A 288,358-nucleotide genomic window follows, 5' to 3' on the forward strand; every position below is an offset into this window, starting at 1 on the left:
TCCTGTTGAATATATAGAACAACCCTAGCCTTAAATTCCACCTAGGCATGACTTGAGACACTTAATTTGAGGCTTTATTCAGGCTGTTCATGTGACCTCAAAAGTTAAGTGAACCTTAAAATCAATTGACGGTTGAAAATAGAGACATTAAGCTGCCTGGGAGCCCAGGCCAGTGCTCCCATTCATTCCCAAAGGTATTGATAGGAAATCAAATACACTTAAATCTATGTCTAATGAACCTGGGCAGCAGTGTGGTTTAGGGGAGAGGAGGAAGATTCTCCCTTTTAGCCTAATGGTAACCTGAGAGGGTACAAGCCCAGAGCTCCCACTTTCTTGACGAGTGTCCTAACTGGCTCCATGTATACCGAGAGAATGCCATTTTTCAGGTGTTTGCTTTGGCAGGATGCTGGCTTGTGATTTTGTAATACTCTGCAATATATGCAGAAAAGTTTCTGTGGATGTTCCTGACAAACAAATCCATGTGCGAGAATATCCTTAGCAAGTGAAAACATCTTCTGGTGAGGAGACTAGGTGTTAAAAATGTGGTCAGAAATGCCAGCATTTATGCTGAGACAGTTTCAAATAAACTCATATATGGTCTATACATAGGTCAAGCAATGAGCTTCAAAGTGTTATAATAAACTGTTGGACCAGTTTGTAGTTGAAGACCAACTGCTGAATTTACTTGGGAAAACAGAGCCCTTTCTCATGCGTTTTTAATAGTTGTCTATTATCTATGCAGGCATTCCTTCAGAGTATTTTGTTCATAATTTAAGATTATGTTTGTAACCAGGAATTAGCATGAACGCTCTAATAGGTCACAGATTTAAAGACCGAGGAGGATACCTGATTTGCATGCATGGTAGGTGCTTACACTGGCTTATGGAAATGTGCTTACCTTGGAAAAGCTCTCTTTAGAGAAGGACAGTTACCACTGGGTAGTCAGTATTGTGGAGAGCGGATGTGGAGCAGGTCTCACAACTGCTTTTTTTCTTCCTCCCAGGACTGGAAAGAGATCACTGTCTACCTGACTGCAAAGCGATTGTAAAAGCACTATGTGCTCAGTTTCCCTCCCTGCTCTTGCAAGGGTCCTTCCTGGTTGCTCTCCAGTTCTTTCTACTCTTTGTGCAGCTCCTGGCATAATGGGGTGTGGGTCTGTACTCAATACTCCAGGTCAATACGACATTATGTTTGTACCAAAGATGTATCTTATCATCCTGCAGCAGGAATAGCCTGTTACTGCACTGACACACTGCATGTGTGTTGCAGAAATAGAGAGCTGGGTCTGGGAAATAATTCTGTTGGGTGTTAGATGAAACTGTACAAGAGTTTTATAGCAAAGTGTATAAAGTATAGCAAAAAAAAATGCTAGTTGCCTGAACTGACTGCTATATTCTCAGTATTTTTATGCTTTATATAGAATTCTGCATGGTAGGTTCAAAGTGTAATTCTTTTTGCTTCAGTTTCTTAAGCTTCATTTCTTCCTGTACTTTCTCAGCAAAGTAATTGCCTCAACCCTCTTCCCACCCACACAGAAAACGTGGTTTTATAGGCACTGTCCATTGCTAGCTAAAAAACAGGGTATGAAGGAGTGGTGCTCAGTGGGGTTTTTGAAAGGTGACTAACACCTAATTACCATGGAAATCGATGGGAGTTAAACACCATTGAAAAATCTCTCCCAAAGATCTATCTACCTCTGCAGTTCATTGTTTCTTAAAACCTGGCCCGTCACCTCTGCACAGAGCCATCATATCCTTCCATAAGGGTATTGCCATTTGTGGGTCATCATAGGAGCGCTGCGGTAAGAGGGAGACTTTTTCAGTTGCTGCACTGTAACATCTGCACTGCACTTATTTCCAAGCTCCCCCGTTCGGAGACAGCGGCAGGATGAAAGGCATTGAAACCTTTCCCTGGCACTTACTCCTTGATTGTAATGATAAGGTTTCAGGTGGCGAGGGAAGCAGGATGGTTTCTCGGGTGGGGGGGGATGGAAATTGCAGGGTTTAAGATGCCTCTCACCCCTCTGCTCTCTGCAAGATTGGGACCTCTACAGTCGAAGAGGATGACCACATTGCCTCCAAGATAAGCCATCATGGTGGGCAGCATGTAGGAGCTGGAGGTGCAGGTGGAGGTGCAGGGTTGGCTGGTGTCCTTTAGCAAGCCCATCTAGGAGACATCCCACTGCAGCAGGCAAAGGCTGGAAACAACCCATTAGCCCCTTGCTTGTGTTTCCACTCCTGCTGGAGTGCAAATTCCTTTTGCCCTGACCCAGGATAAACACACCTGCATTCTCTTCTTGCCTTAGCATTTTATTTTGCCCCAGTGAATAACAGCAAAACAGAAGAGAGAGCTTTGTGGTTCAGGAAGCTGACAGTTATTAAAAGTAAATTTTACAAGAAGGCAAGATGGAAGAAGGGGAATTCTGATGAATCCCTGATATGTATGGAATGTTTTTTTATATGGGAATAAAGCAGAGTTCAGAGTTTCTTCAATTACATTTTAGGAGTTTTGTTATTTGAAAATAATTGTTTGTAGTTGCTTTATTTTTCCTGAGCCAGGGCAATTTTGATTGATGTAACTGGAACAAACAAGATTGCATAAGTCTGCAGAGGTTTCCTGGTACACTGGCCAGCTACAGGCTTTGTACTGATTTTTATTGTAACTGTGAAATTCTCACCTGACATCTGTACTAGCACATCATGTAGTTTGTAGTAATGCTAACATAAGGCATTCCCGCAGAATGATCTCTGGCACGTCACTGTGAAAGAATGGCATGCAGCCGCCCTGTGCTCCTGCTGGCTCACGGACACAGCAACAAGAAAAATAACACCTCTGATTTAGCAAGAAAATCCACAAATGCAGGATTGGCTTCAGGTCTACTGAAATGGTTCAACGTAGATGAAATTTCTTTTATATCACTTCTGAATTTAATTCTACCATCTTGTCATTTTCATGACAGGTGGATGCGACTGAATGAAAATACCAGCTCAGTGGGGTTTTTTCTAATTTTTTTTTAATATTGCCTGTTGCTAGTATTTATCACAAAGTAAAAAAATTCTGTTCTTCTATTCACTGCTTTTGGATTACTGTAGAGTTTCGTATCAGAAGAACTCTTTGGAGGACAAAATGCAATATTCTACCGGAGGCAAGTTTAATACTTGAAATGCTTCTTTGTGCCTGAGAGAAAACCTTTGCTCCCAGGTTTAGAGAAACACATGATAAACTGACATCCTGAATGTTGGCAGTAAGAATAGAAAGGATATCTGTGCTTAAGATGTCCTGTGACCATGGCAGCAGTAATTCATTACAAATGATTGAGAGCTGCAGAAGATATTCTAAGGAGGACTGTTTGTGGTGACAGAAATCTCCTGACATTGACCCTGAAGTGGTCCCCTTGCAGGTAATATAAAATCCCTTTGGGACACCAACTTGCATTTACAGGACAGATTTACAAGAGTGTAGAAGGCTGTTTTTCAGCCTTGATCTGACACTCTCTTATTTCTGCCTGGAATGATATTTAATGCTGGTGGCATAGTAATGGAGGGGGGAGAGACCGCACGGTTATGCAGGACTGCCCCCGTGCAACATTACTTCATACAAATTCCTAGCAAAGTACCGTTCTGGCCTGATGGAGGCATCTAACCGCCATGTATGTTGGTATCAAGATGATTTGCAGGGTGCAACTGACAGCAGATCCTTCTCAAGAATGGTTGGGCTTTTGGACAGGCAGACGAGTAGCTATAGATTTGGCGTGAACTTTTCAAAACCAGCAAAGACCAGACACAAAATAAAGTTCTTAGCTGTATAATTACAAGGGGTGCTTTGGTCCTACTGATGTGTTTCACAGTGTCATATTAGGACAGCTAAGTACTCTAAAAAAATAGCACTTTCGAGTCCTTGTTCCATTTCTTATTGGTGACATTCAAGCTCTTGGCCCAGATTCTCAAAAATATTTGGGCATGTTGGATCCTACGGATCCCTGTGATCAGGTAACTCAGCTGCAGCTGCGTTGGAGACTTGAGCTCAAGGGCTTCCTGTCATTTTTGAGAAAGAAGATTTGCACTTTTAAGAATTTATGGAAACAAAGAACCCTTTCAAAAGAGACGCTTGTAATTCCTTAGCGCCGGGCCACCTGTGCCATCATTCCCCGGGGTGAGGGCTGTTCTCACTGCACTGGGAGCAGCACCGAGCTCTGCTCAGGAGGACACTGGTGCTGAGGGCTTCTTCCACGTTCGACCTGCAACAACCCCAAATCAAGGTTGGACTTTGGCACTAGAATAGCCCTGTTGAAGGAGATGTCTGCCTGAGGTAACAACTGATGTTTGTGTTCCTCATTCCTGCTTATTTAGAAAGCAGGCAAATAGTGATAAGCTTTAAAACAATTCCAAGACGTTCATATTTGCAAACAAGCTGTGGGAACTCTGATTTAAATCCAATTTTTTTTTCTTACAGAACATATGGCTGTTTACACCAGGAAACTAATAAACATATTGTCAACAACAGCCATCAGAATAATTCTTCAGGGTTTGAAAGGCAGTTTGTAACTTCACCAACTGACTGGATTCATTCCCTCTCCCTCCTGTGTAAATTTGAGAGACGAGGGGCTCTGAAACAGCAAGTGGGAGCTCTATCTTGTATCTGGAGTCTTAGGGCTTTTTATTTCATTCTTCTCTATAAGCTTGGTATAAGCGTGTCACTGGCCTTCAGTAAAGAACAAATAAGCTGGAATAGCTTGTGTGGTGCCAAAACTATAAAAATGACTGACATTAGTGGGAGCTTCCAGTGCTCATGAGATACTTAGAAATAGGAGCCCCAATGTGTATGACCCAATGAATGATATTTCATATTTCTCTGACAGTACAAAATTCTTAAGTCCATACATTGTTTTTAAGCTCAGTTAAAATTCTTGTGGAAAGTACAGGCAGTAATAGGACTGGATAATGACTTCGTGATCTGGACTCCTGCTGTGTAAGGATCATCTCAATTTTTTTCTTCAATTCTCTTGGGATGTCCTGTGATGTAGCTGTTCCTTTCTTCTGAGAATAATATTCAGATTTTTTCTGTTTTAGAAGGCCCAAAGGCTCACAATGTTTCTATAAAAACTACAGAACTGCTTTGTACACAGTAGAAATAATGTTGTCTGGTTTTCCCCTTTATTTGGGTCCTCATTTATGTGGGTTCTATAGCTGGATTTCCAGTTACTAAGAAAGATTGAGTAGCTCCTGCATCCCACTGTCCTGTCGTACACCATTGAGGTACCCCGGGGGATTGATACTGGGGCCAGTACTGTTTAATCTCTTCATTAGTGACCTCAATAATGGGGCCAAATGCACCCTCAGCATGTTCACAGATGATAAACAACTCGGAGGAGTGACACATGAGCCAGCAACGTGCCCTTGTGGGAAAGGTGGCCAACAGCCTCCTGGGCTGCATTAGGGAGGGCATTGCCAACAGGCCAAGGAAGGTGATCCTTCCCCTCTGCTCAGCCCTGCTGAGACAGATCTGGAGTGCTGTGTCCAGTCCTGGGCTCCCCAGTACAAGAGAGACATGGACGTACTGGAATGAGTCCAGCAAAGGGCCACAAAGATGATTATTAAGGGACTGGATCATCTGTCATACAAGCAGAGGCTGAGAGAGCTGGGATTATTCAGCCTGGGGAAGAGAAGGCTACAGGGGGCCTTATCAATGTGTATAAATGCCTGACCGGAGGGGAGGGGAGTGTAAGGAAGATGGGCCAGACACTTCCCAGTGATGGTGCCCAGTGATACCACCAGAGAGACAATGAGCATAAATAGAAATACAGGAAATTCTGTGTGAACGTAAGAAATAACTTTTTTACTGTTCAGTGGTCAAACACTGGAGCAGGTTGCCCAGAGAGGTTGTGGAGTCTCCATCCTTGGAGATTTTCAAAACCCGACTGGACGCAGCCCTGAGCAAGCTGTTCTAATTGCCCCTCCTTTGACCAGGGCTTGGGCCAAATGGTCCCCAGAGGTGCCTTCCAGGCTCAATCATTCTGTGATTCTGCAGGGTGGGCACATCTGTACATACACGTGTGAACACACAGATAGTTTGACTGCATAAACTCTTCAGAAAATCAGGCTTACAGAGATAACAGAAATTCTGTGATGCTTGTTTCAGGGGGAGTTATAAAGTTGGGCGCTCATGTGCAGAGCAATTTTTTAATCAGTCTATGTTAAGGTTTGGGTCTTCTGTGCAATACAGGCCACAGACCTTTTAGCATACAATATTCAATGTATTCAATGTATTTTGGTGCAAAATCTTCAAAACCAGTAGGAAATGCATGTTAAATGCAACACCTTGTATGTCAGATAAGCAAGTCAGACCAGGTTTTGGTTGCCTTACAGTGTGCCTCACCATGTTGTGCTGTTCTAGCCTTGTGTGATCTTGGGCCACCCATTCTGCCTACCCATGTTTATTCAGTACAGGGAACCGTACTTCCCTTTGGGACCACTCAGAACAGGCAGAGAAATATTGGGAAGAACTTCCCTGCTATATATTCCAGTGCTATAATTTAAAAGGACCCAACTTCTGCTTTTTGTTCCTTCCTCTGTTGACTAGGCACCAGCATCTTGCTTCCATTGCTGCTTCTCTCCTTTGACAGTGTTTAAGCCCTTTTGAACAGCAGCCCATAGAAGGGGATGGGTGGACAGATTGTCTACTAAAACAGATAAGTCATTTATTGTGCAATAAATAATTCAGCACAAATCATAAAGTCTAGCTAGTCTGTTACTTTGTCTTTAAATCTACACATCCTATATTTTATTTTTCAATCAGCTGCAAAGATGATGCAGCACACAAGCAGAACAAGATCAAAGGCTGCATATTATTTCACTGTGTAAGTCTATAATGGAGACACAAAGGAAAACAATTTCTCCTCCTCAGACTATCATGTCATTTTATGTTAAGGATAGTAAGTGAAGGCTCCTCCTTGTTGCTGACTAAAAGATTCAACAGGAAACCCTTGAGCTGAGGACAAGGCAGAACTGGCACTGGGATTGCCCATTCTGGGGAAGTGCTCTTGCTCTCCATCACCTTCCAGGGTCTGCTGTCAATCACCAGGAGGAGCTTGGATCTTGAATCCAGTCTTGTTTTGAGCCAGATAATGCAGCTGAGTCAGATAAGCTTGGACAGTCAGGGGAAACAAGAAATTGGTTTCTTGAGGAGTTCCAAGACTCACTCACTCAGTTTTTATTATCTGTATTGTGCTGGTTAGGGTCTGAGTCAAGGAAACATTTGACCCTGAGCTTTGTTCACTCCTGTTCAGAATGGCATTTTAGAGCTTTGTGCACTTAAGCATTTTCCTGGAGCATGGTGGTTTTCTGAGGTAATGTCTGTAGCCATCCCACTGGAGTTAAAGGAGAAAGATCTTGTTGACTCTTGGGGCTTGGATTCAGGTTTCTCTTTAGTAATGTTGACAATGCTGAAAAAAAATCAGGGATCCTTTAACAGGCATCACCCATAGGACGTAGCCCTGGAAGGGGACAGGGTGAGTTAAGCCACTTCTGTTATTCTTGCTTGGACTGTCCTGGAGCTGCAGAGATTGAGACCATTTGAATGTTTTGGAGACCAATACCAAAGAATCAATGACAGTTCAGACAGTTGTGGGGGAGGTAAAATTTTCTTTCCCTCTGCTCTCTAGCTGAGAGCAAACTAACGGTACAGCAGGCAGGGCGACTTTATGCCATGATGGAGACTCAAAAGATAAGACTGGAAGAGATGAGATCCCCAGCGCTGCAAGTAATTCTTGACCACTTCTGTTTCCCTCTACCTCGTACCTGCCAGAGCATAACAGAGCAAGCACTTTGCTGGGGAAAGGGAAGACACCCTGGGCTGGAGGAAGAGGACTGCCGCCGTGGTAGGGAGCCCGCACACGTAGCGTTGCCCCAGCTCTGGACAGGAGCACAGTGGGGAGAGAGAGGCTCAGCAAGGGCAGGCAATGCAGACCTGCAGGGCTGTTGCTGCATCTAGAGCTGTAGTATTACCAGTAGAGCTTCCCACCAGCTCCCGGTGTCACTTCTGCAGTCCTAGGACCTACTTAAGGGGTGGCAGTGCCAGGCACCAGGCTCTTTGCAGAAACACCGTCCTGCCACCAGGATGCCCCATTTCTCAGAAAGCGACTTTACAGATGGTCCACAGCAGTCCTACCCTACCTAGGAACAAGGCTTTTAAACACCCCCAACACCACTCTGGCCTTTCTACGCCATATGAAGTTGTGTAGTGAGTTTACCATCTCGCCTGCGTGCATATGGCTGCTTAAACCAAGAAACCCAGTTAGTAGCATGCAGCCAGGACCAGCCGTGGTAACAGTGGATGTACAGTGACCTACTTTTAACACAGCTTATGTAGTCTTTCTTGCTGCTTTATGCTTGAATGGCAGAATTTGCAACAAAAGGACAATTTATGGCAGCCTTTTATTGCAAGGTTCTTTTGCTATAGTCCAAAGTTATAATGACAAAATGCTCCACTGAGTACAATAAGGACTGCAAAAGTCAGCCCCACTTTTTATGTAAGGCTTTAAACTTTATCTGTTTTAAACAGCTTCTGGTACTAAGCTCATTTTTTTTTGTTTGCTTGCTTATGAAGACAGCTTTATTATTTGCGTGGAGAGTAATAGAGGAACATGTCTGAATATGAATAGAAAGGCTCTGCAATGGGGGGTTTAAGTAAAACCATTAAAAAAACTTCTGAAGCTCAGCAAACCAACCCCCTGTATGGATGGGGAAGAGTCTAAACCACAGCAGTGCAGAAAAGTGAAAACTGCCAAGCAAAAATGAAACGGGAACCTGGTCCCTGCTAAGGGAAGGCACAAAGTAAATCTGATGTGACCTGACCACACAGGGTCATAAACAAGCCGAGACAAATGCAGGAGGAAGGACACTGTGACAATAGTTAGCCCAGAGGGCTGAGACACATGGCTGAGTTCTTACATGTCAGCTGTGCTGCAATAGCTGACTGATTCATACACTTCGCCTACGGCAGCCAGGAGGTAAAACACATTATGTTAAGCCTCAGTGGAAGAGGGTTAGATGAACGTGCTTTCCTTGCTACTTGCAAAGGGGTGAGAGCGCGTACGTGAACAGTTGCCACAGCTCAGCTGACGTGTGGGCATCCACCACCGCTCTGAGCATCCACTGAGCTCCCATTCTGAAATGACCCCAACCCCTTTCTAATGAGGGTTAGCCTGTTGCAAATAGGAGCTGTGGTGTGTGTTAGCATAAACCTTATTTGCCACCACCTCAGGGTAAGCATATGATAAAGCAGAGGGTCCCTGATGCCATGTGGTGCCTCGTTAGGCTTTAGTAACTCCTTTGCATGTCTGAAACTTCAGCAGGGCCATGCCATTGGCAACCGTTGCACATGGGGAGATGCCCTTGGCCCATACAGAGCCCTGTTGAACTGAAAGGGTGGCTTGTCATAAATCCTGGGTGATGGCAGCCTGTGTCAAGCTCTCCTAGTGGGATGCCAAGGACCATGCCCCCAGTACTGGCAGAGCCTTGTTTTCCTCTCTGCTCAGCTTTCTGCCAGATAGCAAAAGCAGCCTTGCCAAGGTTGCTCTACAGCTTCTACTGCTGCCAGTAATCTGGGTAATCTCTTATCTCGCCTTATTTCACTGTTTATAGCCATGACAGCCGAACCCTAGACAATGTGTAATGGGTGAGTTATGTTAGACATCGTCGAGCCAAAAATGATTCTGGAGCAAGGGCATTGCTAGCTGCATACTAGAACTAAAAGCACCAGGGGTGGAAATCAGCAATGGCAAGTGATTTGAGAAATCACTGTGTCCCAGCTTCAGTTTACTCATTCATTGCACTGTCTGTTCTTTGGGACTGATGGATAGTTTTGCCTAGAGGCAGTTGAGTGTTACTGGTTATGAGACACTCAGCCACAATTTCAAGTGAAAGGCTTGTTAGTCATCTTTCCTTCTATCTCACGTATCATCATGGCTAATAAACATCTCGCAGCTGTCTTCCAGGATGCTGGAAAGTTAAGACTCTCTTCAGTTTGAGCCTTCTCTATCTCTGTATGTTCCCAGTGCTTTGTCTGGGTTTGCGCTGGTTAGGACTCTGGCTGAAGTGAATCTCCAACAGCAGTTGGAAAAGATACAAAGAAGTCATATCTTTCTTAGCTGGATTGACTCCTGAGTTTTGGCAGAACTAAGGAACTCTTCAGCCAGAATTGAAGCTGCTAATATAATCAGTTACTCCACGCAGAGCATCATCTTTTGCATGCAAACATATTTGTACAGTCCCTTTCTGAGTCTTAATTACTGAGTGGGTCTAAAGACCTAAATGATTCTATGATTCTATGATTCTATAAAGGCGATTAAAAAAACTCATCAGTCATGAACTGACATTGTTTGCATCAAGGAAGTAGGTTCACAATTCTGTAACATCATGAAATCTTAACACAAGCCATCACTGTAGAACTGGCAATGCTGATGGTCTTTTTTATAATAAATAGGGGGACAAAGTTTCTTTTAAAGACTTGTTCTTAAGTCTCACAAGTCCTTTCCTGGAAAGTGCTCAGTACATTTCTGAATCAGTCTGGTTGAAAGAATGATGAAGTATGAAGATAAGTGCCCAGATGTATGAGTTTCCTCAGATATAGTCATATCCACATCCTGAGTTAGGGTGCCATGTTTGCAGTCATCTTATCAAACAGCACTTGCTGTTACCAGCCTATCAATGACAACAAGGCATGAGCATTGAAGCAGAGAGAGAGATAAGGGAAAGGGAAAATTCTCTGAGAATTCTCTGATGGGGCCCTCCACTTGGGTGTCCTCTCCAGTGTAGCAGGGTCCCCCATTATAACATTCCATAATTACAGTTTTCATCAGGAACTGTTCAAATTCCCTATAAGGGGAATTTTTGCTTTATTCCTGCTTGCAGTGCTGTTGGGAGCACACTTTTATCAGGGTGGGTGTGCATGCCAGCTGGTTGTTAATCTTTGTTGGGTCCCTCATTGAAAGCTACCAAGGGGGAGGGAAGGGGGAGGTATGAGTCTCACCCTGGTGGAAATTACTCCCCTTGAGAACCCACTGTAACAGCAGTATCAGGGTTTGCAGGTTCAAGGCCATGAGAATAACAGCATGAGAACAACAGTGTGAGAACAACAGAGGAAAACCACTGTCCCAGAAGCTCTGGAAACACTCCTGCAGCAGCCTGGGAGAAAGGGTACAAAGCTGCAAGTGAAAGGCAGGCGACAGAACTGCAGCTAGAAGGCCCTTAACGTTACATGGGCTAAGGCACCTATGGCACTGTGCCACAATGAGGAGAGCTGGCATCCCAGAATGGGGCCCACAGCATTGAGGTTGCTGAGCAGGACATTGCTAAGACAGTCTGAAATGTGAAGAAGTCAGTCTTGAAACTGTCACCTTTCTCTTGGATGTAGGTATTTACCTGAAAGCCCAAATTAGGTGTGAGCTTGTACCTCAGGACACCCAGCTGTCTGGCTGCAGAATACTGATGATCCACAATTCACCTTATAGTCCTCCATAGGGCCAAACCAGGACCTGGCTGGGATGGGTCATGACTTCTGTACACCCATGTCTCCCCATGGAAGCCAGAGAGTGGAAGAGAATAGAAGGTTACTGCACACCTTGGTGTCCCTTGGGCACACAGTCAGGAAGTGGCGAGGGCAGTCATCTGGACTGGGGATTTGCAGAGCACTCCACAGAATCACAGAATCACAGAATCAGTACGGTTGGAAAAGACCTGTAAGATCATCGAGTCCAACCTGAAAAAAAAAACAAAAAAAAAAAACAAACAAAAAAAACCCAACAAAACAAACCAAAAAAAAACACAAAAAAAAAAAAAAACCCACAAAACCCACGCCACACAACAACAACAACAAGCCACAACCCACCCAACACCACACAGCACCATGCCCATCAAGCTACATCCCACAATGCCACATCCACACGCTCATTGAATACCTCCAGGGAGGGTGACTCTACCACCTCCCTGGGCAGCCTATTCCAATGTTTCACTACTCTCTCAGTAAAGAACTTTTTCCTAATATCCAGCCTGAACCTCCCCTGGTGCAACTTGAGGCCATTTCCTCTAGTCCTGTCACTAGTCACTTGGGAGAAGAGACCAGCACCCACCTCTCTGCAACCCCCTTTCAGGTAGTTGTAGAGAGCGATAAGGTCTCCCCTCAGCCTCCTCTTCTCCAGGCTAAACAACCCCAGCTCCCTCAGCCGCTCCTCATAAGACTTGTGCTCCAGACCCCTCACCAGCTTCGTCGCCCTTCTCTGGACACGCTCCAGCACCTCTATGTCCTTCTTGTAGTGAGGGGCCCAAAACTGAACACAGTATTCGAGGTGCGGCCTCACCAGAGCCGAGTACAGAGGCATCCCATACATAACCGTAATCCTTCCCTTGGGTAGAGATTACCAGCTAGCTTTTTTTTCTTCCTGAACATAACTGGAACAAATAATTCCTTCTTTTTGTATAAAAGCCTGGGCAAGTGCTTGCCCAGAAACGGTGAGACCTGGGTTTCACACCCTCAGCCTGAGCAATTTCCAAGCCCCTGCTTCCCTTTCCACATGAGCATGTTCACAGGTTTGCTGGAGGTCAGTGAGAGAAGGAAATGTTCCCCACACTCCACATCCCTCATTGTAGCTGGGCTATTGTGCAAAAAGGAGTGGAGGCTTTGCCTCTGCAAGAGGAAGCAGGCAAAAGAGATCCTGCCTCTGTGACATATTGTTTGGGCTCTTCTGGGGTGGGGAATGAGGAGTGATAGTTGCTCCTTGCACCAGGGACTTCTCTGGTCCTGCTTCATGGTATGAAATATATAAATAGCAATAGGAGTGAGGAAGTGTAGGGAAGAGTCCACCTTGTCATCAGCCTGTAGTTAGGGTGCTCCTGAGGTTGGCAGCTGTGGCGTTTCTGTTCTAGTCTTCTCTCTTGAGTTGTAAACTTTTCTAGACAAAGCCCAGATTTTTGTGATGTGTCTATACATCAGCTAAAATAACACTGCCAAACACCTTACTATTATCTTGCTACTGTCATTAATTACTCAATTAAAGCTGGTCATGATATGTTAATGATAAACCTTAGCCTGATTTCTGAGGAGAACAGAAAATTGGGTTAGTTTCCCTAGCTCTGGTCTTGTTAAAGCATCATGTCATTCTCATTATAATGTGATTTTCATGACTTAATCCATTATTTACTGCAGGGGAAATCTGACATGTACAGAATATATTTACAATGTGAAAAGACTACTTGGATACCAGTCTTTGAAGCAATGTTTTTTTTACAAGGAATTGCTTTACAGTCTGTCTCGTGGCTACTTTTAAAAATAATACTATTTAAAATAGACGTTTAAGGGATGAGTAACAAGTCTTGGCTTTGCAAATGCAGACATTAGATCACAGTGACCCTCTGCCTCCTGGGGACGACAACATGCCTCTCACTTCCACACCATCAGATAATGTGTGCTGAGTAAAGCGAGCTTAGGTCAGAGAGCTGTTCACATACGCTGCTAATTGGTGAACTCCTCGCTTAGTGTTCTAAGGGACCTGACACCAGTTAATGTTTCAGTCTTACTCCCCACAGGACTTCTTGATCCAGCAGAGCTCTTTCTTTTACTATTTTTTATTTTAAATAGCAATGTTTTCTCCCTAAAAGCTTTAATATCTGCTAATCCAAGGTGTGTTTTTGTTTTGTTCAGAACATGGTACCTTGACAAGGACTGTGTTTCCCCATGTCCATCGATGGGTTCAGCGGTGACTCAAAGTGAGACATGCTGAACAGTCAGTGCCGCTCCCTGCAGTGTCTGGCCATTCACAGAACTCCCTCACCACCCATACGTCTTTGTGGTTTGAGAGGTCTGACAAAATTGCCATCAAAAGTGGAAAATTCGGGAAAGCCCAAGTCTATTTCGACATCAGCTGCTGGTTTAAAAGGCCAAAGCACAGAGAAAGCAAAACCACAAAGATACGGGAACTGCAATGCAACTGTTGTCAAGGTAAATGTAAATAACATAAAGCTGTGAAATGTGCTTTTTGTAAGCTGAGGCTACAGTTAGAAATATCTCCGTTTTTCCTTCCAGTCTATCAGGACCTATATTAATGAAGATGCTGGAGGGGAAATGGCACAAGAGTTCCCTTCCTTGTGTGTACTTAGTGGATGGTCCACGAAGAGCTACCTCACTTGCACTCAGGAGAAGGTAAGTCTATCATGACCAAGAGAGATGGAAGATACAGGAAGAACATCCTCAGGGGACAGATAAGCAGGCTCGAACGCTTTCAACAGTGTTAATGAACATGCCTCTTCACAGCCAGTATACTCTCCTGCTACTTGGCATCTATGGTTAAATCCATGGATGCCTGACCTTCTCAGCACTGAACAGGAAGAGTTGAACAGTCTCATTTCTCCAAAGAAAAAAAAAAAAGGTCTCTTGTCTTCAATGTGTCACATATTTTCAAGTGTCTCCACACTTGAATGTACACCTGGAAGCCTTTTGGGTCTGGTACTTAGTGCCCCTGAAATTCACAGCTCTAAACGGTGTTATGAAGCACTGTGGCTATTCAGTGTTTTGGAAGAAGCAGATGCCTGGAGTTGAAATGTGCTGTTTGAAGCAGCCCTTTGAAATACAGTGGCAATGCAGTCAGCTGTTGTCCTTAAATAAAGGGAATAGGAGAGAGCAGACTAAATTATATCTGGTCTTTGCCTTCAAATCCAGCCACTCATGATGCCTTCCTTTTACTCAAAACCCAGCATGCCTTGAGATTTTGCCATCTGCTGTCTTTCCTCTGAGGAAAAGTCTGCTTCATTTTACCTCCTTTGCAAAAATTAACATTATAACAAGGAAAGAACTTTGCTGTACTGGTTTGCAGTATGCTATGAGGCAAAATGACCCATAAGTCCATGGCCTTGACCAAATTTGCCAGGGTCTTGGCATCTATGTATTTGTAACCAGTAGAAGGTATCCACACCAAGAGATGTGTGAGCTGGAACAGCAGTGCTGGAAAGCCACCTCTCTGTGCTGAAGGCTCATCTTTCCAGAGGGAGTTGGTACCATAGGCTTTTTAGTATGGGAACATTAGTAACGGCACGTTGTTAAATCTCGAGTCATTGCCTGTTCACCAGGTTCATGTTGTTTCAGTTTTCTGGAGGAGATGACTGTTGTAAGCCTCTGTAGCCCAGCCAGCTCCAGCACGGGCATTGCTACTCCACCCACCGAGCCCTCTCTGCCATTGCAGCAGAAGATGCTCTTCATGAGATCTGTTAACCTGTTCTCCTGCTGAAGAAAAGCCTCCATGATTGCAGGCCCACATGTCTTACTAATCCACAGCACTCGCTATCCGCAGAGGCTGTTACTCCAGAGAAAAATTCCTCTTTCCTCCGAGCAGCCATGGGACAATGGTACTTGTATTTGGTATCCTAAAGCTGCTGCCTCTCTGGAGGAAGAGGGGATGACTTCTCTCCATCCATAGAAATCCCACACATGGAATAACACTAGGAGCAGTCCTGGATTACATGCTGAATGCCTGGATATCTCACCTGGCCCACAGGTCTGCCTAAGGGAAGTTTTAAAGATGCTGTAGCCTAGCAGTATTTGAGACGGGATCCACAGCATGGTGTAGACTGGCAAGGTTATAATTGCACCCATGTGGCTGAGGATGCCATGAAATGAAGCATGACAGCTAAGAGAAAGAGGAGGGCAAATGCTGATGCAGACACAACCCTTCACCACCTCCTTCCTCACCCAAAATAAAACAGCAAGGTGGTTTCTGGTAGTACTCATACGATAGGAGTACTCACAGCTAGGAGTCCTCCAACAGCAGAAAACAAACCACCTGCACTGCAGTGGCTAAAAATATAAGCTGAAGCAGGAGTAGATGAGGAAAAACAGGATGGCACAGTCATGATCAGACATAGCCCAGAACACAGAGGTGGTTCTCAAGCTGCCCCCCAGGCAGGACACCGTGGTCAGTGAATTTCTCAGAAACACCAGGACGGGGCTGGGTTTTCAGGAAGGATTTTAATTTCAGCCGAGCTGTTGACGTAGAGATCATGGAGACATCACTTCATGCTTCAAGTGAACTAGAGAGATATTTGTATAGGATCATGCCAAATGTCCTGTACAGGACAAGATTAACCCCACTGCCAGCAGGATGAGGAAATCTAGCAGTAAAAAGGTGTTAAAATTCTCCACACCAGCCTTTGTGAAAGTGAACTAGTATCAGGTGCAGCAAAAGGCAATCAAATGTTACTTGGGTATCAATCAAATGGAACTTGGGGTTGTTTGGGTTTTTTTTGTAGGGCCCAATCTGATACTGCCTTGATATTAAAAAGAAAAAAAAAGAAGAAAAAGAAATAGTGTTTGATTTCCCAATTAAAACTGGGGTCCTTTTGTTGTAGATGAAAAACTTTTCTGTATAACGATGACTCACAATCTGCAAGTCAAAGAAAAAAAGAAGAAATAATCACCAGGGAAGGGAAACACACAAAAAAAACCCCAGAAGTGCTGCATCTCTATGGGGCTGAGAGAATGCGTGTGTATCCTGTGATGCGTTTGGCTGCATGACAGTGGTTTTCCTCCTGCGTTTCCGTTTCAGTAAAATTAGAGGTTGGAGCTTGGGGGATGCAAGTTCGGCTTCTGATTCTGCAAAGCTTCCTGTGAAGCATGGGACAAATTCTCAAATCTCTCTGGGACTCACCTGTAAAACAAAGAGTAATAACAGTCTCTGTCTATTTAAATTACTGCTCCTTCCTATGAGTTTCTACCAGGCCTAGAGTAACAGGGCCCTAATGTATCATTAGACTCTCTAGCTGCCACTGTGCTATGAATAATAATGTTTATTAATCATAATAAACACATCAGCGCTGTCAGGGAGTGTGCATGGAGCAAGTAGAGCAGTGTCTGACAATCACATCTTGCCATGTAAAGCTTGAGGTGGAAAATGCGACTCATGCTGCAGATAATATAAAACCCAGGAATGGCCAAACTCTTCCTGTAGGCAATATTGGAGCAAAAGGGAAAAGGTCAGTTTTGTTCTAAAAAATAATACAGTAATATCCCATGTGGTGTGTCCCTCTCTAATGTGCCAAGACAGCTCCTGACACTTACAGACTGCAGTAGTGGGGGGTGTCTGAGTAGTGTGTGTCCAGTCCAAAATATATGTAATAACAGTAGTAAACCCTAACTTTAATTTATATACTGACACTAGCTAAATTTACTCATTAAGTCTTCCCCCAGTTGCTCTCTTCTTCTTACTTCATCCAAGTCACCATTTTGGTTAAGAGGTGATGAAAGGCAGAATTTAGGTCATTCAATGTGATGATCTCAGTTACTTGTCCCTCCACCTGTGTGCCAGCGAGGGATGGACCAGGTCCTATTTATGAATCACTGTGCTGAGAGAAAGGTGGGATGGCAGCCCACATAGGGGAACCTCATACTTTGAATGCTCAAGAAGCTGATCTTACGGTAAGGCACAACTCAAAGTGGGTCAGGTCACCCCAGACTGGACCTCATTTGCCAGTGTGGTGTATGAAATGGAGATCATTCCAAAACCAGCCATGGTAGATCCACGCTTGCCCATATAACATAATTGCTGCCACATGGAGCAAGGAGGTCAGTTCAGATTTTGGACTATTTATACTTATACAAGACAGATAAATCCTTTGAAGCTACTGGAGTGACTTGAGACTTCAGCTGGTGTAAAGGCAGTCAGAACCTTCTTCTGAGTCCTTTGGTTGAATCTTATTGCTTGATCTATGCTGGAGATACTTGTCGCAGAGTTAGTCATTTTTGTGTCCTGAAGAGACCTCACAGCCACTTTCTATTAATCAGAATTACCTGCTGGGAGGAGTGGTCTGGGGAACTACAGGGCTGGATTTGGGAACAAATAAGAGGGAAATTCTGTATATTGAGAAGAGCTAATCAAACCAAAATCTTTAAAAAATAAATGGTTTGCTGTGGAATCAGGAAACAGTTCCCTCCTTGCCTGATTGCCTATGGGTAATTACAGGTGGCTGATTTATTCTCCTCTGGAGCGTGCCTGATCCCTTGCTCTGGTATAATCCATTCTTGGCCACTCCTGCCAGCCCCACTGGCGTGGGAGCCAGACTGGAGCAGGGCCTTTGGCCACTGCCACACTGCAACTACTGACACCAACCTCTGACTTCTTGTGACAACATCTCTTCAACTCTGCAGCCCAAGCCAGGAATCATTGACCTGAACAGAGGAAAGTCCATTAATGCCCATTTTTTTATTCATATCAAGTTTTTGTTGTTTTAAATGCTGAAAGGAGTCAGGCACTCAAAACCCACTGAATATCTGTGGGATCTGAAGTCCCAGTTCTCTTCTGTTCTTTCGCAGACCCAAGCTTCAGAGATGTCCCTGTATGTGAAGTCAGTCAACATGTCACGTGTGAGTGCGTTTATAACCTTCCCATTGTGGCACTGCCAATACCTTTGTGCATTTCAATCACTCCCTGTTTGTTTCGAAACAAAACAAACATTATTTGCAAAGCGCGTCTGCTCAAAGCAATTCTCCAAACTGTTCACATTGCATGCATCACCTGTGCCAGGAAAATGTGTATATCGCCATGTAAAAACCATTTGTGCACCCTACCTTACTCATACCATACTCAGCCCATAGCCCAACTCCTCCATTATGTCAGAGGACAGTGATGATGCATTCACTGCCGGGTTCCCATTGCTGCTGACAGACAGTAACAGCCACAATGGAAAAATAAAGCACAATTATTTAACACATGCCCTTGCAGCAAACAGCCCCTGGAATTTCCAGCTGCAGCCGTGCCATGCCAGGCTCTTGGTACACCTTGCTGATCTCCCAGCACAAGCATTTCTGCAAGGGGAGGAAATACTGTTTAGTTCAGGCAGGAGAACAGCGAGGCGGAAAAACAAAGCGTTGCCCTAAGCCACCATTTCAAATCTGCGGTGGAGACTGTAACAAATGCCAGGAGATTCCCACTCCCTTATTTCAGCCATGAGGCAAATCCTATTTTTGCAGCAACTTCAGTATCTCACTAAGACCAATTGACTGTAGCATCCAATTCATCTTTACAAGCTTTGTGGCACTATGGTTTGCCAGGGATCCCAGAGTGCGAAATAATTTTCGTTTTAACCATTTTTTAACCGTGGATATTAAAGACACAGGTGGATTGAAATAACCCCACAGGGTGCATCTGACGTTTTTCCACCTTTTTCATTGTCTTTGATGTGGGAGCTGGACCACTGTGTCCTCCATATCAGTACATCATCTAATATGTTGTTTAAAGAGCTACTGTAATGTCAATACTAAAGGGTAAAAACATGTCAGCTTATGTTTTATCTAGACGGAGAGCACAAATGCTTACGCTGCACTGCCTTCAGGAGAAGCAGCCGTGCCCAGGAACAAAGCCATGGTGCCAGCCAAACCACGTCTGATCCTGAGATGTCATCCTTGACATACAGGTTCGGAGATGCTATCTCCCAAACACAAATGTCAAAATGGTGGCACTTGTTCAAAAATCAGCCCTTGCTTTTGCTAAACACATGAAATACCTGTGAATGTGTTGAGAAGCAGGCCAGGTCCTTTACAGTGGGCTTTAAAACAGAAAATCTGAGGTAGGGAGGAAAGAATTTAGAAGGAGATGAAGAGGACTGAGAGGGGAAGAAACTGCCCCGATGGCTGTGCCAGCGGTTTTGTGTTAATATGGTATCACCACGAGACAAGCTTTCTTCCTAAAACAGCCTTATTTGGGGATTAGCATTGAAACAATGTCATCTGCTCTTGATCCTTTCCAACCTCGCTTAGCTGCCATTTGGCTCCCGCTCCCTACACGATAAGGGCCTCCGAGAGCCACGCAGACGGAGTGGGAGCATTAACACTGGCGCCGCATTACAGACCACGTTACCAGGCACAATTAATGCCCAACAGCACGTAAAACCGTCCTTTCAGCAACATGGGCTCTCTTCCTTTCAGTTCTTCACCACAGCATGTAACAAGAAAACACTGGACATCCCTGACATCCTTCTAAATACTGCAGAGGGAGGGTCTGTTCCTAAAGCCCTTCCAGATCCCAGCTTCCCATCCAAATGAATAACGAGCATGAAGCACTGGGTTAGCTCCCCTCCTCTTGGAAGCATCACCCCACTTGGCCAGCAGAATGGAAGGACCTAATAAGATCTATTTTGGATAATCAGTATGACAGCATGGAGCATTTCCTTTTTTTTTTTTTTTTTTATTTGCTGCTGGATAAGATTGCTTCTGGGATGCTTCTGTAGCTTTTGGCTCTGGCTAAATAGCGGGAGAACTCCCAACAGCAGGAGTCAAAGGGTCTTCCGTATGACCATGCTCCTGTGCACTTGTGAATGGAAAATTATGTGTCTTCATAAATCTCAGGAATATAAAGACCATATGTGGTGTGCAGAGCCCCCACATATCCACATGAGAGTGGGTCAATGCTAGCCAAGAAATCTGAAAGCAGAATTATCTGTATTATGTGTTTTACTTTGCTCTAATAGTGAACAGAAGTGGAGAGAGGAAGAGAAAAGACACAAATAAAAAAGAATGTCAAGAATAATGAAAAAAATGCATGTTCCTGGCTCCGAGAAATTATTTTGACACCAGCTTTCACATTTTTTTATTGTCACCCCTTTGGGCAAAGTCATTCAAAAGGACAAACAGAAAATCATACCACAGACTAAGATACAGAACCTGCCTCTCTTAGCAGACTGGATGTGACAGATAAAATAAGACCCCAGCCATGGTAGAAAATAAAAAGGTTGTTTTAAATTATTGCTGGTTTAGTAAGTGGGGAGATTGGTGAACCCTGTCTTATTAAGATGGCGATTGCCTTACCCTAATTTTTCCATAGTGTTAATGCAGGCAGATTGAACAATCACATCCTGAATGTGATAAGCACCTGCGAGGGTCTGCTCCAGGACCCACCAGAGCTGTCCCTAATGAGACCTGCTTTGCCCTTGAGTGTGTCTGTCCCTGCAGATGCTGGAGAGACGCCCACAGTCTGTGCAGAGGCGGCTCTTGTGTTTGGAGCTACATGTGCTACTTCTGATCTTCGCTGGAGTACCTACCAAGCCAGAGTTAGCAAAGATTGGGTGGACTTCCCTTTGCAGCAGCTCTCCACAGACAATGTGGTGCATATCTGGCCTTCCTCGCTCTTTTCCATTGTTCTTCCCATACTGCCGGTGCGCTGTCCTCCCAGCCCTCTTGTGAGCAGGAAACCTCTGCAAGCCCTCCTGCCCTCTGCCTGGTGCCAGGGGCCTCATCTTCCCTCTCAGCCCCTCTTTAACAAGGTCCTACTTCGAGCTTGCCATGGATGGCAGACAAATCCCCATTTTCTTTCACTCCTCTGTGTTTTATTCACCCTTTCTGTTTTCCAGGATTCATTTTTTTCAGCCTTCTCAGGTATATCACTGTCATGGAAGGTGTTTTACTCACCTTTGAGTTGTAATATTTGAACACACATACAATTAAAGCCTTTGGACTATTGAATTAGCATTCCTCTGCCCTACGGGGCTCCTTCTTTTCCACTGAGACTTTCTTTCTGACTACTTTTGGAGCTATGACCCTGGCCTATATGAACTAAGGTTGGTCCTGTGTGTTATTACAGAGGGAATAAAATTTAAAGGACATAAAGGCCCCATCACCTATCACCTATTAAATTTGAGAAAAGTGTGCTCCAGGGCTGCTGTGCTAGCTTGTGACTTGGAAAAGCTGTTTCCACATCCTGTTCAGACTTCCCTCATGAACTTTAGTGAGCCATTTAGGACCTGATCCTCCACACTCTTCAAACTTTGGAAGGCCTGGGGCATAGGATGTGTCTACCTTGCAGAAATAACAGCTGGATGTGCGGCCTGGGGTTCAGCAGGGGTTGGTTTACCTTGCTGCAAATAAGTAAGGTAAGTGCTGAGTATTTATGATTACTTTAAACCAGAGATTTGTGTTATAGCTCTACAAGACTGCTGCAACTCTTTAACTGTAGTGAAGACAGGCACATAGTGTCTCTACAGATCTGCCAAGGGGACACATACACTGAAAACTGGGAGATAATGAGGGGATTTGCAGAAATTAGCACCAACTGAGCAGGAAAAAAAATCCTTGGTGTTTGGAAAGAAGATATTGCCAAACCACAAAGCAAGTTGGCATTCATTTGGCATGAACAACATCAGAGACCAGGTTCAGACACTGGAACATCAACAGTGTGAAGCTGTTGGAGTGGTCTCGGGCACGATTATGGCCCAGGGTAAGCAGCACTCTCCTAAACGAACGTTCAGGAGTTAGCCTGGACCAGGAAATACTAATAGTAGGAAGTCTGCAAACTTGTTTTGGAAGCTAAGAGAAGCTAAAAGTAGAGACATGGCCAGACTATGCCAGCTGGCCTCAGGACCGAAGGACGGGCACTGGCACTGGTTCACCAGTACAGGTGTAGCCAGAGGAGTCGCCAACAGGCCGGAGAGTCATCAGTGACTTGGCACCCGCAACTGCTATTCATCAGCAACTTGGCCATAGTTTTTCTATGCCCTAAAGAGCAGCTGGCACCTCCACAGAGCTGACAGGTCTCTGCTCCAAAGAGTGTCTGTTCAGGTGTAGCTGCGCCAAAGACGGAGGATGAGAGACAGGAGGATATCATGAACCTCTGAATACTCAGTCTAAGTGTAGGCATATTTCAGGTGAAGAAAAAGTGGTGATGCACATGCTGTGGACAAAGACGTGTAAACACAGCCCAGTGAACACAAAGAGGAATAATCTATTATTTTAAAGAATCTCAGTGAGTCTTTCTGCCAAGTCCATCATGGTTTCAAAGCGACTGTACCGTGCACAGATAGACTGAAGGAGCAGAAGGATAAGAAGTTTTTAATACAGCTCATTACATGAGCTGTGAGAAGACCAACCAGGTCAAGCTCTGCACATGAGTAGAAGAAAACCTTTGTGGAATCTGGCAAGGTTTAGACAAGCACTTGATGTCTACAGAGACATTTCTGGTCTCCCTCCCAAGTCATACCTCATGGTGCCCTAAAGAACTGTGATTTTAGCTCCTCATCCCCCCCCTTTACCCCACTTACTATCTAAAATCCCTGTGTCCCCATTTTATCACTATGTTATACTCCCTGACCCAGAAGATACCTAAGACAATGAGATGCACTTGAATTCACAGAGCCGAGGCCTAATATTTTGACTTGGATTAAAACATGGCTTCATAAATAAAGTTAATTTTTGCCTTATTTTCTAGGGGAAATCTCACTGAGGTGTGTCTTTTAGGCTTTATCCAGGTCCAAGGGGAGCACATCTATGTCATATAGAGGTCCTGAACTCACAGTGCTGCCCAAGCATGGCCAGCACTCTTCAGAATGAGGCCTCTGATCTGCAGGTCGATGATTGCTCAGGGAAAACAAAATGGACTTTGAGACTTGTGAAGGCCCACAGTAAAGATTCAATGAAAAGGATGATTCACGGCAAGAAGAAACTTTTCAGAGTAAATCAAGCCTTCCACCAAAAGACACTTTTTGGAAGAACGTGGGCTTGAAGTTTAAAGAAAATATCTTGTGAAAAATGGTTACAAAAGGACATATCTAGTGTTTGAAATATCTGGCCTGGCTGTGCTTTCACCAACTGTCGGCTGTATCAGGTGCAGGTGGATGGCTTTGCTTCGTTAAGTCAACGTGATCGTCCTTGTAACACTGGCCTGACTCCATGGAAGAAAACTGCAAACTGGCGCTCATCACAGCCGAGCTTTCGTGACCAGCAGCAAAGTGGCACTCAAAGCTGAAGTGTGACAGGGAAATGGAAAAAATCTGAATTAGAGGATTAAAAAGTCATTATAAGCTCACATGGCTGCATTCTCAGCTTGAGTCCTGTTTGGGGATTGTCATTTTCAACTGAGTCCTGACTTCTCTGGGTGGAGACATGATCCAGAAGAGAAATTCTGGTTTTGAAGTGCATTTCCATGAGTAATGCATGAACTTCCCAACTTAGCACTGTTCTTCAAACACTAACGACAAGTTTGCAGCTTTTCAACAGAACCAAAGATAACAAAAAAATTTTCACAAAAAATGTATTTAGGTTGTCACTGTAGAGCAGGGCTAGGATGGAGCTCCTGAGTCCTGCACTCTGATGCTCACGTTACATCAACAGTGAAGGGAAATGAAGAAACAGGGAAAAAATAATCTCTCTGCATCAGTGTGTAACTGTGCTACATTTTATAGATGAATGATAATGCTTAATGGCTTCAGACTAAAGAGAGGAGCTTGGGGTCTCCCTTGAATGTCACCTTTGAGCACTGTAGTGCTATATTTTTGATATAATTTGAATCTGTGAAGGTCTAATTCACTCATGCTTCAGCCTCTGAAGTGAGGAGGTGCGTGAGTGGGGTCACAGACAGAGTAAGAGCAAGTCAGTGAATTTAAAAGAAAAATAACATTAGTAGATCTGAACATGGTGTCAGTCTAAGACCCTCAAGGACGGCTCCTCTCTCTGCTGCACTCTGGCTGAGAGTGGCTTAGTGAATTCAGAGCTGTAAACTGCTTTGAGATTTCTATGGGAGAGGAAAGCAGGTGTCAAACATTATTATTTACACTAAGTAATTACGTAAAGAAAATCCCAGAATCAGATCTTTGTTCTACATTCGCAAATGTATTCCCTTAATGATCTCTTTTCAAGCCTTTCGAGCTATAAATAGGTTTGTAAGTTTAAGAGCTGGAAATAAGCCACCAGCACTCTGACTGACTATTGTGAGAAGGTTTTATTAATTTTGGGTTGGGGGAAGGGACTAGGTTAAATCAGAGTGGGGCAGGCAGGGCTGAAACCAGCCTGTGCCTGTTTGGGAGGAGACCATGGACTGGGATCCACCGAGGAGAGGAGGCGAGGAATGAAGGGAAAAGGAAAGAAAAGCAACACAAAATCAGTGGGACCAATACCATACGTGCCAAATGTTAAGGTTTTTGAAAATAAGCAGAGATAACTATAAAAGGTCTGTGCCTAAATAGATAAAAATAGTTATAGGTTATGTACACAGAGGAAAAGCACAAGCAAATAGACTTATGCTGCAGGAATTTATTTATGCAAGTGGCAAGGGCCTGTGTTTCTTAAAGCAGAAAATGTTACACCACCAGTCGCCGTCTTTGCAATCAAGGGCCAGCGTGGCCAAGCAGCAGCGGCATGTGAGAAGTGAGTAGCTGTGATGGAAATCAGCAAGTCCATAGTAAAACCCATGACACCAGCTGGAAATGAGGCAGGACACAGTTCTGGTTGCGGGAATGCCGAATTAGGATCTCTTCCCTTCCCAGCAATCTGGAAATGCTCTGCTTACCTTGTCAACTATACAGACTCCAGGTACTGAACTGGGGACATTATCTGCTTGGAGCAAGACAGCATCTGGAATGAACATGGCAAAGTGCTAAAGCATACAGCATCCTACCAGTGCTTCTTCCAGGAGCGGAGGCCAGTCTTTAGGCTTTAGAACCTTTTAGCCCTATTTGACAAAACCTTTGTAGCTTCTTGAGGCCACAGCTTTGGCGCTACCCATGGGGAATTCAGTACAGACAAACCAGCCTTTCTCTTTTTACAGATAAATGGTTATTTTCACATTACAACTCGCAGAACAAAGAACTGAGCAACTGTATCACTAAGGACATTTCTTACAAAACTGTGCTAGCAAAAATAACTCTAAACATCTGTAGTATCTCGGACAAGCACATTTCTCTGGCCAAAAATTGTTCCAAAGGGACTTTAAAGCCATCCTCCTCCAGGACTGCTCACAAGAGTAGAAGATTGAGGTCTACAAAATGGCCCAGACTCTGCGTCCAGTCTGACTCCTGCTGAAGACACCAAAGTAGCTCTAGTGACTCCTGCAGGACATGCTCTGTGCTAGCCTTTGGTTTATCATCCACCTCCTCCGTCTTTCACCAGTATTTCTAATGAAATTTGCTCTTAACTACAGCCACCCGATTGAGTTCCCTGTGCAATACACCAGGATTCTGTCTCTTGGTGGGATGTTGCTTGTGCTAAGTGAGATGCAAGGGCCCAGAGAGGCAGGTAGAGGTTGTGAGTATTAGATGGCAGTGGAGCCACTGACTTCTACATGCTCAAGTGACATTTTTATCAAATGTCATTTTTACAAACAGAACAAGGCAAGTGAAAGAGGTTGTTTCCAGACTACTTTTTCTCTTCCTTTTCTGGCAATGATCAGTTAATAAGACACTGCCCAGGCTCTTAAGTTATTTTAATCTCAGTAGGTCAGAGTCGCTTTTTTAGTCTTTAGATACAGAGAACAGAGAAGTTATTTGCCCTTACAGCCTCACGCAGTGAGTCCACAATGGAAACAGGAAGGTCTCTGAGCATCCCGCTCCTGCGCAGCCAGTCCGTTCCCAGTCCTACAGCCATCTTGTCCCAAAGGACACAGCCAAACCAGCCCAAGGCAGGGTTTGGGGGTGACAAAGCAGTGCAGAGGGAAACCTCACATCATCACATCATCTTAGTGTATAAAAGTATACGATGTATAGAAGACTACAGTCCCATCTTCTGCCAGGGGCTTCCCAAAGCGCTGATCCCTGCTACTAGTAGCAGAGGTCTTCAGGGAGACATAGACCGGAGCCAGGCAAGCAGTGAGATGGGGAAGAGGTGGGGAGGGATCCTTTGCTGCCGGCTGAGAAAGGATCGCAAGGGGAGATCCACTCCTGGTGCCTGGCTGCTGAGAGGATGGTGCTACGTGGGCATATGTGAGAGACTGACAGCAGAGGCAGATGTTGCACGAGGACTGGCTGCCATTTCATCATGCCCAGCCAACGTGGTTGCACATATACGCTGATTACTACTCCCTTCTCAGAGTCGCTGTGGGAGGCAGGTTTGTAACTGAAAACCACTCCTCACTGCTGAGTCACCCCTCGCTGCTGATGCACTCCCCGATCCCAGGACCCTTCGAGGGGGGTGAAATAATGGCTCCAGAAATGCTTTTGAAAGGTAGAGCGCAAGTGCAGAAATCAGGCTGACTTCTTCTAGGAATGGGAAAGGGAAGTGGGGATAAGGAAAACAGTAAAGTCATTGGACTTCACAAATTTGGGTGGTTCATTCTTTGGATCTAACTTTTGAATCTCTGGTGTCTGGTCTCATTTGCTGAGAAGTTAAAGACCATCAGCCTGGGATCCTCAGATGTACCTTGGAAAATCAGGCCGATCATGTCAAAATCACTGAAAAAGTGGACTCTGCACATTACATTAGAAGCCTGTTGTCAATAGCCCCAAAGTTACACTTACCAAACAGAAAATGCTTGTGCTTTTTCAATCATCAGAATGATATCATAGATTCAGTGTTCCACTGCTGTTGGAAAGAGCATAGAGAGTGAAATGTGGTGTAGATCCTACTGGGTAACACATTCCTTAATGGCATTTTTAAAGCATTCCACATTGGCAATAAAATATAGAAAGAGGGAGAACAGAGCACAGCCTTCACTGAAAATGGAAGAGGAAAAAAAAATAATCACAAGAGCTTTTCACTGATGTGGGCTGTGGCATCACTCTATCTGCTGCTCAGAGCAAACATTGTTTCCAAAATACACACAGCACAAATCCAGCAGAGCAAAACTTGAATAGCTAGTCATGGTCCCCTGGATTTAAATAGGTTGCCAACTCCCTATGGAAAGGGACACCAAAAATAACTAAATCTGGATCACGGGAATATTCCAGTTGTCCCTCAAATAAACAACCTCTGCAGAAACATTCGATTTCCAGCAGTTTCCCTCTGAAACTACAAAGGTCTGGTCATGGTGCCCAGTGATACATTAAACTGTTGATCCCATTCTCAGGATGATTAAAGGGTATTTATTTGTCATTACCCCTTGAGAGAAGGATGTGATTTATCACAAAAGAATGGTGAATTTCACAAGATAGTATCAGGCTCCATACGGTTGTGATGGAAAGGTCAGCATCAAGCAGGCAATGTTTTGTAAGGTCCTGGAAATGTTTTAGGATGGTATTACAGCAAGGTGAAATTCAGGCTCCATTAAAATTGATTCCAAAGCTCCTGTTGAGTTCACTGGAGCCAAATGATTTTCCTCCAGAGAATCCCTACATATATTTTAGCTCCCTGGAGCTTTGCTTTAATAGCAATGTTTTCCCCACGGGACTAGAACTAGAGAGGAAAAGAAAGGGAAGTGAAGGTGCATGGAAGAGAGAGGAATCAAAGCCTCCCTCCTCCATCCCTTTCATGGGAATAAGCTCCTGATTAATACCCTCAGGCATCCACATCTGCCTGTTCTTCTCTTCCTTTCGCTCTTACAGGTCTCGTCCCCTCAGAGCAAAGGAGCCTGCAGGCAGCCCACTGCCTCAGCCTGGTAATGCTCCACCGCTGGCACGTCTGCCTCAGCGGGATCAGCCAAGTGCCTTAACAGCATCCTGCTTTCTTATTCACATTTACACTTAGTCTTAAAATGTCGACAAGACTGACATGTGCCTGCTTCACTGCTTTGCGCCCACAAGTGAAGCAAAGATGATGGCTTATGCTTCCAAGTGTGTCCTGCTGAAGGTCCAGCTTACAAATGGGCTTCAGTGGGACTTTAGCTGAGGCATCCTACTCAGATCTGTCACCAAGTCCTTCAGCATGTCGTAGGCAGTCAGTCCTGAAGAGGGAGAGGGAAGAAATGAAACAGGTAAGTGTATCTATGACAATCTGTTTCTCATCACAAACAATCAGAGCCTGACTTAGTCCCCAAATGGGAGACTTCTTTCTCTTTTCCAAAATGTTTTTAATTACAAACTATCATTAGATAGTCTTGCTACTTATAGACTTGGCCAGGTCTCTTTGATTTGACTTCAATTTGACAGCCAAACTGTATGTGAAATAAAAGTAATTGTCTTATTTTGGTGAAAGATATTTGCTATTTCAGTTACATGTGAGTGACAGCATTTTGGGACAATGTGGTGCCTGGAGTTTCAGAAGATGTTTTGCCAAGAAATCAATGCTTGGAGAAAAGCTGCTTGCAGCAGCGCACCTTTCAGTCCTCTCCTCCTCATTATTTTTTTTTTTTTTTTTCCCCAGGAAATCATCATTCCCACAGCTTGGGGAAGGAGGGAGGGCTGCGTTCGTAAGACCTGCAAGGAGAGCCCCTGCTCCCAGCGAGCTACTGCAAATACATTGCAGCAGGTGAGGCAGCACTGTCTGACACTGAGACCAGGTCCCACCAGCCAGCTGATGGTAGTTTCTTGCTTCTGGGACAGGCTGGAGCAATTGGTTTGTAATCCAATTGAATTTTGGCCTGAACACAGCCCGGGAGGCTCACTGCTGAACCATTTCACTTTGACAGCTGGCAGCAATTTACGGACTGCAGGAACGCCTGCTGAGCTTTCTGCGCAGAGGTGGATACAGGCTTTCACAGAGCTTACTGATGTGAAAGACACCTGCTCCTGCTTCCCAGCTCCCACCTGGAAATAAAAGCCTCAGTGTCTCTTAAGACAGAAATTTTCCTATCACTTGTGAAATGCAGGAGCCCCCAGCATATAAACTATTCCTCTTTCTTCTTTCCTTCTCTACTTCGACCATTGTAAAAAAACAATTTGATGAAAGTCTGCTTCAGTTTCAAGGACTAAGTTTAGCTCAGAGGGTCTTGCTCCAGATCAAGGCATGGAAAAGACGTTAAATCAATTAGATCAATGCAGTGCCATATCTACAAAATTCTCATTATCAGATTTCACATAAAATATGCTGTTATCACAATAGACAATTCCTCCTCCCAGCATTGTAAGTGGGAGACTTGCCCCTAGCATCAATAGATAGTGCACTGAATCCTGAAGAAATAAAATAGCAACCTGGCAGAACAAGGTTCAGCCATTACAGAGACTACAATGGTATAAATAACCACCCACATCTTGAAAAATTAATGCTCCAAAAGCTCTGTTTTACTGGGGTATCAGAGAGACAAGCTGACACAGTGTTTCAAAGAGCTTATGCTGCAGCAGCCATGCATGTTATGTGCCCTCTGTGTATGGTCCATGTGGGAGCAGGAGGACCAGCTTTCATACAACAGCATGGCACAGATGCATTGCAAACCACTGTTCCTCCTTGGCACACTCAGCTTCTTGCCTGCGATGGAGGGATGGGATGGAGCAGGAAAGCAAGCCCAACGAGTGACCACAGTGGGAGAGAAATAACAAAATCTGGACGCATATTTCCTATTTGTTCTTTGGTACCACTATCTCAGATTGCATTGGCAATCAATGCATGATTAATGCAAGGGAATAATATTATGCTCCTTGTAAAATTACTTCATCTAGCTGCATTTAAGTAAATTCATAAATAGAAATGGGGGAATGGAATATATTTATCACACTAGCCCTGATAAATATTTTAAATGCACTGCTTGCCATCTTTGCATTTACTTTATTACTTGGAAAGCTCAGTACCTTTAAGAGCAAAGTTGCTGAATTCAACTGAAAGTTCAACTCTTGGCAGGTGACAGACAAACCAGCTCACTGGCTTCTCATATTACCTCGTTTTTAATCCACTGGTGCCACTGCAGTGGTCTGCAGTGTATTTTGTATTTTTTATACAAAATAAAACATGGACATTTTTCAGTGAGGTGCTCTAATTCAACAATTTGAATACAAAAGCTTCTAATAACAGGCTCTCCCTCAAAAAAAAAAAAAAAAATCCCAAATATAGTCTGTACTGTCAAATCATACGTGCTTGCTTAAAACATCCCACAGCCTCCAGACCTGTATATCCGACGAGATCATGCTGTCCGCCTTTGCATCCTGGGGAAGATGGGCTTTGCAATGTGCACTGAGAGGTGGGGAAAGCAAGTCAGTTCTCCACTGCAGGAGCCCTTTGTGGGAAAGACAGAAACAAAAGATCCAACCGGTTTGTCCTCAGGCAAGTTCCAGCTCAGTTTGGTTCTGTTCAGCTGAAATGCAGCCGTGCGGCACAGGGAGGGGTGCAGCCTTCCCCCAGAGTAGTGGGGCACCGAACTTCTAGGGCATTGTGTCCTCTGTCACCTGACAATCTTAGCAAAAGTCAGCCAGGTACTGGCTTTCAAGGCTGCCGGTCGTCTTCTGGTGAAGTCCAGCCCCTGTCCCTAACCACAGAAATGCTCTGAAGTCTTCAGGGAGTTGGAAACCATCTTGTACACACTGGTACCTTGGGGAGCTTTTCTCAAAACCCAGTCCTGCTGCCACCCAGCTTCCCCATCGCTCCCTGTTCCCACCCAGCTTCGTCACTCAGACTTCACTGTGGGGTTGAGAATTTGGCCCTGGCAAGACTGTGGATGTAAAAGAAAGATCCTTTTAATCAGAGGTTAGTGAGGGAGGAAAAAAAGAAGTGGCATGACGTGAAAATGGAGCTGACATCTCCCCAGACCAGCACTTGTCACAGTCACTCTGTCAGCAAGAGCACTTCTGAAAACACTGTTATTTTTATTACCTCAGGAAGAAAAGCATCCGCCAAAGAGCACAGGGTAGGGCTGTCAGACCTCACCTCCTTTTTGCTTCCCCCTTCTTTAGGAAAAGATGCCTCCTGAATTCAAGGAATCACTCGCTTCTCTCAAGATGCTGGCCTTTACAGGATTTTTTTTTTTTTAATTCTAAGAAATTATCAGGCTCCAATGTTGTATTTTTATATATCTTGGAATAAAGCTGCATTGTTTCCCCTTGCTTCTGCGTTATTTACCTTGCTTTGCAAATCCCACTGAGTGAATTACGATGTTTATTGCTCTGCCTTGAAGTATTTTCTTCCCACTTATCTGAAAAATCTGCAAAAAAACCTGTTGGTAATGGCCTCTCCTCCTGTCACACATGGCTGAATGACTGATGGGACTGCTTGCTCAGTCCCACCAAATGCCAAGCCAAAACCACCTCCTCCATCCCACCGGACAGATGCCACCATAGCTCTAGTGCAGTGCACGGGGATGGCCAGTCCCTCTGAGGTTGCAGTAGCCTTGTAATGAAGATAGGAAGCCAAAGGATGGAGTTCGAGCATTTTAATCTGAATGATTCACTTCAGGCCGCATGAAAGCAGCGTGCAGGAGCAGAGAACCAAGCCTGTGGCTCCACGTGGTTCAGAGCAGAAAGGAGGGCAGGGATTTTATTCAGAGCTGTCTGTAGTGCACCAGGTTCAACCAAGGGGTCTCCAGGTCCAGGCAGCTTTTCTCCTTGAACTACCGAGGAAGGCAAGGCAGCGCAGTACCGTGCTTCATCATGCTGCAGGGTGTTGTGTCTTCTCAAGGCCTAATGCTGTCACATGAAGCAAAAAAGTAGGAGGAAGTTTGCCTTCTGGGATTCTCTGCTGGTGTTGCCCCTGTAGCCCTCTACACCAAGACTGCAAAAACGAACATTCCCCTTCATGGGTAATCCCAGATGTACCTTTACAGTTGTTAATTTTTTTAGAGGAAAAATTAGATTTGCCAATCTAATTTGATTCTAGTGACATTTTAGAGGCAATTAAGGGTTTGGTTTTCGGCTTTTTTTCGTTTCCTATCTAGTACAGATCAGCAGCTACAGACACTTTCACATTATCAGCTGTACTTCTCAAGCTGGACCAAGTGCCCTGTTAATAATACACCACCAGAGTGCAATGCGGACATCTCAGATGGCTGCTGTCAGAGGTCCAGGCTTACCCTCGCTCTGCGACCCCCTTTTAATCTAATAAATTGCCCTGCCCACTCTCTGTTGACGTACTATGGAGAACATGGTGGAGATGCAAGGAAAGGAGGGAATGGAGGTGGCACATTTCTCTGCTCTTGAGGACAGCGTATGTTTGAAAAGTGGCAGGATTTCTGAGATAAAGCAATGTAATGAGAGAGCAGGGAACCGGAGCAGTAGAGGAAGATTAAGGCAACAGAATTCTCTGGGATACTCTGTTTTCCAGAAAAATCATTGGAGGAAAATGCTATTCTGATTAACATTGATTTGCCCCTCTTTTTTTTTTTTATCTCCAAGGCAGGATATAGGGCAGAACAGAGACCAGGGAAATGGCAGCCTCGTCACCAAGCCAGTGCTTCAGCAGAGCTGACGGAGTATCTAGGTCAGCATGCAGCAATTCTTTGCAGATGACTGAGATCTACAGAGCCGAAGGCCAGCCTTGACGGTGGAGCCAAGTGCTCCTTTTGCAACTGAAGGGCGTAAAATCTGCTCCCCCTTTCAAGCGGCATTGTGGGAGGGGACCCCGCACCACAGCCTCCGTCGGCTGGAACTAACGCCCGTCAGTCCTGCTCACCCATCCCTGCTCCGTGGAGCACAGGCTGGGAAATTAGCGTTGCCATGGGATTCAGATACAAAAGGCCAAAAGACATGGATGTCAACCAAGTACCCAGATGTCCAGGGAGGATATTTTCAGCCCTAAAATCAAAACTGATGTGGAAGCTGTCCTCTAAAAAACGACGCTTTGCTTTCTCACATGAGAGCAACGTCAAATGTTACCCAGAAATCATTTTCTTATTTTAAATGTCTTCACTTATCTTTGAATTTTGTTGCATTTTACACAGGTTTTAGGAAAAGCTCGTGCACTCAAACACTTGTCTACTTTTTCCAAATATCCTAGTTGGTCTAATGAAAGATATTACCTCTGCCAACAGCCTTAGTGTCCTCTGAAGAGATACAGCTTTGGAGACCAGCACACTGCCCACTGGGCATGTACAGATCATATATCATGGGATCTTTCTCCCTCCTGCTGCTATGCCTCAACCCACTGGGACAAAGGCATGAAAGAATCAGTGCTTTCCCTGTATATCATCCCTGAGCATCAATAAGACTGGCAGCTGTCTCTCAAGATTTGTGCTAAACCCGGCATCTTCTTTCGAGGTTGATTCACACAGCCATAGCCTTCAAAGTCAAAAGACACCATTAGATCATCCTGTCAGGTAGCACAGGCCATCAGGATTTGTGCTAATTTGTGTTTTGTTAAAACATGTCCTTCAAAAAAAAGACAGTCCACTCTTGATTTGACAGCCACAGAACAGAGAATATCTGTTATTTCTCTATACTGAAAGAAGTTTAGAAAGTCACTCATGAGTTTATTCTCAGTTTTTGAAAGCACCAGGTGAATTTTCCTGATGATCTTGATTCCTGGCAGAAGAATACATCGAATTTTGTGCTCGGGATCTAAACTGGTAAACTGCAATGCCAACCAGCTAACTAACCTGCCTTGCCACTGAAGATTTAAAGACATTCTAAGGATGAAATGCCCTGTAATTCAGGATTTTGAGTAGGAATATTGAGAAAAGGACAGTGCCAGAAGAAATTTTCATGTTTCTAGAACAAAGGCATCTGCTTCTGCATATGCTGAGAAAGGAGGGCGGTTCTTAACACAAGGATTTTGGGGCAGAAACTATCTGTTATTTGTATTTTGGATGATAACTACCACATTATAGGTGTTAATCCAATAATATTCACCCTGTCTGATACCGCTATGCTTTGTCTGAACTAATCAGCCTAACGCAGATCACTCTTTTGTTTCTGCCGTAGCAGAACTTGCTAGAACAGCATTTTTTATTATGAACATTTCTGCTTAAATCCTCCGTGTTCTGATGCTGGATAACTTCCTGTTCAAACTGGCATTATAGGGCAAAGAACAAAAAGATCCGGAGTAGAAAACACTTCATTTAGCAAGTGCACAGTATTGTACCCTTTTTATGTGGGCACATATAGAGATACAGCATTTGATAAGACATAAGGAGTTCACACCAATCTCAGATCTGTCCACGCATCTTTCCCTTAGCCCATAGAAATGACCCCGTAAGTTAAGTGCGGGGATGGTTGTGCATAGTCCAAGGGATGCAAACAGAGGCATGTTTTGAACAGCATATAATGCACATTTAATTGTATTTATTTAGTGGCCATGGTTAGAAACAGATGCGGCCTTTGCACTTTTTCTGCTTGTAGATATGTTATGTTGAAAAAGTGTCTTTCCATCACTAGCTCCTGTATAGGAATATACTTACTCAGGGCCAGCAGAAAGTAAGAAGGCAGGAGGGACCACCTGTCATCTCTGTATGTTTTGCATCCTGCTAAAGTTGCACACATCTGTGTACTGAGGAGATGAAAAAAAAAAGCTTATTATGTGGCCCAGACAGGTTTACTCAGAGTCTGGTGGAGTCGGGAGTATTGCAATCCACGTGATAAAACTGGTACAAAATGTTACTAATCAAAGACTTGGAAAGAAGATGAAGGGGAGAGAAAACGAAGCTGTCATTACCCACTATTTTGACTGTTGAATCTTGGCTATTCATAGTAACACACCAAGTGTATCTATCCAATTGCAATAACGAGTGACAGCTGACTACTTAGCAATTAGGTTTTCCTTCCCCACCTCTAAAATTAAGGTCATAACCTTTTCTATTTACTTTTGGGATGTGGTAAATTAGAGCTTTGGCTTCATTACAAAAATTAATTAAAATAGTCACACAATGGCACCATTCATCACTCTGCTTGTCCCTCCCTGCAGTATGTCCTCATGTCAGCTCTCTTTGGTTTTAGTCCCGAATTCCAGTACGTGCTAGTCTGCCTGTATTATTTGGATCAGTAGACTAGATTTTCCTTTTTGTCCATCTTCTTTGCTTCATTGGAAGGGCTCCTCTTGTTTCTAATTCTTCTGTTTCTTTTTTTGAAGAAACGGTACACTAGCAGGCTCTCAGCATGATCTGATCTCCCCAAAATGCTTTCTGGCCACGGAGCTTGCAGCAGAATTTTAACTTGGACTTATAGCAGAAACCTCTACCTAACAATTTCTCCTTACTGACGTCCCAGGTGTCTAGGTCTGGAAAATAGGATTTGTGTTCAAGTTGTCTTCATCTGAATGTCAAAAGCTAAATATAACTAAAGAGATAGATAGGAAAAAAAAAAGCCTGACTATTCCACGCTTACACAGAATTGGAAGTCTGCCTGTTGAAATAAGTTTTATTTTTTTTTCTAAACCATTTCTTTGTGAATGTAATGTTTGTTTTAAAAGCTGGATTTATGGAATGGCAAAAAATAATGTTTTCTTTTATAGGAGAAAGTGTTGCATTATGTTTCACATGACCGTGTCCTGAGGTGGTTCAACACACTGAGTTCTGTGCATACCAATAAATATGGATCTCAGAGGTTTCAGGGATAGTGGCCTACTAAAAATTGTTGCTTGATGGGAAGTACAGAAGAACTCAAATTAATTTGATATCACACCTAAAGGGACAAATGGCCAACAAAGGCTTCGACTAATGTACGTGCTGGAGATAGAGCCCAACAGGCAACTTTTACATATATGTGTAATTATACTGAAGTCAAAGTTGATGTTGCTTTAAAGAAAAGAACATGAACTATTTGCAAAACTGACACCTATTATAGGCTTTACTTCTTCAGAGCGTTTAAGCATGTATGTAACTGCAAGTATAACCTGATTTTTTTTTTTCACTTACTGCTTGTCTACACAGGTGCAGTCAGGAAATTTTATCCAAATTAATTTAGGGCGTGACTTTAAGATGCATGAGCTAAACAGCTTTAAAATGTGAAAGTGAGGCCAGTTTTTTTGGAGTGAATGTGTCCACGCCAGAACCTGATATAAGGTAATGAAACCAGTTTGAAAAGAGGGTTCAGATCAGCAGTTCTGGATATTTAAACCTGTGTTGGCTGTAGATGAGAAACAAGAAGGTATCTACTGGGAAATGAGCATGGGAATGGTTATACAGGCTGCCCCTTCTTTTTGAAACACAAAAAGGCAGGGTCCTCTTTTGGGTTAAAATAATCTTTCTTCTTTGTAGGCTTAGTTTTCAGCCAAATCGGGTCCCTGCGCAGCAGCCTAAGCTCTGGTGCCGGTGACACGGGACAGCATAGGAAAGAGGCTATGGCTGAGCGGCGAGCATGGGAACACGCTGTCAGTGCTTCTGTGGACTTGCACGGGATGCAAGTGCCCACGTAACCTCAGCCACGGGAACCCCACTGGCCATTTACTGAGGTTCATCATGCAAGAGTTCCAAGAGTGATGACAGGAGCGTTGCTTGGAAGGAGATGATAGACCTGAGCGCCTTTTCTGAATCTACCAGCCTGAGATGGCAAACGCGAGCAACAACATTTCACATTCCCAATACTGAAAACAGTGGCCTATCTGTAAAGCCCTTGGTAACATGCAAGCCCTGATTCTCAGCTTTTGTGCCTTGTGCACAGAGATAGTTGTGGGAAGGACTTTTTTCCCTACTTGTTGGCGGGGGGGGGGGAATGGAAGACTAATTTAGTCCCTTAAAAATAAGCATCTCGTCCTCTATGTGCTCTGAATGAATGACATCCCGTGTTGGACTTTGCTGAAAATGTATTTTTTTTTCTTCCGAGAAAAGCTTACAGCCGAAAATGAGACCGCATTGATATTTTGCTGCAGAGTTGTTGCCTGTAGGTAGGCTTTAGATGGAGCTGTTCTATGGAAATCAATCCTGGTAAAGCAATAGCAGCTGTTATTTTGCCAGCAAGCAGCAAGCAGAAATGATTGCAGAGGTACCCCCACTACAGCAATGGTACTTGGTAATTTAAAAACAATTTGGGACATAAAAATAACCTGAATAAAGCTGGAGAACCCCAACATTGTTATTTCTTATGTTCTGAAACCAGAGACTGTAAACACCTGCTCCTGAAAAAAAGTGAATTCTCCCTCACCAGGTCTCCACCTCTGTGTACGACCAGTGAATAATTAAGCCTTTTTAGATATAATGCAGATTTTTCAATAGTGATAAGGAGGGGTCACTATTTAATATTTGTAATGCTGTTGGGACAGCTGGCTCACATGGATTCTGTTGGGTTTACTTCATTTTTCATCAATTCCTTTTGTCATCTTTCTGGCTGTATTGCTTGCTGTCTTACCTCTCCATCCAATCAGGCATTGTAAAGTGAGCTCATCTGCTTTTATGGACAGAGCAGGATTGTACCTGGTGAGCATGCCGAGGACTGAAGGAAATCATGTCAGGGACTCCGTCTCTTGGAAGCTCTTGGGCTCTTTTTCCTCGGTCTACAAAGAGGAAAACACCATCATCCTTCAAGATATAAATCATTATTAGAAAGCCTCAAACAGCAGCAGAATGCTGGTTCCATAAAAAAAAAAAATCAAACATTTGTTTTTTAAGTTTATTAATATATTTTACGAAGGCTTGAGGATGAAAGATTCTGTAGCAATATAATGGAGTATTATAATACTAATTTGCATCAATTTCTTAAAGAGATAATTCAATTAAATAATTCAGCCTTTAGCAACCTATTTTTTTAAAATCATATCTCTTTTTGAACTGTCAACCACTTGAAGGAACAGCCCTTGATTCTTTCTTGATTGTATGCTAGATGAGGCAATTTTTCCTTGGGGAATAACATTAGCTAAATTAGGAACACTGTAATTTAAAGGTGATTAAGTACCTTTTGTGATTGTTGTTCTATGACTTCAATCTGATAACACTTAAGTGCATATGTAATCTAGTCTTCCACGGGGCTACTCACATTCATAAGCGGGCTTAAATCTTTGCAGGATCAGAACCTAAATAAGCACCACAGTTAAATGGTTTACAGCACATTGACAAAGTATATATTTGTTCTGATTGCAATGACATTTCACACTCATGCTTGGTGCAAAACCACTCAAAATGCTTTTAAAAATTGGGATTTCCATTTTACAGGAGAAAGCAAGGCACAGGAGTGTGAATGGATACGTTCTGGTCATAAGGCAAGTCCACTGGCAGACCAAGGAGCAGGCTGCGGACTCCTGACCCTCACAGATTTGTACCCCAGTTAGCTCCGGCTGTACTTTGTGCCTCGGTGCTCAGCACAGGAGGAACAGCAGGAACAATCCAGGCCAGGCAAAGTGACCAAGTCATTGCTCAACTTGCCCACTTATCTCTGGAGAAATTCTTTCTTAACCATCAGCCTTCTTGCAGTTTCAGTGGAATAGGCTTCTTGTCAGCAGAGCACCCAACGTGTTGAAGGATGTCAGAACACGGGCTACTATTGCGCCGTTGACAAATTTTAAGGTTGACATCTGTTGGGGGTTGCCGAGTAAGACGCGCTCAGGCAATCCACTGTCAAGAAGTGGTGCTGGCATTTGCCCATGCACCAGGATATTTTACAGAATGTCATCACTTGGTAATGAAATGTTCCCTGGTAACGATAGCTCACGAACACAGAAATAGCCTTTGCCCATAATAAAGTTTTGCAAATAATGCTTGCAGGAAGTGATTTGCTAGGAATCAATCAAGCAGATCCCAGAAATAATGTGACAGATGGTAACCCGATGTTACCGCAACATCACCAAACTACTTTTCACTCGCACTTTAAACAACTATTTGGACTCGGGTCTTTAAAGAAAAATGTTAACTCTCACTCTACAGCTGGTTGAAGCTGAATTGTCATCCTGCAGAAAATTCTATCATTAAAAGTCACTAAAAGGCTGAATAAAATTAAAAGTCTGAAATTTCCTTCTGTGTAAAAGAAAATAAAAAAATATTTCAGTTATCAAGACTCTATTTTGATGCTTTCAGGTTATATGCCCTTGCTTTATTTTTAACTGTGTTATGCTATGAACAAACAAAAATCTTAAAATATAAAATTAGCACAATCATTATTCTAAGCGATATATACAATGAAAATGTAACAAAATGGATTTTTAAATAAAAAATACTGAAAGGAACAAATACTTTTCTGTTTGCATTTTGATTTTTTTGTGCTATGAAGTTTGTTGAAATCATCATGTCTCCATTTTTCATGACCTAGCACCTTCTGACACAAAAATATTCCACCGGAACAGTTCTGATAAGGTCTCTCTAGGTTGTGACCGGGTACACTCAAGTTACGATGGTTTAGCAAGTTACTCATCATAACTGGTGATGTGCATGGTTTCTACTTTTAAATTTGCAAGGTAAAAAACCATTCTCTTACATTGTATGCCTAATTGACTTGTTATAATTTATCAAGGTTTGAAACGCTTACTTCATTTTTCTATTGTATACCTGCATGCTGTTTCATCACTCTATGAAGACTTGTTGCTTAGTACAGAGGAGACAGCCCTGATTTATTAACTAAAGCATTAATGCTGTCCTTAAACGACAGCCTTTGTGTTATAAAAGGAGATTTTCCTCCCTTCTGTCCCACGTGCACCGTGCACTCTGCTACTTTTACTCCTGTAAAGACTTTCACATTGGAAATTCTCAATCCCAGAAAGGAGGTTAGCCAAAACACTACTTGTGCTAAATCAAGGATCATCCCAGAAACGGAACGGCTGAAGAAAGCAAAGTAGGCCACCAACTTTCCCTGCCGAATTTCTGGATGTGACTCTGTCCCAGGGGACCGCTGTCACGCTGGTGATGTGACGGCACCCGAAGCTCTGCAGGTGACTAGCGGGTGTCGTTATCACAAGCCACCGGGGACGTTTGTTGGGCTCATCTTTGGGAGAAAGGGTCATATAGAGCCGCAAAATGAATCGCTCGGTCAGACCTGGGTGGGCGTTTCCCCCCTGCCGTGAAGTGGGGAAAAGCGGAGGGGGAATTGCCGGGGCAGCCTGTGCTGCCACGGCCCCGCTGGAGGCAGGGCACCTGTCCAGCCTTTTCCTTCAGCGCTAAATTAACACGGAGAACGTAATCCGTCACGTGCATGTACCTAGATACTGGTGGAAGTGAAACAAAATATGACGGTGCCCACGCTGGCTCTTCTCAGAGGCAGAGTTTGTAGGATAAATTTTAATTTTAATCGCTCAAATATCTGAAGTTCCCTCTCAGTCAGGGTTGTGTGTGTATGTGAATATGAAGACAGGCCCCCGCCACACACACACTTCAAGGTCTAAGGCTTATTCTGCCGTGCTTACATTTTCCTGGTTCTACATCTGGTTCTTACTACATCGTGCAGCTTCCCCAGGAGCGTGGTTCCCCTGGGGTTAGCAGCAACAGGATCTTTAGACCTCAGCTCCCCAAAACGGATGAGCACGTGCTTAATTTCAGCGCAACGGCGAGTCTCAGGGGCGCTCAGAACATTTAGCGTGCGCTGCTGCTCTCCCTACGGTAAGCACACACACCAGTGCAGGACGTGAGCCAGGGCTGTGTGCACGTATAAACGCGTCATTTTGACCGCGAAGTTTTGCAAAATTTGGCACAGTGAGCGTAACAACCGAATTACTTTAAAAACCCCCATGTTTTAGCTAAGTTGCTCTACCACCCTTAAATATGGTCTTGCATTAGTGGGACAGGCCGAATAACCTGCGATTACAGCTGCCGCCGGCTGCACCGCGCCAGGGCTGTCTCCTTCCTCGCTCGTGACCCCGCCGTGCCCTCAGCTCAGTGTTCTCAATCGGCTGAGGCAGATGTTCTTCACCAGAAACAGACGAGTTCGGGCTATTTCGGTGAACGCCACCAGAAGAGTAGTTTACTGGCCGAGTGCTAAAGACGGGGGGCGGCGCCCGCCCTGAGGGCCGGGACCCGGCTCCCCCCGGCCGCACGTCCTCGCCGCCTGCGCCCCCCGGGCGGCTCCGCGCGCGCCCCGGCAGCGCGAACGCCCCGCCGCCGTGCCCATCGGCCGCGCGGGGCCAATCAGCGACCGCGCTGGTGACGCGGCGGGGCGGGGCGTTGCGCGCGGGCGGGCGCAGCGCGGGGCCGGGCGGGGCCGGGCCGGGCCGGGCCGGGCGGGGCGGGCAGGGGGCGGGGGCGGGCGCCGCCGGGGGAGCGGCAGGCGGGCGGGTGGGTCGGGTTTTTCCTGGAGCGGGTAGGCAGCGGGTCGGGTGCATCAGCTGCCGCCTGGTCCGTTGGGGCTGGCAGAGACACCCCCCCCCAGGCTGCGCCCCGAGGAGCGGCTTAACGCGCAGTCTCACCCCTTTTTATAGCGCTTTTTTCCCGTGTTTTTTTCGCGTGCGCGCGCGTCTGCCCCGCGCCGCGGAGCTGGCGGGCTGCGGGCTGCCGCTGCCCTGAGCGCGCCGCCGTGCTGGGAGGCGCGGGGGGCCGGGGCGGCCGGTCGGGGCCGCCGCCAGCGCCGGGGCTCGGGCCGTTGTGCGCAGAGATGGATTTCGTGGCTGCCCGCGCGTGGGAGGGCAGTGCCCGCTCGGCTCTGAACCCCCGGGTGCTCCTCAGCGGGGCGGGGAGCTGCGTGTAGGAGAGCGGCGCCGGAGTTCGTTTTTTTCCCCCCGTTTTTAGATTTTTAGAGGTGTAGGCAGATAGGGGTTCAGGTGTGTTGGGTTTTTTTTCCCCCCTTGCTGCCTACATCGGCTTTTTTGCCCCTCCCCCCGTTGTATTTTTATTTTTTTTTTTTGCATGAGGTGGGAGTCCGGGGTGTCTAATTTTTCTTTAGCTTAGTAGTGAAATTGCAGCAGTTTCTGCCTCCTCCAGTCTGCTCGAGCGGGGAAAATGGAGGCTGTGATAGAGAAGGAGTGTAGTGCGCTCGGAGGGCTCTTCCAGACCATCATAAGCGACATGAAGGTAAGAGACTGGAGGGTTTGGAGAGGGACCCAGGTGAGAGGACGCCTCTCCCCACCTGGGCCGGCGACGCTTCGCACCATGAGCTGCAGCTGCCCCCCGGGGCGCGGTGGTGGCGGCGTGACCTCCCACCCCACCCCGGCCCTGGGCTGCTGCTGCGGGGGCCCCTGCCCCGGCTGCCGGGTGCGTGTCCCCCGCCTGTGGAAGCAGCCTGGCAGGGGGCTCCTGCCAAATGCCTCACCCCCACGCTGTGGGGCTTGCGAGTTGCTTGCAGGACACCACCTCTCCCTCCCTCCTCCCCTCTTTTCTCTGCCTCTCCTGCTCAAACGTGCAACCTAGGGTCGGCGTTTTCCAAACCTCTCTTTTTTATTTATTTATTTATTTCCCCCCCACTCACAGAATCGCTAAGGTTGGAAAAGACCTGTTAAGATCATCAAGTCCAACCATTACACTCCTCCACCTTCTTTTTTTCCCTTGTTTTGGGCTGTCACATCACTAGCAGAATAAATGCAGCGGGGCGGGAGCGTCGAGTGGAGGAGATGAGCACGGTGCATGTCAGCCGTGGGGTGGGGCTGGAAAGGGCAAGGTAGGGATTTCTTTGCCATGCTGATGGGCATGGTGGAAAAAAAATCTCAGCCTGGAGATGCTCGGAAGTTGATGCGTGCCTGGATTAAAAGCGCTGATCAGTCGGCTGTGTGGTACTATTTTCATGCTGTTTATGCTCATGGAGGTGGTATCGGTGTCTTTCTGTGGATGAATGCAAGGGTCTCGGGTGGCTGGGTCTCTCCTCTCTACAAACCACCAGAAATCTCAGGCTGTGCTGACCCCTTCTGCCAAAGGGTTCCTTTGGGAGAGGCGCTCCCAGTCTATCCTTGGCAGCCAAGGGCATTTCTGCAGGGTTTTCTCTGGACAAGCAGATGCCTCCCACCCTTTGCTCGTGGAAATAAATAGCGTAAAAGCGTAGCTGTGTTCTGCCAGTCATGCCTTCCCCAAACCCCAGGGCTCGAGGCGCCCTGCCTCCGGCGTGCAGCCGTACTGCAGAATACTGCAGTGTTCCCCTGGACAAGGGCAGCTTGTCTTCCTCCCAGGGCCGGCTGGGAAGGATGCAGTTGTTGGGAGATGTTGAGGGACGCACCAGATAATGGAGGGACCGCCATAATTTAAAGGCAGTGAGCAGCAACCGGGCATGCTGCACTTCTCCCAGCCGGGGCAGGGAATTTCTTTGGGTGTTTTATTCGGTGCAGGGCTGATGAGCAGGGAGGGCTGCGGGAGAAAGAGCCGCCAAGTAGTGGTGGAGGAGGACGGGGTCTGCTCTAGGAGGGAGCCTGGCAGAGGTGAATGGCTTCTAGTGTATTGGGGGGGGGGCAGAGAAGCTGTTTGTACTAGAAGTTATTTTTTGGCAAGGGTTCATATGCACTTTCCTCTCAAGAGATCTTAGGAGACATTTAATTAAAAGCATGGCTTGTCAAGAGCAGGCAGACTGCGTAGAGGAGGGGGAGTGTGTATGTGTGTGTATCTGTCAAGACAATGCTGCAGTCCTGGCAGTGGTGTTCCTTGGGCTCTCAGCCCCCTTGTATTTTTAATAATGACTGCACTTTAAAGTAAAACAACAACCCCCCCAAAAGCAGGAAACGTTCACAAATCCTGGAATCATTTTAGTGGGCTGTGTGGGGAACATGCAGGAGATGTTCTGTTCCAGATGAAGTGTGGTTTTGGGTTTCAGCACAGAGGGACACCGAGTATGTTTATTCTCTGCTTCTTTCCCGAAGTGATGCATTTGATTATTTTTTTTTTCTTGCTCTTAAGCAAATGGGCCTGTGCTGTGTGTGCTGTGTGGATTTTTTTTTCTTACACATTATTACTTGCATGGGAATGCTGCTCATCAGAAACATGTTGACATGAGCTTATGGAGATGGGCACAGGTGTGAATATTTTTTTCTTAATCCACCATAGTAGTGGAACCTGTTTTGTGAACTGGCAATTATGGGGGGGGAGGTTTGGAAGGAATCACAGCAGATCTTTAGCAGCGTGGTGGTTGTTATGGTTAAAAAAAATCTACTCATTTATTTAGTATGAGTAGAACAAATAATTTTTACCTGTAGTTCAGTTTGATGCAGCTTAATGCCGTATGGCTGATGAGATGCACTAGGATTCCTTGTGAATTGTGCACAAAGGCTTGTGACAATTTCTAAGAAAAAGTAGCTATTTTTTGACACCTAACCAGAACCTTTCAACTAATCATACCTTTAGTAGTAAAGTGAAAATTAGCATTTTAAGTGCTGTTTCAGGTCTGTGTGGGCAGGCTTCTGGCAGAATCTTGGAGATGTTGCGTAGGGGTCTGCCCACACATACCCAAGTGCACTATCTGTGCCTATTTCTCATCGCAGGCTGTGATCAAGGCCCCACATGCCCTGCAGTGCTGAGGGATTTGCTGCAGCATCTGCCTTTTTTTTTTTTTTAAAGTAAGTAATTTGCAGGTTCTTTTTATCGTATGTATTGCTCTGCCTTAAACTTAGTTGTAAAGATGGTAGGGTTAATCAACAGCATATTAAAATCACTCTGAAGTCTTGCCAGTAGATGCCGATGGGTGCTGCAGCCGAGGTGATGAAGATACAGTACGCGTGGACTGATTTTTCTCTTTGTTCACACTAACACAGAACTAGATCAGGTGTACCTGTTGTTAATTTTGAGCTCTCCTTGATCTTGACAAGGTTATAGAAACTGGAATTATAATCCTGAGTAATATGACTGTTTCCATTTGTCTCTGTACTGTGTTAACTTTGAAACTTAATGAGGGCAATATAAGCCGGTGTGACTAACACATTGCATTTTTTGATCACAAGATTATCTCTTGCTGGCTGAGTTTTCTTGACTGCCTTTAATATTTTCTTCAGAAACCCCAAGTTTCTCTCCATCCTCTACCAAAAATAGTTTTGTGGTTAATACGCAACAAAACAAGCTCCAGAATAATTCAGCATAAAGCTAAGTGATTTAGAGAAACTATGTTATTGAGTTAAATATAAGAATGGATAATAAATATCCCATTTATAAAGCACTTTAATGTACATCTGGAACTCCAGTCTTCTGACAAGGGAAGTCCATGTCTTCCATGCAAAACAAGGGTCACATTTGTTGAGTAGGACGTGGTGTACATGGTGACAGGGTTGTTTGTGGTAAGTCCACAATGGGAATTGTACTTGGCCATTGCGCTCTAGAATTGGGCTTCGATGCTTTGAGATTTCAAGATCAGATTAAAGAGTCCTAAAGGTGGGAAAAAGTCTGCCCATCCATCCTTAAGTTCTGGTCTGTTGTCACAGGCCTGGTGTTTCCTATGATACATCACTGAGTACAAGGCGCTTCATAATTTGTTATACTCTTATGCAAGATCTTTTTCAAAGCAAACAAAGTTTATAAAAGAAAATATAAAACATGTATGTCCCCTCGCAGGAGTAGTTTTGTGTGCTGCAGTTGAATGCTGTGCGGTTTCTCTTTGAACATGGCATACTTTCTGTAGCTCCCTGTGGGAAGGGAGTATTTGATCTGAGTGGTTTGTAACTCATTTCTAGCAATAGAGAAATGAGATGCTGTAATGTGCTGTTAATTTCAGTATTTCTTGTAGTGCAAAGCAAATCACTGCAGATAATTTTGGGGAGGGCCTGTTGCAGATGGGTTTCAAAAGATCTTGTCTTCTCATGCAGAGCAGATTCTCTCTAATGCTGCTTTTCCTTCTGAGTCTTGATTTTACATTTCTTTTAGTTGCATTGTTCTCTGCTGTCTTGAAAGGAGAGAGGAAAACAAGAAAACACCTCTGAAAACGTTGAAATTGGCAGTGTTAGTAGCTCATCACTTGCTTGATGCCAATTCTTATCCTTTTTGCATGTTCTTTATTTGTCTTGCCTCTTCTGCCAGCATGAGTTTTGGCAGGGCAGGGGCTTGCTGTATGTGTACAGCACCTGACATCCTTGAGGTGGGCATGGAGGCAAGATGAGTAAAGAGCAGTTGAACCAAGACGAGTTGTCTGTGACTTTGTTTATACCAAGTGGGAGGATTTACTAAATTTGTATGGGTCTGGTGTGGATTACCAATTGGTATCTCTCATCTCCCCTCATGTGAGGGATGTGCAGGTATGAGGGGGACTGCAAATATTGCCCTGTTGGTGAACGAAACCAAGGTTCCCAAAGGAGGAGTGAAATTTTAGAAATTATTTTAAGTGTACGTGCTTTATTTATAGTTGTTTAGCTGAAAACTCAATAAAATCAAGCTTTTGCTTTTGGCAGTAACCTCTACTTTAATACTATAAAGGAGGTGAACCTTTCCCTTTGCTCCATTGCTGCTGCTGGGACTCTTGGATGAGAGGGTGGTGCACCTTTGCCTTCAGCCATGCAAAGCTCTTGATCAAAGCAGAAGAGAAAGACATGAACATATGGGCATGAGAAACATTTATGTTTTTGCAGCCTCTTATCTCCTGTTAGGAAGTGGCTGGTGAGAAGCAGCATTTTAACCTTGCTTTTTGTGGAAGACGGAGCCCGGGGGTGGTCACATCAAGGATTAAGAGCCATTTGTTAGGTAGGCCTGATTTGCTTGTGAGGGATGGCCTTGTGCGATTCACACAAATAATATAAACTGAGTGGAAAAAAATATTTGTTGGAACAAATAGAAATGCTGAGACAGTTACTACGGCAAGTACAGCTGCAGGTCCTCTGCATTCATGTTAATCCATGGGACACATGTATCAGAGAATCTGGGCAAATTTGTTTTACCCTGACATGTCGTAATAGCACAGCTGCAGAAGAGCTGTCATTTATTTGAAGCTTGGGATCTCTGTGGAGATCAGGAATGTTCGGTTCAATGATTTTTAAGGTCTAGTTTCAATCCAGCTGTTAAGGATGATAACTATTGTGAGGAAAAACAAATGTTTCATGTGCAACAGACAGGTACAGGCTTGGAGAGGAAAGGGCATCTTTGTCCTCCCTTTCCCACACGTGCTATGTTGCACTGGCATGTCCCTTGCACAGCAGTCTTTAGGGGCAACTGATCCGTTCCAAACCTAGCAAATCGATGTTTCTTCCCCTTCCCCAAAAAGCGTGAAATGAGTTCATTTCCACTCTATGCAGCTTTTCTTCCCAATTTTTTTTTTTGTCTTAAAGGTTTTGCCACCAAGGCATTTCGTGCTTAGCTGTCTGCACTGATTTCTTACCCCTGCTGCCTCCCAAAACCTGCTTGCCCAAATGGTTGGTTTGTGTACACTGAAATTCCTTGCCTTTTCTACGCAGCTGCAGTATCTTTCTGTAAACATCTTGGAGGGGGAGGATTGACGTGCAGCGAAGGCTGAATGATGGTACAGGAAGAAAGCTGCTACATGCCTGCTTAAATACTGGGGTTCATGCAACAGGGCATAGCTGGGAACGTACTTATTTGCAAATCGTTTAATTTTTCGGGATGCATTCTTTCTTGATCCAAATGCTCTTGTGTGAGTGTTAATGATTCCTACGACTGCCGAGCATTCACTACGTAAGTGTATATGAGGCTGGCCTATTCTGTGGCATACCCAGGGCAAGGGTTTTTAATGTCTTGTAAGAGTACTCCTTTTGGATCTGGCAGGACGCCAAAAGCGGCATAATAGGGTTTGCAAGGTTGTAAGTGTGGAAGGAGTTGTGCAGCGCTGCATGAAACACAATTGACTGAACAAATGTTGGAGGACAAGAAGTCTGTGTAATTATAGGCTTAGTGCTGGTTAATACCTAACAGAGGGTGTTATTTGGGAGAGTTTGCTGCTTCCTTCCTCAGTTTTGAGTGTGCACGAGCTGTACCAAAATCTTTGGTATAAAATACCAAATAAAATACCAGATTTCTTTGCTATGTTTTTTTTCAAAGTACAGAAGTTGCTATTTACAGATTCACAGGAATACTCCAACTGTAGCATCTTCTGCTTAACAGCCTGTGTGTTTTCAGCTTCTGGAAAACATCTTTAAGGTTCATGGTCTACCCAGGCACAGTGTGGTCTTGAAGATGAGCGGAAAGCATTACATGGCAGAGAGCAGAACAGGAACTGTATCCAAAAAGGTTTTTTGGTCTACTTCAGAGCATGCAAAGATGGGTACAGAGGGATTTGAGTTAGGACCACAAAGAGGCTACTATAGAAATGCATTGCCCTCTTCAAGTGTATGCTTTCCAATTCAAAATTATGTCTGCCTTGATGCTGTAAGGTGCCGAGCACTGACCTGTTCACTGGCACCTGTGCTGACCTTTAAGGACGTTGATTGACTCCTTCCTGCTGGGCTGTGACATAGCTTGAATGCTGAGATGTTTCGAAGGATGGGAGACAAAATGTCTGGTAGCTTTGTGGTTAAGACCATAGCAGCTTTCATCTTCAAAGTGCTCTGTGTGTGACTTAGCTCTGAAGAATGGCTCCCATTTTACAGAAAGGCAAGCTATGGCTGCAGGTTCAGTGACTTACACTCAATTCCTTCTTGTCCTAGGGGAAAGGAGTATATCTAGAGCACGGAGTTAATGAGGGGGTGGTTTTTAAGCTCCCAGTGTAATACATGTTTCTGTCCACACATACACACCGTTCTGTTACTGCTTAAGAAGTATTGTTCCCCTCCCTGTGATAACCCAGTGTTTGCAGGCACTGATCTACAAATAACTGATCAACTCTTAACACAAATGTCTTGAACTCTTCTTCTATAACTGAAATTACAGGATATCTCAGTTTCTTAGTGGAGAAGTCTGACTGGAGCATCTTAACCACAGGCTGGTAGACCATGAAGAATTTGGCCATCTGTCTTGTGAGGCTGTGTGAGATCTGTATTTTCACTCTTCTGGTCAACAACCATAAGTGTTGTGTAGTTCATTTTAATTCTAGGATGCTAGCTGGTGTACAAACACCATTTAACAAATCACCTTGGATATTTTTAAAAAGAACACTTGCAGGAATTAACTTGTGTTGGTGTTCACAATGCTAGCAATGAGTGTGTAACTAGAGACATTTGGTTCATGGTACAGAAAGGTTCAGACTATTCCCATTTTTGTCTTCCACATAAACTGCCACCATGCTTCCCACCCAAGCATAAGATTTTTTTTTTTGCCACATAAGTCACGTGCGCTTTGTAATGTCTCTGAAGTGTTTTGTGTAGTGGCTTAATTGGGGATTTTTTTTTGTTAATAAAGCTTTATTTGTGAAGAGATGCCCCCTAACAAAATCATCCATGAACAAACCTCACGGTTGTTCATTGTCCATGAGCAAAGTCAGTGTCTAACTTGGAGCTTGAAAGGGATTGTTTCTCTTCTCATGAGCGAAATGGAGAGAAAATAGCCTGTGACAAGTGTAGTTGCACTTCACTGTCTGGCAAGAGCCAAAGTTCATAAAGCAGTAAAAACTTTGCTACCTGGCTGTTGCCTTTTCCCCAATGAGGTATTTCTGTGGTCAACTCAGACGCTTGTCAGTACTTTGGCAATAGATACTGCCACTTTTCGGGTCCTGGAGATTGTTTTGACTGCTTGTGTGATGGAGATTGTGTTGAGATCAAGAAATGGATGCTCAGAAATGAAGGTTTCTCCTTGCTTGGGAAGAAGTGATGAGACCCCAGTGGCGTTGGTGGCGTTACCAGCACAGGGCTGTTGGCTTGAGGCTGTCCTGTATAGACATTAGCTTGAATGACTGCCTCCTGATATTTTAATTATCTTTGTTTTGATCCATCTGAAATATTGTGGGTTGAGAAAATAGCTGCCGAGTATGCAGAGTGACCACTTAATGATTAAGTGGATGAAAGGCGGTATTGATGAGTCTCTGAGGAGAAATCTGCTATTCAGGCTTGCAAACTTGTTTAGACCTGCAGGGAAGAATGTGGAACTAAATGCTTCCTTTGGAAGACTACTTAATGTCCAGCTTTTTTAATGTAGCAGGGGATAAAAGGTCTCCAGAAGCTGTGGCTAGTTGTCCCCCCCTCCCTGTTGTGAGTAACTTCCTGTGTTTAGAGAGGGAGAGAGTATATGTTTATGCATGATGTATTTTCTCACAGTATAACTTTTATTTGCTAATTACCCAATCTTGGATTTAAACCACAAAGTGGCTGCTTTGGAGTTGAGTTTCTTCATCTTGCAAACTACGAAACTCGGCTGTGGACAGTACAGATTTGACGTGGTCTCTATTGATGTAGCAAGGAGGCCCACGAGTTGATTTGTAAGCCAGGTTGCCGTGCAGCAACCAAGGAGGATGAGTTTCACAGGTCCTTGCTGTACTACAGACTGAAGTCACAACCATGGGGCAACTGGTATCCCCCACTGGGGATGTTCAAATATGGGCTAGCGTGGTGCAGGCTTTATTATAATACAAATAAGAGTCTAGAGCTCTAACAACAGAATGGTACCAGACTTAGGTTCCCTCTCCCTTTAAATGGTTAGAGAGGTCTAATAAATACCTGTGTTCTTGCTAAGAAGTGCTGCATTTCAGTGCTCAGGGAACTGGACATTAGAGTTCTTCATGTGGTTTTGGGAATGTGGAAATAATTGATATCTATGTGTTTTTTTTCCCTAGTGGGGTGATTACCCTTTTCTGGACTTTCCTGATTGGATTTTAGTCTTGACTTTCTCAAGATACCATACCGTTATCTGTTTTTTCTCAATGTCCTAATGCTCTGTTTAGGCTGAGAACCAAATAGTTTTGAACATACTAAATGAGTGGATCTGCGATGCATAGAAGAAATATCTAGTTGACAGGTTTTTTTAATAGTGTATGAGATGTCTTCAGTAGTGTTCTGTTGCATAATTTGCAATGTTGTGATAATGTATCACCTTGTGAAAGCAAAGCTTGGCATGCCTATTTATACTGTGCATGCTGAGGGAAACTTGTTTCTAACCCTGCCATTCCCTAAACAAGTGGCAGAAATAATGGAAGTAGATGTATGGATACAAGACTTTGATTTTAATTACCCCTGCTTTCTTTCCTGAAGGGTAGTTACAGGTTAAATGACATCTTAATCTGATCTTTGACATGTTTTTACTTTCACTTGCATGCACTATCTCTCAAACCCTGAGTTTGTACCTGTCTCCTTCTCCATTCAGTAATGTGTGCGTTCAGCCCTTGCTGTGACATCCTGTGAAGTTCATGTCCTGTGTCTTGCTGTTGATCACTTTTCTTTCCTGGCTCAGCAAGCGTTCTGCACGAGTTGAGAGTCCCTTTTGCTGCTGGAGCTAAGTTCGAACTTCCCCTGTGCATGGCAATAACTTTAGCTTAGAAAGACAGAAGGGACTTAGCAGTCAGGTAGTCCCTTTCCTTGCCTTGTGGGAGTATTATGCTTTGCTGGAAGATCCCTATATAAATGCGTTACTCTTTCTTAAAGGGTTCCAGTGAAAGGAAGCTCCCTGACCTTTCAGAGTTGCCTGTGAACTGGTCTTATAATTGGATGGATTGTTCAACCTGAAACTTCTCTGCTGCAAGTAGAACTGATTGTTTCTTGTCCTGCACCACTGGAAAACAGCTGATGGACAACATCAGTCTATGGGATGCTCTTGAAATCAGTATTGGGACTTTGTTGATTCAGTTCTGGTTCTGAATTTAAGAAATAGGGGGTAGATATAGACAGTAGATTTAGACTGGACATAAGGAAGAAATTTTTTTTTTACAATGAGGGTGCTGAGGCAGTGAAACAGGTTGCCCAGACAAGTTGTGAACACTCCATCATTGGAAGTGTTCATGTTCAGTTTGGATGGGGCTTAGAGCAACCTGATCTAGTGAAAGATTTCCCTGCCCATGGCAGTGGAGTTGGACTAGATGATCTTTAAAGGTCCCTTCCAACCCAAACCATTCTGTGACTCTGTATATTTGAAATGAGGTAAATGAAACCAAAGAAGTCATGGAATAGGTGTTGTGTACACCTCTGCGTCTTCATAAAAAGTGAAGTCTCTCTCACCAGCAAAATTTATGTTTCAGTCTGTTGAAAGACTGAGACTATTCTGGTGAGTGATTGGGAAATAGATGCAGCTTAGAAACCTTCTTGAGACAGGCTCTTGAATTTGTTTGTTTTTTTTTTTAACCTAGAAAGAGGCAAAGCCAACAAGCAGAATTTTTTGGATGGGAAGAGCAATTATGAACTTTGTGTAAAATGATGTTCATTCTCTGCTCACCTGTGTGTTGCAGGAGCTTTTATGGCTTATTAAAGGACTAGGCAATCCTATTCATGAGTCACGGACTTGGCTAAATCTGTGGATTGCATAGAGAAACGTATTAGCATTTGGTAGCGCTTTGTAACTCTTGCAGTTGTGGCTGGCTGAGTGCCCTTTTCCCCGGTTGACTACTGATTCTTTTAGAAAAGAGGAAAAACTTCCAGTGCCAGATGTTAGCTGAGAAGGGAAACTCATTGTCAACCCTTGCATCTTCCCATGTGTTGAGACATCTGTGGCCGGAACCCTTTTTTTTTCAGGCTGCCATTGTTTTCCTGTTCCCTTCCCCTCTACTTTTTCCTGGTTTTGCCTGTTGAAAGCCCCTTGGAAAAGGGATAATCTCTATGTGCAAACTATACTTGCTTATGCAGGCCATTCTTTGTGTGTAGCATCTGTGACACTGTGTTGTGTCTAGCACAATTAAAGCCTCTTTGCTACTTAGAGGTAGTGTAGTGAATGCCACCGAAATGAGACATTCGTAAGAATCCTTGTGATTCTGATATCTGATAAAACTACATATAAAGATCTTTTGTTTTCAGAATAACTTACTTTGGAGGACACATGCAGGAGCAAAGTTACAATATTTGTTCCAAAGATAGATGTATGGCATTTGCATGTGTTACTAGGGCGTGAAGCTCAGTAACAGTGATGTGTGTTTGGGACTCAGCTTTTTAGCTGGTCATAGATGAACAACTACACTGAAGTGGAGAAGTCTGAAGTCCTGTAGCCTGTGTAGTGTTTTTTTCTGTTTTATTGTAGTCTGCAGATAGTCATTGTTCAGTACTCTTCTTGAAGGCACAGCTCTTGCTTTGATAATTGGTGAGATAAAACCAAGGCACTGCCCACCTGGTCCCTTTCTCTCCTACCTCTTTAGCTGGAACAGCCAAAATTAGATTCTGAATTTGCTTTACTGTAGAGCAGCTCTCTGTCTCTTCCCCCTGCCCCAAAAGTTTAGATGGGTTGTTGCTGTGAACAAGATACCAAACTGTTTCTGCTGCCTTTGTACTCGGTGTCCCAGCAAGAGCTGATAATAGGGCTGAAAAGCCTTTCTGATAAATGAAAGCACTTAAAAGAACGCTGTCAAGGGTTTTTAGAAGATGTGATGCGTCTCATCTGTGGGAGTTGGGGTGCATAGAAATAAATTATTAAAGGAAGCAAGTGTCTTTTCTCTTAATAGAAAAAGAAGAACCGTAACTTCTTAGCGGAAGGTGTGACAACAGTTTTAAACTGTCAAGACTGCTGATGCTCAATTGTAATCTTAAATACAACAATCTGGGTTCCTATTCTTACCATTAGATGTAATCAATAACAATTTCAGTAAATACGATCCTTTGCTTCAAGTCTGCCCTTCCTTTATTGAGAAATCGTTGCGTTTCTCATCTGGGTCTCTTCTCACTCCTGCTGCAGCATTGCTGACCTGAAAGGAAGGGAGAAACAAACTTCAATAAATCTCTTGTAGAGTTGTGTTTGTGTAGGGTGGCTGTGCTGGCTCACAATAAAAAAAGGGTTCTTCATCCATCCAGCGTTTAAATGCTCCTTCTAAAGCTGCCTGTTTGAGCACTGCCTGCTCTTCCCTGGTGTGGTGGGCTGACCTTGGCCAGCTACCAGACACCCACCCAGCCGCTCTCTCACTCCTTCCCCTCCACAGGAGGGGTGAGAAAATAAGACAAAAAAGCTCAGGGGTGGAGACAAAGACAAGGAAATCACTTCGCAGTTACTGTCATGAGCAAACCAGACTCGACTGGGGAAGATGAAATTTATTGCCAACTAAAATAGATTTGAATATGAGGAAGACAGACAAAAATTAAAACACATGTCCACGGGTCTGGATGTCCCATGGGGTTTCACTGACTGAAGACGGTGTTCCCTCTCCTTCCCGCCCCAGCGGCAGGCGGGGAGGGCCCGTCCCCAGGAGCTGCCGCTATGGAGGACACCATCTGGCTGGACGCTGACGGGTCTGGGTGTTGGTGTCTGGCAGTTGCAGGTGCTTTGCCAGCTCAGCCTGGTGCCTTTCAAACACTCGTTGTGGTGCCTGTCCCTGAGGGAAAGTTGTTTCATGTCCCTAATTGTGGACTGGCTACAGTGGTGACAGGCACGAGGCACCATTTTGTTTTTCAGCCCTGAGGCAGAAAGGCAGTTCCCTGCCTGCGTTCAGCATAGATTAGCTGGAGCTGGGCCCTGGGATCAGGTGACTAATCACCTATAAACCAAGTAATTAAGCAGTGGGGTAGGATAATGGCATGTTACGGCTTACGGGTGACATGCCTCGATGGGTGGGCAGGCAAGCAGGCAGCCGAGGGCTGGGCCCTGCTGAGCAGCTTGAGGGGACTTGGCTCCGTGGAGTGCCATATGGTAATGGTGAAACACCCATTTCACAGGAGAGACATCAAATTTCGTCATCCGGTGATGAAGAAATAATGGGGCACAAAGTTATATAGTCCCCGGATTAAACCATTAGTGATTTTCAAGAAAACAACTTAAACAAACCTGCACCGTAGCTGATTTCTATTTTAGCCCGTGGGGACCTAAAAAGAGGATTTGTGACCCAGATTCCTGTAGTGGCCCTTCTCCGAGCGGGGCTGGAGGTGGAGGAGGCCTGCTGCTTTCACAGATAACGCCAGGGCCTGAGTGACCCTGACATTTAAAGGGGGGAAAATTGATTTCCTTTATCAGCCAGTTGAAATTGGAAGTTGCAGAAGGCGCAGAGGAAGCTCTGGGAGAGACAGCATTTAAAAATACTGGGTTATTACTCTTCAAAAGTGGCTTTACGTCGCAAAAGCACTTCTTGACAAAGACATTGAATTCTACCTGCTGTTTCTTTGTGTTTACATTGAGAAAGTAATACATGCTGAATCAAGGATGAAGTTTTATCGCTCTCTTAGTGTGTGGTCTCCACCACCGTTAATGTTTCTCTTGACGGCCGCTTTGACAAAAGCAAGAGCTATTATTGCAAGCGTGGAGGTGAGACACGGAGTGACAGCGGGGCTGCCGTGCTCAAGGTGGCACGGGAAGAGGTCTTGGGGAAGGAGCTGCTCCCCGGGGTACTGGAGTCTTGCAGTATTTACAGCACTGGTTTGATTCCTGTGTCATCTCCCTGGTTTGTCCCCACAAGCATCACTAAATGGCTTCCTTGCTTCCTAGGTGCTGGAGATGGGATAAACCCCCAGTTATTAGGTCCTGGGAAGTGGTAGGCGTTGTGTGCTTCTGCTGTAGGTAGGAATCAAGAGGGTTTTGGTATCAGGAGGGATGTGGTGGTGGAGGTGTTTTTTGGAAAAACTCAAAGGGATGACAATTTATGTGCAAGATGTGAATTGTGTATTACCAAGAGAGAGATAAGCTTGCGGACGTGGCTTCAGCAGGGAAGAGTGAAAGCAAATTCTACTGGAACACAGATAAAATAAACTCCTCTTTTCAGCTCAGTTTATTAGAATTCAGAGTTGTAGAAAACAGATCAAGATACCGCAAGCTGAGCAGATAATGCAGGAATTCATGTCACTGGTGCAAAACTGCTGAGAGGTTTTCTTTACCAATTGAAAAAACAAACCAACAAAACCCACCACCCAGGTTATTAATTCAGTGACTTTTATTAAAAAAAATGCTGCTTTTTCTACTGTTCAAAATGAGATCAGGTGCTCTTGGCCAGCGTAGGAGTGCCCGGGTAAAGAGATTGCATTGATTTCAACCAAACAAATATAGCAAACCATTTAAGTGAGCTGTTACAGCTTATTTAAGTAGGCTTGGCTTCAAGAGAACAACATTTTTTAAGACAAAGAATAAATAGTTGTGGAAATCTTGGTGACTATACCAATTTTGCTTGCTTTGTGACCAGGCTGGCCACAAAAAAAGAAAGGTGTTTTCTTCCTGAGATGTGTTTTCATAGGGGTGTCTTAAGCTTCCCTGTGAAGCAGCTAAACGCAAGGCTGGTGTCAATCTCCTGCATGCCATCAGGCGCGTTTAGCTGGATAATACACCACCGAGATGGAAACATAATCAGGCTGCTTCGGTATCCTCCGCTTGCCGGCTTGCGTTTTACTCAAGAATTCAGTAAAGCCTTAGGCCCTGCTGTTAATTGTCAAGGATTTCAGGGCTCCTGGCATACACATGCATAATGCATATATGGCATGCAGGCAAACATTGAGAGGCAGGGTTCAGAGTAGGGGATTTCAGTAAGACTAATAGGTTTAAGGAAATGGCATTTTTTCTCTTTCAAATAATTGGTGGGTTTCTTTCATTTTTTAAATGTCTGACAGTTTTTGCTTAGCACAAAGCACTTTATATTCTAGGTCTCGCCACCCAGATAACTGCTATTTTTTCTTTCCCCTTCTGCATTTCCCACTGGCTCCCTCGTGTGTAGGTATAATGAGGTTTTATGAACACCTGTTTTACATTGGGGCTTTTTTGGTTTTTTCTTTTTTTTCTTTTAGCAAAGAAATTTTTCAGCCTTGCTGAAAAATATGCAGAGTACCAGTTAGTACCCTTGACAGTGGCCTTGTGGGAGCAGTTTCTGCATCTGTGTGTATCATGGCACTGCCCAAGCCCCACTGTGCAGTGATAGTGTGGGAGATGCACACATGACATCTTTGCAAAAACATTGTATTTTTCAAAATATGATAAGTAGAGAACATAAAATTGTGACCAAGGCCAGAGCCGAAAGGGAGGCTTGGGATTTGCCTTTGGTTTTAACTCTAGGTCTAATTCCAGTGGATCCCCGCCATGGTGCATGAATGTCTGGGAGCTGCCTTACCGGGGTGTACTGAGGAGCTGGAATTTGGCTGTCAGCTTTTGGGGAAGGGGCTGTCTTTGCCCTAAACAGGACACTGCCTCTTGTGGCAGCGTGAGCAATGGATTTTGTTTTGCTTACAAAAAGCAGACCAGTTTATCGGGGTGGATCGGGTTTGCTACAAGCAGCTGCACTTGCTTGCAACCCCTTCCAGTCAGAGCTGGAGTAATGTAAGGATCTGCCTTATCTGGGTTTTATTGTGTCGTTGCTCTGGTAACAGCAAGTCTTATACCTTTATTAAAGGAAGCAGGGATATTTTATTTTGCTCTCTAGACTCCAATCAAAGGGAGATTTGAGGTTTCTCTCTACCACAGTTTTTGCTGTTAACAGAAAAATTGCACTTGTTCTGCAGAGAGCAAGTCAACCTTTTTTTGGTCTAAAAAGGATGACTTTTTTTACCATAAAAATCACCACCTTTTATTTTAACTTTGGAAAATAAAGATCAGAACTTGCAAGAACACTTGGTGTCCGTATTCTGAATGGAAACCTGTGCTTTGAAAATGGGGAAAAAGTTTACAGGAAACTTGAAGTCAAGAAGAATTAAACCTTCTTAAAAACTTTGCATGCACTCAATGCCATGCTGCTTTATCAGCTTCAATTCAGAAACTGGCTCCAAGGTCATTTGGGACTGTTTTGGAAGCAGGTCTTGCAGTTATAGGGCAGCTGTTGGGGAAGTTTGTCTTATGGCCACTGTGCCTTTTCTGTGCCCGATTGCTGAGTTACCTTGAGACAGTGAGGTGGTCTCTTGGTCAATTCCAACATTTATTGTAAAGGCTTTTATTTTTTTTTTTAAGATGATTGGAACCTGGTAAGGACAGAGAATCCATTTGTAGAGAAGAAAAACTGGGATCCTGTCTTTGGTTTTGGGAGCTTCACTATACAAGTTGTTGCAATATCCTAGCACCCCACTTCTAATAGGTTTGGTTTTGCTGTATCCATCTAAAGTAAGGTTTTTCTTTTCTGTGCTTCAGTTGAAATCCCTTTTCTCCCCCAGTGTTTCTGTTTGGAAAATCTGTAAAGCCTCCTCAGAGGACCTACTGTTTTGTCTGAATTCAGAAGCAGTTGATGTCCCATCTCCTTGGGACTGGTGTCTTAAGGATGTGCAAGAGAGCTTAGTGGGAAAATATATTTTGGTATTGATGGGTTAGGATTTGGTAAAGTCTTAGTTGTTGCTTTACTTCTAGTTTCATTTCATCTGGAGTACCAAAACCAGAATGCTCAAATTCATTATTGTGTCTTGTTTTTCTTGCAGGGAAGTTACCCAGTGTGGGAAGATTTTATAAATAAAGCTGGGAAACTGCAGTCTCAGCTTCGGTAAGTTTTGTGTTACACAGTCAAGATCCCCTATGGTTCCTTGTATGTGCAAACATTAAGATTAAATGCAGCTTCTGCCAGGATAATTTGCTAAGCATGTCCTAGTAAAATTGTGCATATTTCATAGTGAACACCCATTTATGTAATTTTTCACATACTACTACTGCTGGTTTAATGTATATAGGCAAATACATAATCTACCACCAGCTGTACATAATAAACATAAAATGAGGTAAATTTCATGGCTTCTGATGGAAAATTGGAAAGATAGTTTATTGTTGTTTAGTGAACGCACTTTTGGAGTTAGCCCTATGTTGTCCTTTCTATTAGTGTAGAATACAGCAGGTTTATATTAGAAGAGGGCTCAAAATATTAAAGAGTAGCCTTAACAGTACTTTCTTCTGCCTTAAAAATGAAGGGAATTCCTGTGCTGGATCATTTATCGGTGATAATTAAAACTTCCTTTCCTTTTCCTTTCCATACTGTGCAAATGGCATTCTGGATTACTTAATAAGTGCCATATGTGTCCCACCCAGACCAATTCTCCTATATCTAGAATTCATTCACTTCTAAAATCTGTTTCTGCTAATATGAATCCAAGCTCCACTTCTTCACAACTCTCCCCAAACCACAATCTCTGCTGTGCTTTCCAGAGCATCGGTGGTTTTTTCACAGCAGCAGTGGTAACAGGTATGGTTATTGGCAGTCTATTTTGCAGTTCTGCATTATGTTGCGAACTGTTCCTGAAGAAGCTAGGTTTTAGGCTTGTTTGCCCTAAACAACTGGAATGTGCTGCTCTGCCACGCTGTGCCTAAAATATCACATTTGCATGTGGTTTTCCCTTTTCCAGCAATCATGTCGCGTTGAGTGAGTGTGGAAGAAGCAGAGGAAGTAGTGAAAGAAAAGAAATTGAGAACTTCCCTAACCTTTTACACTCTTTATACACTGGCCTTCTGGGAAGGCATGAGGGATAGTTTTGTTTGTTTCCCAGTCCTGTGGTGTTGCATTCAATCAGTGTAGTGCTTTTCTAGCTGCAGGAACATGCAAGCAGGCAGCTTGAAAGCCTGTGTTCAAGGATTTGCTGTCCATTTCTAGCAAATGTGAGCCATTTGCCCCTGGTTCATTTCTGTGTGCTCTGATAAAGGAAAGCAGATGTCATCTGAGCTGGAGCCAGGTCTTCCTGGATCTTGTTACTGGAGAAATGAAACTTTGTTATTAGCAATATAATTAATAATTAACAACACTGTACACAAATAACAGCATGACCCACAAGTTTGGAAGATGAAGAACACAAACACTGTTAGAAAAATCCCAGAAAAGGTTATCTAGTTCCAGGTCTCGATATTACTAGCTAGCTGTCAGGTGTGTGGGGGGTTTGCCTTCCCTTTAGTCTCCTGGGCATGTGGAGAGTCCTTACGCATTTGGTTGGTCCTCTCAAGCCTTTTTTGTGTTCAAATCTTTTGTGCTGTCAGTAGGCCATCTATTACGCTGCCAGTTATGTCCCCTGTATCTTGAGCGTATTTGGAGTGAGACTTGCATAAAATCTGCCTTAATTAAGCAGTCCTGTGGTCATTTTGGCTGAGGATCAGCTTTCCTGCAGGTCTCCTGGGTTTTTGGAGGGTAGCAAGGAGCTCTTGAAACAAAGTGAAGTTGATGTCCTCCTTCAGGATTTTGCTTGGAGAGGCTGACTGTTACTGTCAGGAGAAGAAATTAGAGTTATTGAAAGAAAAGATGTGCAGAAACAGAACTACGAGGTAACTGTGGACAGGGCACAGTTGCACTCTACCTGTAGAGCCCTGGCCTACTTTCACATAAATTGGGTCAACCAGACTATAAACCTATCAGAAATCTGGTACCGACCTGAGGTGTTCAGGGCTCTAGGGCCTGCTTATGTAGAACAAACGTGTTTGGAAAATTGTAACTCACGTTTGCCATCTACTTGAAGAGATGTGTGGTCTGTATGTGCTTTCCAGATCTGGAGGGAGATGGGGCTAGTGGGGTTGACGCTTTGGATTGTGGAGTCTGAGATTGCTGGTGTACCTCTCAGAAAGGGACCTGCTGGGAGGAGCACTGGGTCAGAAAAGGTTTTCATTTGTTTTGTTTATTTTGGGGTTTTTTTGGAGATTTTTTCTTCTTCTTCCTCTTTCCCATTTGCCCAAGAACTCCAGACCAGTCTGATTTCCAAGAAGCTGCTATTTTCTGTTTCAACGGATGCTTGTGCTCCTCAGATGAGAAATTCAGGAAGGTGTTTGGCCAGGATCCTAGATAAAAGGAAGGTCCTGCATGCTTATTCTTAAAATACACATGTTCCCTGAAAATAGCAGTGGCTGTAATTTGTATACTAATGGGTGCAGTATAATGTGCGTTAGATTTGTTTTTCATGTTTGACTGCTTAATATTAGTTCATCAGAGGAAATCAGCTAGAAGGGGACGGCTGTGCTCTTTTGAAATAGCACCTGTCCTGTGCAATTCACAGCATGGAATTAGCATGGCTGCCTCCAAGTCCATAGTGCTAACACAAAGCAAGGAAGGGATTAAGAAATGAAGGAGGGAAAAGGCTAAATTCAGATATAAAAGAGGATTTTTTGTGGCCTCTGCAAGTTCACAGTGGTATTCTTTATAAGCCTAAATGTTTTTGGCAATAATTAAATAGGCAGCAATGAGACACTGCTAATGTTTTGTTATCTGTATGCATTTCAGGACTACAGTAGTAGCAGCTGCTGCCTTTTTGGATGCCTTTCAGAAAGTGGCTGACATGGCTACTAATACACGTGGTAAGCAGATGTGTCAATATTGAGTTTAACAGAATGCTGTGTGGTTTATACCATTTGTCGTCATAAAAAAAAGTCTAACTTGTTACATTGACAAGCAGATCTGTGAGACATCTGTTAGATGGACTTGCACTTTGAAAAAGCAGCACGTGAAAAAGGAAGTAGTCTTTACTGAAAAAAAAAATGCTGGAAACCTGTAATTTAAATGTGTCATCCATCATGTGAACACTTCTTAATTACCATTTGAATTATATGTTGATGAATAATATTTTAGAAAGCAAGATTTATTGAAATCTGTATTCACTGATGCTTCTGTACCTTAAGTAAATGTAAAAGGCTTGATATTCAGCTGGTATAAATAAGCGTGGGATTGCTGAAGATAGAGCTGATGCCAACTGATGCTATGGCCTTTGGGGTCTGCAGATAATGATGATAGTAGCCTGTACTTGTATCTTTGAGGAAGGTCTTACTTGTCCTTCTTCTTCAAGTCTGACATTACTGGTCAAAATTCATTTTCCTGGGCTGTGGGCTTCTCTGGGTAACAATCTAAGCATGCTGGTGAGTACAGAGGCCAAAATAGTGCAGCTGGCAATCTTTGAGGCTGCTGAGTTGGAAGGAAACAAAAGGCTGCTTCTCTCTGATGTTGGATGCCCAGCGACCAAGGCATCACGTGCAGATATCCCTGCAGCGGTAGGGCATTCCCCATGGTCACTGTGTCCCTGGGTTCTGTTGCTGAAGAGCAAATCCAAAGTGCGCGTATCACTGCTGAATGAGTAGCTTTTGGTCACCTCTAACCTTAGAGGTTTTTGTAACATTTTAAAGTCCTAATACGTCCTTGGCGTTTGACTTGAAGAGTAAGAAAGTAATATTGCTAACATGAAGAGTGTGCGTTTCCATTAGCAGTGTGCAAGCTCAGCCAGACTTCCATTTGCCTCCATTTCTGGCTAACAGGAGTAGTAGCAGCTGCTGGAGCAAGTATCAAACCATAGAATGACAAGAGGGAACAATATTTTTTCCTTTTTAAAGCTAATATTTACATTCTGATAAGAAGTTCCTCATTACATGCATACCTTCTGTAAATTATGGGTAATCTACTCATGTAAAATAATAAACACTCCAGAAAGTGGAATAAACTAAGGATGAGACCCAAGGCAGAACTTAACTTGGATTTCTAACATGTCTTTCCTTCGAGCATGCTCTCTTCTATTTCTTGTCCCTCCTCCAAAGGGAAAATGAAGTAAACCCTACCAAAATCCTTGAGACTTGTCTTCTGGCTGTGCCCGCAGGCTTATAGAACCTGCAGTCAGATACCAGAATGGCTGAAACTTTCCTACTCTCTGACAAAAATGGCTTGTGCAGGTTTTTGAAGGGTATTTTGCACTTTCTGCTGTGTTATTTGGACCATGTCCAACAAGCGTCGTGTCTTGTCTCTTATCTCTTCGAACACATCCTTTACAAAAGAAGCTCTGTAAATCCAGGCCTGCCAAATTTGTATAGCTCCTCTGTTCTGTCTTTCTGCCTTCCATGACTGAAAGGATAGAAGGGAATTTTGTTTTTATTTTTAGAAAGTGATGTTCTGGGCAAAGAATCAAAATTCCAAGCTAGCTGGTGGTTCTGATCTGCCTCACACCCCAACTTCCACTCATGTCCATTCGATTATTTATGTATAAGTAGTCTATTGCCTTGGAGCATCTCTGAGATTGCGCATTGGTCCTTTAACAAATACAGATCCTTCTAGCTTGCTGTGGACAGGAATAAAAACCTGGCCCCATTAAAGATGATGGCAAACCTTCCTATGACTTACTAGGGCACAATTTCATAAAAATGTATTTTTGCTGTTATTATAAACAACCATATTCAGAAAACAAAACCAAACAAACTTAGTGTTTTTCTTCTCTAACGTGGGGATTTTAATGGGGTCGTACTTTTCCCTTTGAGGAGTTATCTAACTTGGAAAAATTCTTCGTTGAATTTTGCCTGTTACTTATCCAGTTCATAAAATCATATATTTGTCTAATCAAACATCTGGCTATGCTTCACACTGTTTAGAGGGTTCTCAGTAACAGGTTAACCAAAGTCAGCAAAATTCATATTCGACTTCTGGGGATATACAAGACTTGTGTAGCATTTTACATGAAAAAAACAGGGAGGGTTGGTGTATTTTTAAATCAAAAGGCTGGTTTATCATTGTATGAGCCAAATGCTTCTTCTGGGAACTGTGTATGAAAATAGTGAAGCAGGTGCTTGTTTTGGAAGGACAGTGTTAGTGCCCTGTAGGATGACTGAAGCTGGGTGCTGCATTTGATTTGTAATTGCTTATAGTTTTACAGAAAGTGGCCTGTTATTTTTACGACCCATTGATGTAGCTGATGAAGGTGTTTTATCAGTCAGTGGAAGCACTCTCTGGCTACTTTTTTAATCCGTTTGCATCAGCATTAGCTTTGAAAGAAGAAGTGTTTACACGGATGTACATGTCCACAGACACGCAAGAGGAGATGATTACCTTTGCAGACATCAAGTGTTCAAGTATGAGAGCTTATTTCCATCAACTCAGCCCTTGTTCCAGATGATATCTTTCTCTACCTCGTGTGCCGTTACCACTGTTCCTAAACATTGACTTTTCCCTTTTGGTGCGTCTTTCTATGTCGTTTGCTTCCTTCTAATTCTGCAACGGTAACGATGTTTATCTTCGCATTCCCATTTGGAGTTCAAATACAGGGCATAACTGGAGCTCTGCCTATAGTAAAACCTATGGTTGGATGAGTCAGGTAATCTATACTTTGCTGTATTTTCCTCACGTTGTAGCTTTTGAGGTAGGAAAAGCCCTGAATGTGAAGTACCCAGTGTTTTGTGGTGACTCATACACAGATGAATTTCCCGACTAGCTCGTTTCAGCTTTTGCTTCCTTCTTTGCTGTCTCTCTGTTTAGATGCGTATCAAAGCTTAGTCTCTCATTTTCCCTGAGTTCAGTTCAGTTCCCTTAGTTCAATGCTTTTTGCTTTCAGCCTGACAAGGAAAAACACAGGGAAAGTAGTTCTGATGCATCTATCGCCAAAAGGTTTTATTTGCGTGGGTCTGATCATCTGAAAAACGTCATAACGTCAAGTTATGTTGTTAATTTTCTAATAATGCTAGCTATATAGCAGCATGTGCTGTTTTTTTTGCTGGTACCAGAAATTTTAAAAAAAAAAAATCGTTCAAATGTTTTGACTTTTAAGCTCTGACAAGATATATGCATTTATTTAGCTGTTTGTATTATTCAGGCTACATCTGTTTGGCATACAGCCTGGCAGAACTTGATAGTCTGCAGTGGAATCTGGTATTATTTCTCACTGTGATTATTAAAGAGAATACTCACAAAATACTCACAAAATCTTAAATTAAATAGATACTTCAGGATACCTTTAAACCTCAATGAAGTTTCCTTTTGGGGAGGTGTGTGCTTGTGAGTTTTGGGTTTTTCTCATATGGCTTAAGTTTTTCAATCTGAAACTTTGAATGTTTTTATCTGCATCAATTCTAACAGAAGCATGAAAGAGATTTAGCTCTGACTTTGTTTAATAGCTGTTTACCTGATATTTTGTGTATTAAAAATTTATTCTCTTATGAAAGCAAGAACTGTGCATCCCAAATATAAATGTATATCACATAAACATATCGTAAGTTGGGTTTGAACAGTATGTAAAAGGATGTGTGTAAACTGCTTTGCTTTTTGTATGCTAGTATTCTTCTGCCTCTGCTGCATTTGAATGTCCTTTGTAGATAAGTGCTAGAATTCAAGAACTGGAAAAAGTAGGTGAGAAGAGTAACTCCTCCTTGTGTTATGAGGGAGATTAATGTGAAGACATGCACACTTCTTCTATATCTACTTAATACACTGTCAGCGGCTTCCGTGGAAAAAACCTGCCCCAGTCTTGCCTACCTGCATCTTCACAGGTGTAAATTAAAATTTATGGAAAGATGATCTAAAAGCTTTGATTTACCCTGAGGCTTAAAATTGATCTTCAAAGTGAGATTGTTAATGAGGCAGCTGATATCCGCTCTTGCGGGTTTCTTGTTTTTCATTCTTATTGAAGGGTTTTATATATACATAGGTGTGTTTGATATTAGCGGATTAGTTAAAGCACTTCAAGATATGTTTCAGCGTGCTGCATGGTTTTCTCTGGCCAGTTGGATTCCATGGATTGGATTGTAATGCTGTTTGAAGTTGCCTTGTTTCAACTTGGCAAGTGCTACTAAAGGTATGTTTTCCCTGCCTTTAGTAATTTTGACATCTGTCATGCTGGTTGGTGCTATTTACATTTTCCATCTCTTTCATTTTACAGATGTCTGAGAGGACATTAAGGCAATGCAGAGCTACTGACAAGAGTTGCAGGAAATTCCATTTGAGGGTGCCTGGTGGGCAGAGAGGGTCCGTGGTGGGGAGGGATGAGCTGTGGATGGTCAACCAGCTACAAAGGGACACTGAGCAGACCTGGAAGCAAAACTCAGCATGAGCTGCATGGCACGCAGCAGTGACAGGGTACTAAAAACAGCGTAGCTGTTTTAACGTTACCCTTTTGAGGAGCAGGATGTATCGCCTGGAAGAAGTGGTGCCTTAAAGTGTCTGTACTTTTTTAGGCCCCATTAAACTTTATCAGCACGCTGAAATGTAAATATGGTTTAACGCTTTTACTTACAAAATTAAATCTGATTAATATCTGTGAGTGTCTGCCTCGGGTAGCTCCTGTACTGCAGTATGCAGTGACTGCTCTTCATGTTTAATAAAGCTGCTTAAAATAGTACCTTTGCTGCAGATCTGGGTTCCTGGGCAGACTCTGCATCTGTATTGTGTGAGTACACCTTCGGGTAGTCCTTACTCTGGGTGTTTCGTTGTCATTTTAGCCAGGATATAAATGGTATGTATTGAAGTGGTTTTCCAAGGTGACAAGCTGCATGAAGTGTTGCAGTGCTGGAATTAGCATCTGTTATCTCCCAAGTAAGTGTGCTTAGGCCTTCTGAACCAGTATCTCGCTTACTGCAAATAAGGCACAGTGTGACCCCAGGGATAAACCCTTGGTGCACAGCAAAATGTTATGGACAGTACTGAAAAGTGCCTTTTTATTTTTTTATTTTCATGAAAAGAAAAAAAGAAAAAGGGAGCCTGGGGTGGGGAAAGATACCACAATCTATAGGAGTGGACCTAAAATCTGTATAACACTTTGCAAATAAATTCCTGTGCTCCTGGCTGTGGACGGGGGAGCTGTGATGATGACCTGTGTGTAATTCCAGAGTGAAAACAAAGCTGGGCACAAGAGGAAAGGGGTTCTCATTGTCCAATTCTTTTGTCTTTCTGACTCCTCTTTAACTTCAGATGCTTGTACTCAAATAACAAAACCTTTGTTTGAGCTTCCTGTCAGTTAAGACAAGACTTTGTAATAAGCACTTATTCCTCCCATGGAGTCTTTGAAGTAAAATAATACAGTCCAGGCTTTTTCTTTGTGGATTTTCAAATAAAAAATAATCAGGAAGAAAATTATTTAAATGAGCCATTCAGTCTTCCATTATACTTTCATGAAGATGATGCAAAACACAGGACCAATTCAAAATCGTTGGCAGATAATTTTGAAGCTGGATGCATATTACACATCTGTTGCATTTTGAGAAGTGGGACTTGGAAATGCTGCTTACAAGTGCTAAAACTACCAAACACACATATAACAGGCAGCACTATGTTATTATCTTTTTCCATATTCCCATCTTTCTCTAGACAAGTAGCAAATGTCGGTCTATGTCTTTCAACATGTGTGGTAGCCTGAGAACTCTGCTGCTGATTTGAGCCCGTTTGGCTGAAGCAGTCAATATGGGATGAACGTCTTATATGCCCAAATACAAGAAAAGTGGTTTGGTTATTAATGACTAGATTTTCTATTTAGGGGATTAAAAGGGCTGCTCTGCAGGTAAAAAAGTTACCATTGCCTTTTCTTTGGGTGAGTGCATGCATTGCAGCATAAAGAAATTTTATTTATTTTGGCTTTTTTTTTTTCTTGAGGTAAAGACAAAATCTAGCTCAGGGTCGTTGGCAACATTTGTGCTGCTTTGATGCTCCTATCTAAGGAGAGGTTTCCAGGGCAATAGATAAAAATAATTGCTGTAGTAACTTACTTAGTCAGTTACCCCTTTGTACAATGCACAGTGTGGTGTGTAAGTAGAGTCTGTATTTGCCCTACAACCCAGTATTTTTTTGAGCTTAAGGTGCTTTGCTAAGAGACTGAAGTGTTGTTAGGAAAGGGGTAAAGCTGCAAGATGATTGTGTATGCTAACAGAAACAGAAAATTTGAATGCAAGACTAACTTCTGTGAAGGAGAAAAATAAAAGGATGAGGGGGGAAGAAGCAAATAAGCCTCTTTAATGCTTCATCCAAGGAGTGGGCAGGTGTGTCAAGATAGGAGTGGCTGGCCTTTTATTACATGACTGAATGTAGATCTATTCACTATCATCTGAATCAAATTTTTGGGAGTGTGGGGAGGGGGAACAGCAGAGAGTTAAGTTTTCATATATTCAATCTTCATTGTAGTTTTTCCTCCCCTCTTCCTTATGCAGCTGTGTCACTTTTAATAGGATATCAAGTCCTGTTTTTCTGCAGGCGTGGGATGGATGGATTGATTGTTGTTCCCAACTATGTGATGACTTTGTGGGTATCTTCACATGGAGCACCTACACTTCAGTAACTAAATACTGATTTTTGTAGCTCCAAAGAGTTTTCTCAGTCTTAGCAATAGAATCAAACTTTCAGTGTCTTAGAATCATAGAATCGTCTAGGTTGGAAAAGACCTTTAAGATCATCGAGTCCAACCATTAACCTAGCACTGCCAAGTCCACCACTAAACCATCTCCCTTAAACATCCAGTTTGGGAAATAATGAGGATAAATCCTAAATGGCTCTGCGAATTTCCTTTGGATAATTTATTAGGTTAGAAGCAAAGATGCAAAGGCATCCTTTTGATAATGGGATGTGGTTTTGAAAACAGAGGCTGAGGTTTTGGTTGGTGGTTGGTTTTCCTAGTGTAGCACATGTTCCTGTGGTGGGAGATCCCCTTTCAGGCTAATTCAGTCAGCCTTTTGATGTGATAAATTGGTAGTTGGCACATAACAACAATTCTATAGTAACCACAACATCAGAGTTGTTGCATTTTTTATTTTTTTATATCCAGTTGGATAGCAAAGGTAGCCCAAGATCCATTTCCATTGCATTTTATTTAGTATCTTTCTTACTTGCCATAAGACAGAAAGGGAGGTGGTGTGTGGCATGGAAGAATTAAAAAATCAGTTCAGACTAAGCTAGGTTTCTGTAAAGCAGGGTAGTGCTTCTTGCCTTGTGGGCCTTGCCCATAACATACTGTGGAGGCAGCAGAGCAGTTGCTGTGCTTCTGCTGCCTCACCCCTGGTGCCTTACAGCTGTCTTGAAACGCAGGTTCAGCAGTTGTCGTCTTGTTGGTCACCTCAGAGGCGGCTTCCAAGAAGAGATCATGTGTTGGTGACGGATCAGGTTGGCGTAGTCAACTGGCCTCATGCAAACTCACCAGACCTCTAGGGAGGCAAGCGTGGACCTGACTGACCAGGGTCCAGGCAGTTACCTCAACCTCATTGCACCCCAGTCCATAGGTCCCTTGAACCACTTGCGGCATTTCTTTATATCAGCAAGGCAATTCCTGTGAAGGCTGTGGCATAAAAATGCGTGCTTTGACTTGGGATGTCTTCTCCAACTCTCTAAGTCTGTTGCTGCCCTGGCTGGACAGAAATGGTGTTTGTATCTAATGATGTAAGAGGCATACAAAAAGTGAAATTAAAAGCTCCAGCAGACTAATGTTGAATGGAGTGTCCAGAACAATGGAGCTCTGTCTAATCATTAACAAAAGCATGAACAAAAGTCATTAACAGAATCAACAGTGACATTTGCATTGTCTAACAGTTTTTTTTGCTCTCCATAATGCAGTCTGCCTCCCAGAAAGATGCTCCTCCACATGCTTTTGGAAGTGTCAGGATGGTAGATTGTGTGTGTTCACTCTGCTTGTGTCCATTCAAACTAGCATTCCTACTGCCAGGTGATTTACTTGGTGATATGATTCATCTCATGTTTGCATACCTGCTGCTTCCAGGGAAGCAGTGCATGCTCATGGTAATAATGAGGTCTTGCTTAAAAATAGACCAGTTTCCTTCATTTTCTCATCCTGTTTGTTCGATGATTTGTCGGGTGTTGCCAGCACAAATGTTTGTTCCTGTTGCTGTGCAAGCTGTTCACCCCTTCCCTCCTCCCCTACATGTTAATTTTCTTCAGTGAAGTGGTTCCCTGCTCTTTTCTTCCCTGGTTGAGGTAGCAAAACTCGCACTGTTCAGGCTCACGGGCTCATTTAGAGAGGTGGGGAAGAATCCGCTCTGGTTATTGAATTTCACTAGAAAATTAGCATCTGCCTAGGACAAGAAGTGCATTGTGCTGTGTGTCTTCCTCTTCCACTCCCACACCTGATGAAGTCCAACCTGTAGAACTACTTCTGAAAAGTTAAAATAATATAATTACCTTGCTGTTTCATTTCAGGGCTCAGAGCCCTCCTCTTGTCTGTGCTTTCTACAGTGGTTTTCCTTACAAATTAATCTGTGACCTGCCCTCCATTCAGGTTCCTTTTTTGGACAGGGTGGAGAAGGAAAGGAAGATGGGCTGTTTCCAAAGGAGCCCTGGGTTGTGACCTGACAGTATTTCCTGTGAAATGTTTGGACTTTGTGTACTTACGTTTATATATGCTTAAATTGTTCTACTGCTTTGCAGTCTTTGCTTGTATTGTTGTTTTCACCTGGGCTTCTTGCATGTAAAAATGAGTATGTTTTCTAATCTAATGAAGCCATTGAAAAATGCTGCAACCTTTGCAGCAACACAGGTTTTGTGGAAACCACTTCAAAACTAATAGTAGTGGCAATTGTGTGCGTGGGAGGGCAGGAGAGAATGTTCATCTGCAGCGTGATGGTGTCACGGGGTAGAAGAGGTTTGTACAATCAACCCCTGCAATTGTTGTGAAATTCTCCTCTCCTGCAGCACTTATTACTATGTAAAATTGAAATCTGCATGATTTCCTGCTGTGAGTGCCTGTGCTGAGGGACTGGTTTCTATAGTAACTAATATCAAGGAGCTGGCTGGGACTTTGCTTTGGAGCTGTATTTGAGCGTATTTTGCAGTTTGATGCAATTCTGTATAAGTATTTGATGACAAACAAGAAATTGGAGGTTGTGGCTGCCATTGCTACAGTAGTAGTTCTGTGTACCTCAGCATGTACGTTGAGGTCTAAAAATAGGCATTTTGCAAAAGGGAGCTGGAGGTGGGGGGGGTGGTGTCTTTTTTTTTTTTTCCCCCCTGAGGGAGAGCTGCTGAATGGAAACACTGAAGAATACACCACTGAGTGTTTGTTCTGGAGTCACTTCAGCCCACCCCAGAGTGAAACGTAAGCCTAGGAACTGGGTACATTTTCTCTCAGGAGTAACAGCCATTGCTGTTGCCACTATTCTCTTTTGAAGCAGGGCTGGTGTTTGTTCTGCTGAGCTTGATAAATAGCACTGTTAATGTGCTTTCATCTGCGAGACCAGCTTCTGCCCTCACTTAGGCCCAGACACACCTACTGAATGTATTTGTTTTGCAGGGTTAAGCAGGGAAAGGGGATGGAGAGGGTTGAAGCTTGGCTTGTAGATTGTAGGCTTTCAGGGCGCCAGGCAGTATGGAAGGCCTGGTTTGCACAGTTTGCAAGTAGTCCAGAAAGGCATCGTGGGGTCAGGTGCATGAAAATGAAACTTAATCTTCCATTTAGGGTAACTCTCAAAGTAAAACTTCCATTCCGTGATGGAGGTGGGAAAGGAGTGCAGAACACTGGTCTCTGTCCAGGTAAGTCCGCTAAGTACAGAAATTGGACCTAGGCAGGCAGCAATAGTTTTGGTCTCTTTTTGTGTTGAGGCCAAGCTTGAGTTTAAAGTATGGCATTGATGAAATAGTCTGAAGTGTGAAGATGTCCTTGTGTATGACTGAAGGTCAGCTTTCATGACTGTGCTGGAAAAGGAGGTGTGTATGAGCACGTGCTCCCCCCTGCTTCTCTCCTAAGCCCTCTCCCCCAAAAAGCAAAACACCTTTGAGGAGAGGGTGAGTTGTATGTCTTATGCACCTGTAGGCATGCACACACTGTGCACGCACACACATCTGGTTAGGTGAGGAGTGCCGTTTGCTCAGCCAGCTCAAGGGGAGCCTTGACTTGGCCACCGCCAAGTTTGTTTGGTATTTGGGGATGCTGGAGCAGGCTGAGGAAGGAGAGTGTAGAAAGGAAGAAATGGATGGAAGACAAGGAGGAGCTGCATGTGTTGTGCTGGGAATATTTAGGGGACATCAGGTACACACTCATGAAGAAATGAGGGTTTTTATTTAAAAAAACCTCAACAAACTGTTGAGACAGGTCATCTCTTGTATTTGCTGTTTACATATCCAAGTCCATAGTAAAAAGTATTACAGTGATTAAAAAAAAAAATTATTACTGGATTAAGCCAATTGCGTCAACAGGGTAATGATGCATTTGAATAATCTGAGATAATTTGACACTGAGATATGACCAGAGTAACAGTTTGAGAAGCAGGATTGGAAACTACTGTTCAAGAATATAACGACTGATGTTGCTGAGAAATCATCTTCATCTACATACTTATGTAGAAGTAAAAAAATTTCCCTTTCTTGCAAGCAGGTACTAAGCAAAGTGCTGAAATGAGGTCCTAGAATAAGGATTTATTATATTTAAACAGTATAGTGATGCAAATCTGGAACATTGAGTTCTTATAAATAAATTAAATCCAAAGTATGTTTAGTAAATACTTAAAGTGCATATTGTGATGGATTATCCCTGTTTTTAATGCTTGTTCATTTTCTGCTAGTCTGCAAAATCACTGGAGTCCAATAGGGCACATTTCTCTTTGATGCTGTTGTGAATGTGTATTCGTTTTAAATCTAGGTTATCTTGCATGGAGAATAGCGCTCAGTGTGAGCGTTAGTCACTCTGGTTCAAAGGTAAAGAGTTCATGCTAGCTCTTCTGTAGCTGCTGTAGAGGCAGGAGCCTTGGTTATGAATATAGTCAAGGGAATGTTTGAGCTGTTAAGCTGAAATTTAGCTTGCTGCTGGGGAGATGAGTGCTGTCACTGAGTATGTACTGTGATGCAAAGCCCTCTGCAGACTGTGCGGTTCAAATGCACCATGTGCATTCAGGATGGGTAATTGATTTAGACTAACAGATTTTAATCTTTCATCATAAGCTTGAGGCTGGCCTTAGTAGGAGTTACAAACTCCGTGTTTCTCAAGCTGCGTTTTAACAAGGGTTTTAGCTATTCTCTCTGAAGTGGCTGCCTATTTTCAGACACTCTTTGTTCTTCACAATGTATTTTCTTTGTTGGCAACCTCAGTAATTAAACATGGCTTCCAAAATTAGGATTGGGGGAAAAAGCTTGGTGTATGTTCCCTCCTAGGGCGGAAGTGCTGAAATCTTGGTGTGTGTCTATAGAGGTAGTGAAGAAGGTCATTCAGATGTTACTGTAGGGTGAATTTATGCACAGCGTAATTGAGCTTATAGTTCAGATGTGAGTATTTTAAAACAAATTTACTTGTTAAAATAAAGCTTTCTTGTTAAGGCTTTGTGTTAGAGTTAATGGGTTCTCTCACAGGAAAAAAGCTAATGCCTTCAAAAGTGCATACGACCACCCAGCCGCCCATCCCTGCCAAGGGATTTTTTTGAACCAGGGTGGCAAGAAGTCTGTTCTGTGCTCTGTGAAGAGGTTGGTTAATGAAGGCTAAAGTGTGGTCAGGTTAAAAAGTACAACTATTCAGTATCCTTTCCAAAGCTCCCTGTCTCTAACGTACGGTTTTGACTGTTGCCTAGTCTGTTGAAAACGGTCAGAATTTCAGCCTCTCTAGATGTCGGTTTTTGAGGTAATGATCATGATGGATAAAGCATTGTATGTTTTGTGTTAATGCTTAACTTCTGTTTATTTCAAGTTAGGCCCAGTCTGGTTCAGAGTTATTTTCATGTGTAATTTTTTTTTCTTTCAAAAAAAGGAAGCTGGACTCAAAATTTGTGCCTTTAGGTCTACCCAGAAGCTGAAGGATGTATGAATAGCTTTCTTCTCTCACTTTAAGAGAAAAGGTCTCTTAGATGAAACATGTTCAGCATGTAAAAAGCTTCTAGTGACCAATGGGAGTAAACATTAAACATTAATGATGCAGCTTTAAGTTGCATGGAAACAAACTGGGGCAAGTCAGTTCATTTTACCTTTGATTCACTGCTTCCAACAATTACAAAGAGAAAAGGTTGAAGGGACACAAGGCAAATACAAGTCTCTTCCTTTAGCTCTTTCTTGTAATGACTATTTTGCCCCAAACAATAGTTTCAGTACGTAGATGTACAGAATTTATAATTTCCAAGTATAACTTGTTTTTTTTTAAAGCAAGCAATGCGATAACAGCAATTTACATAATTGTGGTGATTTCTAGTTAAAGGGAGATTTAGTTCTAGTTAAAGGAAGAATAAAATAAAGACTTCCAAGAACAGTCCTGGATTGTAGAGGTTTGAACATCCCCTGGGATGGAGGTGTGAAGTGGTAGTTTGACCACAAGACTTGGATGTCAAACTGCCAGGCGCATCTGTTTTGTATGACCTATGTCTAGCAATGAGATTTTCTTCTGGTCTTAATATCTACGAAGTTTGTGCAAGTTACTTAATTACTCGTTGTTTTGGAGATCCAGTGTGAGATGTCACGTAACTCCTGCAAAGTGACTACATTAAAAATGTAGGGTCTGGAATACCTGCCACCTAATTTCTTCAGTAATGTTGTTTAGGATCCTAGACATGCCGCTTTGCATGCCCAGAACTACCCCAAAACGTTAGTGCAGCTGAACAGGTGGATACCTGTTCACAGGAGCTTGAGGGCAACTAGATTTTTTTACACCCCCCACCCCCTTTTTTTTTTGGTAAGAAGTCTGGAGTAACTGTTGTTTTCTGGTGTTTCATGGGTCTGTCTAGATTTCCCTGTCTTGTTCAGTTTTGCTTTGCAGAGGGCAGTGCTTGTGTTTATTGGAAAGAGGCTTACCTGTGGTTTTTGGTTTTTGTTTTCTGTGGGTTTCCATGCTGCTTCCTTTCTTTCTGTGGCACTACATGTTTCCTGCAGCATTTTCAGCATATTTGCATGAAGTTGGATGACTCAGAAATACGTAACTTGAAGAATAGCCTGGTTTTGCCAGAGGACCGGTAATAACATGAGCTGAACAAGATGCAGTATTCTTGATTGTTTGAATGGCGTTAGGCCTAGCTACAGTTTTGTTCTTCTTTCTTGATCCCTAAAAACCTCAGGTGCTCTTCTTGTAACACATACAGACCTTTCTCAGTGGTTGTATAGAAAGGATTAAGGCAGACAAACTCGTTTCTGCCAGGTAAAGGAGGTGTCAAACTAGACAATCCTGAAAACCTTGTTTTTAAAGCTCCACTTCCCTGGCCATATTAGTTCAGGTTTTAATTACACAATATTAAGATTTCTTAAATGCAGTATATTTGGACAAAGACCTTTCCATGCAGCGATGAACACTCTGCTTGTCATAATTTACCTCCTTTTTTGTTTTCTGTTAACTTGTTTTAGGTTTCAGTTCTGTAAGAAGAGCTGCAACTCTTTTTAGGATATTTAAAAAAGGTCTACAGGGAGTTTGCTTTGTGGGAAGAGTTGTCAAAGCCATCTCACTAGTTTAAGCTATGATGAAAACCATTTTAATATTTTTATAAGGCTATTTTTAGACTCAGTTATGCTGGAGGAAGAGTAGGAGTAGAGTTGATTTGGCAGGAACGTGAGGAATAGCATCTCTAGGTTGGATGGATACATTCTCAATATAACTTACCAGTTAATTAAATCTGGGAAGGTTTCTGTGGGAGTGCTAAACAGCGATGACCTCTTCTGATTTAAATATTGGTGAGCCACCTTAGTATGGACAACTGGACAGGTAGGTCTTGGAGAAAAAGTAGTTTCTAAGCTAAAAAAAAAAAGCCTCTTGGGTTATCCTTATTAATAGCCATCTAGTGCATAATTCAGATTTTTTTTTAAAGTATTAGGGTGAAACATGATTAGAGGATAAGTTATTCACTCCAATTACCTGCCCAAGAGGCAAAGATGTCAAGTTCTGCCCAGTTGATGAGAGAACTGTGCTTTGATAAGTAGAGGCGAGTGAGTGAATGGTGGTGGACCAGTGACTGCCATTTTAGGTTTTACATATGGAAAGCATTGTGCCAGGAAGCCACTCAGGCTCCTTGTCTCCCTACCTTTTGGTTTCTTAGCCAGCTGAATGCCTCTGTGTCCTACAGACAGGGAGCAGCCAGTTTGGCTTCACCCCTCTTCCCTGGTCATCTGCTTCACCTTGGTTTTGAAATATGTATGGCTGCAGCCATGTGCTGCTGACCACAAAAGTAAAACTTGGCTTTGATTTGAGTTTCATCTTGCGGTGGCTGGTCTCAGTCTGCTGGAGAATCTGTACCAGGGTTTCAAAGCATCAAAGTGATTCACAGCTAATTTTCTTTTTAAGGACCAGAAGGACCATTAGATGATCTAACCTGATTATCTCTGGAGGGCTGGTTAGGGCTTAGTCTACCGCAAGCCATGTGCTGGACGCAGCCATGGCTGCAGCCCTCCAGCAGAGAGAGGCGTGGGAATGGGCAGCGCCTGTGGAGTCGCAGATGTGCTGGAAAATGCTCTGGCTGCATCTTTTTTGTGTAAAAATACATGTAAAAATTTCTTAACCAAACTAGTACCCACAAGAAGTCTTGCTTGGATTGCCTTCCTTGACTTGAGTCCTGAAGAAAATGCAGACATTGGGTTTGGTGGTGTCTATCATCTGTGGATTTTGCATAAAATTTACAGATGGGAGGGATCGTACTGCTGCATCTCAGAGCAAGCAGGAATACGTACCACCTTGAATATATATATAATATAAATACATACCACCAGGAATACATACCACATGTGAATCTCATGGTGCTCGTGCAAATAGCTGTGCCAAGCAATGGCCTGGAATGAAATGTCATGGCCAGGAATAAGTAATACGTTGTGGAGAGAGCTGGTAACTCCCATTTTGCTGTGGTTAGCTGCAGGAGTCTAAAGAAGACTGCAGTGAAGAAGATCCCTTTTTGTCCTTGCAGGGCTCATGATGCACTGTTTAGCACAGAGCTCCTGCGGTTCATGTTGGTATTGGTGACTGTCAGGTTCTCTTCAGAATTGTCAATTTTTATGCTTTCTTTTTTTCCTCCTTCTGTTGGATTGAGACTTCAAAATAACCCACCCTTTCCCACCCCCACAGCAAATGATCTTGACCAAACTGCCTGACTATTACCTCTTCCTATGGTACAAGCAGAGCTGCATTGGTGGGAGTGGAGCCAAGAGTGCAGGCTTGCATCTTGATTTCCTAAGGACTTATTTCATTAATGAAATAGATGGTGGTAGTGGGTCACTTAACACTTGTGTACTTTGCAGCTTTTGTCTGTGCTGGGATGAGAGGAGACAAAAAGCACAGCTGCAGCAGGGGTCGTGGAAGTTGCAGGTGTGAGGTTGGCTGGAGGATGCCAAACAGCCATCTGTGTTGATGCTTTGTGGTATTTTTTTTTTGCAGTCCACTTGCCTAGAAATGAGAGCAAGAATATAAAATAACAGTGAACAACTGACGATAGCAGTTTCTGCTGCTTCACTGTTTAGCCAGAAGTCTGTTAAAGTGTCAGAGTTGAAATTGCATCAGGCTTAAGGGATGAAGGTAGGTGGTGTCCTGCCGGTGTGTTCTATCTTTCAGGTACTTTTTCCTGTGTTGCGTTAAGCATGTTCATCCTCTGCTGTTTAGAAGATGTGGAGAAACAGAAGAAAAATTGCAGGTGTTTATTTGCATAAAACTGTACAAAGAGAAGAAAAGCAGCATATTGCTTTTCTTATTTATGTGGTTAGTACCCATTTTTGTGCCTGCGTTCTGACATTTTAAAGCTAAATAAGTAGGGTAAGTAATCTTAAGCATTTAAAAAAAAAAGCGTGATTGCTGCCGTAATTAAGTCAGTGATGTCCTGTATGCATTTTAAATTCCTAGTTCTTGTATGCTGTTAAATTTTTCTGTCTGGTATGCAGCATATCCACTTATTTACAAAATGCCTTGGAGCTGCATGGATTCCCTTGTACTGTGTGCAGAGTGGTTTATAACACTGTTAGGCATGTGTTGTTCTGACTAGAGAGATGTACTTGGAGCCGTGCTTTGGACTGCACAAGTAATAGTTTCCAGGAATGGTCATGAGGATCAGCAGAAGGAGCTTTGAAGAGTGCGTGGATGCAGCACGATCTTTGGCTGAAGAGAAGCCCTTTGCTGGTGGCTGGGGTAATTCAGGCTGCTCTGATATGCAGAGCCTGAGCAGCTCTTTTCCCAAACAGCTTCCGGAAATAACAGAAGGGGGGAATCTGAGCTGTCTTTCCTCTCTTTCCCTCTTTATTTGCACTACAAGAAGGCACTAAGCACGGAGGGAACTAGTTTTCTTTTAAAGGTGGAGACATTTGCATAGGGCAAGTTATGTTCACTGCTGTCTACTTTAGAGATGCTTCCTTTTGGAAGTAGAGGGTTTAAGCAGCTGTAAGACCAGAAATACAGCACAATGCATTACTGGCTGTATTTGTCATTCTCATCTAGAGAGAAAATGTGCTGACTATATTCAGCAATTTCTTTTTTAATTGGAGAGAAGCAAGATGCTGGTCTCCTTCCCCCCCCCCCCCCCCGCCCCCCCCCGCAAGCTGAATAAAGAGAGAAAATAAATAGTACTTTGTGTGCAAATTGAAATTTCAACTATCTGGACAAAAGCGATGGGCATTTAACAATATAAACAAGTTAATATCTCAGTATCTGTTCATGGAGTTGATTGACTAGTCTTTTCATAAGTGTGAAATTTACATATTTATGGGGTAGTCTTACAGTTTGGGCAATTTTTTATTGAATTAAATGTAATTACATCAACTACTGCTAGATTATTTTTCTTTTTATGGAGGGTGAGAGATCTTCTGTTTAAGAAGACTCAGAAGAATTAACAGATCATTTGGCAACAGATGTCCAGCAGCTTGTAACATGCAATTTTGATTTGTGTTCCAGACCACTTCAATTGGATGTGTCCACTGTATCTGGAGAAAACAGCCTTAGACCTTGCAGATTTCCTAGTGCTTCTATGCAGCTGCCAGGGAATATTTTTATTACATGACACTTGAAATAATATCTTAAGGCTACTTTCTTGTGCTGGACATTTTAGTAGTCTCAGATAGTTACTCACTTTAGAGCCTGTCTTTCAGCAGTAAGCATTGCGTTTTTGGTGTTAAAGCAGTAACAACTTCAGCTGTTAGATCTCTGGTTTGTCTCCATTTCCTGTGACCTGGACAGTTAGTCTGTACAACAGGCTGTGACCTTCATGTGTCTCACATTGCACATTCGCAACAGGTCATAAAACTGCAGGTGGTATGACCTGTCATCACCTGCTGTAAAGGGACTGGAAATGAGCTGTCCTAAGGCTTTGTTGAAAGGATGCGTAGCTCCCACAAGTTAGCTGATGGAATTGTCTGGTTTGGTGCCTTAATAGATCTGTTGGATTAATTACTGTGACAGGCAGGAAAAAATTGTGGACCAAGACAGTATGTAAAACGTGGAGGATCCCAGCATACCTGTTACCCAGCTGGACTATTGTCTTTCTCCATGAGCAAGGTTTGCGGAGCCAAGTAGAAAGTATGGTTACCTTCAGAATATTCTTCTCCTGGAGAATTTGCTTCCTTAGGCACGCAGGACCTCTTCGGCAGTAAACAGTGGTCATTGTAGTGGTTAGAGGAGCTTTTCATACTTGCTGGTTGGTTGAAGATGGAATTGCATGGATCTACAGAGGTTTATGTCTCAGGACTGAGGTTCATTGCTTTGTTTTAAATGGTATGCACTACAGGAAGAGTTAGTGCTAGATCCCTGCATCTGCCATGCTTTGAGCTTTGTCAAGGCACTGATCTTGCCTGTTGCTAGATGTTCTGAAAACAAGATGAGGCTAAACTGTGTTTGGAGCTGGATGAGGACATGGAAGCTGAGTGATAATGCAATTGCAGGTCATTAAACTGGAGGTTAATAGTTAACAGTGTTTTTAATGAACTTTCTGATTACAAGAACTTTGAGACAGTGCCTGCGTGCTTGGCACTGTGTATGTGGCTGAGCTTGCTTTGGAACAAGAATATTGGCGGGAGAGATTTTGTTCATAGTACCATCAGAATAACAGCATGAGAACCCCTAGCTCTTCTAATTCCTGAGACATTTACACTACAGAAGTAACTAAAAATGTAGGGATTTAGTCCAGGTGCATGATTTCTTTTAATCTGTGAATCTTAATTTCTTTTTTAAAAGCAACAGTATTTTATTTTGGTTAAGGTAGTACAAACCCCAGGTCTTGCAGTATTCAAGTAGGTCTCACTGGTACGGGCATCTCTAATATCTCAGACGTGTTTCATTCAAATTAAAAACTACAGGGGCCTGTTTATAAACCTCCAGAGCAGGTTTATGGCACAGACACTGACTGAGGCTACTTGTTCATTGCAAGAGTAGATTGGATATTTAGCTTTTAATTCCTATGAATAGGGTTTTTCTTAGCTAACCTCATTTGAATGGAAGTGGGAGAGTGGGGGAGGAAAAAGAAATGGGAGTGTTCACATTTGTGGAGCCATTTTTTTTTAACAACTAAATGCTATGTGCTGTAAATCGTACACTGTAATACACACAGCATTAAAGGTGGATTTTTGTAACTGCTGGAATGAACATGGTTGTGACCCTTTGAGGTGAATAATGAGTTGCAGTCCTAAATTTAGCACTTTGTAATTAAGGAACCTCCCTTGCTAATTTGTACCACTGACTGGAATATGGGCACTGCGTTCAGCATGTATCCCTTAAATTTTGGCAATTCGGTTTGTGACTACATGATGCTGTGTGATATTCTACAGAAGACTCAGTGAATCGGGATGGCTTCTGGGGTAGCATCCTGGTGTTCAGGGACATCCCAATGCAAATTCTTGAATCCATTACACATTTTTATCTTTGTGCCTGCATTGTTTTATGTTTTCCAGTTGGTGGCAAATGTAACTTTCATGTGTGCAAGGGAGGTAGAGATGTGGTAGGTAAAGTAAAAATCATAGGAAGGGGAAATTTATTGGTTGCTATATAAAGTATTTTCCCCATAAGCATTACTGGCAGAAAGTATTGCAAACTTGCAGCAACATAAAAAGGAATTTTACTACACCCTTTTTGGCACATTTGGAAGTTGTGTTATGACACAGCAAGTCAGTTTTCTGGACCTACTAGTATCTTCCCTCGTATAGAGGTTGCTTGGGTTTTGTTTAAATTCTTATCTCTCTGACTTCTGAAGATAGGATGCATTGTTTAAAAGTGGCAGTACTTGATTTAAAAATAAAACCAAAAAACCCTTAACAAAATTAATATCTTGCACCTAGCATACACGTCTAAAAAAAGGCTTGCTGCTGATTCAGACTACATTTGTTCCTGCAGTTCAGACGAGCTGAGAACATGGACAAAATAACTTTTTCCAGCTATAGATTTGTTGTTGTTGGCTTCAGAATCTCTTCAGACATGATGGTCAGACAAAATGTAATGTAAGTATTTATGTAAAGAAATATTCTGCCCCAATGATAATGCAGCAAATCCTATCAGTTTCACATTTGTACTGCTGCAACTTTGGGTGCAAAAGTGATTTTTTTTTCTTAACTCTCATTCTACACATCATCTTTCAACTCTATGAATTGATAGAGCACATCTGTGCTACTTGAGAACAAACAAGTATGAAGTCATAGTCCCCTAAATAGCTTGTAAGATGGAAATGCTGAAGACAGCCTTCTTTTCATCTCCTGTGGATCCTCTTGTACGGGATTCTGGAATCTTGGCTTTGACTTTTCATGCAGAGTCTTCGCAATATCCACATCTGGGCTATGAATGTAGCTGAGAACAGATCTGCTTTAGATCTTCATGGCTAATAATAACTTTGAAAAACAAATGCTTCTAGCAGAAGAATGTTTGTGTGGTCTCTAACAGGGACTGAGTTAAGACAAAAAGGAGAATCCTGTAGTATCCAAAAAGCCTTGAACTGGTATCAGATGCCAGAGTTGTTCAAGCAATTTTCTCTCAATTGACAAAGAATTTATTTTTTAACTTCTTGCTAAGTCTTCTCTGTCACAGTTAAAACTCCTATCTCATCATTCTTTTGTGATATCTGCATATTCTCCCAGATAATCTGCATTATATTCAACACAGTCTCTATTTAAAAAAGAGTGTTTTGCAGAGCTTATTGTTTCCATTGTTTCCTTTTTGTAATAACATATAAGATCCTTTTCACTAGCATACATTTTTAATCATATTTTCTCTGTAGCAGGATGTTATCTATTTAAATAGTGCTGCTCAGTGTTTCTTAATAACTGGTAAAAGATGAATCTGTATTTAACTGCTAATTACTTTGAGTACACCTGCATCTTGTAAAAATACCAGTAATACCTCAAATATCACTACTTCAGGCACAGGAAAGCCTCATAATTTAAATATTTAAGTAAACATATCAAACACACAGCGGGTGGGAGGAAGAGAAAAATGATGGTTGGACATTTTTATTTTTAAATGTCATGAGGGTTGTGCTTAATTGTGAAATAGTGACTAAAAATGAGAGGAGGAAAAGAGATTAGCAATGTTTCCTCATTCTTCTAAGAGGAAGCAGCATCGCACAGCTGACCTGGGAAGATGTGCCAAGAGATGACATGAGCATCTCGGATTCAAGCGAATGTTGCTGTGGTCTTTACAATGTCTGAGAGGGTAGGATGAGGCAGGGAGAAGGACTTCAGGACTTTCGGTGTTTGAACAGAGTAGGAAACAAGGTTCAAATGAACCCCTGAAAGGTGGAAGAATTCAAGGTGGCAGCAAACGTATTGCGGGTGTCAACATTGACTTGCTTTGAGCATGAATTTGCTCCTGGGTGCCCAAAAGAAGGAAAAAATGCTAGTTGGGTTGGAATGTTTTACACTATTACTTTTTTTCCTAATTGGAAGAGAGGAGACATGGGAATAGGCAATGGCTTGAACTGTCTGGGGTGTTTTACATCATGCAGTCCAATCTGCACTGAAAACAGGCGAGTTCAACAGCAAATTCGTAACTTCAAATTCATTGACGTTCATGTGGCAAGCAAGTCTGGCTCAGTTGGTTCACATGTGTTTTTAAAAAAATTAGTAAGTAGGAATAAAGGTTTAAAATTCAAGAATAAACCTGTCTTTTCCTGGATTAAGCACCAACTGTTGCCAATGGATGTGGTGTGCCACACGTGAGATGTGGCCTTAATAAGTCAGCCTTTGAGAGCGTGCCTTGGTGCCGCACCCTTGTGTGCTGGTGCCATTTTTAGAGATAAATGACAGCCCATAAAGAAACATGGACGCTGAATCTGACATCCCGTATCTTTAGTCTTGGGGAAATGCTGTAATTTAGTCTTTGTGGAAGCAAAATGTAAATCTGTTACTGTATAATTAAGATTACACAAACTGTTTTGACTTCTCATTCCCTATGCCCACCCAACACTAAATGTTCAAAACTATCAACATCTTAGAGAGACAGAAAGGGAGATTGAGAAATTTCATATAACCTCATGTGGGGGTGGAAGAAGCAAGGGTTAAACAGATATGTGAATTTAGTGGTAACAGGATTCTTCTAAGAATTAAATGGTTTGTTTATTCTGCCTTACTCATTTAATTACAGTAGTGTATTAAACTTCATATTTGCAGTGAAGTAACGAGTAACAGACATGTTTAGGTTACATTTTTCCCAGAGACAAGTCTCTGCAAAAAAGTGTATTTGCTATATTTGCACACCCATGTAGGTATAATAGCTATTTGCTTTCAGCTTTGGATACTTGTTGAACAACCAAAAATGGGTTTCTGGAATCTCTGACACTTTTGAAAACCAGAGCTTGAATGGGAGGCCAAGGTTCACATTGGTCATGCAGGACAAAGTATATTTGTTATCAAATTGTATGACAAACAAAATTTGGGGGATTACTTTGGAGGCTTCCCAGGTGTGTAAAAGGAGTTTACATCAAACTAAAAGGGAATGTTCAACCAAGTTAATTTTCATGTTCATGTGGAACTTGGGCTCTTCCCCACCTCCCCCGCAATAGTCTGTTGGATCTGAAATCCTTAATAAAGGGAAACTTTGGATTTTCAGGTAGCTGATTTTCAGTTGCTGCTCTTTATATGCATTTTCTTGGAACTAAAATAATGCTGAAGTAGCACAGTGGCACTGTTAGTATTAAGCAGGAGGGGGAATTAGGGCATAGTTCAGCTTTTGCTATTATTACCCATTTTCACATGTTGCTAGCAGAAACATTTTGACTTCCTCTGCCAAGAAGCAGATTAGTTTATGTTGCTCCAATTGTGTGATTTAATTTTCCTTTTAAAACACTGCATCATAAAGTTCTGGTTCATGGTCAGGAGAACTTTCTTCCAAAGTCTTTTGAGTCTCTTTCCCACAGAAACAGAATGGGAATTGAGTAGATATTAAATCAAGCAGCATCTGAATACATAATTAGTCACCCAAGCCTCAAATAGAAAGCCACTTGGAAGCTTACATTTTCTCATTCAGTTCTCAAGCCAAACAAGTGTCTAGTAACAGCATTAATTCTGGAATTTGGAACTGGTTTTTCACTACCATAAAAAGGTACACTTGATAACCATTAATACAGTTTGTAACTATTCCAGTAGTAATTTACAAAACAAAAAAAGACATTTTTCTACTGCCCAGTTAGTTAATTTGTGAAAGGAAAAGAACTATTTTCAGAAACTGATGATTTGGAAAAGGGGGTTTCAAATAGGTCTGTTCTATGGATTGATTACTGAATATCCCTTTACTTCTGAAGGGGCATTTTATTTTCTTGTGACCATTTTCAAGAGGAAAATGAACTCCCAGGAAGGAAGCTATGGAGAAATAGTTTAACAATGAGACACACAAAATACGTTAATCTAAATGTAAGTGCTTTAATGGCATGAAACGTGTTCTGGAAGATATCCCTCGGATAGAGGTAACCTGCACTTGCTGGCAGAAAGCTGCATCCTGTTGATGTCGACCAACTGTAAGGAAATACTGCTGGCTTTTACTTAAAATAGCATTAAAATAGGCTGTATGGCTTCCATGAAAGCGTATCGGCCTTGACTTGCTGAGACTGATCACTTTATGAAGAGTCCTGAGAAAATTCTTGCCTACCTCCAAGAAGCTCAACTTTGGTTCCCTCGAAATGCATGTGTGTGCAGTTGCCAAATGGCTGATACTAGCTGTCTGCAGTCTGACTTGTAACCTCCTGGGAGGTTGTTAGCTGGTTAAATGGTTCCCAGTGCCTTTAAATATAGCAACACAATGAACACTGAAACTGTAAAGAGTATAAACTTATAATATTTTAGCAAGAGTAAAGCTTTGGTATCTAACCATCTTGTTTGCTTCCTACAGGCTAGCAGGACTTGATTTATATTTATAATTTTGGTTTATAATCTTATACATTTTGGGTTAATGTATCCCAGTGTTGCCTAACTTACATGCTGAAGATAGCTGTCCGCTCCATAAGGGGTGTTGAGCATGCCTGGTCCATGCACTTAGAGCAGTGAATTCCATTACCTTAATTAACTTTCAAAAAGATATTAAAAAGGAATTGCACTTGATTAAGGACATGCCTTTGAGAAAAACAAATACCTGTGGAGTGCCTGATTAGAGACAAACAGATTTGGTGCCATGGCTTTACTGAAAATCCAGTTTTGGCAAAATAATGTGCGCTAGGTACCTGTAACTTCAGTAGGACAGGGAAAAAGGTGTATAAAGCTGGATAGTTCTCGTGGGATCAGGTTCTTATGGGTGTGTTTACACCCAAAATAGAGAAAGCACCAGAATAAATAGCAGTGGTGTTTATTGCAGAACTGTGTGTTCTGTTTGGTGTGCTAACACAGCAAGTAGTGTGAAATACTAGTGACAGGGGAGTGAGTATTTGTGTAATTTCTACAATACTGTCTTTGTTCTTCTCCAGCTGCTGTGCTTGCTGCATGAGAACCCCACCTTATGCTATAGCATGTGATTTTATTTATTTATTGCATCTAGACATTAATTTGGGGACTGATAGTTCTGTGTAGCCACGCTTATGAATGATGTAGATTGTCTTGACCAGATTCAGCAAATGGAAATGTTTCTCTGCACCAATGACTTTAAAATCTCTCTTACAGTACCTGAAGAAGGTAAGCAAGCTCATGGTTTTTCCTGGGGAATCACCATTTTGGCTTCTGTGGTCTTCTACATTATGATTACGGCTTGTCATAAGATACGGTGTTCCAAATATAGCCCGATGAGATAAATGGGTTCTCTTCATGGAGGTGACATCATTGGAGTAAATGGAAAAATTGTAGCCAAATCCTATCCATTGCACTTGTCATTTTCTTGTGGCCTCTTTTGCACGAACATTGCAGTACTATTCACCCTCACTTTTTTTTTAACTGAAGCTTTGGCCCCTATGCCACAGTTCACCTTAAGGTGGGGTGTTATGGAGAAAACTGACTTTCCTCCTGGTAATTCAGGGTGGTTCCTTGCACAGTGTTTTGTCCTTAAGATTTTCACTGCAAGTGAACTTAGTATGTAAGAGAATGGCAGGATGGAGTTGCTTTACTTGGATGTAAACCTGTAGTGTGATGCCCATTTCCCCTGCAAGCCCTTAGCTCTGCTTCCCTGGTACCCTTCTGTGGTCTGTGTTTCTCAGTGGCGGTGGGCATGGTACTGGCTTGGTGAAATCAGTACCTGCAGAGGTTCCAAAATGTGCTGTAAATTCTCTGTATAAACATTTTGGTCTTGTTTTTGTTCTAGCCCTGATTCTGTTGCCAAATACTATTATCATCATTGGTCAGAGGAAACGAGGGGCCCAGGCTTCTACCAGAAATAGCATCTCTTGCTAATGTAAGGCAGTTTGTGTCAGTGCTTCTTGCTCCTCACCGCTCTGGGAGGCAGCTGGTTGTGTTGCTTGCTTTGAGATGGCTGGGAGGCTGCATTTTTTTTAATGTTTATATCGGATCTGGTTTTGGGAAAAGCAGAGTTCATTCCTGGTCTCTGCTCCAGGAGGCTGGTACTTGGTTATCTGATAAGGGTTTGTATCAGAGGAGGGCATTCATGTGATAGCTCTCGATGGGGAAGAGAGATACACTGGTAGTTTAAATAATTCATCCCTTTCTCTCAGTCACTTTTTTCAGGTGTGGCGTGTGTCTTCATTAAATCTTGCGTGACTGCCACACTGTGAGAGGAATGCTTTCCTGGCATTAAATGCAGAATGCAAACTATTCGGGAGGGTAAGTGACCACGGCTAGATGTGAGGTGCTGTGACAGCAGCTCTGTCTGCCGTGTCCCAGCCCCATGGGAAGGGCGAAGCTGGGGAAGGGCTGTGTCGGCTACTTCAACAATCAACAGCAAATAAGCTGTCCTTGCAACAGGGTCGGAAGGATTTGAGAAGGATTAAAGTTCACAATTTAAAACCACTTTAGGCTCCATTCTGCCCCTGTAACCCTCCATACACTGCTATATTTGTGTACCCAGCAGGTCAGTCTGTCTCACCCCAGTCTGAGAGGATTCCTCCAAAATGCGCCTTTTCTTGTGCTCATGGCTGACAGCAAGGCCAGGTTGAGGCTGTGTTTTGTATTTTGTTGTGAAGCTGCTGTTTGTGGTTGCTCTCGACTGCTCTTGAGGAATTGTTTCCAAACAGAGCTGCTGCCTTTGTGTGCCCCCTCAGGAGATTGCTTCCACAGAAACTGGAGTGTTGTGGAAGGTGGTGGCAGGCAGAGGAAGGCCACAACCAGCCCCCCGAAAAGAGCAGGGTGCCAAGCAAAACCCCAGACTTCAGCTTCAGTGGGGAACTGTCAGCTGTGCCCGCAAGGCTCGGTTGTACTCCATGAGCGTGTGCTGGAGCAGTGAGGTGCTCCAGGGTTTGCAGCTGCTTCCAGCTGTGCAGTTGTAGCAGGAGAAGGTGTCTCTTGTATTTAAAGATGACTGCTCCGTGCACCGAAACGTGCTTGAATTTGTTGGTCTGAAATAGTATTGACACACGCAGTGTTGCATTAGTACCTTCACATGACAAATGGGACGGAGCGATGCCTTTCAGCACACCCTGAGTACTTCGGTACACTTTCTAATGGGTTTTCGCTTCCCTCAGAGGTTTTCCTTGCCTTTGTCTTCAAAACAAGATCTTGAGAAATTTTTCTGATCCTTGAGAACAGCACAGCCTTTTTCCTTCTCACCTCCCTCCCCACACCCCAAAGGGTGGAGGCAGTGATGCTGCAGGCAGAGGCAAGGGTATTGCCTTGGGGCCAGGCAGCTCCATGTGCCGGAGTTTTGGGTGGTGACAGAGTTAACCCTTTGGAGCCCATCAAGCATATAGCCAAACAGCTGTTGCCTATTTATGTCATACAGCAGCTGCCCTCAGCCCTTGCAGCCACAGCCCTTCCACCAGCTGCTGGGGAAGCCGGGGGAAAAGGGGGTTTTCATCCTCTGTGCACACACATGCTCCTGTTCCCCTGAACCGCCTGCCTGTGGGTCACTGGCCAGCTGGGCGGCTTTGTTGCAGGTTATTAAAAGAGCACCGAAGTTCGGTGTGCTTGGGAAGTGCACAGGCATTTCTGTGAGTGGCTGCTTTAAAATTGAGGGGAAAATACAGATGCTTTTTCTATTCTAACCAGCTTTTCTGTGAGTGGTGAAAGGGTTTAATTTGCAGACAAGCATTCACATTAGTGGAAAAGTTGGTTTTCATGCTGTGTTTCATACCCATTTGTCAGCTTCTCCCTGTCTTAAGATGTTTTGCTTGCCCTTTAATCCCCAAAACTCTCTCTGACCTGGGAACTTGCAATTTATTTTCTTTTACTTCCCTTTAGCCCCCATCCGTCCTTAATGTTGTATTTTATTTTAACCAGATGGGAAATAAGTAGCTGAATCCGCTTGTGGACTGTTCCCACTAGCTCCTGATATTCCCTAGCTCAGTATCAAGATTGTTTGGCTTGCTTTCCCCGTTTGCGGGGAGTATCTTTCCAAGGTAAGGACTGAACAAGTACTTTCCTCAGCTGAGTCTTCTGACAAACTGGTGAGAGGAAGCCTGGTTTCAGTAAATCATGGGAGGATGACCCACCATGGCAGAGCTTTGATGTGGTGGTACACTGGCACAAGGAAGCTATTGAACGCTGAGTTATGCCGCTGCTGATTGGGATCAGTGAGCTGCCTCCTAATAGTCTGATTTGGTCATGGGACAAAACCCAGCAGTGGAGATCTGTATTTCTTCACTGCCATTTTAAAATAACCCAAATGAAAGAGTTTGAGCTTACTTGATGCGCAGATCCCTTTGAGGTGGAAGAGCAGGCCTGTGACTAATACAAGTTTGGGGTATTTTTAGTGTTGTTCTTTGAGTTGTTTGCCTGGTCCCCTCTGCACTTGGTTAGTGCTGTGAAGGTCACACAAAGATACTAGACAGTTGTAAAGAGTGCTGAGAGGGCCAGCTGGTCGGGATGGCACTCACCCAGCAACGCTCCTGCTTTTGAGATAGAGGGGTCGGGGAAGGGCTGAGAAGTACTGGCACGCTGCTTTCAAGACATCAAACCCAGCTTTCTTCACACCTCTAAGCTAGGGAATAGGTATGTGCCAGGAAACAAATCCAGGCATCAGAAAAGCAACAATGTGGTCAGTTTGTCTGAAAGGATTAGGAAATAACGTACAATCTGCAACCCAATAGTCAGGATCTCTTACCTCGCATACTTCCCATTCAGCAGGGAGTAGCAGTACCCTCTCTGTGGATGGGGAGAAGATATGCCATCACTGAATATATCAACAAAATGAAATGGCAGGAGGCTCCGCTTACTGCATTAGGAGCTGGACTCCTCTGTAATCAGGTTCCCCTGAGCATTTGTTTTTCTGCTTCTTAGCTTTCATCTTGCATTGTGGGTGTTGAAATTGCTGTTGGTGGAGGGTGAAATTAATCCATCCCAAGGACTGCTGCTGACCTTACTGCTACTGTTTAGGTGCCTCTGAGAACTAAATTGTGTAACAACATCTCATGAAAAGAGCCTAAAACTTACTGAGGGGACAAGGACTGAAGGGAAAGTATGCAGCTGAAGCCATCTAAGACTGAGTGTCTCTCAGGAAAAGCCTTTGGGAAAAGTGGGGAGAAAAGTTCGGAAAAAATGAATAAAATAAGTCAGCCAACATGGCATTTATTTTTTTTATTTTTCTGTAACTGGAAGGAAAGGATACTCTTGGGAGCAAACAAGAAGACAAATAATAAATTTCTTTTTCTCTGTGTATGTTAGATATTGAATGAAATATGCTGGACTACCTTCAAAGTACATATTTGCAAGAACCATGAGTGAATTGTCCTAATTTACCTTGCAAAGCAGAGTCAGTTTCCTCATGTCCTCCTGCCTTGCGTTGCTTCATGCAAGAGACGTTCAGCAGAAGCTGGTCTTGACTCCAGCTATTCCCTCTGCTTCCCCTCCTTGTTCATTCTTCTCTGTTTACCCACGTTCTCTTGAGGGATGAGAGATGCTTTTCATTTTTTGGAAACTTCTGGCCGTGCCGTTGAGTTTGTGGTTTCCTGAGGAATGGTTGCACAGGGTTTCTGAACAGCTGCTCAGGACAGACCCGAGCTGTCAGCACATGAGTCTTCAATCTCTTTCCATTACAGTAACGGCGTTTCCCCTGGAGGCAGGACAGCTATCTGTCTAATGGAATGACACATTTTTCAGCGCTGCCAGTCCTTAAATATCAAATAAGTAATAGAGAGCAGGTGAATGTTTCTTCAGAATAAAGTTTATTATCACGTAGCTGTTTGATGCATTGCCTCTGGCATAACTGCCTTGTCATAAAACCTGACATCATTTGTTCAGTTGTCTCTCATAATTAGAATTATTTACTGCTTTTCAGGTTTGTTAATTATAAGTGATGTTACGCGTAGTCTGATAGGAGCTAGAATTATGATGTTCAGATGGACTGCACGGAAACAAAGCACATTTCACTAGTAGGCGGTGCAGCCTTCGTCAGTGTACCCGTCTGTTGATTGACGAATAACTGAAGGAATGACTTATTAGGATTGCTCTAGCTCCAGCTTCCAGTACAAATAGGTCTTTTTGAGCAGCGTGGCACTGCCACAGGAGCCTTTCATCAAAAGACTTGAATGGGCTTTTTACTCTGTAGTCACTGCCTTAATCCAGTGATGCAGGTGTGAAACCACACTGCAGACTGAGAAGCTGTAGTGTTGGGTGGAGACTGATTTAGCTAAGCTGCAGTTGCTTGCCCTGTTGTGGAGTGTGAACCTGTAACCTTTGTTTGAAGCACCGTTTCTCCCAACGAAGCTTTTAATTCTAAAGCCAAAAAGGCAACAACGAAAGCCCCATGCCTTTCCCCTAATGTAACAAACAGTTTGGAGTAATAGTGTGAATCAGCTGTTAAGACAGTATGTCCCAAGAACGCTGTAAGTTAACTAGGAAAAAGTGGGTTAGAAAATCAGATGTCCAATAAATTGATCCCTAGACAGAAGTAGGGGCTCTTAGCAGTGTGTGCAACAAGATAACTGCTTACTGCAGTTGAGGGTGAATGCAGATAAACCTCTTCTGCCGCTAGCTACGTGGCATCTGCCGTAGATGGCTTATAAGGGCGTAGATGCAACAGTGTGAGATGCAGGTTCACAGGAGTTCACGTGATTGTCTTTCTGAGGGAGGTTTTTCAAAGCAAGCTTGGCTATGAAACTGGGAATTGTAGCGTTTGCTTCCTCTCCCTTCTACTTGTTAAACCACAAACTCTGAAGAGCTCTGAGAAAATCCAGAGGGGGAAATTCTGATCATTTGAGTTGCCCTTGTTGCGAAAAACTCGGTGTTTTGAGCTGATAGCTTTCCATGTTTCACAGAGAACCTTTGTCCCGCTGCTTTTTTCCCACAAGACCACAAACTTCATGTAAATGCACCTGTGTAAAAGGGAGTCCTTTGCATCCTGTTGAGCCGGGTGTTCTTCCACTACTGTGCATGCCCTTAGCCTTCGGCCTTCTTTGTCTGGACTGACTGACTGTTTATATGGTGATGCTGTATTGCATGTTATTTTTGAAAAAATAAGTATCAGATATTTTTCCCTATCTTTAAGTAGGTCAACCGTTACTCTAATTGATTAGCATTGTAGCTAGTCAATTAAATTGATTTACTCATATGAGGGGGACATATTTAGCCACTGTATTGGTGTAACTCTCTGTATAGTTTTATATGGAGGAATTGCAAAAAGCTTTGCTGAGCAGAACCTCAAGGGGAAAACCCAAAGTGGCAAAAACCTAAAATAGGGAAGGCATTGCAAAAAGCAGTTGAACACTGAGCTATTTTTTAAAAAGAAGTTTATAGACATTTTTTCCTGAAGTTTCAGGCTATTAGCTTCATTGGATGGCGATAATTCGAGGGTGTTACAAGGCAGTACTTTTCCAGAAACTAAACCATGAAATGCCCCTCCATTTTGACAAAGGAATCATTGCAAGATAATATTTGAGAGATTAGTTCCTTTGGGGAGTTAAGCAACCACTGCACTTTCATACTGGAGGCCTGAAGTAGCTGTAACAGCTTGTTCGTGTTGTTGAGGAATGCACAGTGTATTATGGACTATCATTCAAAAGCTGCCATGAATTATCCACGGAAAAGTGCCCTCAGATAGGAGCCCCTTGATGGTTGGTTAGTATAATTAATATAAACATCTCACTGCAGCTTTACATTTTGGTTTAGCAACTCCTCAATTTGAGAGGAGTCTTGGGACTGCCTGGATTTCAATTATCCTCCTTGATGCTGGAGGTAGGGTTTTAACTTGATGTTAATTACGTTCCTCAAGGGAAATCCAGACAGCAAGCAATAGTTAGGGTTGTGCAGACAGCATAGCTCACCCCAAAGTAAATCTACCTTTAAGGAGTTAAAAGTGCTATGCTACTGGGTTGCTGTTTTAGAGAAGACTTTTTTTAAGGCTCTCTTTGTGGGATGCTACAAATGCAGTGTTACTGGGCTTGTATTGAAATAATTTATTCCACATCTTGCATTTTTTTTGCAAATCTTATGAAATATTTGATTAAAAAGAATTCCAGCATTCTTCAGGAGAAAACCTGAAAATACAAACTGAATGTGCTGTAAATGCTAGGAAACTAGAAAACAGCTCAATTTCTTAAATTGCAGAACCTTTTTACCACTGATGCTGGCTGTGCTGCAGTCATGGTAGGTATATAAGTCTTTGCTGTAAAAATGATGGAATTAATCAAGGTTGAGCCTTCAGCTCAGTGCTCTCTCTTTGGGCCTGTTCAGATGCAGCGCTCCGGAGTTGCCATGTAATGAAGCCCTTGGGAAGCATCTTAGGCATTGCTGTCTGGAATAGTGTTGGCTTTGGAGAAAGACCAGGTAGAAGATGGAAGGGAATTTGAGGACAGAGCAGGCAGAGCCGTTTCATCTAATAAGCAGAGGCAGCAGCTTCAGCCAACCCGTGGTTGTAGATCATACTGTGGGGGTCATCTTGTACTCTGTAGCATTCCCGATCTAACAGTGCTCGTTTGTCCAACGTATCCCAGTATGCTATTTAGTGATGCTGTGAATTACTGCTATTTTCTTTTCATGGGAAAGAAGTGATGCTGGAGTGGCGACCTGGAGGTTACAAACACCTTTGGTACTGATGTGTGTGGAGGCACGGAGGAATGGCTGCACTGAAGCTGCTCTTTCATAGCAGGGAGCTTGTAAGGGTGGAAAAAGGGAGGCAAGCAATGCCTGGTAGTTCAGAGTTAGTTTGAAGTATGTGTGGGTTTCCTCTGTCAACACAGCCTCCTCCCAGTTTTCTTGCACAATTTCACAATTACAAATATTTCAGCTCTGGCTTCTACAACTACTTCTACAGTTTCTGCAGGCAGATGTGCTGAATTTTGTTGCTGTTTTTTGCTTTAGCAGGTAGCATGGCACATGGTCCTTCATGCTGAGGAGCTCCTCAGTATTCAAAACATGTGGAATATGGTAAGGCTCAGCTGTCAGCATACACCCTTCTGAGAAACATCCCTATGCTGTAAATGCCTTTGTTCCCACAACCTGCTGGAATATGCGTGGGTATTGATATCTTTTAATAGATGGAGTAAATCAGCTTAGTGCTGGTTTTATGGCCTTTTTTTAAGAGGAGAAATTGAGTTGGTGTTACCATGACCAGATTTTCTTGCAAAGCTCTTTCTCACTCTACTTTATCAGCTAGGGCCAGATCTTATTAAAACCCAAACAGTAGCCAGCTTGGACTATTAGCTTAATGATTTAATACCAGCGTCTCCATAAAGTAGAAGCAGCAGGTTATTTAAAACATGTAGGTCAGATTGGCCCAGTGTTTTCCAGTGAGATTATGTAAAGACATTATTATTAAAACTCTCGCATACAGTAGATATACCTGGTGCAGGACACTTTTTTTTTGTTCCCCTTTGCTTTCTGAGTTCCTATTGCAAAGTATACTCTAAACAGATTTTCAGTCTTTACTTCCAAATGTGATATTAACACCACAGTGTTTCTGCTGACTCTTTCGCAATGTTGTTATTAATGTAAATGTTCCACTACTGGTCATTTATCCTCAAGTTTAAAATGAAAATGTTTTCCTGTGAGAAAATCCCATACCCTTTCTTTTGCAAGAGGGCTGCAGTATAAAACAAGATGGAAAGTGAATGCTAAGTAGCCAGCCCATCCCCAGTTTTTGGTTATCAAAGTTAATAGCTGCAGAAAGTGAACTATTTAAATGACCTGCATTTTTAATTCACTGTTTCTTCAAGGGTATTACTCATAATTTAAGGTGCTGTGTTATTTTTTGTTGTTCTAAGGACAGTTTACTATGTAATATACTTCCTGTGTTATGGAAAAACTAGACTTTGTTATAGCTACAAGTAGTTGTTTATGTACACTTAGGGCTATTTGCTGTAAAACTCCAAAAGGATCCTTAAATATATACAGCAGCCTGTTTTCTGAGACCGTAAAATTCTTAGGTGCCTTCTATAGGAAGTAAGGAAAAGGGCGGTATTTACATACAGAGAGGAGACAGATGCTCATCTGCAGCAACCTCAGTGCTGTGGAAAAGGTACCATTAACAATCTGTTGTAAACTTTGGTGTTCAAAGGGCAACAATAAAAGTACTGCTCAGCACTGAAACTCAAGCAAGTCTTTCTACGAATCTATCTCCTTGCTTAGCTGCTGTTAATTGGTTTGGTAATTGGTGTGACAGCTTTTTGTGGGAGCAGCAAGCCACTGCATTCTGACAACAGCTTGGTATGTTCTTGCCATTTTAACTCGCTGGTTTTAATATTTCCAGTTCACAAAGCAAGGGTGGGGAAAATAGATTTTGGTGTGACTCAGGGAGGATGGAGACAGGTTACAGGGTGAATTTTATCAATCCAAACAAATGACAATTGTTACAATCTGCATAGGCAGGTTCAAAATACATAGCCCATTTAAAAAAATAATTCTTAAGATTCACAGAAATAAAGACTTTTTTTGTGAGAAAGCAGTGATGGAAAACTGCAGCACCCTTGGAGGAAGGAAACAGATGGCAGGAAGAGCTTCCAGATACTTGACAGGCTGCAACAGACTTAAATGCAGGCAGTGATAAATGGGCATGAGATTGGGTTTTGCTGTAGCTATTGTGGCTTAGCCTTGATAAAATGCCTGATGTGCTATATGTTAGCAGTACAGAAGTTTTATGTCCTCTCTGCTTTGGTGGTCTTTATGTAGCTGCTCTGGCCACTGGGGTGCTATGAATGGGAATGAAGATCCGGGCACTTATATGAAAAATTAAGTTTCTACATTTGACTAATAGCAGGACTTAATACTGAGTAACAGCAAGTGAGAAGTGAAACTGAATTTATTCCTGTGACTAGGTTATTCAAGGCTATGTGGCAAAAATGGCCATGTGAGGCTAATAATTAAAAAAAAAAGTAGTAAAATTTGCATGCATATGAATGAATCATCCCTCCACTTTCCTCAAGTGCAAAGGTATGGATGCTGGGATTTCCTGTCTTAAGAGTTTTATCAGGGACAGAAGTGGGTAGCAGTTGGTATTTTATACCTCACTCAGGCTGCTGGGAACACTACAGAACAGCCTGCTGTGCAGTCAGCACCCTTCCTGTAAACACAGTGCTGAATTTCACGTTATTGACTGTAAGAGGTAATAGATTAATGTATGCTGAGGAAATCCTATAGCTTCTGATAGGAGCTACCAAGCTAGACTTCTGTGAGGCTGTTTGAACCTGAGCAATTAAGCAAAGCACCTCCCTCTTCTAGATATGGGTAGAGCCAGCTAAATTTTTTTTCCCGGGATCAGCCTGCCATTGTGCAAGAAGACAGCTATGCTGCAATGTAAGGCTAAAACCTTCAAGCCTTGGCATGAGGGTACAACTCTACAGGGTTATTTAAGCACATGATTTCCCATTGCTTAAAGCCTCTAATACTTAACAAAGGTTTCCTCCTAGGAGTTTGCAAAGTATTTTTATAGGGCAGTTTAGCTTTTTTACCCTGGGTGCTGTTTTCCCCTCCACTAAAAGGTCTTGTCAGACCTTCTGTGTGAGTTTGCTTTCAACTGGGAGGTAGAGTGTAATGTTACTCAAAATTAGCTTTAGAAGGAGCTGCTTAATTTCCAGGAGAGGCGGAGCGTGGGCAGGGAGCTCTGCAAGCTGCCTACGTGACCAAGGACAGCTAAGTAAGCAGGTACTTACCATGAGCAAGCAGTTGAAGGAATGCAGACTGGGACAAAAGACTTTGGGGTAATCTGTAGAGCAGGAAAAGCAATTAAACTGAAAAGTATCTGCCTGGCTCAGGAGCCTGTGTGTTCTTACAGTCCTGTTTCTCGCTGCTATCTGGGTAGCTTCTGAATAATGGTGCAGTGCTACCTGAAGTGATTGGTTTCACATCCACTACTTAACTGTCTGCAACCAAAATTTCTCGGATTCTGGGGTTTGGGCTGAGGCAAAGCCAGGCTATGTATAGATGAGACTCTCTGTGTCAAGTTCTGGAAGTTAATTCTAGAAAATATGGCCAGAAGGGACTCCAAGAAGCCATAATCTGTTGCATACTGTTAAAAAGAAACCATCTGGATGAGATGCTGTTAGTCCCACGCAGAGTACCCAGACCCTACTCAGCACGAGCAACAGTGTAGAACAGCCCATAGGGAATGTCTTTGAGACAATGCAGTCCTGGACCGCTTAGGCCTGTAAGATAGTTAATGGTGAATATGATGGCCTCCTCTGAGCAGAGAAAAAAGTCCTAAGAAATGGCTCCTTTTGCAAAGTTTCAATTAAAGGAGAAAGTTAAATGGCTGTGTCCTCGCTTGACTTGCTGATGTAATATTAGACTGGACTGTAGGAAGAATCTGATGGAGCAACCTTGATGTTACCAATGATCTGCCACTGAGATAAGTTGCTATTTAGCATCTGATTGAAAAGGTCATGAGATAAGATTGGGTTCTTTGTAATCTGCTGTATTGCTTGCTGCTTCTCTTGCAGCGGCCAAATTTAATGTTAGTCAGTGATTGTGTCCCGTAGCAAAATAACTTCACAAAATTTTGTGCTATATTCAGCACACTCTTAAAGCAGTGTCTTCAGGTGATGGGTTACTTCAGACAGAGCTCAGTGTTCAAATGCATAGCTTTTGCATTTTGCTTAGAAATGTAATGACAGTGCTTCAAGACTGAGTTGTTTTCATTATGCATCTTTTAATTTGAATGGCTCATGTTAGGTAACTCAAAGGGCTCTGTGCAGAAGAGGGCTCCGTTCTGTCTGTGCAGTGCCTGCATACACAAATGGAGACACTTCTTAAGTGTGTGGCAACAGTTAGCATGGAGCTGAGGATGACAGAACGCATTTTGTTCAGAGGAAATACTAACAAGGATGCCTGGATTGCTCTTTTATTAATTTCTTGACAGTCAGATTGCTCTTTTATTAATGTCTTGATAGTTTAAATTTTGCTTCAGCATCCATCCGAACAAGGGGCAACAGTAACTAGCTAGAGTGAAATAGGGTCTAAATGTATTGCATATTATCACTTGCCCAGTCTTTTGCTAGCCTAGAAGAGCGAAAAGAAGTAGGGCTGTCATTAAATTTTCCTTCTTGGGCAATAAAGATCACAAATAACATATTTAGTCACACCAGGATTATGGTTAATACTATAGGTCACATCAAAGCAAGTCTCTATCATTGAAGTTGCACACCCTGGGTTTTGCCTCCAAGGCTTGTCCACTCATGGAGTCTGTAATCTGCTGGCATAGTATTTAATAGAAAGAGCTACCCCGGGGAACTGCCAGTCTGCCCTGTGTGAAACAATTAAAACACCACCAGAAAAGATCTGGCGAGTGTCTGCCTGGTGAGTCACTGGGCAGTGGGAACGTAGCGCCCTACATCATCCTCCCCAGTCTTGCCGGGTGCTTCACTACCTACCTGGGGGTACAGACACTTCATTTTTCAGAAGGGAAACCACTGCTTTGTGATCCAGACATAAAACTCTTGTCACTTATGCCAAAATGGAATTCCTGCCTGGTTTTGTTTTGTCTCCTTCAGTGTTTGTATTGGCTTGGCATTTTCATATTTTGTATCCAGTGTCAGTATTTGTTTCTGGGAAGAAAGTTTTGCTTAAACTTTAATTTCTGCAATTTGTTTGTTTAAACTTGTTGGCAACTTTAAAATACTGCAGTCTGCTCCATATGCTAGTATCAGTGCTGCTATTATTGTGACAGACTTCCAAAGTAAAAAGCAGCAATTGGGCAGGGAATGTTTTTTACGAAATAGTTGGAGTATTTTCAGTTATAATAATATTTGGGAATATTTTGAGCTATTTTGTGGCCAGAAATGTAGGGTTACTTTGGCTTGTATTGAGTCAAGATTTTAGAGTGCTGAACCCGGTGAAAGCTTTTTTCCACCATATACTTACGGTGTATAACCATGACAACAGTAGCAATATGATAGGCAAGAACCGAAAATTACTGATAGAGCACAGCAAAAGCTGCAAGGACAGACAGATCTGTGTTGTAGGTGACCAAATTAACAGTTAGCTTATTAGAGAAAAATCACGTTGGTGTATGTTGTGAATTTACCAGATGAGCAATGGCATCTAGACTGGTTGACCAACCTGAGACTGGAGCTGATGCTGCAATAGCATGATGTAGTACTTGAAGGTCAAAGTAGCACAAGCCTGATGGAGACACTGCAGAAGTGCAAAACCAGAAGGAAAGCAATGATTTCAAGTACATTGGTAAAGCTAGTCCGGGGGAAGGAAAGCTAAATCTGGGCAAAGCAGCGGTACATGTGTCAAAAAAGGCGATTATAACATTACCGAAACACAGACTTGGTTATGAGCTTTGATACTAGGGAAAAACACATCTTTGCTGCTCTTGCAGAAGGAATCCACAAGCACAGCCTGGACATAACTATCTGGAGAAGGGGTTAAGCAGAAAGCAGCCCCCCGTAACTGGGTCTGTCAGTTGGGTGGCCATGTCTCCAGCAATCAGGAAATGGGGCTAGAGTGTGCTTTGAGTCTGCCTTTTTTTGGCAGTTTTCCACTTAAAGTAATGCCTGAACATCATCAAAAAATGGAAGTGATCCAAGATGTTTTAGACTGAGAATAAGATTGAAAAGGAGAGCTAATCTGAGTCATCCATGTCAAGTTGTTTATGTTTGTTTGAGAATACTGAAAACACAGATTTATTTTTTCAAGGGTTGAGGATGCTGCACTCCTGCTCATCACAATAAAATTATTTCAGTGGGAGTTTGGTCCCCCAGGAGGAAGCTGAGCAGAGTGCAGAGAACAAAAAGAAAAAGCCTCGGGATGGAGTCGTATATTACCCCTGTAAAAAGCCAGAGCGGGAAAGGTGAGGAGAAAAATGGGAAAAGACTAAACCACAAGAAACAAAGGAGCAGACAATTAAAAGGAAGAACATGGCTGCTTGTGCTGAAGGCAGCTGGCAGGCTGGGGAAGAAGGGAATGGGTTGCTGAATGTTGTCCAGAGAAGGTAATTATTTCTGTCTTTGAGTTACGGCTCTGATTCATATAATATTTAAGGAATATATCTGTATTTTTCATGATGAGCAGCCTGAAAGCAAATGCTGGAAATCTGCCATCTGTGTAGAAACTTCTTTGCTGTAGATATATGCCATGTAAGTGAGTGGGACTGAAGCAAGGTCCATTAACAAATTCCTTTATTGATGGGAGTGAGAGGTGAATGCTCTGGACCAGATGAAATACCTAGTTAAAAAAAGTGCTTAACTGTTGAATTCCTTTTCAAAAATTTAATAAGTAGCATACACTGGTTTCTCAATACCAAAGTCAGCTTTCAAATTAAAAAAAGGTGTTGCAGGAAGGCAGTACAGGGTATGTTTCAAAAGTTAGGGTTAAGATGCAAGAAAAAGGTCATACTTCATGTTGGATTGGCCAACTATTATAATAAATTGGGATACTCTAGACAGTTGGCCTTGCTGTGGGTACTTCATTGTGCAGTTTCCCATTTATCTGGGCTTATTCCATGATCTCAGGATCAATCACTGGTGCAGCTGATGTATCCATCTGTAGTCCTAGGTAGATATATTAACTTCTGCATCTATTCAGAGAGCATGAGTATCTTGAAGAGGTTTTTGAAAATAGTCAGTGTCCTTGTTTTCTTATCTGATCTCTTAGTCAATTCAGACTGAGAATTTCACATAGGAATTCCTGTAATGAGAGCTCCCTGGTGTGAATGGAAAGCTTTTGTGCCCCAGACCTTTGGGTAGGCTGTTCAAATCTCTGTGGACTTGGAAGCCTGAGCGGTTATGAATTTATTGCTTCCCTTGGTACACTGCTCTTGTAAATCTAGCCCAGCTTGCTTCTGCAAAATAGAAGCAAGAAAGCAAGAATTTGTAAAACAAACTCAAATGTTCGCTTACGCTGTCGTTTGGGAAGAATACCTTTCTAACTAGCTATTTGAACAAATCCAGGTAAGAGAGGGGAGAGTTGGGGTGGTTGTATTCAGACTGCATTATACAGCAATGGAGATGCTTATAGTCACATACCATGGCATCTTCATTCAAGAGAACAGGGATCAAAATGGGCTTCCTGCTGAATGGGGCTGCTGGCTTCTTTTGCAGGCAGAGTCAGGCACAGCATCTTGAGTTACACCATTGTACCAGCGGGTCTAAAACCAGGCTCTGCTGTACAGGGAGCCAGGGTCTGCCGGCCTCGCAGTGCATGCAATCCGAAATACCAATCTGGAGGTCTGCGATGGGGTAGTCGCTGCTCTGATTGTGACCCTTAATGTCTAGAGATAATTTTGGCCCAGCTGTTGTTATAAATTAGGAACCACATGAGACTTTATTTCATCTGATGTGTAGGCAATGATTTAATTCTACTTTTCTGTATTAATAACTATATGCAGGAGGCAGTGTTTAGCCCTACTTCACTGCTTCAGAATAAAAACCTACGTGCTTTGAATTGCATGGTGTGTACAACCTGGGTAACAGGTTGAGGGATTGTGCTGCTTCCTACATGGTGACACTTACACATTCTTGAATATTACCATAGAAAATGGTCCCTGGGGACTATTCAGGATGGTTGACTATGCAGTAAATTTGCAGTTTGTTGAAAACGTCTGGCAGCAATGTCTCATATTTAAGTGTATATTTGTTTGTAGTGGGTTTTTATGGCTGGCTCTTCAGGATATGGTTTTCTTCTGCTAATCCGAAGTACAATCTCTGAAACATAAAAACCCCAAAACAAGAAGATTTATTTTCTATAGAGTATAATTGTTACTTCCTTGGTTTTTGTATATTAAACTGGTCTTGTTTCCATTTTTAAGTTTAAGGTTTGTGGAGATGTGTATCACCTTGTCTAGGGAAATGTCCATAGCTGTATGTATGTGTGCAGTTTCTTACAACAGCAGGGATAAAGCTGTGGTGGTAGTTGCAAGGCAGATTATGATTGTGCTGAAAGTCCCCCCCAAATCATTTATCTTTTGAAGATGCCATATATGAAATTTGAAGGTATTGCAAGCTACCCAGGAGAGCATAGCATAGAGGATATAAAGCCTTTCACTGGAGGCTGCTGGTTTTTAATCTCTTTGTGCATGGGAGATAACTCATTTGAAGACTCCACCCAAGGGGTGAGTGTCAACAGGAAGGGGGGCGGCATTCAGGGGCCCTCTGAAGATAAGCTGCCACCCCCCATCTGAGGTTACCCTTCCGGGTTATGATGGAAGAAACCTTGGTGGGAGAGCACTTAGCTGTTGCTGTGTGGCATCTGAAGAGAGGGCTTTCCTTTGCAAAGTTGCTTGTCTGGGTCCCATCTCATGTTTTTTAAATTCTGTATTTTAAAATCACTTGCATATGACGAAATCTCTCTTGTTGCTTAATAGCTTCAGGCTGGCTTTTGAATGTTGACTTTCCATTTACACACCTGATTTAAATGTGTTGCATCAGATTGAAGAAACAGTTAGCATGTTATTGGTGGGACAGCTTCTTTGCACATCAAATGGTTGTAGAGGGTGGCAGATACTATAGCTGGCAACTGTGTAGTAAGAATGAAGTCCTGCCACACTGGGGGAGCTCTCTGGCACCTGGGGAGGTCTGGATCCAAACTGTGTGGCTTGGATCTGTCTCCAGAAGGGAAGGTTAGCTTGCCCCTGGTCTTTGCTCTGGCTTCCAGTGCTACTGCAGCAAAGCTGGGGGTCCTGCGCAGAACTGGGGGTTGGTGTTTGTACATACTTGTTAACTTTGTTGCACAGCCAGATATCTGAAAGGAAGAGGTAATTAAAGAAAATAAAAAGGGTGGGTAGGGAGTGGGGGAAACCTTTGGTTTCTCTATGGCACTTAATGGCACTGACATTTTTCAGATTGTTTAGGCCTTGTCAGAAAATGTTTTGTTCAGCCTTTGTTTTCTGTTGAATCCCATGTGCTTGGTTAGCTTCTTTTCAAATTAAAAAAAAAACCTCCATACATGGTTTGAAAGCTTTATCTGTTTATCTCCTCATTAAAAAGACTGTCTATGAAATGTGCTGACAGGGCTTTTACTCTCTTGCTTTCTATTCTCATCACATTTTCCACTGAAAGCCTCCCCTCTGCTATTTCTGTTCCATAGTAAATGGGCTTTCTGGTGGCAGAGGGCTCTGGACGCTGTTATTGGCTTCTCACGGGCCGTGTCCGTCGCCTTGGGTGGGAAACCTCAAACGTGCAATTCGAACAGCAAAGAGGCCTTGAAAGGCAGTTTTCACAACTTGAAGGTTCCAGTATCAGACATGGTGGGAAGCACATGACAGGTCATTTTCCAGTTAAATATTTAAGCCACACTTTGAGAACTGCGTGAGGAGCACGCTGCCTGAGCTGGTGAGAGAGACCCTCAGTTTCCTGAGAAACTCAGTTTCCACTCGCTTTCAGGACTTCTGGAGCCACTTTAACCAATTGTTGGGCAATTTGCATGGAAGAAAAAGTAGGTATGTCAAGCATTATACAATCTGAACCACAACTGCTAGTAGCTGAGTCTCGTCACAGCCATATCATTGATATTGGTATTATAATGAAATGATGGAGAGTGAGTTTTGGTCACAGGAGAAATTATGAAGAGTAACTTTTTGGTATAAGCTGTGTTTTTACTAATATAACTGAAATTCTACCAATACAAGTAATAAAAATGGTGACTATTATCCAGGCAGTGATAACGTGAGGTCTGGACTTGAGACTCTGGACCAGTGGTCCCCAGGCTTTGCTGGTCTCCATCATCAACATGGATCATCCATCACTGTTTGCTCTACTTTAGCTTTAATTTCCATTGTACCTGAGCGGTTTGGGAGAGGCTGGTGGTTTGTGAACTGCCACACTACAACATTAAAAAAGATAGAAATTTTTATACATGTCTCTATAATCAAAGAATGAGTGTCTGTTTTTGTTTTCCTATGCAGATAAGGGAGTTACTAGATTAAACCAAATAAAATACTGTGTGTTTCACTTGCATGCAGTGGTGTGCCTCTTTCTCCACTGTGACAAGAAAATTTAAACAAAAAGGAAAAAAGGAAAAAACTTCTCACAGTAATAAACAGAAATGCAAAATCAGTGCAGGAGACGCATCAAAGTGCTCATGTGCCAAGTCCCACAAAAGACACAGTTGCCTGCGGGGTAAAAGCATGGTCACGGATGGGGAGAGTAAACACTTTGTTCTGGTTTTTACTCAGCTTTCGCCTGCTCATCTCTTATACAGAAAAAATCCCATGCAGCAACATGAACTTTGTGACGTTTGATATGTAGAGCAGACAGCTGCAGGCTCAATTCCCCCCTCCAATTTTTTTCATGGTATTCTTTTTTTCCGGAAGGCTGTAGTGACTTCCAGACCCTCACGGGTGAGTGGCATTTATGGCTTGTTGACTTTGATCGAAATGAAGCGCAGAGTCCTGTTCACAATCAGAGTGGGTTTGCGTGTGGAAGTCTTCACTGGATGTCTTTCGGGTGGGTTGACTGAGCTGTTGGGTACTTCCCTAGGGTGCTTCCCCATAGCTTTACTGGCGTTTGTCTTACCCAAAGCAAATGAAATTTTGGGTGCTGGGTGCAGGGGGCTGAGCCTGCCTGGAGTAAAAGTGAACCCTGGAAAGTGAGAGCAAGCAGCAGGCTATGGAAGCAGAGGGGAAAGTAAAGCATGGGAGCCTGATGTGTGGGTGCTCATGCATCCCCTTTGGAGCCTTGTGTACTGTAAACACACACAAGGAAAAGTTGTCCGACGCCTCTCTTCCCTTCCACCCAGCTGTGCAGTCTCCCTGTGCCTTCTCTCTGGCAAGCAGAAGGAGAAGCTCATTAGTGCTCTCTGCCAGTGCACACACCTGTAATTTAAACACATTCATCTAGGACAGCCCAATGTGTCTGAATGTGTCTGACATTTGGATGGCGATACCTATGTGTGGGAGGGAGGTGCGGATGAGTGGAGCCAAGTGCAGAGCTGGGGGGGGGGGGGGCTTGCTGCAGAGTCCTTACGGGGCTGCTAATAAGCGTGGTGGGGGCAAAGCGTGGGACTGTGCGGGCATCTCTGCTGGGAGAAAGAGTGGGAACCCACCAGTTTCTGTCCCCCTGTCTGCTTTAGAAACTGCTCTTCTTGAACATACTTCATCCACATCCACGCCTGTGGACCTGTGTATTGTTTTGTAGTCAAGAGGGTTGTGATGTTTTTTTATTTTATAATAAGTGACTAAAACCAGGTTGTGCTAGGCTGATTGACTAATCACTTCATTTTTTTTTTTAGCTAATAAATTAGATTTTGTCAAGAGCACTGTCTCCCCTTCCCCAGTAGTAAAGCAGCATGATGCTGGATACATGCCTGCTTTATGGTACCCTTCTTTTAAGCTTCTGGCATCTCACATAGGTGACTGTGAGATATTCTAATGAAGCTGGAGTTATTAAAAAAAAAAAATCTATTACATTTCAGGGATGTTTGGGCTTCATGCTTCAATAGCGCTAATTAGATATGTGACCCATTTTCATTCTGCTTTAGCTCCTGGGGATGGTGGAGCCTCATTATAAATACAAGGCTAGAGAATGCCCATGTTCCTTACTCTAAATAGCTTCTTCAAAACATGCCTAAAGGGCTTTAGGGTAGGGTTTTTTTCTGTGGACACTGATTATGTTTTCGTTTTCTTTTTCTTTAAGTGGGGAAGTGGGATGGGGGGAGATTTCTCTCCCCAGAAATAAATAATTGAACATTTTTTTCTTTAATTTAGAAAACCTAGTGGCAAATCATGGTCTTCTTGAATTTTAAGTTTGCCTTGTATTTATTGACAAGGGAATAAACTTGAATGCTTTTTAAGCATAAAAATGCTTTTAATATTACAGCAGCTTCCCATTAACTGATATTTTTAGCCAATAAAGTCTGTGCAGCACATCTCTTTATGAAATGTGCTGAGTGTCTGGCTGGATGCTGACAAAAGGTAGCAGCTGTGAGAGGTACTTGTTGAGAAACAGCATGCCAAAATGCATGTTGTGATGCAAAACTGAGGCTGGAAGGAGCAGACGGCCCATTCCAAAAACTGCTCTCAAAGCTCTCGAGTTTTCTGCTCTTTTCAGCAGAACTTAGTTGTTTCCAGAAGGCTTGTAGAAAGCAAGCAAACACACACCCCTCCAACAACAGAAAATGCCGAACTCGCTTTGGGGAGAACCCTGGGTGAGACTTGGGGATAAGTGTAAGTGTATTAAAAATAATGTAAATGAATATAAGATAACGGAGTGTTGCCAGGCAACTGTTAAAGGCGCTCTGGCTCCGGCATCTCTGGGCTTTGCTGAAATGACCTTTTACATTTTGAGCATCTTGCCTGCCCGTGTATGAAATGGTTGTTCTGAACTTTGCTGATACACCTGGTAGGCAGCAATTTAGCTTGTGAGTGCTGCTGTATTTTATGTTACAGTACTGGTGTCCCTCTGGGCATCCTGTGCTATCTTAAATTTAAAAAAAAAAATAAAAATCAAGGAATTAGGGTAAAGACTAACTGGAGTCAGCTTTCAGCAGTGCAGAGGTCACCTATGACTGAATAAATTTTTGTGATTTAGCTGTGTCGGTGGGGTTACTCTGAAAGCAGGCAGAGGGAGGAACTCTGCTGTCACTTTGCTTTTAATGACTACACTAAATGAAGAGGTAAGCTGGGTTTTACCTCTGAATTTACTGGTCTGAGGACTTCTTCATAAACCTATGCCTCAGAGGCTTGCTTTAAAATTAAGTCTACTAAACAAGCAGGCTGTGGCAGAGGAGATTGAGGCAGGTTAGTATAACTTTAGGACGGTTTTCTGGGCATTTTGCCGGGATGCTCTGACAGGTCCTTTGGTTCAGAGGAACGCAGGGCTGTGCTCTTTGTAGTTCCTTCCTTTGCATGAGAGTTTGACGTGTGCACAGCAGATGATGAAGTTAACCTTTTCTGTTTGCAGAGGGGGAGGGAAATAACCTTTTCAAAAGCTGTGTTTATCAGGATAAACATAACTTTTTACATTGTAAACGTGGGCAACTTGACTAGATTTTGGGTGGCTGCTTTATTGCTAGTATCACATTCCCATTCAGAGTATGTTGGGTACTGTTGTCCATTTCCCCCATGAGAAAGCTGCTGTCTAAAAATGCCCAGTGTACAACAGGATGAGAAGGACACCATGTAGGAGTGATTTAAGCTGGAATCCTACAGTTATTTAAGCCCGTGTTTAGCTAATTCACTGTAAATATGCAGGGCTACACAGCGAGTAAAGGTTAACGCATTTTTAAGCCTTTGAAGATCAGAAACAAACTTGATTTCATTTTGAAATTTGCGTTCAGTTGTGTGATGTCTCACTGCAGAGTATTCCTCAGAAGATGTTGGTGGCATGTCGCATGGCTGTTTGCTTTGGTCACGGGTTATTTTGCATTTTTTTATCAAATACGCATTTGCATGTTTTCCCTCATCTTCACTTATTTTTCTTAATCCCTCTATTTTCATTTTTTTCTTGTGCATATCTTATTCTCAGAAATTTGAGCTATTCTGGCTCACTGCAGAGTTTGAAAGAGAAAAAAAAAAGTTATTGAAAATAACTTTTGAAGATTCTCCTTTCATAGAAACATCAAATAGAAGTTAGCTACTGCTGGGGCAGAGTCTTCAGCCTCAGCTGATGGTGTCCTCAGAGTTAGTTATACATTGCACTGCACAAATGTACTGTGCTCTGCAGCTGTTGATAAACTGGCTTTTCCTTGCAAAAAAAACAGTGGGGAAAACTGCCTTTCAAGTGGTGATTTGGCTGAATTTTTTGAGCGTGTATACCTAAACGCAGCTTACTCCCAGGAAAGCATCTGAGTTAGTGGCGCTGTGGTGGAGGGCGTCTTGCCTGCGTGCTCGGAGAGGAATGCGGCTCTGTGTTGGGCCCTACATGCCGCGCTGCTTTTTTGCATTCCACCAGAGATAGTGCCTGGGACTTTCTCTTGAGAAGAAAACCAGAAAACACCTGTTACTGCCAGCAGCTGGTGCCTCAACAGCAAACGGACAGACGAACGGATGGACAAGGGCTCCTGCATTCCTGCCTACAGAACGCATAGGCTTGTAAAGTCCTGCTCGAGCCTAAATAAAGTTTGTCTTGAAGAAAAATGAGTGATGTTTTGTGGCGTGACTAAATGGATTAGACATGCCATGGATGTGTTATCTAGGAATTTTTAAGGAAGCTGATGGCCACATCCTGGAGGGTTTTTTCCCTTTAAATTAGCTCACCCACTAAATATGTTGAAATGATGCGTGTATAATTGACTGAAGCTTTCTTCTTTGGTGGGGCTGAAGTATAAGGGGATAAGGAGAGGGTTCTTAGGAAATTGTAGGTATGTGTGTGGGATTTTGCTCTAAGTAAGATCACAAAGTCCAGATATGTTCTCAGGCATACAGACGAGTACAAAAAAAGAGTTAATTTATATGTTTAGTCTTTCAAAGTAATATTTCAGGCTGGATGAAATAAACTGTTTTCAAATCTCCTGGACTAGACCAGACAGAGTAAACATCTCTAAATAGCACTGCATTCGGCAACCAGGCACGTAGGGAACGGGTGCAGACTTTAGAGGATCTTAACCAGATTTTGTTGTTCTACGGATTGAAAAAGAGCCATGTAAACACCTGAAAGAAGCTATTGGCATGTATTAACAAATGGTTGTTTTTGAAGACTTGGTGTTGTTACGGAAGAACTGTTTAAATATGTTGATGCATACAAGATGCTTTGTTTCACTAGCTGGCTGGATGTGTTCTCCAGCGTGGGGATCATGATGTGCCAGTAATTGCAGTTAAATGAACATGGCTGGCTCTCAGGCAAATGAAACCTAATTTGTCACAGCTGTCAGAATGATCATGTCATGTTTGTTGCCTTCAGGAGCAGTTTTAGGCTGCAAATCCTGTTAAGGTCCCAGCTTTTTCTTGTTAAATATTGCACAGCATGTTTGCTGACCCTAGTATTTAACTTGGTGGGTTTTTTTAAAGGCAAACACACCAATTCTGTCTCTTACATAAGCTGGGGTTGAACTTTGGTGAACCCTAGTCATGTGGGCTAGAGTTTGTTAATTTGGTGGACTTCAAGGACTTGAGCATAGCAGTAATTTGAGGGCTTGCATAGAACAGTAGAGAGATTTGCTCATGGATTCATATGGTCAGGATTTTGGAAATCTTGCTTCAAATTAGCTTTGAAGGAGCAGTCGTCCCAGGCTGGATTAAACGTGTAGTTATGCTTTACATGAGCAGCAACAGACAAAAGCAGTGCAGCAGCTTTGAATTTTGCATTTGTGCCAGCAGGAAATACAGTAGAATAAATGCAAGTTTCCATTTGTAATGCCTCAAAAAAAACACAGTAAGGTGTAGGCCTCTTGAAATCCCCCTTAGTCATAATTTCAGTATTTATTTGCTTTTGTTTGTTGATTAACAGATTGGGTCTAAATTGGATAGAGCAAGTCCTGTTCTGTAAAACAAACAAATGCTAATTTTTGGATGTCAAGCCTGAGGGAGCAGAGAGCTTTCCTGCTCTATTTTTCTTCTAAAAAAAGGAAACAAGGTTTAAAAAAATATTTGGATCCCTGAAATACCTGTAAGGCTGATTTCTTCTCCCTCTGTGCTGGTGGCTGCCGTAGAGCTGCAGAGAAGGAGGTGAAGGGTCTGTGTCCATAGTGTGTTACAGTGCAAGGCTGGAAAATGTCAGCAGTGTTTATGGAGCTACCTGGAGGGGGACGAGCTCTGAGCTTCCAACAAGAGAGGTCATGCAAGCACATTGCTCATGGTGCAACACGTGCACTGGCTGCTCCCTTTCTTGGTCACAGCTGAGCCTTGGGGAAATGGCAAGATGTCTCCTCGAGCTGCAGCTGCCCCTCTCTAGACCACCTGCCCCAGTCTCTTGGGGATGATGTCGGGCACACAGCTGTCTGCATCCACCATCAGCTTATCCCTACGGTGGCTGCCTCAGTGGGATGTCTCCAGGGCTGCCCCTTCCCTTCTCCACCCTTGCTCCTCTGGAACAGTGCCCCAGCCCTGGCGCTTCCCATCTCGTGTGGGACATGGTTTAGTGGGCATGGTGGTGTTGGGTTGATGGTTGGACTTGATGATCTTACAGGTCTTTTCCAACCTTAGTGATTCTGTGATCTCCCTGGTAATTCGGGGGCTTGGGAAGGAGAGCAGGGCTGGCTGTGGGAGGAGCAGTGCTGCTTGCAGGTGAGGGTGTAAGAAAGTGACTGCTGACCCTGAAACCTTCTTCTGCTCTTGAAATTGGTCTGTCTTCTTCTAGCCTGTCTGCTTGACCCCTGCTACCCCCTCCCCTATTGCCTTCCCCAGCCAGAAGTGCCATGGCCACATAGGACTTTGCCTTCATTGCTGGGGGGGTCTTGAACCAGCTCTGGTGCTGCCTGTGCCTCATTGTGTATGTAATACACTTGGAAATGCAGGGATGGAATGTACTGGAAAAAGAATAAATGAGGGGAGGTGGAGCAAAGCTGGTAAAATTGATCCCGCAGACCTGCCTTGTTAATGAAGTTTTGGGCACATCTAGCTGTCAGAACATTGGCAGAAGGTGAACAGCCTCTTCTTCCATATATTTTATCTCCAGTTCCTCTTGCACAATATGGATTGGCAGGCAAGTATCCCTTCCATGGAAAGAAACTGCAACCCACGATGTTCAGTGCTTTTAAAAAGAAGTTTCAATCTTCTGTAATAGCTACATGACATGTTAATAGTTGATAAAAACAAAAAGTTACACATCTGCTTTTGTAGATTGTGGGGACATGATGTTGCAGATAAACATTATGAGCTTTAGCTTAATGATTTATTGAAGCACATTTCTTCATTTTATTGTAGCTTTCGGTCTCTTACTAGGCAGCTGTCTGTTTTCCCTAGAGAACGGAAGACTAGCTCAGAGATATAAATCTCTGTTAATGATTTTAAATAGCTATCTATCTGTATATAATATAAAACTTTTTTTTTCCCCGCGGGCACTCAATCATGGGATTAGGAGAGGATCATCAATAATCCTGAATACACAGCAGGGCCGCTCTCAGTCATGAGCCCTGGTGCTCTCAGGCCATGCAGGGCTGTTGCGAAGCCTCCTTGCTGCTTTCCAGCCTCTCACTCTCAGACCTGTCTCCCTGTTCAGCATCTGGAGGTTTCCGGCTGAAATGGTCCCCCCAAGACCTGCAGCCTCCCCTGCATACCAGAGGAGATGACTATTTTCCCTGACCGCTCACATGGACTGGTCGCCTTATGCCTCTTCTACAACAAGAGAAATAAATGCAAAGCTGTGTTGTAGCTGGTTGGGAGCACTGTGGCGTTCTGTTCAGTTTTGATTGTCCTTAGCAAATGAAGGTTGAATGAGGCTTGTATGAATAGGAGAACCTGTTGTGAAATAAGCGATACTGTAGGCAAATGTAATAAGGAACATGCAGTGAATGTGAAGAGATCCCTGGGCATTAGCCAGGACGTTCCTCACCTCTCATAGTTCGTGTCTGAACCAGCCCTGGAGGGACCCTTTTCATCATGGAAAAAAACTGTAGACCTTCGTCTGTTTGTTTCTCCAGTGATCCCAGATGAGTTTCCACAATTGGGATGCAGGACCAGCAAATACAAGGTGTGTTTGGATGGGAAGGACAAATACAGCTTCACTATCTTTTGTTTTACACACATTAATAATTTATCAGGAAATTAGTGATTTAAGAGTTGAAGTGTGGCTGCAGGGTCCTTAGCTGTACTTCGTGGTTGAACTGGAAGCACACTGGTATTGTGCAAATAAATTTGGTTGCTAATCTTTTTGCACCGGAGACATGCTCCCAGCAGAGAAGCCAGCACCGAAGTTAGCATTAAATGGAAGTGTCTGCTTGTGAACTGAAGGTATGGATATCCCTTTAGATCAAATGATGTGGTGGTGTTGCTTCCAATAAGAGCAAGACAGAGGCTTGTGAAGCGCAGCAAACAAGCTTGTGTTACTGCCTGTATTTGAAAGCCAGTTTGTACAAAAGGGCGTGGGGCAGTGGTACGGGACTACTAGAACGTCACTGTTGGTAGGACTGAATATGCCTAGCACCAGAGGGCTTGTATGTGCCTAGTGGTGTAAGTTATGAAAATCTGTTGCTAAATGTTCTGTAGTCTCCAGAGCAGAGATGGCAAACCTGCCATGCAGAGGAGTCTGGTCGTGATGGCAGATGCGTAGTCATTTTGTGTGGAAAACAGGAGGAAAAAACAGACCTACCATCAGTGGCTTTGTGCTCTGAAGGTGCTCTTCCTTCCCCTCTCACTTCCTCCTGTTGCTCCTTTTAGTTTCCTTTGGCCATTTACCACTTGTAGTAACAGTCCTGCCCTTCATGGCATCATCTGTGTGGGGTCCTTTGCTGGTTCTTTCAAGTACACCTGCAAACAGGACTCACTGGAACAGCCCATCTTCCCCTCCAACACACCTGGTCCAGCAGTGTTTGCAGGCCGGCTCTAACAGCAACACCAGCATCAATTCCTGTAACGCTTGCCTTGATTTTTGAGGGTTCAGATCACAGGTTCCCAATAAAAAGGAGTTCTCGCAGGTAAGATTACCTGCTGTTAGGGTTCCTCTGATCACTGACTCACTCACATGTCTAATGTGTATCCTGAATTTACTGGACATAGTGAGGCAGTCCCAGCCTGGCAAATTGCTTGTCAACCCCATGTGCTCACCAACTTGGAGATAATGCAGGACTGCGCTGTCTTTCTCCACCAAAGTAGCCAATTTTTAGATTAACACAAGTGTTTGAGGAACGTGTGGACGAGGCATTGTGGGATATGGTTTAATGGGCATGGTGGTGTTGGTTGATGGTTGGAGTTGATGATCTTACAGGTCTTTTCCAACCTTTGTGATTCTGTGAATTGGGAAGGGCTAGAAGTAAAACACTGCAGGAGAAACCCTGCGTGGTGTGTTTCTGTGCCAAGTGAACTTTTATCGTTGACTTAAAGGTGCATGTGGATAGCAAATAGGGCATCGTTATGATTCACAGTGCTGTTACAGCGTGAGAGCTAATAAATCATCTTACGTGTGCCTTGTACTTCGTTCACGTTCTTATTCTGGCCACTGGGATTTATTCTTAGCCCTGCTTTTTTTCAGGAATTGCTGTGCCTCCGTTAAATGGGAACGGTAGGCAGACTGTCTTCTGGGTCAGATTTGCAGTAGCTTGTCTTGACCAAGTGCAGGTGGGGGTGGGAAATGCCCTGGAAAATGGGAGAGAGGGCAGGGGCAGGTTGGAAGTCAGAAGGGGCTGCATCTGCCCTCCTCCTTTTACTTGTGTTGTTATTTATCTTCTTGAACCGCTTTTTACTTCTGGAATTAATGCATATTTGCCATTTTCAGGAAGTCAATAAATACTCATGGCAAGAAGACCTATCCCCCTCTTAGTCGATCTGTCCGTGATTCTGTGTTTAGCTCTTCTGGGGATCTGTATGTGTTGTTCTACATAGTAGGGTCTAAGGAATATGAACTGTCTATTTACATAAGGTAAATGAATCTTTTTGCTAGTTTCTGTGCTCTTGAGTGTGCAATTATTGTGCGTACTCTGGGACTTGCATTCTCAAATTTAATTCCAGGAGTAGTAGTTTGAGGAGTATCTGTTGGTATTGACACTATTGGCACTGCTTTCTGTCTATAGCTGGAATGCCAATAATAGGTTCTTACTGACTTAAAACCAAGAAGATGCTTAGTTCCTAGGGTGGAGAGAAGCACAAATAAACTAGCCCTACAGACGCTGATTAGACAAATTCTCCAGTCTGTTTGCACATGAGAAGGAATGTATGAATTTTGGTGCCGTGGCTCTGTTTTGGGTTTGGAGAACCCAGAAGGCGCTGGGTTCCTCATGGTTCCTGGCCTTCCTTTGACCTGAGTTTTGTTTTTAAGCAAATCTGCCTATGTCTGTATCTCATATTTATATCTTTTTGTCTTTGTCTAACGAGTTCTCTGTTTTGTTTCAATGCTGACGCAGTCCGTCTGAGGTGGGAACAGTGATGCTGAGCTCTGCGTAAATGGTGGCTGGAGTTACCCACGTTGGCTTTTTCTGGAAGTGGCTTTAGAGGGTAGCAGGGTTGAATCCAGCTGGTACAACAGGAGCTCTCCTGTCTCCTCTGCTCAGGGGTGCAATTGCACAGTAAGAAGCCTTATCAAGCTGGTGGCGTGTTAAGTTAAGGCACTTGCTGACTTATTAGCAGAAAGTCAGTAGTGGGGAAATACTCTGCCTGCCAACAGACTGTGCACATTTAAGTCACTGTGGCAACACGGCAGTGCTGCCTGTCAGGGGTGCCCACTACCTGCCTTTTTTAACACAAAATTAAAAAAAGCCCTGAAATGGGAAGGAGGAGGAGTTGCAAAGCTGATTAAGGCTGCTCAAGCTGGTCTGTGGGGAGTAGTTGGGTTTTCAGAGTGCAGATCCCCTCGTTTCATCCTTCCCTGCCTTTTTCCCCATGAGCTGCCCAGAAGTTTGGACAAGCCCCCTGGACCTTGACCTTATGTTGACACAGACTAAATTATTCTTCTCCATTGCTTCTCTATCCTCTCCTGTGCTAATTACTGCTCTGCAAATCTATGCTCTGGTCTGATTTCTAAATTCATCCAGGAGGCTGAGCAGCTCTGAGGATCTGCTGTAAGCATGACTTATCCGGCAGGCAGTAAAGCTGCTCTCAAGCTCTCCAAGGAGAATTAAGCCTTCGTGAAAGAGACCGTCTGTTGGGCAGCTGGTTTTATCAGTCTGTGTTGCAGATTAAAACATGTTTTGATGTCTCTTCTATCAAATCAGGAAGAAAAAAAAAATTTGTTCTCTTTACTAGGTCCCTGGCCACATGTTAATAGAGAACTAATTGACCAAATGTCACTCACTGGAACTCCTTGAAGGAAAGGACCGTTTCCCATGTGCTGAGCATAGAAGACCACACCCTGTGTCTTTTCTCAGGCTGACAGTGTTTTTTATGTCTTACCCACCAGAGGCAGGAGCTGCTCGGGTTACAGCGTACGGAGCCCAGACTGCTGTGCCAGGGATGTATCTGCTCCCACGTTCCTGGGACGTGGGATGCAGTGTGGAGGTTGCATTGCTTTTAAAAAGGAAAGGTTTATAACCTTTCCTAGCCCAACTGTTAAACATATGCTTTATTCTGACTTTTTCCCCCATGAACCTCCGCTTGTGATGCCTGTGGCATACCTCATTTAGGCAGAAAGCTCCAGAAGTCACCAGTTCAAGTTTTGAAGGCATTAATGCCATCTCAAAATTGGCTGATGTCCGTTGGGGAGACAAAATCTTGTAGGTAGAAGAGCTTCTCACCTCTGCACAGGTCACAGGTATTTGGGCGTTCCGCTTGCTTGTGGTGACTCACCAGGTTTTTCTGGTAGGAGTGCTGAGAGGTTGAAGCATTGAAAGTGATTTTAGAAGAATTGGAAACGGAAAGAGGTCGTGATGCCTACATGCTGTGCCTTTACTGTTATTGTGCGAACCAAAGTACAAGATTATAATGGCAGATAAGAGTCTCAGTTTAAGGCCTTCTTAGAAAGAAATACAAGGTTTTGGACTTAAGTGGAAGCCAAATAGATTGCATCTTTCTTGCTTTCTAGTCACGAGATTGATACATGACTTTACCCTTTACCTGCTTTTATTTTTTGCCAGCTTATCTTCTTACTGGGTAAGATGAATTTCTTTTGTCTTGATTCACCTTCTATTACAAGGCCACAGTTTTAGTTTTTTACTCCTGTAAAACTAAACATCTCCCGTTCATATAGGTACGGATGTCTTAGACATAAATCTTCCTGCTGTAACGGGTCCTGGAGCCCTTTTGCAATACACTGTTGCAAAGCTCTCATGAGGGCTTCCCCGCGTCATGGTAATACTAGACCCATTAAGCAGTAACCCTGCTTTAACGCTTCTGTGAATAGCACTGTAACGCCTAATGAAAGTGCAGTTTTTACTGGGATGAATGTGTTTATGTTAATGAAGCTATGTGCATACATGCTAGAGCTTATGGTACAAATATTTTCCTTGCAAACCCCTGACTGATGTATTGGTAAGTCTCTTGGTGAGTCTAATCCTGGATTAAAAAAAACATATCATGCTAAACATGGCCTTATAAATACAACCAGAGTAGGTATGAGATAAAAAAAAAATCTTTTTCCATAGTGCAGAACCCTTGGTTTAAGAAGTGGAAGAATATTTAATAAAAGGCTTTGATCAAACTACCTGCTGTAGAACAAAAATGTTTCATTGCTCTCTGAGAAAGCTTGTAATTTGTTTTTTCTTGATTGTTATGACTATACAACCCTAATGGACAGACCACGGCAGTGGAGTTTGAACCTAGGATCTCTCGATTAAAACCCATGAGCAGATGTTGTCTGCACTAAAGCACTTATCTATTAGCTTGCAGCCAGTAACAGATTCCTAAGCTTTATGAAATGGTCAGTAAAGGGTGACCAAAGGTAATTTTTAAGCTAAAACCTACAAAAGTAAATTTTTAAACTTAACCTGGGTGCCTCATGGTGCAGGCTTAGAACAGGAGGTATGGCGTGTAGTTTGATTCTCAGTAAGCCTACTGGGCCATGGGTTGATGGAAAGAACATTTACCCTTCCCACTAATTTATCTTTGCGTTTTAGTAACCCTCTGAGTTGGGAACAGAAATCAGGGGCTAGTCCTGCGAGCACGAGTGCAACTCGAGTACATCGTGCCTGCGCCTGGGGTTGGAGAACTCAAGTGCTGAAGGAAAGTGAGACAGTTTTAGAGGTGCAGAGGTCAGCAGGGTACATGCATGCTCTGGGAGTTTGCTGTTGCCATTGCTGACTCAGCTATGGGGAGGAGGGAAATATGTTTTTCCTTTTCAGAATTGCTATCAAGCTGTTGGGGAAAAATAAATTACTCTGGAGGAGTGGAAAGAGCCTTGCCTGTCAAGAACACAGCTCATGCTTGCAGATACTTTCCTGTATAACTTCTAAAATCCAGGTGTGGTTGAATGATGAAGTTGTGCATTACATATTTCACAGGAAACTTTATTCAGCTGCTCCAGCAATTTCCTGATACCATAACACCAGCTGAGGAGTGGATCAGGCAGAAGATGAAGGTGGGTAGGTGTTCACACACCACCACATTGAAGCCATTTCTGGAGATGTGAGGCAGCCCCTTAAGAGTATATTTGCAGCAGCTACAACAGAAAATGAAGAATAGTGTGTCCAATTTAGCTGGAGGATAGCCTGAGGAAGTGAAATAACATGTATCTTGAGATCAGCAAGTAGGAGAGGTCAGGGTCTCAGTTGTAGCTCACTGAAAGTTTGAAGCTTGTAGCCAGGCACAAGCTCCAGACCTTCTCCCAGAGCTCTTGTTCACAGTGCCTCCTCTGGAATCATCAATCCCATTTCTTGGAGCATCTGGAATTTTCTGCGAGACCTCTCCTTCAATCCAGCGCTGGCCTGGACTGACTCTGCTTAGCTTGTGAGGCAAAACAAAATTGTAGCGATGGGACTATGGCTCTAGTAAGCAGATCCTGAACAAAACTGAAGGCTGTTAAAGTGTCTAATTGAATTATTGCACTACAGGGGCATAGTGACTCATAGTGAAGCTAATCACCTGCTGCTTTATCTTGACTGCAAAGAATAGATTGCTAGTTAAACATTTAAAGGTCATAGTCACAGAAATTGTAATAATGTTGCCTTTTTTTCCCCCACTCTGGGTGTTATGTCTGAAGTTACTAGGGCAAATAGAGAAGATGCTCTTTGGAGATCCATATTCTAAAGGTGAGGCTCAGCACGCTTATCTTTTCAGGCTCACACTGTGGACCTCGATGCATTCATTTATGAGTGAGGCCATGCTGAAAAATGTTGCCTTAGCTTTGTTCATCACAGAGAATTCCAGGAGTAAAACTGGAACTCGGGTCCCTGTTCCCACAACCAGATGTGTTCAGTATTTTGGATTTAATAGTGCTTTGTTGTTCACTGGGTCAAGAGCATCTTACATGAAACAAGAGTTTTCCTAGTTCTGCTGAAAGAGACTACAGACCTCTGGTTTTACTGTGTCGGCTGAGAAAAGAACAGGCTGTTTCTTTCTGGAGTTAACTTGTCCTCACGGGTGAGCAGTGGAACCATGTCACTTGGACAGGACTATCATTCCTGCCCCTGCAGTTGTCCCTGCGGTCACCGAAACAATCGTCGGGAAGGGTTTGTAGAGAGAGGACTTGGCTCTTTGCCTGGTGGATCCTCCCATGCTCTCTGCTGTAGAAGAGTCTTCCAGGTTGACAAAGGTGATGTGCTGTTCTTATCAAAATGCTGGACTTGGTTTAAATAGCTCTTCTCAATGATTCACGCTGCTTAGATTGCATCCAATTCACTGTTGTGAGTCACCAGGACAGGTGGTGGCTGCTGTGGCAACTCTCCTGGAGGAGTGTTCGGATGGTGATAGAGGAAAACTTGCAGATAAAGTAACAGAAACCTGTGCTAAAGCATCTAAACCTCTAGCTAGCTTAAAAAGTCAGTGATGAGCAGTGAATATCAGCAGTGATATCAGCAGTGTGTTATCACTCCAATTTAAATATAGATTTTGAAGGAAGTTTGTAATATTTTTTTGCATATGGACGTTTTATGGCAGGAAGCGTATCCTGCTATAAATGAATTAGCCTGTTTGAGAGCCTGGGTTAAAGACTGTGTGACTTAAGCCTGGAAGTTTTTCCTTTCGGAAGTGTTGGCTGTACTAAATTGATAGACCACTGGCATGTTTTGAGCTTGACCATTTTCTTACTTTTGGAGTGGGTCAAAGGGAGCACAGTGCCAGAACAATGTGTTTCCTATGAGCTGCCAAGTTCTCGTACCTTGGTAGCCAACACGCACATGAAGCTGAGCAGCTGAGGAGAGGTCTGGGCTACAGACAGCTATTTTGCGATCTGAGGGAGGATTGACCTTGGTCTGATATCCGATGAGGTGTTGGGAGATGCTCTGTGTTGATTTCTGTCTTTATGCCCATCTTTCTGCTGTGTGTTCTCATCTCTAGTGGTTCTTCTTATTTTTAGGAGGGATCCTTGGATGTGCTAGTGACCTTTTCCAGGGCTACAGAACTGCTGTTGGGAGATGTTGATGCCAGTCACATAGAGACAGAAGGGGCCAAAACTTTTACGGGAATAGGGTGGATAACAGCATCCTGCTGCAGATCCAGAGACCCACATTTGTGCCTGGGTTTGCACTGTGCCTGAGGCTGTCCCTGGTCAGCCTTGCTCCAAATGTACTGTGTCACTTTGGCCAGAGAGCCAAAGGAAGGTGGCTGAGATCCTGAGCCCATCAAACACTTGTGCGCTGCTGGCTGCAGAAGGTAGGACACCTCACCCATGAGGGCTGGTGGCTTGCCTAGGTTTTGGATTGGCCTTTGACCTCAGTAACAGATGGCAGAATAAATTGACAGGGGATATATTTTTACATGAGCAAATTGCACAAGACACTCACTTTTGGTCTCTGCCTGCTTGTCAGAATGTTTTTGCTCGGAGCGCGCCTTGGCAGAGGGATGACTAAGGTAAGTGGTCATCCTGCCCCAAGCGCTCGTAGTCCCCCGCAGTTTGACTTCTCCAGGTTAGAGAGAGGTTGGTGTTTCACACTGTTGCCTGGCAAAGCCCGGTAGCATCAAAGTTGTTTTGAAATGTGCCCAGCACAACTCTGTTAACAAAGCTGTAAAGGAAAGGTGCTTTTTTAGTAGCCAGCAGCTGCGTTTGGATGAGGAGTGCCCTGTCCGTGTTATTCCCTGGGGGCTGCCCCACACAGGGGTCAGGCTGAAGGAAGATGGTGCCCTCTTGGAAAATAGCTTCTGCTGAAAAGATCTCTTCATCTTTTTTTGCAAGCTCATTTCTTTTGACATTATTTTTTCTTCCTTTTGCAAAAGGCAGTTAAAGTTCAAAGGAAGCTGTATCATACTGCCTTCTATATGCACTTTAGGTTTAAAGCGGAGTCTTCTCACATTTGGTTTTTAGTAGAAAAAATGTCCCTGAGGATCCTTTCCCTCCTCCTGCCCATCGTGACTGCTGACTTGACTTGCAAGAGCTGCCCCTAGTAAGAGGGGGGAGACACTGGATGGGTAATTGCTGATCCTGGTTTGTAACTATTTTGTCTTCAATCACCTTCTTAAGTGCTTTGAAATAGTGTTAGGTTTAATTTTATTTTCATAGCAAATAATCCTCTCTTCGGAGCTCAATGTATTTTTTTAATTATTTCATGCCTACATTTGTTCCTAGCTCGCCTACATTTTAGCAAACCTGGTGTAAAGCTTTGTTAGTAGATAAACCAGAGCTCCTTGAGTGATTCTGTTTTTATTAATGTTTACAATTCATCAATCTCCACAGGATTTTTTAGTGCTTCCCACCTCTGCTGCTGTAGGGTTTTGCCACATCTCCCGGATAGGAAAACAATGCACAGCATAGAATATGTCCCACGTGTATTGCTGGTTTATCCTGGGTTGTCAACTGAGGTACCTTGTTCTTGTTCTAGTATAGTCTGTCGTGCAAGCCGTGCCTTTCACGGCCTTTTGATCCTTTTGGGAATGGCAGATTAACGAGACTAACTACTTTCTTTGGACAGATTTTTTTTTCTTAACCAGAGAAATACTGCTTACATCAAGACCCAATTATACCAACCTTACTCCCGTACCAAAAACCAGTTCTTTGGGGGCTATCTTTTTAATTGAATCATTTATTTTACCTACTTTGAACAAACTGTTACAAAAATCTAGGCTAAAGCCTTTTGCAAACGGTTGTATCTGAAATGGATTGCAGCTGGACAGATTAAATGTGGCAATTATTTCTGTTGAAGGCATGCCCTTGAGTTCGCTCACGATGAGCGACAGTGCTGCTGCCTCGGAAGACAAATTCAGAGATAATCGGTGCCCGTGCGAATGCTGCATTGCAGTTACTGTCAGCTTACGTCACGGACAGATACTCCAGCAGCCGAAGGGCTCCTCGGGAGCCTGAGGAGAGCATGGCTTTAGTACCACGTAACAGCAGAGCTCATGGTCTGTGTTTTCTGTGCTTCCTACTGTGTATCTTGTGCTTTCTGCACAGGGTAGCCTTTATCAGCGGCTCTCTGTTCTCCTTAATGCAGTGTAAAAAGCTGAGTGTGCTTATCCCTTTACAGGGTTTTGGTTGGAGAGTTTTTTAGCCTCATTTTTTAATACATATATTTAGAGACTTACACATGTCATATTGTGATTACAGCTTTTACACCATTTGAACCTGCCTGCTTTAATTAGCAGTTGGCATTGCCGTATTTATAGATAGACGGCAAAAGCACGAGCTAGCCATAGTTTTCAGTGCAGGGTGTATTTTCTTCTGTTGGCAAGTAGCTTGTATCCATTTTTCCATAGATAAACCAGCTTGGCAACCTGCAGATGTTGCAAGCATTGGGTACTGATGCTTGAAATAGAAATGGACTCTGAAGAGGATGTGGGATGGGGGGAAATAAATCAGAAACTGCTGTTGCATTGGAAGTCTATTAGACTGATGATAGGTCACGCTTACTGGAGTGTAACTGCAGAAGTTGACCACGTTAAAAATGAGCACATTAAAAAAAAATTATATATATTAATAATGTGATACAAACAAGATTTTAAGGTTCATTTTCACTCTGGCATGTTGTGGTAACAAAACTAGTTACCAGTACAAGTGTTCGGCCATTTAGCCTGGTTAAGTTGCTTGGTGGGTATTTGTAGAAGCAGGAGAAACGGATTGATTCTTTCTGGAACAAGTTGTGTCTGGTCTATAAATGATGTGAAAAGTGTGTGTGTGCATCTGTGTTTTTCTTTTTAACTGCAACTTTAAATTTGCAAAAGTTTGGCCTGTGTTGACCCTACAATGCCCAGGAGAATGTCAAGGAACGAGAACGGTATCGTGTTATTAAACTCCCGTGTGTTAGCTGCTCCTCAAGAACTATCTGCATACGCACTTTACTCTGGGGAAAACAATTTGAAGCACCTTTGCCCTCTTTCGAGAAGCTCCCCTTAAATAAAACCATAAATTACTTCTTAGTGCAGACATTATAGGCACGCGAGGTGTTGTTGAGCAGCTCACGTGGGGATTCCTCCTTGATGGATACACAGTGACAAGATGCTTTGCTCTGTAGAGCATTTGGTTGCCATGATCTCAACACAGTTCTATGGCAGCCTGGGCTTTGCACTGCCTGTGGACTTGCAGTAGGGTACACACCATCATCTTGAAAAACACAGCTCATGAATCAGTGCCTTAAAGTGTTACTACCCGTCAGGGGAAGGTGGGCAATTCAGTAATTGCCTGTTTCCTGCACACTTCTTCAGAGAGGCTGCATCCTTTTTCTGCAGACTGTATTTTTCACTGTCTTGCAAGATTTCTGCCTTTCAGTCTAGGACAGAGCTGAACACGCTGCTGAGCAGCAGACAGATTTGAGTCAAGCTTACGCTTGGGAATTTGGGACTAGAGCCCAAGTCGTAAAGCTTCCAAAACCCGGGGGTTCTCCCTTCAGTTAGCAAAATAAAATCTCATCATCTCTGTTGGACCTGTGTGTTACAAACTGGTTTTGAGACCACGTGGCAAGATGACTTTCTGTTGAGTGATCCAAGGCTTTTCTTCCCTAGCATGTCCAGCCCAGTGTTACAAATGTGGGTTTCCTCAAACTCTCTGTAACTGTGTGTATGTTTATGTGTGAGTGTAATTTCTGAGTGACCTGTCCCTCAAGCTGACCATCTTTGGGAGAAGAGCTGGGTGAATTGATTGTTCCTGCTTCACATGGCTGAGCAGGGTGGAAGGAAGATAAACCTTTTGTGTAACAATATCATTGTGAAATGTGGGAATATGGGTTACATGGTACTAAATCAAGGTGATCTCTGGGGGGAGTAGTTGATAAATTCTAAATAGGAGGTGACCCTTTCTGAGCACTTTCCTCTGAACTTGTAATTTATATGCTAGTCCTATGTATTACAGTGCTTAAAGCCTAGGTCAGAAATCCTCCATCCAACTTTGACACTTCCTTTTGTCTTTAACAGGCAAATGAATAGCAATAGGTCACAGCCAACTGTGTATTGTGGGTGCAGGTTGATGAGGTCTGTTAGAAGAACAAGGGAGCATCAGAGCGTGTGAGGAGCTGTGAAGGTTAGATGGATTTCCTGCATTACCAGATATGTCAAATGACCAGATGAATGTTTCTGTACTAAAATCACCTTAACCATAAAGTACTGTGCATTCATTTTTTGCGAAACCCTAAGAAATGCAGCAGAAGTAAATGTACATGGCTGCATTTGAACAACTTAGTGCTTGGACTGGCTGCTTTTTGTAGGTGGACTTTAACTGGTTTTGTGTCATTTTGAAAATACCACAGATGTCATTTTTTCCCAGATTGGGTTGTGATAATGCTGTTTTGTGTGCATAAGGTGGATATTTGAAATCCTTTGGCATCAAAGCTTTTATTTGGATAAAACTAATAAACACTTTCCACATGTATTTACTGTGTTATGTTGATGAAGCAGTGTCAGGGGAGACCAGCCTCACAAGAGGCACTTGGAAAACCATGGATTTGAACTGCTGGGACAGTGGACTCTGGATTTTAGGTAAGGAAAACAATTTTCACAGTGGTACTAGTCAGCAACTGGAAGAGGAGCCCGGGAATCTCCACCCCTGGAGGCACTCAAAGCTGGACTGGACAGACCCCCAGGAACCTCATCAAAGTTGGCCCTGCTTTTAGTGGGGGAACAGACCACATGTCCTCCTGAGGTCCCTTCCAGTTTTGTCTCGCTGTTTTTTGCATGAGATGCTGGAAGGAGGGACCAGTAACCAAAGATGTTACACCAGTATTTGGAGGGGAGCATACAGACATGTACACTTTCCTACAGCGGAAGGAGGGGCATCCCCTAAGAAGGGTATTAATGTAGTTTTGCATGCTATCGCTAAGAAAACCTTAGCAGCACTCTGTATGTGGATGGCAGCCTTATTTAAAACTGCCCAACCCCAGTTGGTTTGATGCTTAAGGACTATAAGATAAGCAGGACATGGCTAGAATGGTAATAGTACTCTGAAGGTTTGTCCTGCATGCAGTGTAAGGTGCAAATCCCGTCCCGCTCCTCCCCTAGGGGCTGTTCAACAGGAGGAGTCACAAAACGTGTTCTGTACTGCAGTGAGGGAATGGCTAAAAAGATGGAGAAGCAGTGCTGTGAAGCAACTTCTGTGGGCGCAGGATGGGTTCTTCTGACATTTGCAAAGCCCTGTTCTTAATTCATCTTTGTTTTCCCTCTGTCTTTTGGTTTCTAGTCTTTTTCATTGATTCAAATCCTGGTTTCCTGAAGCTTCTTGCAGTTGTTCTTACTAAGGGTGGTCAAGTGATATTTTAAAACTTAGCTTTCTTGCACAGATCTTACAGATCTGGTGTGCATTGCAGCAGACAAGTACAGCAGAATTACGTGCATCTGCTGTTCCAGTGGTCAGGGACGTGTTTGCTACAGTCCAACGGAGCTTGTTTGGAAGAAGAAATCCAGTTGCTCTGCCCTTGCAGAAAGAGCACGTCCTTGCACGTCCTTGGTGTTTGCATGCCAATCAGTGCTGCTAAGTGTCTTGCTGTATGCCATGTTTGTAATGCCGTACACCTCTGCAGTTTCATTTGATCTTTTCTACAAGATGTGCTTTTTTCTTTTTGTGAATCAAAGAACTCTTGAAGCTTTTCTCCTGCTGCACTCTTCATGGTTTAAGCAGGCACGCTTTAAATGCAGCCTGACAGCACAGATTGTTTGGAAGGATTTGGGGGATAAACAGGAATTTGCCTGCAGAGCATGTGAATCTATGCGTTCAAAGCAGACAAAGATCTGGGGAGCACGGTCCTGTGCTTGTAAGCTGTCTCACCTGATCTGCATGCAGCCTTGTTCGTGTGTGAAGCTTGCTTCACTTGCTGCTTGCAAGTAAAGGAGAAAATGCCCATAACTTTTGTACGTTCAAAAGTTTGAATTCAGAGTTCACTGTGTCTTTCTGAGCACTTGTTTATTGAGTTTGTGGCCAAAAGCACAAAGACCTCTGCTTTCTCTGCTTGGAGATAACTGTCCTCACTTCACTTTCTGTAACAGGTGGAATGTTACGGGTTTGTTTTAAGCCGAGTTCAGTGTTGTGTAGCAAATTCCTTCGTGCTGCGGGCTTAAGCAGCCAGCTGGTGTCAAACCCATGCAGTGACATTCTCCTTTGCTTTTGTGAAAATTCATTACATTGTAGTAAGGTTGAGGAAGCTGAAGTTGAAAATAAGTGGGATGCTGCCAAAAAAAAAAAAGCCTATCAGTGAGGACAAAACTGGTTAACTGTTGGAGAGCTGACCTGATGAACAGCACAGCTGTCTTTATATATAGCACTGGGCAAAATGAGCTTTGGGGCAAGCTGGATAACTGTAAACACTACTGCCCTGGATTCTTGTTACCCTTTCATTATCTGCCACTCGATTCAAGCAGTGTGCGGCTTCTCCGTGTGTCTGCTGACGAGTCTCCTGAGTTTTAGAGGAGAAGTCTGCAAAGGCGGTGTGTTTTTTATCTCCAGGCTTCTATCAGGCCAAGTTGAAATGAGTCTGGAGGTGCACTAAATAAATCAGGGGGGATGAGGATGAGCCATGGATATTTCAATACATATGTGACATGATTTTCAATGGCCTTTGGAGCACACAGAGTAGCTGCCTTGAGAAAGTGTTAGAAAGAGGATTTATTGCCTGTTGTAGCATCACCACCAGCATCCCCCCATATATGCCAGTTGCAGTTAGAGATGGTTAATGCTGAGCAAAGGCACAACAGCAAGAGGGAACCACATGCCTGAATACCGGCGGCAGGGACAGAGCTTCCTCTTGCACCCAGAGACTAAGATGCTGTTCTCAATGCTTAGGTGTGCACTAAGTCTTCTGATGGGTTGATGATGTTGTATGTCTTATAACTAACAGAAACATAATGAACTTTCTCGAAAATTTCTTGAACTGGTAATTTCTTAAGGTAGTTTAAATGATTTTTACCTCCCTTTGTCCCTCTGTGGTCTTCCCCTCCATTCACTAAGGAAGCATGCTCTGTTGGAAGAAGTGACAGCATGTAAAAATAGCACTGCCTTATTCTGCAGATCTGCTTGCTGTGGAGTTTCAGTTAGATCTGCTGACTTGGATTTTAAAACAAATTAATCTTTTTCTTCTGCTTTTTGCACCTGCTTGTCCTGGTTGTGCTTGATTTTGTGCTTTGGAGGCAGCAGCCATTTGATTGTAGCTGAAATCCTTGCTGGGTTGGAATCAGCAGTGCAGGTGGTTGGGAGACCTGAGTTAAGGAGCTTTTGACTTTTGGGGTCAGAGGTGTTTGCAAGGCCGATAGCTGAACACAAAGAGCAGAGATACCTGTAGGCTTTTCACAGTCTCTGTGGAAGTTGCCCGTTCAAAATAAGCAGTGCGTGTGCTGCCGAGCATGCAGTGGAATTGCACTTGGTGTTCCAGGCCATTTGCTGTAAGTGTATTATCCCTTCCCCTCATTGAATATTGCTGGCATCTAATCAGATTACATCGCAGTTCATAGCTGTGCCCAGATAAAATAAAGAGCTGTACTTCAGAAGAACATAAGGATCTTGAGTTACTGCCTTCTTCACACATCGGGCTGACATTAAGCATTCATTTAGAGCTAGATTCATGAAGGTATGGAGATCAAAGGTTCTGGCTATCTAAATAGGTCTGAACCAGGTCTCCATCTTTTTGCCATCTGGAGCATGCAGTGGAGCGTGGTCCTCGGTGCAGTGAGCGTCCCTGGCTGATGAAGCGAGCCTTTAGACACCCGTCGGCTGGTGGCTCGGCTCTGCGATGCTGCACAGGTGAGGGGTTACCCCAAAATAGCACCCAGGTTTGGCCTCACATTCTTCAGGAATGCCCTTTTCATTATAAAGAGTCCTTTTTATAAGTGTGCTCCTTCTTTTTTTGGAGAGCGAGCTTGATGACTCTTGTTGCCTGCCTTTCTTAAGCTGGTAGTAGGTGTAGCATTTGGAGCAAAGCAGTTGGAGCTGCTCAGATTAAGACCGTTACGTTTACGTAGCTATTCATAGAATGATTTAGGAAATACATTCGACTATCAATTTGAAAAGAAATGGGGAAAAGGTAGGGACAATATTAGTGCGCACAGCTTCATTATGAGTACAGATGTTTAGCAGACCCTATATGTTTTCAGTAATGAAATTATTTGTATTCCAAAGCATAAAATGTAAATAACGGCCCTTGAAAAACACAAATGTGGTGTTTGCTCTTCTAAGCAAATCTGTTTCTAATGATGCTTTATTTTTGTGGCATTAAACCTTGATGCAGAACCCTGGGTTCATAAAATCAAGCAACAAGCACTTGTGAGGAGGGATGGATATTAATTCTTGAAAGAAATCTCCAGAAGCAAAATGCTTCTGTATGTGCTGGCAACACCATTTATGAAAGGGGGAGGAGGAAGGACCAGGCCAGCTTGCACTCCTGACACAGACATGCTCGAACCTGAGGCTTTTGTTACTGTGAAACACTTCTGCCTGGACTTTTGCTGCTCTCTAATAGGATGTCATGGTTCAGTGATGCATTTTGTGTCTCTTACAAATTCATGAATCAATGACAGACGACTAAGTTTCTCCAAAATCGAATTGATGCACCCTACGATAACTTAACTTAAACCTTCCCAAAGCATTTCCAGACACCTGGCTGTGTGAGATCCTCTTTAAAAGCAGAGCGCAACAGGTGAGATTTTCAGAGTGCCCTGAAGGCTGACTAAACCCAAACTGTTCAAAGATCATAGCAGAGCTGGTTCATGACCGTATGTAATGTGTCTGATAGACTGTATAGTGACCTCTGTGTGCGTGGGTGAAATTCTGACCCTACTTGTTTAACGGCAATGCTCGTGTTGAGTCCCATGGGGCGAGGATCTTGTCCAGTACTCTGCTAGGAGAACAGCTAGGGTAAGCAAAAATGCTGCTGAGCAGAGGAATAAGCTACATCAGAAGTCATAAGAGCTTTCTTGCATGTTCTTTAACATACTGACTGGAACATGGTCATAGTCTGTTTTGAGGACTTCCTAAAGCTGGCAGTTGCAAGGGCAGGCTGTGGGCTAGGGATGGCTCAGGTTTCGTATTCCTTTTGCTGCTTTACTGCTTTAACTAGCTGCCACTGCCAGTCTTCTTTTTAACTCTTCTTCCTCCTTTAAAATCAATGCAAATGCAATTTGAGATCCTGTTCGTCCCATCCATGAACAAATGCTAGTTTCTTCTGCAAAAGAGAAAATAAACCACCTACTGCGTTTTCTTCTCAGGATCGTCTGGACTGCATGGGGCTCAGCAAATGTGACAACTTTGTATCAGGCCTCTATAAATACATTTTCCAAGCAATTTGCCCCAAAGGGCACTCGACTGAACATTGCAAGAAAGCTGTTCCTTTGCAATGACAACCACAGAGATGCGGTACATGACAATGGTCTGCCACAGTTGTTCTATTAAATTTGGTTGATCTAAAATCCTTAGGCGCGTTTGACCTTGAATCTGCATTTGTTGATCCAGTCTTCTCTGAAAGATGTCTAAATTAAAACTTTTTTTAAATACTTCAGGAAATGTTTTTTAGCTGGTTTTGAGCAGCAACTTTCAGAGACTGCCAAGCGCTGCTCAGAAGGGCTCTTAGTAGCTGTAGGAATAAGGGTGTCCTGTTTTCTTTTCCTGGCTGGTAGATGCTGAACAACATCCCTCTGTTGTCCGCAGTTCTTGATGTGTTTTTCCAACTTACAAGCCTTACCTGGAGGCTGTTGACACCCTGAAACATAAAGTGCTACCATAGCTCCATTTTCAGGTTTCTGTCCCAGTGGTAATGCTTACAACCTCTGTGCTGGTCACTTTTAGGCAAAAGTCCTCCTTTTTTTCCCTGTCTGCTGTAACACCCTGGCACTCCAGTTTCATGGAGGCATCCACATAAACAGTTTTGCAAGATCAAGGTCCATGCCCTGTGTAATCACTGATGGAAACTGCTTGCTCTTCTAACAGCATGAGTTTGGATAAGGGTTGAGTAATGACCATTAACTTAAAATGTCCTACTGTTAGTCATCCTGTCATGGCCTCCATGTTCAGAGTTCTATTTAATAATCTAGCCTCTGTTCTGCTCCTGCTTTAATCTTTGCTCGAAAATGGAAGCCTCTTCTGATAACTTTGAAATTACAGAAGTATTACACCCATTTTTCATCATTCTCTCCCTTTTGGGAAAGAGGGAAGTAGCTGGCACATTTGGACTCTGCCCTTGAAGATAAAGATGAGCTCGTTAATATGTTGGAGCCTTAAAGGCACTTCCTGAAAGGCAGTCATCTTCTGAGCCTTCTGGAGTTGCTCAACAGTGAAGCGAGAGGAGGAAGATAAGAGGTTGATTGTAGTGGGTTGTTTGGAGTATACAGAGGCCATGCAGTTGTACAGCTGCACATTTCACCAAATAATCATTTCCTTGATATATGATCATTATTAAATACAAACATAATGACTCCAGTAAAACAATTGAGTCTCTTTCCTACAATCTCTCCCTGTTGTCTCTCTGCAATGTTGAATGACAAGCAAGCATTGAAAGAAAAGCATTTATGGGGTTTATGACGACTCGTTGTAGTGTCATGGTCCACAGGCTTTCGTTTAATTATCTTACATGAAAAAGGTTTTTTGTTTTTTTACAGGCTTAGGCAGGAATAGGGAGAAGCAGGGAAGGTGAGAGCTAAAGCGTATTTTACCTTGCAGAGTTGCCTTTTACTTACAAGAAATAAGGCTGATGTTATCACCCACTTTCTAATCAAATTTGACGGGAGCATTTTGTTAAGCCACTTTCTCTGAGTGGGAATTCTGATGAATACAGCTCTTGTCTCTGGTTTCACAGAATCACAGAATCACAGAATCAGTACGGTTGGAAAAGACCTGTAAGATCATCGAGTCCAACCTGGGGGGGGGGGGAAAAAAAAAAAAAAAAAAAAAAAAAAAAAAACCACACAACACAACCACAAAACCCACGCCACACAACAACAATAACAAGCCACAACCCACCCAACACCACACAGCACCATGTCCATCAAGCTACATCCCACAATGCCACATCCACACGCTCCTTGAATACCTCCAGGGAGGGTGACTCTACCACCTCCCTGGGCAGCCTATTCCAGTGTTTCACCACTCTCTCAGTGAAGAACTTTTTCCTAATGTCTAGCCTGAACCTCCCCTGGCGCAACTTGAGGCCATTAAAAGTATTAAAAGTTTCAAAGTATTACTTTACACTGCTCCCAAGCATTGTTTGCCTTAATGGATGAATTATTGTAGTGTGTCAGAGAAGCAGATAATTCACAGCTTCATTTTATAAACTGAGAGCCCAAGGCACAGTAATTTAACTTGCATAGCTGCAGAGCAGTGAATGGAGCCCAGGTCACCCACCAAACATACTCTCGGTTTGATGAAAAGTTTGCTAATGTGGCCTCAGTATTTCTCTTCAGGAAATTATAGCTACTGGAGAATGTAATGACTTTTTGCCAGGGACGTGCTTGTAAGTGAAGTGGAGACGGGCAATGCTTTTGGTGTATTCCTGATGCGCTTCTGCTCAAGATGCTCTTTCTGCCACCATGTCTGTGGGTTGATAGCACTGAAAAAGGAGTTATCTCCACTTGGTCTTCTGCCCGCCTGGCTCATGGCTCTGTCCTTGAGTAAGTAGGCAATTGGTCACTTGTGGAGCTGGTCTTTTTGAAAGGATAAACTGTAAATTAATTTGGAAGCTGAAGCAGGTCTTGTATGGCTGTGGCATCACCCAGTGCAATAAACTTCTTACCAGATTTTGAATACTCAGCTGCGTAGCTAATACCAGGACTTGCACACACACATTAATGTTGCTTGTAAGGTCCGTTTCTGTTTGCGGAGTATGCTCGTTAGCCACGCGCTAGCATCGAATGATAACTTACATAAAGCATATGTTACTCTTGTTCACTAAGGCTGCCTGGCTGAGATTGGGTAGAAGAAGCAAATCCAAGCTACCGTCCCTTGTTACGTTTGAGCATTTTTAAACCACTGCAGTAGTACAAAATGGTTCCTTTCTGTCAGTTTGTGTAGCCAGCTGATCCCAGCCCTTTGGAAACGGGAACATCAGTGCAGTTCTGCTGGTGGGAACCAACCCTTGCAGAAACCTGTTGGCAGTTGAGATAAACCTTTGCACCGCACATGTTCCTGGAAGGACTGCTGAATGCATCGGTAATGGCCATGGTGCTCCAACTCAATAAATTAAGGGGTGGTGAGAGGCCTGTGTTCAATTTTTTTTGCCTTCTCAGGAAGCATTTTGATTCTTCACAGATAATGTAGTTGGGAACAGGGAGGTGAGGTAAAGCTTTGTTGAATTCAGGTGCTGTTGGAGTACTTAATACATTGAGGAGGAGCAGTGGGATTCAGGTGTGGGAGGAGATGGGCTGGTACTGTCCTTCCTTCAGTCTGGTGGCTGATATTTAACAAGGGATTTCTGAGGCACCCCCAAAACTCAGATTGTTTAGGCATAGCCGAGCAGGTGATCCTCTGAAATGCCTCTGCTACTGTTTTCGGCATCCAGAAACTCTGCAGGAGGTGTATCCATACCTCCATGGGCTGTCTCATCTGGGTAGGTATGTAGGGACGCTTGGACATGGTTCTTGCCTCTGCTAATTGAGTGAGTGCCAAAATTAAAAAGCCTCTTGTCTCTTGCAAACGTTCTCTCTCCTACACTTAATTAGACACCAGTAACATTAGCTTTTAAACGGGAATTGGAAATGCATAGGGACTTTATTATAGCAGCATGCATTGGACAGAGACGGGTTCCCCTTTCCTGGGGCAGGAGCTGCTGGCACACAGCAGCGTTTCGGCATGCCCCTGCCACCTGCCCCCCTTGGCGCTTGACGCACCGCGTGCCCGTTAGCTGCCAGGCTGTGGTGAGATGGCAGCGGGCTGCGAATGAGAAGGCTTTGAGGAATAAAACCAAAGCTTGCTCCTGTCTGCATCCAACAGCATTGTATACCTTGTGGCAAGAGGCTGTAGGGAACTCTTTAAATGGTCCTATAGCAAGAGAAGCAGAGAGGGCGGCTGGAAAGACTGTACAGGGGACATGTGTTTGCTGCAAGTGTTATGTCGATACTTCGCAGTACTGCAGAAATCTCATTTCCAAGGTAGTTAAACTTGGTTTATTCTGAATTCAGCTTATTGTAAACTTAGTTTATTTATCAATGAACTCAGTTTCTTGATTGTAGTTATGATTTCTTGAGTTATGATTTTGCAGAGGAACAGGAATTCTTTCTTGTCACAGCTGTTTGGAGTGATCGTGTTCCGCAGCGCTTCATTTTTAGGCAGGTTGAGGTTATAATTTAACTGCTGTTTGGGAGGGATTTACATTCTTTAGGGAGGGCTGAGCAGCACCTTTCTCAACAAATGGTTGGCAAGAGCTGCTGCTTCAGGAGTTCAAATCACCTCGCTGACCCTTGCCAGCACTGTCTGACCCCCTGCACACCTCGGCACGGGATGTTAAAATGGAGCCTCACCCCGACCCACTCCCCACAGCCTTCCTCGGGTCTGCACTGACCGAGCTGAGGTGCTGGCTCAGTCCTCCCAAACTTTCCAGCAGTACCCCTTATTCCCTTTCCCGAGCAGGATCCTAAACCCGTCTTCTGCAACACCTTGTTTCCAGAAGGGGCATTAAAAGCTTCTCAAAACTGTTTTTTTCCTTTTTCTTTAGCTTTGTTAGAGTAGTTTTTATTCACAGAATAAAATTAACACCTTATACTTCCATGCTCTTGTAAACACTTATGGATAACATGAAGTTTCAAAAGGTGGGAAGAACCAGTAGGTCCCCTCATCCCCAACCAGTTGGGTTTGATTTTTTTCTGTGAAATAACCTTTTTATTCCAGGCTTTATTTTGTTGTGTTTTTTTAAACAAGCACAACTACCAATGTATAGACCTAACTTTGTATAGCTGTTTTGCTGACCTTGCCCATCCATCTGTACTATATGTTGAGGGGATATATTTATACCTGGGTTATTGGGGTTTCAGTTAAAATTTTGTTGCCCTGCAATTTAATATTAATAGTAACTGACCCTTGTTTCCTAGTCTTCAAAACACATGGTGCCGTATTTCCTATTTATTGTTGTGAAACTACTCTTTTTTTCATATAATGGGCTTAGGAAAGCACTGTCACTTAACCATTGACAGTCCTTAATATTCCAGTATTTCAGTGAGTTTTCAAAGTGAAAAACCTGCCTTTTGCTTAAACTTAATTGGGAATTGCTCTGCCAATGTCGTGGAAGTTTTTGGTTTGTTTCTCCATCTCTGCCGTGGAGTTGTGTCATTAGGCTCTGAGTGAGTTTTATTTGGTAGTGGCTCCAAAGAAAAATGCCCATGTTTTGGGACAGAGGTCCACTTTTTGTTGTGCGCATTGTCTTCCAGTTGCTTTCTCTCCATTACGCCTTTCCCCATCTTCTGTATTGCTTTTCGAGTTACCAGAGTCTTACCACAGCTTGTGCAAGCGCAGCATTGCCGGAAGCGATGGGTCTGGATCCAGGCTGGAGTCTGTATGCTTTTCCCAGCCACCCATATGCAGCGAGGCTACAGCTCTTCAGTGTTACCAAATAATATTATTTCAAAAGCTCCTTATAAAAACATGAGTAATGGGGAAAGCGACAAAGGACTTTCTGTTTATCTTTTTGAACAATGGAAAATACCAAATAGCCACAATTTGTTCCAGTTATTTAGTGTCTTTGTTCCAGAGCCATTTCGTGGGCACAGGATTTAATTCTGCAAGAATGCAGGAAGATAGTGACTTATTTTCGTGCTTAAAAAATAAATAAAATTATTAAAATTTTCAAGTTTCTTTACTAGGAAAGTATTTTTTACTTGTGCAATACCATTGTTAAAGCCTAAGGAAGATATTTTACTGTATATTACAAGCCTAAGGTTATTTTAATAACGAAATGAGACTTTCAAATAGATGCTGGTATCCGCGCCGTTGCAGAGAATACTACAGTTTGGAAAAGCTTCGTACAAAGGTTTATGTTTGTCCCCTGAGAATAGTAGCTTTGGCTTGGAAATAGGAACTAAACAATTATCAAAACTAACACTGACCAAAACAAAATTATATTGAAATTCAATAGGCTGATCAAAGTTGGTAATGCTGATTAAAGTGACAAATGGAGGAATATGTGCTTTTAAAAGGGAAAACTTTGGAGGAGGAACACTTGCAAAAAATTACTCTTGCTGTCATGCAGGTGTCAGAAACCGCGATGAGGGTCTAGAGCAAATAGTGCCACCTCCTGGCAATGTAACGGGAATATATGCGCGACCCGGGATGGCAGGTACGTGCGATACACTGACGGTATGTGTCAGTGATGCATGAGGCTGCCAACACCAGCACAGTCACATATTCTGGAGGAGGAAGATCCTTTTGAGGCATTGGGTCTAAAAAATCTGGATACGGGAAAATTGGATCGAATCCCCTAGGTTGATTTCCCGAATGTGGAAATAAACTGTCCGTAGATGCCTGCCTGCTTGCCAGCTTTGCGTCTTGTCTTTTGACATCTTAAACCCTTTCTTTTAACTGTTCTGCCAAGGAGTTTGGCCTCATGGTACATAAAGCTGCTGGGAAGAACTGTGTTTTAATGGTGTTTAATTGGTCAGTTCTGGTCCCTGGATGAATAAGAATTAATCTCTTCCCATGGTGGTAGATATCCCTGAGGTCTGCCTGGTTAATAGCCTGGTCAATTCTACAGCTGTTACGAATCTCTTTTACAGTTGCTCTGGAAGACTTGGCACCTGCCTTCTGGTTGACATGCCTACGCTGCAGGCAGGAATCTCATCAGGGGTCTCACCTGCCTTGTGTTTTGTTTTTCAGGTGGTACCAGAGAGATTGGGTCTGCTCTCACCAGGATGTGTATGAGGCACAGAAGTATAGAGTCCAAACTCCGGCAGTTCTCAAGGTGAGTGGCTCTGTACCTGGCCCTGAGCTCGAGGTTCATCTTTTGTTTGCTACTGAGGAATGCCTAAAGCTGTTCACCAGCATTGGCTTTCCAGCTGATCTCTGGCCGTGTCACTGAGAACAGCAGTTGTCTTCTCCCCTGCAGCACGCTAGGTGTTGTGAACATGCAGGATTTCACTGCACGTTCTGGGGACTGGGCTTGTCACGTCAAATCACTCTAAATGCTGCAAATTCCCACTGTCAGTTCCTGTTGCTCAGTGCTGAGCAGGCAGCTGCTGATGTGACCGACCTGTCTTTGTTTCAGGAATTTAAGCTTTGTCGCTAAGTTTTAAAGCAGCAGCAAGTGTTGTGCTGCTTCCTCAGCTTACTGGAGAGCCCAAATAGCTTGTGGCCAGGAGAGAAACTTACAGCAAACAAGTATGGAAAAGGCAAATTCTCTCATCCCCTTTTTGCAGTTAAAGTTAGACTGTAGAGGTGATGGGAGAGGATTAACTCATGTGTAAGCTAGGCTATACATAAACACCTTACTTATGTAGTAAGTAGTAGTTTGCACATGTGCCTTTCTAAACCAGACTTAAAAGTTATACTTGACCTGAGGTGAACCAAAATGATGCTTCACCATTTGCCTGATGACCTGGTATGTTTTTTCCCTTTTAAAATAAAGACTTTTGTGAAATTGCCTGTGAGGAGACAACTTTAGTCTCTAGTTACCCCAGAGTTAGCTGTTTAAGTGATCTAATCCCAATCTCATCAATTACTGGAGCATTACTAGTGCTGTATCATGGACTCCACTGGTGAGAGGTGAGGCACATCAGCGGGCAGGATGTTGTTTGCTTGTACAACTGCTCTGGCTTCTTGTGCATGTACATGTATTATTTAAGTTTATCATCTTCATGGCTGCATGAACCTTTCCAGTCTCCGGAGTATCCATTTAAACTGCTCTTTGTGTGTCAGATAGGTAGGATCTGACTGTTTACATTGGCCCTCTTTCAGGTCACTCCTCTGGTTTACGCTCTGTTCCTCACTGTCCTGAACTTCTGCGCAGTAGTTCTGGTTATCTTGTGATGTGGATTTTTTTTGATCCAGTCCTTTCTTTTGCTTTCTCCAGTGTAAACATTTTTATGTTCTGATATTTACATTGTGACACTGGTAGCTGTCGCAGCGAAAAGTAAAAATACTCCAATATTGACCTTGGCTCTCTATATAAGAATAGGGGCATCTGCAGGATTTGATTGCTCTTTGTGTTTTTTCAACAAAATTAGTGCTTTAATTGACTGTCTGATAAACCCACTTCAAGAACAGATGGAAGAGTGGAAGAAAGTGGCCAATCAACTGGATAAAGACCATGCAAAAGGTAGTTACAGAGGAAGAATTCTTTAATAGGAGTAAGATTGTAATATCAGCTTTTCTTCCTCTTTTCATGTTTGTACTGGGGAACTGAATGACGTGCTTAAATATGTATAGCAACTTTTCTCTTCTAAAACACTCCTCTCCCAAAATGCCTAACAATTTTTTAACCCTTGCATATACATTTTGAAGGTTTAGTTTGCAGGACCCCAAGGGGTGGGTTGTTTTTCTAAACTGGTAAGCAGTGACTAGTTTTAACTCTGTTAGCCCGCTCTCACTGTATGATCTCCAATAGTGCTGAGGATTGGGGATGCCGCGTCTATCCCTGCAAAGCCCCGGGGTGTAGTTAAAAGCTAACTGTAAGATCATGTTATGTCTCAGACATAGTCCTCCAGAGAATGCACAGCCCTGTAAAACATTCAGCATTGTTATTTTATATCTGATGTGATGCAGAAATGTGCACCTGGGGAACGCGAAAGCTGTATTGTCGGACATGGGATGCTGAGAGCTGCAGTGCTGATGACAGCTCCAGAGCCTTTCCTGGGGGAATGAGCAGGAGGCAGCAAAGTCCTGCACAGAAAGAGCATGTTGGTAGATGCCTTTGGCGTTGCCAAACTTGCGTTAGGGATGATGGCTCTCTAGCACGGGTGCTGAAAGCAGGTTGCAGTTCACCACTGACCCTTGAAAACTGAAGACTTTTGCTATGTCTGAAAGAAGCAGCATCACCATAATTTATTTTGGGGAGGGTGAGAACTGACAGGAAAAAGTGTGCTTGGCCTCCAAAAAAGGATTTGCTTCTTGCCCCACTATTACTGTGGTCAAATAGAAGCAGCTAAATCAGCCGCGCTTGAAAAAATTTCTACCTTGTGCTCCAGAGAGTGTTAAGCAGGTAGTGAGCAGGAGGGAGGAATCACCAGGGTAGACTTGGGTGTTGGGGGTGCAGTTGGCCCCAGTACAGTTCCTGTGCCTGCCACCAGCCTGCTTCTGTTTTTCCATCTATAGAAGAGTAATAACATTGACCTCCTTTGTTAAAGTGTATACGTATCACAAAATCACAGAATGATAGGGGTTGGAAGGGACCTCTGGAGATCATCTAGTCCAACCCCCCCATCAGAGCAGGTTCACCTAGAGCAGGCTGCACAGGAATGTGTCCAGGCGAGTTTGGAATATCTCCAAAGAAGGAGACTCCACAACCTCTCTGTGCAGCTTGTTCCAGTGCTCTGCCACTCTCAAAGAAGAGAAGTTCCTCCTCGTGTTTAGATGGAACTTCCCTATGACCAAGTTTGTGTCTGTTACCTCTTGTCCTCTCCCTGGGCACCACTGAAAAAAGACTGGCCCCATCCTCCTGGCACCCACCCCTGAAGATATACGTATATACATGCATACATGCTTTTTATCGTTTTTTTTTTTAAAGTATCAGTTTTCCTGTCTGTTACCTTTAGTGTGCCTGGATTAGAGGGGAAATACTTTGTTCTGGGATTTTAATTCTCCCGGGATTTGCAGCTCATGTGGAAATGAGGACAACTGCAGTGTGCTCCACTTCATCAGAAAGAGCTGGCAATGTGACCCTTTCTTGGGCAAAGTTTTAGCATCCTCTCCCTCTGCCTGACTCTCATGCTGGAGAGGGATCACGGGATATTCTCTGCCTTGTCATTTCTGGACACTTGTTTTTGAACACAGATGTTTCAAGAAACCTGTCATCTCTGTTTTCCATTCCTGAGAGTGGATGAGTCTCTGAAATGAAAAGCACTCTAATTTTGTACTGTGTTCTCAGTTGTTATTTCTGTAAAGGCTTTGTTTATTTGGGAAAGATTTTGGTATGTGAATGTGCTCACACCCTAAAATGTTATATTAAGCCAAACATATAGGCACTACAAAATGCGAGTTTTAAGTCACTTTGATTAAAAGTAGCTGTCCTCTTAAAATTTGTAGTCTAATGTCTTTAAACATAGCCTTTTCTGTGAAAAACGTCCATTTTAACATCGAGTGTGTTGATAATAGAGACTATGTGTTTAAATTTTTAGAGTACAAAAAAGCCCGCCAAGAGATAAAAAAGAAATCGTCTGACACACTGAAGCTACAGAAGAAAGCAAAGAAAGGTAACTTGCTCCATGCTTGTACGGTTAAAAACCTTTTGTGCTCTGCTCATTGACAAAGACTGAACAGCGATAGGACTTTCTATTGTAATAATTCGATCCCCTGTAATATATTCCTGGTACGTACCTGAACACCAGAGTACAATTACTATGTGTCATTTAAATCATATTCTGAAGCTGCTGTCGAATGCTCTTATACAAAAGCCTTAAAACTGTTTGTACAAATTCAATCATGTTTTAAAATAGAGCGCTTGCTGCTAACTTACTCCTGTTAGGAACGTTGACACTGTAACATGACTTGTGCAGATACCTGTAAAATTTTCTAGAATCTTTTGGAATAATATAAAAAAGCCATTATGTAAATGTTCTGTAACTATTAACATTTCTCACTGTTCTCCCTTTCTACCACCTTTCTTCTTTTTTTTTTTTTTAACAGCCTGTAATCTCCTAAACCTTACATTATTTCTCAAGTGTGAGAGGTAGCATGGGGGGGGGGGGGGGTGGGGGGGGGGGGGGGGGGGGGGGGGGGGGGGGTTGTTGTCAGGGGGAGGGCACTTGGCAACCATAAGAAACTAAAGATGAGTAAGAAAAGAAAGGGAGTTCTCCACAAGGGCAATCTGTCTTTTCTAGCAGCTGAATCTCATGTTCCTGTCGCTCTCCCACCACCATCTTGTCACGGGAGTTTCATCATCATGTTAATAGAAACGTGCATCACTGATAGCTGCAGCATTGCCATCACGAAGGGTTTTACCTGGCCAAGTGCAAACCCTGCCAAGCTTTGGAAGAATGATACAGAGCTTGTACAGAAGCAGACTTTCTGGTTCCCTTTCCCAGCGCTGGGCTCTTCCCAGCTGGGTAGGAAGTGTGCTTTGAGCAGCTCTCAGCCTGCAGGTTGCAACTTGTGCTTCCTCTGCCGTCTGAAAACTGTGAGCCCAGGGACAAGCAAAATAAATGCTGGGGCAGGGAGTTTCTTGAACTTTTTAAATTGTGTAAGTGTTATCCAGAACAGATGAGCTGTCTCTAACTGTCCTTCCTAATAGGTGAGTCAATAATTACACTGGTAGAAAGCCACATGACTGGAAAACTGCTCTTGAATTTTAGCGGACTTTAGATGAGGGAGGGAGAGATGGAAGCCAGCAAGAGGGAACTTGACTCAGTAGGCTCTGTGTGTCTGTCTGTCCATGGGAAAAGTTTAGTGTTTTAAATCAGAACGGTCATCTTAAGGGGACACGATTTTTTTGTGATAAGATTTTATTTTTGGGTGATGTATAAACGTGTTTCTCATTTTGTGTGACGAATTGTCTGACTTCAGACCAACAGCTTTAGAGAGTCTGTGATATTCCCTCTGTTTCTTTTCCTTTCTTCCCCCCTTTTCTGGTCTCATCACTTCTTGTCCCTGTGTGATAAAAACAACCCCTCAATGCATGGTAGGTGAGAGCTGAGAAAAGCATGTCCGTGATCTGGGAAGAAGGAATCGTTTTTTGAACCTGTTTCTATGAATTGACAGCTATGTGGCTCCAGCTCCCTTTTATGCTGGTTCTGAGTATTGAATAAATCAATCTGCAATGCTGGAGGAAGAGACGGTGAGGTGGGAAGAGGAGAGAGAAGCACTTAAAGCCTTCTGGAAAAAAACCCACTGTTGTTGTACTGCAGATGCCACCGTAGGTGTTTGTCAGCAGTGGTTAAAGCAAGTGGACATTCTCCTTGGATTTTCTGGGTTCCTGTCTCCCTCTCCATATGTGTGCCACGTCTAGTGGTGAGGGTCAGCACACTGGTGCCTTGTCCTCCTTCAGGATTAAACATCTTTGAGCAGGGAGTGGAACAGGCTTCATTTTGCTATCATTTTTATAGCAGCCATGCTACGATTGAACACTTTTTTCTTTTTGTTTTAATGTCATTCCCTTGATTAATTTTGCTGTTATGACATGCTTTTGGAGTTGTCAATGAACCTCCTGTAGTTCTGTGCTGTATCCCTGAGAACTGCTGCCACACATGTGGCGTTTGGGTCCAGAGCACAAACCCGATTGGACTGAGGTGGGCTTAAAGCTGGTCGCAGAGGGACGTGTATGGGGAAGGTGGAAGCGATGAAGGCTTGCAGGTAGCCGGTACAGGGGAAAGGAGGAGCTGCAGTATTTTTGAGGAACTGAGAGTTGTTCTGGCAGCCCCTGGGGAGGAGAGATGCAGTGATGTGCTGAGGCTCATACGGGTGTGAGAATGAATGCCCAAAGCTGCTGGCCCTGTGGGTTCCCAGCATGAGTGGGTGGGAGGTGGGAGGAAGTTCACCCTATCTTCTTGCAAGTTAAATACAGCACTTAAACATAGAAGAAAAAAAAGTAGCAGATGCTTTTTCCCCTCTTTGCCTTTTTGATCCCTCCCTTGAAGGAGTAAAGCATTGGTCTGAGTGCAATGTCAAACGTTATGAAAACTTTTTCATATGTACCCACCTTGACAGATCTGTTTAATGTGCTACATGGTGAAGTATGTTGGTCTTACTGTCACTGAGAGTTAAAAAAAATCAAGAAGGGGTTTGTTTATAAAATGATAAAGCTGCAGAAGTGATTCTGCATTAGGTCATAAATGAGGTTTCAACTACGGGCTGGAAAACTATTGGGTGAAACTGTCCTGGCAGGCATGTGGCTGAGTGCATGAATGTCTTACTGTGTCTTAAACTCTCCTGTTTCCCTGTTGCTCAGACTTACTTTTTTTGTTCTGTTCTTCCTCAAGCAGGACCTGTCCCTTTGATTTTTCTGTAAAGTTACTGACTCACCTATGGGAACTCTAAAACAACCAATTCATTCCCTTCCTAGCGCTTGTAAGAATATTTTTGAATTAACCTTATGATCATCTGTGGGCAAGTGAGATGTTTGCTGAATTCTGGATTTGCTTAAATACTGTGCATGCTACTAAAAATGTCCTTCAAGCTTTTTCTGCTGTGACTGGATGGGAAAGTGGTTTCCTTCTGCTTTGGGCAGCTTCAGATCTAGGAACTCAAATACAACCCTCTCTTCTCATTCGTGTCATGGCAGTGGTATCCTCTCTCCCTGCTGCATCAGGCTGCAGAGGCTTCCTCTCGTTGCCGACAGCTGTAGCATGCGTAGCAGCTCCTTGCTCCTTGCCTGCATCCCAAGGACGTTTGGGAGAGAGGGCCATGGGCTGCGTGGCTTGTCCTGGTAGGAGTGCTACAGGTTGGGCACCCCACCTTAGCGCTAAGGGACTGAACACATTGGGGTTTGTCTGTTTTTGGACTTGTGCATGGTCTGTTTGTTCTGGTTCCATGCGGCCAAGTTGAAAGTTCAGGCCGGGCATTTAAGATCATTTATTAGAAATTTTTTGCAGAGTAGGTGTGTTAATTGCAATAAAGGTGTTTCCAAAGCTTGAAGTGACGGGGAAAACACCAAGCTTCCAAACAAAACAAAAAGGTGTTAAGGGTCCTTCTTGGAAGTTTGCTAGAGTATAGCTGGTAAAATGACAAGCCTGTGTGTAAATGAAAGTCTTGCATTTCGAAAGACCTTACAGGGATAATTTTCATTCTCTTTGTTGTCTTTGACTATTAAAAAAAAAAAATCCATATGAAGTCTAAGTATATGTAGTCTAAATAGGATCCTGGTGCACCTCCCAGATCCATGCAGCCCCTGGGGGTGTCATGATGATCTTCGAGTTGCTCCTTATGCCCTTATTCCCAAGGGGAACAGGCCCGTGGGGCATGTTGCCCACCCCAGCATTGAAACTTTACTCTTGTCTGGACAGATGAAGCTGTGTAGTGCATGGAACTGCACACATCTTCTGAATTGCTCTTTGTTTTCAGACAAACATTGGACATCAGAAGTCAGCCCAGCTAACCTGAGTCAGCAGAATAATTATGCATATATTTAAAATAAATTCCATGTTTAGATTTCTGCTGAGTCAAGGGCTCATAAGTGGATACATAGCTGCTAGAAGCTGTTGATGCTATATTGAATTCAGAGGAGAGATAGCAGCTGTGGCTCTGCATGTAACCGTTTTGGAAGGTTAACAAAATGCATGATTCTTAGTTTAAAAAAAAAAAGCATCAAGTGACTAACTTAAAATATAACTGAATGTATATGTAAAATCTGGAGTGCATGTTGGCTTTATTTTTTGTATTTCAGCTTGGCTATTAATGACTAACTAGACAGGTTTTCCTTCTGCCTATAACTTGACTGGTAGGTTTCATTTTCAGGTTCTTCATGTGACACTGTGTGTGAGCTTTGAGGAAAATATTTAAATCCAAACAGATTTGTGAAAAAGAGTTATATGTAACTCTACCAATAATATAACAGATGTTAATGTAAAAAACGAGTTTTATCTGTAAGCCATTCATAGAAGTTTCTGGAGAGTGCCCTTAACATTCACTACATTTCATCTTGTGTCCCATCAACGTTGAGTATCCAAACTCACAACCTCTACTTTTGAGCATGCAGCAGTTTTGGAAAGTATTCTTACTTTTAATGAAGTTGAGAGAGTAGAACATGATTATTAATTTACTGTAATACTGCCCAAAGTGCTTTTTCTTTCCCTCCTCCCGGTTAGCAAAGATGACCTGTTTGTGTTTTAGAGCCTTTGCAGCTGTTTTTGTGTTACACTCTGGTCTTTGAAACTGTAATATTGTTATACTCCTCTCAAGGATGATTGCGCAAACCCCGTGACTCTTAACTGAAAAACATAAAGCTCTTCAACATAATTGTAACCAAAGAACATCTCAGTTAAAGCAAATGCTGACCTTCTCATTCAAGTACTTGGCACTCTTTCTGTACTTGGCACTTGCCCTGTCTGGAGGGGCAGGCTGGGGAGGGAGGACCCCTGGTCAGACCCTTTTTCTGCCAGGAGACAGTCTTATTCCTCTAAATTGATCAAGTGTGGCATGATGACTGAAGGGAGAGCCAGGACTCACTGTGGAGTCAGTATGATACAGCTCAGAAGGAGGGAAGCTAATGAGCAAATTATCCTTATCTGTTGCAGGGAAAAAATCCTGTGTGGATGAGGCCATGATGCCTGTGGGGTTTTTTTGGTGTTTTTTTTCTCTTTTTTGCCCCCCGCAAGCTAATAATGTAAGCTCCACTTAATAAAAATTCAGTGAAGACATGTTTCAAAATCAGTGACCGGAGATATTTCTTTGACTTCTTTTTATTCCTTGAGTTTTGAATGCCTCTTGATAGTTCCTCTCTTTTTGACAGCAAGCCAGGTTTATTGCAAAACTTTATATCTAAAGTTTTTTAATTAAAATACACATATCATGGTTAATCTTTTTGATGTTCTTCCACATTGCATCAGCAATTAGCTTCTCATTTAATTAACAATATATTAATGTAATTGCAGTAGAGAACATCAAAAAGCGCTGTGGTTACTAACAGAGCACCAGCCTAGAGTTCTGCAAGTTTGAGTTCCCTCTTCCCTGCGAGGGGATGAGCTTTATGCCACTTCATCGGCTTGACCAGAGTTTGACAGTTGTCTGTGTTGTGCACTTTCTCTGAAGCACGGGTTAACATGTTCTCACCTAGGAATCTGCAAGCTAAACAAAGTTCCTAAACTGGTTTAAGTCTCTTAAAGTAAAACTGTATGGTAAATAACCAGGAGTTTAATTTGCAACAGCTCATCAGGAAGCAAAGCTAATGCATTTGTCTTTATCAGCAGCGGAAGAAGTCAAAATAGTCTAGTCCAAACTGCTCGCTCTCTTGTCTTGGCGCTGATGATAATGTCTAAACTCTAGGAATGCTGGAATACCAGTTTGACTTTTTTTATTTTCCTTTCTGTGTCAATTTTGTGTCCTGCAATTTCTCACCATGCGCACCTGCCTGACAGCTGAGGCTCTGGGTAAGTCTGTGCCATGCTGTAACCCTGGTGGCTGGTTTATTGTAGCCCTTGCTGTGGCCTCTTTATGGTGTCTGGTCTCCACTAACTGCCTAGACTTTAATTTCTAATGAAACTGAAATATCACCTAATCTTAATGAACAAACCATCCTTTGATTTATTTTCTTTTGGCATCTAATTGGAACACTGTAAAAGAAGAAAATCAGTATTGTAGATAAACCTCTGGTTTATTTTAGAAAGGGATTAACATGGACTGATAAATCATGTCACAGTTGGGAGAGAAGTTAAATGGAATAGACACGTCATCAAGGTGATGTTCAAATAATTGAATATCTTATTGTTAATTCGACTTTTAAAGTCTAGAGCTTAAAGTCCATAGTGGTGTTCTTTGTAAACCTGTGATCCAAGTCCCCCTTTTTTCTGAAAATCGCATGCACCTTTCTAAACTGATAGATAGGAAATCAGTATATTTAACTTCATGCTGGGGAAGGGGTGGAAATCAGCATCACAATTGTCTCCTCTTCTGCTGCCTGATCACATCTCAAATCTGTTTAAATTGGAGTGCTGTTGCAGTTGTATTGCAAATTTAAAGTAGCCGCCTTGAGATCTTCTTGTGAATGAAACACGGTGTTTCTGATTTTGAGAGAAATAATCATACCTCCACTTGTAGATGTAATGATGCAGGTATTGCCCTTTGGAGAAGCCTGGATTGATCAGATCGGGAGACTCTCAACCGAGGTGCCTCAGCTGGGCTCCTGGAGCTGGGCACTGTGGAGCATGCTGCTTGTCCCCTTTTTTGAAACCACACTTCGTGTTTTTCCTGGTTTTGTAATTCAGTCTGGAAGTTTCCTTTTGTAACTTGGAGCTTTTCTTTTAAGCGACAATTTTGAACGTTAGCAGCTGATTCAGATCTCCAGTAGCCACCAGAAAGACTAAGATTTGGTTGCTGAAGGGGTCTGAATGTAACCCCAACAATGAGGTTTTCCACCTTTCCATAAATGGAGGCAGCCTGTTCTCAGCCTAGATCCATATTAGTGTATTTGTTGGCTTAACTCTGCAGGACTTAAAGGGATTGTTCATTCTGGCAGATGAAGCAGGTATGCTCTTGTGAAGAAAGTGATTTGGGAATGAGTGACTGGGAGCCTGCTTTGGTTTGTACGGGTAGACGTGTACTCAGCATTGTCTCATACAGTGTAAATTCTGTCACTCTGTAAATTGTCTATCTGGAATATTCAATTTCTGTGCAGACTCCTGAAAAAAAGTGTGAGGGAGCACTCTTTAAGTCAGAATGTGGAAAATAATATTTTCTACAGTATTTGCTGCCTTACTTTGTCAATGACAGCATTAACTTCAGCAGTCAAACTTGCTCCGAGAGCATCGTTCTCCTTTGCCGTTGCTGACAGCTTTGCTAGTTTAAGTTGTCTTATAAAATATAGGCATGAAATTGGGTTGAAAATTGGATTTACCTTTTTTCTTCTCCCTAATACGTTTCCTTTACTAAAGTTCTTTTCGAACAATGGTTATTTAAGAAGCTGCATGAGGCTTTCAGCCGGGATTCACACAGAACACTGTGAAACTGAGGTTTTAATGCATGTTGGTCCTTTAAAGCTCTTGCACATCATGATAATGATGTGAATGAAGCACCTGCTCTGAAGGTAACATATTAAGACTGTCCTTGGAGTAGCGGTGGATTCATGTTAATATTGATGAGAAACAGTTTGGCTCTCTGTAGTTCATTAGCTGTTACTTGCCTGTGTCAAGCTGCAAGTCCCCGGGCTGTTGGAGCATGGTGTTGTTGGAGAAGTCAGTCCACAACTTCTGGTCCTGCATTCTGGCTCCTCTCTGCAACACCACAGCTCCCCTTTGAGAAAGGGTGGATTTAAATTTCTCTTTGGTTTTCAGATTGTTGACTTGTTCTTCTGAGTGCAACCAGACATGGTCTGCAGAGCCATCCCTACATGATGTTCATGTCTGGCTGGTTGCAGACCAGAGACCTGTGACTACATTTGATGCTTTTGACCATTTCTAATGCTGATTGCTTTGGTGGAGCACTCAAACCTGTCTGCAGCTGGGGTAGGAGTGTCCTTCCAGGTGCACTTTTATAGCTGCTCCATGATGAGACTGTTCTGGACTTTTTTCTGTCATTATGATAGTTGTGTTGGTTTGGAAATGTTTCCAAATGGGTAACCTAAAGGCCAGAGCATGTGGGCTGGAGAGAATAATCAGATGCTGATGTTCCTTAAGAAAGTGTGCCTCATGTCCACAGCAAAAATAGTACAATCAGTTGTCAGGGATGCTATAGACAAGTGACCTTCGCTTCATAATCCAAAGAGGCAAAGAACTGCATTGCTCTCCAGTGGTTAGTGTTGCCTTCTGAGATAAGTAGTGGATTCAAACTAGCGGAGACCGAAGGTGAGTGAAGAGCAGAGGTGATCGGCAGTTGGCCGTCACATCCTTGGTGTTCTCTGGGTGTAGGAGTGCTGTTGAGGGGCTGTGCTCTGCTCTGGAAACTGGTTAAATTGGCCAGAGATCTTGTCCCTCAAATTCCTGAGCTGTCTGAGTGCCATGGGAGGCAGCTGGTGGTTCAGGGAGTGGGAAGAGTTATGCCTGATTTCAAAAGACTTGCTAGATTGATGTCTGCATTATGGAGCTTTCAAAGGATGTTAATAAAGCTTTCCTGCTCCTAAAAGATGAGTTGCAAGGAGGCATCAGGAGAGAGCTGTATTCATGTCATGTAAACATCTGACTTCAGAGCCTCATCTAAATGATTCACCTAAGCTTGTTTCCTGCTCTGAATTATACCCCGGACAGCTGGTGTGTTTTCACTGACTACATAGGTGCCCAAGAGCCATAGCAGAAAAACAGGTCCATGAAAGTAGCGGTGAGGAGATGGTGTGTCTTTTAATGTCCTGTCTCACTTAAAGGAATAAAATGGAAACTTCGAGAGGTACAGAGGATGTTGGAGAGTGGTGCAGTTTTACACGCGCTTTTGCCCAAGGGTTAAAATACGTAGATTGAACATTATCCTGATAACTTTGTTGAACTGAGTGAGTTACACAGGTGTAAACAAGGTTTATTTTTGCCCCATGTTTTGGGTGCTCTTGTTGCTCTTGTCCAAGATGTGGTGCTCTGTGAGGTCCACGTAAAGTACCAAAATTCACTGTAATTGAACCTACCTTATCAATGGAGTCCAGTTGCTTTCTAAGTGTGTGTCTTCTCACTGCGTAGGCGAATGCATTTAACAAGGATTTTCTGTGTTAAGTGCATGTTCATATGGTGGAGCAGCTGAACGTTTACAGCAGTACTCCAGAGCTGAACTAATGAATGTGTGATTTGGTTCCCAGCTAATGCATTTTGCATTTGATACATCCACAGTAGTGAGCCAGTATCTGGGTTTAAACAATGGAAGATTATTTCACCTGTTGTAATTTCCAGGCAGCTCTCAAAATAAGGGGTCTGAGCAATAATGCAAGTCTCACTTTCATAAGGAGTTTGAAAGAACAACTCCAGAGAAGTGTGAAATGTCTGATTGCTGCATCTGATTGTAAAGAAGAGTATGGGGAAGGGCCTGAAATGTACAGAATGGTCTTCAAGCAGAAGGGCCCAGTTTGTCTCCTAAGGATGACAGGCGAGAAGGCATAGGACCTTCAGGAAGTTATCCAAAACTTTTATAACTTGTTTCTGGCAGATGCTAATTTTGAAAGAGGAAGCAGATGACTGCAACTTCAGTCTTTTTTTAAAGGTATTTACTTCCAAAACCGTTTTACGACCACATTGCACCGTTCAGCCTGATCTAGAGGATCAGACAGTGGGTGACCTGATGGCAGTTTGCTACCCAGGTGGCCTTGGTGGTGGCCGTGCCAGTGTTGCACTGCATGTGATTCTTTGAGGATGCATCTCGGAGCTCTGCTTATGGGTATCTGTGCGGTTTTATCTGGACTACATCTAACTCTGTACAGAGGAGATTTGGATATATCCAGTCCGTAATGCCGCTCGGCCAACGTGATTCTCTCTGCTTCCATCCCTGCTGTCTTTCCTGCAGCTCTGGCTGTATGTTAGTGCAGGGAAGCTGATGACTTTACCTCACTCTGGAGTACTGAAGAAACATATACAATAATAAGGCAAAGGCTTTCCTTTGTAACTCTGACCTTGAGACATCCGCACCATGTGCCACACACATCAAGAGACTTTTTTTCTTCCTCTTGCTCATAGTTTCAAATCCTCCATGCGGAAAGGTTATTGTCCATAAAATTTGATTTTGGGTACCTGCTTGTAACTCACCCAGCATTTTTCAATATTGTTTTCCTGGTATTTAGCAACAGTGGCATGGGTATGTACCTGGCATACTTAATTTGCATGTGATTATGTTTCTGGGAGATGGGAGACAAATTTACACAACTGAGGTTCTTTGAAATATTTAGGGGTGTAAGCTGCATGAAAACAGCTTGCAACTGCAACAGTGTTGACTCTAATACTATGGCTAAGCAGCAGGTCTTCATTCCTAGAGGAATGCATGTTTGGCACGATGCAGAGTAAACATCTGGTGCAGGATTAGATACTTAACTGTTACAGAAGCTTTTGGTATTATGAGTTGACTATAATTAACACAGTGAAGCTTTTTGATTGCAAAACATTGGTTTTCTTTTTTCTTCCATAGTCAAGTCCTGGACATTAATATGTATTTCAGATATTGATAGGTTTTTGGAGTTTGGACTTTGGAACAAAGAAAGCTGTTTTATCAGTTGCTTGTGTAAAGTACTGGAATCCAGTGGTCCAATGATGTCCCTAATATCTCAGTAGGAGATTATTTCACTCAGTGACTCTACAGAGTTGTCATTAGGACCTTGCTAAGCACAAAAATAGGAAGGAAGAGGAATATACCTGGAATTAGGGATTAATACCCTCCCAGTTAGTAAGATGTTGATTTTCAGCAAGGATGATGTGAAGGGTTTTTACAGCTAATGCTTTGAGAAAGTCCGTATGTGAAATGCTGTCTTTGGCATGTTGAAACCTTTTGAATTGAGCTGGATTTCTATTCTATGCAAAAGAAAAAAAATAAACGCTATTAAATGCTTGATTTAATTGGGAAAAAAAAATCATACTAATTTCAATTAAGGGAAAATGCTGGTTGAGACTTGAATTACAAAAGCACAATCCAGCAGCAGTGCTGGCTGAAAATAAGGTCTTCCTCAATGGAGATCCACCGTTTTAACAAAATGTACTCTTGATTGTTTCCTGCATACAGGGCGGGGTGACATTCAGCCCCAGTTGGATAGTGCTTTACAAGATGTCAATGATAAGTACCTGCTGCTTGAAGAAACCGAGAAGCAAGCTGTCAGAAAAGCTCTGATTGAGGAGCGAGGTCGATTCTGTACTTTCATCTCGATGCTGCGGCCTGTAATAGTAAGAGCTCTCTGTTTTAAGTCTACCGACAATTCACAAACTTGATAAGTGGCCAAAAGCCTCTAAAAAGAATACCTTGTTCTGTCTTAGGAGTGAATCTCAAGAGCCATAGAAACTAGCCAAAATTCAACCTGCATCTCTGCCTAGGAAGCGGTGAGAGTTGGGTTCTTTCTTGTAGGCGTTTGGAGTAATTCAGTGACTGAAGACACTGATAGCTTTCAAGATGACTAATGGGAAAACAATGGGCACAAACGCTTAAGTGGGCTTGAGTTCCCTATGTATGCTGACCTGAGACATTGCTAATGCAGTTTTTTCCACTGCTTTTTTTCTTAACATCACATTTTAATATAAATCTTCCTTACTCCTACTCCAGTGCTAGGACTGATAAATGTTTCAAGACCTCCCCTGTGTATATAATGACATTATCTGACAGATTGCAGGCTGCTTCCATGCAGTTTTCTGGCAGCTCTTTTCCTCCTACATGACAGCTTTTTCAGTTCATTGAAAAGGTTTAAGTATATTTTCATAATCTCAGGTTGTCTGAAGCCCGGCGATGAATCGATTGTGGCTTTGTGCAAGCGTGATGCATTTCTGAAGAGTCTCTAGTGTACTGGGAAAATGTTCCCAATGCTTGTTTACAGAGAGCATCAGCCTCAACAGAAAACCATAGTTAGAGAAGTAGGGAAGTGATGGCTGAGCAGGAGGAAGTGAATTGCAGACTGACCTGGATGAAATTATCATGGTAGCTAAGGGATTACTATGGTAACTTATGTGAGTTAGCTGTTCATGTAGCTTGAGCCAGAATGAATCATTGATATATATATAATGCTCTGTACTTGTATAGTGCCTTTATCTCAAAGTTTCCAAAAACTAGGAAAAAGTTTGAGTTTAAGACCTGTTTAGATTCAATGTTAAAATCCTTAGGGCACAGTAGTGAGTATACATAAGAGTTAAATCTTTTCCAAATGCAGCGAAAATGACACTTTCTGAAGATGTCACAAAAAGAAGGCTGAGACTTATTTATCTCATTGATGAGAGAAAGGAATTCTGGGCCTCAGAACTTAGAGCAAAAGTAGTTATAAAACTCTAAATTAATGTTTCCAACCCTCTTTCATAAGTAGTGATTACTTAATGGGCAAAGAAAAAGCAGTGCTGCTGGGCATTCCTACAGTCATCAGCAAAAAGAAAAAGGTTGTGTATTGTGTTATGGGTCTGATTTTTTAAAACCAAGGCTGTGATTACCCTTGCTCTTTTGTCTTTTCAGGAAGAAGAAATATCAATGCTAGGAGAAATAACCCATTTACAAACCATATCAGATGACCTGAAAAGTCTCACCATGGATCCACACAAATTGCCATCTTCAAGTGAACAGGTTAGCTTTTGTTACCTGGAAAACGTTTTTATTGGTAGCTTGTACCCATTCTCCTTTTGTGTTAGAAGAAATATTGACTACTGGCATTTAATGGCTTAATGTTATATTTGTAGATGCTTCACTGCAGCAAGATAATTTTTAACATAAGCGATTTAAAAAAGAATTATTTTGAAGTACCAACTGAGTGCTCCTGAAGCATTTGGTGAGACCAGTGTGAAGTGGTAGCAGTAACACTGTAGAGTATATGAAGATGCCCAATTTCTGCTGAGGGTACATGAGGAATGAGTGTCATCTCGTGCTACATTTGAGCATCTCTGTCTTTATGTGGTCACAAGATTGCTGGGATTAGATAGCTTCATGGAGTCTATTGAAAATTTTTCCATGCTGTCCTTAAAATGCATAGGAAAATATGTATCATTAAATGACTCCAAATAGGACCTTTTTCTCCAACCCTGCTGTGTGAACTCAGTTTTCTTGTCATACCTTAATCACCTTATCGTTGACCTGGAAGTGTTAAAGGAGGGAAGCTCTGCTGTGGTTGAATAGTGGATCTTTGATTTATTTTTTAAAATGTGACAGTTTTTAAACTCTAAGGCTGTAACAATTTTTTTTAAGGAAAAAAAAACCCCAAACCAGAACAGCTTACAGCATGGATAAAATGAATCTCCAGTTTACTTTTTAAAGATTTTTCCATTCAAATTAGAACTTTCCTTCTGTGATAGCAGCCCTAGTGGTGAAGTAGGGTAGGTCCTGGAAAGCCAAGTATGAAGCTGACTCTCCTGTGTAATATACACAGTGTAATTCTGGAAGAGAACTGAGACTGGGTCAGTTGGCACTGAAAGTTTGTAGTGGTGATGAAAGTTGTATAACGAGAACATGCTTTCTGTTAATAGGGGAAAAAAATTGTCCACATCCCTTATGCTATTGATTATCTTTCATCAGGTAATTTTAGATTTGAAAGGTTCTGATTACAGCTGGTCTTACCAGACTCCTCCATCCTCTCCCAGTACTACCATGTCCAGAAAATCTAGTGTTTGCAGGTAAGTAGACTGGTAATATTTAATTTTAACCTGTTTGGGGGCAAAGGGAGGCAAGTTCAGACTGTGGTATGGATTTGTATGCATACTTAAATCTTAAATAACAACTCTCAGTGAAATCAATCCCTCATGGTCTTTCTCTGTTTAAGTGTGTGACTGGCAATATTAAAAAGGATGGGCATGACTGAACAACTTTTAAACTCAAGACAACTTGAAGATGCTTTTGATTCAGTTCTCTCGAATCCATTTCAGATCAAAGAGCAGACTGTACTGATCTAAGCTCTGAGATTGTTCGTTCATAATTTCCTTTTCTGTTTTTCATGTGATGACTGTTTAGATTATTCTAAGTAGCTGTTACTAATCAGCAAGTTAAACTGTTTGAAAAGGAAAAACATCCTTGGCAATTGCCCTATCAGTCTGGTAGATGGAAATGCTTTTTTGATACAAGTTTTTTTTTGACTGTTTAATGCTGTCTAATGCTGTCCTGAAATATGTTGAAACACTGGATTCTGTCTATGCTTTCTCCATAAAAACTGTTTTCTCTTACAAAACAGTTTATTAGCATGTTGCCCCCATACCCTGGTGTCTACATTTACTCTTTCCTTTTACTGAAAAGGAAGATACCCTATTGTGTATTCTGCTGAACACCTTCCTAGCTGCTCTTGAATTATTACCTTTTAGTTTGCTTTATGAATAATGTACTACAGGTTCCCTGTGTATGAGCAAAGTTACCTATAGCATGTCAGAGCAAGTGAACATGACTTTTTATGTACATACTTGTCTCTGCATGCAGATATATATAAAAAAAACTTCAGTAATTTTATATATATATGTGAAAACATGCATATTTAGAGCAATGAGCACAGGCTTAAAGATGCAATATCCTGAAGCTGTAAAAGAAAATGGCAAAAAAAAAAAAAATCCATCATCTGTTCCTAATCAACCTCATCTTCTTGTGTGGTAAAACCTGTATGGCAACAGACTGTTGTATACCGGTAAAATAAGGCAGAGCTACTGTTCCCCTGCTCCAAGCCGACTTGTACATCTTGTGCATTACATGGAATTTGTGAGCAGGAGGTGCAGTACTCACCCATGTATCCTTTAGAGCCTTCCCTTCAGCTAATCAGTGGGCTCCTGCCAATGAAGGTAGGAAGCTGCCTTCAGATTGATGCATCCTGCTAGTCCTGCTCAGCCACCCTAGCAGGAAACTTCAAAGGCTCCCACATAGCAGCTGGCATGTCATTGCTGTCATTCATGGATTCTGGAGATTAAAAATCAGTCTCTTTGTTTGAAAAAGCAAATTTTTTTTTTATGGATATTAATTTGGGGTTTTAATTCTCTGATCGTCTTTCTTATTAACTAAAGCTACGTACCCAGAGGTTTGACTTCACTCAGTATGCCATCATGTGCTTTCAAAAGTCTCGCACGTTGGCCTGCTGACTGACTGCATCGGCATGCCTAGAGGCAGACTTTTAGATGAACTTGATGCCTTTGGACCCCCTGCTAGAGATCCCATTGAAAATTTGGGCCATGGTGCAAGAGCAACAAGGTGTAAGTCAGGAATAGGAGAGAGCCATCAGCAGACATTTTTTGTGCAAACGCTGGAGAGGGCCTGTAGCGATCCCATTGTCCCTAACCTGAGTTGAACTCTGAGTGCTTGCAGAATTTGATCGTTTGAGTGAAATGCAAGGTAAAATGCCATTTTCTCTCTGGTTGCAAGGGATACTGCAGCTGCTTACAGTTCTTTACTGATATATATGTGCATATATATATATTTAAATTTATTTTGTCAACATTTTTTCTTTTCCGGTTTATGCTGCCTGTTGCTAGAGACATGTGGAACGTTAATTGTACTGTATATGGGTCTCTCCCCACCCCACCCTTGTGTCTTTTCCTCTCCCCTTTCCTTTCTTTGTTCCTTTTGTCTCTCACAGCAGTCTGAACAGCGTTAACAGTAGTGATTCCCGGTCCAGTGGCTCGCACTCGCACTCACCTAGTTCACACTATCGCTATCGCAGCTCCAATCTGCCTCAGCAGGCACCCATGAGGCTGTCCAGTGTGTCCTCCCATGATTCTGGATTCATGTCCCAGGATGCTTTCCAGTCCAAATCGCCATCCCCCATGCCACCAGAAGCACCTAACCAGGTACGTGCAAGCATGACAACAAAAACCTGAGCGTGAGCTGGACTCTGTAACTTGGCTCACTTTTCACAGAAAGGATCTGGTGTGGTTTTGGGGTACCTTGGAGTCAGGTTAAACACTGAGGGTGAGGTTTGTCTCACGGCACTTCATCCATCTAAAAGGTGGGCCTCTAGCTGGAGTGATTTATGCTGCTTTTGCAGTTAGCACTGAAGAAAGGGATGAGTTGCTCTCCGGGGATTTGGTTTTCACTCTGGCCCTGGAGGGAGCCTAGATGCCCAACTTTCAGATACATACAGATGAGAAAGAGCAAGAAGTCCCACCTTACAGGAGGGGATAAATACTCACTTTACCCACTGAGGTTACCAGTTAATATCCTGCACAGACTGCAAGTTGTTAATATCTGGTGGCTATTTACTGTTTAATGGACAAATAACAGTGCCAGAACAGCATTCTGACAGCCTTGGTATTGATACTGGTGGCTTCGGCAGCAGAGAGACTACTTATATTCCTCCCCTGCAAAGGGCCTGGAATTCTCTAAATGCCATTAGCAGTATCATATGAAATTGGTTTTGCTGTTTTTTATGACATCTCTTTCTGTGGATAGGCTTGCTCTTTTTGACTCTCAATTGAGCACCTTGCAGAAATAAGGTTTCTGCATGAAAATGAGAGGTTTGTTTGATTCTTTATGACACTCATAAGAAATGAGTGTTTGTGTAGTCATATAAGTAACGTACTGAACCCAGTCAAACTAAGAGGATTTCATTATAAATATAACCAAAACTTTTTCAGAGCATTTTTTGGTCTGCAGAAGGAAGTTGCTGCCTTGCTGCTCTATTTGTTCATGGCATCGTTCCTATAAGAACTAGCTGGCTGCCTGCAGATGGAGGTTCGCATGCCTCCATGGCATGTATCTTCCAGCACCTGAATTCTCTTTTCTGTTTTGGGGTTTTTTTAATAAATCACATGGCAACTGCAATGTTTTTTAAACAAGGCTGAACTGCCATCTCACATTATAAATCCCATCATAAATCTTAGTTACAAATGAAGTGAACCTAATATCCTGTTGTTGAGTATCGCTCATTTTTAATACACCCTGAGGTCACTGGAGAAGATTGTCCTTTAGCTTAATAAATGTAGTTGCACTCCTTTTCATGTGTTGGGGAGTAGATGGTTTTATAGGCAATGATAACTTTAATCCTCACAATCAGCAAGCAGCCAACAATTTCAGTGTTAGCGGTTACCAAGTGTCACCTGCACACTTAAGCTACTCCTTGACCACCTTTGACAGCAACAGACCCTTACTTTTTGCAGAACATTTCATAAGTAGCACCCTTAGTGAAATTTTTAGGGTATCATCCAAAACAACACTGGTTCATTTAGGCTTGGAACATGTTCTCAAGGGAAGCTCAGCAGTTTTTTAATATATTTACCCTTTCGTTTTAGTAGAAATGCTTTGTTTTCAAATAAATACATCTTCTGCACTGTCCCCAGTCTGGACACATCAGCATCTTTTTATAGATGATATCCTGAAGAACTTTGTGCACACTAATAAAACGAATGTTTTGTTTAGATTGGATATGGCTAACCTAAGTAAAATGAAAAAGTAAATGAGCAATAATAAAGTAAACTGGAATAGTAACAAGGTAAGGAAGTTGACTTTTAAGATACATACATCAGTTATACGTGCTAGCATCATCTTTGGTTTTCATAGTATCCACTGCACCTGCATAAAAGGGCGGTAATCTACATGATGATGCTGCATTTGCAGATGAGGATGTAACTTTGCAATTGCCCTTAGCATGGAAAAAACCCAACACCTCTCTTTGCAAGTTCCCCCATTAAGCAGGGGAGAGAACTTAGGCCGGTATCAGCTGGCAGAACATCCTGAAAGTTGATGGGAGTCATGCTGATTTACACCAGCCAAGTTCATATGCTTTCACTTCATTTTAGAAACTGTCCATAAAGTTGCAAACTGATCCAAGCATCACTTGAGCTATTCATGAGCTGTAGAAGGCTGCAGCAGTGTGGTGTTGACTTGACAAGTGTAGTGTGTTGGTATAACAAATAGGTATGTGCTCTGTATGTCTCTAGTTCTGTATACCTTTACGCAGAGGAAAAGGTAACAGATCATTGCCTGGCCACTTCATCTTTGCTTAAGTGTCTTGCTTTGTATGTTCAGCACTAAGTAAATTGTGTGTGTTGTGCTGACAGATAATTGTGATCGTGACCTTACTGAGAAGCTGTTCAATTTACAGCGTTATTTCATGTTGTGTGTCTCTAACCAACTGACAGATCTTCCTTGTGGTATTGTGCTTTTGAGGCTTGGTGGTGGGTGGGGAGGAGCAGCGATATCGGCTGCTGTTTCTAAAACATTGATGTCATTGTTTCTAGTAATGGTACTGAGAAAGCAGAAAAGCAGGCTCTGGAATCAACAAGGGAAATTAAAAGCTATATATCTTGCGCAGGTGGACACTTTGCTGATGTTTGCTAGCTACATGCTGTGGCATCTATTGGGGCAACAAAGCCCATTTTCTTTTAATAATGGATTTTTAAAAAAAAACTAGAAGGGGGCTACATAAAAATCCCATACTATGGGAATGAGAATATATGAGCTGTGTGAAGCTTTTATGCTCTTGCCTACGTTTTAGACAAGCAAGTGTCACTGAAAATTAAACTGAATTTATTCAAAATTACAGATGGGGGGAAAAGATCTCAAACAAGGAATAAGTAGAGATTTAAACAAGATACAGACTATACCAGAGGAGAAATGACTGGCAAAATGAAGACTGCTTTTCAGCCTACAGTTGCTGAGTAGTAAGTCTTCACAGTTATCACACTCTGCATAGAAGATAGGAAAAAGAGCAATTATAAAACCAGACCCTGCCCTTACACTGGTTTAGTACGATCTCTTTTCTGCAGCGCTGCCATTAACATCACTGGGAGTAAAAGTGTTAGTCTGTAACAGGTAGCTGTACATGTGGAAAGGTCACTGTAAAATGCTTTAATCTTAATTAAGCAAGTACATTTGGGTATAGCTGAACAGCTGGAAGAGCATTACGGGTCTCTTTCTGGAGTGGAACAGTTTCTCTAAATGCCAGATTTGAGGTCAGCTGTGGCCAGCGTTGCCCATGGCATGTACTGACACCACGTAAAGCCCTTCTGACAGACCTGCTGCTGAGAGCAGCGGGTGGCTCTTGGATGAACATTGAACATGGCTGGTGCTGCGAAACCCACACGTTGCCCTATGTAGTAGATAAACTGAGGTCTGCGAGTATCTGTGATGAAGTAATATGGTAGTAGTACAGGTATGTTTGATTCAGGGGGATAATAATAGAAGGATCCACTGGACTTAGAGTGAACATGCACAGTGGAAGCAATTATACAGTTGGATTTTAGAGGTTGCTTATGACTTCATGGGCATGAAAGCAAGGGGAGAGAAAGAAACGGACAAAGAAGAGAAGAAACTGTTGATGTGCTGTCAAACAGCAGAGGACTAAGTCTTTATTGTTAGAATATTCTGGAAATCGCTTCCCCTAAACAGTGAAGTAGAGAGAAACTGAATATGAACTTGCTTCTGCATGTATAGACTATCAAGCTGGAAAGATTCTGCTTTTGAGGAGACTCCACTGCTTGAAATAGCTTGAATTTAGAATAGGGGAAATACATTGTTACAGCTATTCAGTTTTCCATGTAAATTAAGAAATGATCCCAAATCAGACCTTAAAAAAAAAACCCAAAACCAAAAAACCCCCCAAAATAACTGAAATGCATCTGTAAATTATCACCAGGTATTTGTTTCTGCTAAACTGCCTTTATTAAGTTAAGTTTCCCAACAGTTGGTCCCTGACTAGAAAAGAGGGGTCAGTAGAGACATGTTCCTGGAAGTGAGACAAATTGAGGAAGTGACCTTGAGTCACTATCCAAAGCTTTCTGAAAGGTAACTGAGATGTCTTCCACTGACTGTAGAGGGACACCGGACCAAGCTCTTCATTAGGATTTGGTCTCCTGGGAAGCTCTTGCCCAGGAAGCTCTCTCTAGTATTTGAGGAAGGGAAGGGGTTAAGAAAGCAATACTATATTTGAATGGAAAACATAGCAAACAAAGGATGCAAGTAATCCAAGGTAACTGTGGTCCTTTTATAGGTTTGTAGGACAACAGATGGAAAATATAATCATACAGTGCAGTAGCCCAAAATACAGCTTTTTATTTTTATATCCTTGCTGGAATTCATACATACCACACCAAGCAGCAGGACACTATCCAAGAACAAGCCATGGCACAATGTCTGGGAGACCAGATACCAAGCTACATATGTATAATGTACATTTAAGGAACTGGTTGTTACTCTGCAGAGCACAGTTTCAGCTTTCTGCTGATAATGTTAGCTTTAAGCTTTTTCTCAGAAGAGATGGTTTGAGAGCAGAGCAGAACCACCATTATCGCAGCTGTGGGGAAAAAAAATAATCTCCCAGGGTTAAAATAGCTGAAGTGAAAGAACTGATTTTAAAGTTATTCAAACTAAACAATCATTTTAAAAAGGAGTCGACTAAAGTTGAAAAAATCCGATAGTCCAATTTCTCACTCCATGGAATGTGGAGTAGAAATTGCTCTGCCCGGTGTTTGCCTGTGTGTGTGCTGCCACGAGTGCATGTGCCGGTGGGTGTGCATCTGGAACAAGCACTCAAAAGTTTGGAGACTTTTTGCCCAAGCAGTAACTGTGCAGTTTCTGTTTTCCGCCCCTCGTGTACTTTCTGCTAGGAAATGAAGGGTGGTCTGTGCTTCCCGCACCTGGGTCATTCAAGACTGCTTCTGCAGCCTGATCCAGGCAGCCTTTGACCTGCTGCCACTCGTGTTTTCTTTACATTTTTCCTTCAGGAGTTCAGTATTCTTCTGCCTCCCTCTACATCATTTTCTCACTGTTATAATCCTTTTTTAGCAAGACCAGAGGCTCCCCTTCCCTGTGCCATGCAAGTTTCTGAAGATGAGGAGACCCTGTTTCCCTACCACCACCTCTTGCATTTCCTTCAGTTATCAAGGTGTTTTCCCCATGGCATCTTGGTGCATCCTTTGTCTAGCTTTGCCTGCTGACAATGGCCATGCTGCATTAGTGGGAGAGTCCTTTCTTTCATCTTTTTTTCACCTTGCAGTCACTTTATTGCAAAAATAAGTTCACCACTTCCAGTCTTTTTTCCCCATACGCCAAGTAAATTGAACAATTCTTTGCATCTTCAGAATTTGCATTTTTGACCTTTTTCCATCTATTTGCTATGTGCAGCTTCGTTGCTAATAAACCTCATTTATGACCCATTTCTACCATTACTTGACATAATCCCATGAAGTTTCTGGCTTGTAAGCAGGAACAGTCTATCAGATGTAAACTCCAAATTCTCACTTGTCATCATTGGGGCATCTGCAGAAAACAAGGTGGCATGATACCATATTTGCAACTCAGACCCTTCACTGTCTGTCCTGCCATATGCAGAGTATGCAGAGCCAGGAGGGTCTTTCAGGCCATAAGCATGAGGTTTCAGAAAGCATTTTCTGAAATTACATTTTTCTCTCTTTTTTTTTTTTTTTTTTTTTTCCCCTGGCCAAAGTGCAACACTAGTGTGAGTGTTCTCATGGGGCTTCTCAAACAGGTTCTTTTGCTGAGCTACCTGGAAAGTCAGGCAGAGCTCTGGAGCTTTAGTGTAAAAGCTAATCTTCTACAATTTATTTTTCTCTAAGGATAGAAGAAATAGGCTCATCTCTATTTAGTGTACTGTGGTTATGTCTGATGGCAGAGTCAACTGCAGCTCATGTTTGTTGGTATTCTTATTTTTAGAGGTTCTTCTTCTGTAAAAGGAGTTGTATTAAATCAAGAATGTGACAAGTTCCACAAAACATCAAGCCACTGCGTCACTGGGTACCTCACTGCATACTTTTCACTTCTCTCCTTAACAGCTACATGTCATTTGTTGTAGTTTCTTCTGATCTTATGTTCACCTCAACTCTTACTGCACTTTGAATACAAGCCTTGTTAGCTGAGATTACTTGTACCCTAAACACATTTGACAGGTCACCCACAGATCTGATCTCATGTCAGCATAAGATGGGATACACGTTATTTCTATAAAATAATCCACCACATTACATGCTTTTTTAAATTTTTTAACAGCCTTTGCAAAGCTTCACTTAAATCCACGGTTTGCTAATAAGCTCAAGATGCTGATACTGTATTGGCTTCTCAACAGCCTCAAAAATCTTTACCAAAATCCTTATGGTGATGGTGTTCTGTCTTGGGAGAATGGGTGTGGATGTGGCATTGTGGGATGTAGCTTGATGGACATGGTGCTGTGTGGTGTTGGGTGGGTTGTGGCTTGTTATTGTTGTTGTGTGGCGTGGGTTTTGTGGTTGTGTTGTGTTGTTTTTTTTTTGTTTTTTTTTTTTTTTTTTTTTTCCCCCCCCCCCCCAGGTTGGACTCGATGATCTTACAGGTCTTTTCCAACCGTACTGATTCTGTGATCTGTAATGACATCTCCTTCTACCTAGGCATTAGCTATACATTCTTTATATGCAGCTTCTGGTGAGCAGTGAGACAACTTCTAGGTGTTAGCAGTAATTACTCCTCTACAGTGCCTCTTATCCAGCTATCTTTTTATTGCAGACTCACCCCAAGATCTCATCTAAGGTTAACTGATGAAACTTTATTTCAGATGAGATTTCCCTTCCTCTTCAAAATGTCGTTCCTTGAAATCTGAGGCTTTGCTACGTAAACTTTATACAAGAGCACATTCTTTCTGCTGTCATAAAAAAGAAATGCCAGGGATATGCTTAGATAGACTTGCTTCACAGGTCTTGGACTACCAAAGGATGAACTAGTCTTGCTAGTGTTGAATTTCCTGACAGTGAATAGAGCTTAGTATTGCCCTGACAACTTTGCTAGTATTCTTGACCATTTCCAAGCACTCAGTTGGACCTGCATGCACACCCTACTGGGGGGGATGCCACTTTCAAGGGAGGAGATGTTTAAGAGCATTGTAGTTGGTAAAATGGTCCACGTGGGTATTCGCCTTGGCCTCCCTGTAGGTGAATTAGATGCTGTTGTAGAGGTCTTACAGCAGCAAATGTACATGAAGGTGTGCGCTGAAAATTGGAGAAGCTCCTAGCTAGGAGCAAAATGTTTGAGGTGTTTGATGGACACTCTATGTCCTGCAATTTCCTTCGCTCTCCATCCAAGTCCTTGATACTTTCTCTCTCTGCTGTTAAGAGAAAGCGGGTGGCAAGCACATGCCACCACTTAACGCACTCAGCAGAGTACATGTACCTTCATATGGGCTGCTGGGCAGAAAAGTTTGGGTCAGAGTGCTTTTGGTGTATGCATACTACCCGCAGAGACACATGCATACAGATAATGCACTTTGGAAACCTCCAGTTTTGGTAAGTATCACTTCTTTCTCTGTTCCATAATATTTGAACTGAGATGAGCTTTTCACAAGCCCTTCTGCAGATCAGAATATCCGAGAACTTGTGAATGTAAGTGACGTTTGCTGCTCCCTGTTTTATATCTAAACTTCGTGTCTTTGAAGTACTGGTGATATACTTTTCTGTATAAATCAGTTGTCTCAGTATATTGCATGTTTGGACCATAGGTGCCCTCAGCTTCTTGCTCTGAGACAGCTAACAAAATTGAGATGCTGAAATTGCAATGAGGAGTTGAGATTGCTGCCTCGATTCCCTCATTCTCAAGCAGCGTGGCAAGTTCTCACATTAAGCAAATGGCTTATTTTGTTTCTCATGGATTTCCTGAACATTAGCAATGGTTTTGAGCAGTTTCTAATTGATTTTTGAAACCCTAACCCTTTGCTTCTCTCATCCTTCCCTCTCTCCTGTGTGTGTCTCTGTGTATGTGCTTTTTGTCTTTTTTTGTTTTGTTTTGTTTGTGGTTTTTTTTTCTTTTTTGGTGGCTTGTGTATCCTTTCCCTGCGTTGCGGTGCTGTTTTATGCTGCAGAATTCGTCCAGCTCTGCCTCTTCAGAAGCCTCTGAAACCTGCCAGTCAGTGAGCGAGTGCAGTTCCCCCACCTCAGTCAGCTCAGGCTCCACCATGGGGGCTTGGGCCTCCACAGATAAGGTGAAAAACTTCATCTCAAAGACATACAAACCTACTAGCTCGTTATCCAAACCCAGCAACATTTGGACCAAAAAAAAAAAAACCCTGTGCATGGGACACAGCCAGGATTCCTCTCTGTGAAGATGAGAATAGGAACTGTTGCACGCTCCCTTAGAAATGTGTCTGTTTGAATAAACCACAGTGACACTTGCCTTTAAACTAGCTGCTAAGGGGAAGCTACAAACTGGGCATTTTACAGAGGTAATTTTGGAAGAAAATCTCATTGTCCACCTTTTCTACTAAAAGAGATTGTGGAACGCTGCCCAAACCCAGCTGGTTGTCTAACAAATGGCATCTTGCCCAGGTTGTACTGTTTGTGGCTTCTCCGCTCTCTCCCATTAGGTAGCACGCATTGCACTGAGCAATTGGGGTTTGGTTTTGACCAAAACAGAAAGGAAAACAAAACACACATGGTTGCAATAAATTACGGGGGATACACTCTGAATCGGGGGAGGAAGTGATAGCGGTCTCCATTCTCATCTGATAAATCCTTGCTGTTGTTTTTTTCTTTTTTTTTTCTTCCATATCATCACACAGCCAGAACAGGTCATGTTCAAAGGCTGTATGCTTTTCCTCTCTGTCCAGCTACACAGAATAAACGCCACCAATGCAAATGCCCCCAGTATTGGAAATGTTTTGGTTTTATGTCTGCAGTCTGCAGGGTACCTAAATTGCAAAGGCTTTTTCACAGTGTGATGCTTTCATGGACAGAAGGCAAAGCTGCTCAGCCTGGAGACAATGACTGCTAGATTGATGTCTGAAATTTGTTATACCAAATAACAATTTTCAAGCAATCTCACTTCTGAACCAAGCATTGTATCAATCTTCTGTTGTTTATTTGCAGCAAAGCTAAGATTTTTTTCTTTCTTTTGTTTTAAGATACAGAAGTTTTCTCCCTAGAACATCAGAGTTGCAGTATATTTTCATATTCATTCTGTTTGTATTAATTTCTCTGTTTTTGTTTGTTTATTTGTTTCATTTCCAGTTGTCTAATGGGTTTTATCACTGTAGTTTATCAAGTGACCCATCCGTAGCTTCAGTTGGTGCAGGTCCTTTCCCTCATTTCCCGCCTGTCTCCCGCGCGTGGACTCGGGCTCCCTCAGCCCTCCTTCCAGACTACGTTCATTATTACACCATTGGGCCAGGCATGTTACCATCATCTAAGATCCCTAGCTGGAAGGTTTGTGTTCCTTTTGTTGTGGCAGTCCTCACCTCCTCATACCAACAGTGTGCACACGGCAGCTGTTGCTCCCTTTTGATCCATGTAATTACTTGTTGATTTGCTCTGTTTAATATCACTCTGAATGGGCACTGCATGGTGATAATCAGAGAGGTAAAATCCAGTAGTGGATATTTCTGAATGACCTTGTCTATTCTGGCACTGCCTAAAACATATTAAAGCTGACAACACCTAGGTCAGAAGGAATAGTTCAACTCTGGAACATTGGTGAAAGAAGCACTCTGGGCTCTATTCAGCGAGAAAAGAGCTTGTTTAGCACTGTCAAAGTGCTCACTTGAGCAGAGAAGTGCAGGCTTGGCATCCAGTTGGCTTAGTGAAACCATACATTGAACAACATGATGTTCTCACTGCGGCGGCTGTGCTTGGCCCCCACCTTGGCCGTAGGCAGGCATGCTCTTGTAGATCTAGCTGGAGTGGTTTAAGAAGGCGCTCGTGACCAGGTGAACCTAAGTGATGACTGAAGCTATCCTAGCTTTACTGCCACAGACTGAAAGTGCTCACCCAGCTTGTTTTGCTCTCTTTGGTGAGACCACCAAAAAAGTCAGAGTGCAGTAACTTCTTCCAGTTGCTCCAGCTGGATCTGCAGGGATCTTACTTGGCATCAAAACATCTCTACTCTGCCAGAGCCTTGACTCTTACCCGTGCCAAGCGGTTTCCCTGGGAGACTCTGCCCCGGAGCAAGGGGAGAAGGTCTATTGGCTGTTGCCCTGAATCTTCACAAGGCTGATGAGCAGTTGATAGTAGCTGCACAGGTCTTAGATGCCTGTGGATGGTTATATGATACTGCATATGCACCATGGGACCTTCTTATACATGGAAATTGAGATATCTTGTTACAGATCCCCCTAATCTCTTTCTCCAGCAGCTGGAGGCTGTTGAGACATACACATGAGGTGGCCACAGTGGTCCTAGGGCTTCAGGGTCATTAGTTGTGTCTATGCTAGAAGCACTTTGCCAATATATTTCACAGTAAAACACTTACAGCAAAGACACAGCTGTTAAGGCAAAACAGAATTTCATATGTGTTAAGAAAACCAAAATACCTGTCTGCACAAGGGGCTTCTGTCAGTAACAGCTGCCTTGCACTTCTCATACCTTGGACTGAGACACATGTCAGTAAAAATCTATAGTGTGGTCTTAGCCCATCACTAATTATCTATCAGAAGGCTCTGTGGAGGCTGCCCAGCAGCCTGCTGCTGCCAGTGGTGGGGGGGGTGGCCCGTTCTCACGCAAAAGTTGTTTTTCTTATTTTTATTTTTAAAGCACCCTTTGTCTTGGTGAGGGAAAACTCTCTTAGGCTTGGCCTTGCCCCTGCAGCAGCTCACATTTGGGGAGCTGCTGCTTAGCAGTGGTTCTGCATCCCAGCACAGTCACTGATCAGTCCTGCTCTTTGTGTGCAAGGTGTGGTTTCTGGACACCCTCAGGACTTTGCTTAATAGAGCCCTGAGTGAATAGAGCCCTCGCGGCCTGAGGAATTTCTGTTTCAAATTTGGCACCAGTAATTCAGAGTGAAGTTAGTCTTTCTTCAGTACAGATCATTATTATAAACTAGATTTCAGCTAGTAAGTAAACTGAGAGATTACTCAGAGTAACTTGCTCCTCTAATGTGTATCAAAAATCTGTTCAAGCCTAACTTTTTTTACGTGCATAACAGCACGTAATACTGGAATTTGTGTACGTCTAGAATAGTTACATCGCTGATTGGACATTTATGTATATTTTCTGCTGTGTGCCAGTGATTTTTGCGTTTAAATTTCTGAAAATGCAGGCTTTAACACAATGGAATTTCATTTAGAGAAAACTATAGTATTAAAATGTTAAATATCTTCATATAAGAACACTTAGGAAATTTAGATTCCCTTTAATAAAGGAGATAGGTTTTGTAAGTGAAGATTTTTAATATCCTCAAAATTAATTTATTTCTGGCCATATTCAGAAAGGCATATCCAGTTTGATACATAATCTGTTGCATTAAAATTGCCCTTTTGCATAATTTTACTTGTAATTAAAGCACAATTACTGATGAAAACTATCACTAACAAGCACATTTCCTTAGGACTGGGCCAAACCAGGCCCATACGATCAACCAGTGGTGAACACATTGCAACGTCGCAAAGAAAAACGTGAACCAGATCTCAATGGAGGAGCTCAGAGCGGACCACCCGTGCCCCCTGAGGAGGCCCAGAGACCTCGAAGCATGACGGTGTCGGCTGCCACAAGGGTGAAGCTCTAATTTCGAATACGCTATTTGGTGCAAAGGAAGTGGATGTGCTAGCTCCTGCCAGTACTTTTTTGCCATGCTTCACGTTGGCGTGTGTTTATCTGACAAGCAGGACTGGTGTGGTGTTGGGGTGGTCAGTGGAATTGACGTAAGCATGAGAGAATATGCCGTTGGGTATTGGCATTTGTAGAGCGATGGCATCCAAAGAAGCGTCTGTTTCTTTGAAGCCCTAGTAAATGGTTGGACTTAATCCTGTTGGGTTGCGATGGTGACAAGCTCTGCTTGGGAAGAGAGAGCTAAAAGTCAGTGAAGGTTGATTAACCCTTCTAGACATAATAAGTCTCCTTTCTGTGTGTAAGCAGCAGGGTGAGGAGATGGAGGCCTGTGAGGAGCTGGCGCTTGCTCTGACAAGAGGGCTGCAGCTGGACACCCAGAGGAGCAGTCGGGATTCCTTGCAGTGCTCCAGCGGCTACAGCACCCAGACAACAACTCCGTGCTGTTCAGAGGACACGATCCCATCTCAAGGTACCCATCCAAGAGATGTTCCTTTTCAGAGCATTCCCAATCTGGCCATCACACACTCACCCCACGGTGCCAAGGAGCTATCTTCCAGCAGCTGTTGCTCACTGGCTTTGTAGTCAGCTGGGGAGAACGGGGTGAACGTTGCTGTTTGAAGTTTTTTCCAGCTCGGAATGCAGCCTGGATTTATTAATTGAATAGAAACTTGGATTGCTGCATAGTGTACTGAATGATCGTATTTTCTTCTGCATTACTGGAATGAGTCTTAGCTTAAGGATGCTACCATTTTAAAGAAAATGCTGGAATTACGTTTCATGGGTTAAGTGGAATGACACTGGTATTGCATCATACACTTCTTGTGGTAGTCGTGTCCTTTCTGAGCTATTGTCTTAGCAAATACGCACTCATGAGCTTTGCTTTCTTGTTCTGTCAGTACTCTAAATCTGCTCTTGGTTTCCCTTTGTGACCTTTTATTTCCTACCTAAGCAGAAAATTTGTAATTGGAAAAAGAATCCATTGGAGACCTTAATTTGGGCATACCTGGGAAGCCATAATAAGGTGTTGGGTTTTGTACCCCGTTTCAGAACCAGCAGCAAGCTGAGAGGGACTGAGTTTGATGTTTGCAGTTCAGCAACTGCCTTGTTTGCTCAGCTGAGGTCGGTTGTGCTGTGCAATCAGAAGAGGCAGTAGGGCTTGCGGAGGCCCTAGCTTGGCTCAGCAGTTACGTGGAAAGGAAGGAACCAGATGCAATTATTAAAGCTGAGGCTGAGTTTTCAGAGCTCACAGCTGGGATTTACTTTGTTTGCAAAATACGCAAATTTGCTGCTGAAATCACTGGTGCACAGTCCCCTGAGCCCCACATTGCCTAGTCTAAAGTACACTTTTTAGTCACTGACTGTTTCAAGTATTTGTATCTAGAAGTGGTAGCATAAGGCTTGTAGGATGCTGGTTTTGGTATCTTAATGTTGGCAACAAACATCGAGTCTTCGTTATTTAATTAGCTCTTTTCAGAGAAGGTACTGAGTGTGTACGGTTCTTATTCTCTTCCACAAGAGATGTGGGCACCCTGCAGCTTAAGGGTCAGTTTGCTGTAGTGCCTCTGCCTTCAGCCACACGGTCTGAGAATCTTGGTCACAATACCTCAGGCATCCTTCCTCCTCAAGGTAAAACCTCTCTTAATTGCTATTGACCTCCAGGCTTTTTTGGTTATCCATACTTTTTTGGTTATATGTACTTTAGACTTACTGACTTGACTCAGCTGTCTTCTCCAGCTTGTTCCTAACTCTGTCTTTTGGCATCAGTTTCAGATTATGATTATTTCTCTGTGAGTGGTGACCAGGAGGCAGAACAACAAGAGTTTGACAAATCTTCCACCATCCCAAGAAACAGCGACATTAGCCAGTCTTATCGCAGAATGTTTCAAACCAAGCGTCCTGCTTCCACCGCAGGTCTGCCAACCACGCTTGGACCGGTCATAGTCACCCCCGGCGTCGCCACCATCAGACGGACCCCTTCCACCAAGCCTTCAGTCAGACGCGGTACCATAGGGGGAGGTCCGATTCCGATCAAGACGCCGGTGATTCCTGTCAAAACACCAACTGTCCCCGATATCCCAGGGGGGCTGCCCGGCACCCTCGCTGGGACAGAAGAATGTCCTGAGCAAAGTCCCGAGTCTCCGGCAGCAGGAGATGGTGGGCAAGGCGTCACCAGCATGCCCTCATCCTCATGGAGCGGACAAGCATCTGTCAACCCTCCGCCGTCAAGCCAGAAACTGAGTGCTGCCGACGAGCAGAGGCAAGTGGTTCCTGAGAGCGAGGGGGAGGAAAGCGACCGGGATGGTGTCAGCACCCTCGCGCCAGCGGGCCATCCAGAGCTCGATCCCGGAGAGCTGAGTCCTGGGGATGTCCCACAAGGTGAAGATATGCTGAACGCCATTCGGCGTGGCGTCAAACTGAAGAAGACGACCACGAACGATCGCTCAGCACCTCGTATTTCCTAGGAGTGGAAAAGCTGCCAGAGTACTAGCCACCGAGAAGGAACTGTGAGGAAACTAATTTGTCTCTATTCATTCCAATCTGTAATCAATGAATTTTTTAAGATACTCGGTAACAGACAGTCTGAAAGTACTCTAAAAGAGAAAACAAGGTGAAAGAGTGTAGTAAGACATAATCTTCACTGGTGTTTTAATTTGTAAATATCAATGATTTTGTTTCTGCATTTTTTTGATCTAAGTTACGCTTTTAATTTTTTCTGAAGGTGCCAAATCCCATTTACCTTTTTTATAACTCTCTTTGTAAAGTTTTAAATCATAGGAGAAAAAAAACGTTGAGTAGTTAACTTCAGCAAAGGGATTTAATGAAAATTTGGCTTTTTTGCAAGCTTTTGTAGAGCGCCTTGTAATAGTGAGGTTAAAAAACAAAACAAAACAATGGGACTTACTTTAAAGTTTAAGTCAAGCTGTAAGGAACAGATCCTCATTTAAGTATTAAAAAAAACAAGTTTGAAAGGCAGGAATAAAAATTGACAATAAAAGCAATATATAATGCAAGGAAGAAACCTGCAGTTGGTAGAGTATTTGGGGGGTAGTGGGGGGAGGGAGATGCCATCAAAATAGCAGATGCTGTTGCACAAAAGTAGCCTAGTAGGATTAATTACTAGTAGCTTCGTGGTAAATGCATCAGAATAAGCCATACTGGATTGCAGTGTTTTGTTTCTGTAGGGTGTTTTAAAGACTGGGTTTTTTCCACATTTCTTTTTTGACTGCACAGCAACAACTCTCAGTCACATGCATGCAGCCTTAACTGTGTAGGCTTCGTTCTTCCACCTTCACTTTTTGTTCCACTCATCCTTTCACTGAATACGAACAAGGACAACAGGCTTAAGGCAGTTACAAATGTGAAAACATTTTTAAAATGCAAGCAGGGAGTTCTTAGATATTATCAAAATGCCTTTTTCTGACTGTGCCCAGCAGGCTGGGCACCTTGGAAAGCCCAAATATTTTGAGAAAACACTTAACAATTTGACAGGTGTAACCAGCTTGTGGTCTAATAAACTGCGAATGTTTCTTTCCAATACAGGGGCTTGTTTTTCTTAACTTCTTTTAAATGGCAGTTGATTGGCTTTTCTTAAGTACTGAAAAGAAAGGGGTGAAGGGTGGGGGGTGGGGAGAGATACTGTTTTTTTGATAATGTCGGGAGTCTGACCACTATATTCTCTTTTTTTGTACTTTAAGTCATGTTTTTTGGAACGCTGTTGATAGAATTATTAAGAGTTGGATTTTTTCCTTAAAGTAAAAGTAAGTTATTGCTGCAATACCCATCTCCTAAAGCTGATAGAAATATGCAGACCCCAGGGCACGACACGTGTTCTGATCAGACAGTCCAGAAGGATGCCGTCTGCCTGCCCACAGCAGACCCACGTGTGGATGGACACCAGATTCGTGCATCCGGGATAGTTGCAAAATTGCACCAAATAATACGTATAAGGGGCTACTTTCCACCACACGCTCTGCAGATTTCTGTTAGCTCTAGACTTGCCTACATAACCTCTTATGCTTTAATACATAACTGCATTGGATGTGAAACTTCTAGTAACTGTGTAGTCACTGTGTTCTATATAACATTTTACACTGCTGTGGTTGCTAACCTTTTTTTTTTGTTATGGCTTAAAAGCAAAAAGAAAAAAAAAAAGGCATGATTCTTAGAAAATATTAAACCTTCCTTTCTTTGAAAAACAAGCTCCTTATTACAGAATATAATAAACAGTAGTGCCTGTGGTGTAGCCCACCAATCTTGATACAGTAGCTGATGCATTGTGCAAATGAGGCTTTGAGATGGTTTTTGCATAAACAAAAACTGCTAGGAGATAATCTCAATAGTTAAAAGTGTTATTTAAACCTTTGAAATAAATGGATGTAACTGTACCCGAGTACAGCTTTTCACTTGTTTAGTTCTTAAACGTTAGTATAATCAGTAAAATTTAATATAAAATGTTGCCAAATTCAATGTAGAAAGAATGTGACAAAACACTTTGGATAGTTCTATTGTTTGTGTTTTTGCATATTGTAAAAGCAGTGTCACAGCTAAAAAATAAAATGTTTCTAATGGTAAATTATTGTGGTTTAGTTGCTAGTTTGTACTGAGAGTTGACCTCTCCCTGTGCAGTTTTTTGTTCTAAACTGGTATAAATAATTGCTGTAAGTGTGTCTCCCTTCTACATTGTAATGATTGCTTAAGCCTACATTATAAATAAAGAACTGCTGGAAAACTTCTGTATTTCAGTTCTTAAAGACTTTCTGCTTCCAGAGCTTTGGATATCAACGGTGTCCTTCAGCAGGCTTCTGAAGGTCACGCAGGTTCCATCTGTGTGTAACAGAAGCAAGGGAGGATTAAAAAGTAAATAAAATCGCATATAGCTATGTTTTACTGACATGCACTGGAAGGGTAGTAGCAGAGCAAAGGTGCAGTGCTAACGATGGAAATTCCCATTAAATAATAACTGATGACGTTTCTCTGTCCCTCTCTGTCGTTGCCTGGCCAGGAAGCACAGATGACTCGACACATTTGTGCATCTGCTTCAGTGCTGGACCGCAGTTCCTTTTGCCAGAGGAGGAAAGTTGCTGCTGTCAACACTGCCCATGCTTACAGCCAGAATTTATCAAGCGCAACACCAGTGCCGTTTCCCTCACACCCCTGAGTGACTGAAGACTTTCTTTTGTTCAGCTTTCTCAGGAGCAAAGGTAGAGAGGGAGGACATTGCTCCCACCTGCAGCGACCACGCAGTGGCCTAATTTATTTCCTTGCCACCCCAATATTAATTTTTGTCCAGAGGTTTCCATTTGTCATGAAGATGTTAAAGGAAAACTCAAGGTGGTTTAGCTGGAAATACGTCTTGTCTCCGAAAGAATTATAGTTTCATTCCCCCCATCTCTCTGTGGCTACCTCATGCATTGCTTGGCCACGCGCTCACATTTTATCTCTGCTGCTTCTACAGTGAATCCGATTCACTTGCAGCTGCACGTGCAAAATGTTTCTTTTGTTGTGGGATGGAGTGGGTTTTTTGTTGTTGTTAATGCTGGGATGTGGGGTATCTATCTTGGATGGGATGGGAACATCAGTCAGACCTGCTCAGGTGTTTGTAAAAGTCAGGAGGAACTTTTTGCTCTGTTTTCTAGCTAAAAAAAAAAAAAGAAGTGGCTGGTTGGCTGACTGGGAGGAACGGTGCAAAATACTGCACATGATTAAAAAAGGAGTGTTTTGGTGTTTCTATAATTTCTGAATGTAGTTACCAGACAAGCAAAGCACAGGAATAGGGTGTTGGGGGAAGGCGGGATGCAGGAAGAGGGGACAGTTTTTGTAAGCTTGTATTCGTCCGAACAGAAGTTAAAACCCACTTGGCGTGTACCCACTGCCTGCTCCGACTGGCTCTACCCCATGGTGGTGTGGACCACTCTGGCACCAACACTCGCCCAGCTCTGGCTCCAATCCGAGGGCTGCTTGTGCCAGGCTGGGGCAGACGGCAAAGCGGGCTTAAGGGCAGGGCAGGTCAGCTCGGTTTGCCCTGTGATGTTGTGAATTTTGCCCACGTTTTTGGCCTTTCATATTCCAGCTAATGTAAGTAGCTGCTAAAGCAAATCAGGGTTTGTAATTTAGGGAAGTGCAATGCTGGTAGAGCAGACCCTGCATTAGAAACCTGTAACAAGTTAGAAGAAGGGGCACAGGTTGGAACTCTTACTGTGAACAAGTGCCTTCAGTACGGAAAAACAGCGCTGGTGCTCTACAGCAACGTTATCTATGGTAGTAAGGCAGCAGGGCAACGTAAGGAAGGTTTCTGTCTTATAAGATTTGACACCTAAGTGAAAAATGCAGCCAAAAGCCTAACAAGGCAGGGAGGGAGGGCAAGAAGCCTTTACCCCTAAGGTTAGAAATATACCCTCATTCCAGGAGCAACCAAAGCCCATGGCTGTTGCTGTCAGTACTTTGAAACTCCAGCTGAAGCACAAGCCTGTACCACCTTGCCTGTATTTACAGAATCACAGAATCGCTATGGTTGGAAAAGACCTGTAAGATCATCAAGTCCAACCAACACCACTATGCCCATTAAACCATATCCCACAATGCCTCCTCCACACGTTCCTTGAACATCTCCAGTGATGGTGACTCCACCACCTCCCTGGGCAGCTTATTCCAGTGTCTCATCACTCTCTCAGTAAAGAAATTTTTCCTAATATCCAGCCTAAACCTCCCCGGCGCAACTTGAGGCCATTTCCTCTTGTCTTGTTGCTAGTCACTTGGGAGAAGAGACCAGCACCCACCTCTCTGCAACCCCCTTTCAGGTAGTTGTAGAGAGCGATAAGGTCTCCCCTCAGCCTCCTCTTCTCCAGACTGAACAATCCCAGTTCCCTCAGCCACTCCTCATAAGACTTGTGCTCCAGACCCCTCACCAGCTTCGTCGCCCTTCTCTGGACACGCTCCAGCACCTCAATGTCCTTCTTGTAGTGAGGGGCCCAAAACTGAACACAGGATTCGAGGTGCAGCCTCACCAGCGCTGAGTACAGGGGCACAATCACCTCCCTGCTCCTGCTGGCCACACTATTTCTGATACAGGCCAGGATGCCGTTGGCCTTCTTGGCCACCTGGGCACACTGCTGGCTCATATTCAGCCGGCTGTCGATCAACACCCCTAGGTCCTTTCCTGCCAGGCAACTTTCCAGCCACTCATCCCTAAGCCTGTAGTGTTGCATGGGGTTGTTGTGACCCAAGTGCAGGACCCGGCACTTGGCCTTGTTGAACCTCATACAATTCGCCTGGGCCCATCCATCCAGCCTGTCCAGATCCCTCTGCAGAGCCTTCCTACCCTCAAGCAGATCAACACTCCTGCCCAACTTTTGGTGTTGTTTGCAAACTTGCTGAGGGAGCACTCGATCCCCTCATCCAGATCAACGATAAATACATTAAACAAGACCAGCCCCAAAACTGAGCCCTGGGGGACTCCGCTTGTGACCGGCCGCCAACTGGATTTCACTCCATTCACGACAACTCTCTGGGCTCAGCCATCCAGCCAGTTTTTTACGTGGCAAAGAACGCACCTGTCTGAGCCACGAGTTGCCAGCTTCTCCAGGAGAATACTGTGGGAGATGGTACTGAAGGCTTTACTGAAGTCCAGGTAGACAACATCAACAGCCTTTAAGTACCAGATTCCAAGTTATCAGGCTGATACAAATTGTTTATTACTTTTCACCCACTCCCCCCAGGCCGCCCTCCCTCTCCATGGTGGCAGACAGGCTCTGCCCACACAGTGTTACTCTCAGTTTAGTTGCCTATCATTCAATCCAGTCCCCCAGTCAATATGCTTCTCCTGCCCCTTCAAGCTCACATTCTTTCTCTGGGAACATGGGTTTTATGTATAGGGCCAATTCTTTCAGTCTCACAGTTGCATTTTCTAACTCTTACTGTGAAAGCTGCAATGCATGTTCACTTTCATAAAACTTGCTCTAGAGTTAGTATCCCATTAAGACTTCTTCACAGGCTGGTCAGCATTCTCTGATTTTTTAGATATATAGTATAGGTGTTAACACTCATCTATTCTACACTGCACAAACTGGAAGTGTGTGCATGCTATAGAAGAACAGTATGTCAGAAAAATGCCTTCTGTTTCACTTTATTTGGCTTTATTTTGTATCACTTAGAGTTGCACACGGTCACTGACATGCCTACAGAAGATAGACCGCTTTAATTCTCATGAGAAATAATGCTTTTACATGGGAATTTCACGAGGTCTTGTCACATACTGCCACCACAGTGGTGGCAGATGCCCTTCCTTACGAGCTGGAGGCAAAGCTTCAGTTCTTGGACCATCAGCTGGAGTTTCTTCTTCTAACTGCTTAATCTAGAAGACAAGACATAAAACTGCTTTAGTATGTGTAAGCACATTTCCATAATGTGGTATTCGGTGCCCAGGCGCTAAGTGAAACTGACCCCCATTTCAGAGGGGAAGAACCAGCAGTAACCCCTTCGGTTGACAGACAGGTTCTGTGTTTCTCAGTATTCACTTAACACTCGGTACTCACTGCAGGCTCACATGACCTTACTCCTAAAAATTCCTTCTTAATTAGAGGTGATTTAGGTGAGAAATTTTACCTAAAAGGTCATTATTTCCACCATAATTCATGTCTACCTTTGCAACATTAAACAGACTGCATTCTCTTGCTGCTTTGAAAGCTGACAGATAATTTTAAGTCCTGAACAACTTCCATTCCAGCCAGTAGGAGACCTCTATTTCTGCATGCCACCAACAGCCCTTCAGATGTTTTCAATACATGTTTCTTGAAGCAGCGTAAGTGCTGGCTGCTGCTACGTTAGTTCTGGTAAGAGTGCCGTACTACATACAATCCAACTATTTCTCTGCAACTGAATTAAAGAACTGTTCTAAGAAGAGCATTAACTTTTTCCAACTGAATCTCAGTTTAGGTTGGCCAGAAATCATTCTCGATTCCCAAATGATGAACGCTGTGGTAAGTCACTTTCAAAGGTACAACCAGAAAGTGTCAGAGCTTCACAGCAGCAGAAAAGGATTTCTCTGATCATTAATCTCTTCTCATCCCACTTCGGAATTTCCTTCAGCAAAGCTGGTACAACAGCTCTGCACTAACTGAAGCATGGTTGCAGGTTCAGCTTTAACTCCAAATTCCCTTCACTGCCTTTAAGCAGCTGTAACTCCGAGATCTCTGTATAGGCATTGTAAATCAAGTCAGTGTTCCATGTGGACAAAAGTTCTAATAAAGCAGAATCTAAATGAGACTGCAGTAGGCATTCGGATATTTTCCAAGAACACATCTGAATGTCACACAAAATACTCGCACGCTAAAGAGGCTTTACTTTGCATTGAGCAAGCACTGACCTCTTTATCCCAGCTTTCCCGCTGCAGCTTCTTCCATTGCTCTCGTTTGGCAAAGTAATCAGGATACATTGCCTTCTCAGAAGGATGCCAGTAATCCAAACACCATTCAGGAATCTGTTAAATAAATAAAAAAGTTTCATATGTATTACTCTTACATATTAAATCACATACAGTACACACACAGTAAACACAATCACTGAAGCCAGTATTAAAATGGATAAATAACCCAGGAAATAAAGTACTACATAAAATCACCATTTAAGAGCTATCTGACTATTGTTAGCCTCAAGGCACTATGCACTATGTGGCAGAGGTCAGTACTTTTAATCTTTGTTTCACACATTATCCTAAGTCACAGGAGGGCATCACAGCAACTTGCTTCAAACATAGCATCCCCAAGACAAGTCCAGGTCATCTCAGTTTACTCTAAAGTTCTCAATTCCATCTGGTGGAAGACAAGATCTCATTTCTCTTTTCCTTCTCCCAAAGGTAGCAGGTTAGAGAGAGATCCTATTCTCCAACTCCTAATTAATTTTCTTTGACAGAGACAGAACCTTACAGTTCACTGCCACTTGTCTACAACTAATGAAAAAATTAGTGGCCTTTAAGATCTTGATAATGGTCTGACCTCTACAACGTCCAGTCAAGAAAAAAGCTAAAATTAAAATTCTGCAGCAGCCTATCACTGAATATTAACATTTCAGACAGGACTACTGATTAAAAAAACCAAAACAAAATCCCACAAAAACCCCAATTCTTAAGAAAATTAACAAGTTGCTCCAATACCATCATTCACCCAGTGACATTTACACTTCCAGTTTCCTGCTGTGATTTGCATCACTGAGTAAACCTTTGACTGAACAGAAACAGCAGAGCTGCTAATAATAATATTAAAAAAAAATCCACACACACCAAACAACAATTAAAACCATCAAACAGGCTGAGATTTAAAAACTACACTTTGTAACAGCATCCACAATGGACAGTTACTGATATATCAACAAGCTAAATCTTTGTGACAGCCATTTTGTTAAAGGACAGTTTTAGTATATCAAACAGGGCAAAGAAAAGAGAACATAAACCAGTTTATATTTCTGTATGAAGACTAATCTTGACCATTTATTGCTCAACTTGCCTTTTTATGTTCCAGATTCTCTCTCACTATTACCTCTACTACTGCTGCTAAGGCTCATGACCTTGGCATAAGCTTAAGTCCTCTTCTTCCCTTTTCACTCATATGTTCTTTTTTCTGCCTCTGATAAATCTATTTCAGATTCTTCCTTTCACATGGCTTCTTGTGAGTAAAGGTCTTATCACATCTAGTCTTGTGTCAGCACTTTCTTCAAATTCAGGAAAAAGTGGGTGCGTGCACTCTCTAGGTTAGTATTAACTTCTCATAATGCATTAGGAGCCAATGCCAAGAAAGCGAAAACCCTGTGGTTTTCTATGAGATCTGTTTCTTTACTCCTAAGTAGAACAACCTAGGGGGGGAAAAAAGCCTAAAAGTGCCTTAGAATCTAAGAATACCGCTTCTATTTTTAGGCATACCACCTATCACACAGTGACGCACAAATATGTATCTGGCACTATAGCATATGAAGGGAAATGATAATTTGTACCATTACTCAAAATGCTGGAAGAATGATGGGATTGAGTGAAGAGAAGTCTCCCCCAACAGCCAAGCCAACATCTGACAAGACCAGAGAGAAACCAAGGCTGTGACCAGATGCCACCACAACAGGCAGCACAGCTTCCTCCACCTTGTTTACTCTCACAGCTCAGCTCCAACCCTTTCACTAACCCATCACAGAGCAGCTTCCATTTGACTAAAGAGCAGGTGATTATCCCTGCAAAAAGATGCTAGCTGTGTTCAGACAGACCAACAAACTCTGTTTTCAAGGATCAGACAAGCAGAAAAACTTGTCCTATTCAAGGAGTAAGATGTTCAGCAGCAGTGAACTATTAGAGAAATTATACTGCTGAGTCAAGCTACAGCCCTATGAAAGTCCACTTAAAGCACTCATTTTACATTCACTAAAAGAAGAGTAAGGTAAGCACAGTAATACACAATCTTACAGGCCACCTTACCTTGTAGCACTCGTATCTCTCATAGGAAGTGCCCCCAGGTGAGTCAGGGAAGATATATGGCTGAGGATGCTGGTTTGCCCAGAACTCCTCCTCGCCTGCCTTCAGCAACTCAGTAGCTTTCACCATATCCTTCACATCCTTGTTCTTATCAAATCGTTCTCTCAGGAGGCAGGCAAAGTAGCGGTACTTGTCTCTACAGACAGAGGTTAAGCACAGTGACGTACACCGAAGGAAAAAACCTGATCATATACAGCAACAAAGCCTGGCACCATCACCAGCCGCCCCTGTGCAAGGCCAGGGTTTGGCTGGGGGCTCTGAGGAGCTCCTGTTCCCACATCGCCCTTTTCTGTGGCGGGCGCAGGCAAGTGACCCAGAGGCTTTTTCCTCCCCCCTTCAACCACGACTAAGGGAAGGGAAGGAAAAGGGACAAAGCCCCAGTCAAGCCCAACGCCCCGTCTCGACGAGGGAGGCCAGCGCCACTCCCCCCGGAACGGAGAGGCCCCACTCCCAGGAACACCAGGCCTCCTCCCCAGGCCCACCTCCCTTCGCCTCTCACCGGTAGATGCACCAGGACTCCAGGTGCCGCAGGGATTTCTTATAGAGCCGCAGCACCTTCTGCTGGTGCGTCAGGTAGGCCGCCATTTCGGGCTGCCCTACCCCTCACCTTCGCGCGAGGGGGCTGATGGGAAGGTGGAGGACGTCGCCGCGCGCAGGCGCGCTGCTCGCGCTCCAGGAGCCGCCGCCGCAGCCGGAGCCGCCGCCATGAGTCGTGCCAAGTTCATTGGTGAGGGGAGAGCGGAGGGCGGTAGGGAGTTTGCGTCCCCGGCGGGCCCGGCCGCCTCACCCCAGGTCCCTCCGTGCCTCGCCCAGTGCCGTGCTGAGGCAGCCGCCGCCGCCTGTGCCCGCCGCGCGGTGGATGCCCCGCCGCGCCGCGCCGCTCCGCTCCGCTCCGTGAGGGGCCGAGCGCGGTGGGCGGGGGGCGTGGGCCGCTCTTGGTGACAGGGTCTGCCGCTCATCTAGGGCTTACCGTCTTCTCTAGTCCCTCCCGGTGCCTCCGGGGCCAGGTGCAGGCTGCGCCTGGGTTTGGAAGCGTTTCTGCTGTCGCTGGGGGCTTCACGCCGGGCACTGAGGGGCTGCTGCGTGGCTCCTCAAAGTTACCGCTGAACTCTGGGTTTTCTGGTCGCCCCTCGTCCCCTTTTTCGTGTTGGAGCGTTAGTTGTGGTTGTTTCTAGTTGTGTGGAATTGGCTTGGATGAAAACGTTAATATTCTAGGGAAATTCGGCAGGAAGTATGTAAATAACTTCAGAAGGTCGGTTCAGATCGAAGTTTTGTGCGTGGCTGAGCAGCCTAATGCTACCTTGGGAAATTTTCCTGCCCGTGGAAACCCCGCGAGAAGCGTGGGCTCTGGCAGCTGCAGAGGCGGTTGTTCCTGAAGCCCACCTTCAGCCCTTGTCTGCAAGGCTGCAGCTCAGGGAGAGCTTGGGAGCCAAGTAAAGAAGGCTGCGCTGGGGCTGGAGCGGCTTCGGTCGGTGACTGCATTGCAGGTTTTCTTGTTCGTGCTGCTGGCCAGGCTGGATGGTGGAATTTATTGCAATAAACAGTATATATGCATTAGGTATGGTGATTATGAGGGTGTTTCTTAAACACTCATAGAATACGTCTGGAGTTGCACAGAAGGCCAAGATTTTATTTTTCTGTCATGTCTAGTAAGGAGTAAGCTCTCAAGTTATGCAAGTAGACTTACGCTTAAGCTTTATATGGCCTGTCAGTGTGGTAGTCGGGGACTGCCAAGATATGCTTTCAATTGTCTTGCCTAGTTGACTAATGCTCAGAATGAAATGTAGAGCGACTATAACATCTAATTTCTATATTTGTTTTTTTATAGATATTGGTATTAACCTGACAGATCCTATGTTCAGAGGAATCTACAGGGGAACACAAAAACATCAGGGTAATTGTTTCTTTGTATCTGCTGAAAGACAGGATCCCTCTCATTAAAATAGAAACCTCTTACATGTCAGAATGTGAGGTTAGAGTTTCTTTTTTCTTCTCAAAAACTGGATGCTTATTAATTACTAGGGCTTGAAGAATAAAGCATGACAAAATAAGTTAGATGCTCTAAGCAAAATACATTCTCTTGTTTGCTATTAAGCTGTCAAACAGGTAACTGCTTCTGGAGCAAAATGGACAATTGCTGATCTGTTTATATTAGGATAGCATGGAAAAACTGATCTGAGAATTACGAACAATAAACTATCAAAGTATTGCATTGCTGAATCATAGTTACTAATTATAACTGATGCTTTTTTTGCTCTCACGGCCTTTAGATAGATATGTAGAAACATAGTCTCCTAAAGTATGTGGAAAAACTTCCGTTGACTTCTTAGATTTAAACTGGATCTTCAGTTATTGCATTTTATTGTCTTCTGAAGATTAATCAAGTGTGGTTTAAAGGTTGTTCATGATAGGCATTTTGACTGCATGAAAGTGATTTTTAGTTGAAAAGTAGTTAAATTATGCTGTAAAAACTTCAGTTTATGACAATTTTATAAACTTTCACAGATGACTTTTTGGATGTAGTAGAGAGAGCAGTCAAAACTGGCGTTAAAAAGGTAATTTTATATCATAAAATTTCTTTAATGCTTGTAACTGCTTTCTAATACTTTGTTTTTTTAGTTCTTCCCTATTAAAACAAATGCTTCTGGAACTTGCAATGGAAAATGCAGTAACTTTCTTCAACAGCATAAAGCAAAAGTGTTCTATGCAGACCATTGTCTTTTATTTACACAGATCACTAGATGCTGATTATTTAAGTTCAGTGGTATCATATGGGATGTGTATGTAGAAATTTTTTTTGCACAGTTTCAACAGAAAGATTTTCTCCTCTGACCTACTGCAATCAACTAGTACGTAATTTTCCATGTTAGTTGAATTACAGGCAACCACTCTTTTCTTGTATCCTGTGTGACTTTCTTACTCAACAGTTACTGCTACAGATCAAAGCTCAAAAACTCTTCTGATTGAGAACCTTCAGATATTTCTATATGGAAAGGAAATTAGTAACTGCAGAAGAGCTGGGAGTGCCCATAAATTCTTGCAGTTGAGACATCCGAATGTCTGCTGGTAAATACTGGCTTACATGTGTTAAAACTGCATCATTATGAGCGGGTTTGTAACTCCTAGCTTGAAATCGATGTTTTCAGCAGTGAATCACACTCCTTTAGTTATGATAGTCCAGCCTGCCTATCTCTCTGTCTCTCTAAACTGAATAAATTGTCAAGACAAAAATACGAATGAAAATAGAATACAACGCACATGGTCACAAACTGTTGGACTGCCCTAATGAGGCTGGTGGATTAGAAACAAACAAATAAACTCTCCTCTAGAAGAGGAACAGACATCTCAGAAGTTTGCTGAAAGGCTCTTATCTGAAAAGAGTGGGAAATAAATAAAACTCTAGAGATGGAGAAGTTAACACAGCGCAGCAAATACAGAATCATAGTCACTTTCACTGCGTTTATATGTGCTGTATAAGTACTATTTAATCTTTATACCACCCTCTGAAAGTAAGTGGCAATTTTCCTGTTTTATCATCAAAAATAGATTGGCAGTGGATTCAGAAATGGAATTCAGGAGTTCCGTGTCCTTAGCTGTGTTTTCAGTCTTGTTACTGGCCTATGTGGTGTCAGAAGCCTATTCCATCCCAGATTGTTACTACTTGCCTAGAAGCTTAATTTGTTGTTTGAAAATACTTCTATTTTTCTATATAGCTGCTGATTTATGGTAATTTTTTGTGAAGTTTTGCCCTGTGCTGTATGTACATTGAGCCAATTTCAGCTTAACTTACTTTTCTGGTGATACTGTTGGGATGTGTCCATCTCTAATGGAGCATACTGCAGAAATGTCTGACTTCATGCTGACCAAGTCTGGTGTAGCACGTGTCGGGATAAGAGTTGTCCAAAAGCAGCATAGTCATGATTTATTAGGACCTAGGGTGCAAGATCCTGAAAGTGTTGGTTCAAAAAACTGTAAGCAACAATTTTGGTGTGATAACCTGTGATCTTATGGTAAAAATAAAAGATCAGAGCCAGAAATGCTTAAATTTGTAATCCCGACTCTGAGACTCCTTTGTTGTTTTATCTACTTACTTACTCATGTCTTGTTTTGGGTGTTTGGGAGTCTTTAGTTTCTCCACCTGTAAGACAGGGAGAATGTTTCTGAATATCATTTCTTGAATGCAAATAAAGTCTCTTACGTCATTGTCTAATGACGTTAATATTGCTGCAAATAGAAGTATTTTACTCAGTTAATGGTTTAAATACTTAGCGTAGAAGATACTTGATAAAGAAAATACCAGCTTTTGATACCTAATGTATTTACTAGCTTCTGAGGACCATTGAGGTTTGTTACTGGTTTATGAAATTTTCTCGTATATACATTAGTAATTGTCTTCTGATGTTCTCTGTCTAGATTCTTACCTGTATCTGAGTGTTTTCTTAAACATTCTGTTTGATGTTCAAAGAAGAACACACTTGCTGACAGTACTTTTCTTCTTTAAAGTTTTTGATTACAGGTGGGAGCCTGCAAGATAGTAAAGATGCGTTGCAGCTGGCACAGACAAATGGTATTTTCACTCTAAACTTATGTTGTCAGTCAAAAATATAACCTTCTACACTCTCAGAATTAAGGCTTGAAAAAGGACCTGCCCCTGGAGGTGTTTACAGAATCTCAGATTAAAATAGGAAATTATGTTTCAGAATGGGATGAGTGCATTGTGTATGAGTTTCTGTATGTTGCTGTTTAGATCCCTGGGCGTTGGAAGGAATCAGTCTTTCCTGTAATTTCTATTTCTAGATACAAATAGAAATTACGGGAAATTTCTGGAACAGAAATTTTGTTGCAATGCTCTCTTCTAGAAATAAGCTGGAATGCTTATATGGTGTGGAATATATGTTTTTTGATGTGTTTTTGTTTATTTTTTACTTACCAGTCTATCACGACCAGCTTGAACAAGAGAGATATTTTTCTCTTTATGGTTCTCCTAGCTTTTCCTTTCTTTCTATGAAAAGGCAAATACATTCCACTAATTACTTAAATATGTATTTGAACTAAAACACATGTTAAAGTACTATTTACAGAACAGAACCATACAATAATTTAGGTTGGAATGAACCTGAGGAGGTAATCTGGTCCAACCCAATCCACCTCCCCGCTTCCATCAAAGCAGGACTACCTTTAATATTAGGTCAAGTTGCTCAAGGCCTTATATAGTCTTCCTCCCCTCCCCATGCTTTTACATTCTCCATAAAGGCACTTAGCAGAAATGTTAGTTTTGGCACTGAGGTAATCTAGATTAGATACTTGGGTAAATCAGACTACGTCTTGCTTGCGAAATTCTGTAATGCAGAGGCACACAAGGGAAATCGCATGTTGTCTGCAAACCTTACAGCTGAGGATAACCTGATGCATTTTGAACAAGATATATTTCTAGATGACCTTGAAGAGGTCTCCCCCAGCCTCACCAATTGTATGATTTGTTGAGGGTCACTCCACCAGCATAATTCAGTTTTGAGTTGCAGTTTTGGAGTATACAAAATAATACGTACTAAAAAGAAACAGATGAGCGCACACACCCCCACTAGAGATACTGTCTAACATTTTTAAAGCAGAAGATGTCAGTGTAATAAAATTATCACCAAGATAAAGTTGTTCAAAGGGAGTTTTCTTTTAAAATTATGAGCAATAAAGTCCAGATACAGATACTGTCTATACCTTATATAAATTTTCTTCTGTTTTTTTTCTTTTTTCTTAAAGCCTTATAATATTATCTTGCTTTAGACATGTTTTACAGTACAGTTGGCTGTCATCCTACCCGCTGTGGAGAATTTGAGCAGAGTAGCCCTGAACAGTACTTATCTGAATTAAAAAGTCTGATTGAAAAAAATAAGACAAAGGTAATAGCAGTTGGAGAATGTGGCTTAGGTAAGTGTTTTCTGAGCAGTTCAATAGTTTTGTCTTTCTAGACATGTATTAAAAAATCCTAAAACACTAACTGAGTTTTTTGTTCTTTCTATTTGTAGATTTTGATAGATTAGAATTTTGCCCAAAGGACATCCAACTCAAGTAAGAAACTTTTGATTATAAATTGGCTTGTAGCAATTTGCAGGAGTGTTTTCTATCTTGTGTTCTACCAGGTGACATTTTGTCAGCTATAGACCTGCAATTTGCAGGGTTGGATCTGGGTTTTATTGGCAGAAATGAGACTTTAAAAAAAGGTGCCTACATTCAAGTAGTGCTGTGTGCTAAATTTTGCTACCTGCCTGGTGTTGACTTAGCATGTCTTTTTCTGTAAAATTGGTCAGAATTTGTGGGTTTCTGGGCGTGACAGATGTTCATTCTTGCTAATACTCAAGAACTCTTAAGAGACTCATGGGGAGATTAACATAACTGTTGTGTGTGAAAGAAGAATTAGGTTGAGTGAAAAGCATGGGGAAGAGAACAGAACTGTCAAAAAGGGTAAGTCAGCAGTGGAAAAAAATGAGCTTTTTAAGGGAGGTCTTAGCTGGGAGCAGATAATTGAGAGCTGATGAAAAAGGTGATCTCAGGAGCTGGAGAGATCAGTCTTTTGAAGTAATATGTGCAGCATAGATACTGAATGGAAAGAAGCTAGCACAACCCCTAAAATCAGCTTGCATTCTTGTAGTGAGAACTCCTGTCTACAGAGGGTACTGACTGAAAGATGTAAGTGAGAAATTCAAGTAAGATGAGTGATTAATGAATTGTGCTTGCATATTACTGTTCTGAGTAAATTAGTCACTGGGGGGCAGTGGTTAGTTGTGGTTTTTTTCTAATTGCCACATGTTAACAGTAGTTAGAGTCAGTTTCTTCATAATGCTACAGTCATACAGTAGAATATTCAGCAAAGTGGACAGAACTCTTTCCTGGTAGAATTCAGTGTACAGTTCAGCAAAGCACACCTTGGAGCATAACTTCTTTCTTTGCTGTGACAAACTAAAACACTGGTGGAGTATCATGTTTTAAGATCCTTAGTGCCTTGATGTTATTGGGAGGAAAAAAAAAAAGTATCTGATTTTCCTTATCTGATGGACTGCAGCTGAAGACCTGTAGTGAAAAACTTCTAATCAAGTGCACTGAAATTGGATTGTAAGGGAAGAGGTGACAGGCTGGAACAGAAATCCCTTTTAAAGTTGTAGGTGAGTCCTTTCTAATTAAGGTTGATAATGACAGAAAGTCTTTATCTGAGCTATTTCAGTGAATCATATGAATTACATAAATCCTAGTTTCTCAGAGCTCTTTGGGAGCCCTTCCTGGAAATTGCAGTTGGAAGGAGGTGATTGATGAAAAAGACAGAAAGCAAGAAATACGAGGGAGTGAAGAAATACTGAAAGCCTCAAGGACAGATGCCTGCAAACGTTGTGTTTGTAAATTCTATGTTTTCTAAAGGGACAGCTTTCCCTGCTCTTCATCCTCCACATGTTTGTGAAACATGGTCAGGGTTTGGGGTTGTTTTCATTTCTGCTAACTGAATGCTGTGGAATTGGATACAGTCTGGTTCTCATGACCTTTAGCAGACTTGATGGTGAGTTCTTCGAATTAATATTCAATGTATGCTTGATAAATGAAGTGGGAAAAAAAAAAAAGAAAGAAAGGTAAAATGTGAAATGCATGGAGGCACGTCACCGGTTCTCATCTGATCCATAGTTCAGGTGTTGTAGCAGTCACTGGAATAGTTAGTAAGCAGCTGCAGAGTTACCCTGTAGAAGTATGGTACTTTCCCAGTGGTTAGTATCTGAGCATGACCTCTGCTTTGTTTAATGTTTAATAATTATTTTCTAGTTAGTTATGCTGTGTTTTCTTCTAGATAATTTTCACCTGTAAAAATGAACCTTTTTATCCTTTTTCTTGGATTCAAAAGCTAATAAAGATGAGAAAATAATGAAGATGAAATTTCTTTGTTGAAGCAGCCCTAAGAACTCTTTTTGTCAGAATTTTTCTCCATTCTCATAACTTTTCCAACACAAAATGGTGATTTGAATGGTAGTTAGATGAAGGTACTGCCTTCATATTATGGTGAAGGTCACATTATAAATGGACTGATAAGTATATAGAAGTTTCACTTCTGCTGTGCTATTGGCAGGGGTTTGTGGGGCTTAGCGACACAGAAGCAGTTTTCTTAACCAAATTGGAGGGGATAGTGCATGTGATTTTGTTCATCATTCATACATGAATCCAGAATTGTTTGGGGATACTCTACCTCAGCAAGGCCAATTTGCTTCAGTTCCTTTAGTGTCTTGATCCCAAACCTGAAAATACCACAGTGTTTGAACTTCATGGTCAAAACTAAACCTGCAAACAACCGTGAAGAAGTATTTTCAAACTTCCTTACTGAGAAGCAACATAGAACCAGTATATATTGAATGACCGTCTACTCACCCAAAGAAAAAGGTTGTTCCTTCAGCACTGGAACTAGTAAGGTTTAGTTTTCTACTGACTTATTTTGTTACCACTCTGATCATCTTATGTCTGGTTTCTTCATGCTTTTCCAGAGTTTCTCTTTCCTTTTTTTTTTTCTTTCTTTTTTTCTTCTTTTTCTCTCCAAGAACTTCCCCATTCACCTCCCCATTCTCTTTGACAGGGCAAGTAGCAGCATGTGTTGGGCTTCATTGTTGCTAGGAATGGAAGAAGCTTGAGTTTCCATTTGTAGGGGCACTAAACTTTGTACTTTCAAGACCACTGCCCTGCTCAAAATTAGATGGAAATTGGCAGTAGGTTACTTAGGGGGGTTATTTGCAGCTCAGTCTCTAAAATCTTATTTCCTTATGAAACAAGTCTTCTGTTTAAAAAACCCCCCACCAATAATCAAGCAATTGTAGCTATTTAACCCCAAGAGCAATCATGAGTTGCAATTAAATTTATATTTAGTCAAACAAGCTAAACTAAGCACAGTATCTAGACTGCAAAGAAGATTCAAAGTACGTGTAACTTACTCTCCTGAATTTTCATGTCAGTTTTTAATGTTACAGCCGATTTCTGTTCCACCTGTTTAATCTCAAAGATCTGCACTGATAAACAGGGATAAATCTCCTTTATCAGAGAAATATCAACCTGTAATATGCAGAAAATAGTGAAAATGGCACAAAATGAAATGACCGGTTGCACTGTCTTTTTTTTTAGGAAAATGTAAATCAAACTAATGTTTTGCTGCCACTTTCTCCTGATTGGTATGTGAATCATACACAGCAGTATGTGGACACTTGAGTTTGCCTTTGAAATGTTTCTGATATCTGGTGATGGGAATGCCCCAGTGCCCTGAACTACTTTTAACAGCAACACTTAAAGAAATCCAATATGTGCATACAGTCCCAGCCTGTTGGGACAGGCACTGTTGTCCTTGCCTTGTCCAAATAATGTCATCTTACAAATTATGTATGGATACTGAGTCACCTGTGCACTGTTGGCCCTCTGCCATGCATCAGTTCCTCTACCGTGTGTCCTGAGCATTGGTAATTTGCATGCTTGGGTGTAGTGTGGCAGACAGAAATGGTAAATGATAATGCTCTGGGATCAGAACTAGCTGCAAATGATAGGTGACGGGTTAGTTCAGTGCTAATTAGTTTCCTTTGGAAACTGCATGGGGGAAACTGGCTACCTAGCGACCTTCCCGTTGCCCACATTTTGATGTCCCTTCATAGGATGGCAGCCTCGCTGTTACCGCTCCTTCAAAGGAAATACTAGGAGTAGAAGGTAGGAGAGGAATAAAAAGGATTGAAAAGGAAATGATGCAGGCACGCAAAGGAGAGGCAGGAAAACAGTGGAAGACAGCAATAGTGAAGACAATAGGCAGAATGGGGTAGAAGTAAGGTGCTTAATATTGATACTTGTTCCACCCCAGGAGAGGAAAGACTGACCTTCATGGAAAGGCAAACAAAAAGTCTGGATTGTTTCTTTACAGGCCAGCCAGCTCTGATGCAGTTTTGGCCATTTGAGGCTATAGAGTCTGCGTAATGCCTCCTCACGCATTTACAAATGCTTCTTGAAATAGTGGTCTCTGTGTGATCCACACTCTCCCTTTCTGACATTTCAAAACTTTGTGGAGAGAACAGTCAGTTCCTCTTTCATTATAAATACATAAAAACGAACTCCAACACCCACATTACATAAGAGTACATGCTTAGCATGTATATGCATGCATTTTTCAGTATTGATGGTCTTGGCCACTTCTTCTCTATCTTCCAGTATAGGTCACTGCTATATGAATATACCATGGGAAGGAGTTCCTTTTAAATCAGTGCACAAATAAGAGCTTCTGCATGGCAAATCCATTAATTCTATCTCTAGTTCTGGAGGACTAAAACATACAAGTGCTGGAAAAACCTGTTCTTTGCTCTTACACTGAGTTTCTGCTTCAAAGTAATTTTTATTTTACAGGTATTTTGAAAAACAATTTGACCTGTCAGAACAGACACAACTACCCATGTTTCTCCACTGTAGAAACTCACATGCTGAATTTCTAGGTGGGTTTTGTTTGGGAATTTCATACTCAGAGCAAATTCTGAATATGAAAAGTCTGGAAACCTGAATCTTTCACCTTCATCTGTTATAAAGCTGTCTTACATTTTTATTTATTTCATTTCATAGACATAATGAGAAGAAACAGAGATAGATTTGTGAGAGGGGTGGTAAGTATGGACTTCAGTGTAGCATCTATTTTTACATGCATGTGTGTGAATGTTGTTGCTTAATATGCAACTTGTTGCTTGTCATGGAATCTGGGTCGGCTCCCTGTTACATGATTTAATTTATTATTAATTAATAAGTGTTTTCCAGTCCCTTCTAGCATTTTTATTTTCGTTGCTTATTCAACCATTTTTTTGCAAGGTAAGAAGATAGGCTGAGAAAAAGCTCTGCAGCTGACATGAGTAGTTTTTCTTGGCCTGTCAGAAGGATAGTTTAAGCACCTTATAATTGACATTGGCCTCTTCCCAATTCTTCAGTGTCTGTAACTGCAGTGCATTCAGACCACAGATAATTTAGACGCGTGTTCCCAGTGGAAGCTGTAACCTCAAACATTTGCTTCTGACGTTAGACATAATTTTCAAATTAGATCCAGATGTAACTCTTGATTGCTTTATGTCTTTAGATATTCAGATCATGTATTTTAATTCAAAAGCATAACAGGAAGAACTTTGGATGAAATTATTAAGAAAGTCCAGCAACACTCTTCCAGGTTTCCATTATGGCAGGGTTTTCCAGAAGTAATAAATGCTTGGATTATTCTATCCTACTAACATCATACCACACCTCCTACGATAATTTCTCAGTCCCCAGGTTTCCCCTCTGTTACTGCAAAAACCTTCCCCTAGCTCAGTATTTTGTATGTTGTCCTCTTACGTAATACTGTACAGTCTCTCCTTCCTTCCTTTCTCTTTTCTGCAAAACTGGTAACTAGTAGAGAAATGATGAGCAGGCACCCTCTGCAACAGACTGTCCCCCTCGCAGCACTGGGAAGCAGTCTCTTTGCTCCACTAGGGCTGAGAAGCTGCGGTTTGCATTACGCTGTTTGCAGCTTGTGACCTACCACTTGCCTCTCTATTCCCTGGGATGACCAAATAGACTGTCTGTCTAGTTCCCATGGACTAAAATCTGTGGAGAACATGACACTGCTCTTACTATGTCCCTGACAATGCCCTGTAGGGAATACAGAGGAAAGAATGTAAAAATTCAGTGTGCACAGGATTACTTCCTGTGTAGGGTCTCCCAGCTATCAGCTATGGGAATTTCGTGGGCCAAAAATAGCGTCAATGGATAGGCCTTTTCTGCACATACTTCCCACTCATAAAATGTGGTAACCACTTTTATTGTGGTATTCAAGTGACTTCAGGCTGAACTTTGCCCAAATTCAGAATCAGCTGAGCTATGTCCCATCTTTATGTTTGTATTGATGTGTAGTGCATACTATCAAAGGTATTTATGATGCAAATATAAACTAAACATACTTTTAAATGATGGCAGGTTTAAATGAAGTACTTATATTTGTATATGTGTGTGCATCTATATTTACACATGTTCTAGGTACATTCTTTTGATGGCACAAAGGAAGAAGCAGCAGCTATATTAGATTTGGATCTTTATATTGGAATAAATGGCTGGTAAGTTCTTTACAAGAAATAAAGCTATTTTAAAATGTCAGCTGTAGTGAACTCACTGCTTGCTTTTAAACAATGAGGTCAAGTTTTCAAAGCTCACTAGACTCTTAATCATCTGGCAGATTTAGAATTGCACTCATTAGTCTATTAGCCATAAAAAGTTCTTAACTCACAGCGCAGTGAGTTAATCTAGTCTTAGGTCCATTCTACTACCCTCAGGTCAATCCTTGTTTGTAAATAAATAAGGTTGTTGAACATGGAAGCGGTCCTCCTGAGAAGTGTTTAAAAAATAGCGTAATTTTAAGCTGCCATGTCAAATCCAGGATGCAAATGTAACCTGAGCAGCCTTAATCTACTGGTTATGCAGTCTGAATTCTCCGCAGTCATCTGGCCAAAAGCCAGCCAGCACCACTTTTTAAGTTGCATGGGTTGCCGAGGCCAGGCAAGTATGGGCAGTGGAGGAAGGGGTTCTGCATGCTTACTAAGGTGAGCCGGCTTCACTGAGTAACTCTCCAAATTTGCTGTTTTCTGCTAAATTTGAATTTACAGGCAGCACTTTTAAAAATGAAGCAAATTTTATTCACTAATGATGCAACCTTTGCTGCAAAACATCTCAACAGGCAAAATAATTACTTTTATACACTTTTTATTTTTTTAACCGAACTCTGATTTTCTAGTTCGTTGAAAACGGAAGCCAACTTGGAAACACTGAAATCAATTCCTAGCGAACGATTAATGATAGAGACTGGTAAGATCTTACATCTTGGTCAGTTTGTGACTTAAACACTATGAGGCAACAAGATATGCTTTTATAGCGACGATAAGGCAGAATCAAGACCTAAGGAGTTTGGAGTAGAAAAAGGAGTGGCTGTTTCTCCACTTTAGAAAGCAGTTTACAAGCTCCAGAAATACTCCTTTTCAGCCTTCTGCTGGAAGGAATAAGCTGCTGTGTCAGTTCCTGACATTGCAGGGAAAGATGAAAGGGACAAATTGACAAGCCCAGATTTTTATATGTACCTAGGTACCAGAATCCTGCTTGATTATCTTTTAAAAATCTAGCTTGCTGGAGATGGGCCAAACAAGGGCAATGACTACAGTCTTGCCACTGGTAGCAGTAACAGCATTTGGAAACAAGAGCTCTTTAAATGGAGTAAGGTGGAAGAATGCTTGAATACCCCTCTTGGCCTAAAGAGCAGTGATTTTAATTGACTGACTAGGGATGCCTTTTTTTGTTGGGTGGTTTTTTTTTTTTTTTTGCATGGTCATTTCAATTATCAGTAACTGGCAGTTATAATACATTATTTATTTTAATTTCTGAATCTGAGAAAGGAAAACCACAAACTGCCTAAATCCTTAAATTTATTTGCACGTGAAGTCCAGAGCTGCTGAAATATACAGGAAGTTTCTGTGGAATACATGCAGTATATCTAGCTATCTTTATCACGTTGGAGGCAGTAAGTGTTATGTACTACTACTGATTTTTTAAAATGTAAAATTGGAAGTCACTGCTAGAAAGAGATGGCAAGAACTTGTGTCCGTGGAAGTAGTTGATTAAACGATCTCATGCTATTCTCAAATGATTGCATACTCTTAATTCTTTCTTTTTTTTCAAATGAAACTAGATGCACCTTGGTGTGGAGTGAAAAATACTCATGCTGGATCAAAATACATTAAAACTACATTTCCTACAAAAAAGAAATGGGAAATAGGGCACTGCTTGAAGGACAGAAATGAGCCCTGCCATATAATGTAAGTGTACTACTGTAGCATTATTTTAAATCTTTCAAATCTCACAGGAGAAAAAAAAGTGTAAAAGTCAGTTCACTGGAAATGTAGTATATAGAAATGAATTCAAAATTTATTGAAGCTTGTGCAAAGTGTTGCTTTATAGGCTGTGGAAAAATTTCTAAAGGCTTAATTTTCCTGTGTCGGCAACTCTGGATAAAAAGCTCCCTGAAAGTGAAACCAGTACTGTTTTTATCTTTTCACTTGATACATGGAGAAGGTGTTAAACCCTGTAAAGTATCCTGACTTGAACAAATTCCACTCGGTTGTTGTTCCAGTTATTGTTAAAACTGATACAGCACTGGAGCAGTGCAGCCATCCACAGAGGCGGCAGTACTGAGACACCGAGTAGGGGCCTGGGTCTGTGTTCGTATCACAGCGCCTGTGACATGAACTGCCATTAACATGAATTTGGTTAGGGTCATTTCTTCATTCTGCTACTGTGCCTAAAAAAATGAAGATCCATAGAACACTGTGATCCTATGAAGTTTAGATATGAAGAACAGCAGTCAACAGAAGAATAGCGAAAGAAAACTCCAGGGGCTTATGGACAGAGTTAGAAAGTACAGAAACCATTTTCTGCCACTTTTTCACACGCTTCCTTGCAGAGGTGTGAAAAGCAGGGAAATGTATCATTGTTTTAGTGAAAATGTTTAGTTATCTCCATTAAATAGCACTGGTAGATGAAATGCCTTAATTTTCACAACTGTTACTGAACTCTGGTCAGTGAGTTATGCTGGTCTTCTCAGTCATCTCGTTAGCAACCCCCTGGAAAAAAAAAGGAATTTAAAAATGTTTCTTCTTGCACTGTAGTACGTGAATGAATTTTTGGCAAATAAAGCTCTCAGCTGTTACCTATCCAGATGCAAAGCCCATTTACTCGATCAGAAGCGGGATTATTTTTTTTTGCTGTGAAGTCTGTGTGTATTTCTATGAAAAGCTGTGTAAATGACCCATTTGGAACTAGCTTTTGAAATACTGCTCAGGATAGTACTGAAGAATTTTGGTATTCAGCAAGGTGTCTAAGCAAGTATTTGAGAACTGAAGGGAATTCTGCTGCTTTTTTGGAGACCTGAAGAAACTCTTAGAGACCACTAATCATGCTAAAAGCATAGTTTAAGCTGACGTAGTGACATCACGGAGTGTTCAGATACATTTTATGCTGTCGTGTTGATTTGTAATACTTTGAAATTTTATTTTGTGTTTTAAAGACGAAGTGCGCACATTAGCACGGAAGGGTTTTTTCAGTATTTTAAGACTTTCTAGGTCAGTCTGTGATCTTGGAGTAGGGGAAGGGATCAAGTGAAAACAGTTCTCTGATCACAAGTGAAGGACTCTGCTGTTGCTGAGTAAGGCTATTTCGGCAAGCCTGTATGTGTTAACACCACCTCCATGTCTTTGGCTGCTGCCTTAGTTGTAGCTTACAGAAAAAGGGTTTCGGAAACCCCAGAACTGGAAATGCACGGAGTGTATCCTAGAGTGGTACACAAATGCTATACTTCAGCTTTTGCTTTCTTTTATAGAACAAAATCTTGTTTAGTTCAGCCTTATTTCAAAATTACTGTCCCTTTCACATTAATTATAACCTGTACTAATTGTAGATTAGTAACCTGAGACCCTCTTAAACCTTACAAAAAATGGAAGTATGGTAACTGAGAATTGCTGTTTTGTGACTTCTCAAGTAGCGAGATCTGGTGTGAGGGCAAAGTTAGCCTCAGGCCACAAAGTATATTTAACATTCAGGGTATGTATACTGTTCGATGTAGCTCCGTTGGCTGGAGGAATTTTCCACTTGTCTTTTTTTGTTTGGTGGGGTGCTGGACACCTGTCAATTTTGACGGTGATATTTCCACTTAATACATATTTTTAGAACTGCACTACTCCCCTTGGAAGCTATTTTTTTAAATTTTAGGCACAAAAGGCTTTTTTTTTCTCCTTCAGCGATTACATAAACAGTGTTACATCAACATATAGCATCCTACTGCATCCAAGGGGGGACAGATATGTAAGCCCTAACAAGGGTGAAATTCTTTTTGTTTGTTACGTATTTCTCTGTAGGCCTGATCGCACCTTGAACATCCCCTTAAATCAAGAAACTGTTTGGCTGCAAAGCACAGGAGTGGTTGTGAAATAGGGTAATTCTAGGAAAATATTTGCATTCCAGTAATTGTTAAGAGCAACTTTTTCGACTCTTCCTCAAAAAGAAATTTAACTATTGCAGAAGTTAAGAGGCAAGATCCAAAAACCAAAACCACCAAACCCTTCCACCAAGCTTGAGGTTCTTGCTTTTCATGATGAAGTTGGGTTTTTTCCCTACTACTAGAAAAAAAGAAAGTATGAAGCGCCTTAGGAACTGTACAGAATATTATTTTTTTTTTCCAGAATGACTGATACAAAATCAAGAAAGTAAGTACTGAGAAAAGATTGTGGCTTGGTTTTGTTACTTAGTGTTAATATTATGCATCCCATTTATTTTGCCTCCTTTTCCTGGCTTGTATCAAGGCTATGGGCCTTTTAAAATTGCTCATTTAACATTTACTGCAAATATCTGAATGCATTAATCACAATTAGAGAATGGGGAAGTAGGAATAAGTTACTTTAGCAGCTACACTCTCAGATAAGGCTGTCCCTGGAATTTAAGCTTTGCCATAGACCAGTTTATTCATAGTGCAGCTTTAGCCTTGAAAGGCTGAAAAAAGAAGACCATTGATAAAGACACCCACAAAATGACACCTTCTTTGAAACAGAAAGCTGTTTAATTACCTCCAAACAAGAGTCAAAAGACCAAAGATGAATCTGTACCAGTGAACAACCAGTGTTCAGTGTGAAGGGAATGGCAGTTAGTGACTTAAAAGTGAAGCTTATTTGCATATCTGAGCACCTTGCCCTGCTGCTCTCAGCATATGTTTTTATTCCAGGTTAATCTTAGTGATTTGTACATAGACATGCAGCAGTCTGAAGTAAATTCAGTACCGAGTTTCAGAGTCTTCTAATATTAATCTTTCTTTTTTAGTCAAATACTGGAAATAATGGCAGCAGTAAGAGAAGATGACCCACTTGAGTTGGCCAATACTCTATATAACAACACTATTAAAGTCTTCTTTCCAAATATATAAAGTTGTTTTTCTTACACTTATTCAGCATAACTTTAGTAAATATATTGCAAAAACTTCAAAATTATCATATCTGCAAGTTCTTATCAATGGAAGCCAATATGTAGTGCTTTTCTTTTTTATGGTACAAGATTAAAGCTGCTTTGAAAAGGTGGTCTGCATTTGTGCAGTTTCTCAGCCCTGTTTCCCTTTCATCAAGATTCAGGATCAATTTCAAGGATAGCCCAAGCTAGCAACTCTTGTTAATACCTGTATGCATTACAAGATGAATAGCAGGCTGCTGAGTTCAGATGTAGGGCACTTCAAGCTACTACTGGTAATTCAGAAGTGTTTAACACATCAATGGCATGCTTTACTACTTCACCAGAAAGCTTAGCAGTTTCATCTTTTGTTCCACATACGCAAATGCTGTAACATTAAGTCTACCAACCTAAATTTTTATTTATTTTTTTAAACACAACTCACTAGTTTTTAAACTATAAAGCTCTGCTAATACTGAATTTGTAAGTAAAGCTGCTTTGGTTCAGGCTTTTCTTTTCATATTTGACCTGCTGAACAGTCTGTTTTCACCAGTATTTTTCACTTGCATCCAGATCTTAATGATCAGGGATTACTGGTATACAGTCTTTGGCACAGCATTATCACTACATCAATTAAAGAGTGTTTTTCCAACCATCTTAAAAACATGTGAAAACATTTTATTCCATGTACAATAATGTACATAATTTTAAGGTGGTCATGAAAGAGACCAGCAAAAATCAGAGGTATATTTACAGTAGCACACACCACAGTAAACAACCACCATTCACAGACTCAACATTGAGATACTGCTGTTGTGCTTAAGTACAATAACTACAAAGTGATACTTTTATTCTGTTGAAGTTGATCTTAAACAAATACCTCATGGCTTAGTAAAGGACATCTTAATCACCAAGGGAGTTAGAGTCAACATTAAGAGTCTCATTCAAGTGCTGTGCCACACACTCATCCTCTTCCTCATCACTATCAGAACTGTCATTATCTTCATTTAATTCATTTTCAGCATCAGCAGCTGCTTCTGCAACTTGTACAGGATTTTCATTTGGTGCCACAAACCCATTGTTGTTAGAGATACTGGCATTTTCCTTGTCCTCAATATACACTTTCTGATGGCACATCGGGCAAGTGTCCTGAATGTATAGCCACTTCCGAAGACAAAGTGCATGAAAGTAATGGTTGCATGGAGTAATGCGAGCAGAGGTGGTGAACTCATGATAGCAGATTGCACAGACATCATCTATTTCATGTAACCGACTTCCTTTTACCTCTGGAAGGGAGTTTATTTTCTTAACAGCAGTCCGTCGATTTATAAAAGTCTTCCAGCCATTCTTCGCTTGCAAGTAGATGTTGAAGTATGCATGTAGACACATCATGCAAGCACGAATCTTGCTCCCCGATTCAAAAACCATTGTGTAAGCTCCATTTCCAAACATGATCACTCCAAATATAAACTCAATAATATTGCCAGTTGAACGAACATAATAGACATAGTCATCAAGTTTTTCCCATAGCACATTATAATAGCCATCAATCATAAACAATATATAAACAGTGATAGAAACTATTACTTTTAGGCAAAGCTCTACACAGAACGCCGTCACTGCAAAAAGCCACGTATTTAGTGCATAGTGGTGCCAGAGGATGTAACTGAGCAGAACCGGAAGGATGAAAAGGCAAGCGGAAACAAACAGTACAGGGAAGTGTCTGCGAAATGATGACACATGGGAGGCACTGAGAGACATCAGCACGGGGTCTGTCATTCCATGGATAAAATGCAGGACTGCTGTCAACAAAAGGCACATGTTTCGACTCAGGCGAACTAATCGTTCTTCTGGTTTCAGTCCACTTAAACCAGTCTGCAGAGCCAAAATGAAAAACAAGACGGGTGCTACAAAACCAAGCCTTTTGTCATCCTCATCAGTTGATCCGATGAAGGCCAAGATACCAAGTCCCAAATAATGCGCTATTGAGGAAATGACAGCGCTCATGCCTAACACAGTTAGAGTCGAGTCGCACCCACTTATGATCAGGCTGCAAATCAGTTCCCAACAGTTATCCCATGATATCAAGAAGACTTTTTCTTCTGTGTTAGTTTCAGCCATCTTTACAACATATGTTAATACCACAGCTTGTGCTGTAAGTCTTGTTAGCCAGAAGACACGCAGTACAGCTGGAAACCGAATCCTTTTCCAGGTATCTTCCATCAACAGCTGTAATCCATAAATGCGATACATGTGCCTCACCAGCAGGTAAACATATCGCACCGAATAATAGAACCATTTAATTTTCGTAACTAAAATGACTGTGGTATTTAGTGTCAGAACTAGGCCTGAAATAAAAACTAGTATCTGCCGGACATTTAAAGGTAATTCAACAACCAAGCCAATTACAGGAATCAGTATATCCAGGATGATGAGTTGAGAGTATACGGACTGCACGTTTAGCAAGGTAACATATCCAATTCCAAAGGTAAGCTGAAGGATGGACAGTGCCATCCACAGCGACGGTCCTTTATGAGGGAAGATCTGAATTCCGAACGCAGCTGTGTAGTAGGCACTGTAGAAGTTTATGTGCAAAGAAGCATAGTAATTCACCAACACTGAAGTCGCAGCCAGCAGAAATGCCGAGGCAATCATATAAAACTTGAAAAGTGCTCGCTGTTGTAAGACCAGAACAACACTGGATACAAAGACACCTAAAACCAGATTGAAATCATTTAGTTCTCAGCAGAAATTCAACAACAGATTTTAACCTATTAGCCTTGGAGTTACATTTCTTTAATGTATCACTTCCCAATTAGTCACTCATAACTTTACGTTACCCTTTGGTGACCTTTTCAGAGACTAGACAAGAGGATGACTTAAATCTCTGCATTTAATACATCTGTGTACTGCAGCTGCAATGCAAAGCCAATGCAAGCATAAAGTCACAATTACTGTTAAGTTCATCTGCAGTTTCAGACTAGAGCAGTGACAACTCCCAGCCTTTCAGCCTTACTCTTGAAATCTCAGGGTAGACAAGTTCTAAAAGCAGAGAAGAATTACCAGATATAGCATTACCTTTATAGGCAAAGTTAATAAGGAATAAATGAGTAAAATTTACTAAGTCAGTCCCCTAATTCACTTGAGCAAAGCACTCAACTACAGGTGTCCAAGCTGAAGTACTAACTGTAACAGTCACCAAAACAGTTTAGCTAAACCCTTTAATGGGAAAATGCTAAGAAATTGCTGTAGTTTACTGGGGGAGGGCGCTCTTCTTCCAATTCCTTTCCATTTGCTTTCATTTCTGATAAGGCATCCTGAAACGAAAGTCTCATGAAGACGACCTTCTGCAAAATAAAGCTGCTGTACACAGAATCCAAAACTGCACCAATCACCTCTTTGCCAATGCAAACTTGCGTCTTACTTGTTAGAAGTCAGATTTAGATCTTGAAATTCCTGTTTGCTAACTTTTCCCTCATACTGACCATAAACACGTCTTGACCATGACTGGAAGGTCTGCACCTTCCTATGAGAAATCCTATCATAGCATCTATAATACCTTGGTATTACATTTATGTCCTTGCAGTAAACTCCTTCTGTAGTGTAGCTTACAAATTTCATCACTATGTAGTAGACAGGTAAGGGCTCTGCCCTAACAGATGTTAAATGGCACTTACCACTAGATTCAATTCCTTAAACATGTTTTTCTTCAGGAAACACACTGCCTTTGTTTTGGGCTTCTCAATCAGCTTCTAGTCTATGCAACTGCTTTCTTATCCAAAGCACTTTGAAGAGATTTCGATCTCTACAACTTTTATTTGATTGTAAGTTGCTTTCAATCTCTGTACTAAAACTAATGAAATCACAAATAATCCTCTTTCAACTGGAGGATAGCGTCGGTCTTTTCTGATGATTGTTATTTTAGATTGTTCCAAATCCTCCATAATAAAGTGTTTAAAAAAAAAAAAAACGTATTTTAAGCCACTGTATCTTCATCATGGGAGTAAAAAACTAGTGCTAAGAACCAGCACTGGATTCCACCAGTTGCTTGTATCAAACAACACCCCACAAAAACCAGCAAACCCCAAAAAACCCCACCCTGGAGGACTGAATGAGAAGAGAGAGGGTTAACAGGAATCAACAGCAAAAGGCAGACTACAAGAAGTTATTAATGCACCTTAACAATGTTCCTTGCCAGCAGCATTGGCTGATATAAAACATTCTCCTTAACTAATCATTAACCTAGTAACCTTGTGAAGTTGACTGAGGAAGCGCCTCAATCACTTTTCAGAAAGTGCCTTGTATCATAGCTCAGTTCTTCCACGAAAAGCTGAATATTCATTACATACAGCACTTTTAAAAAAAAAAAAGCTTGACAATTTCATTGCCTTTTCATGCATACCACCATAAACACCTATGGGAAAGCTCACACTGCTGACAAGTTTGTATCCTTTCTTTTCTCAGAAGTCAGAGAAAAGCTTCAAATGCCTGTAACAAGCTCATTATTTACATACTTCTGATCATTTGAGCCAAATGAGATGCATTTTGCACTAAGCAGGCTGCTCTGAAACACGCCTGCAAACAAAACCTATTTTTCTTCCTTGCAGTTATAGTAACAGACCTGTATGTAGATACTATCGGTCATCTTAAAACACTGATGTTTCACATGCAAGACACATCCCTAAAAACAGTACTATAAGGGGTCAATAGAAAAGCTTGATCTACTGGTTCCTCTGAAGAAGGACTAACAAAAGGTAAAGCATTTCTCTGTCAAACACTCACGTGGAAAAGGCAAGACCCCCTCAAAGGAACCTCAGAAGACCACAGGGGGTAACTCAAATCTCAGAAGGGGACCTGAGCACTCCTCTCCCCCCATCTCCATTTATGTCATTCAGTCCATCTTGCCATGAGGAGACTTCCCCCTGCCCTGCAGAGTGTTCACCAAACAGTAAATCTTTTCCCGTTTTCCCTCTGATTGATAGGAAATGCTGCAATTCCTCCTTTGATAAGGTTTGTCTCACGTTTCTGTATAGACTGCTGCTCATCTTTACTGTTCCTATTTATGCCACCCCATCACCAACTGTCTCCAGTACAGCCTCCAAACCCAGCATTTCATCAAACCACACGCATTTACTTCTAAAATAATTTATTGTGTTGCAATGAATCCCTCCCTCTCATTTTTTCCTTCAACTCCTGCAGTTTGTCAGTATCTTTATAGTAGCACACTACCTGGGATTCGACTTTCAGTCAGTTGCAGAGTTCAATTACCTTTACACATGAGTATTTTTATCATGTGGAACTGACAGATTGTTTTTTTCCCTAGCCCCAGCCATTCTACTTGGCTTCCACATCTTTCTACAAACTTCAGTATTTATAGTAACCCTCTCAAAAATCCATGTCCTCGCTAAGGAGGGACTGCTGTCTGAACTAAGTGTTTCACACTCCTGGGGGGGGGGGTGGTTCTGCTGGAACCGAGACACTTAAAAAAAAGCATGCAAAGGATGCAAAGGTGTGAAAGGTAAACATTGTGTTGTAGACAAAGCAAGGTTAATCAGAAAGGTTAAAGAAAAATTGCTCTCCAGTTGTAGAACTTGGCTCTGTGCTGCGTATAACTCTATGAACTTGTATAGAAAGTAAGTGACAGAAGAATCAGACCGAGGAATCCTGCAGTAAAACTTCTGAAAAATCATACAGATGTCTATTAGCATTCTTGAAGAGCTGCACTCGCAGAATGCTTCAGAATTGTTCAACATCACCCCTGAAAGCTATCAAATCTCTCCAGAGCTCCAGTCTTTGTATCTAAGAGGACACGTTGTGCATTTATCCTATGCTAAATAGTATTGTGCTACAGGAAAAATTTGGATCAGTTTTTCAAAGCCTGCAAATGCTAATTAAAAGGGCAACTTCCCCACTATTTAAATACAGAATGATCCAAAATAAATATTTCAGTTTATCCTAACAGCAGCAAAAACCCAACCCTGTAATCCTTAAATTCAGATGAGGAAGAAAATAGATACAAAAGCACTCTGTTGTCTGAACTACGTGGAAGGTTGTTAACATCATCTTTAAGTGGTTACACTTAATTTTTCTTTAATTTTGGAAAGCCAAGAACCACAGGCCACTTGTCTCAAAGTATGAGATAAGTCTCTTGGCACAAACTCTTCCCAAAGCTCCTTTGTAGGAGGCAGGGATTACCCACTTCTTCCCCTAAATCCTTCCAGAAAAGTGATCATATAAATGCAATCCTGAAAAGCGCCTTAATCCGTTATTCCCAGTATCACGTACTTAAGAGAGATCATCAAATAACACGTCCACTATTCTCAGTTACGTGGGATTAATTTCAAGGCGCGTCCTCCAGCGTCTGGATCATATGACGAAGGACTCCTAAAATTATGTTGGTGAGGCACTGCAATGTCATTTTTTTTTTTAAAAAAGGAATTATCAGTGGGAAGCGCCCTTAGCAATTCCAGAAGCGTGGAACAAAGCATCAAGAAAATGGGAAGCAAGGAGGAAGAACCCCTCCTCCCCATGTCAGTACCAGCTCAAGGCCAGGCAAAGGAAGCAAGTCAGGACCTCCTTCGCCTCGCTTCTCACAGGAGCACCTCCTTCCCCAGGCACCCTTTACCAAAAGAGAAGTGGCCCAAACAAAGTACCTGCTTTGCTACTTTCCCTCTTCGCTGTCTTGCTACAGGTTATCCTTTAGTCCCACTGCCCCCGGCTCCTCAACTTTTGCTGTGCCCTCACTACTACACGTCTCACTGTGTACCTTTCCTTTCAACCGCTCTTCTCAGCTTCCCACCCCAACAGCTATGCCAACTATTTCCTTTCTTTTTTTTCCTACTATAAACACCAAACAAAACACAAAATTAACATGTCACAGGCCTGCAAAAAGCTCTTGCTGTATTCTGGATTCTCCTTTCCTTCCTGCCTCAGGGTTCCCAGCTCCACGATGCAATACGCGATGCAGCATCCCCTGTACAGCAGTTAGCAGAACAGGGCTCCAACCTAGCTGAGGCTATGTAAGAACCCAAGATTAGAAGTAATACTGAAAATAGTATCACCTAGTTATACCAGTGATTTTCAACCTTCATCCCAGGGAAGAAAAAAAGCTTAAAAATAACCAGCGGCAAGTTTCAAGAGACTTCTCTTTGATGTAGGAACTAAATTGCCGGTATTTCTGAACTGCTGTTCCTAAAATAAGGATTTAACAGCGTATTTCAGGAAGACATCACACCATCCAAAGCGCTTTTAAAAACCTCGTAGATCTATAGCCACGAAGTCACATGTTTTCCGCCGAGGAGGGGGCTCGCAGCTCCGCGTCCCTGCGCACATGGCGAGCAGCGCCCGCCCGTCCACGCCGCGGCCACCGCCACGCCCGGCGCGGGCCCGAGGCTCGGCTCCGCCGGCTCCCTGCGCCTCCCGAGGGTCACACCGCCACGGGGAAGCGGGAGGATGCCACCCCGGCTAGGAGGCGGAGGGAGCCGGCCCGTCCGCTCCGGCTCGGGGACGGCGACGGGAGCGGGGGGACGGACGGACGGACGCCGGCGCTGCGGCTCGCAGGAGGAGGGGAGGGAGGTGATCTACCCGAGCAGGGACTCGGGGAGGGGGGGAGCCCAGGGCGGCGGGAAGGAGATGGCAGGAAGGGGTCAGGGGAAGGGGCGGGGGGGAAGAGACAGGCCGCGACAGCAGCCGGCAACAAGGTGGCGGGCTGAGGGGACGGGAAGAGAAGCAGCGACCGTGCCCTGCCTGCGGCGGTAAACAAGGCCTGCGGGGGCACGCAGCAGCGAGGACGGGCCCGGGCCCCGGCCCGGCGGGGGTGCCGACCCCCCAGCGCTCGGCCGGCGGCGAAGGCCGGAGCTGCGCGGCGGGCGGGCGGGGAAGGGCGGCGGGGCGGGAGTCGGCCCGTCCCGGGGCGGGAGGGGAAGGTCTCTCACCCAGCAGCCGCAGCAGCACGCCCAGGAGCGCGGCGCACAGGGAGCCCCCCGGCAGCGGGGACGAGTTGAAGATGGCGTCGATGAGGAACAGGCTGGGCACCCGCAGCGCGACCTCCAGCCCGGCCCGCAGCCGCGGGCCCAGCCGCAGCCACGGGAGCTGCGGAGGGCCCGGGGCCGCCATCCCCTGCGAGGGGGCAGGCAGCCCACCTCTCCCGCCTCTTAAAAAGCGGAGGAGGCGGGTGAGGAGGGTGGGGGGCGGGCGGCCGGCGTACTCGCTACCGCCCCGCGCCCGCCGCCCGGCACGGCCGGGCCCCCCGCCGCGCCGCCGCCGCCTCCATGTTCCTCTGCGCTCCCTCGGCAGCGCCGGCCCCAGCCGGGCCGGGGGGGGCGGGGCCGCGCGGGCGTCGCAGTGCGCGGCCCCGCCCCCGGCTCACATGCAGGAGGGGGCGGGCGGCGCGCGCCACCGCCCTCCCTCCCACCTCCCACCTCCCGCCCAACTGCCCGGGGCGGAGCGCGGTTCGCGCTGGCCGCGCGCGCTGGCGGCGGCGGCCGCGAGGGCCTCGCTGCGGGCCCGGCCTCGGTGGGCGCCTCGCGCCCTCCCTCAGGCGCGGAGGCGCTGCCCCCGAGGGGGCGCGGCGGGGAGCCTGGCCCCCAGCCGGCGCCCGGTTCCCCTGCGCCCCACAGGCCGGGGGCGGGCCGGGCTTCGGAGGCGGGGGCTGTGTGAGGGACATCCCGCCTCGCTCGGGGCTGAGGCGAGCGCGGCGGCGGGGCGGGTTTCCCCGGGGCGGTGCGCGGCGTGTGGGAGCGGAACTCGGCCTGGGCGGCATTCCTGAGCCGGGACGGGGGCTCGCCCTGCCGTGCCCTGCTCCCGGGAGGCTTCACCTGCCCCTCTGGCCGGTCTGCAGTAGCAAAGCAAAAGAAGAAGCGCCCTCTGCTATTACATAAACGACAAACGTGGATTCATTCGTCGTACTCCTAAAACCACTGCTTCACCGCAAAGAGTCCTCTTCACATAATTACAGAAGCGTGCTTGCTTCGCAGTCCCCACCGCCCGCAGGCCGCCGCGGGTCCGGCCTGGCTCGGCGCCGTCGGGAGGACGAGACTTCCCCCGCCGTCGGCCTCCGCCTCCCCCGAGGGAACGCGCCGCTCGCGCCCCTGCCCCGAGCGCGCGGACAGCACTTTCCCGCGCCCGCGTTCTCACCGCCTCGCGGCGTGCGGGTGGCGGGAGCGCTAAGGCCATCGCTTCCCGGCTGTCAGGGGAGTCGTTCACCTTGAAGAAGTAATGAGCTCTTAGGGGAGGGTTATGCAGAATTTCCTGTTCCTTCGTGCGCGATGCAAAAGCCCTGTCTTCCTCGATGCGTAACCGTAGGTCAGGATCACATGGAAAAAAGGCATTTTCCTTTGAAATCCTGTTTCCTTCCTCACGCAGCCTCACAGAAGCCACGGATATGGGGACTAACCTTTGGAAACTTCGAGCTGCCCTGAAGGAAGGAAAAAAAAAGATTAAAAAGTACATTAAATGCGAATGTGCAGTCAGTGTTGGACCGTCTGACATGGGGGCATTTCCCGCCCCATCGCCTGTGCGAAGTAAAAGCGGGTGTCAGGCCGCGGCTGGCATCGGCTCGGCCGCCCCTCCGCGTCTGCCAGGCTGCGACCTCCTGCCAGCGCCTGCGCCAGCCCCACCGGCCGCAGCTCAGCCCCTCTCTGTGCCCGGCTAGTCCACGGCTGCAGCCCTTGGAACTCCTGTTCTTTGCAAAGGATTTTGGGTCAGGCAGCAACAGTATTGCACAGGAACTTCCCCAAGCAATGCCCCACACTAACAAAGCCAGAAATGCTGCCAGATCGCTGAAGGATTGTATTGCAAAATCCATGGACGTGGACAAAGTGCATGTTTTAATCCCATGCCGAAAGGCGTAACTCTGACCCAGTGAGCATCCCCACACCAGATAATAGAGGTTAGGGTTTACAATGTGAAAAGTGTTTATTTTGCTTAGATTTGAAGATGGCTGAATCACACTGATTTCAGACTTGCCTGAATCATTTTACTCCTCAACTAAGTATGAAGCTGCTGAATATGAATACAAGTATTTGATTTGAAATGAAAAGCAATGTAAATCAAGTAGATCTGGCTACTTGATAATTCTCAATAACCCACATGAGAATACTTATTTATATGAGGTGTAATTTCAAGAAATCAACAACTTAAAACACCATTTATGGAAATAAAATTCCCTGCCCTCCCGAGGCTCTTCCAACTTCATTTAATATCCTCATCAGTAAAGAGGATCTTAAATCTATTTTTGCAGTACAGGCTTCAGGATCAGAGGCAATGCTGTAGTACATATTTATATTGCTTTAAGGACATGTGGATTAAATGGAATCCATTAAATGGATTTTCAGGTTTAAATGCATGCATTTACAGGCATATTTTACAGATGTTATTCAGGCATGTAAGTACAGCCATGGATATCTGCAGATTATTTTGTGCATAAACACTTCCAGGTTGCAAACATTCCGGAAATCCTGGTGTTAGTAAAGTGTATCAGATCAAATTCCTACATTTTTTACACAAGTTCTTCAGAAAACTTGTTGCAGTGTTTAAGACTCCTACTTTTCATTTAAGTTCAATTAAAAAAAGAAATCTAAACTTGATTATCATGCATACAATATGTAGGAAGATGATACCTACTGGGTATTGTTAATTTTGCAATTCACACTATGTAGTTTCAAGTGTGGAATAATAAACAAATTTCAACTTTGTTCCACAAGCATAATTCTACTGAATTCAGTTAGTTATATATACAAATTCAGGAAAATTTGTCATATTATTTCTAGGGTTAAATGCAGTCTCAACTTCTTTGTAAATCTGGGGGTTAGATCCTATTCTAAGTACATTCATATTAATACTCCTATTAAAAAGTTTTCTTAGTTGGGGACTTCTGCAATTTCTTGTTCATAAACTATCAAACAAATTAAGCAGAAAGCTCCTTTATTTGTCTAAATAGATTAATTGCTAAGGGCAAATAGTCCTGAAAGCCAAGGTGAAGGTTGTTCCACGTATCATTCTGGCTGTGTGTACCTGACTTGGTAAACGTGTCAGGTGTCGGGCCTACACCTCATGACAAGGCAGCGCCAAAGAACATGCCCCAGGGAGTTGTTGCATAATAAATAAGAACTTACCACTCAAAAATGCTTTCCGAATAATTTAATACACCTCCTATAGTTAGAGAAGTGCAGATCAATTTATTGCAATAACAAATACAAGTCACTGGAATTCTTTGATGTTCTTTCTATACAGCATGTGGCAGAAGGTTGGGGTTTTACTCGCAGTCATGTAAAAATTATTTTGGGGGGGTTTTGACAGCTCAGAGTGGTCAAAATTCACATATTTTTTTCAAAAGCTATTAAAATTTTTCAATTTGAGATTTTTAGAACAAGAGGAACTGCATAAACACAAATTATCAAGTGCAGCGTCTGATGGTTTCCTTGAACTACAGCTGTGTAAGTGGCATGTGCTGAAATAACTGGAGATAAAGCAATCTTTATTACCTTCTGGAATGGTAGAACTGCATACTTCCTATACCAGTCTGCCGAGGCCATGTTTAGGGTCTGTGCCCATATATGATGGCCACATCTAAAACCACTTTTTGGCAAAACAACTTTTTAAAACTCCTCCTTTTCCTTAAGTGCTCTCATGAGCCCTTGAAGCCAAAGGCTTTATTGGATTAATGCCAACGCTTACCTCAGATATTACAAAATCACATGGTCTTGCAAAAATCACATTTTTATAAGTAAAAAGAATAAAAATGCTTTTTTTTCTAACTACAAGACCCTGAAAAGCTTTAAATACACACGATATCTTTGCCTCGAAATACCAGAAGTAAATTTAGCCTGAGACAACAACAATAAATTTTGTAAGAATGAAAAACGATTGGCTGCTAAGAAAAACGGGGCAAAATGTGCATTTCAAAAATTCGTTTTAGTTTGTAATGAATGTAGCAATCCATTAACTACTTCCAAATTTCATTTTTCCTTCCCAGATACCTTTTGCGGTGAGTTACCCAATATCATTTTGCATTCCTTTTATAAGAATAAAGCTCTGTACAGTATGTCTTTCATTTTGTCATAACAGCTTTTTCATTACAGTCAGTAAGGATGTCTATATTTTGGACTGAAAAAAAAACCATGAGTCATGAAAGGAACCTAAAGTGGATTTTCTTTTCCAAGGATGATATTCTGGCATAAAAGAGACCAGTGTATCTGCATTTTTTTAAAAGCCAAATATCAGTGTTTTATTAATGCAATTTATTAACTGGTGGATTCAGGATGTGGGTGACACCCGGCTGTGCCGTGGTGAAGCTGCTGTTTGCCTCCTGCAGAGGACAGCTTGTGTCACCAGTTCTGCCTGCCTGAACGCAGCGTTCGTGCCTTTGTCAGTGTGCGCTACTAATGAGACTGAGTCGCCAGCTAATGCAGATAGATGCATAGACTTTCCTACATCTAACTTGTCTGCAGTTTGGTATAGATTGACTTTTGTATGTGGCACTTCCAATGTGGGACTTGCAAAATATTTAAAGATTAATGTATTACTACTTAAGGTTCAATGGGAGTGATTTACACTCACATGACTATTTTTAATATTAAAGACACCATTTGAAAAGCTAAGGTAAAACCTGTAAATATTGTTATTGACATAGGACCTTTTCAATATATTAAGAATTTCCCTATAAAAATGAATGTGTTTAAGATTAGTTATTTTATTAAGTTTGGGTTTTATTCCTTCTCTGCAGCTAAATGCCATGGGCTTAGATAGCATTTCTTAAAAGAAGCTAAGAAAGCAGAAAACAATTTACTCATAGTAAACATTTCACAAAACAAATTGTAATTACTTGTTTGTGTGAAAGATCGATTTTGATTTCACATCTGCATGAAGTGACAATGTCCGTAACACATGAGCGCTCATTCTGTTTCCCTCAGCGGAGGGTGGCGTTTTTATGCTTGTTATTTGAAGAGAATGCTCACTTGGAAAGTTCAAGATGCCTAGAAGAGTTTTCTGTCTTGGCGAGGCAAGGCACGCACTGGAGAGTCAAAATACGGGGACGAGTCTTGGGTCAGGAGACAAGACTCACAAGTGCATCATCTATATGAGGAAAAACTCTTAGTTCTGTATAGTTACTTCTCTTAGTTCTTAGTTCTATATATTTTCCCCATACTCTTTTAATGACAAACTTTCTCGTTCTCTTTAAAGTAAAGAGATGATTGCAAAGAAATGGGTTAGACCTTGCTGTTTATGGCTGTACAATTTTCTATAAAACTGTCAGAGAAAGAGCCTCTAAGTTTTGCCTCCTGTGAAAAAAGTGCGTAAATAGAACAAATGATATTAACAGTTGCTCACTGGTGTTACTTATCTCATGTCCTAACTATGACTAGCATACTTTTAGCAAGGAGACAAGAAAAGAGAGAGAGACATAGAATATATCTAAGGACTGAAACCCCTTCCTGGTGTTTCTCTGGCTACAGGAGGGATCTACCACTTGCCACCAGCCTCTTTTCTCTGCGAGGAAGGCAGATGTGGACACCACCATCTGATTGCCAGGCAGTGCTCTGCTGCCCAGCTCCTGCCGGGAGGTACCGTGCTTAGGGCAGCACTCACTTTTGGCTTTCTTGGCTCCAGTTCTCCTCTGTGCTGGGGCCTTTGGGAAATGCACCACTTAAGATCGCTCCTCCCTGATCCTTCACCTATACTGCTTTTGTTGTTGTTGTTTTGTTTTCCAAGCACTACATGGAGAAATGTCTGTCTTTCATAACTCGCCACACACACACATTGTGACTGCTGCTGCAGAGCTTTGCATTCTTTTCCAGAGCTGTGAACTATGTGTTCCAGACCTGATTTAAAGACTTAACTAAGCAAGCAAAAAGAAAGAGTGATTAAAGATCCTTTTTTTTTAATTACTGCCACATAGGACTTTTTCTCCTGTCATGATGTTTGATTTTTCAAGTGCAGCTTGCTAGAGACAGACAATATTACGTCCTTGCCTGTCGGGTACCATACCCTTTCTTAACGGTTTCACCAGCTCCTCCCCACCCCCAATCCTGTTATTAATCCACGGCAGAAAAGGCAGCATGCTTTGTTACAAATTACATATACTCAATAAAAATAACTCTAGGATGTTAAAGTAGTAAAATATATTTAAAATATCTCAGGGCAGATGCTAGAAATTTGTCCTAGGAACTGATACTCAATATTTTTCTGGATTTTAAAATTAGTTTCTGTTCTGTAGATGTTCTTGGCTGTTACTTCTTGTGAGCTCAGCATCTATTATTTGTTCACAGAACAATGTGTCTTTCCTAAAACAGGTGGGAGGCTGGAAAAGCCTGACAGCTGGTGCAGCTCATTTTCTCAAATGCGAGACAACGATTTAGAAATGGTGTGCCTGATTGAGAGGGAGAAATAGAAATAATTGTGATATTTTGTGTGGAGCACATGGAAGAGCAAATGGTGCCATCATAGTAGTTTCTCTGACCTCTACCATACTTAGTGTTAATGAGTTGTAAATGTAATAAATAAAATGCAGATCCAATGTTAATTTTTTACCTCATTAATGGAAATGTTCCCTTTGAAAACACAAATTAAATAGCAGCAGTACATATAGAACCTTGCTCTATATGTTGTTTTTTATAGTTAACAAAAATAATTATACGTTACACTGAACTTTTTTTACCCATACAAGGTGATGCATGGCTGCATGCAGCGAGTTGTACAGCTGAAAGGCAAGATCTGGCTATTCTCATTCAATATACGCAAAGCTGAGCCCTTGTAGAACTATTTCTCTCAGATATTTAGCAACATCTGGAATATAATTGTAGAACCCCTGAGTTACAAAGTGAAATACGAAAGAGCAAGGCAGGTTCAACTCTGGGGCACAACATTCATTTTACCGTTTGTGCTACTTGTTTTGTGAAAGACAAAAGTGTAGAGAATCAGAATTATACTGGAAACTAGATGACATACCACAGCAGAAAATGTGGTCTTCCTGAAAAATCCTGCCTTATAGAGGAAATTCCAGCTGTGGCAACATTGATCTCCCTGTCATGACATGTCTGCCAGAGTTTTCGTCCACTTCTCAGTAGGACTATGTTCAGCGTTACCAAACAGTCTTGAGGTTCGCACTGTAATTGCCAGTCTCATTGAACTCCACTACCGGTACAAAGCCTTAGCAGAAAAAATCATAGTGGAAAAGCTCAGTTTTGTGAAGTCACATGCAGAACAACCCTGCCCCTCCTTCCCCTGCCCTTTGCATACACAGTCCCAAACGGGAGCTATTTGCTAATCTGTGGGCTACTAAATTTAGCCAGTTCTTGATAACTGAAAATGGTTCACAGGCCCGAATTGTATTGCTGGTCACCAGTGAGACCACTTCAAACTAGTTAACACCAGTTAGCTAATACAAAAAACAATTGAAAGTGTCAGGTGCTCTGTATTGCGGCATTTTTTGATTTATGAAGCATACTGGAAAGAATAATTTTCTGGTTTTAGCTAAAACAACACATCTCTCAGGATGATTTCAGTCTTCAGAAGAGCTGATCTGGGAGATATTTGTTCACAGACAATATGTGAGAGACAAAAATCACAGAATCACTAAGGTTGAAAAAGACCTGTAAGATCAAGTCCAACCATCAACTAACACCACCATGCCCATTAAACCATGTCCCACAATGCCTCGTCCACACGTTCCTTGAATACCTCCAGCGATGGTGATTCCACCACTTCCCCGGGCAGCCTGTTCCAGTGTCTCACCACTCTCTCAGTAAAGAAATTTTTCCTAATATCCAGCCTAAACCTCCCCTGGTGCAACTTGAGGCCATTTCCTCTAGTCCTGTCACTTGTCACTTGGGAGAAGAGACCAAAACCCACCTCACCACAACCCCCTTTCAGGTAATTGTAGAGAGCGATGAGGTCTCCCCTCAGCCTCCTCTTCTCCAGACTGAACAACCCCAGTTCCCTCAGCCGCTCCTCATAAGACTTGTGCTCCAGACCCCTCACCAGCTTCGTCGCCCTTCTCTGGACACGCTCCAGCACCTCAATGTCCTTCTTGTAGTGAGGGGCCCAAAACTGAACACAGTATTCGAGGTGCGGCCTCACCAGAGCCGAGTACAGGGGCACGATCACCTCCCTACTCCTGCTGGCCACGCTATTTCTGATACAAGCCAGGATGCCGTTGGCCTTCTTGGCCACCTGGGCACACTGCTGGCTCATATTCAGCCGGCTGTCAATCAACACCCCCAGGTCCTTTTCTGCGGGGGAGCTTTCCAGCCACTCGTCCCCAAGCCTGTAGTGTTGCATGGGGTTGTTGTGACCAAAGTGCAGGACCTGGCACTTCGGACAGTATCCAAATTATACTGGAAACTAGACCTGCCATGGCAGAAAATGTGGTCTCCTTGGAAGATCCTCCCTGGTAGAGGAGGATCCTAACATTGCTCCCATGAAAAGCCTTCAGCAACGTGTTTGTAAATGATTGAATCTGGTCGGCAAGACGACAGTTCTGAGCATTAACCATGCACGAGGCTGGGGTAGAGGGGTTAGTGTAATTCAGACTGCGTATAGCTGCCATCCTGATGAGGGGGTGGGAAGAAGAGGGTGGGTTCATCTCACATGAAGCAGAGTGCAAGCGATTTGTAGCATAGTGCAAAAGAAGGTTCGGAGTGATGATCAGTCTAGCCTTTCTTCTCCCAGGGAAATCCAGACCTTAGTATAAACAGTGATAAACTTCATGGGGTTGATGCAGAAATCTGGACTAATGTCCAGCAGACTTTTGCCTGATGTAAAAGAGTTGAAGCTGGACATCCAACCAGCCCCCCTTCCTCTGTTAATGGAGAGAAGTAAGCTCACTTCAGCTCTTTGGTTTTATCACCATCTCGAGAAGCCTGGGGTGGGATTCCTCTCAGCTGACTGCTGTCTAAAAGCCTACTCTACATTGACTATCCAGGCTTCCGGAGAAGTCAGTGAAGAGGTACAGACACCCACTGTCTTAGACACTTATCTTTCAAGAGGTGGAATCCTCCAGAGATATCAGAGAAGACATCTTCTCATTGCCTGTCCAGGGAAGCTGGATGGTTCCCAACCTTTCATTTGACTTAAGCTGGGTGACGAAAGTGTACCACTAAGGGCTGAATAGCATAGTCTCCACTGACGATGAAAGAAGTGGCCTCTTAAATTTTGGTAGGGTGCCGAAACTAACCTGACTGATTTTCTACACGCTCGGAGAGGTGGCTCCAGTTCCCCCACTATCCCTCTTAACTGCAAGGGATATGGAGCACAGATGTTCTGTTTTATGAACTGGTTTTATATGTTAAAATTAAGGCATTGAAAATACAAAAATTCTAGCAATTCAAGTATTTAAGATTAAATATTATTTGCATTGATATGTATAACATGTATATGTATGATATGCATATAGATGCAGATTATATGCATATATTACAAAGGTACACTGCATACTACATTTGAAAAGAAAAATCCAAATCAGTGTCCTGTTTTGAAAACATTGTCATAGCCTTTTCTCATTTTTCTCTCAAGTATATTAATGCAATGCAGTTTTGTGAAGTGTTCTGATTTTGGTATTTCATTTTCCTACAGGAAAAAAAAAATCATCATTCTGCTCTTGTGGGTTAGTCAGAGACTTTAAAGGGACTGTTTATGAGCATGCTATCTGAAGCGCTGCATAACAGGATGTGAAATATCAACCAGTAGTTCTTGTACATAAAATAACTCATGTTTTTCAGAAAGAGATTCAGCTTTGTTTTGAAGATTGCGAGGAGCAAAGAATTGTTTTCAGAACTTAACGCTTGACTTCTAAACAAAGTTTTACTCCTAGTTAGCAAAGTCCTTGAAGCTTCCTAAGTTGATATCAAACTCTAGCATTGGCTCTGATTAGAGCCACATCAAATACTTGCACTGGAACCTGACACCCCATGAACTTTGCTCAGCCTTATGTTCCACTGCACTGTTGGTGTTTAATAAACATGAAAACTGTAATTGCACTTTTGGTCAATATTCATTTCCTATAAAAGCCACCGAAACTTGTGATTTAAATGTAAAACCAGCTTAATAATGGCGCTTTTGGCTGAATGTCTCCTTTAGACTTGGACTAAACGAAACTCTCAGGATATTTGCAGGTATGAAGATAAAAGGAAAAACTCATGCAAATCCTTATGAATAAAGAGAGAGAGGTTTTGCACAGCTTGAAAGCTCAATTCTTCTGTGACAGGGGAACTTCACATCCAACAGCAAAATTTAATTTCAGCCTGCTTGCTTGGTTGGTTGCGTTAGCAGCTGGGAAAGAACGCCCGCTCAGTGCAGCCGCTTGTCCAGCCAGCCCCTGGGTGCTCGGTGGCCTGGCCGGAAGATGGCAGGCGTGTTTTGTGGGAGGAAGGAAAGGGTGCCAAACAGACAGATATTCTGGTGGTAGGAATAAGATAATTCACAGTCAAGAGTAGAAACGTTAACATTATTTTCATTATCCTCGTAATGCTTAAACTGTACGATAACAAAAGATAACAAAACCTGCAATGATTTACAGCTGCATATGGCCAGGGGGAGGGAAGAAGTGCTTGGGGAAGCAAGCCCCTCTGACCCCCCCGGCATCGCTGATTTGGGACGTGCTCCTGAGTGACGGAACAGGGTGCCAGCCTTGCACCTGTGCTGCCCCACATTGAGTGTCTGGCTCTGTAACAGCAGTTCTGAAAAAGCCACGGGAGAATCCCACAATTAGGTTACAAGTATTACCCCCAAACCTCCTCCCAACTCTGGGCTTTCTGATCCAGCATCCGCTCTCACAACTGCCAGGAGGTATCTTTTCTTGCCTTATGATGTTATAGTGAATTATAATCTGCTGTTAATTCTTTACTTTGCTGTGTTACTATTTCCTTCTTTCCTTCCATAACTTCAGCATGGGGAGGAGCAAGGATAAGCATGCAATGAATTTAGATACTGCTTTACAGTCTGACACTTTCCCCTCTCAGCTGTCAAAGACTGGCAATTTCTCAATCCTTTCCAGAACTGCAAACAGTCCTTTTAGTTCCTTAGAAGTAGAAGAATTCTGCCTACATTCCAGCTGTTGGTAACTGGATAAAGCTCTTGGTTTAACAACTCATTTTGAATTGGCTAGAAGTGCAAATTGAGGAAAGCAAAGTACTTGCTTCCCAGCAGGGGCTGAACATTCGGTTTCTACAAAGCTCCTATTTACTGACCTGGCACTCCTCGGTGTGGAAATGCTCGATAAATAACACAAAGTTGAAGAAATACACATACCACTTAGAGCAAAATGTCACGATGCTCATAATGTCTCTGAACTTAGGGGAGATAATTTCACAGTTTTTGACCAGGACTGCAAGAAGTGTGACTTTCTAGACCAAGGAGCTTTAATGTAATTGTAAGATACTCCACTTTACTAGAGAGCTGAATTGCTGGCAGTTATTTTCATTTGTAGGCTTTAGCTGATCTTTCAGATATCCTGGGCACGGGTCACTGGTTTCCCCAAAGGTCGGGACAGGGGACTTGAACATAATTTCATTTTGTAATGGAAACTGGCAAAGGGAGCAAAGGACAGGGTTGTGAAGAGATGGGGTAATATTACATAGACATTTGTCAAAGGTTTTTAAGTGAGACATGTTGTATCACTGTAATCCAGCTGAGATGTTATAGATGTGTGAATAACTGAAGCCAAGTCATTGTCCTCCAGGACAGAATGAGCCTCCTGTGTCAATGGAGGCAGTAACAGTAATGCTGAGGTAGTTATGTGAGAAGTTGCTACTAGTGAGGAATCTAAGAGTCCTAAATTAAGAATTTGCTTAATTGTGGATGTGGATTTTCAACAGGAGATTCAAAGGCTCAAAATGTTTCCCATTGCCACTGACTTTTTTGGGGGCAGTATTGTGGGCTTCAGTCTACATTTCAGTTATGACCTGTGCACACTAAGCCACATCAGTGACTGTATGCAATGGCATGGAAGCATGCTATTTGAGTATTGCTAACGCTTGCGTTGGAATCATTGGACCAGGTCACCCAGGGGCTACATTCACTTATGGACCAGATAGAGAATGGATCCCCTGTAGAAAGTTCAGTTTTCCATCATTGCTCAGGGCGGGCTGAAACACTAATGCTGTCCAAAAGCTCCAGTCTATACAATCACTTTGCTTGCAGTGGAGCTAAAGAGTGGGGAAGGATTTTTGGGAAAGAAGGCTGATAGAAACAAAACAGAACAAAGAACAAAGAGTGAAAAGGGGGTTTTTTTCATGGATTTTCATTATGGCTAAGACTTTTGTTAACCTGATTTCCATATGCATATGCTTAGCAGCTAGGATTGTCATGACCAAGGAATGAAACAGAAGCCTTAGATGTTTCAGTACTCAAAAGTATATGTGGAAAGTCTACAGGAATGACAGATTTCTTCTGCTTATTTGAAAATACTGCAGCCTTACAAGAAATTTCAAATATTCCTGCAAAGGATGGTATTATATATGAGGTCGAAGAAGAAGGCATAACCCCCTCATCCTCATTACTTCATGTAAGGTAACATTTATTTCTTTTAGTTAAAAGCACTGCAGCCTTCAAACCAAAATATATCCCTATACCAGTTGATTTTTTGAGGCAATAATGTTTAGTGGTGACCACATTTTCTGCACAGGAAAAAAAGAGGATGATATAATATGCAGTAAAGGATTATTCAATTAGGTATTAGAGAAAGCTTTCCACCTACAAAGGCAGCTCAGCAGAGAGATGGGCTTCCTAGTGAGTTGTGGAAATTCTGCCATTGATGGTTTTTGTAACAGCAGGGTAGAGAAATAGCTAAAAGGAATATTCTTGATGCTTTTTACGCTAGTATAGCAAGAGTACGGATAGTCATTATTCATTTCAAATAACTTAGCATATTGATATTTCTGATACTAGCAGATGGTGATGAAAGGAATCAAAATTACTGTGAATACTTATTTTAATAACTTGCATCAGTGTATTGACTGAACGTTCATAATTAGTATCTACATAGAAAATAATGGAGTGTTTCTAACATCTGTATTATGCCACTATGATATATTCTGTTCTATCCTATCCTACCCTATCCTACCCTACCCTATCCTATCCTGCTACACAGCATCATTTCATGGTGCATTGAACTGGAAAAGGCATCCTGCTGGAAAAAAATCTGGAAGGCAAAAATACTACCCTTCTACTGGCTGGGCAGTTCCTCAGTCCAGCTCAGTGTTTCCACACAAGCCACATGCCAGTACTGCTTTTGAAGAAACGTTCCTGGAATTGCAGCCTCAGTTTTCCCCAGATAAAAAAAGTCTGCAGATACCAACTATGGAAAACATATTTGTCTGGCATGACAATTCTTACAAAAGGATCTTTATTTGCACTGTCAGCAAAAATTATGCCATATTCGCATTTCTGACAGCCAAATTCTTGGCTCCTACCCAGAGTCTGATTAAACAGGATTCACTCCCTACTTCTCAGTGCTGTGAGAAACCTTTTCAAGGCTGTGATGGATGATTCCAGGAGCAGCTCTAGCTCCTGAATGCCCCCTCCTACTATTCGCAGGTGTTTTAGCCAGGGTGTCTGTAGTGCTGCTATATGAGTCATGCTTTCTCTGGTCTATCATCTCTGAAATCCTTCCAAACAGATGATGTGGAGTGCTCACACTGGCTTTAGCAGGGTTTAGATGAGGCCATCTGGGTGCACTTTCTTGATCAGTTTGAACTGATGGACTTTTGTGCTGCTGATGAAATGGGTGGTCCCTTCTTTTGTCTCCTGGCAACATGGTTCAGTGGCCTCCCTTTATCCCAGCATGGAGCTCCCGTGGCTGTACAATGAACCAGCTATGGACTGAGCATCCTCTTTTTCCCCTAGATTAGTTCTCCGATTTGGATTATCACTTGAACACGTGATTGCAACTGCTGGCCTGAGGAGGAGGATGGGATCGTGCCCAAGAAGCAGGGGTAAGGACAGATCCACCTCATGAAGCAGTAGTGGACATTTTGATTACACTGGAAAACTTGATTACACTGTTTTTCACGATCTATGTCCCAAAAACCTGTAGTTCACATATGATAAAGATCGTTACTATCGATGCCCACAGCTTCAATAACTTCCCCATCATCTTTTTTTGTGTGAGTTGAAAAAACCCCATAAAATAGTCATAAAAGGAAGAATATGTGGATTTTCTGTAGTTTAATTACTTATAATAAAATAATCTCTATCACCAGCTGAAGCAGTAAAAGCTAAAGCATTTCCACAAAAAATTAAGTGGAAGGAGTATTTCTTGGAGTCAGAATTGGACTTTTTAACAAAAGCAAAATATTGAAATAAAAAAAAAACCCCAACCCTGTAAACCCCCTGTAATCCCTTTTGATGAGGCTCTTCACAAGAAAAAAAAAAAGTGTTATATGGTCTGACTGGCTCATACTCTTAACCGTGGATGCTATTGGCAATTGTGGGAGGAGGGGAAGAAAGCCATGGAAAGAGCTTGGATATATTAGACCTCAGAGTAATGCATCTGACTATCAAGGACTGAGTGCCTCATCCCATTATTATTCTCTTTGCTGCTGATTTTTGTAGCACTTTGTTTCCTTTTTTTTCTCCAGAAGCCAATTTAAAAATAGAAACTGTCATGACTGGAATGTTTTTCTTCTTGTGGTGGAAGATAACATCTGTAAGGATTATAAATGTGTCACTGAAAAACGATTCACAGGTATGTGTGTGTGAACTTTGCATATTCCAAAGACAATCTCTAGAAAGTACAAAGTAATTGTAGCCATTGCCCAAATTCTGTTATACAGGGACCACCTATAGCATTGGTATCGTTTCATCCTTGTTTAGTGTTCTTAGAGCCATTCTGAATCACTCTTTCTTGTTCCTGCCAAGTTATGTTGCCAGATTTAATATTCCATTTCAATCAAGATTATTGTCTCAGGACCTGGCAGAAGATATCTTAAGTTTTTACCTTTTCCTCTTTCAGATTTTGTGAATTGGAATAACATTCAGATTTTATATAATGGAGTAACATTTGGCCATAAGGCCAAATTATCAGCTGTTGTCATATTGTTGAGGTCAGTGGAATTAAAGAAACTGATTTAAACCAGCTGAGTCTATGACAAATGGGGAACGTTTCTACAGAACTGGCATTATTTCTGTTTAATGACACAAAATCAAGCAGAGGCGTCTAAATCTAATTTTTTTTCTTCAGCTCTCAAGAGAAAATGATCAGAACTGCCATTTAACTTGCTTTCTTCTACTGTAACGGCAAGCATTTCATTCATAACAGTAATTTGTATCAAATTTCTGTTCTAGTAATACTGTGGCATGCACTGCATGGTCTGCAGCAGTGCATGTCCAGTTCATTTCAGATGGAAGCTACCTGTGGGTGAGTCCCACCTTCAGTGGGAGTTTAGCCATTCACTGAACTGAGGGATAGGATTTACAGCTCTTGTACTTTGAAATGAAGTCCGAGAGGACTTTATGTCTCTGATCACAGTGACTTAAATATCATAGTGACAGGTACCAATGATTACCTAAGTGAGACATAAATATTTGCCTAAGAGAAGCTGATTTTCTTACCTGTGGTAGTTCTGAGCCTTCATTGCTCACGCTGTCTGATAGAAACATCACAGCTTTCAACAGGTTCCTTCGTTTTCTGATAAATCTCCTACTACAAGCCCTCCTTCTCCTGTTGTGTTCTTCAGTCTGTCATCCATCACTGACCTCCATCCTGGTCGTCACTCCAGTCACTATCAAATCTTAGCAGCTTTTTTAAAAGAGGAATCAAAAACATACGCATACTATACCTGTCAAAATAATCAGATTTTAAAGCATTTTCTTTTGTAGCTCCCATATTGTTCTGTGCTCTCCTTTCTCCATTATACTTAAAATAACTATACTTTTAAAAGATACATTGCATGTAGTGAGTCTTTTTGTAAAATCCAAGATGCACATTGTGAGCTGACAGTTGCAACAGTCAGTGGAATAGGGAAATTACAGATCATATAAACCTGGCCTTGATAAAAGTGTTAACCAATAACACATAGAGAATGTTCCTGGGTTGGGCTAGGGGAATTAAACACCATGAGCTGATTATGCTAATTTCCTTCATCTCTTAATGTCTTTGGATTGCTTCATGGAAGCTGAAAGAAAAATTTGCAGTGATTTATGTGGAGAGATATTTCACCCTTCATTTCCCAGAAAGATGTCTGCTTTATACAGTAAGTATGGCAAGTAGCTGCACGTGGTAAGTATGAATTTGCTCTCTTTTCAGCCAAACACTTTGTGTGCAAGAATTCAGAATACAACAGTAAATGCTGTGTTACACAGAGCTGGTTTTGCCTCTAACCAACCACTACTACAAAGTTTAATACACTAACTGTTACTTTCTAACACCAAATACCTGGCAGCTTTTCACTAATATGTTAGAGAAGCAAAGTGAGTCATTTGCTCTCCTTGCCTCTGCAGTTTCTTATTCAGGATGTTTTCCAACTCATCTAGTTTTCACATTATTTAAGCAATTAGCCATATAAAACCTCTTGTTCTCACTTCTTTGTCTCTGAAAAGTAATATTCCACCAGGTAAGTCCCTTAAGCTCCTGTTCTGGGACACATTATCACCTCTGCTGCTGCATACACAGAAAGGTGGTTGGAGCAAGGACCAAGTTGCTGTTTCCTAAATGTTCCCCACTTCCATGTGTGCTTAGACATCATTGGAGATGATAACATAATGAAATAAGCTGAACTGTAACCAGGAAGAGAAAGAAAAACTCCTTCCTTAGCTATTAGCTGCTTTTTACCATCCTCTTTAATCTTCACTTCCGTGAAGCAGGAAGATTAGCTTAAGCAAGCAGTTGCAGCAAGCAGTGGGAGCCAGCAGATTTTTAGGATTCATTTATCTTGTAATGGGCTATTGAAAGTGATTGCCGGGCCTCTCCTAATCATTTTAAGAAGACACACTCCCATAGCTGAGTGGAACGTATAAAATTTTGGTCCCCTGAAGTAATGAGAATTTTGCAACTGAATTCACTGGGGCAGGATTTTGTGTTAATGTCTCCTTCTATTCCTACCACTCATTTTGTCTGCTGGAGCCAGTTCCAGGCTGGCATGTATTTCTTGGCAAGGTGGTTCTCCTGGGGGAGGTTGAGAGGGTTGCAGCTGCAGCTTTGATACTTTCTGGTGCGGTGTGGTTTCCATGTCACTTGAGGCATGTGAGCCTTTGGAGCCCTCCTCCCCTTCTCCAGGCCAGCGTATGAGTGCACACAGATCTGAATAATGTCTCTCACCCATTGTCTTTGTTAACCCATCAGGTGGTGTAAAAACTGTGACGGCTGTGGATTGCTGACATGAGGGAAAACCAAACTCCTACTGAGGCTTTACTTGCTGTTAAAATAAAACAAAGGCAGAGGAACATGCACAGTGGCTCCCAGGTGGCTGGGCTCTGAGGCTGCAAGCTGATGTCTCCAGCTGCTAATGGTTACAGGTATAGGCACAGTGCTCTGCAGCTGCACGGACTATTTGGGCTTTGCAGGCTGGGGATACAAAAGCATCTGAGAGGTGTGTCATTAGCTGTGTCTACACTGGCGTGTTAAATGGCTTCTGAAGAGTGGAGTGACCTGTCTGCATTGGTCACCTTTAGATGCCCCACACAAGCTTCTGCATCTTTTTTGCCCAGCCCCTTTTTTGTCTACTACTGCGGGCTTGGATTGGGGTCTGAAAGGCCTCAGGCTGTAATCTTCCCTGCTCCTGGTTCTCCACTGCCCAAGGAGGATCAGACCAGAAGTAATTGTATGCAACAGCCTCAGCCTCCTGAGATGACTGAATGGAGTAGGTTGGTCTTTCTCCATTGTAACATATGGCTAACCTTAAGTTACCGTGGATAAAATTATTGCAGAGTACCACCTGGCAGCTTCACCTGTGCCACAGATACTATCCTCGCTAATGTAACATATTCAAGTTCCTCTGTTGCTTTCCCAGAAACAAGTAGAAAATCACATTAAGTAGAAAAAATAAATTTGTATAAAATCCCACATTTTCAGATTGCTTTTAAACCATGTGAGCTGCTAATATGGTATCACCAACTTGGACACTGGAGCTTCATGGCAGATAATAAAAGAAGAGATTTCAGGTGAACTAATGTAGTATGGGACACTTCTGTCAGTAAACAAGCAGGAATACATTCCACCAATTTAGAATCTGTAAAACTGAATGTCCACAGCAAAGGCTGAGAAAACTGCTTTCTTCTTTCCCCACAGTGGTGTCCTAAAAACAAATAGGAACTAAGGTAAAACTCAACAGTGTCATTTTCACATGTAACCAGAATTCCTCTTTTGGGTTTGAATTCTTCTGAGGTGCTAATGAATCCTTTCGTAACATCAAAAACTAAGTCTGAACAACTGCATTTTAATGGTATCTTTCTTATTGTGATAAGAGTCCACAAAAAAATTTGGCAGTGACAGTCCAATGTTAGAATGTGTTCCAGGGCAAGGAAACTTAGAGAACAGCAAGTTTGAATCCACCACAGAGTACAAAAAATAAGCTTCTGAGTTTCATAATAATTAATCAAATCTGCATAAAGGTATACTATTCCTTTCAGCCCACTATGCACAGTACTGTGATTATCTCAAAATTAAGAGTGTTTGAAGACAGTTAATGGTAAAGATTCCACGAACCTTCACAGGAAAAATATTGACAGTAGGTTTTACTCCCCCTCACCATCTTCCCTCCTTCAGAACTAGCAAAAATAACATGAAATGTCAAGCGCAACATCAAAATAATTCAAGGGTGATTTGCTGCTCCTAAAATATTTGTAGCCACATAGAACATCAATTTATATATTACTGCCTGCACATGTGTCTGGCTGATGATGCATGCAAGCCAGCTCTTTCTCTTGATGCTGCAGGCCAGAAGTCTGAGTGGAGTGGGTCATCAGAGAAAGGCCCTGGTGTGCTGGTCAAGTTTCTTCTTTAAGCTTCAATACTGACCCTTGAATTGTGAGACTGAAAAGACACAAAAGAATTGGGATAGTTAGTGAAGGTAGGAAGAATGGAAAAAGGAAGCTAATGGGGCATCCTGCAGGGCTGTAAAGCTGATAAGGAGAAATTTTGTATTAATGAAGATGATGGTGAAAAGGAAGTGCTCCAAAAAAGAAATAAACAAATGACACCCAGTTTGGAAAGCGTGGGTGGCAGGAAGAACAGTGACACCATTAGTCACAGATGAAAGAAATGAGGGGAAAGGTATGTTAAGAAAGATGCTGAGTTCAGTCACTACTGCACTGCATCTATGCAGTTGCATAAAGCCAGTCAGTGAAAGAATCTTATTATATGTCAAGGATAGAAAATTCTCTTCATTCATGGACTTCAGAGGCTTTGAAAAAAGAGAGTTTCCCTAGCTTTTACACATGCACAACAGGGTTATATAGCAGAGCAGATGAAATTGGGATAAGGTCAAAGAAAAGCAAGTATCAGTAAATATATTATATTATATTATATTATATTAATATATTTTTGCTGCTGGATGACACTGAATGAAACAGCTCAGCTGAAAAGAGCTAAATATTTATGTGGATGAGGATTTGGATGTGGATATGAATATGGAAACTGGATATGAACCTTTATGTTTCAGGAGATGAGGAAATGATTAGTGGCACATGGTTAAGAAGACATTTATCCTTTTCATGTTGTTGCCTAGTATCTTTCTTACTGATGACAATCAGACACTGGACAAGATAATCAAGCATCTAACTGGTATAGCCTAATTTGGTATGATGGGTCTAGAAACAAGTTTTTAATTCATGTAACTGATTTTTCATTTAAATGACTTTTATTTTTGCAAGTTTATCAAGTAATGCAAACTTTCAATTTTGAATGATTGCATGAAGAGCTAGGTGTTCCAGTGGTCAAATGTAGCTTTAATTTGAAATTAAAGAGGAACACAGAGACCAGCCAGTTTGGAAATTAAATTTTACAGACAGTTCATTGTATCTGAGCTTGTGATTCTTTAGCTGTAGTGAAATGCCAGTATCAGTATGCAGAAGCATTTGCTCCCTGCAAAATAATGTAGATTTCTCCAACATCTGTGGAGGAAATGATCTTCAGAGCTTTGTGGTCTACAAATCACCATCACGTGACTATACAAAAATAACCCAGTGGAAAATCTCTATTAAGAACTAAGAGCACATGTGCTTTCTCTCCAAAATCTCCCTCATTTTTATTATAGGCCTAACAAATGTAAGATAAAGAAGAGATTCTTTTTTAAAGTAAATGGAGAAAAGAAGAAGAGGGGAATTTCTAAACTTTCTTTCAGCAAAAGGCCTGCTGTGAGTGTTACTGTATGGCATGCTGTACCCGTTTATTTGTGTTGTCTGTAAATAAGTATATTCTTTGGAGAGGGCTGACAGTTTTTAACATTGTGATTTTCCTGTACTGAAGAACAGTTAGAGAAACTGCTACTCCTTTGCCTGTCTCTGTCCCAAGCTCATATAGGATTCATTTTGTATACTCCACAATGGAAACCATAACAAGCCTAAAAATGACTGAAATTATTAAAACACATTCCTCTGTGTCACCCTTTCTCCCAAAGCTCTCCTTTTTTCTTCCTAGGCTCTGCTTGCAAAAGCTACCCGGAAGGAGCTGTGCTTTAACCTTGCCACAGTTTTGAGGAAAGCCCTACTGCGTTTAGTTGGATGGCTGCCTGGAGATGGGCTTTAGATCTAAATTTGTTACAGGATTCTGAGTAACCAGCTGCGAGGGGGTTATTTCAGCAAAGAGGTAGAGTTCACGTTGCTAATGAGACCATATTTAGCGTGCACAGAGAACTTCTGCGTGGCTGGAACTAATCTGGCCCTCTCTAAGGATGGTAGAGAAGACTTTGTTACTTGATCATTATCTCAGGAAGTATTTTAATTGGTAAATATATAAAGATAAAAGAAGATGTGCATATTGTATCAATATTCATTACTAACCTAAATAGTTTATATTGATACATAGTTTCAAGCACACTTAAATAAATGGTAATATTTTGAAATCTACAGAATCACAGAATCACAGAATCAGTACGGTTGGAAAAGACCTGTAAGATCATCGAGTCCAACCTGGGGGGGGGGGGGGGAACAAAAAAAAACCACAAAACCCACGCCACACAACAACAATAACAAGCCACAACCCACCCAACACCACACAGCACCATGTCCATCAAGCTACATCCCACAATGCCACATCCACACGCTCCTTGAATACCTCCAGGGAGGGTGACTCTACCACCTCCCTGGGCAGCCTATTCCAGTGTTTCACCACTCTCTCAGTGAAGAACTTTTTCCTAATATCTAGCCTGAGCCTCCCCTGGTGCAACTTGAGGCCATTTCCTCTAGTCCTGTCACTAGTCACTTGGGAGAAGAGACCAACACCCACCTCTCTGCAACCCCCTTTCAGGTAGTTGTAGAGAGCGATAAGGTCTCCCCTCAGCCTCCTCTTCTCCAGGCTAAACAACCCCAGCTCGCTCAGCCGCTCCTCATAAGACTTGTGTTCCAGACCCCTCACCAGCTTCGTCGCCCTTCTCTGGACACACTCCAGCACCTCAATGTCCTTCTTGTAGTGAGGGGCCCAAAACTGAACACAGTATTCGAGGTGCGGCCTCACCAGAGCCGAGTACAGAGGCATGATCACCTCCCTGCTCCTGCTGGCCACACCATTTCTGATGCAAGCCAGGATGCCGTTGGCCTTCTTGGCCACCTGGGCACACTGCTGGCAAAAATTAACGAGTTTCCCGCATTTGGGGAAATCGCAGGGGTCAGCACACCCGGAGTGCAGGGGATGAGCCTCGCCCTGGGAAAACCACCTGCATGATCATGGTGTCTCCCCTGCCAGGTAAGTATCTACCCAAAACATGATACAGTATGTTTGTTCTTAACATCTCTATTTGTTACTACGGAGAGGTGGTGGCTTCTAGCGGACTCTATATAGGACTATGGCAAAACTGAGACCTCAGGGTAGATGTAATTGCTACTATCAGTTTTTAAAAAACTACTGCACACTGGGGAGATGCTTTCTCAATTTTAAACTCGGTTGGAGCTATTGTGTAGACAAAGCTTTAGGTGCCTTCGACTTTTTTTACTGAATTTTTTAAAAGCCATTTTTAGAAGGCCTTAAAGCTTCTTGGAACATGACCTACAGTGGGAGTTCAATGGCCTTAAAAGCAGGATTAGCTGAAATACTTTCAAATCTGGCTTGTATTCTTCATATTATGGTAGATTTTCCAAGCAAGGTATGTCTAACATTTCTTCCGATCCTGTATGGGAGCACCCTATGTTCGATCATGTAATGGGACATGTGACTTTGCATACCCATGACAGGGCTGTCCATCTGTACAGTGGATCTGAGTCTGGGCTGTACGTCAGATCACACGACAAGGTAAACCTGCATCATTAATCATGATGCAAATCTCCAGCTGAGGGCTTTGGCTTCTGGAAGGACTCCCTGGCATCGGGCACTGCTGGCAGCTGGTAAAGAGATCTAAGATGCAGCTGGCAAACAGATCACAGCACATAGTGTGTGGGATCAGAAAGCAGGAGAGAGTGGACGTGGCAGTACAGCAAGCACCTGACCTTGAAGTGCCACAGCAGAGGATGATGAAGAGGGAATCAAATGAGTAAGTCTCACATGCAGCGCATGAGACTGGGCAGGTCTTAAATCAGTGATTCACTATTAGTGTTTTCACTGCTTGTAATATGAAGTGGAAGCACCTCCTTCTAGTGAGAATTAATTCACTGATGTTTATCTCTTTCAAAGTATAAAGTGCTAGATAATTGTGTTATCAGAAGGGCAAGAGGAAAAATTACCTGTGAATCCTTGGTTGCTGTATATTCTTATCACTAATGTTTCATAATGGTTTTGGTATCAAGGTTATTGATAGGATAGTCAATGCCAGACTTCCCTGGCACAAAGCTCTCCGAGTCAGGGCCTCATTCCCTCACAACTTTTGCAGCAGCTGCAGCAATCATACTTCTGCAGATATTTTGAACCAGTAAGACAAATAAAAAAATAGTGCTTGTAATTTAGTCCTTACAGATTATTATGTATTACATCCTAATTAGTACATATATTCTCACATACTTCTACCCACTGAATTTTACCTATTTGGTATTAATTCTATACTTCTGTGTAATTGGATCCTCACAGAATATCTTTCTATATACTGAGCCAAGTTTTTTTCTTTCATTTTATGATTATAAAGGAATCCTACACAGGCTATAATTGGTCCTTGGTTGTTACATTTGCTATTGAGCAATTCCCTTCCTGATGATTTGCTGTTTCAGTCAGATCTTCCAAGACAAGAGAGAACACGCCCAGAGGTAAAGTGCATACACAATTAGAATTCAAAACAAGTTCTGTAACATATTTTATAGATAATTTCATATTTTATATGAGAACATGCGAATTTCTAGATGATCCTGGCTGATTGTGTTACAGTTGCATAGAGCTCTCTTAAAAGCTCATGAAGATTTGATTTTTTTATCAATCAATTAGATTTTTGGCCTTCAAGTTTTCTTTTACAGTAAGATGCTTTTATTGCACAATAGCAGAGTAATAAGGCTTTTAAAAGGTGTAGAGTTCATTTCACTGAATTGTATAGATGTTTTACATTGTCAAGGGGGTTTAAAGGGGCCTTATAATAATAAAAAAATTAAGTCTTTGATCTTGTTTTTGCCAAACACTAGCAGTATGCGTGGTAGAAGGTTAATCTCAGTGTTTAAGTCTTAGATCTGTATTTAAGTTTAAATGCACTCAGAAATCCATTAAGATGGAAAGTTTAATTCTCTAGATAGTTTGGGAATTTGGCATAACTTGTTTGAAACACTTCTAGAAACCTTAATGTTCTCATTTGAGTATAAACAATATTTACAAATAGAGTTGTAAAGTCAAAATTGGCACATGTACTACCAGGTTACTCTGCAAGTACCTTTCAGCTTCAAATTAGAGTACACATACACCTAAATTTCTGGTGCATCAGTTGCTATCTGACCTTCAGATGTGCTGAGGATCCCCCTAATGTCATTTGAAGCTGATGAGGACGGTAACACTAACCAAACCTAAAAGTTGCATGCAAGCAGTTTCAAGGTCTCCCTACCATATAGTGAAACTCCAGTCTGGGCAATCACTAAGAGTTTTAATGATTCTCATGATGCAGTAGAGTGGGGGTTTTGAGAGCTCAAGTCTAAATTTTACATGACAGTCTCTTTTTTTTTTGTCTTTTTATGTAAGTTTCTAGTCACTGTGATTATGATAAAAACCTTAAAAACATTAACAGAATGTACTTTACAAGCCCCAAACTCCCAAAGAATAGTAAAAAAAGGAACATAACCTAGAAGGTGTTTTGTAAAGAAGCAGCCGTATGACTTTCTAAGTAAATTTCTGATTTAGGTGCAGGCTGTAGGCTCATTTTAAAGTGTCCAGTGTCTTCCATACATTGAACCTAAGCAAGAGCTGTAGGTAAGTGGGAAATGGCTGACAGAGACTGGATCAGAATAAAAACTATAGAAGTATTTTGATGCTAATTCTTTGAAGCTATTCCCAGTTTATAGATGTGTTAACAAATTGCTCTTCTTGTATTCTACCCCCAAAATCCTCTGTGTGTGTTTATAGATCTCTTTGGCCAGCCACACATTGGTAATTAAATTACCCAGCCATGGAAGCAACAACTGCAACCTTCTGTGCTGTGGAAAACCAAAGGCAGTTTCTACTGTTGGGAATCCAATAGTCTCCTGTTCTGAAACTCTTCACATAGATTTTGTGGTGTCTGACACACACTGTCAATTTACTAAAAAAGGTCCTTGTTTATTACTAGACTTCAGATTGCATATTCTAAAAAAATCATCTCCTATCCTGGTTTTATGGGTTATGTACCACGTTAAACTACAAAGTCTCAAATCTCAAGTTCATTTGTATCTGTGCCTTATGAAGTATTTTTTTAAAAGAGAGCCTAGTAAGCTTAAAGAATTGCAAAAAGGAAGAGGTGATATACACAATGAATACAAGTGAACACGCTGCATTTTTTTGTCATACCTATTGAAGAGTTGGTTCTTTCTCCTTATATAATCACATAATTAGCTTTCATATAGGAGAGACAGACATCTGGAAAAACTGTTGCAATGACTGGTATTACCACTGCTGTGTTACTGATCATTTATTTTGCTTATAGCAACGCCAAGAGCAAAACTTCTGCTCATGATTCCACTTGTATTTCTAAGTGGCATTGCAATCTCCAATATGGAAGCTGCTTCTCTGGAGAACACCATATCCCTCATATGTCTACAGATGAATGTTTGCCCCGGGTCCTTAACATCGTGTCTACATTACCACCTGTTTTTGTCAAGGACAATGTGATTTCAAACCCTCCACACGAATAACTTTGTAAACCATTTAAAAACAGCATTTCTTACTGGCCATACAGCAGAAAAGAACAATGCTTGGTATCAACAAATAGCTCCTATGGTGCATCATGACTAGCAACTTCTAGAAAAGTAGTTTTTTCTCCCTCAGCTACAGTTCATGCACAAAGCCTTTTAATATTTTTTTTCTGGCCAAAATATATAGTTTTGAGAAAAAGTTGTTTTCAGATAATATTTGTGCGGACAAGACAAGTTTATATTCTGGATTAATTTGAGAGCAAAGAGTGTAAAAGAACAGGATAAATATGGATGAAGTTAGTCTGGACTGTGGGATTTACCTTCTGCCACGTGCCCGGTATGAGATGTAGGATCCCTTGTTCTGCACAAATCAGCAGACCAGCTGAAATCCCATGCACTGAGCCCGCGTCTGTTGTCCTGTGTGTTTATGTCCTGCTGGAGAGCAAGCACTCTGCTGACCAGGTTTAAAATCCTACCCAGGGATTGCACTAGGAAAAGCAGAGTAAGTAAAAGTAAAGTAGCATCTGAGGAAAAGGTAGTGTATCCATGCTTTAAAGGTGATTTTGAGTAAGACTCATCTGCTAAAGCTTATGCATCTGGAAGTCAAGCATTTAAGACATAGTCACTCCCTGTTCCCTTTACAGTCTGTGCTGAAAACCAGGCATGAGCAGAGGGTGGTTAAGCTTATCATCAGACAGGCCTCTAAGGTAAGTCAAGTGAATTGCCCTGTGGAGGTGTCTGCATCCCTTCCTGTCTATATTGGGAGCGGGGATACCTACACGCAGACACCTACACTGTAGATGCCACCATAGATATCTGAAAAGTTAGATGTCTAAATCTGAACTGGTCACTCTCGTCTCTCTTTATAGTCCATGGAAATCTGAAGTTCAGGCAGGAAAGCCCAGGAGGGAAACTACAGCTCAGCCAGGCTAAGGAGACTGACAGAAAGTCTACAAGGGTAACACAGAGTCAAAACTGTAAAAGTTTATGTTGCTGATCCAGATCATGTAGGCTTCAGGGAGTAAGAAGCAAACTTCCAAGAGGCAGCATAAAGCTGAAATGCAAGAAACAGATGACCTAGCATGCCTGGCAGAGATCATTGAGGTCTGGGCAATATGAAGCACAGTCATAAAACAAAATCGATAGCTTCTTGGATTACATAGTTGTAAAGAAATCAGGCAGGACAGACTCTGGCTGTCCTTGCTATGTGCAAGCAGTCTTAAATGCTGAGGAGCATTGTTGGGAGCAAAGTTTTTTCAACATAAGATCTTTATCTCTTGTAGTTGTTCAAGCATATAAGAATACAGTGGAATAAAACAAACAAACAAACCATGGAAATACAAGTCTGCGGTTCATTTTCCTGCTAAAGCAACACTACAAACTGAATGGTTATCGAGTATTACATTGGGTGATAGAAGTGTCATAGCTCCGCTGAGCCTACTTACCTTCAGGCACCTAAGCGTTTGGCTCAAACCCTCTGTTAACCAATTACAACTATCTGTGTAACACATAAATCCCCATAAAGGCAATTCATTCTTTCCCCATCTGTTACTTCTTTTAACAGAAAAATCTTCTTGAAAAGAATTCCTGTATGGCATTAAAGTACCTGAGGAAAACACGTCAATAAATTAATAAACATTTTCAGATGTTGTAGCACCTTTTATGCCCACATGCATATTCTGTACATTTATTCAACCCATATTCGAAAAGAAATTAATTCCAAGAGTCTTTGCTGTAGTCTGAGAGCAAAGGAGAAAAACGTGAGTACAATAATGGCCTATTGCATTGGTAATAAACAGACTGAAGGCCAATCTGCCATTTTTTTCTTAAAAAAAATCAAAGCAATGAACAATTCAGCCACCCTGAGCAGCAGCAATTCTCTGTCTGAGAGAACATGGGTCACTTTATTCAGCACTACATTCTTCCACAGGTTATCAAGGTGCTGAAAAATGCAAAGGAAAAGTAAGCAGTTTAAAAGGAAGGTAAATCCTTGGATTTCACAAGTGAGATACAGACGGCTGGCAGCAAGCATTCTCCTTTGTTACACAGGACTATTTGCTTGTGTATCCACTGTAACACATCTTCCAGACAAATAGCTTAGGATGTGAGAGAGACTGGAAGCATTGGTTTTGACATTGTTCATGCAACCTGTTGTCCCTCTAGATCAGGAAGGACTTTAAAGCACTGGGGAGACTGGTTGAGGGATCGGGAGCACAGGTGGTATTTTCCTCAATCCCTTCAGTGGCGGGGAGGAATGCTGATAGGAATAGGCAAGCGAACCTGGTGAACGTGTGGCTCAGAGACTGGTGCCATTGGAGGAATTTTGGATTCTTTGACCATGGGGCAGTCTACACGGCACCGGGCCTGCTGGGTGCAGACGGTGTTCAGCTGTCCTCAAGGGGGAAAACGATCCTTGCTCGTAAGTTGGCGAGCCTCATCAAGAGGGCTTTAAACTAGATTGGAAGGGGGAAGGGGATGAAGCCAGGGTACCTAGAGATGAGCCTAGGGGTGGTGTGCCATTGTTGGGGGCAAGATTGATAGCCCAGCTCAAGTGCATCTATTCCAATGCACGCAGCATGGGCGGCAAACAGGAGGAGCTGGAAGCCATCGTGCAGCGGGACAGCTACGACGTGGTCGCCATCACAGAAACATGGTGGGACGACTCGCATGACTGGAGTGCTGTGATGGAGGGCCATAAACTCTTCAGGAGGGATAGGCAAGGAAGGAGAGGCGGTGGGGTGGCTCTGTACGTCAAGGAGTGCTTTGATTGTATAGAGCTCGATGATTGTGACGACAGGGTTGAGTGCTTATGGGTAAGGATGAGGGGGAAGGCCAACAAGGCGGATATCCTGCTGGGGGTCTGTTACAGACCACCCAACCAGGGCGTAGAAGCCGATGAAGCGTTCTACAAGCGACTGGCAGAAGTCTCACAGTCGCAAGCCCTTGTTCATGTGGGGGACTTCAACTTACCAGATGTCTGCTGGAAGTATAACACAGCCAAGAGGAAACAGTCCCGGAGGTTCCTCGAGTGTGTGGAAGATAACTTCCTCAGGCAGCTGGTAAGCGAGCCTACAAGGGAAGGTGCCCTGCTTGACCTACTGTTTACGAACAGTGAGGGTCTAGTGGGAGAAGTGAAGGTCGGAGGCCGTCTTGGGCTTAGCGACCATGAAATTATGATAGAGTTTTCAATTTTTAGCCAAGTAAGGAGGGGGGTCAGCAAAACTGCTACCATGGACTTCCAGAGGGCAGACTTTGGCCTGTTCAGGACACTGGTTGAGAGGGTCCCTTGGGAGACGGTCCTGAAGGGCAAAGGGGCCCAGGAAGGCTGGACCTTCTTCAAGAAGGAAATCTTGAAGGCGCAGGAACAGGCAGTCCCTATGTGCTGTAAGAAGAGCCGGCGGGGAAGACGACCGGCCTGGCTGAACAAGGAGCTTTTGCTGAGACTCAGGGAAAAAAAGAGAATTTACCACCTCTGGAAGAAGGGGCAGGCAAGTGAAGAAGAATACAAGGACCTTGTTAGGTCATGCAGAGAGGGAATTAGGAAGGCAAAAGCCCAGCTAGAGCTCAACATGGCCATGGTCGTGAGGGACAACAAAAAATGCTTCTATAAATACATTAACAACAAAAAGAGAGCCAAGGAGAATCTCCATCCTTTACTGGATGTGGAGGGGGAACATTGTCACGAAGGATGAGGAAAAGGCTGAGGTACTTAATGTCTTCTTTGCCTCAGTCTTTAATAGCCAGACCAGGTATCCTCAGGGTATCCATCTCCCTATGCTGGATGACAGGGATGGAGAGCAAAATAGGCTCCCCATGATCCAGGAGGAAACAGTTAACGACCTGCTATGCCACCTGGACACTCATAAGTCTATGGGGCCTGATGGCATCCACCCAAGGGTGCTGAGGGAGCTGGCGGAGGAGCTTGCCAAGCCACTCTCCATCATTTATCAACAGTCCTGGTTAACGGGGGAGGTCCCGGACAACTGGAGGATTGCCAATGTGACACCCATCTACAGGAAGGGCCGGAAGGAGGATCCGGGGAACTACAGGCCTGTCAGCCTGACCTCGGTGCCGGGGAAGATTATGGAGAGGCTCATCTTGAGGGCGCTCACGGGACACGTGCAGGACAACCAAGGGATCAGGCCCAGCCAGCACGGGTTCATGAAAGGCAGGTCCTGCTTGACCAACCTGATCTCCTTCTATGACCAGGTGACCCGCCTAGTGGATGAGGGGAAGGCTGTTGACGTTGTCTACCTGGACTTCAGCAAAGCCTTTGACACTGTTCCCCACAGTATTCTCCTGGAGAAGCTGGCAACTCATGGCTTAGACAGGTGCACTCTTCGCTGGGTAAAAAACTGGCTGGATGGCCGAGCCCAGAGAGTTGTGGTGAATGGGGTGAAATCCAGTTGGCGGCCGGTCACAAGCGGAGTCCCCCAGGGCTCAGTTTTGGGGCCGGTCTTGTTTAATATCTTTATTGATGATCTGGATGAGGGGATTGAGTGCGCCCTCAGCAAGTTTGCAGATGACACCAAATTGGGTGGGAGTGTTGATCTGCTTGAGGGTAGGAAGGCTCTGCAGAGGGATCTGGACAGGCTGGATCGATGGGCTGAGGCCAATTGGATGAAGTTCAATAAGGCCAAGTGCCGGGTTCTACACTTTGGCCACAACAACCCCATGCAATGCTACAGGCTTGGGGACGAGTGGCTGGAAAGCTGCCCCACAGAAAAGGACCTGGGGGTGTTGATTGACAGCCGGCTGAATATGAGCCAGCAGTGTGCCCAGGTGGCCAAGAAGGCCAACGGCATCCTGGCTTGTATCAGAAACAGTGTGGCCAGCAGGAGTAGGGAGGTGATCGTGCCCCTGTACTCGGCGCTGGTGAGGCCGCACCTCGAATCCTGTGTTCAGTTTTGGGCCCTTCACTACAAGAAGGACATTGAGGTGCTGGAGTGTGTCCAGAGAAGGGCAACGAAGCTGGTGAGTGGTCTGGAGCACAAGTCTTATGAGGAGCGGCTGAGGGAACTGGGGCTGTTCAGTCTGGAGAAGAGGAGGCTGAGGGGAGACCTCATCGCTCTCTACAACTACCTGAAAGGGGGTTGCAGAGAGGTGGGTGTTGGTCTCTTCTCCCAAGTGACTAGTGACAGGACAAGAGGAAATGGCCTCAAGTTGCACCAGGGGAGGTTCAGGCTGGATATTAGGAAAAAGTTCTTTACTGAGAGAGTGGTGAAACACTGGAACAGGCTGCCCAGGGAGGTGGTAGAGTCACCCTCCCTGGAGGTATTCAAGGAGCGTGTGGATGTGGCATTGTGGGATGTGGCTTGATGGGCATGGTGCTGTGTGGTGTGGGTGGGTTGTTTTGGTGTGGGTTGTGGTGTGTTTTGTGGTTGGTTGTTTTTTTGGTTTTTTGGTTTTTTTTTGGGGGGGGGGGGTGGGGTTTTTTTTTTTTTTTATTTGGTAATGGTTGGACTTGATGATCTTACAGGTCTTTTCCAACCTTAGTGATTCTGTGATTCTGTGAAATCTCATCTTTGACAGTGATTGATATCTGACCTTTGCATGAATGTAAGAAACCCCACAACAGGTAGGTATGGAATAACCTGCTCTCCATATAAAGTGGCTTGTGACTGAAGTCTGGCTTCAGTCCTGACTCATAATATTCATTCTCCTTTCCAACTTTTTCACATTTAATTTTGATAACCATTCTGCTAAGTGTCTTACCTTGTTCTGGCTCTTCTTTAGCTCAGAGCATTTTCTCAAAGAGCTTGCAGAGGACAGGCTTCATACTCTTGTTACACGGCATTTTGAGAAACAAGGGTTAAAAGTAAGAAAGAAAAGTGTACATTAGGCCAAAAGATTACAGTGCTGACATCTCATACGGTATCCACAGTATTAGAGGTGAAAGGGGGGCATTGGCTCTCACCACAGAGATTCCTTAAATATCAAGCTGTTCTGGTGGAACAGGATGATGTGGAAATAATTGTTACTAACATTGTCAATCCAGCAACTTTCCTCAGTGGAACCATGGGAGAACTGGTATCACATGACTGCCTGGAAACAATTGAAGCGGTCTATTCCAGCTGACCAGATCTAAAGGAGTAGCCACTGGAAGACGCTGAGGATTCCTGGTACACAGATGGAAGTAGCTTTGTTCAACAAGGCGTCCGCAGAGCAGGGTATGCAATAACCACCGTGAATCAGGTAATAGAATCCACAGCCCTTGCCCCAAATACTTCGGCACAAAAAGCAGAAATAATCGCTTTAACCCGAGCATTGGAGCTAGCCAAAGACAAAAAGATTAATATCTGGACAGACTCCAAATACGCTTTTGGGGTAGTCCATGCCCATGGAGCCATATGGAAAGAAAGGGGACTCCTATCCACCCAAGGGAAACATATAAAACATGCTGAAGAAATTCTTAGGCTCCTGGAAGCAGTACAGCAACCTGAAAAAGTGGCTATCATGCATTGCAAGGCTCATCAGAAAGGAGATACCGCTCAAGAATTGGGCAATGCTATGGCAGACCGAGAAGCCAAAAGAGCAGCTGAGAAAGGTGAATTAGAGGTGCAGCCTTTGGTCCCAGATGGTAAAATACAAATTGATTGTGAACCCAGGTATTCCAAAGAAGATCAGAAATTAGTTGAAGACGTAGGGGGAGAAGTAGAGAAAGGTAAGTGGGCAAAGACTCCGCAGGGCAAAATAATAATCCCATTTGCGTTATTGTGGGCCATAGTTATAGCAGAACACAGGAAATCCCACTGGGGAGCTGAGGCCTTGTATAAACATTTGAGTCAGCGTATAGTTGCCCGGAACCTCTACACCACTGTTAAACAAGTGACACAGCGGTGTGAAATATGTTTGAAAAATAATCCTAAGGTAAGCCCTAAAGTCCAACTTGGACAGATAGGGAAAGGAAACTATCCAGGACAGCAGTGGCAAATTGATTTCTCAGAAAACAAAAACAACTTCAGGAGATAGAGAAACTTGTCTTAGGAACCAAAGCCCGAGGTCTTGATGGGCCGGTGCATAATATTAAGCCTGGTGATTATATGTATGTGAAGTACTTTACAGATTCACCTCTGAAACAGAAATGGGAAGGCCCCTTCCAGGTGCTGCTGACATCCCATACAGCGATCAAGATTAAAGAGCAGACCTCATGGGTGCATCGCACCAGAGTGAAGAAAGCCCCTAAGCCATGATGGGAATCGACACCTATGGGACCATTGAAGCTTCGCATTTGAAAGCGGTGATATGGATTCTTATGACTCTGCTGAACTGTAACCACTGTTGGGAGTGGCTTTGGACAAACGCTTATTTTGGGTATACGGGAAGCTCGGGAACGGGTTGAATTTGGCAACTGTGGCAATATGTAATAATAACATGACACTGCGACCAACTGAATGGGAAAGAATAGAATTGGTCTATACCTGGATGATTGAGAAAGGAAAGGAGGTCCAGATAGATTGTAGACTCCTTAAAGTAAGTAACCCGCCTCCTCTCCAGACCCAAATTACTGTCAAGAACGGTCTGGGATTCTGCCAATAGAACAGGCAGCACGATATGTAAAAGAAAGGACGTTTGTTGGTATCCCTTCAATATAACTCAAACAGTGACCATAGTATGTCTGGGGGCAACTCAAGAGGGGGCCCAAGCTCTAACTTTTAGATTTCGGTTGCAGACACCAGAGGAAACCACTACTCCCCCTGCCTACACTACCTCGACTCAGGCTACTAAATCAAGTCCCACAGAGCCTGAGCAAATAGGACCATATGTGTATCCGACAGGACCATACGTAATTAAATATGTCGGTCAGCAACAGGTAATGTCTAATCCAATATGGTCTCTTAAGCGAGTGGAATTATTAATACAGAACTATATTTCCACCGTTCAACCAGCCTGTTCATCATTTATAAGACACTTACACATAGGGTGGACGTCATGGTTACATAAGAGGACCCTTCCTTCCCGAATAAGAAAAGGAGACATGAGATTGGTGCAGTAGGAACAGGACTGGGAGTTTTAAATAGTATAGATACTGAGATAATAAGGAACAAACTCGCAACGGTGACCAGTGATCTAAACAAAATACAGAACCCTTTAAGATCTTCCCTCCTAACTTTAGGAACCAGCCAATGGCTTACAGTAAATATGTTACCACAGTGGGAAAAGCTTAATGAAAAGGACAATGAATTGATTACAAATGCATTAGACATGGCTCAGACTAACGTTTCTACAGCACTCAGTTGTATCCAAGCTCAATTATGGTTACAGAAAATAGCAGCTGCAATCATTAGAGAAGGTGAAGACGGAATCCTTCCGAAAGGTGATTTGGAATAACGCAACAAAATTTGAAAGGAGATTCCAATCGTGGTGGCATTTGGTTAATTTTACCTTTGACCCTACTAACAACACAGCTACAGCTTTTGTACTGACAATATATAAAGCTTTAGTGTATAACATATACCCAATTGTTGCACTAGGATTAAATTACCATGGAACTGTACTTTATCCCCTAGGACATAGGGTATGGGCTATGAAAAACAGGAATAAGTGGCAAACTATTGATGTCGAGGCCTGTATCGTACGAAACCAACAAGGATTTATTTGTGAAGGAAACACCATCAAAGGGCAAGATATTTGTCTTGACACTGAACAAAATGTTTGTCACTTTGAGGTGCATCCCAACGAGACCCTAAGAACCATCATAATTTATAGGGGTATGGGATGTGTTTGTCTAAGATCTCAATGTGATTTTGTACAAGTAGATGATCAAATGGTGGACGTGAGCAACCATTCAAATATTTGCATTTGCAACTTTGTTAGTCTTACAGGATGTGATTTTAACTACATGGCTCCTGTTACTACTTATCAATTGCTACAATTTAATTATACGTTGATTCAGGATATACAGCCCACCCCTATTGGAATGAATCTCACTCTAATAAGAAAACTATTACATCACGAAAATTTAAAAAGGTTGTTAAAACAAGTTCAAGAAAGTGGAAGAAAGACTTTAATTCCTGTCCATCATGATGCAGAGGAAATACACCAAGTAGTGGAACGAGTGAAGTCAGACGGAGAGCACAATTGGTGGGATGTGTTTAGGGGTTATTTCCCGTCAGCTACCAAAATCTTGAACATAATGACGCACCCAATATTGGTGTTACTAATAGCCACCACAACATTAACAATAGTGAATCTTATCCTTTGCTGTAAACTAAAGGAAATTATTGGGCAAGTATGGACACTAAAAGTAATGATGAAACATAATGAACCACTTTTAAAAGCGAAAGAATTTGCTTAAGGGAAAGAAAAGGGGGGGAATGTTACAGGGCATTTTGAGAAACAAGGGTTAAAAGTAAGAAAGAAAAGTGTAGAGAAGATACTTTGTAACAACTGTACCTGGTACTTAGACATATTAGAGATAAAGACTGTCTCCACTGACTCTCTGCTGATAAAGATTGTCTTCACTGACTCTCTGCTAACTAGCAATAATGATTAGCACAAGGACGAATCGTAGAAAAATAGAAAAGACTGCCAAAATAGTGCCCTAGAGTTAACTTGTCTCATTATAATCTCATTTTAATATTAAAAAACACACCTCCTAGCTAGAGAAGCCCCAACCCAATTTAGCCCCCTACTCTCTGAGCATGCGTGGTGAATTAAAAGAGAACCGTAACTTTAAGATGAAGTAAGAAAAGTATTAACCAATAGTTAATTAAGGGGTAGCACCAGTAGGCATAACTAACTTTGTTAACTGTTTTAAATACCTGTCATGATTTTAACCCTGTGTGCAAGCTTTGTGGAGAAATCCCCTTGCACCCGGCGCCGCAATAACCATGCCTGCTTTATAACTCTGTGTGAGTTGTGAAGTTCGTTTCCGCGTGTCACTCTTCATATTGCTTTACAGCAGTGCTCTCAGCAACAGCACAGGGCAAAAATAAAGGCTGAGGGTGGACCTCGAGAGAACACAGGGAATGGAGTCAAGATTTACTGCCCAAAACCTCACACTTTGCTACAATGAATACTGCCAGTTTTCTGCCCCTGCCTGTGAGTTTAGGAGGAGAATTCCATCTGTCAGCTGCTTGTCCAGGTCTCCTGGATAAGGCAGGTGTATCCAAATCTGGGGAATGAAACCAGGTTCTTTTTTTTGTTTATTTAGAAAATATATTAATAATTATTACAATTATCACATAAAATACTAAAACATAACAGATACTAACTTTTGCACAATAGATGCTAATATTATAAAGTAAGCGCGATTGTCACACCTTTCCTGTAACAGTTGGATATCAGCTTCATTGGGTCATTTTGAATTTAGTGCCAAGGCAAGACTTCACACCTCGCTCCTGGTAATACTGCTTTATTTACACAACTGGTACAGCAACAGCACTCTCAGGGATCGCCAGCAGTGAGCCCTAGATAGCAGTAAAGAAGTGCATCAGTCTCTGCCTCTGTATCCATACAGCTACATCTGACAATTTAGATGATTGTTTTTATTTCAATATAAAATGATGCTGTTCAGGAATGAGCCCAGGCTGTGATACTTGTCCAGCCATCGCAAAGCAGTGACTTTTGGTCATTACTGATTTATTTTGCATTTGCATCTGGTTTTCTAGAGGTGAAGGAGTTTCTCTTTGCAAACAATCTCTAGTTGCCTCCTGTCATAGTCCAATCTGATAGGAGGTTGAATACAATACTAAAAACAGTCAGCTGGAGTTACTCATCATTATTTTATCCGCACAGGAGACAGTCATGCAGGCATAATATACACATTCAAATTCTTTTCCGTGAGTGGCCAGTTTACTAAAAAAGCCCTCTACCTTGTAACTCTTAGTCTTAGGAATTTAATTTATTTTCTTATTGCTAAGGGAAAGAGGAATCAAGACTTTCAATATTTTTATCTTTATTTGTCCGTATAGAAATTAAGTGGTTAATTAAAAACAAAACCACCATAAAATAAAAACATGTTAAAAACAGCATTTGGTGTGATGGTGGATTTAGCATTTGACAGTCGCTTGCACACTTGGGAGATGGCTATATCTCTGCAGTTATTATGAACTGCCTGTAGCCTTTTCTTTCCATTGATGAATGAAATATTAGTGTAAACTATCATCAGGATCTTACACACCATCTGTTTCTGCTCCTCTTTTCTTTTCACCTTTCTGTTATCGTACATCTCTTTATTTTAAATTGATTTACACAACCACTATAAAAAAATTAAATAAATGGAGCATCTTGTATGCAATAGAACTTCTGAAGGTCTCACTGGAACAATGCAAGTATTCTGAAATTTAAATAGACAGTAATAAAAAATTCATTGCTACTCTCCTAATGAATTAATCCAGCAGTTAAATCTGCAAAACAGCTATTCATCAGGGAAGTTCTAAATGTGGATTCTAATCTATTCTGATTATTGATTTGTTTTTTTAATTCAAGGGGACATACGCATGTGATCCTCCTGAGAAATGAGTTCGTTCCTTGGTTTAGAAGACTCTCAAGCTTCTAGACAACGAGGATACAAATAATTTTACAATAAGACGTTGGATTTTTTGGCAGTTCACACCTGCTTATTTCCTTCTTGAAAATCATCTATGTGATAGAGTCAGTTAATTGATTGGCATCCTAATTTGTATTCACAGAACTTAATATATCATGTGACTTTTAAAATGGAATTTTTAAAATGAGTTGAGGCTATAAGATTTTACAATTATAGAGAGGGCCCATCACATCATCATGGTGTATAATCATATTTGCTTTTGTGTAACAAGGCAGCTTCAAATAGCAACTTATTTATCAATAAATCAGTAAATGGAGATTGAAAATCTAGTACTGGGGACCTCAGTACAAGGTATTTAACCTGCCATGGTTACTGAAGGAAACTATGGGAAGATGAAGTCACAACATGCTTTCCCGACAAACCACAAGGAATGGGGGAGAAGGATTTTCAAATACATACCCATCCCCATGAGAAGAAAATTAATTATCATATCCATTATGATTTCAATGGTGGAAAGTGGTAAAGAGGAATTACAGAAAAGGCAAGGAATTAAAGGGAAGTAGAAAGGAAAATGCGGCAGCAATTTTTTCTAAAGATTTACTGGAGAGAAAGATGTTGTATTACACTGTTGCACTTCTTCAAGGAGCTAAGGAGGTGTACCAGTTTCTACAAGAATCTATCTGTGCTAGGCATTGCATAGAATAACTTTTACTTTAGACCTGAACATTATTTCATTTTAGTCTTTCTTTTGCTCTGCATTTTCTGCAACTGCTGCTATGACACTCAAATAGCAATTTCACAAAGTAAAGCAAGGAAAAGCCACTGTTCCTCTAAAGAAAACACACCACAATACGGGAGTTTGTGGCATGGCGTAAAGGAACTTGTCTGTCTTCATTCCTGTTGAGAAAAAGAGTTAGTACCATTAGCCTGAAAGGAAGTGTTACCTAAACAGGGACTGACCACCGCTGAAATCCTGGGGAAGGCATTTGGATACTGCATGGTTGTGGCCTTGTATATAAGGATGAACTTCAGACCTACATGTAGAATCTCCAGAGACATAAATCTAAAACATACGTATGTTGAAGAGAAGGAAGGTAGGACTGAGCAAATGATTTGCATGTTAGAGTGGAAAACAGGTTGCTTAAGGATGAGCTTAGTTCTTGTTGGAGAGAGGAGAAAGGGTTGCATTTTGGAGCTGGAGGACTTCAGCAGGGTTGGCAAGAATGACTTAAACTGGAAAAAGAGGGGACCAGCAAGGAGCAACAATGGACTGGTGAAAGCCTCCAAAAAGCAGCCATAGGCCCACTCACAGTAATAGACTGGGAAAAGCCAGGTTGAGTATTTTAACAGGATACCATGGGTTGAAGACTCATAGAGCAGAAAGTGAGAAAGTAATAGAAAGCAAGCAACAGATGAAGAGGAAGAACCAGGAAGACAGAGAAATCTGTGATGTAAAACTGCTTGAAAACCTCTGGTAAGAGGTAACAAAGGTCTTGTTTGAGAGTTCTGTTATCTCTTTGATCACCTCTTTCACTGAATGTCTAAATAGGCTGAACAACTGCTTGGGCTGCCCTTTCAGTGGTATTTAACTCTTATCTTCTGTCACTAATTAGCTTTGTTCAATAGAGGTAAAGAGGATCAAGGGGCAAAACAGTTAATGCTGACGAAAATGTTTTATATAGCATAAGGGAATGGCTGCTTCATTCACAGCAAAAAATTATCAAGATGGGGTCACTATAGGGCATTTCATCCATTTTCCACCACAAAGTGGTGAATGTCTCCAAGGTCCTAATCCAGCTGCTTCGTAATGCTTTGAGAGCTTTATCTTTTTTCCATGCTTCAAAGGAAAGGTAATGGTACAATATCCTTTGCATGATACGCTACCCCAGCACTTAGGAGACAGATGAAGGTGCTGGGCAAAGGTGCTTTACAGCATCTGTATGTTCACCTGACTTCAGAGCTGTGCACGAGCTGCTCAGTCCTCACAGCAGGTCTGTCACTCTAGTTCAGGCTCAGCATTTTTATATACCCAAAAACGAATGTTACAAACCCGAAAGTATGTTGAAGTAACGCCCTGATGATAGTCTCAGCTTTACATTGATGTGAGAGACCCTCTGTACAGTGGAAATTCCCAGAGACTATTTTAGACCACCTAGTCCTTTTTCTGAGTAACATGTAATAGAAAACAGCTAAGTGGGCCCAATAAATGTAAGCTCTATATACTGCTTTTCTGTGAAATTCCCTACTCTCTTTTGGAATATTTCTCTTCTTTCATATCTTTCCCCTGCTACATTTTAATGCAGTTCACTAACTGGAACAGTTCAGCCCTGTCACCTTACCCAATTTATTAACAAAATAATTTAACTCAAAGGATCTGTTGATCTTTTCTCTTTTTCAAGTGGAACACAAATATTGGAGGACAAAGGGCAAAGTTTTCCAAAGTGTCAAGTGTTTAGAAAAACTCCAGGAATCATTTAAAGAAGTGTTGTGCATCCATATATTATAAATGTGGGAGGATATAGCGAACACCTACTTTCGGCTCTTCTAAGTTAAAAGAAGAGCTAAGAGCTTGTCTAAGCTAAGACTTCACTTAATTATTATATGAAGCAAATCCCATCTTTTAGAAGATTAACCTGTAGAAAGTTGTTGCAGTTGTTAATTATTTTCACTGCTAAAATTTTGTACAGTAGTCTGACTCTGCCTAGTTTTAGCTTCAAGACTTGCCATACATTGATATACATTGATGTGTATGACTGTTACGTATAATTTTACTGGGTGCTAAAAATGTTTTATAAAGTAAGTTACTTAGAGACTATGTTTATCTTAAACCCACAAACTTCCAGTTAAGAAAGTGAATAAATTGATCTTTGGAGTCTCTTACTAAGAAGCATTTTTCCAAACCTTTAGTAAGTCTCCCAACAGTTTCTGAGCTATGTACAATTTATCTTAGACTGAGGACACTGTAGCTGAATACAATATTCTAAAAGCATTTACCCTGAAAGACAGAAAAAGCGTAACTTCTCGTCTTGTATTTGATAACCCCATGTTTACATATGCAAAAAACATACTATCCCTTTCAGGCATAGTGTTCCAGAGGGAGCTTACTTCAGTGATTGTCTGCCATGACCCTCAGCTTTTTTTAAACCACACAATGTGCCTGTCTGCTTCTTGAATGTTAAAACATGGAATAATTTACATGAACAAGATGAGCACCAGAAAAGGCCTTGACGCTGTGTAAGCACTGCTCAGCAGTAACTAAAACACCAGTGCTGTTATCAACACTGTTTTCAGCACAAATTCAAAACATAGCCCCATACAAGCTACTACGAAGAACTTTTTAACTCTACCCCAGCCAAAGCCAGTATAGAGTCCTAAGCCAAAAATTGTCTTGAAATGATTTATAACTGTTTATCAATATAATAATGCATATGATTGTACAAGGCCGTACAAGGAGGGAAACGGTGATGGTCAGAAAGATCCTCTGTTTGCACTTGCTCTCCTACAACTTCCCAAGATTATTGTAACTTCTTTTATTGCTAAATGGCAGGATCTTACTCATTTTTGCACTATTTCAATAAGTAATGATATTTTAATCTCCCAATCTTGTCTTACATTCATATTTTAGACTGTAGATAGGATTTCAAATTTTAGCAAGTGGTCAATATATTTCAGGGCTCCCGTTGTAAGTGAGCATTGTGTTGCATTCTCTGCGGATTCCTCCATCTGCCAGCACACAAACAGTTGTAGGATCAGACCCTAGCTGGGCTTGCAGGACCAGAAGAGCCACATCCTTTTCAGAAACATGAGGCAGAAGAAAAGCAGCTTGTCCATGCCTCTCTGGAGCTATATATCTGCAAGTTTCCTAGAAATCTGGACCTGCCTAAATATAGCGCTTAACTGGTAAAACACAAACTGTACATAGTTGCAATTTATGGTATCAAAAATTTACCAACCTTTAACTCTTGGTCTCTCCTTAGCTGACAATACTTACCTTTACACTGGGCAGAGAAATCATGCTACTCCTTTAATGGAAAGTTCCTTCAAGAATAATATTCTCTTACTTCACCCCATAAAAATATAATTATTAAATGCACACCCAATATTTATATAGGATGAGGGCTGCCTAATATTTCCTGCCAAGCTCCAGAAAAAGACTCTTCTCTCAACTCTGCAGTCCTTAGAAGGCCTTGCAGAAATTCTGTTAAAGATGGTCGGCATGTTTTTGCTGATTTCTTCATAAACATTTTTCTAGATTTTAGGGCTGAACATTGCCAAATTTTCCATGTAGTATTTTAAACAATTTCCTCCTACTTCTGTCAGTTGGTGTATAAACCAGCTTTATTAGTTTGGTCACTCATAAAATAAATCATGTTAGGAGAAAATTAACCTATCATCAAGAAAACAAGAAAATAAAGGGAAACTTCTGCATTTTTCAGAACTTTGTGAGAAATATGCGTTTCAGCAGGTTCATAAGCTCTGCTGGAGTGTCAGGGACTAATGAAAGTTACTCTACGCCACCTGCTGAATCACATTAAATAGACGGTCTGATTAATTAAAGTGTCAGTTTAGCCAATGGCTTCAATTTCACTTTTTCACAAAATAAAAGTTCCAACACAGAATTATGGAAAAACCTATTAGGTTATCTAGTTCATTTCCTGTCATTGCTCCCTCTGAAGACATTTTTATTCCAATTTGTTCAATGCAGTTTTAAAGGCTTATAAAGGCACAAGGCACGGCTGCTACCCACAGAAGAATTTAGAGTCTGCTAAACCCTGATCTCTATCTTGACATACAAGTAATGACTTTATTTTTGTAATAGTATTGTATCATGTCTACTTAAATAATGCCCTTGCACTTCTCTGTAAGGCTGATATTCCTATACAGCAAATACCTAAAGGCTATGTTAGAAACTCTGCATTCGTTGTCATTGATTTCATATTAATTTCATCAGAGATCCACACTGGCACATGGTCCCGTCTATAAGGAACTCCTTGAGAGGTTGGCACTGCCAGCCCCTCCAGACAAAGAAACTCTCTCCTTCAGTGTGTGAAAACACCTGCAATGTTTCAAGGACTGTCAAAACACCCCAAGAATAATCCAAATGCAATCACCTTTTGTAACAGATGTACAGCGTGGTTGACATGGGCTGCATTGGCGGGAAAGATAGAAGTCTCCTGTCTTGCCAGGTACCAGTGTTCCTTCTTTGTTCTGTCTTTGTAGTCTGGTGCAATCAAGCTGTGTGAATATAAAATCAAATATTAGATATATATTTTATATATATGTATAACATAAACAATCAGAAATATGTCAGATTGAAGTATTAAAGGTTTGGCATCTGGAAAGCTTGTTTCTTCCTTATTTTTCAGATCGCATTTTTCCAGGTGTTTGACAATCCCATTGCATGTCCTGCATTTCTGTGTGGAAGCATCCATTTTTATTGAAAAAGCTATTTGATTAAGAAAATTTTAACAGCATTTTTGAACACTTCTACGAACTCTGTTGTTACACTTATCTGGAAGTGAAAACCTGTTACCAACTGCCACGTTGCCCCTGAAGAATAGCAGAAGATAACATTTTTTCAATAAAACGCCTGGGAAGATAAGTACAGTTCTGAGCATCATCAAAGGCTTAGTGGCTCTGGATCAGGAGTAAGCACTAGAAGAAAGAGTTACAGAACTGTAAAAAATCTCTGGTCTCAGAGGCAGGATCTGTTTGCTGCATGGCAAAAATGCATTTAACTGGAAATAGTAGCCAACACCCATCTATATCCACTATTTTGCTAACAGTGTGAAAATTGTAACATCATCTATCCAGGCCTTTATGACTTAATTTTGTGTTTCTGCACTCATTTCTTCTCCCTCTCCACAGTTCACATACTATATGTAAATATCCATAATATCAAACACATACTGTAAGGCACCTGTTTGTCATGAGATCTTTGTCTTTATTAAGACAATTAACTCTTTATTAAGACGTTAACTCTGCAGCAGTGGAACTGCATAGAAAATGCTGCTTTTTCATGTAAAGTTTTAACTTCTCCCTGCAGAGAAGGCAGCAGGGAGAAGTTAAAACTTTCTGCTTGCCTCCCTCCAAGAAGGCAGCAGACCCCCCTGGCCGAAGAAACTACCTGGATGGACATCCCCCCTCCAGAAGTTTGCTACCTTAGTATTAAAAGAGTTAAACATATAGCAGTAAATTTTGAGTGCCTCCAGAAGTCACTTACCTTAGTATTAAATGAGCTAGGCATACAATAAGTAAGTGGTTGTGGTTATTTAGGTTCTTTGCAGGCTAATTACAAAACCTAACGCTTTTTGCATACAGTGTTTTGAAAAAACAGAACCTGGATTAATACCTAGGTTGGCATATGTACCAGGAAGTGTTCAGACTGAAAGGCAGAACACTTCAAATCTCGTTTTAAAACATCCTCCTTTCCTTCAAGATGTAAACTGTGTCCTAAATGTGTATTTTTAAAAAAATAACCATTCTGTGTGGTTCAAACACAATGCCTGCCCATTAATTCAAAAGAATACAAATGCTATATGCAGCTCAAGTCTGGACATTTGAACATTGCAATACTCCAAGGCGAGGGCCTGGGAAACGGGGAAGACAAGCAAAACCTTGTTTCCATTACTCTGGTACGATGCTGGAGGCTGGCGCAGGCTGGGGACACCTTTTGTTGCTGCGAAGAAATCCTGTGGGCTTACAGGTACCTTAATAATGGCTATAATTCTAAGAGTTTGGGAGGGAGCTTGGCCAAGCGCAGGGGTTTGGAGGAGAGCGGGTGCTTAACCCTCGCTGCCCCCCTCATTACGCCTCTCAAACCGGCCGCTCCCCTCCCCTCCCCTCCCCTCCCCTCCCCTCCCCTCCCCTCCCCTCCCCTCCCCTCCCCTCCCCTCCCCTCCCCTTCCCTTCCCTTCCCCGCAGCCAGGCGAGTTCCCCCTCAGGGACGAGGGCCGTTGGCCCCAGAACAGGTCGCGGAGGACGGCCCCGGCCCTTGCGGCGGTGGCAGCGCGTCGCGGGCGCCGCCGCGGTCTCCGTCGCCCCCTCCGGGCGGCGGAGGGGGCGACGGAGGCCCCGCCACTGCCCTGCGCCGCGCCTGCGCGGAACCGCCCCCTGTCGGCCGCCCTCCGCCCCGCCCTGCCGCCGGCGCGGGGCCATGGGCGGCAGCGGCTGAGGCGGCCGCGAGCGGCGCGGAGCGGAGTGCGGGGCGGGGCGCGGCGCTGCCGCCGCTGGCGGGAGCGGCCGCGGGGCGGTGACTGGGTGCGGATTCCCCGGCCCCGTGAAACAGCCGCGGGAGCGCGGCCCGGGGACTCCGCGGCGGGCGTTTCTGGCGGCCCGAGCGCCGCGCCCTTCCCCTGCCCCATGTCGGCGTGGCTCGGCCGGGCGGTGCTGCTGCTGGGGCGGCCGGGGGGCCCCGCCGCTGCCCCGTCCTCCTGCCTGGGCTCGCTGCGTGGGCCGCCGCGCTGCTGCTGCCGCCGCCGCCTGGGCAGCCTGCGAGGCGGCGCCGAGGGTCTGCTCCTCTCGCGGGGGTCGCCGCCGCCCGGGCGGGCGCTGGGCACCCACCCGAAGAAGGAGCCGATGGAGGCGTTGAACACGGCGCAGGGGGCCCGCGACTTCATCTACAGCCTGCACTCCACCGAGCGGAGCTGCCTGCTGCGGGAGCTGCACCGCTTCGAGTCCATCGCCATCGCCCAAGGTGAGCGGCGACTCCCTCGGACCCCGGCCCGGCGGCCTGAGGGCCGGCACCCGCCGCCTCCCTCCCCGCCCGGGGCCGCGCGGAGGGCGGGCGGGGGGCGGCCGCGCGGCGGCAGGCGGGGGAGGGGAGGGCCGGGCCGGTGTGGGGGCTGAGCCCCCGAAGTTTGGCGTTGGTTGCGGCGGGTCCTCCCGCCTTCGCCCAAGCGGCTCCTTCGGGCGGCGGGGCGAGTAGGGAACTCCAGCAGGACAAGGCACCGAGAGGCGTGTGCGAGCGTCTTCTGGTGTAATCAGATATAAATGGGGCACACAACCTGAAATTTAGTTTCCAGAAGCATCTGCAGCACCTTCAGAACTTGAAACGACCCACCACGCCAAATCCTCGCTGTGTTTGCCCTCTCACGAGGAGTTTCGGGGAGGGACGGGTGGCCATTTTTCGAAAAGGGAGTGCAAAAGTGTGTGTCTCATAAAATCCTCTTGACGCTAGTGCAACAGTAAATTGATTTCAGACCTCTTAAGAGGTGCTGGGCTGCTGTTACTGTGGGAACTCATTCATGAATTACACTTCCCTGCACAGAGAGCTGCCGGCTTGCTGGCATTGCTTCTTCGAAGGGTTGGTTCTTATGTGGTAAGGTGTGTATGTGCTGGGGAGGTTTATAGATGCATCTCTGAATATAGTGCTGTGCAACACCAATTAAAATAATTCACAGTGATTTTTTTTTTTTGTCTGATCCAGTTGTTCTTGCCAACTTGATGCTTTTCCTTAAACAATCAAAACCTGACAAAACCAAATCCTCTTAATTACAACCTTGGTACTTCTGGTTCTGACGCTTAGCTATAATTTACGGTCCCTATTGCAACAAAGATGATAGCAGGCACTTAAGAGATCAGTGTGCATTTGATCTAGGCCTCTTTGTGACTTTGATAGTAGTGTGCCCTTGGAAAGGGCATTTCTGTGCCTTGTGGCTCTTCTGTACATGTCTGGAAGAAGTCTTGTGGGCAGAGAACAGGTCCAGGGGTCAGCTGTGGGAATGCTGCTTTCATGAAGAGACAGAACCTTTTCAGGTACCTCTTTGGTTTTGTTTATAGCACGCTTGCATATAAACACTAGTGTTTCTAGTCAGAGCAAGAGTAGTTCACTTAAACGGTTTATTTTAGGAGCAGTGCTGCTGTTTTGCAGAGCATGAATCGGTTGCATTTGGTTTCCAGCGCAGTGAGAAGTAAGCTTTGAGCTGTAAGTTGACAGGAACTTTTGAATACTAACAACTAATACTCTTCCTAAATAAATCCTTCTCAGCTTCTGAAGGATTCTTGCGATGAGGTTTTCATGTATCTTGGCAGTTATTGCTAAGGTGAAACTGGGTTGCTCACAGTGCTTCTGTGTTCCTGGAGGATCATGTGGTGGATATAAAAATGAAACTTCAAAATGCTTTTCAGTGTAATGTCTGAAGGTTTATACAGAGATAATTCAGCAGATGGTCCTATTTAATATCTTGTTGCTCAGTTGCTGTTAGCTATAATATGAAAGTCTGTTTCTATAAAATACTGTGCCTTCCTGATGATTCAGGATTTAGAAGACAGAGTAACAAAAGCATTAGTTTGAGTTTAGAGACTTTACTGCATGGGACCTTATTAGTAAACTGCAAATTTATTCCACTAGTGGAAATTGCAGTTCACTTGTGCCTGAAACTGTGAACATTAATCTCGCTGGAGAGATCACTTCAACAAAACCTCAGTTGTGGGCTTCGTAGTATCAGAGGTAAGGGCTGCACAAAGTGTTGTAATGCTGTCAGACCTTGGTCCTTGGAGTCGGATTCTTGATCTGCCCATCTAGTAGATTGATAAGACTTTTTTGAAAATAACCTTTTTGTTTAGCCAGCTCCACTCACATTGTTTTTTACCAGAATGCAGCGTGAGAACAGCTGTCAGCTTTTAACTCTAAGAAATTCTATTTCTTCATGTGTTGTGGAAAAAGAAAAATCATATCCAAGAAGGGCTTCTATTAAGTCTGTTGAATAAAAATTAGGGGGGGGGGGGGGGGGGAACTTAAAACTATAGTGTGTGCCTTGTGTACATTCCCTGATATTCTACAGAACTAAAAACATGTGAACAAGAGAGGAAACATGGTGCAGAAATCATTCAATGCTGGTAAAATAGGTGCTCTGCTTTCTTTAGATACACCCGTGATAGCACTGAATCCTCTTTGGTGTGCATGTGCGTGAGCTGCTCTGGGCTGAGGAAAAGAACAGGAATGCCAGAAGTCCCTGGGGGGGGATGGATTGCCCATAGCTGTTTTCTGTAGAGGGTTGATACTGACAGAATTCAGATGTTACATGAAGAAAGGCAGTGAATGTAGAGCCGGGGTCTTGAGGGGTGTCAGACGTGTATCATCGCTCTCAGCAGCAAGGAGTGCCAGGAGGAGACAAAGTGAATAGAAGGGCTGCACTGGAAAGAAAAGGATATGATTTCTGGGCTAGATGTTGATATATTCTGTACTTCACATGCTTTATTATGGTTAGATAATTTGTATATTTGCTCTTTCCTGCTGTTGAAATGGTGACTGTATAGGAATGGCCTAACTAGGTACACAGGTTGTGATTGTGAGTACTAGATGGGGGGGTGAGAGGTATTTGTGCCCTTCTTTCCAAGTACTTTCTCCAATCTACTGGTGTCACTTTTGATTTTTACAGCTGATGAGTTCAATCAAGATAAAGTGGTTTTGGAGATGGGTTTCTTCTCAATCTTCTCATTCAGTGGCAGCGTGCTGTAGCTCCCAGTAGCTGATTCTTTAGATGAGATCACTGGTTTTACTCTTGTGTTGATTTCCAATGAAAGTGATCCAAATACAGTCTTATCTACCCACTGAGTAAATTCCTGTGTCCTGTTTTGACTCTGGAAAATCGCGCTTTCCTCAATCACGAAATGCCTATTCAGTTTTGCCACTCTGTATGCTTAAGCTTGTTTCATGTCTGTGATTTTTTCATACTTCTATATGGAAAGGGAGGTCTTAGCCCGTACCCTTCTTAATACAGTCCTTATTGGGTTAAGTTTTGACCTTCTTCCTTCACTACCTCTTCTGTGCCCTAACAGACCCCATATCAGCTAGGGGAAGCTGTCAGCAATATGGGGAGACCTGGGCACATCAAGAACCAAATGGGGCCTGTTCCTCAGCCCATTCCCAGGCCTACCACCAGAAGGATGCAGTTCCATCAACTAATTGCCCTAGCGCGAAATATGACAGGACACACTATCTGTGGCCTCCGCTAATGGCAGAGGCTACAGGGAAACCCATCCTTTGCTGCGGCTGCTACGCTGAAGGACGGTCCTCAGGTAGGTGAGTTGTAGCTATTGACCTGTAAGTTAGGTGAGTGTCTGAAGCGTTTTTGAAACTTAATACATCTGTTTGCAGTGTAGTCACAAATGTGTAGGCGGGCAGAGGTTTGTGACAGGATAGCTCGGAATGTGTTCCTGCCATCACCTTGTCACCTGTCTTACCTGGACATTTATGTCTGGACACTTAGAGCTTCCAGATGCTGAGCACTAGCAGTCGGTTTAAATAGTTTAGCTTCCGGAAAGCTGTTGAAACTTTACCGTATTAATAAACACTGAGATTCTTCTGTTTGTTTTAGTGCTTCAGTCAGAAGACAGAGCTCTGTCTGTGAGCTTGTGATAAAGGATGGCTGTGAAACTGCGCTTGCTTACCTGGGAGCCCGAGTTGAAATAATAGATGGGTTTTGCATAGGAGAAGCTGGGGGGGAGGGCTATGAAACTGAATCTTGATGGAATTGTTCTCAGAAGATATTTTGAGAACTGTCCAGTTTCAGATTGTAATCTGTATCTTGCTAACTATCTTAACATTTAGTCAAAACATCTCTTTTTGAAAAAGGCAGCAAGACCTTCCCACCTGGGTTTAGTTTTCCTTCTTCAGTAATCTTTTTCTTTCCTTTTTTTTTTTTCCCCTTCCAATCTTGGAAAGGTGAATAAGATCTCGCGTTTTCCCAAGAAGAGGTTTGAAACAGAGTTTTTAAATTTCAGCTTGTGTTTCTTATAAGCATGTCAGCCACACCAGATGGAGATGATGCATGTGGACTTGAATACAAATATTGCCTTTTTCTTATAGTTGCAGAAACACTGAAGTAGCAAGTAGGCCAATTCATTTTAAGTGTAATTGTTCTGCTTTCGTGTTTGTTGAAGTGGTGCCCCGTAATCAAGGCTTAGTTTTGTTGGCAACAGACAGTGGAATTCTCCTTCATGTTGCTCATTTCTTGCATGGGGGAGATGAAAGTGTAAAAAAATCTTACTGGCAATGTGGAGAATGATGTAATGCCTCTGACATTCTATAGCAATTTTCCATTATAGAAGAGTGGTATTAGAAAGGAGATGTAACTTCTTAAGGGGCTTATATTCAGGTTTTCTACCTTTAGTTTCCAGTGTATGATGTCAAATGATGCATGAAAGCACTTCTAAGCAGTGCAGCAAGGAGGAAAAAGACTAAAGGGTTTGACTTGCTTAGGTAAGAAATATTAAACTTAGCATGTCTGCTGTGTCTTTATTTCTTCTAAGGGTACTGTTCTTACCTGTGCTGGGTTAAACTATTCTTGAGCCCAGATGTAGCTATTTTCCATTAATAATACTAACACAATGGCTATCTAGGGTCTCTAAGAAATCTCAGGTCTTGGTAGTGAGAGAATCCATTATTTTCCCATATTTTGTTGCAGAGGTGGGAAAACAGGAATTGTTTCCCTATCTTTGTGTACATATACATAAAATACATACTATATATATCTTTGTGTATATATAATATGTAAAAAATATATATTTTATATTATGTAATGTATGTATATTGAACACAATTCCTTGAAAGCACCAGGTTGCATTTTATATTTTAAATGGAAGGCTTTTGTGATGTGATCACTAAATAACAGGCCTTCTGAAGTGTAATTGCTTGTTTTGCTGCCTGTTGAGGTTATGTATTAACTGGAAAACATGCAAAAACCTGGTAGCGATGCAGTCTTGACAGCTAGTTTTGTTGGTTTAATTTGCAGGTCTTGGAGAATGTAGTCTCTAGCTAGATTCACTTTGAAGGCACTGGTATGTCATACCATACATGGTTTAATAAATAATCTGACCAAACTGTGCATTCTGACAGAAAAATGTTCTTAACTTCAAGTTACTGCATCTTGTCTTTGTTTAAAAAAAAAAAAAAGCTAGTGCTGCAGGTAAAGCACACCACCTCGATGCGTTCAATAGGGCTGATAGCTGGGGCAAGATCTTTTTGCAGGAATTAACAAGCTTTTAGCCATTGTTGGGTGAAATCTTAATTTTGGTGTCAGAAGAAATATCTCTGGTTTATAATCTGGTGTTAAATTTATGAACTCCTCAGTTTATTGGAATAGCTTAGGAGGGAGTGTTAGAGCCTAGATGCCCCTACTTCCACAACTTTAAAAAGAAAAGTTAATTCACAGCAATGCAAATGTCATCAAAGACAAACGGATTTCACTGAGGTTTTTAGACACTCCAGATGTGATCTCCTATGAAAAAGATTCTGTTTGTTGCATGAGTCAGATGCCTCTTGCTTATACAAACAAACCAGTTCATCTGCTGTGGTGGTTTAGATACCACTCAGGTTTAGGACCTCTTTTTGGTAGAACTTAATCTGTGTTAATGCAACAAAGCATGGTTCAATTGTTCTGGCATTACTGGTCTTGTTTAAAGAGTGATTTCACAGTGGAAATGTGAGGCTTCTTGGGCGGACACCCAGCCTGCTGATGGGGAGAAGGAACTGATTTGCTTCAGCAGGTACGACAGCAGCTGGTGGGGATGGTTCTTTCTCCCTCTTTTCTCTACAGGCCCAGCATATGCAGGTGAACTCTGAGCTGTGTGTGGAGAAAGATCATCTACCTCTCCCTTGCTGTGACATAAGTCAAGAAATTGTTTTTTAACACTAGTGTTTGATTGGTATTCTAGGAAAAGGTCTTCTGGCAGACTGCTGGCAAGTTCTGATTTGCAAATTTGAAGTGCCCCATCAAGCTGGTAAAATGACAAACTCTTAACAGCCTGCCTGCGTGCAGTCCCTTTGTGTTCTTAGACCTTCACAGCATACACTAGGACTGTTGCTAATCTCACTGCTGAGTCGAAAATACTCAGTGATTAAAGGAATATTATGTTTCAGATGGAAACAGGTACTGCTTCTCTCTTTGCTTCTGAAACTTTTTTCTTTCCAAAAATCACCGAGCCCTCTCATGAAGACAGTGCAGAAGGAAGAGTGATACACAGACTCTACTCATCATTTTCTTTAAAATCTATGGATGGAACTGTTCTATTTTCAAATGGTGGTCATCCATGTAATGCCAAGTATTTTATTACCTGTGATAAAGTAATCTATAATAAAAGGCTTTGAACCCCAAGTGTTAGTTAAGGCTAATATTAAATGCTGGCTATTTACTTGAAATTCATACCAATTTGTGGGGGGTGGGGGGGTGGGGGGGGAGAGCAAGGAATAGGAGTTACATATCTTTCTAGTTGCTCTGACACTTTATCTTAAGCCTTGATGAAGACAGGGAGAAATAATAAGCTGCATTCACCCCTTAGCTGTTATGCACTTCTATATCTTGATGTATAAACCCGCTGTGGCTTTCCCAGACGTCACTGTTGAAGAGCAGGGGTCTGCCTTCTGCCCTCTTCAGGGAGCTGGGACGGAGCCTGGCTGGGGGGAAGCTGGGTTCTCACTCTGCTGACAGCTCTCGGTGGTTACATAGATGTTGTGACAATGGATAAGGCTGGTTGATCAAGTGAACCCTGCAGCTGCTCTCGAGTAACAGGTAGAGGTGGGAGTCCCACCCCCTTTTTATTCCTAGATTGGATTCTCACAAAATTTAGTTAATTTTTTTTTAGATTCTCTTTTCTTACATCCTGTCTCAAGAATATGGATGCCCACTATGCTGACAAAGTGCGTGGGAAGGTCTGGGTGCTGCATGGGGGTGCCTTAGTTAAGAGATTTAATACTTCTGAAGTCCTATTGAGAGGTATGCACCATTGTCCAAGAAACCTTTCTAAAGTGAAAGTGTAGTTAAAAAAACCACCAAAAACCACAACCAAATCCCAAAGCTCCAAAGCAAAAAATGCAAGAACAAAACCTCATCTCTGAAATGTACTCTTGGGCAGTAGAAAATCTCTATTTTCATTGTTCATTCTAGCACTTACTGTGTTTTAGAATTAGTCAATTGGATATCGCATGTCTTTATTGCAATGCTCCTTCATGGTTAAGCTTTATTTCAACTGGATGCACATGATTTATTTGGACTTCCTTTTTCAAGTTACAATAAAACTGCAAATTTGGGTGGCTTGGGGAAGTTGAATTTTTCATCGTGTTGTCATCTCAATACAGGCGTAGTATCTTATGGAAATGTTAACTATATAGAAAAAATGTCATAAAATTTTGACTTTGAATGAATTTGGTAATACTCTTTTTCAGCTTTAAACTTTATTTGTGAGGCTTATTCTATTCGTGCTAATATAGATGGTACTTTGGGACAGGGCCATGCATATATTAAGTATTAGAAGGTTTTGCCCTTGTGGTTTGGTTTTCTTCCATATTCTGAAATTTTACTTGCTTGTATAACTTAAAGCAGGTTCTAGTCTGAGTTCTCTGCTTAAACGCAGAAACTTTGCCCTATGTTTTTTGGAGGAGAGCCTGCAAACATTCAAGTGGAATTGGTGCAAGACCTAGAGAAATCCAGTTTTCTTAGTGTTTGTAAAGGCTCTTTCCTTGCTGGTGGATACTCTGGTGTTGATTGGAAGATTTTAAATAATGACTTACTGCTTTTGAAAACTCCTTGTAGCATCCAGATATCCTAAACCACTGGTACCACTTGAGAAGCCAGCGAAGGAGGTAGTATCACCAGAGACGACCAGTGCATTTGGTACAGTAAAAAAAAAAAAAACTCCAAACAAAAAAGTGTGTTTGCTAAGATGTGGCATTGCATAAGGCCAGCAGCTTGCTGGTTTGACAGACTTTCCGCTTGCTTGTTTTGATGCAGTTGGCATGTATTGCTACAAGAATAAATAATAAAATAAAAGTACGCAGTTTTTGTTTATTTCTCAAGAAGTCTCAAGAATTTCAGTGATAACCATAGTACTTTGTGGACTTACTTTTAATGTGACCAAAGAAGTGTTTCAAGTCCTGATCTTGCAGAAACTCTCCTGAGCTATACCATAGTTTCAAAATAATACTTGACCAGAGGTTTCAAACTGTGAAACAGCTTCATTTACTTAAAGAAGCTCAGTGTCATCTGCCTTATGCCTTCTAGGAAAGTGCTGTGCATTAAATGACATCGTCCAAACATAATGCAGAAAATTACTGTTGAAAAATATCATTAGTTAGCTGCCTTTACCGTTTCCAGCAATTAATGTTTTAGAAAAGGTAAAATAGAAGATTGTTCCAATTAAAATTTGTTTTCCATCTTTTGCATGTGTTTAAGCATGTGATGTGTGCAAAACAGTTGTCATGCATGAACGTTTTTTAAATCACGAGTTTAAAAAAATATCTAAACCTTGAGCTGTTCTTCAACTTGTATGTGTCTTGTGTAAAATAATACATTTTATAGTTATCAGGAGACAGATTTTCTTTTTGGCTATCTTGTCTGGTACAAGGGTTGTTTTTGATTTAGATCTTTTTATGAAAGATCACTGGAAATGCAACTTCTACTTACAATGCAACTTAAACCTTTCAGACTGATAGATTAGAAACACTTAGATCTCCATGTAATACGCATGAATGAAATGGATTGTGTTTATTCTGTGAACACAGAGGTACTGTTTCACTGTGTAATTGAAATTAAAAGAAAATCAAGTCTACCAGTTGCTCTAAGAAAGAAATTATTTAAAGCTTACTCATTCAGCTGAAAACTCCTAGCTTTAGTCAGCCTTATTTATTATTCAGTCAGTCCAAATACGGAATTACAGAGGCGGCTGGTGTCTCCGGCAGAAAATCTTTTCTAAAAAGAAAAAGTAAATGGAAAAATGAGATAAGTATATCATGCAAACAGAGTACTTAAGGAAGCTGTCTTGGATCTCTCTGGTGCTGGGTTTTTTTTCTGGTAAAGAAGTGTCTCAGACTGGGGAAAGCTGGACTTGTGGGTGAGCTGTCTTGTGCCCCCTTCCCTCTTTCTTTCTCCTTAAATTAGCATGGTGTTATTTCAAAAACATGAAAGCACATGTTCTTGTTTCCGTTTTGTTGCTGTGTGTGAGGACTTCCTTTAACATTGAACCTGCCCCTTAGAGTTTTTGGGATGTGACTAACCCATGCCTGAAATGAAACCCTTGCTTCCCCTGAAACATGGGGAGCTTTTTAAGGCAAAGCCCACAAATACTGTCTTTTAACCCAGCAGAGTGCATATTTCATTCAAAACGGGGTATTTAATCATTTCATACAGGATATGAAATCAGCTGGTTTTTCCAGTGTTCATTTACTTTGGATTCCTAAATATTTGTATGTTAATTATTAATAAAATATGTCTACCCTAGCAGCCATAATGCATACTGATACTTGCTCCACTTTTTTTTGCTGCATCATTTGCTGGTTTCCATTTGTATGTGATGGGCTTATCATGTTCATTGCTTTTCATGTATTCTTTGAGGTTTTTTAATTTAATTTTGACAAACTGACATGCTTCAGCTGTTGACAAATTCCAGCAGGTCACTTTTTTAAAGTTACACATTTCTCTCTAGATAATAAAAAGAGCAAATAGGAACATATTTGAAGACCACAGTGTTACGTGTTTGGAGGCAGGGCATATTCTGTGGCAACTCTCCTGTTGCGTTAAAGCAGACATAAGGAGCAAGTGGCTTATTTTATTCTCTCCTACTGCTTGTACCCAGGGATAAAACCTTTTCTCAACACACTTGCTAAATACTTTGTAGCTTTTAGGATGTCAGATAGGAGCATAGGCATTTCCAGAATTAAAACTTGCCTTACCCTTTGGCAGTGATCCTGGTGAAAGGCTCCTGCGCGACCTGGGGGAAGGACAAAGCCTTGAAAAATCTTTTTCATTTTAAAAAGAATGGGAAAGTTTGAGAGAAGGCGGCTTCTACAGTGAGGCCAACTTGAACTGAAAGGAGGCAGAGATGGGTCTCAGCGGTGGCCCAGGCTTTGGATCCCAAAGCTTACTTCTTGGAGATGGTCTGGGACCTGTCAGCTGGACACCAGCAGTTCTTTCAAAACCTTCTGGGAAGCCTCAGGGAGGGTTAGGAGGAGACATGGGACATGGTATGTGATTCTTGTCACAGACAGGTCGGTCTGTTCCGTGACGTGTTGATGTATGTAAAGTTGTATTCCCATAAAGCTCTGCTATTTTCTTCAGGTCCAAATGCTTTATTGTGAACCAGCAGGTAATTGTGGCATTTTGACCTGCTGCATCTTTCTTTTTAGACATCATCAGTTTCTTGTTATTATACTGTTAAACTTCTTTGTTTATGGCTTTCAGTTATTTGTTCTTGTTAGCTTTTGGCTCTGTGCAGTGATCCATCCGTTACTGCTGGCCAGTTTGCTATAACTCATCTTAGACTAAGAGTGTGAATCCTCAGTCTCCATTAGGATATTATCCCATCTTTCATGGCAATCTGAATGGGTAGAAATTGTGTTTTATTGGCTTTATTGGGTTTCATGGAAGACTGGAGAGAAATGTGCATGGAACAAAATGATTTCTTTAGCCAGCTGCTCTTTTAAATACCATCAGCATGTATTTTCAGAAAGCAAATAGCCTTTCAATCCAGCTGTTTATTTGCTTCATTAAGTCCTGACAGTGGGCTGATTTTTACAAAGCACAAGTAAAGATCTGATGTTACAAATGTAAAATTAACTGTTTTCTTCAAGATGAAGAGATGTAAGAATTACCAGCTGGATCCACAGCCATCTTACCTAATAAAGATTTTTACCAGACAGAAAGGATGGGAGAGCAGCTTGAAATCCCCCTCCCCATTTTCTTGTTACCTATTTTATATTATGTCATGGACTAAAGTAAATAAAGCAAAGTAAATAGGTAGCTGCAAAAATAGCAGTGGTGTTGCCTGGTGACCTTTTCCTCTTGAAAATATCAGACAGACTTCTTGTGATTCTGTGTCCCTCTCCCTGAGCAGAAGAAATGTAACAAAGGTGTGTTTGTGGTTCTGATACAGCACAAATGACCTGTGTTGAAGATGACTGGTTCCAGTGAGAAATATGTGACTACTTGTTTACTCATTTATTGGATCTGGTTTATCAGATGGAAAAAAAGTCTTTGGATTTGTAATGTTTTCACTGTTGGTTTACTTCTCTGCGTTGGATGCTAGGAACCTATCATATCAGCCTTGTTTCCAGATGCTGCTTATTTCAGTTTTTGAAGTTGGAGACTAATATGGCTGAGTTTCTCCGAGATTTATGTCTGACCTTGTGTAAAAGCTAAGTTTTAAAAAAAAAAAAGCTCACTTTAATTATTCTTTCCCAGCCATGGAAGAAAAACATTCAGATGGCTTCCCCACTGTGGGATGACAGCATGCACAGATGAGCTGTGGACAAGCTGATGTGTAGTAGATGTGACTTGTCTGTATGGTGCAGATTTACTGTTGGCTTCACCCAGATTGTGCAAAGGGAGTGTCCCATTCTTGTCCTCCCTGCCCGGAAAACCTCTGGGTGTGCAAGTCCTATTTCTGCTTTCCGTGCTAGCGCTGCCGTTCTTCTCTGGGCCTGGCTGTACACCTGGCTGAGCACAAGTGCTAGAATAAAGGAAGAGTCCCAAATACATGATCAGGAGGGAATTTAGGAGTGGGAGGAAAAGTATCAAATCACCCCTTGCAGCAGCAACATGACTTCAGATCACCTCAAGGTGTGATTTTGTATTTGACCTAAGGTTCTGTCTTTCCTGTTTTCTTAGGAGGGTTTTTGTGCCTCAAGTGGGAGTTTGTTCTGGGATTCCTCTGTGTCACTAACAGCACATTTGGTGATTTGCATTAGTGAGCAATACTGTTTCAATCTCCAGGTTACTTTTTAGTATAAGTCAAGTACTTGCAATTATATTTGGGAGCATTTTTGACTTCAGAGTTTGTCTTGTCACTAGGTAGGGAGCTGTCTCTCTTCTCCCTTCCTCTGGCTCTCTATCCGGGATTATTCCTCCTGGGATCAGTGGCTGCCCCCCTGTAGCACAGCACTTTGCTTCATGCACAAAAAGCATCCTCAGCCTGAATCCAACCTCTTCCTCACTGCTGGAGAAGAGTCTGTGTAAACATTACTCAGACTTTGGAGAAGCAGCTGAGAATGAGGGAGGGAAGGACACTGGAGGCACACTGAGATCAGTCCCCATCACATAGCATGAAAAAAGTTGTAGGAGCATGCAAATTTCATTAAGGTCTCCATTAGTCAAATACCTTGTGAATGCCAGCAAACACAAGCACTGCAGAAACAGGAGGACCCCTCTGAGAAAACAGCAGCTGTGGCATTTGCTCAGCATCAGATGTGTAGATATGGTGCTTAGGGACATAGTTCAGTGGTGGACTTGGCAGTGTTAGGTTTACGGTTGGACTCAATGATCTTAAGGGCCTTTTCCAACCTAAATCATTCTATGAAATAATGACGTTACAGGTATGTCACTTATGCAGGCAATACACTAGTGCCACAGCATACTTTCCACTGCCAAAGGGAAAAGTGTTAAATAGATTAGATTCCATGTTTCCTCCTATGTAGAAAACAAAACAGGTTTATGTGTGCAGAAAACCTTGCATTCAGCTGTGGATTTGTGTTTGTAATTCAATAATTCCCAAGCTGATTAGCAGACCTGGAGGTGGAACATGTAATTTCAGCACTCGCAGGAGTCTGCTGTGTGCTCACAGTTGAAATTGTGACAAAGGAACAGGTGAAAAAAATAGCAGTGGAAAAGGAAGAATGTGCAAAGTTGAAAAAGACTGTGCTAAGTGGCGGAATGCAGTCTTTCATGAACTGGCATTGAGTAGTTTCATGGGAAGATTAAGCAACATTGGCATTAAATAAACAGACCAGATGTGTAGTACTTCATACAGCAGAGGTGCTGAAGCAGCTTTAGAGGGAGTGTGTGCACAGCTGTGACTTGCAGTGGTGTGACGTGGGCTAAAGCTTGCATTAGCGCTGCAGAGATGCGCTTGCAACTGAGGTAGTTAATCCTCCTGAGGGAGGGCTTGTGCTTTCCAAAGGCTGCTGAAACACTGACCGGGAGAAGAATTTTCCTTTTTTGTTTTGCAGAATAAAGACAGTAGTGTGAAAGAGTTAAAAGTGAACTTAGTCAGAACTGTTTACTTGTAGGAAGAGTAGAGCCCAGCAATCTTTGTTGTTCTCTGCCTCTCCTTATTTATATGACTTTATTTAGAAAATCAACAACCTCAGAAATTTCAGATAATTTTCACAAAGAGAATGATTTTTTTTAGTAGAACTTAAAATTCACATGCGGAATAAATTACTAAATAGCACAGCTGCATAACAACCCAGCAGATACTTCATATTCTTATAACATAAAAGCCGAAAGAAAACATTTTGACGTCAAGTTCCTTGTAAAGTGTATTCTATCCATTTTTACATTATATCATATAGCAATCATTCCTTCAGCCTTTTGCCGAAGATAGCTGGCGTTGCAGCTTGGCTTTGCCCACACAGAGTCTCAGATGTTGAAGTCTGATTAGTTTCACAAATGCAGCCAGAGGCTTTGCTAAGTTACATGGGGAAGGGAAGAAGAAAGGTACTCAAGTGATGAACCTACTGTGCTACTTCTTGCAATAGGTTAAGAGTTAGGAATAGGTTCATTGCTACTGCGTTCTGTATTCATTACGCATTTATATAGAGAGGTACAAATTATCTGAGTGTAATTTATGGCTGGAACTTAAATGGTCAGTGGTTTCTTACGGTGTTCTGTTTTGCTGACAGGTATGAATAGTTTCTTGAGGACCTTAGGGGGGAGCTCATACTTTTCGCTTTATTGCCCCAATGCAGTGAAAAATTAGCAGGAGTGTAATTACACTTAATGCGAGTCTGTAACAAAATGTTTGAACATAATTTAGTTTATCTGTCCTCTCTCTCTCTGTCTCATTCTGGGTAGCTGTCTTAATTCTGAGATAGATGAAAAGCAGTAAACTCTATATGCATTTAAAATTATTTCAGAGAAGCTTATTTCTGCAGTCTTACTTGCTTCCAAGGTCATCCTCAGGCAGGGAATGGAACTTTCTGCTTAAGAAAAGGCTGATACTTAGTGGTATGTGATGTAATAGCAGTTTGTCTTCAGCTTTCTGTAAAGGTCATAGTCGAGTTCTCTTAAAGGAAAAAAAAAATCCCACCAAACCCATCAAATTTACCAGTAGCCCTCCTGGTGTTACTGCACTGCTGTAACTGCCTGCAGGTGGTGGTGGTTGTTGGAAGGGTTGTTGCTGTGTGACTGAGTACAGGTGCTGGTGCTGCTGGTACCAGGGACTGTGGGAAGCACTGCTGTTGCCAGCCTTGGATTTGCTCTTACAGTAGGCATCTCTCTTGATATTAACCAAGTCACTTTTTCTCATTTCAAGACCCCTGGGGGTACTGCAAAAGGCAAAATCTCACATTATGTGCCTGGGAATGACAGTATAAACAGCAAATGTGTTGAAAAAAGCCAGTGAGTGTAGCATGGACCTGGTCCACTACATCTGCTGTGAGGCATAAGACCACCATGTTGTGTGCTCTGTTTTGTGCTAGGGCAGCAGAGGAAGGAGTGTCCCAGTTCCCCCGGGGTGCTGCACAGGCAGCTTCATCCTCCAAGGGGATGTGCTGCGGGCTGTGAGCACGTGATCATGTGCCTGGGCTTGAAAGCCAGTGCTGCTCCCTGTTCTTCATAAATTACCTTTTTTCCCCCTCCATTCTTTCCTGGGGAAAGGAGTGTGGTTTTGGGCAGGTGGGGGAAAGGCGTAAGGGAGAGGGGTGGGAATAAATAAACTCAGCTCTCACTACCTTCTCAGATTCCTTTTTAAGAACAGAGCCTGGGGGGAACATCATTAAATAAAGGATATTAAAATCGTATATATAACTCCCTAGATATTTCATGAGCACTCATATGTAGGCATCACTGATGCCTAACACTGCTCTATTTAAAGGTGATGAAAGCCCTTGACTAAATCAGATCTCTTTGGTTGTGTGCAGAGCTCTGATAATTCTTGTTAACAAATCTTTCGTGGTGTCCCACAGAATTGCTTTGCTTACCCTCTTACATGAACCTGCTATGGAGGACAGCTGAAAACCTAATCTCATACCCTGATAATACATAGATACTGTGATCTTACTCGTTCAACACTGTTGCTGAGCTGCAGCTCTGCTGAGCTGCAAACCAGTGAAATGATTGATAGATACTTGCCTCAAACCAGAGAGGCCCAAGAAAAATCAGTGCTGACAGAGAAGTGCCAACACCTCATCTTACTGAAACACAGTTAGATGAGTGTATTTGGATGAGATTAATTCCACTCTAATGTTAGTCTGAAGTACTTACCATTTTTTTTTTTTCTGTAGCTAGTGGGGAGGATGTTATCCCAGGGGAAGATTCATTCATCCAAAGATAGAAGAGTTTGCTATGCCTTTGGGAGGTGTCCCTTCTCTAGCTCCCGGGAACTCATTGTAGTCCCCGAGCACTGAAATGGAGAGGGTGAGGAGGGAAAGAAGAGCCAGTCTCCATTTGGGATGATGGGTATTAGTTTGGTTTTTTGAGGCAGAGAATTTTGACTCTAGCAATTCCAGTCAGGGAATTGCTATAGCCAGTTTATTTCTTGGCAGCACGCAAGTACCTTCTTACTTCTTATTTTTTTGTTAAATAATATATAACCATTCACTTCTGGAGTGCACAGATCAGAATACCACATTGTTGTTCCTGTTCACGCTCCTATCAATGTTACCATGTTTCTGGCATTTTTATACAAACACTTCAGCTGTTCTTCTGACATTTTCCATTTCTCTCTGAAGGAGACAGCTCAGACTCCGTACTTTTATCCTTACCCTGCATCTTTATTACAGACTGTGAGTCTTTTCTGCATTGTCATCACTTTAGCTGATTAACCCACTTGAATCTTGAGGCAAGCATCTTATTTCTGTTTTTTTCAGCTGTGGTTTGAGACCTTGTTAAACAAACCACTGCAAATCCTATTTTGGTGTGAACCTGCTTGAGTGGAAATGAAAGCCTGACTTTAAGTTTATAGGGCACTGATAGAGAATTGGATTAGATCGGGGAAAAAACCCTCTTAATGATGAAGACAGTGATTCGAGTCTCTGGATACCTGTTTGCATTTTATGCTTTCTCCTGGATTTCTGGTCAGGTTTTCACCTTAGGTCTCTGTCTCTGTGTCTGTTAAACATATTTAAAAGGATATGAGTGTTTTCGGAAGGGATAATACGATAAGTGTATTGTATACTCACAATATTTGATGATGAACGTTCAGTAAGCACTGCAGATAAAGTTGAAGTTAAGTTCTGTGATATTTAAACCTAGACTATCCTGCATCTGGTGAGAAATAATGTACATTTCTGTTGCTAAATGCATCTGTTTCAGGGAGTAACTACTGACTGCTAGGTGAGGTGGCACAGAGCAGTTATATTCCCAATCATAGGGTTGGGTTTTTTCCTTTGGAGCAGGCTTGCTGCATCCATTGTATGTGGCACTTAGCCCTGGATTTGTCCTGGGGCCCATGTGTCCGGGCTACCCACCTGCTAGGGTGAGATCTCAGGAATGAACTATGCCTGAAATCACTCCTGGGTTTTGTTATGAAGGGAAATGGTTGGCTGATGCCGGGGAGCAAACAGCACTCCTCAACGCTTGGTCTAGTAGGTATAACGATAGTTTCAAATAAGGATGATAATCTCTTCTGCTACTTCAAGCTTTTTCAGGGAGGGGGATGGAACATGATCACTGTGTAATTTTCTGCAGTGTTATAGAGAGTATAAAAAAAATCTTTAATGCTTATAGTGTCCTGTTTGTATTTATGCAGAATATTTGTTTGGACATAGTTATCTTTTCAGGGGTAGGCTAGAAATTATTCTATCATGTCCTCTGTCTATTCATCTCTTACTAGTGCTTTGCTCAGCTTTCTCTTCTTGTGTGCATGTGACTGAATGGGCTAACAGCCAAGTTTATATTTAGAGTCAGCATCCTTTCATGCTTTAATTGCTGTAGTAACAGGAAACCATTTGTGAGTTATAACAAATTATGCAGAATTTTCTTTGCTGTGAACTTGTGGATTGTTTTTTCCCATCTGGAATATTAAGGGAACCTAGCTGAAGATCAATGGACGTGGTTTTCCAACTTTGTGTTTTGCTGTATGTACTGAGATTTTTTGCAGTTTTTGTTAAAATGTCAAGAAAAAACAGAGGAGGAACAAAAGGCGATGGGAATGTGCCTTATGAGCTTATTCCGTGAATGAACTCGTACAACATAGTCAGAATGACTCTTAAGGTTCCACCCCTAGATACTGAACAAAGCAATAACATACATCTCATTTCTAGACTCCAATCCTGAATTTTGGGGATAGAGATCCTCTTATGAGCTCATGTGTAAAGGAGTACCTCTTGTTAATAGACAATGATTCATTTGATTTCTTGTTCTGTGCAAGTGAAGCCCTTCCTGTCTCCATGATGTGTATCTGAATGATTTGCTTTCTGGAGGGAAACAGTGATGGATGTGAGATAAAACCCTCCCTAACTTCCAGATGAGACACTAGCCTTCAGAGCCTACAATGAGGTTATAATGGATCTAGATTATTAATATTTTTCATATTCTTCCTCCTTACCTTCTTGATATTAATTGTTAAATCATTAATCTTAACAATTTGGTCACTATTAAAAAAATCTATAAAACACTGCTCATATTCTTGTCTTACATGCTACAGCTAAGTATTGTTAAATCTATCTTCCTAAGGTAGTCCTGGTCATAGTACCTGTTATCACTGTTATGTGTTTCCTGCCCCTGGCTGACTGTAACAGATTTAGCTATAAAGTTTTATGGCAGTGTTAGCTGCAATTTGAATAAAATGTAATAATATGTGCCTTTAGGCTTGCAAGTTCTCTTGTATGCCAGTTCTTGATAATTCAAAAACCGGTGATGACAACCTTCTGGTTTTTGGTTGTTTTTTTTTACCAACTGTCTGAATAAATGCACTCCCAGTACCTGTTAGGTAGTTGGGTTTTTTGTCAGTTAAGAGTAATAATCTTAAAACTCAATTCCCAGTACTGTCTTGGTTTAAATTGGCTACAATTGACAGAGTTAATTTAACTTGCTGGATTTGAGCCAAGTTGTGGATAATGGTGTTGTTTATGTTGACAGTTTTATATTCCCCCCTGGGTTCTATCTATGTAAAAAAAAAAAAAAGTAAATGTTTAGCAAGCAAAAAAAGTGATACTGTAAATTCAAAAAAGATCAAGAATAGATTTAAGAGGCAGTTACATTTGTTTTTCTGCTCCCCAGACTTTGCTAATTCAGGGCTCGTGGCCTGTATTGCTCTTGAACCTTGGTTTATAACTTTATTTATGGAAATGAATGTCAGTTAGAAAATAGCAGTATTCCTTACTCTGCCATTTAATTTTATTCCTTCTTTGATTAGATGAATTCTGGTGTCTTATTCAGCACTATGGCACAGGACAAGCTGGTGAATGGCTGTCGTGTAGTGCAGTACTGGAGTACTTTAGGTTTTTTCCCCAGACATTTAAACTCTGAATTGTTGGATTCTGGCTGAATTCAGTTCTTGGAAGGGGGTTTTGCAATTTGGATTTTCGTTTTTCCTCTAATAAAACAAGCAAAGGGCATGTTTCCTTTGCTGTACTCTGAAGATTTTTTTTTTTCTTGTTTTTGCTGAGCCTTGGCAATTCAAATAGTCAGAACAGCTTCCTGTGAAGAAATACCCTATTCTGAAAAACATTTTGCTATATAGAGTTTTTAAAAATTGCTTTAAAGACATTTTTTTGGTTCTTCCCCTGGTGCCTTCATATCTTGTGGAGTTTTAAAGTATGTTATGCTTTAAAGAGGTGGTACTGGAAGTGATTCTGTAAAAAGGTTACTTGCTTTCATGCCACAGTGGTTATTTAATTCTTTCTGCTTTAATTCTTTTTTTTTTTCCCCCTCCCAATGTCCCAGCTTTAAACTAAGCCTGGCCTTTGTAAGTAGAGCTGAGCTGCTCCAGCCCCCTTCCCCATACCCCTTGTACCTCGCAGTGGCGGAGCATCCTTTGGCTGTCGGTAAAGTTGTCTTTGTGCATGTTTTGTGCTTGTTTTGGTGCTCCATGGGAGACAGCTTTTTCCTTGAGCCTGGTCCTGCAGATACCATGTGACAAGGTCCTGAGCAACCTGGTCTGATTTGGCCCTGGTTTGAACAGGGTGGGACTAGATACCCTCTCCAGGCTAGAGACACGTGTCCTGGCTTAGGGAGAGAGGGTGTCAGGATTGGAGGCTTCCCTCTCTGGAGCGTGAGCAGGGTTGACCTGCACTTAGTTATCTGAACTACTTCTGTCAGGCTTCTCCTATCCCTGTCTCTATTAATACATGTGATCCCAGATTCTTCTTTTCCCAGATTAATTTTTATCTCAATAATGAGGGAAGCTGTATGCCAGCCGTGCTTCCAGATGAGTTTAGCAAGACTTTTATAAAAAAGAAAGTTCTTATGGATGTGGCAGGAAGACGCTGTTACCTTCACAAGAGTACCCTATGGCCAGACAAGAGCAGTCTGGTCTCCTGAGCACGGTGCCACCACGCTGTCCTTAGGAACCTCTCTTTTAGCATTTGGCTGCCATAGTGGTTTTGAAGCACCTTAGGTGCCCTGCTTCATAAAATGGCTATTTAGCAGGAATCCCACACTACCACAGCAGGTTATGTCAATGATGAAGTAATTTTTTCTTATGTTTGATCCCTTGCTGTTTCCTCTCTTCTCTGCCCCCAAAGTATTGTCCCCCAGCCTCCCTCCTTTTAAAACCATCCCAAGATAGTCCTTGATTTATGCTCTAAAGGAGACAGTTTATGTTCTTTTTAGTTAGTGTGACTTGAAACTCCCATTATTCATAGATGTAAAAGATTGGGTTTTTTTCTCCTACTAAATGCTTGTCCGCAGTTCCTCCTTTTGGTAGTAAGTTTCCAAAATCAGTTATGCACTGGTTTCTAGCTTTTTAATAGCTTCCTAGCTACATTGAATAGAGTGTAATTATGTAGACTGCCATGTGCTATCAAACTCAAACATCAGTTGTAGTTAAATCCACAAGACTGATGCTCTAGAGCTTTGTAGTATTGTGTGACAAACCTAATAGTCTTTTGTCTTCTGTGTTAGTACCCAAAATACTTCACTTGGGAATTATCTAAACTAACTGGATATCATAATCAGGGCAAACTATGAAAAGATTTCTTCCTCAGAGGTAAATAGAGTGTTTCCTGGAAGTTTATGTATGCTGCTACAGCTTTTTATCATGAAATCCTTGTATATGGAGAACTAGACTTGAAGAATAGATGGTACTTCAGCCAGGATGGTTTCAGCGGCAGTGTCACATGAAGCCAAGGAACCACGCTGGTCAGTGTGATAGCTTCCCGTTGGAGCAGGAGGCTGTGGAGGGCAGCACCCTCTCAGTGACCTCCTGTGCTTGAGTTCACGGTTTTGGGTTTTCATTCTCTCCCTGGTATCCAGCAGGATGGAGCAAGAGGAGGTTAGGAAAGCTTCATCAGGAATGTGACAGTGCTGGCTTAGGTTGCCTGGCCACCCCCAGGGCAACTAGAGCTTTTGGAAACTGTGGACTAAGTTAATCTCCTTGGTTCAGAGTGGCTCTGATTTTTCCCCAGTGTTGTACGAATTTGCTTTCTCTGGTCTCTCAGAAAAGCTGCTGAAAGGGCAGTACTGCTGTATACAGTCAGCTTTCTCTCTTTCCATGCTTCTATAAAAGCTTTGCTTAACCTGCGAGCTGAAACTTTTGGTCTGACTCTTTTTGGCTGTCCAGCACCAGTGATGCCTGCAGCTGTGGAAGATTGGCTCTTGCAGGGCTCCCCTCGGTTTACCATGCGATGTTCTTTTGTTCCTCCTACAGCCTGGGGTTTGAGTCTGTGAATTCCCTGGCATTTTCTAGCAGAAAAAAAACCTTTATATATTTTTGTAGTATTTGGGTTTTACTTCTCCCACTTGCATGATAAGTATAACAGGTGTTTGTAGACCTTAGGTAGTTTATCTATTGGGCAGAGGGAGGAAGCAGCTCTTCAATAATTGCTAAAGCTTGGAAGTTGTTATAGTTTAAGACCTTAAATTAATGAAATTATTTTGGAAGTCAGTGTCCTGGTTGGCTGAATACTGGTGTTATGGTCTAACCATTTTTTCCCCAAAGTTAATCTAAGTGAGTATTTTAGTTTTTCCTTTACAATAGCTTTGAATATAGGAGTGACTTGGATGCAGGGATACTCACTCTAGCCTGCACAGTTCAGACATATGCTCAAATGCTTCACAGCCTGTGTTTGCAGCATTGTCTTTTCAGGTACTTGGCTGCCCCAAGTAAAATTTGAATACTTGAGGTAGTGTTGTAGGCTCTTCTCATGTTTTACCTTTTTTTACCTTTGCCTATAGAAGTTACCTAATCAAAAGTATGGAAGCAACTTGTCAAAAGCTCAGGGTTCATAATACTGGAGGATAGTGGGGCAACTTTTTTTTCCTGCTTTAATAAAGGGGTCTTATGCTCAAAATCCACATTAAAAAAAAAAACAAAAAACAAACTAAAAAAGTAGCTTCTTTTCTTTCCCTTGCCCCTGTGAAATGGGTAGCTGTTGCTGCTGCGTTCTGTGCCTCACCTCTGATAGACTGCCTTTAGCTTCCTATAGAGCACTGTCAGGTGCAGGAGTGACATCCTTGTCCTTCCAAGCTCTTAAGGGTTTGATGCCAGGATACCTGAAACATGCATCAAATGACCAAATGTGATCTGCTGTTACTGAAATCAGTAGTCTCTAATGTCATCGTAGTATTTTTCTTTTATTCTCATACTAGCTATTAAAAGATGCCTTCTGTCAGAACAGAAATGGTAGGGTTTTTTTGCAGACTGTCTGTGGAGGAAAGAAGGTTGTCTGCTGCATGCTTAGAGCACCTCTTAAAACAAATAATAAAATAAAATTCTCTTTAGATGTCCTGGTTCTTCTAATTTTAGTGTGGTTTTCTAATCTGCAGTAATAAAGATGGCTATCAGGCTGCTTCTAATGTATGCTGCTACTTTGCATCATCACTCATACTAGTCTAATCTTGTAGTATCATTCTAAGACTTTTTGGCTTTTAATATCATTATCTTTTGTAAAAATAATAAAAATGTAGATGTGAAGCATTTTTCTTCAAATTTTAAAGCTGTTAAATAACATAACTGCTTTTTTGCCTGCTAGTAATTTGGTACGCTTTATAATATAATAAACTGAATTTGTGATGAACTAGCTAACTTTCTCATCTCATTTTGACTTCTCTAGAGAAGTTGGAGGTTGCACCACCATCTCCAGGACAACTGAAACATGGTAAAAGGAGAATGTTTGTTGAATGTGGTTCGATACTTGTGCAGTCTGTCTTTGAATTGCTTCATCTTTCTCCTACAAATGCTGGTCTGTCATCATCCCTGTCGTATGGAGTAACAGAAAACCAAAGCAAGCACCAACAGTCACCCTGCCTTCTTTATTTCATAACACCTCAGCTGGAGAATGTACAACATTTAATGAAAGTAGGACAGAAATCCCAAATGAGAGCGCACTGTTCAAAGCCAGCAAATGTTTTTCTAAGCCAAGCAGTGTTCACGCTGCGGTACCTTGTGGATTTTTTTTGTGTTTAAGCTTAAAAGTATTGACTTGCTTCTAGTCGCCTATATGTTAAATGGACTTAGAAGTGGGATAAAATTGCAGAGAAATTGGAAATAGATTTGGTATTCTTTATAATACCATGGTCATTCAAATTCTGATTTAGTTTCCAAATCAGTGTATTTTTGTGGTTTTATGTTCTCTCAGTAAGCAAATGTATTTAGTTGAACATCTTCCTATTCTAGATATCTACACTTACTTTTCTTTGGTGGTTTTTTTGCTTGGTCCCTGGGGCTCTGTTTACTCCATGGATTCCAAAAGTCTGTCAAATTCGGTAAGAATTTGAGCTCCTTTTGTAGCTCCAGAGTTTGATACACTAATTTTGAAAATACTGGGCACATCTGTGTGCTTTTCTGTTATGTATGTTTTTGGGGTTTTTGTCCTGCGGTGGTTTAAAAAAAAAAAAATTGGACAGTTTCATACATTCTGTGCTTCAGTCTTTTACCTGTGCATTTAAGAAGGTATGTGTGTTATTACAAAATAGTTACAGAAGTCCAAACGTGTTCTAGTACCTAAGCATGAAAGATCTCTTGTGTGGCTTTGTTTTTTCTATGATCATGGGTCTATGCTGTCTGCAAGAAGTAACTCCAAAAGGGGCTCAAACCAGTTTCTTTTCACATGACTTTGAGGTTCATGCACTCTTCTTTCTTCCCTCTTCATATGTTTGCATCTCTGTAAGTTTACAAAATGCAGGAATTATTGTTCCCATCTGAAGTGGGGAAAAAACCTAAAGAGCTGATGCATTTTAAATGTTAAAAAAAGTGAGAAGATCTAACTTCCTAAGCTCTATTTTTAGTCAAGTAGTCTGTCCTCGGTGCTGTGTTTAGTCTTATGATGCTTGCACCTTGAGACTCAGCTGGAGGCAACGCTGTGCAAATTCAACCTCATCTCCATCAGAAGCCTACAAACTAAAACTTGAGAGAGAAAATGGAACAGGACAAAAGAAAATATTTTCAAATAGAATTTACTTGGAATTTCAGGAATGAAAAGAAAAAAAGCATGAAACAGAAGGTGGAACTTGATTTATTAATGTATTGAGGAGCAACTTCAAGTCTAACTTGTCCTCATCATAGTCCCCAAACAAAATCAAGATACAGGAGTTTGGGTTAAATAGTGAGGTAATCAACACTGTATGACACACTAGTGAAAACCACCTTAGCATTTGCAGATTTAGCTGAAGGAGTTTGGATAAGAATTGCCTAGCTCCAGGCAATACTCCTAAAATAGGAATCTTTAGGAATATGTGGAGAAGATGGAACTCTTGCACAGGAATAGAGGGGGACTTGCAGGGAAAAGGGCTTTATTTTGAGCAAGAGAAGAATGCAGGGAATCTGGTGAGACAGTTTGGCAATCTTCAGTGATACTTCAACATCGTTGGAAAGACTGTAAATAGTATCAAAGTTTGTGTAGTTTTAAATATCTCTTATGCACTAGTAGGCATAAGTGGCTTCCATCCGAGATTGTACAAGTATTTGCAAAGACTAAGTTGGTTTAACAGGTTCACAAGCCATTAGTAACACTTCGGTGTAGCAAAGGGTTTTACCAAACCTGGCAGAAATAAAAAGATTGCTAACAGAAGTAGTAGGAAAGGGATTTTGTGTATGTTGTCTTTATTTCTCTTAAAGACAGTATTAGACTGATATTTCAGTTGTTCATGTGAACTAGTGAACTCTCCTACAAATATTTATTTTCTTTTTGTTACTTATTTCTTTTAGTGTTCTTCCACAATGCATTACCTTTTGTAGGGTTTGGATTTTTGGATAACGCAATTATGATTGCTGCGGTAAGTTCATTATTTAATTTGTTGATCAAGTCAGCATGATTCGTATTGCTCAAGGAGTAAATGAGAGCTTCAGGAAGACTCCGTTCCCTCTGTATTAACTCACTAATTTCTATTTTAATTTTTCTTTTTTAAAGAAAGTGTCCATGCTCTATTGAGCCTTTGCAGAATCCAAAGGAGTATTGTTCTTTCTGAAGGCCCTTATTGTAACTAATTTTACTGAATTGAGAAGAGGCTTGCTTTATTTTTTCCTCTCTTAACTTGTGCTGCAAGACACATTTATGATCATGTAGTCAATACATTTTTTTATACTGACTGATGATAATATGATCATAATGCATTGAAGAATAGGTCTTCAGGGTTTTTACTAATAGGTTCCTTTGTTCTGAGTGATGCAGGCGACGTTAGTGCTGATGCTGGTTTCTACCGATGTAGACTGGCATTTCTGAGTAACAAGCAAGGTATTTTCCTATTCATTTGGAAGATGAAATGGGCTAGTGGAACAGGAAGATGGATAAAGGCCAAAGATACTGTTCCTCGTGTTGCATTGTCATTGACAGCGTGATCTTAATCATGGGATAATTCAGGTGGAAACGGACCACAAGATCCAGTAAGTCTCTAGTCTTGCTCCTGCTCAGGACCTTCTCAGGGTCTCTAGTCTAACCTTCTGCTCAAAGCAGGGTCAGCTGTAAGGTCAGACCTCAAGTTGTTCATGAGTTTATCCTGTGGTTCTTGAAAAGGGCAGAGACTGCATAACCTGTCTGGACAACGCTTGGCTGTCCTCACAGCGGAAAACATTTTCTTATAACTGGAACACATCTGATTTTGATTCATTCCTGTTGTCTCTCATCCTTGGGCCACACGCTGCTGTTTAATCATGCAGTTCAGTGTGATTTTATGTTTCTTCAACTGAAAAAGTAAGGAGCTACGATACTGCCTTTTGTTTGTTTGGTCAGTATTTGTAGAAGTTAGCATTCAGAGCAGTACATTCAGCTAAGAATTACAGTGGGGAAAATCGTATGCAGAGATAGGGACTACAGTTTTGTCCATTAAGTGGCGATTATGAAACATATTGAAACAATATTAGAATATCAGAAGTAGGCTCTTCTAGGGGGAAGTATGTATGCCAGGAAGGTAGGAGTTGTGCAGATCTAGTAGAAGTAATGTCCGTTTATCCTTCCAATTTTAACATGAAAAAGCAGTAAGCAATACTTTTGCCAGTTGAATCAATATCATCTATTTTAACTCCAAATCCCTCAAATAATGAGCAAACTCTTATTTTTTTCAGGGAACCCAAATAGAATTGTCAATTGGAGTTGTCCTAGGAATTTCAACTATGGCAGGCAAGTAATAAAAATGTAATATGTGTAGACTGATCTGGCACATGCCTATATTTTAGGCTGAAAGTGGGCCACAGGGCTAGAAATGGCTCTTCCTTGGTCTTGCAGCTGCCTTTGCTAATACAGAAACAACCTATGGTTGAAGCAAGGACATGTTCCATTAGCAGAAATGGAATTTCAGTTCAAAGAGCTTTTGAAATACTTGTTGTTGTTTTTAATCTAAAAGTTCAAATCCTGGGTCACTTAAAGCAGTTCCGTTACAGAATCCTAAATTCCCTAGGGTCTGATACTTACCTATGTGTATGTATGTATTTGTGAGTTGCTGTTTGCTTGCAGTGCTGAGTGAAGATCAGTGTTGGTGTCCTTTTACTGTGTTGGCCGACGTTCTTGGTGGCTTCTCTGCCTCCGTGTGATACCACGGGGAGGCCCAGCAGCTACCCTGCTCCTGCGCTGGGCCAAAACCGATAAGCTGCGCTCCACAGCTTTGGTGCCTCTGCAATGTCAGAGGAAAAAAACTGCTCATGAATCCACCAGCTGCAGGTGCAGCATTGCTCAAAAGCATGTATACAGTTGAAATGAAAATGTATATAGCAGAACAAGTTAATAATTTGGAAATTTGCAGCCCTCTGTGGCAATGAGAGGCAGTTACAAGCAAGCTTGTCTCAGTAGGATCTGCTGTGAAATCATGTATTTTAAGTGTGTAACTTTATTCAGTTGTACGTACAGTATTTATTCCTAAACTGACACAGTTCACAGATATGTTGAAATGTTTATCAGAGCTACATATGTGAGTAACAGCTCCTTCTATTTCCAGCGCTCCTGTGCCTCTTCAGGCAGTGGAAGGCCTTGCTTGGTGTCCAGCATTAGCTGTATGAAACTGGCAACCACGCATGGCCGTTTTTAACTCTGATCTGAAAAGTTGTTACATTTATTTCCAGGTGTCAGTGTTGTCTTTTTGTATTTATCAAGTTTTCTTCATATAAGTTGAGAAAAATAGTTGCACTCTTGTTAGTCCGCTGCTGTTATTACAAACTATAATAAAGTTGGAAGAAAAACTCTAAAATAAAAGAAACTTACTTCCAGTCTTTCATGCTATATATACTGAGAAGAATGAGGGTCACTGAGGGGTGGGAGGGAGGCGAGCTGGTTTTTGTTTGTACTTAAAATAATACTTTGCCTTCTTCTCCCCTTCTCTTCCCTCTTCCTGCCCCCCAGCTGCAGCTTTGGGAAACCTTGTTTCAGATTTAGCTGGACTGGGGTATGTCTGAACTTGTATTAAGAATATTTTTTTCTTTTCTTGCAAAAACTATTGATGCTACTGAACTAAAATATACAAACTGTTGAAATTGCTTTGTTTATTTTCCTAGCTCTTGAATTTTGCTTCAGTAAACCACATGACTGTAGAAATGTATTCTGTCCTTGCTAAGAAAAAGTTGGAATATTAAGTAGTTCTTGTTGAGGTTAAAACTGCAATGCCATAGTTCTGAAACAGAATAACTCTCCTGCTATTACAGTATTATATATTTTAAACTACAAAATTGGGATTGGCATTTAACCTGATTCAATATAGTCTGTAGGTAATACTTGCTTTTAAGGAAGTATCAGAACTTCTACAAAAAGTGTGTTCATTAAAATACAGAATGGTAAAAAACATATTTTTTGTGATATAATATGTTGTTGTGACAGAATATACCTAATATACCTCCTCAGATTGTTATGCCTAGATCTGAAGACATTTCCTTCTCCTCAGACAAAACAATTATGTATCTGAAATGTCTTGAGATCTAGGCATACCTATTTCTGATATAAACAGGTACAGCTGACTTTTTCATTTTTTAAAGGAAATTTGAGTAATTGCTGAAAGTAAAGGTGTCTGTTATGCCTCTTTTTCCCACTTTCCCTCTAATTTTTTTTTCGCAAATAACAAGGCTTATTACTAACTTGTGTGTGTGCGTGTAAGCTTTCCTCCAGTAAATGTTACTTACAAGCGCTGCAAAAATACAGTAACATTCACACCAGTTGTGTCTTACTGCATAAAGTTTTTCTGGAAATATTGCGTATTAAATCAGTGAGAAAATTAGTTAACATTGCAAAATGTGACTATCAGAAGTCTGAACACTTTCCCATATTTACTTCTTGATGGCTTTTATCAGTATGCTGAAGGAAGAGCTATTCATCTTAAGTTTAGCACTTCAAATATTTCAAAATCCTCACTAGAAGATATTGTCAGATCCAAAACCGTTTGTTCTTGTTTTCTCGTTCTTCCAGTCTTGCAGGTTATGTAGAAGCTTTAGCTTCACGACTGGGTCTGTCAATCCCTGATCTGACACCCAAACAAGCTGATATGTGGCAAACGCGTCTCAGTGCACACTTGGTGAGTATCCTGTAGGTAGGCACTGTTTGCGTGGAGCTTTTTTTGTTTAAACTAATACGTGATAAATCCTTTTTGTCACTTTTGCCATTAAATACTTAACTACCACTAACATATTGCACATTTCCTGGAAGGTTTAGTTGTGAGCCGATGTCAGAGAGCATCATGAGACTGGATTGTTTTGGGTTTGGGTGGTTTTTTGTATGCAACAAGCCACAAGTGACTAGTAACATGGATAGTCTCTGCAATGACTTCACGTATGCTATGCAGATACCTGGGTTGAGCTCTGGCCACTGTGATAAGATAGTTTATTTGAAAGTTATGACCCCTTAGTAGTTTACTCCTATACATTCTTTGTCAAGTGCTTGCTATTCATATACTTGTGCTAGTATGTATTCATTTCTAATATTCTGTAATTAGCTTGGATATGAAATTAGCTGTCCCCTGGGCAAACTTTTAGCATTTGAGTAATATTCACTGCCTGGGTTTACAGTTAAGGGACACTCATCTTGCAGATTTCATTTTCAAGATGATTACTTAATTAACATTTAAACATTTGAAACAGTCCCACTTCAGCAATGAGAGTGTTAGTTTATTTTGATTAAAGAAACAGGTTATAAGAAACGGGTATTTCTTTCACTTTGCCAGGATGAACCATCATGGGGAAAAATATCTCTGCAGATTTAAGGGAAGAAAGGAAAAGTTAGGGGGGAAAAAGTCTGCTTTTAGCAGTGATAGGTCAAAGCATTGATCAGGGAAGAACTGGCATGTTGTCAGCGGGCTGCCCTCTGGTCTGTCCAACATAAGTCTTCTCGGTGGAAGCTGAGTCTGGCAAAAGCCTGTTATTGCACTGCAGTTCATTCACAACACTTTTCTATGAAGAGACTTCTGAGCATGTTTGCCTGTATGCTAGCATCTTTTTTCTTTTTTACCTGCTGTCTCAGGTTTCTCAACACTGTCCACCTACTGCTGGTGATGTGGTTTGGATGTCGCCTGTCTTACTACTTTCCTCTCCTCTCCTCTTGACTTTTACATCTAGGTCAATTGTGAAATGTTTTCCAATCTTTTTTTTTTTGTGTCTTCACCTTGTACCTTTGCAAATTGTCATGTTTCCAAGGAATTCCTCGTTCCTGACCTTGATGATAATTTGCATTACCAGATGCAAGCAGATACGTTTATAATTGCACCTAAAATGTGGTTGGTTGTTTTTTTTTTTTGTTCCCTGTCTTCCTGGCCATCCTACTAATCCTTTGAATCTCTCACCTCCCTTACCACCTCTGCAGCTTTTCATGGGTCATTCCTCTCCTCTTTATTCAGAATTGTCTTTTATCATAGCACACACTGTTTCTAACCTTGTCATATCTGTCTCTCTCCCATAGACTGTGTTTCTAGTCTGCATGCTAAGAAAAGTGTGGCTCCCAACCAAAAACTAGAACAAAGGGTCTGTTTTCCTGGTTGTGTTGGTACTACACAGCAAATGAGTAACAACTGGTCGGTGAGAAACTTAATTTTTTCCCCCTTTCTCTAGGGTAAAGCTATTGGAGTGACCATTGGCTGCATTTTAGGAATGTTTCCTTTGTTGTTCTTTGGAGATGAGGAAGAAAAACTGGAAGAAAAAAATTAACGTTTTTACAAGACATATACAGATGTAAACTACTGTACCTCAATTATACAATTACGCTGTCAATATTTAGGAATTAACAGACCGTAAAAAATGTATAGACTTGGGAACAAAACCTTCAGCATGTCGTTTTATGGAAACACTAATTTATTGTGGCTTTGTGTTCAGTAATTTTTATAAGATGTCATCTAACTTTTTATTTAATTGTAAATTTCTGAAGTGTTTTCACTTATGGCAACTGATGTTTACCACTTTCCCCTTTGAACTTATTCCTTAATGGATTATTACTTTAATAGTCCACTACGGATGACAGTATCACTCTTGAGTTGCATATTGGTTGCTTAACAGTTGTAATTGCATGACAAAAATTTCACTACTGTTCATCAGGTCCTTCAATGCAGATTATTAAGGAGGTCAGTGATGAGTAATTTGAAATCCCTCACTTTGCAAGATAACTGGTTGCCCCCTTGCCAGCCATTGTTTTGCACAGCCTTTAGATTAGGTATTTCAGTGATCTACAACAGTCTAGTTTGCATTTTTCACAATTCTGACTAAGTGTCTCTGAATTGTCTTCCGAGATGATAATTTTAATGCTTTGATAAGGTAAGTGTTTCCAGTGTAGGCTCTTTACCAAGTCCATTTTTTTAGTGGTGTTTTAACACCTTTTGTACTTCCATATTCATGCCGCCTCTTCTCCTTTGTAAAGAGTATTTTGAGAACTGAGTTGAGATATTCTTAAATTTGTCTTCTTGAGTTTTGAGTGTGGTATTAAAGAATTCAGACCAACTGTTTCAAAACCACAAACAAGTTTTTTATTGTTCTGCTTTAAAATAAGGTGTGATTAGTTGATTGAGTGGATGAGGCCGGGGAATACTTCAGGGTATGAATGAGTGCTGGCATTGCAAGTTTGTAATGGGTGGTTCAGGTGAAACAGTGAAGTGTACTATCAGTCTGGATTAGAGGACCTGATTTGCAGATTATAACTTTGTATTTAAGATAAAGCCTTTGCTGCTTTTTTTTTCTGTGAGACAATTAGTAAAAAAAACCAAACCCAAACAACACAAAAAAGGAGACTTGAGGCCTTTTTCCTTTTTTGCCTTTTATTTTTGCAGTCTTACTTGGTGTATTATAAATCTGACAGTGCAGTCACATGTAACTGTGCTTTTTTATATGGTCATGAATAAATTGATTACAACTATCAAATATTCATAGTATTTGAGGATCTGACTTGCCAATAGCATAATGCTAAACTGATAACTGTTGATTAGAGAAGAGTGTGTGAATACCATTGGGAAAAGACACTAAAAAGAGAGGCACAGCCAGGGCACTTTGAAATTTTTATTGCTGGAATTGTTAGCACTTTTGAAACCTAGAAAGAAATGTTTAAAAAAAAAAAGAATTAAGTCCCCTGATGACTTTTATTTGCTATAGGAAAAGTCTTATTGTAAAGTGTGTACGTTTTACAGAGCTCATTGCTTATCTTTTGGTCATAAATCTGACTTCTCTGTTTCTAGAAGCCCTTTAACAGCAGTACTGAAACTTTGGCATCAACCTTTAATGAAGGTGACAGTGTTGTATCTGCTTTTTGAAAAGCAAACTTTGAAAACTTGCAGTGAGTGGTCCTAGTAGCATGTACTGTGCTTTGTACATTAAACCGTGAGAATCTGGCCCAAACTGTAAAATTGAAAGAAGTCTCAGTAAGGCATAGAACACAAATGCAGAGGAGTTTGGGCTTGCTTTTTCAAAGTTGGAAGCTTTATTTAAAAAAAAAAAAAAAAACAAAACAACAAACAACAAAAAAACCTCCAACCACAAAAAAAAACCCTGCAAAAACAATCCTGCTAGAAAACTATGCACTCTTTCTCCAACAGATGGCTGCTGGTTTACAGTACTTCAGTGATCAGTTTTTTTAGTCATCCACACATTTGTCTTGCTTAAACTCTGACTTTTCTTCCTCTGCATGTACTTTTGTTTCTGGTATGTTTCTATGCAAAGCTGTAAGTATTTCCCATGTGTTCTTTTTTTTAAACTGAAGTACACATCAAAACAACTTTGCGTAGCTTTTTTTGTAGTTGTTTTTACAGTAATTCCAACACTGTTTCCCATTATGATACTGGCATCTTCATTGGAATCTTCCAGCAGTGGCCAATCCTCTGTTCTTTGCCGTTGTACCAGCTGGAACACTGTTTTCATCACTGTTTTAGAGCTTATGAGAACAAATGGAAGGCTGTGTCAGCTGTCATAGTAGTGTTCATTTTATAATGGCAAAAGGAAAGACCGTGTACTATTGTTAAATAGCTTGTGCATGTAAATTGAGTACATTTTGTTGCTGTATATCAAACTATTGTACTGCAACCAATGCTTTTATCAAGAATTAATTAACTAAAATATCTTCAAAGAAATTAATCATGTGTTGTCTTGTTAAACTATTTAGCTGACCACAAAAATGTGGAGGGCAAGTGACACATGGTAAGCAATTTTGGGTGTTTCAGGCTGTTGTCTGATACCATAATCAAGAAGGTGACTTCTGGGGTTTGTGTTTGACAAGTGTGAAGAAATAACTCTTGATTTGAGAGGAATAGTGGCTCTGCTGGAGGCTGAGAGAAAGTGCTTGTTGGGGCCAAGCTGCCACCCTGAGTACAGTATGGGTAGCCTGCTTTGCTTGCAGGATCCACTCTTGTGTGGATGTGGTGCTACTTCATGTGGAAGGGAAGATCTGTGCCTGATCTGTACCCTGCCTCCTCACAAGGAGGGTGGGTTTTTCTGGTGTATATGGATGAAAGTAATCCCTGATGCTCGATCACCCTTTTTAAAACACTTAACTGTGAGAAGACAGAGCACTAACAAAACACTCCTCTTTGTTTTCTTTTGTCTTCTCCCTCCTTGACAAAAGGAAAAACAAACACTACATGCTTATTCAGAGACTTCAGTATTGCTCCATTTTTTTATTCTATCAGTTTGTCCTGTGTTAACAGGAATTTTTCACGTTAAAGGGCTGGTAGACCTGAAATTGTGTTTATTTTAAAATGCTATTTTTATTGTAACTTAAAATATAAATGTATTTTCGACTTTGTTATCTCTAGGGTCTTGCATCTGATAATATCGTCACCCAAATCTTCTCGCCAATATTTTCTCATTCATGTACTTTTACATAAATTATTTGAATTCAGACAACATATTTTGTATTGTCTTTAATTAAATTGTCGAACTTTCTGTAAACTTTTATACTGCAGCAAAGCTGTTCTGTGTTTCTTTATTAGACCAGATGCTGGAGGGGAAATGTTAATAATATCCTGTGGGTATTCAGCCTCAGTTACACAAAACAGGAATTTATTATTTAAGGTATAAGCAGGTGGTCCTTTGTCACTGTCATAGGAGGTACCAGTGTGGGGTGGTACTTCTGTCTCTTCATGTTTGGAAGAGAGCGATTTACGCAATTAAAATGTTTGCATGATAAATTGGTGGCGTTTGTGATTAATATTAGTCAGAAGTCCACTTGCACTTGGACTTCTGGAATTAACTTAGGTTTTGTATACAAACTAAGCCTTTTTGAACTTTTGGGACTTTGGAGCTCTTCACTTTTTCTCACTCCTTGGTCAGTCCCTTTTGTGGATGTCTGTGCATAAAGAAGTGCTGTGAGTAAAACATCTGTACTGGAAGGATGGTCTCATCTCGTATTGACAACCTGTGTAGGTCGGCTGTTATTTTACTCTATTCTGATTGCATTGTGTAGTAGAACACTTCATTAATGTTGTTCAGAGAGTCTATCGCACTTCTAGCCAACATGTTTCCCTCTTCTCTGTCTGATGTTTTACATGGTCTGTTGACAAGCTGACAGAGCAGCAGTATATAAACTAAAGACCTTAATAAAGTATTGAGGAATTATCATCCTGCTTTGAGAGTCTTATACCTCTGGAATTTTTTAACCTGAAATATTAAGAAAATAGCTAGAGCTACTCCAGGTTGCAGTGAATGCTGTCATAACAAATTCAAGCTCCTGTTAAAGTCTTTAATGTTTGTTAAGGCTTTTACCCTTGTTCTCAATGTTCAGGACCCTTGACATCCACAGTGTTGCTTCAAAATGGTATTGGGGAAGAGGGGACAGAGGGTTTTGGGCAAATTTTGGAATTTAAAAGCCAGCCAAGATAAATGCAGAAGGGGTTTTTTGTTTTGTTTTGGAAGACTGCCTCCCCCAATCAAAACAAACCCCACCTAGAGAGACCTGTGAGCTCGCACCCACACACCCCTTCCCCCCTGCTCCCCGAAGAGATTGTGGTCACTAGGATCTGAGCAGGGCAGTCTTTGAGCCTCAGGTATGTCATTCAGAATGGTGACCTTGGGTAGCAACAGGGAGTGTGGAGTGCTGATGTAGTACCTCTCCTGTAAGTAGATGTTGCCAAGGTAAGGCCTCTTGCAGCAGCATGAAGAGAACTGCGAGGAAACAGTTTTGGTTTAACAGTCTTCACCTCAGTAGTCCATCGGTATCTAAGCAACTGGCTTAAATAATGATGGAACTATGAATGCTAGTCCATGGTCTCATGAGTTGCTCCTTTTGTGTATGTGTGCAAAGACTAAGTTGCTGTGAAATACCAAAATTATTTGAGACTTTAAACCGGATGCGTTTTGTGTCCATTTTGTGTTCTGTTCTTGATACTGTGCTTATCAGAGTGTCTTATTTATGTATCTTTGATTGTGAAAAGGGCCTTATGCTTTTGCCTAGAGTGTTTAAGCCCTTCCAAACCTGTAAGTATTGATATTATCTAACAGTAGATAGATTATTTTGCAACGGATTATGAAGTGTGCTGAATGGGACCATTCACTGGTTAGAAAACATGTATCCAAAGAGTAAGATTTGCTGCATTGGACCTACAGCTGCCATTCCTGTTGGGAAGAGGTTGCCACTGAGCAGGATAGTAGTGCAGTAAGACAGAGTGCCTTCTTGTCTTTGCACAGCACTGCTGCTTGGATTTGGCAGGGTCATCTGTTTGCACCATGGTAATGCTGTCTGTTTTTGCTGAAAAGGGCTTATCTGTTAACTTCCAGGTAGGAGCGAGGAGGAAAGGGAGGAGAATGGGATTCTGCCAGGCCATTTTCCCTACATGGGAATGCATAGAGGATCTATTAAAAGAGAAAAACCTATGATTTGTGTTCATGCTACTTCCCTGCTGTTCTGTGTGCCTCAGAGTGCTTTTAACATGCTGGGAAATTGGAAGAAATAGCTGATGAGGCTTCCCTCCCCCAGAGTCGCTTTTCTGCACATCTCAGCTATTGAGCTGGCAATAATCCTTGCACAGAAGTAACTGTCAAAGGAAAAATTATAGTAAAATACCCCCTTTTGAACACAGGAGTCCTTGAATAGGAAGAGGAGAATGATTACAGGTGATTTACCTTTGCAGTACAGCTGCCTAGTTACCAAAGGCCACATCAAAAGCCAGTTAGATCTTAAAAGGGAAACAGCCCCTTTTTGTGAAGTTTCAGATAGGCTTTGATGCAGACCTTCAAGTGGCTTTTTCTCTGCCAGGTTTCCCCCAATTAGTTACTAACCCCATTTTGCATAGGAACACTGAAGGGTGTTGTTTTCCTTCTGCCCACTATGAAAGCACCAAAGCCTCTTAAGGGATGGATGGCAGGACTGGGAGAGAGACTGCAACCAGAGCCATTGCATGTGGGAAAACATCCCAAGAAGTGTCCATGCTGTGAGAGGCAGTCCCATGTTCATTTATAGTCCTCAGTTGCCTTGTAAAGGCAGGCAGACAGTGGGATGGTTCCTCTGGGAAAAGAAATTATTTTGTTGGGTTGTGCTAGTTTATGCCAAGAGTTATTACACTGACAAGCTGAGGACCAGGGCAGTCCCTCATCCGGATACTAAAAACAGAGGAAGCTACCTGCATTGGAAACCTTACCATCTCTTAGGATAACTGTCTCCTTATCTCCACAGTAGATTAGTGGCCTGGCTTTATGCTTTAGCAGATTACAAAGTCCTGGGAAAGCCAAAACGCAGTTGCATGTGGTGTTTCTATGGGTCACTCAGATGACGTGTGAATCCCTGAAATGGGATTTCTCCGCCTAAGTGTAGTCTTTCCATGTTGCAGCTGGGCAACTTCATCTGGTTTATGTACCCTGTGACCCCTTTGTGTATGGTAGAAACCAGTTCAGGACGGGACTGGTCATGCTCTGTAGGCAGGAGGTAACCACCATCCAGCTTCTGCACCAAAACCACAATGTATATGTTAATCCTTATTGTCTTCTATTATTCTCCAAGCCATGGTATTTGGACTGTATTGGTGTTTCAGCCCTATCCTTTGCCCAGAGTTTGCACAGTTTTTTGGTTGACCTGGCTGGCGCTTTGTTGCTTCTGAGAAGTGAAATGGTTAATTTTGCAAGTTAGCTTGTACATGAAATGGAAGAGTTTATTTCAATGTGAAATATCTAGCTTATTGGATGGAAACTGTTTACTGTTGTAAAGCAAACCTGCTTTAATTGCAAGTGGAGCAGCTTGGTAGCGAAGCGGGGTGACAAGGAAACAAATGACTTCTTTAGAAACTTTCCAGTGGGGAAGAGCTCCTCCTTTCTGGATGGCCATTCTCTGTGGTGCTCTGTGTGGGTAGCAGATTATGACTTTTTTGTTTTCATTTCAGCTGCTGTGACAAACGATGCAAATGTCACATGTCGCACAGCAGCGGGGCTCTCCATTGTAAATTACTTTGCTTGAAAAATGAAGTCTGTTAAAATAAAGTATTTCCCTGATCCTTGTGAGCTGTGGTCAACGAAAAGGGGACTTAGTGGTGTATTTATAACTAACATGTTAAATGCTGTCAGCTTGGTGTTGCTGAAAGGTGGTATAATACAAGGTAGGCCAAGTAATGGTGTGATGTAGCAAACAGTGCTACTGGCGAAATAATTAAGAGAATTGTGGCCTCCAAAAAAATGATGATTTTTGTGAATATTCTGCAGCTGCCCCCTCTCAGTGCTGGGTTTGCTTGTGCCTCCTTAAGTCACCTGTGGTTCTGATGCCAGCGTGGGGCACCATGTATAATGGAACATTGAAGAATACAATTGCGAAAGAAGAGAACTCAGAAAGGAAATAAACCCTCCATTCAAAGAAACAGAAACAAATTGTTAATTTCATTGAAATAGGTGAAAAAAATGACAACAGCAGTGTTTCAATCTAAACCAGTATCTTTCACTCTGGCAGTCCCACTGATGGTTACAAAGCTAGGGGGTTTCTGAGTGCCATCTGATGAAAACCACTTTGGCGCAGGTCCTGTATTGACTTGACTCTGATTTAAACTGAGTCATAGTAAACAGAAATGATGGATTTTGCATGTTATTAAATACTTTTATTTTCCAGTTTGCATATATGCAATCAGCCTGTGAAAGAGCAAGAGTTGCTGTTTCTGTTTTGTGCTTGTCATTATAAATGATTATTGAGAACAGTAGCGCGTGGGTTTTTCCTATATGATCATACACTCAGCGTATTTTAAAGCTTTTATCATATGATTCCTAGGCTGGATAAATGCTGTTAAGCTGATGTCACATTTAAACAAATCGTCTCTTTTCTCACTCTGAATCTAAAATGGGAAAAGTTGTTAGGATGCGCTTTCTTTTTCCCCCTTAATGGTACTCTGTGTTTCACTTCGATTAGGTGTGATGGCAATTATTAGTGCACTTTACGATTTGGCTATTTTCTTTAAAAGACCTTTCCAGCCACAATGGAAGATAAATGGTAACTACTTGTTCACTGTGTGGTTACCATACCGGTTTCATAGGTTTTGTTCTCTTCTTGCTCTCTGAACTAAACATGCAGTCTTCTGTTCCTTTCTGTTACGGCATTGATCTTGTATACATCTTGGCAAGGTGGCCCTGAATGTTGCGGAAGAGACTTTTTCATGTAATCTGCCTCCAAAGCAATCTGGATTGTGTCATTAATTCGTGCAAATCAGGTTAAAAATGTTCTGATGAAAGCCCTTTAAATATAAGTCTCCCAGATACGCTATGACTCACACAGACTTGTGATCTGGTCTAGTCGAGTCATGTGTCTCTGTTTCGTTTCCTATAGTTTTTTTTAGGAAGGATTTAGGAAGGCATCTGATACAGCTCTGTGAGTGGATGGACTGGGACTCTGACACCCATGTGCGGTCCGTAAGCCTGGGCATGGCAGCGCAGGAGACGTGGTGTCCGCCTTGTACCAGTGCCTCCGCATGCCCTGAGTTCTGCCACACTGACAGCTCCAATGAGCTCAGGTGAAGTCGACAGTAATTCTGTGGTGAGCAGAGTCCCTCGTGGGGCAGCACCCATGCTTTGCGCCTGTGAAAGCAGAGACCAGAGGGCAAGTGCAGAGACTCAGAGGCTGGAAGGCTCCTGCTGCCAGCAAGCACCTGTTTAAGAAAGAAAGTCTTCTGCAGGACAAGCAACAAGTCAGTGTCTTCTGACATGCCAGGGTTTGTGTCCTCTAATCTTGCCTACGTCTGGAACCATCTTTGACTCAGTACACATTGTGGTTTTTGCATATTTTATCTCACATCCTCATCTAATCTTATTCTGGGTAAAGTTTGCTGGTAACTTCCTTCTGGTATGTTGGTGATGGGGTGATTGCTCTTATTTCCTCCAGCTTATAAAAAAAAAAATGCAGTGGTGGCACGGAGGATTAGAACAAAAGGCAGGAGAGTTTCTGCATTTTCTCAACATGCTTTTTCTCTTTGCGTGGATGCTGTAGAGATGTGTAAATGTTAGAAAAAAATAAACACCCCCCTTAGCTGTTGATGCTGCTGTCAGTGAATGACTGTTCTGACTGTGCTTGGCAGTATCGTGTCTGGGATGTTGCAGGCATGGTGATGCCATAGTTCTTTTGTGAACTGTGGTCTACAGCTTTGACGTGTTTTGCTTTCAATAGTGGGTTTTTTTCCCCTACCCTTCATTTTTAACTGTTCTTCACTTCACTGCTTTGAATTAGTATTCTGCAATGTGTCGTACTAATTCCTCCCCATGTTTGGTGTATATGCACACTGAAAAATACTCATATATTGAAAAAATAGCCCTTCTTTTAACCACTCTTAGTCACTGTTGAAACGTACTGCTCTTTTCTGTATATCAGTTCTGCCAGCCCATTAATCCCATATAATGCAAGTTAATCCCCTCTCTGCAAGTAAATAAGCTCCATTTTCCTGTGCTTATAAACACAGGATGGAGTATTTCAGGGATTGCCACGAGATAGCTATAACAAAAAGGAAAAATTTACTGCTGTTACTCTTCCTTTCTCCTGATATTACTGTCTGTGCAGTCAAAACTGTCTCAGTCTTCATTACTGCACAAAGCAGATGTTCTTCATTTTCTCTCACCTCTGAACTTCCAACCCTCCTGGCTCTTAACACTAAATGGTTGTTCCCAATTCTTTCTACATGTGCAATTAGATTTTATTTTTTATTAAATTTTTTTTCACTTCCTCCTAACCTCTGAATCATCCTTACAGTATCCTGTTACTAGCAGAAGTGTGAGCAATAGTTGAGGGAAAAGAGTATTTATTTATTAACATTGAATATTTTACTTTCTGTCTTGTAAATGCCAAGTATGTCAAACTCATTATTCTTGGCATTACTGACCATTCATGCAAAGAACACCATCAATATTTTTTGCTGTTTTTTCCACAATCTTTGTCTCTCTCTTTTTCTTTTCTAGCATTTTTTTTTTTTTTTTGCATCATTTTCAAGAACTATTAAATGTTCAATCCACGAGAGGAAACTCTCTGGTTTTGCTGATCTTAGAAACAGTGAATCAATTTATAGAAAGTGGCAGTTTTTTCATTTAATAACATTGCTGGAGGAACGTACGTCACATCAGTTTGTCGTTGTGTTTGGACGGTAGGGTTAACCGTGGGTCTCCAGAAGTTATACCTACCTCCGAGCCACTCAGGAGAGTCAGACAGACATCTCCAGAGGATGTTCGTGTCTCTCTGCTTCCAAAGGGGAAGCTTAGCTGACTAACTGTAAATTAGGCCCCAAACTTTAGATTTGTGGATGGAGATGAGGTAAATCCAATGTTGGCACCTTACGGCTTTGAACTGCATGCAGCTTTGTGGCTCCTCATGCCTGGATCCTGTGCTCGTGGTGCCTCATGTGGTGGGCTGTGGGGCTGGGTTTGAAGGTTTGCTGCCCAGTCACCTGAATCCTGGCAGAAGATGAGCCAGCAAAGACTGTTGTCCATCTGAGTCACTGCGGTGACCCAGCCCAGTGAAATCTGCATTTGCAGATCTGTTGAATAACTCCTGGGACTGTCCTGTGTTCATTTCCCTGACTCCTGTGACTCTTGGCTGTATGGTGATTTTGATACGTGGCTTGTAGGGTCTGGAAGATGAGTGGCTTCTGCAGTTAGCGTAAGCGAAGAAAAAACCAATAGTGGTGGATGAGACAATTTATTTTAACGTGACTGTGCTCCAAACTTGGAGCAAACTCAAAGCTATAATAAAGTCTTTCACCTGCAGGACTAAATTGAAAATAAAGCCGTTATTTCTGGTTATAGTGCGGGATTGGCAGCCTCACATTTCTGTTGGCAAGCAACAAAAAAGCTGCTGTCTTTCCCTGGAAAAAGAGGGAGGCTGTTATGTTCTTGGCCTGCAAGAAATACCGGGTCTCATCCATACTGGAGATTTGCCTCAGTGTCTTCAATCAAGTGACTTCTGGAAAAGCAGCTCAGATTCTTTGCTAAGCTGCTTTTACAGTCTCTAGTTCTCTGTACAGCTTGGGAAACTGGGCCAGAACAGATGCTGGTAATGGCATATCGGGTCTTCTAGGCAGTTTGAAGCAGACTTGGCAGGGCTGTATCCAGAACACACTAGTAAATGGAAAATGTGCTAAGACTTACGTGAGATTCATTGGACAGGCAACAGGGCCTCAGTCCCGTGGCTGATGGTCTGGTTCTCTGCCATACAAGATGCATAGGTTTTATTAGCATGGGATGGTGTTCATAAAGGGTGTGCAGTGGGTGTCTGGGGAAGTGGGGAGACCCCTTTTCCTGGAGCATAAACTCCAGTTAATTGTGAGACTAAGATGCAGCTGCTAGAGGATGAGAATCCGTTGTGTGCACAAGACATGTCTACCTGGGGCAAGCCTGTGCTGTGTTGGTAACTGTGCTGAGGCCACACCAATTTCTTATTTCTTGGGAGTAGCCCTTTAGCTAAAAGTTGTTAGAGCCTATGAGACCTGCACAGAGATAGAGAGCACGTAACCATAGATATGGTGCATTCCTGCTCTCTGCAATGTTGAAGGCTCATCCTTTGTCAGTTCACTTGGGATTTTAACATCAAAGTACATAGGTAAGTACTAAGGGTCCAGTCTGTTGAAGGTGGAATCAGTCAGGTGTGGGAAGATACTGTTCAACATCTCCTTGCAGAAGTGTTCTGGATAGAGGATTCATGGTATGTGAGGGACAGCACCAACAGAGAGTGAAGTGTGAGTGTTCCTTTAACCTAGAAGATGAGGACTTTTTCATAGAATCGTAGAATGGTTAGAGTTAGAAGGGACCTTTAAAGGTCATCTAGTCCAACCCCCCTGCAATGAGCAGGGACATCTTCAACTAGATCAGGGTGCTCAGAGCCCCGTCCAACCTGACCTTGAATGTTTCCAGGGATGGGGCATCTACCACCTCTGGGCAAACTGTTCCAGTGTTTCACTACCCTCATCGTAAAAAAATTTCTTCCTTACAGCTAGTCTTAATCTACCCTCCTTTAGTTTAAAACTGTTACCCTTTGTCTGTCCCCATCTTTCTTATAAGCCCCCTTTAAGTACTGAAAGGCTGCAATAAGGTCTTCCTAAAGCCTTCTTGTCTCCAGGCTAAACAATCCCAATTCTCTCAGACATTCCTCACGTGGGAGTTGTTCCATCCCTCTGACCATTTTTGTGGCCCTCCTCTGGACCCGCTGCAACAGGTACATGTCTTTTTGTAGGCACATGATCATTTTGAGCAAATGATAATAAAGGCTCACCCTTATG

At 42.3% G+C, this 288,358-nt stretch overlaps 5 protein-coding genes and 1 non-coding gene across 19 annotated transcripts; 3 read left to right on the top strand and 3 right to left on the bottom strand.

Moving 5' to 3' along the window:
* Positions 1 to 42,068: 42,068 nt before the first annotated feature.
* Positions 42,069 to 168,937, top strand: MTSS1 (MTSS I-BAR domain containing 1). 12 transcript variants are annotated; one of them, XM_059836180.1, is made up of 15 exons: positions 42,069 to 42,376; positions 58,567 to 58,628; positions 61,329 to 61,402; positions 134,363 to 134,447; positions 135,709 to 135,800; positions 137,818 to 137,892; positions 143,707 to 143,718; positions 148,961 to 149,118; positions 150,383 to 150,490; positions 151,433 to 151,530; positions 153,462 to 153,672; positions 161,661 to 161,780; positions 165,116 to 165,280; positions 165,643 to 165,805; positions 167,101 to 168,937. In XM_059836180.1, the coding sequence occupies exons 1-15, from the start codon at positions 42,305 to 42,307 to the stop codon at positions 167,796 to 167,798; spliced, it is 2,193 nt and encodes a 730-aa protein (XP_059692163.1). In that variant the 5' UTR covers positions 42,069 to 42,304; the 3' UTR covers positions 167,799 to 168,937. The 12 variants fall into 12 exon arrangements, with proteins under 12 accessions (XP_059692163.1, XP_059692159.1, XP_059692164.1 ...); XM_059836176.1 differs by lacking the exon at positions 161,661 to 161,780 and adding an exon at positions 162,805 to 162,999; XM_059836181.1 differs by having other exon boundaries at positions 153,465 to 153,672.
* A 4,496-nt stretch (positions 168,938 to 173,433) lies between these two features.
* NDUFB9 (NADH:ubiquinone oxidoreductase subunit B9) lies at positions 173,434 to 177,454 on the bottom strand. Of its 2 annotated transcripts, none has more exons than XM_059815532.1 (4): positions 177,342 to 177,454; positions 176,786 to 176,945; positions 174,698 to 174,811; positions 173,434 to 173,686 (listed from the first exon to the last, which is right to left on the bottom strand). In XM_059815532.1, exons 1-4 carry the CDS (start codon positions 177,425 to 177,427, stop codon positions 173,555 to 173,557), a joined length of 492 nt encoding a protein of 163 aa, XP_059671515.1. In that variant the 5' UTR covers positions 177,428 to 177,454; the 3' UTR covers positions 173,434 to 173,554. The 2 variants fall into 2 exon arrangements, with proteins under 2 accessions (XP_059671515.1, XP_059671514.1); XM_059815531.1 differs by having other exon boundaries at positions 176,786 to 176,978.
* A 90-nt stretch (positions 177,455 to 177,544) lies between these two features.
* On the top strand, positions 177,545 to 194,649 carry TATDN1 (TatD DNase domain containing 1). The gene is made up of 12 exons (XM_059836020.1): positions 177,545 to 177,569; positions 178,671 to 178,736; positions 179,348 to 179,397; positions 181,346 to 181,409; positions 182,624 to 182,767; positions 182,866 to 182,908; positions 187,235 to 187,320; positions 187,445 to 187,485; positions 188,879 to 188,955; positions 189,630 to 189,700; positions 190,575 to 190,701; positions 193,751 to 194,649. Exons 1-12 carry the CDS (start codon positions 177,548 to 177,550, stop codon positions 193,851 to 193,853), a joined length of 894 nt encoding a protein of 297 aa, XP_059692003.1. The 5' UTR covers positions 177,545 to 177,547; the 3' UTR covers positions 193,854 to 194,649.
* A 34-nt stretch (positions 194,650 to 194,683) lies between these two features.
* RNF139 (ring finger protein 139) lies at positions 194,684 to 201,985 on the bottom strand. Its single transcript, XM_059836019.1, has 2 exons — positions 201,805 to 201,985; positions 194,684 to 196,584 (listed from the first exon to the last, which is right to left on the bottom strand). Exons 1-2 carry the CDS (start codon positions 201,983 to 201,985, stop codon positions 194,774 to 194,776), a joined length of 1,992 nt encoding a protein of 663 aa, XP_059692002.1. The 3' UTR covers positions 194,684 to 194,773.
* Positions 201,986 to 223,540: 21,555 nt separating this feature from the next.
* Positions 223,541 to 223,711, bottom strand: LOC132316819 (U1 spliceosomal RNA). The gene has a single exon (XR_009483948.1). It is a non-coding gene; the product is annotated as a U1 spliceosomal RNA (small nuclear RNA).
* A 22,387-nt stretch (positions 223,712 to 246,098) lies between these two features.
* On the top strand, positions 246,099 to 280,262 carry TMEM65 (transmembrane protein 65). Of its 2 annotated transcripts, XM_059836162.1 has the most exons (8): positions 246,099 to 246,432; positions 249,519 to 249,758; positions 268,885 to 268,929; positions 270,978 to 271,045; positions 272,331 to 272,385; positions 273,598 to 273,640; positions 274,651 to 274,756; positions 276,282 to 280,262. In XM_059836162.1, the coding sequence occupies exons 1-8, from the start codon at positions 246,099 to 246,101 to the stop codon at positions 276,375 to 276,377; spliced, it is 987 nt and encodes a 328-aa protein (XP_059692145.1). In that variant the 3' UTR covers positions 276,378 to 280,262. The 2 variants fall into 2 exon arrangements, with proteins under 2 accessions (XP_059692145.1, XP_059692146.1); XM_059836163.1 differs by lacking the exon at positions 249,519 to 249,758 and having other exon boundaries at positions 246,276 to 246,432.
* Positions 280,263 to 288,358: the final 8,096 nt, after the last annotated feature.

Source organism: Gavia stellata, chromosome 3 (genome assembly GCF_030936135.1).
Source record: "Gavia stellata isolate bGavSte3 chromosome 3, bGavSte3.hap2, whole genome shotgun sequence".
In the NCBI taxonomy this organism is placed as follows: domain Eukaryota; kingdom Metazoa; phylum Chordata; class Aves; order Gaviiformes; family Gaviidae; genus Gavia; species Gavia stellata.

Coding starts and splice junctions, on each gene's coding strand:
- RNF139 (XM_059836019.1), bottom strand. CDS start 201,985: ATGGCGGCCCCGGGCCCTCCGCAGCTCCCGTGGCTGCGGCTGGGCCCG. Junction 196,585..201,804: donor CGTGCTGCTGCGGCTGCTGG/GTGAGAGACCTT, acceptor ATCTGGTTTTAG/GTGTCTTTGTATCCAGTGTT.
- TATDN1 (XM_059836020.1), top strand. CDS start 177,548: ATGAGTCGTGCCAAGTTCATTG. Junction 177,570..178,670: donor GAGTCGTGCCAAGTTCATTG/GTGAGGGGAGAG, acceptor GTTTTTTTATAG/ATATTGGTATTAACCTGACA. Junction 178,737..179,347: donor GGGAACACAAAAACATCAGG/GTAATTGTTTCT, acceptor AAACTTTCACAG/ATGACTTTTTGGATGTAGTA.
- MTSS1 (XM_059836176.1), top strand. CDS start 42,305: ATGGAGGCTGTGATAGAGAAGGAGTGTAGTGCGCTCGGAGGGCTCTTC. Junction 134,448..135,708: donor AAACTCCGGCAGTTCTCAAG/GTGAGTGGCTCT, acceptor CAACAAAATTAG/TGCTTTAATTGACTGTCTGA. Junction 165,806..167,100: donor GGACACGATCCCATCTCAAG/GTACCCATCCAA, acceptor TTTTGGCATCAG/TTTCAGATTATGATTATTTC.
- NDUFB9 (XM_059815531.1), bottom strand. CDS start 177,427: ATGGCGGCCTACCTGACGCACCAGCAGAAGGTGCTGCGGCTCTATAAG. Junction 174,812..176,785: donor AGAGATACGAGTGCTACAAG/GTAAGGTGGCCT, acceptor TTTATTTAACAG/ATTCCTGAATGGTGTTTGGA. Junction 173,687..174,697: donor GGGAAAGCTGGGATAAAGAG/GTCAGTGCTTGC, acceptor CTTGTCTTCTAG/ATTAAGCAGTTAGAAGAAGA.
- TMEM65 (XM_059836162.1), top strand. CDS start 246,099: ATGTCGGCGTGGCTCGGCCGGGCGGTGCTGCTGCTGGGGCGGCCGGGG. Junction 271,046..272,330: donor ACGCAATTATGATTGCTGCG/GTAAGTTCATTA, acceptor TATTTTTTTCAG/GGAACCCAAATAGAATTGTC. Junction 274,757..276,281: donor CGCGTCTCAGTGCACACTTG/GTGAGTATCCTG, acceptor CCCTTTCTCTAG/GGTAAAGCTATTGGAGTGAC.